We start from the raw sequence: 288,358 nt of genomic DNA on the forward strand, positions 1-288,358 counted from the left end.
GCAGCAGGAAAGCTGCCTGAGAAGTCCAGTAGGAGATTCAAATAGGTCCTTCTTGAACCAACTCAATGCAGAAGACTATGGCTCTTTATATCCAGTGTGAGAGCACATACACCTCACCAGAAACCCCAAATATGCTATTGGAAGCTTGGATAGCACGTCCTAAAGTCCCTCCCCCTTAGGTGTGCTAGGGGAAGCCTAATTGATTTTCTGACTCCACCTTCTCTCAGACCAAGTTTCCTATCCCAGAATGTTTAGGTAAATTGGGCTTCCTCAGAAGATTCGCCTCTCCTTTCTTCCCAGAATCTCCCATAGTTAGCTAGTACACTCCTCCAAGTTGAAGGAGAGAGAGAGAAAAAACAACAACAACAACACTAAACGCTGAGGGCTAGGGTAATCAAGGACCTCAGACGGACCTCAGGGTGTGGTGGATTCGGGGATGGGAAGTCCGTGATATTGCAGACTCAGGTGTGTGAGTCTCTGGAGCATGGGCCACCAGGGTTTAGCTGACACACACCTGGGAACCACGCATCTAGTTAACATGGGACCTGGGAACACCGCAGCACAACAAAATATTCAGGGGTTGCCACTGCCAGGACACCATCCCTAGGGGGAGGGGTCCCACCCACAACTTCTGACCTCCATGTCAGAAACCCAAAATTCCACCTCTTGCAAGAATCTCTTCTGCCACTGTCTCGCCAAATCGACATCCAGACACTTCCTGCCCAAAACCCTACCCAAAGGTATCCCTATACCCCATTTTATCCCTTCCCTGTACAAATACTTACCTCCAGTTTATCATAGATTTCACCTATGTAGGTGTCAGCTCACAAGCTTCCTCTGTTGGAGATTTGGACCCGAAGGGTATCAGGAATGAAAGAAGGAGAAAAGGGGGAAGGAAGCAAAGGGAAAGAAGTAACGACCTGGTTTCAGTGGGTCTGTGAGTAATGACTCCTCAGACAACTTTATTTTCTACATGTGGCAATATATACACTCAAACTATCAAGATAACAAGTAGTGTAACTACACATTAAAAATACTCGTAAATTAAAGAAGTTATCTCGGAGTACAAAGATTCAGTATTCCTTTCAAACTACAAAGTGTGTTTGCTCATATTTCTCCCTGCCCCTGGACAGCTCTATCCCGTTGACTCAAAAGGCTTAATTGCTGCATTCCTATATTAAAGCATAGCCATGGAAAGAGCACGTCTCTCTTTGTGAGACCACTATGCCTCAGTTTCCAACATTCCTCTACCCCACAAATTCCTTTCAATTTATCATCCAGTCTCTAGCTCTCTGAGACAGTTTGGTTTACTTATTTCATATCATTGAGGTCATGTAGTATTTGTCCTTCAATGCTGGGCTTGCTTCACTCAAGATAAGGTTCTCAAGATTCGTCCATGTTATCATGTGTTTGTACTGTATTTGTTCTTATAGCTGAGTAGTATTCCATTGTATGTATATAACACATTTTATTTATCCATTCATCTGTTGATGGGCATTTGGGTTGATTCCAACTTTTGGCAATAGTGAATAGTGCTGCTATGAACATTGATGTATCGGTTTGTGTCTTTGTTTTCAGTTCCAAGGTTGAAAAACAATGTAAGTTATTGGTGGTAGGATGAGATGTTATATGTGTTTGTTTGATATTATATATGTTTGTTTTGTAAGTTCACAACTATTATACATTTATTGTTTATGTATGTTTATGTATTAGTGATATATTTAAAAATATTTTTATAGTGTAAAAAAAGAATGTAGACATTGAGGAAGAAATGGAAGATATTGCTTTGTCACTGTACATTCAGGGCAACACCTATTATAGTGATGAAAGACAAAAAAATTATATTTTTAATTTTTTAATACCCAATTTATTTTTTACTTTAATTTAGTTTTTCTATTTTATTACATATTATAATTCTAATCTTTTTTAATTTTTTTAATTTTTATTTATTTTTTTATTGACTTTGTAATAATATTACATTAAAAATATATATATATGAGGTCCCATTCAACCCCACCACCCCCACCCCATCTCTCCCCCCGCCCCAGCAACACTCATTCCCATCATCATGACACATCCATTGCATTTGGTAAGTACATCTTTGGGCACCTCTGCACCCCATGGTCAACGGTCCACATCATGACCCACACTCTCTCCCATTCCATCCAGTGGGCCCTGTGAGGATTTACAATGTCCGGTGATTGCCCCTGAAGCACCATCCAGGGCAGCTCCATGTTCCAAAGACGCCTCCACATCTCATCTCTTCCTGCCTTTCCCCATACCCATCAGCCACCATGTCCACTTTTCGCAATCCAATGCCACCTTTTCTATGTGGACATTGGATTGGTTGTGTCCATTGCACCTCTATGTCAAGAGGAGGCTCAGATTCCACATGGATGATGGATGCAATCCTCCCACTTTCAGTTGTAATCACTCTAGGCTCCATGGTGTGGTGGTTGTCCTTCTTCAACTCCATCTTAGCTGAGTGTGGTGAGTCCAATAAATCAGATTGTAGGTGCTGGAGTCTGCTGAGGCTCAGGACCTGGATATCACATTGTCAGTCCAGAGATTCAAATTCCCTAAATATATCTTAAACCCCAACACTAACTGCAACTCCAGCATATTAGCATGAAAGTCTTATGAAGAGAGATCCCATCTGAGTCCAGATTCATCACACATAAACATCAGTTCCAAAGAGGGGCCATCTGACCTGGTAGTTAACCCCATCTGCCATGACTATAACTCCCATGGGTCTCTTTAGCCCTCAAAGGAACCAATACCTGGGGGTTGTATCTGCTTTATCTGTCTCTCAGACTCTGCTCAGTTGTGCATAAGGGCAATCCTTCTAACAGCCTCCAGACTCTTTTTTAGAGACTCGTAGCCATATAAACTCATTTCTCCTTTCCATTTCCCCCTTACATTAGGTCAAACAGCCTTTTAAAGTCATGTTATTTTATGTAGACAGGGATATTCTGCTGACCCGCATTGAACCTTCCGTATAAGGTCATTTTCCAGTTGCATCATCAGTTGGTAGTTGATAGTGGTCCCTGGGTGCCAGGGAGGCTCATCCCCGGGTGTCATGTCCCACGCTGGGGGGAAGGCATTGCATTTACATGCTGAGTTTGGCTTCGAGACTGGCCACATTTGAGTAACATGAAGGCTGACAGGAGGAAATTCCCAGGCACAATGCTGCTCTAGGCCTTGTTCTTATTTTAGGCTTATCAGCTCACAAGCATAGTCATTAGCATCAGGGGCTCACTGTTGAACCCTCACTCCCTCCCGGTCCCCGCCGCTGCACCTGGGAGACTGTCGCTGCTCCCCTAGGGACCACGACAGAGCACCACTGGCCAGGAACCCAGTACCCCCCTGCTGTGGTTTTTAATTGTTGCCACTATGAGTATATCCAAACATTACCACGCACCCTGGACATATGTTCTGTACAGCTCCCTATCAGCCATATATCACCTGTCAATGGAATCCTATACCAGTATTCCTCCATTGCAATTGTTGAACCACTCTGTGATCCAGAACTCCCTGAAATTTGAAGCCCAATATAATGTCAGGGTCCCTTAATAGGAAATGGCATATAGCGATGGGTTTAAAGGTTAGATAAAGAATACGTGTTGACTTGGAAAAAATTCTACATCCTATCTTTTTCTTTTTTTTTTTTCCCCTAATTATTGAACTTCTCTTCACAGGAGCCCTAGACCACAGCAATGCATATATATAATATACAGCACTCCCATACATCCACCACAAAACCTTTTCCCTTCCACAGCGATACTCTTACACCCTATTCACATCATATTTACTTAACGTGATGTACAGAGTCTGAGACAATAGCTTTCAAACAAGGTGACATCTGTGCTTACATTGTGGTCCATACTTTAGGATACACAGTTTTTTAAATTCTTAGTTATCCTATGTTTTACATTATGGTTTACATTATCAGTCTGTCATCTCCTATATGTTATGGTGTAATATTACATGCTTTATATCCATCCTTGTGTACTCTCACGAAACTCCTCTCTTACCCCCCATTTACCTTGGTTCCACACATTTAACGTCCATTTTCCCTTCCACCTTGGTGCCCACAGTGACAGCCGACCTCCGTTTCCCGAGGAGCCACTTCCAGAGATAGATGGAATAGTGTTCAGGGCCTAACTTGCTCAACTACCCCAATGCCCTCGGAGCCACCCTTTCTCTCGAGGGATACAGTTCCCTCTATTTGATGGCATTAGTCCTCCCCAGGATGTGGGTCCACCCCCACTCTCACTACTTGGGTTTCTACCCCATGGTGTCACCCACTCTGGCAGAAGGAGCATTTAGACATTCCCCAGGAGCCCGTCCTGCATCAGACCCTCCCCTCCGAGCATTCTAAACAGGTAACACTCTTTATTACATTTTGATATGATTTTCTCGGCATTTTACTCTCCACCAACACCTGACACTCTCCTGTGTTCGTATGCTACCCTTCCCTCACCCCACTTTTGGGCGATATTACCCATCCACCCATCCCCAGCCACCCTCAAACCCGCAAAGCCCCAACCATAGACAACCACTTCCCCCTATTTTATCTCTTCTTTCTGTTCATATTTACCACCATCTCGTCTTAAATTCCACCCCTGCAGACCTCGGCTCACATCCTTCCTCCACCCTCCGATTTCCTGTAAGCCTATCGTTCAGTCTCTTGCTATCTAGGGCCGCTTGGTTATTTCATATCATTGAGGTCATGTAGTATTTGTCCTTCAATGTGTGGGTTGCTTCACTCAACATAAGGTTCTCAAGATTCATCCATGTTGTCACATGTGTTTGTAGTGTGTTTGTTCTTACAGCCGAGTAGTATTCCTTTGTGGGTATATACCACATTTTATTGATCCACTCATCTGTTGATGGGCATTTGGGTTGATTCCAACTTTTGGCGATAGTGAACAATGCTGCTATGAACATTGGTGTACATATATCTGTTTGTGTCCTTGTTTTCAGTTCTGCTGGGTATATACCCAGCAGTGGTATTGCTGGGACATATGGCAAATCTATGGTTAGTTTTTTGAGAAACTGCCAAACTCCAGAATGGTTGGATCCTTCTGCATTCCCACCAGCAGTGGATGAGTGTTCCCCTTTCTTCACATCCTCTCCAGCACTTGTATTCTTCTGTTTTTTTCATAGCTGCCAATCTTATGTGTGTAAGATGGTATCTCATTGTGGTTTTGATTTGCATTTCCCTGATAGCTAGAGATTTGGAACATTTTTTCATGTGCTTTTTAGCCATTTGTATTTCTTCTTTGGAGAAGTGTCTGTTTAAGTCTTTTTCCCATTTTTTAAATGGGTTGTTTGTCATAAAAATTTCAAGATATAGGAGTTCTTTATATATGCAAGTTATAAGTTTCTTATCAGATATATGGTCGCCAAATATTTTCTCCCACTGTGTGGGCTCCCTTTTTACTTTCTTGACAAACTCCTTTGAGGTGCAGAAGTTTTTAATTTTGAGGAAGTCCCATTTATCTATTAGTTCTTTTGCTGCTCCTTCCTTTGGTGAGATATTCATAAATCCATTTCCTATTACAAGGTCATGTTGATGTTTCCCTACACTGCTTTCTAAGGTTTTTATGGTCTTGGCTCTTATATTTACGTCTTTGATCCATCTTGAGTTGATCTTTGTATAAGGTGTGAGATGGTAATCCTCTTTCATTCTTCTACATATGGCTATCCAGTTCTCCAGACACCATTTGTTGAATAGGCCACTCTCTCCCAGTTGAGAGGGTTTGGTGGCTTTATTGAATATTATGTGGCTATATATGTGAGGTTCTATATCAGAGCTTTCAATTCAATTCCATTGGTCTGTGTGTCTCTCCTCATGCCAATACCATGCTGTTTTCACCACCGTAGCTTTGTAGTATGTTTTGAAGTCAGGTAGTGTGATTCCTCCAATTTCGTTTTTCTTTTTCAGTATGTCTTTGGCTATTGGGGTCTCTTTCCTTTCCAAATAAATTTCATAGTTAGTTTTTTTAGTTCCTTAAAGAAGGCTGTGTTGATTTTTATTGGGATTGCATTGAATGTGTAGATCAGTTTTGGTAGGATAGACATCTTAATAATATTCAGTCTTCCTATCCATGAAGAAGGACTATTCTTCCATTTATTTAGGTCTTCTTTGATTTCCTTGAACAATCTTGTATAGTTCTCGGTGTACAAGTTCTTTACCTCTTTAGTTAAATTTATTCCTAAGTATTTGATTTTTTTTATTTACTATTGTGAATGGTATTTGTTTCTTGATTTCCTCCTGATCTTGCTCATTATTGGTGTACAGAAATGCTACTGATTTTTGTGCATTGATCTTATAACCTGCGACTTTACTAAACTCATTTATGAGTTCTAGAAGCTTTGTTGTAGATCTCTCAGGGTTTTCTATGTATAGGATCATGTCATCTGGAAATAATGAAATTTTGACTTCTTCCTTTTCAATTTGAATGCCTTTTATATCTGGTTCTTGCCTCAGTGCTCGAGCAAGTACTTCTAAGACAATGTTAAATAGGAGCGGAGACAGTGGGCATCCTTGTCTTGTTCCTGAGTTTAGAGGGAAGGAGTCTAGGATTTCTCCATTGTAAACAATATTGGCTTTAGGTTTTTCATATATAGTCTTTATCATGTTCAAAAAATTTCCTTGTATTCCAATCTTTTGGAGTGTTTTTATCAAGAAAGTGTGCTGTATTTTGTCAAATGCTTTTTCTGCATCTATAGATGTAATCATGTGATTTTTTCCCTTCAATCTGTTTACATGGTGTATTACGTCGATTGATTTTCTTATGTTGAACCATCCTTGCATACCTGGGATGAATCCCACTTGGTCGTGGTGTATAATTCGTTTAATGTGTTGTTGAATATGATTAGCAAGTATTTTGTTAAGTATTGTTGCGTCTAGGTTCATTAGAGAAATTGGTCTGTAATTTTCCTTTCTTTTGATGTCTTTATTTGGCTTTGGTACTAGGGTAATTTTGTCATCATAGAAGGAGTTGTGTAATGTTCTTTCTGTTTCAACTTTTTGGAATAGTTTCAGCAGGATTGGTGTCAGTTCTTTCCGGGATGTTTTGTAGAATTCACCTGTGAAGCCATCTGGCCCTGGGCTCTTCTTAGTTGGGAGATTTTTAATAACTGATTCTATCTCTCTGCTTGTGATTGGTTTGTTAAGATCATCAATTTCTTCTTTTGTCAATATGGGCTGATTATGTGTTTCTAGGAATTTGTCCATTTCCTCTAGATTGTCATTTTTGTCGGAATATAGTTTTTCAAAGTATCCTCTTATTATAGTCTTTATTTCTGTGGGGTCAGTGGTGATATTGCCTTTCTTATTTCTTATTTTGTGTATTTGCATCTTCTCTCTTTTTTTCTTTGTTAGTCTTGCTAAAGTTTGTCAATTTTGTTGATCTTCTCAAAAAACCAGCTCTTGGTCTTGTTTATCTTTTCAAGTGCTTTCTTACTTTCTATTTCATTTAGTCTTGCTCTTATCTTTGTTATATCCTTCCTTCTTCTTCCTGTTGGGTTACATTGTTGTTGTTTTTCTAATTCCTTCAAATGTGCAGTTAGTTCTTCAATTTTTGCTCTTTCTTCTTTTTTGATATATGAATTTATGGCTATAAATTTTCCTCTCAGTACTGCTTTTGCTGCATCCCATAAATTTTGGTATGTTGTGTTATCATTATCATTTGATTCAAGGTAGTCATTGATTTCTTTTGAGATTTCCTCTTTGACCCACTGTTTTTCTAAGAGTGTGCTGTTTAATTTCCAAATCGTGGTGTGAAATCTGGGCTTCTGTCCCTTGTAAATTTCCAGCTTGACTCCACTGTGATCAGAGACATTGTTTTGTATGATTTCAATCTTTCTGAATTCATTCAGCCTTTCTTTGTGCCCTAGCATATGGTCTATCTTGGAGAATGATCCATGTGCGCTTGAGAAAAATGTACATCCTGCTGTGTTTGGGTGTAACAATCTATATATGTCTATTAGATCCAGCTCCTCTAATATACTGTTCAGATGTTTTGTTTCTTTAGTGGTTCTCTTTTGAGATGTTCTGTCCAGAGTTGATAGTGGTGTATTAAAATCCCCCACTATAATTGTAGATGTATCTATTGTTTCACTTAGTTTTTCCAGCGTTTGCCTCACGTATTTAGAGGCACCCTTGTTAGGAGCATAAATATTTATGATTGTTTGATCTTCTTGACAGATTTTCCCTTTCACTAAAATGTAGTATCCTTCTTTGTCTCTCACAATTGTTTCACATTTAAATCTATTTTGTCTGATATTAATATAGCTACTCCTGCCTTTTTTGCTTATTGTTAGCTTGTATGATTGTTTTCCAGCCATTCACTTTCAATCTCCATGCGTCTCTGGGTCTAAGATGTGTCTCTTGTAGACAGCATACGGATGGGTCATATTTCCTTATCCAATGTCCAAGTCTGAATCTTTTGATAGGTGAGTTTAATCCATTGACATTCAGTGTTATTACTTTCAAGGAATTATTTGTGTTAGCCATATTTTGATTGGATTTGTGTTTGTCATATTTTGTTTGTATTTTTTTTGTCTTTTTTTTTGTTGTTGTTGCTCTTATACTCTCCTCCAACTCTGTCTTTCCTGTTTTTTCCTTTCTTCCTGCAGAACTCCCTTTAGAATTTCTTGAAGGGGAGGTTTCTTGTTGGTATACTCTTTCAGTTTCTGTTTGTCTGTGAATATTTTGAACTCTCCATCATGTTTGAATGCTAGTTTAGCTGGATAGAGTATTCTTGGTTGGAAATTTTTTTCCTTTAGTACCTTGACTATATCATACCACTGCCTTCTTGCCTCCATGGTTTCAGATGAGAAATCAGCACTTAATCTAATTGAGCTTCCCTTGTATGTGATGGTTTTCTTTTCTTTTGCTACTTTTAGGATTTTCTCTTTGTCTTGAGCATTGGATAATTTGACAAGTATATGTCTTGGGGTGGGCCTGTTGGGGTTTATGACTAGTGGAGTGCACTGTGCTTCTTGGATATGTACTTCTGTCTCTTTCAGTAGATTTGGGAAGTTTTCAGCCATTATTTCCTGCAACACTCCTTCTGTCCTCTTTCCCTTCTCTTCACCTTCTGGAATGCCTATAATATGTATGTTTGAGCGTTTTGCATTGTCATTCAGGTACCTAAGTCCTAACTGGATTTTTTCTATCTTCTTATTGACCCCTTCTACTATCTGTTTGATTTCTGATGTACTTTCTTCCACATCACTAATTTTCTGCTCTGTCTCTTCTAGTCTGCTGATATTTGCTGCAAGTGTATTTTTGATTTCTTGAAGTGTGGTGTTCATTCCCATCATATCTGTTATGTTTTTGCATATGTCTGCAATTTCCCCTCCAAGTGATGTCTTCATTTTGTTAAACTCTTTCATTACTTCATCAAATTTGTCGGTGATAAATGTTCTGAGATCTTTCATTGCTTGTGCAAAGTTTTGCTCCCCTTCATGATTTTTGGTTTGTTGATTGGATTCAGCCATGTTTTCCTTATTACTGGTTTGGTTTGTAGACTTTTGTTGCTTTCTGGTCATCTGTTTATCTTGACACATTTAATCAGTTCCTTAGCTTCTTTGTCTACTCTTGGAGGTTAATTACCTGTTATTTTTGCATAGGTGTTATATCTTCTCTTGGTCACTTTTTTCTTCTTATTCTAATTTCTTATTGTTGGTTAAATTCACTTTAAAGGAAAGTATTAGTGTTGGCGAAAGGCAATTGTGTAAGCAAGGGAAATGTGTAAAGTAGTATTGGTAGTATATGTTAACAAAGCAAGAATATGAGATCTGGGAGGATGGAGGCTAGATTCATGTAAATTGTGTAGAGTTATAGCAGTAGGTAGAGTACCTATTATGAGGTAGATGATTGAATATGAGAAGAATATGGTATGAGCTAAAAAGCTATTGTTTTCGCGAGAGAGGGAAAGAGAAAAGAAAGATAATAGTTTCAAGAGTGGATAACAGACAGAAAACAAAACAAAGGTATTAGAAATTAAGACTTAGGCCCTTCGTGGATCGAAGAAAGGGAGGTGGGAGGTGGAATATAGGAGAGACAGTAGATGGTGGCGGAGATCAAGATGTAGTGGAGGGAAACGGACTTTGGCCCAGTGGTTAGGGCGTCCGTCTACCACATGGGAGGTCCGTGGTTCAAGCCCCGGGCCTCCTTGACCTGTGTGGAGCTGGCCCATGCACAGTGCTGATGCATGCAAGGAGTGCCGTGCTACACAGGGGTGTCCCCCGCGTAGGGGAGCCCCAAGGAGTGTGCCCCGTAAGGAGAGCCGCCCAGCGTGAAGGAGGGAGCAGCCTGCCCAGGAATGGCGCCGCCCACACTTCCCGTGCCGCTGACAACAACAGAAGCGGACAAAAAAACAAGACGCAGCAAAAAGACACAGAAAACAGACAACCAGGGGAGGGGAGGGGAATTAAATAAATAAAAATAAATCTTTAAAAAAAAAAAAAGATGTAGTGGAAAGAGGATAGTGTAGGTAGCCTAAATCAGTTCACACATAAATGAGGCAGTGGAGGATGAGAAAACCCAGCAAATGTGAGGTGCTTCCTGCCGCACCTATTGTATAATTGAGTTAAAAAAAACTAAGTAGAAAATGAGGGACAAGAGGGAGAGAGACAACAGAAAAAAGAAAAAAAAAGGGGGGGGAAGGGATGAGAGGAAGAAAGGAAAAGGGGGTGGGCAAAGGGTGGGGAACAGGTAGGGGAAAGAAAAAAATAAACAGATATACACAAACCAGAATTAAAACACCCACTACACAACACCTACCACATAAAAAACCTTAAATAACTGAATAAAAAAAGACTTTGGGGGATACGCTGTGAGAGAAGACCAGGGGATAATGTGGTGTTAGCAATCAGGAAATTGAAAAAAGTAAAGAATAAGTCAAAATGAAAATAAAAATGAAACAAAATGAAACGATAAAGAAAAAATGCCAACGTTGAAGGCTAGGGCATTTAAGGAACTCAGATGGACCTCAGTGTGTGATGGATTCAGGGATGGAAAGTCTGAGATATTGAGGACTCAAGAGGTGTGAGTCTCTGTGGTGTGGGCCACCAGAGTTTAGGGAATCCAGACCTGGCAACCTCCAACCTGGTCAACAGGAAGCCTGGGAGCCCCGGTGTAACACAGCCCTCAGGGATCCCCACAGCTGGGTGCCAGCCCTATGGGGGAAGTCAGATCCGCAAACTCTATATTATGACTGAACCCTGCAATTCACTTACTTAGTAGGGCTCATTAGTGTGGGTATCTCTCACTTCAGCTTTTGGACAGCTCCCGCCCTGTGATTCCAAAACACTGCCACTAGAGGGCGCCTCTACACCGCAGCCACTTTACTTGTACAGATCCGAAGCCCGGCCTGTGACGCCGAAAACAGATTCCAAAACCGGAATTCCGGAGCTTCTCAAAATATTCCCTAATCGGCTTCCAGACGTGTACCCCTCCCTTGCCACAGCCTAAAACAACTTTCCAATTACGTCCCTTTATTGCCTACAGCCTATTTGGGTTGGAGATTGGCTGCCGGGCTTTTGGGGGCAGGGCTTCAGGGGGAAGCGGTACCGTTTGTGTTTGCAACCAAAAGTTTTTCCCGCTTCACAACAAAACACTGTCTATCTTCCCAAATCGATCCGCAAAGGCGACCCGTCGCATCAACCCGCCAATAGCCCGCCCAGAACTCGCGAACTCCTCAGCACCTCAGAGCCATCTAAAAGCGGAGCCGCTGGGCAGGACCGCGGCTCCCCTCACCCCCAATAGGGAGGAACCCGTGCGCGGGTCTCACCTGCAGGCAATAGAGTCCAAATTATATCTTCTAGACCAATCCTCTCTGTTACCTTTCCACCCAATTGATGTCCAGGCACTTCTGCCCTGCAAAAATCCCAAAAATGCCCCTCCTTGGAGAACCTGCAGCCGCGCCCAGCCATCTCTCCCCGGGACAGACCGCAAAGGCAAGTTCACTCAGTGACCATCTTGCCGCCGTCCTATAATTCTAATCTTTAAACCTCACATTACTATTTCATTTTCTTACTAATTGAATTTGGCAATATATTATGCTTCATTTTTTAAGAAGTTTTGGATCACAGATGGGTTCAACTATGGCAGGGAAGGAGCACTGGAGTGTTCTTACTGGTATTCTACTAAAGATGAGGGATGAATGAGTGAGAGGGAATTCTCCAGGGCATGCATATATAGTATATAGTTATGTTTGGATGTTTGTTGGGCATTTTCATAGTGGGGAAAGTTACACATGACAACTTAGGGAGTGCTGAGTTTCCATCCTGGGCAGCTCCGTTGCATGGCTCAACTGAAAAGCAACAATCCCCCAAGTGCAAGGGCAAAGACAATTGAAGAAGGATTGTCCAATGGTGGGCCCTTGATACTGATGACTATGCTTATGAGCCTGTGTGCTTAAAATTTCAACTAGGCCTAGAGTTGCACAGTGCCTAATAATTACCTCCTGGGAGCCTCCATGTTGCTCAAATGTGACCACTCTCTAAGCCAAACTTAGCAGATAGATGTATTACCTTCCCGTGCAGTGTAGGGCATGACTCCAAGGGATGAGTCTCCATTGCACTGAGGAATTACTACCACGCACCATCTCGTGATGCAACTAGAAAAAGACCTTGAATAAAATGGGAAACTGTAAAGACAAATGAGTTTATATGGCTAAGAGACTTCAAAATAATTCAGGGGGTCATCAGAGGGGTCATGCTTAGTACATCTTAGCAGGATCCCAGAGACAGTCAAAATAGATATGACTCCAAGTAGTGGTGCTCTGAGGGATACAGAGACACACAGGTCTTATGGTCATGGCAGATGACTCTGGAGTTCGGTGCTTTGCCAGTGGGCCTTACTTTGGAATTTGTGATCCTGAGTGTGATGGAGTTGGACTCAGATGTGACCTCTCTACACATGCCTCTTCTGTCACTTTTACTGAACCTGTGGTTGGTGCCGGGGTTAGTGTATAGTCAGGAGATAAGCATCTCTGGACGGTCCATGTGCCAGCTGGACCCTGAGCCTCAGCAGAGTTGCATCACCTACAATCCAGTTCATTGGACTTAACTAGATCAGCTAACAGAAAGGTGAGGATTGTCAACCACCATACCAGGGAACTGAGAGAGAATCACATTCATCAGAGAATCACAATCATATTCAAGTGGGATCTAAGCCCACTGTCCAGTCAGAGGTGGAATGTATATCAACATCCCAGAGTCCTTAGGATGGAGGAATAAAATATGGATTATAGCGCTCTTACTGATATTCTACATAGAATTATTGTGATTCGAGCAATGGAATAAATTGTTTCATTGATGTGGAGACAATGGCCACAGGAGTTGCTGAAGGCAGGGAGAGGGAAGAAGAGGTGTGATATGGGGGAATTTTCAGGACTTTCAGTTGTCCCGAATGATATTGCAGGGACAGATGCAGGACATTATATATCCTGCCATAACCCACTGAATGGACTGGGAGAGAGTGTAAATTACAATGAAAAATATAATCGATTTGGTGTAGCAGTGCTAAAAAATGTACACATCAAATGCAATGAATGTACCACAATGGTGAAAGAAGTTGTCAGTGTGGGAGGAGGGGTTGATGTGGGTTGTAGTGTATATGAGAAACTCTTAAATTTTTAATGTAACCATTTGTGTGATCCATGTATACTTTTAAAGAAAGACAATAAAAGACAATAAAATATTTAACAACAAATAAATAAAATTTAAAATTAAAAGCACCCAACCTAGGCTTTGGGAAAACTTCATTGCTGTGTCTATAACAGAAATTATATTTTGCATCACATTTTCTGAGTACTGCTTGTGTAAAAGGAACCCCACAAATTTGTATGCATTGATTTTATATCCGTGGAACATGTATTTAATTTTGGGGGTGGGGGGTAAGGAGTCACACAATCTATTCTTTGAGTAAACAGGCAACTGTCCCCAAAGTTGTGGTTTCAGTGGGCCTATCATCTAACTGCAGTCACAGGGATTTACTTTGAAAAAAACCACCATGCTGTAAAACAACGGATATGGACTCTATTTACAAGACCCATAAACTAAGCTTTTCTGCTGCTCATGAACTTTCTTGGCTGGCAGAAACTTGACTCTCAACTTAAAGAAGATTCTAATGGAAACATGCAGAAGTGGGGACCATGAGGGCTCTCAGGCACTCCTGCTTTTCCCCTTCTTCCTCAGCTCTACTGCCTCCCTTAGAAAAAGTGGAATCTCTTTGTGATTTTCCCCTCAAAACATCCAGTGCCTGAAAATTTAGATCAGGACTAGATTTAAAAGCTAAATTTATAAATCTGTTGATTTTAAATTAAGAGCACAAAGCCACTGATGTAGCCTTGTCAGCAGTGACTGCTGTGAAAGTTCATTCCCAAAGGAGCTTCCTCACCTTGGTTTGTTCTGTAGCTGAACAAATCCCAAACTTACCCCTACAGTTAGTGCTCCTGTACTTCACACCAAAAAAGTTTCCATCAAGGCTCATTTTTGACTCTGTACCACTCTTCTTCAAATTCACCCCAATATACGTCTGAGTCTAACCATGCCTGCCATTCCAGAATCCTTTCTTTTAAAGCTGACTCTGATTAATCCCTTCGTTAATCCTGAACATGTCTCCAGTGCTTTTAGGGCTCATATGGCCAAACTAGACCCAGGTTCTGTATGACATACATACACCACTATACTAAGCTACTCACCACTGAAATCTACTATATGCCAGGAACTGCTTTTCCCAAGTGTCCTCTTTACATTTCAGTCTACAGAATGGTGTGGTTGAGTGTGCAATGGGTGCCCTCTTTTCACTTCCAGAAGTGCATCTTACAGTAAAATCCTACAGTCTTAAGTGGAAAGGCTCTAACCAGACCTACATGAACTCAGTTTTTGCAAGGGCAGAGAAAGCATTTTGGATATAACTATCCTTGAGTTTTACCACTGATGACTGGTCCTGTCCTGAAAGATTTCCAGTGGCTTATGAGGATGTATTAGACAGTCAAAGGGGTGCTGATGCAAAATACCAGAAATATGCTGGCTGTTATAAAGGGTATTTATTTGGGGTAGGAGTTTACAGTTATAGGGCCATAAAGCATAAGTTACTTCCCTCACCAAAGTCTATTTCCATGTGTTGGAGCAAGATGGCTGCTGATGTCTGTGAGGGTTCAGGCTTTCTGAGTTCCTCTGGACTCAGTGCCTCTGTTTCCTCCACAAGGTCAGCTGTAGACTATGAAGCTCTTTAAGGCTTTGCCTCTCTCCACAAGGTCAGCTGTAGTCCATCAGGTGAATGACTCTGTCTCTTCTCTGGGGCTTCAGCTTCAACATCAAACTCCAATATCAAAACTCCAAAATCAGAATCCCTCAACACTGTTCTTTGCCATGCCTTTTATTTGTGAGTCCCCTTCGTGGGTAGGGACTCAATGCCCTAATCATAACTCAATCATGCCCAGGTATAGATCAGATTACAAGCATAAGCTAATATTTCTTTGTGGAATTCATCAATTATATGGAACTGATACTGAGGGCAACAGGGTCAGGCCCACCAAGAAGACAGGCTTGGATTGTGAAACCCAAAAAAGCCTTGCATAAGGAAAGGGCCACACCCGGTGGTGCCACCCTGGTCTTGGGCGCTGTTCTCACCATCCCACCTCTATCCAGGGCTGCACGCGCTATGTATCCTCAGAGGGAAAGCCTTATTCCACCAGTACGCGGGAGCCTCAGGACTGAGTGGAGAACAAAAGTGCCGTACAGGGAGCAGGGCCTCACCTATAGGCAGCCATGGCAGGGTCTGCAGGTATTTCTGGGAGGTCATGACTCCCACGAAGAGAAAGTACTTGTCAGGGATCCCCCAGCCTGGGATGCCACCCCCAGCCCCGGCCGCAGCCCTAGGGAATGGCGGAGCCGCAGGCCAGCTCGCTTCAGCTCAGAGAAGCGGGGCAGGACTAGCCACGGGGCCAGTACGAAGCCGAGCAGGAGCTGGAGCATTGCGCTGAGCCAGGCGCGGGCCACTGGGCTTGCCCTCACTGCTCCGCCCGCCGCCCCTGCGGCTTCACGCGCCCTCGGCACCCCGCCCCCACCGGGGAGGCCAGCCCGCCCTGCGCCGCAGCCGCTGACCCACCTCCCCTATAGCGGTCCACTAGCTGCCCGCAGTCCTCACGCAGCAGCCAGCGCCTTTAAGAGGGGACCAGGTCAGGTGGCCGATGGCGGAGGCTCCTTCTGCTGGCTCTGTGGGTCCCTAGGCCAGGCGGAGTCGACTGCAGTGGCAGCCAAGTCCAGGCCCCCAAAACATCCGGCCTGCATCCCCCAGCTGGCTGGGCTCGGCTCTCCTAGCTCCAGGCCCTGTCCTCTTCGTGGCCAGTGTGGCCGCATGACACATTTTGGAAGGAGGTCTCTCAGCACAGCCCACAGTGATGCTGCTGTGCCTTGAGGGAGCTGTAACTAGAGACAGTACTTGGAGTTCTCCTGCCCAGGACATTTGCCTTTCCTCACTTATTAATTAAATAATCTATATATTCATTCATTCATTTACGTTCTTTCTCTTAACTGCTTATTGCAACAGGTAATTTATTGCACTAAAATTCTCATTTTAACCATGTCCAAGTGTACAATTCAGTAAGATTAATTATATTCTCAATATGTTGCGACTATCCCCAAAATCCATTACCCCGACATTTGACTCCTGAAACACAAATCTATTAGGTTATAACTTCCTCTCCCTGCCTACTCCTGGCCCAGTCCCAGGTATCATATAAATGCCACCACCTGCCTCTGGAAAATTTGCTTCTCTGAGTTGCTTCATATAAACCAGTTCATACCATATTTGTCTTGTATTGTAGTAACATATATCAAGCACAAAATTTCTTATTTAACCACTTTGTTGACACTGCATTGTACAGATAGGTCATCTTTTTTTATCCATTCACCAGTTGATGAACATATGGTGATTTAAGTTTTTGGGCTATTATGCCTAATGCCATTATGGATATTCACATATAAGGTTTAGTATAGATAATATTTTCTTTTCTCTTGGAATGATTCCTTACAGTGAGGTTGCTGGGTCACATGGTCATTCTGTGTTTATGATTTCACGAACTGCCAGACTATTTTGTCCAAATGATTGTACCATTTTCAATTGTCATCAACAATTCAAGAAGGCTCCAATTTCCCCACAACCTCACTAAACTTCTTACTACCTGTCTTTTGGATTCATATTGTGAATTTGAATTGTTTTTCCCTAATTTCTGATGATGCTGAGCTTTTTTTCATGTGCTGTACTATTTTTATTAAGTTATCACCACCCAGGGATTTGAGGTCCTCCCATTGGTCACTGGCTTTAAAAACTTTACACTGACCATAGCCGACATTAAAACCTCAGCCTGCTCATCTCTACACTGTCAGAAAATCCTTAATAAGCTCCAGGATTCCACTCAGATACATTGGACAGGACAGTAAAAGGCCAGTGTACCCACTGCTGGCCCATAGGACAAAGTGCCTGTTCGATTCCGCCTACGCCAGACTCAACCAGGGCTCTCCCAGGACTCCAGGCCTGTGCAGATTTTCTCTCCTGAGCACATCACTGATGTAGTTTCACTGGAGATTAGCACCAGGCCCAGCCTATGATTTCTGGTGCCTCAGCAGAGGCCCCTCCCCCGGGGACAAGTACTTGGATAGAGTCTCCCATGCAGGTTCTTGTCCCTAGAAATGTCCATGTCATTTTATCAACCACACAATAATAAGTAAGACCATGTTGGTGGATTGAATGACTTTATATTGCAAATGAGAATTATGATCATTTAATGTAATATACAGAATGTATTTTAATAAATACCAATTGGAATATTCGTAGACTTTTAAACTTTTCAAATATTTATATGGAAAATGTTAAGTCCATGAATAGCCTCAAACCTTTTGAAAAATAGGGAGTATTATGTGGGACATACACTATTAGCTATTGAGACATAGTTTAAGCAAAATTAATTTAAATGATAAAATAAAAGATTTAAACAGTGTCAAGTTGTTGTATAAGTAAAAGGAAAAAAGTAAAAGCAATTTGAGAGATACCCAGAAACAAACGTAACTATGCAATAGTCTTAGGATGGAGTATGCAAACAATTTAAAATTCATATTTCCTGCTTGATTCCCCATCCCCTCATTTTTTTTGATGAAAAGTAGAAAGAAGTTTTACTATTTAAAAGTTTATTTCACAGGGATTGAGATATAGAGTATACACTATTGGCAAAAAGTTCACATTACAAATTAATTTACAAATATACAATTGTGCTTGAAATAATATTTATAGAAGTCCATACAATTTCACTTACAAAATATCCACAGAAACGTTTTTTTTATACAGTGTGGAGGTAGGTAATATCTTTGGTTTTCTTTCTGTATGAAAATTTTTAAAAGCAATGCTGATGTAATTTATACCTCAGTAAAGAGGTTTTATAATAGGTCATTTCTGTATGTAATTTCAAAATGAAAAACATTTTTTCAATTATGCTGTCTCAGAAAACAACACACATGGAAGTTTTATTTTTATTTTTTTTAGTTTGTGCTTCTTTTTCTAAAAAAAATTTAAAAAACAGTAACACTTATATCCAAGAACTGAAGCATTATACAAAGGCAATTCAAAAACATTATCTTCACTTTAGTGGGGTACTCTTTCAATACATTCAACAACTCTACTCATTTCAATGAACACTTTTTGAATAAATTCTTTCATTCGACAAGGGGTGGCTATGTATTCACCCTACAGTGTGCACACTGCTGGACGCTGGGTGGGTACCATAAAAATCATCAGTGGAGGTACTTCTGAGCATTGAGAGTATTAAAAAATAAATTATATGTATATGTGTATTTTAAATTGTGACTGCAAATGGTTTTATTGTATTAAAACTATGAAAATTCTATTCAAATATTATTTTCAATAAAATTCTAATAATATTTTCTTTTAAAAAGTGAAAAATCCAGGGCCCATTTTAAAAGACATTGCACTAGACAGTCATTAAGAAGAACAATGGTCACCCTAGAACTTGGGAATGTGGCAGCAGGAATAAGACAGATAGGGATTGTCCACCCTTATTGCTTAGGGGAGCATCTCTAATGGTTTTCATTTGAACTAGCATCTCTGGGCAAAGGAGGTCTATTTTCATCCCTGGCCCTGTACATTTGTTTTCCTATGGATCCTGGCTTCTTTGGTTTGTAGGAATTAGAACACAGAGGTTATGAGCACCAGCTCTGGAGTCAGACTCCCTGGATTTCATCCTGGCTTCTCAATTTACTCTGTGTGGCCTTGGGCAAATGACCCAATAACTCAGAGTTTCACTTTCCTCATATGGACAATAAGGGGTTCCAATAATATGTCTCCAAAGGTTGCTGTGAGGATTTTAAAGAGAATCCACATAATTTTTCTCAGAACTCTCACAGCCTCCTGAATCCCCAGGACTCTCTCTCCCTGTCAAACGTTGTCCTGGGCAAATTTGCCTCAAAAGCTTTGCCTTTCCAGAATGGTCCCTCCCTCCTTTTCTCCTCTAAAGAATTGTACAACCACTCTTCTCTGAAGAGGCCAACTGAAGCATGCCCCCTCTGAGAAACCTTACCTAAATATTTCAAGTTGTGACAGTGTTTTTCAGGTTCAGAATCTTTTCTCCCAGCACTTTTCATATTCAATGTACTATTTATCTCTCGTTGGCTTTTCACTTATAAGCCTGTTCTTAACATTGAAATCAAACTTATATTAGTTATATTGGGCCTGAGCTCAGTGCTTGGCACATTGATTCCTCATTCAACATGTGTGGAATTAAAGAGAAATGTGGAAATGACTGCAAGACCCAGGACTGTGGAGACTAAAGTTTTCCGTGTGACCAGCAGGGGGCATCATGGGGTCTCTTCTAGTTTTGCCATGAAGAGGGAACTCTCAAATGGATGAGCATCCAACTGACGAGTCTGGTTGGACCTGAACACCATGACAGAGAATCAATAGCTCTGGTCTCTGGACGAATCTCCTGCTTTCACCCTTGCTGATGGTCTCATCACTGGCTACAGTCATGCAGGCTCAGAGAAACCTCAGAGCATCCCTGCCCTCTAGATGCCTCTGTCCACAGTCATCTCAGGAAGGAGACAGAGTCTAAGTGGGAGGGAACATATTTGCTTGATCAGCCCTTCTCCACGAGTCCAGTATGGGGGGATAAAAACCTGGGGCAGCCCAGCTCTAGATCCGAACCTCAGAGGTTTTTCCACCATGGCCTGGACTCAGCTCCTCCTCATGCTCCTGTCCCAGTGCACAGTCAGGGACAGGCCGCAGTGCCTGGCTCAAATTTCAGAAGCTTAACCTGGTCTCAGTCCATCACTCATGAGTGTCTGTCTGCAGGTTCCTTCTCCCAGCCTGTGCTGACAGTTGTCTCACTCTCTGCATCCCTGGAATCTGCTATAAGACTCACCTGCACCCTGATCAGTGATGCCAGTGTAGACAGATCTATTATATCCTGGTACCAGCAGAAGCCAGGGGTCATCCCTGCACATGCCAAACCCAAGGTCTGAGCATGACTCACAGATGAGTGTGATTTAAGAATGCTTCATGGTCCCCTGGATGCACCAGCCCCCAAAAGAGCTCTTCCTCTGGCAAGCTCCCCACCCTCCTTCCCTACATCTGCTCATACCTTACTGGCTCTAGACACTGTTCTTTCCTTCCCAGGATCTCTTGAGATGTTGATCAAACAGTCTTCTCCACCGTGCTTTGGGACTGACTCTGTGAACTGCCAGCAGGGGCCAAGACATCCTGTGTCAGGCTCTACCTGCATCCAGCTCTGTAATTTGCTCCACTCTTTCTCAATTCAAGATCATGATGTCTTGCTGATGCCAAAAGAGGATCAGACTGGGGCATTAGTGGATCAGAGATACAGAAAATTGAAGACGTTCTAGCTCCACAAAAGCCTTGAAGTAGAATCAGGGGAATTCACAGAAGTTGGGACCCCACTCTGGTGCTGCAGGAAGAAGACTCTGGTAGACACCTGGGTCCTAAGCTGGGGACCTCCCCTCCTCACCCTTCTCCCTGCACAGGGGACTGCCTGAAGTTATTCTGGAAATGGCCCCCAGGAGCACTCGAGCTGTCCTCTTTCTGCTCCCCTTGAACAGGGGATCTTAGTTCTGCTCAGGTCAATGAGTTTACATTCTAGAGAGATTGATGCTGAAGTTTTTCATTAATTCTGGGAGCTTCCCTGGCTCATCATGTTTGTAGAGTTGAACAAATAGTGTACTGGTAGTTCCAAATTCTTTCTTAGTGTGGCCAGGCCTGAGACAATGGGGCTGATTTCTGCTCCTTGCCCACTGAGCACAGTTTCCCCAAGTCCTCCAGCTGCCCTGGCAGGGACTCCAGTCCTGGCCCCATATATTCCCTTAGCAGGCTCAGACTTCTCCTTCCTAGCAATTCTCTCTGCAGAGCCTTTCACCCTCTGACTTATTAAGAAGATGCAACATCCCGGGGCAGGAGGCTGTTACATCTTCTGGAGCACAACCCCTACTTCCTCCACCTGCCTCTGCCCAGCCAACCTCTGCTTCTCACCTGGCTTTTGAGAGGGTAGGATTACGTAAGAAATTTCCCTAAGAAGTTTTGTATCTTTTGACTAAAAAAATAAAAATAAAAAAAGGCAGTTAATGCTTAAATTGTACAGAGTTTATATTTGGGATAATGTAAAGGTTTCCTTAATAGAAGATTGTGGTGATGGTAGGATAACATTGTGCATGTAATTAACTCAGTAAATAAATTTTAAAAAAAGAGAAACCTCCATTTCTGGCTGAGATACTGTGATTCTGTGTAAAAACCAACTCTTAGATCTGGTAAATAAGTAAGCAGTCCTTGCCTCTCTCTGTCTAGACTTATTGCCAAGCTATTTCTTCCAAATTGTTATTTCCCTAATTCCTTGCTGCAGTGTCACTATATCTGAATAAAATGTCCTAAAACTTTACATGTTATTCTATGGCAGGTAACACTCCCTCCACTTGGGAAAAGGAAAGAAGTCGTGGACCCCTCTCTGCTTTCCTTCCAAGAGAAGGGAGTTCCTCTTCTGAGCTTTCAGCTCCCTCCATCACTGTTGTATGGTAGGAGGAGGAGAGAGGTGAATTTATTGAAAAGTCATCAATTAGGCCAGCTACTGAGCTGATTCCTTGGGTTTCAATTCTAAGAAAACAAGAATGATCATCCCAGACCCCACTAGCCACCATTTTTCACAAGGACAGACAGCAGGGATTCCTGTATGTGTTCTGTCTGCAAATAGATGTTCATCTCAGACAGAGCTGGGACAGTCATGCTAGGGTGCAAGACAGTCTCCAGAGGGCATCACAAAGGACCCAGTTTCCCCACATAAGCCTCCTGTCTAAGGACACCTATATGTGGTAGTAGAGTAGTTGATTCCAGTAGATCATGACCAGAGGCACATGGTGAGGGGATGGTGCCCCCTTCTTATCCAGTTTCTTTGAAACACTGTGGTGTCTGTGTGGGTAGCTCTGTGGCTCTCTATCTCTTTCTCTTGCAGTAATTCACCCCATCTCTCTCTCCTCATCAGCTTGAGGAAACCCAGTGAACATGTGGGGCGGCCCTAGGGAGAGGCCCACATGGTGAGAATCTGATGCCTCCTGTCCAAAGAACCATGGGTGAGCTTGGAGGAGCCCTCTAGACCCTGTCAACCTTCACATGTCTGTAACCTGCTATGACAGCTTCATTGCTACCTTGGGCGGGGAGCGGGGATATCTGAGGCAGAACCTCACAAGGAAACTGCTCCAGAATTAATGTCCCACAGAAATGAGGGAGATAATAAATGCAATTTCTTTTTAACTGAAACATTTTTAGTAATTTGTCATTAAGCAATAGAAAGCTAATATAGAGTGAGTATAGGATATAAATTTAAAGATCTGTAACTTGCAGATATATGGTTTCTCCAATAGGACTTGCCTGAGAAGGCTACTGTAGTCAAATTTGTCATCAAAGCCCCTCTTCCCCAAAGAACCTGAGTCTTAAAGAAACAAGAACCCCCAGTGAGCACAGCCCCACTTAGCAGCCCCAGGTCTTGTTTCTTGGTGAAATATCAGCAATAACCTAGACATCCACAGGCATCTTACTCAGAATCACCTGTGAGCCCATGACATTTTCAGAAGCCTCTTAGCAAGGACTTAGTGCCTTGTTTCTGTTTGTGAGTGTGTTTGATTTATTTTTAATTTTAAAGCAGCTTAAGATTATATAAAATGTTACATAAAAAATATAAGGCCTTCCATATACCCCCTCCCTTCCCCTTCCTCACTTTCCCACATCAACATTATGCCTCATTAGTGTGCTACATTTGTTAAAAATGATGAACACACACAGAAGTATTGCTACCAACCATGGATTACTGTCTATATTATAATCTACACTCTGTCCCACACAATTTTGCAAGTTATGGCATAAAATACAATGGCCTGTATCTGTCACTGCAATGTCATGCAGAACAACTCCAACATCCCTTATATTACCTATTCTTTCCTGTCCCATTCTCAGAGCCTCTTATAGCCACTGTTTGTACATCAATGATGAGTTCTTCCTTTGCTAGATTAATAATAAGTCTATAGTAGAATAATGCCATGTCTACTTTTATCCACTGTTCATTCCAGTCTTGATGATTTGGGAACACTCACTGTTCATTGAGATGGGTGTTGTCCATCATCACCCCGTTCTTAGTAAAAGGACTTTGCACCTTGGATGAACTGAATTGATGCCCAAATATGGTACAGCCTTGAAATAATGGGGAAATAAGCAGCTGGGCTCTCAGGTCTTAGGTCATGTTTAGGCTATGCCCTGTGACACGTCCTCACTTTGATGATACTTTGATTTGGACTTTCTTTTAGCCTCAAAACATTAAACTATCACATTTCCATTGTTAAATCTGACCCATTTCATGGTGCTTGCTTGGGCACCCTCAGAAATTAAAATACTTGACTATTTGGGGAAGGGTAATAGTGGTAAGTGACTTTTAAAGTCTGGAAACAAATATTTTATGTTGGGGTCCCTAGGCGAGCTATGGCCAGAAGAGCTGTAGTCAGGGAAGATGCACAGGCCAGGGGAAGGACATAATGCTTTGAGGGCTGATGGGCAGCATGTGGTTGAGCAGGCCTGGAACTGGGTGCTGCTGGTTGCTGAGGTGTGCTATCGCCTGCAAAGTTGTTATATTTGTTATTATTTTTTGTTATAGATTTGTTTAGATTTTTTCATTTCTTGAGTCATTTTCTATTATTTCTTCCACTTCATTGGCATTACCTAATTTGTATGCGTGAAGTTGTTCTGCCTGGAGAGGCTGCCATTTCTTCTCAGCCCTCCATTAGTGTTATATATATTAGTCAGTCATCAATGTATTTTCTAGTCAAGTTGCAGGTTTCCCTTCCACTTCAGAAACTCTAGCGTAACTGTAGTGTCATTGAGAACAGACTTGATATTTCCTTCTAGTTGTTATATGTTAGACTCTATTTCCTGGTAGTATTTCATTTGCCATTTTTGACTGATATGGAAGCTGATATTGTTAGGGTATTGATATTTTAGTGATCATCTAGTTCTCTATTTTTCTTTCAGTGTTAGATCCTCCTCACCTCAAAATTTGCTCCATTTAATATTACCTATTTTTCTCTACTGAATCAAAGATCTATTTATTTACAAGATAGGAAATTATATGATGAAATTTTGCCTGATACATATTAAGCATCTCAAACAGATGATAAGGAAGGAAAGAATAGCCATGCAGAAGTGATTAAAAGGACAGGTAACTAGCAATTGAGGGATGAATAACCAATCATTTCTTTTCTTTGCACTTTGTGAAATTTTATGTCTTATCTTCTCTAACAAGTGTGGAGAAATTTTTATCTCCATATTCGTCCTCAGCTCCAAGCTCCATCCACATTGCCTCTATGCATTCTTCATGAACCAGAGAAGAATGTCAAGGGAAAGAGTTAAAATTGTTTCATGATTTTTACACAAACTTGTTCATATATAAAATTATTTTTATTTCTCATTATGCAGCACACATTTAACTCCTTTGTAATTTCCATTGAATGGATTACTTCCATAATTTAACGATATTAATCTAACTTTTCTCCTCGGAACATGAAGCATTTCAGGAAATCCTTATAAATGTCAACTTCTCAGAGCAAAGGTTACTTGATATTCCAAGGCTGGCCATGCTAAACTATTTGTCTGCTACCTGTCCTTAGTTCACACTAAGCATCCCAAGAGGACAAGAGGTTATTTCACAGGTGTTCTGCTAAATAAAATGTTTTGCTATACTTGTCAAATTATCCAATGCTCAAGACAAAGAGAAAATTCTGAAAGCAGCAAGAGAAAAGAAAACCATCACATACAAGGGAAGCTCCATAAGATTAAGTGCTGATTTCTCATCTGAAACCATTGAGGCAAGAAGGCAGTGGTATGATATAGGCAAGGTACTAAAGGAAAAAAATTTCCAACCAAGAATACTCTATCCAGCTAAACTAGCATTCAAAAATGATGGAGAGTTCAAAATATTCACAGATAGACAGAAACTGAAAGAGTATGCCAACAAGAAACCTCCCCTTCAAGAAATTCTAAAGGGAGTTCTGCAGGAAGAAAGGAATAAACAGGACAGGCAGAGTTGGAGGAGAGTGTAAGAGCAACAAAAAAGACAAAATTAGAAGGGGGAAAAATACAAACAAAATACGACAACCACAACTCCAATCAAAATATGGCTAACACAAATAATTCCTTGAAAGTAATAAAACTGAATGTCAATGGATTAAACACACCTATCAAAAGATTCAGACTGGGGCATTGGATAAGGAAATATGACCCATCTATATGCTGTCTACAAGAGACACGTCTTAGACCCAGAGACTCATGGAGATTGAAACTGAAAGGCTGGAAAACAATCATACAAGCAAACAATAACCAAAAACAGGCAGGAGTAGCTATATTAATATCAGACAAAATAGACTTTAAATGCAAAACAATTGTGAGAGACAAAGAAGGATACTACATTTTAGTGAAAGGGACAATCTGTCAAGAAGATCAAACAATCATAAATATTTATGCTCCTAACAAGGGTGCCTCTAAATATGTGAGGCAAAAGCTGGAAAAACTAAGTGAAACAACAGATGCATCTACAATTATAGTGGGGGATTTTAACACACCACTATCAACTCTGGACAGAACATCTCAAAAGAGAATCACTAAAGAAATAAAATATTTGAACAGTATATTAGAGGAGCTGGATCTAATAGACATATATAGATCGCTACACCCAAACACAGCAGGATATACATTTTTCTCAAGCGCACATGGATCATTCTTCAAGATAGACCATATGCTAGGTGACAAAGAAAGGCTTAATGAATTCAGAAAGATCAAAATCATGCAAAACAATATCTATGAGCACATTGGAGTGAAGCTGGAAATTTGCAAGGGACAGAGGCCCAGATTTCACACCACGATTTGGAAATTAAACAGCACACGATTAGAAAAACAGTGGGTCAAAGAGGAAATCTCAAAAGAAATCAACAACTACCTTGAAACAAATGATAATGATAACAAAACATATCAAAATTTATGGGATGCAGCAAAAGCAGTACTGAGAGGGAAATTTATAGCCATAAAATAAATATATCAAAAAAGAAGAAAGAGCAAAAATTGAAGAACTAACTGCACATTTGAAGGAATTAGAAAAAACAACAACAAAGTAACCCAACAGGAGGAAGAAGGAAGGAAATAAGAAAGATAAGAGGAGAACTAAATGAAATAGAACATAAGAAAGCACTTGAAAAGATAAACAAGACCAAGAGCTGGTTTTTTGAAAAGATCAACAAAATTGACAAACCTTTAGCGAGACTAACAAAGAAAATAAGAGAGAAAATGCGGATACACAAAATAAGAAATGAGAAAGGCAATATCACCACTGACCCTACAGAAATAAAGACTATCATAAGAGGATACTTTGAAAAACTATATTCCAACAAAAATAACAATTTAGAGGAAATGGACAAATTCCTAGAAACACATAAGAAGCCCATATTGATGAAAGAAGAAATTGATAATCTTAACAAACCAATCACAAGCAAAGAGATAGAATCAGTCATTAAAAATCTCCCAACTAAGAAGAGCCCAGTGCCAGATGGCTTCACAGGTGAATTCTACAAAACATTCCGGAAAGAACTAACACCAATCTTGCCGAAACTATTCCAAAAAATCGAAACAGAAGGAACATTGCCAAACTCCTTCTATGATGCCAACATTACCCTAGTACCAAAGCCAAACAAAGACACCACAGGAAAGGAAAATTACAGACCAATTTCTCTAATGAACCTAGACGCAAAAATACTTAATAAAATACTTGCTAATCGTATTCAACAACACATTAAACGAATTATACACCATGACCAAGTGGGATTTATTCCAGGTATGCAAGAATGGTTCAACATAAGAAAATCAATCAATGTAATACACCATGTAAACAGACTGAAGGCAAAAATCACATGATTATATCTATAGATGCAGAAAAAGCATTTGACAAAATACAGCACCCTTTCTTCATAAAAACACTCCAAAAGATCAGAATACAAGGAAACTTTTTGAACATGATAAAGAGTCTATGTATTTTCAAATGAATACAATTTTAAAAAAGAAATGACTGGAATGGCATTTTGCATACAATGGCTAATACATTTTAATCACTCATTATTTGATTTAATTCAGCATGTAATTTTGGTTGTTGAGGCATAAAATGGTTAGGAGACATGACTCAGATTTTATGGGCTCTTATTACAAAGTACCATATTTACACAAATAGTTATGTCATATTATTAGTTTTATATAAGTGCATAATAAAGTGTTTCAAATGTGAAAAAAAAAGAGTATATATGAAAAACCTACAGCCAAAATTGTTTACAATGGAGAAATCCTAAAATCCTTCCCTCTAAACTCAGGAACAAAACAAGGAGGCCCATTGTCTCCACTCCTATTTAACATTGTCTTAGAAGTACTTGCTCGAGCACTGAGGCAAAAACCAGATATAAAAGGCATTTGAATTGGAAAGGAAGAATTCAAAATTTCATTATTTGCAGATGACATGATCCTATACATAGAAAACCCTGAGTGATCTACAACAAAGCTTCTAGAACTCATAAATGAGTTTAGTAAAGTCGCAGGTTATAAGATCAATGTGCAACAATTAGTAGCATTTCTGTACACCAATAATGAGCAAGATCAGGAGGAAATCAAGAAACAAATACCATTCACAATAGTAAATAAAAAAATCAAATACTTAGGAATAAATTTAACTAAAGAGGTAAAAAATTTATACACCGAGAACTATACAAGACTGTTCAAGGAAATCAAAGAAGACCTAAATAAATGGAAGAATAGTCCTTATTCATGGGTAGGAAGACTGAATATTATTAAGATGTCTATCCTACCAAAACTGATCTACACATTCAATGCAATCCCAATAAAAATCAACACAACCTTTTTTAAGGAACTAGAAAAAATAACTATGAAGTTTATTTGGAAAGGAAAGAGGCCCTGAATAACCAAAGACATATTGAAAAAGAAAAAAAGAAATTGAAGGAATCACACTACATGACTTCAAAACATACTACAAAGCAACAGTAGTGAAAAGAGCATGGTATTGGCATAAGGAGAGACACACAGACCAATGGAATCAAATTGAAAGTTCTGATATAGAACCTCACATATATAGCCATATAATATTCGATAAAGCCACCAAACCCTCTCAACTGGGAGAGAATGGCCTATTCAACCCAAATGGTGCCTGGAGAACTGGATAGCCATATGTAGAAGAATGAAAGAGGATTACCACCTCACACCTTATGCAAAGATCAACTCAAGATGGATCAAAGACCTAAATATAAGAACCAAGACCATAAAGACCTTGGAAAACAGTATAGAGAAACATCTACAGGACCTTGTAATAGGAAATGGCTTCATGAATATCACACCAAAAGTATGAGCAGCAAAAGAACTAATAGATAAATGGGACTTCCTCAAAATTAAAGCCTTCTGCACCTCAAAGGAGTTTGTCAAGAAAGTAAAAAGGGAACACACACAATGGGAGAAAATATTTGGCAACCATATATCTGATAAGAAACTTATAACTTGCATATACAAAGAACTCATATATCTTGAAAATAAAAAGATAAACAACCCATTTAAAAAATGGGAAAAATATTTAAACAGACACTTCTCCAAAGAAGAAATACAAATGGCTAAAAAAGCACATGAAAAAATGCTCCAAATCTCTAGCTATCAGGGAAATGCAAATCAAAACTACAATGAGATACCATCTTACTCCCATAAGATTGGCAGCTATGAAAAAAACAGAAGAATACAAATGCTGGAGAGGATGTGAAGAAAGGGGACACTCATCCACTGCTGGTGGGAATGCAGAAGGATCCAACCATTCTGGAGGACAGTTTGGCCATTTCTCAAAGAACTAACCATAGATTTGCCATATGACCCAGCAATACCATTGCTGGGTATATACCCAGCAGAACTGAAAACAAAGACACAAACCGATATATGTACACCAATTTTCATAGCAGCATTGTTCACTATCGCCAAAAGTTGGAACCCACCCAAATGCACATCAACAGATGAGTGGATCAATAAAATGTGGTATATACATACAATGGAATACTACTCGGCTGTAAGAACAAATACACTACAAACACATGTGATAACATGGATGAATCTTGAGAACCTTGTGTTGAGTGAAGCTACCCAGGCATTGAAGGACAAATACTACATGACCTCAATGATATGAAATAAGCAAGCTGCCTCAGAGAGCTAGAGACTGGAAGATAGGCTTACAGGAAATCAGGGGGTGGAGGAAGGATGTGAGTCGACATCTACACGGGTGGAATTTATGATGAGCTGGCGGTAAGCATGAACACAAAGAAGAGATAAAATGGGGGCAAGGGGTTGCCTTTGGGTGAGGCTTTGCGGGTTTGAGGGGGGCTGGGGATGGGCGGATGGGTAATATGGCCCAAAAGGTGGGGGGAGGGAGGGGCAACATATGAATGTAGAAGAGTGTCAGGTGTTGGTTGAGAGTCAAATGCTGAGAAAATCGTATCAAAATATAATTAGGAGGTTTACCTGTTTAGGATGCTCGGAGGGGATGCTCTGATGCAGGATGGGCTCCTAGGGAATATCTGAATGCTCATTTTGCCAGGGTGGGTTGTACCATTGGATAGAGACCCAAGTAGTGATAGAGGGGGTGGACCCACATCCTGGGGAGGACTAATGCCATCAAATAGAGGGAACTGTATCTCTCGAGAGAAAGGGTGGCTCCCAGGGCATTAGGGCACTTGAGCAAGTTAGGCCCTGAACTGGACATGGCTTCTCAGGAAATGGAGATTGGCTGTCACTGTGGGCCCAAAGGTGAGGGGAAAATGGATGTTAAATGTGTGGAACCAAGGTAAATGTGGGGTAAGAGAGGAGTTTTGCGAGAGCACACAAGGATGGACATAAAACATGTAATATTACACCATAAACATATAGGGGACGACAGACTAATAATGTAAACCAAAATGTAAAACATAGGATAACTAAAAATTTAGAAAACTGTATATCCTAAAGTATGGACCACAATGTAAGCACAGATGTCACCTTGTTTGAAAGCTATTGTCTTAGAGTCTGTACATCAGTTTAAGTAAATATGATATGAATAAGTTATGAGAATATAGCTGTGGAAGGGAAAAGGTTTTATGGTAGATGTGTGGAAGTACAGTATATTGTATATATGAATTACTGTGATCTAGGGGTCTTGTGAAGAGAAGCTCAATAATTAGGAAAAAAGAAAAGAAAAAGATAGGATGTAGAATTTTTCCAAATCAACACGTATTCTATATCTAACCTTTAAACCCATCGCTATATTCCATTTTACTAATAAGGGATCCTGACATTATACTGGGCTTCTCTTTCCAGGAAGTTTTGGATCACAGAGTGGTTCAACAATGGCAGTGGAGGAATACTGGTATAGGATACTATTGACAGTTGATATAAGGCTGACAGGGAGCTATACAGTGCATATGTCCAGGGTGCATGGTAATGTTTGGATACACTCATAGTGGCAATAATTAAAAACTACAGCTGGGGGGGTACTGGGTTCCGGGTCGGGGGTGCTCTGCCGTGGTCCCTAGGGGAGCAGCGGCAGTCCCCCAGGAGCAACGGTAAGGACTAGGAAGGAATGAGGATCCAACAGTGAGACCATGATACTAATGACTATGCTTGTGAGCCTATATGCCTGAAATAAGAACAAGGCCTAGAGCAGCACTGTGCCTAGGAATTTCCTCCTGACAGCCTTCATGTTACTCAAATGTGGCCAGTCTCGAAGCCAAACGAAGCATGTAAATGCAATGCCTTCCCCCCAGCATGGGACATGACACCTGGGGATGAGCCTCCCTGGCACCAAGGGATCACTACCAAGTACCAACTGATGATGCAACTAGAAAATGACCTTAAATTATAGGTTCAATGAGGATCAGCAGAATATCCATGTCTACATATAATAACATGATTTTAAAATGCAGTTTGACCTAAAGTAAGGGGGAAATGGAAAGGAGAAATGAGTTTATATCGCTACGAGTCTCTATAAAAGAGTCTGGAGGTTGTCAGAAGGATTGCCCTTATGCACAACTGAGCAGGGTCTAAAAGACAGATAAAGTAGATACAACCCCAGGTATTGGTTCCTTTGAAGACTAAAGAGACCCACGGGTTCTTAGGTCATGGCAGATGGGGTTCACTGCCATGTCAGATGGCCCTTCTTTGGAGCTGGTGTTTCTGCATGATGAAACTGGACTCAGACGGGATCTCTATTCACAAGACTTTCATTCTACTTTATTGGAATTGTAGTTGGTGTTGGGGTTTAAGATATATTTAGGGGATTTGAATCTCTGGACTGACAATATGATAGCCAGGCCCTGAGCCCCAACAGACTTCAGCTCCTACACTCTGATTTATTGGACTCACCCCACTCAGCTAAGATGGAGTTGAAGAATGTCAACCACCACACCATGGAGCCTAGACTGCCTACAACTGAAAGCAGGAGGATTGCATCCAGCATCCATGTGGAATCTGAGCCTCCTCTTGACATAGAGGTGCAACGGACACAACCAATCCAAGGTCCACAGAGAAAAGGTGGCATTGGAGTGGGAAAAGTGGACATGGTGGCTGATGGGTATGGGGAATGGCAGGAAGAGATGAGAGGCGGAGGTGCCTTTGGGACTTAGAGTTGCCCTGGATGGTGCTTCAGGGGCAGTCACCGGACATTGTAAATCCTCCCAGGGCCCACTGGATGGAATGTGGGAGAGTATGGGCCATGATGTGGACCATTGACCATGAGATGCAGAGATGCCCAGAGATGTACTTACCAGGTGCAATGGATGTGTCATGATGATGGGAGTGATGGTTGCTGGGGGGGAAGTGGTGGAGTGGGGGTGGTAGGTTTGAATGGGACCTCATATTTTTTTTAAGGTAATATTTTTCAAAATCAATTTAAAAAAGAAGATTTCTATCATCAACCATTATTTTTACCATGAATAAAAAGTAATATTTCATAAAACATTCATAAGTATACATATGCATGAGTGTGCACATAAATATATATTCACATACTAGCTATCACTGCCCTTCCTCATAAACCAGACATAATTATCCCACAGGGAATACAATGCATTTGATAACATGCACATTGCAGTCCTGACATACAGATAATTAACTGAAAATCTTTTTCAATCCACTTATTTGGGGCATCACTTAATTAGCTTCTGTAAATGTTGATCTGTTTCAAAAGGATCATTTCAAAACTCTAAGTATTAATATAACAATATGGCCTTTTAAAGTACTTGATCAATTTTGAACACATATTTGCTCTCTTAGAAATTGGACATGCTGTGAACTACAATGGTGCCATATGTATTTTGTAGATTAGGTGGAACATGACAAATATAACTCCTTTCACAGCTCTGGGATAAGAGATTCTATTTCACCCTGGAGAGGCCTTGAGATGGAATAAAATGGAAGCTGGGCCCATTCTAGCATCTAGTTAAATGCTAAAAAGAGAGAAGTTTCATCTGCTTAACAAGGAAGAAATTGATGTGGATTTCAAAAAAAAAAAACAAAAAACAACAAAAAAAAATGAGACATAATATGGGTCCAGGGCATTTCAACTAAAATTTTCAGTCTTGTTGTTTTTACAGAAGTTGTAGGTTTTTGAAAAAATCATGCAGAAAGTTCAGAGAGCCACTGAAGGAATCTGAGCCTGGCTGACTCTGGACCTGCCTGACCTGAAGAAGAAAGATCTCTCTGAGAGTCATGAGCAGGGATTTGCCCCAGAGAAGAGGGTGAGCATGGTCTTGGTCTATTTACTACAGGACATTGGGAGACTAGACATGGGGTCATTTACAGAGTTGAGGCAGGTGTGGATGTACCACAGTGAAGACATGGTGCCTTTTCTCTCTGCCTGACCAGGAATTCAAACACTTCTGCAGACCTCATGACACTAAAACACCAAATGTAACTTCCTGAAAATCTGAAAATAATATTTCTCTTTTTTTCCCAAATTCTACTCAATTTATTCATTTTTTAAAAAATATTACATTCAAAAAATATGAGGTCCCCGTTCACCCCCACCTCCCCCACCCCACCACTCCCCCCACAGCAACACTCTTCCCCATCATCATGACACATCCATTGCATTTGGTGAGTACATCTCTGGGCATCGCTGCACCTTCTGGTTAATGGCCTACATCATAGCCCATACTCTCCCATGTTCCATCCAGTGGGCCATAGGAGGATCTACAATATCTGGTAATTGTTCCTGCAGCACTACCCAGGACTACACCAAGTCCCGAAAATACCTCCACATCTGATCTCCTCCTCCCATTCCCCGTACCCAGCAGCCACCAGGCCACTTTTTCCACATCAATGCCATATTTTCTCAATTATTAACCACATTAGTTCATGAATAGAATATCATTAAGTCCACTCTAATCCTTACTGTATTCCTCCTTCCTGTGGACCTTGACTTGGTTGTGTCCATTCCACATCTATGTCAAGAGGGGGCTTAGATTCCACATGGATACTGGATGCAATCCTCCTGCTTTCAGCTGTAGGCACTCTAGGCTCCATGGTGTGGTGGTTGACCTTCTTCAACTCCATGTTAACTGAGTGGGGTAAGTCCAATAAATCAGAGTGTAGGAGCTGAAGTCTGTTGAGGCTCAGGGCCTGGCTATCATATTGTCAGTCCAGAGATTCAAATCCCCTAGATATATCTTTTTTTTTTTTTTTTTGTTCTCAAGCAGGTAAAAACTAATTTTATTTTTTTATTCATTTTTTAAAAAATATTACATTCAAAAAATATGAAGTCTCATTCAACCCCACCGCCCCCACCCCCCACTCTCCCCACAGCAACACTCTCTCCCATCATCATGACACATCCATTGCATTTGGTAAGTACATCTCTGGGCATCGCTGCACCACATAGTTAATGGTCCACATCATAGCCCACACTCTCCCATGTTCCATCCAGTGTGCCCTGGGACTATCTACCACATCCCATAATTGTCCATGAAGCACCACCCAGGACAACACCAAGTCCCGAAGACGTCTCCACATCTCATCTCTTCCTCACATTCCCCGCAACCAGCAGCCACCATGGCCACCCTTCCCACACCAATGCCACATTTTCTCTGTGGACATTGGATTCGTTGTGTCCATTGCACATCTATGTCAAGAGGGGGCTTAGATTCCACATGGATACTGGATGCAATCCTCCTGCTTTCAGTTGTAGGCACTCTAGGCTCCATGGTGTGGTGGTTGACATTCTTCAACTCCATGTTAGCTGATATATCTTAAACCCCAGCACCAACAACAATTCCAGTAAAGAAGCATGAAAGGCTTGTGAGAAGAGATCCCATCTGAGTCCAGTTCCATCATGCAGAAACACCATCTCCAAAGAAGGGCCAACTGACATGGCAGTGAGCCCCATCTGCCATGACCATAGAACCTGTGGGTCTCTTTAGCCCTCAAAAGGACCAATACCTGGGATTGTATCTACTTATCTGTCTCTGAGACTCTGCTCAGGTGTGCATAAGTGCAATCCTTCTGACAACCTCCATACTCTTTTTTAGAGACTCATAGCCATATAAACTCATTTGTCCTTTCCATCTCCCCCTTACTTTAGGTCAAACTGCATTTTTAACACCTGTTATTCTATGTAGACATTGATATTCTGCTGGTCCGCGCTGAACCTTTAATTCAAGGTCATTTTCTAGTTACGTCATCAGCTGGTACTCGGTAGTGATCCCTCGGTGCCAGGGAGGCTCATCCCCGGGTGTCATGTTCCACGCTGGGGGGAAGGCATTGCATTTATGTGCTGAGTTTGACTTCGAGACTGGCCTGATATGAGTAATATGGAGGCTGTCAGGAGGGAACTCTTAGGCACAGTGCTGCTCTTGGCCTTGTTCTTATTTCAGGTGTGTAGGCTCACAGCATAGTCATTAGTATCAGGGGCTCACTGTTGGACCCTTTTTCCTTCCTGGTCCTTACCATTGCACGTGGGGGACTGCTGCTGCTCCCCTAGGGACCATGACAGAGCCCCCCCAGCCAGGAACCCAGTACGCCCCCAGCTGTTGTTTTTAATTGTTTCCACTATGAGTATATCCAAACATTTCCATGCACCCTGGACACGTGCCCTGTATTACTCCCTGTCAACCATATATCACCTGTCAATAACATCCCATACTGGTATTCCTCCACTGCCATTGTTGAACCACTCTGTGATCCAAAATTTCATGAAAACTCAATCCCAATATAATGTCAGGTTCCCTTACTAGTAAAATGGAATATAGCGATGAGTTTAAAGGTTAGATATAGAATACATATTGATTTGGAAAAATTCTACATCCTATCTTTTTCTTTTCTTTTTTCCTAATTATTGAGCTTCTCTTCACAAGAGCCCTAGATCACAGTAATTCAGATATACAATATACAGTACTCCCACATATCCATTATAAAACCTTTTCTCATCCACAGCGATAATCTTTCAACTTATTCATATCGTATTTACTGAAACTGATGTACAGATATTGAGACAATAGCTTTCAAACAAGGTAGCATTTGTGTTTACATTGTGGTTTATACTTTAGGCTATACAGTTTTCTAAATTTTTTAGTTATCCCATGTTTTTCATTATGGTACATTATTAGTCTGTCATCCCCTATGTTTTTTTGGTGTAATATTACATGTTTTATATTCATCTTTGTGTACTCTTGTGATACTCTTCTTTTGCCCTCACATTTACTTTGGTTTCATCTATTCAATATCTATTTCCCCCTCCCCTTGGGCCCCACAGTGACAGTCAATCTTCATTTCTTGAGGAGCCATGTCCAGAGATACTTGCAACAGTGTTGAGGGCTTAACTTGCTTAACTGCCCTAATGCCCTGGGAGCCACCCTTTCTCTTGAGAGATACAGTTCCCTCTATTTGATGGCATTAGTCCTCCCCAGGATGTGGGTCTACCTTCACTCTCATTGTATGGGTCTCTACCCAATGGTATAACCCACTCTGGCAAAATGAGCATTCAGATATTCCCTAGGAGTCTGTCCTGCGTCAGATTATCACCTTTGAGTATCTTAAACAGGTAACTTTCCTAATTATATTTTGAAAAGTTTTCTTAATATTTCATAAAACATTCATAACTATATATGTGCATGAGTGTGCATGTAAATATATATTCACATATCAGAACTCACTGCCCTTCCTCATAAACCAAACAAAATTATCCTACAGTGAATACTGTGTAAGAAAATTCAGGTGAAAAACATGTGTTTTGAAGATGAACAAATTGAATCCTATAACAAAATTTATCAAGAAATTGCCATGCAAATATGTGTCAAAGGACAAACTTCACTTAGGGTGATAAAGGCTGCCTTGATACAATAAGGAAATATGTAACAGTGTGCCCTGGGAAATAATAGGCTGACCAAAGAACTAGGGTTTCCTAAAACACTTAATAAAATCTGCTCACTATCAAAAATAAAAGATTTGCAATCATTTAGATATTTTGCTTAATTATGTCTTTTGAACTTCTCTGATGAATTTGATTTCCTGAAAATTGTCAGTTCTATGGTGTTCCCTTGAAGAGCCCCATCGACCTTTCTGACCTGTCCACATTACTCTCCTCTGTGTCAGCTGACCTGATGTGGCAACTGAGTCATGTCAGATTCTTCTTTGGACTTTCCAACAGGTAAAATTGTAGTTTGTGTACATTGTTTGCCTTCCAGAGACCTGGGATCCTCCTGGAGTGAGGAGCTGATTAGGAATCCAATGCAGCATCTTGAAGTCACATTACCTAGCATAACAGATCAAAGTTTGGGCCCAGGCAGTGACCTGGTGAGGGGAAGAAATAAGGTGGTGTCTCAGGTCTTGGGGCCATGCTGAGGTTTTGCCTGACAATCAGCAGGGTGTGTTGTGTGATGGTTGTTGCATCCTCTCTGGCCTGGCAGAGTCCCTTGAGGAAGGATTGCTATGTGATCTCAACAGCTGCTTCCTCCCAGGGCTCTACCCAGGGGGCAAACAAAATTTCATTTTCCTGGGTCTAGTGAGAGCTGAGCTCCAGCATCAGGACTCAGTTAGGAACAGGTCTTGGGGATCCAAGGCAGATCACCTAGCTCAGAGCTACATGCATTTTAGACCTGACATGTGGCCTAGCACTCATGTATGTCTGTGTCCACAGGCTCCCTCTCCCAGCCTGTGCTGATTCAGCTGCTCTCCCTCTCTGCATCTCCAGGAACATCATCCAGACTCCCCTGCACTGGAAGCAGAGATGTCAAATATATAATCTGGTAACAGCAGAATCCAGGTAGCAATCCCCATTTTCTCCTTATCTCCTGAGCTACAAAACAGACTCAAGCAAGAACCAGGGGTTTGGGTTCCCTAACCACTTCTCTGGAGCCAAGGATGCCTCAGCCAATGCAGGGTTTTTGCTCAGCTCTGGCTGCCAGTCTGAGGGCAATGCTGCCTATTACTATAGCATGTACCACAGCAGTGTTTTTCTTAGTGACTCAGGCAGATGGTGAAGTGAGACAAAAACCTCCAGGTGTTCAGGATTTTGGATCCTAACCTTTTTCTCTTAAAATTTTTGCTTGTCCACAGATTATTCCTGGAAGATGCTTCTGGCTCATAATGTCTTTCCTCCCATTTCCCAATTCCCAGTCAACATTTCTGAAATCTCAGAAAACAATCATCAAGTGCATAAGTACATAATTCATGATAACACTGAAACTCCTCCAGGTGACAAATGTGTCATAATATCAGAGCCCGTGGGTCTGGCCTTTTTCTATGAGGAAAGCAATCTATCATTTTTTTGAGTCAGAGGCCCTGGGAGGTTCCAGAACATGGACGGTCCTTCAACAACATGGAAGCCTCTCATTGGTGATCAGAGTACAGGCCTCCCCTTCCTTCCCATTGTCTGTGCTCAGGGCTGGCTGAGGCTCTCTGTGTTCACAGGTCAAGGTCCTATGGTGTGAAGATCTGAGAGAGGACACAGGTCCAGGGGAAGTACAGGTTCAGAGCTTGCCTGGCTCAATTTCTAGTATATACATCTTTAGGTGTCATGTCAGGGAAAGGGGTTCAGACATGGATGGAATTTGGAGATTGTGTCACCAAACCTCTTTAAATAATCAAAAGGAAGAAGGTGCTAGAAGCTCCACTTTTTCTGGAAAATCTGGAGACTGCCCCAGGGACGTTGAGTAAGTAGATGCCACTGATTCAAATTTCCTAGAGGTGATGGTACACAGTACCCATGGGAACTGCAGAATTTTGTCTTCTAAAATTGACCTGGGTTATTTTATTCCCAGAAAAATGCCTGTCTTATGCTTTGCCCTTGAAGAACTCATAGTCACATTTCTGAACAGTTTGACACCCATGTAATCACTGAGTCTTGTCCATACGTTCTCTGGACATTCCAATGATTGAAGTTGTATTTCACATAAATGATGGCAGCACCCATAGACCTGTGAATATTCAGGAGTAAAGAGCTGGTTAGGAGTTCAGTACACCATATGGGGATCATAGTATGTAGAATAAGATATCAATGTTTAGACCTAGTCAAGTATCTGGTGAAGGGCAGAATTCAGCTGGGCTCTCAGGTCTTTGGACTATAGGACTGAAAGGATATGCCATGATATTTTCTGTCATTCCTGCAGTGGGGTTCATACAGGGTTCTGGCCTTGTGGGCCTGAACCTGTGCTTGCTGATGGAGACTCAGCATCTGTGTTCTCTCTGGCTTGGCAGTGTCCCCTGCTCAGGACATTTATGTTGCCTCAGCAGCTGCTTCCCCCCGGGGCTCTCCCATGGTGCAACCTTATCTTCCTGGGTCTAGTGTGAACTGAGCTCCAGGATCAAGTCTCAGGGAGGCCTGGGCAGTTAGTGGATGGAAGCCAATTTCCATGATGACTCCCTCCTCTGGCCAAGGGTGGGAAAGAAAAGGAGGTCTGGAACAACCCAGCTCCACTGTGGGGCTCAGGGGCTGTGTTCACCATGCCTTGGACTCTTCTCCTCTTCATGCCCCTCTCTCATTGACAGGTGAGGACAGGCCACAAAAATCAGGACAATTCCTGCAGTTTTATCCATCCTTCAGTCCCTCTTCTCCCAGCAGCTTCTCTCTGGTCTCTGCCTCATCACCCAATCTCATTTATACTTCTTGGTCTTCTCTCCCAGTCTGTGCTGACTCAGCCATACACCTTCTCCATGTTCCTGGAAACTTCTGCAAGATGTACCTTCACCCTGAGCAGTGTCTTCACTGTGGGAAACTTTTGGATGTATCAGCTTCAGTAGAAGCCAGGGAGCCATTCATGGCACCTTCTTACATTCCACACATACTCAGAAATGTACCAGGTCTCCTGGTTCCCCATCCATTTCTCTGGATCCCGTGATGCATCAACTACTGCTGGGATTCTGCACATCTCTGAGCTTCAGTCCAAGGATGAGCCTGACTATATTGCTGTGCATGGCATGGCAACTCTAATATTTAATGGAGTTTCAGGCACACAGGGAAGTTAAGACTGAAATCACCCCCAGCACCCCGAGCCTGGTGTATTCATCCTCTCTCTGTCTGTGGCTGAGTCTTCCTTAGATGGTGGTTTCTGTCGACACTTCTTCAACCAGCACTTGATTTTCCTGAGACCAGTGGAGATGCAAATGTCTTCTTTTAATTACTTCAAATATTTAATTTCATCCACTGCTACTATATTCCAGCCCAATCACGCCTTCATGGCAGATAATTGATTCTTATGATGAAATATCCTCTAGGGAGATGATGAATGAGGATGAAAATGGTTGACCCCCATGCCCAGTCCAAGACCCAGGCATTACTCACATATGTATGTGATCTGAGAGTGTCTCATGATCACCTGGACCCACTAGACCCCAAGCAAATTCTTCCTCCAGCAAGGTCCCTTCTCCCCTTCCCCATATCTACTCATGCATGCCTGGCTCTAGAAGAGATCTTTCTTTCCCTGTGACTCCTGGAATGTTGGGCAGAGTCTTCTCTATGTTGTCATGGGACTGTCTCTGTGAACTGCCAGCAGAAACTGGGAAATCCAGTGTCAGGCTCCCCCTCCTGCACCTGCATCCAGCTTTATAATTAGCTCCTATCTTTCTCAATCCAAGATGATTTCTTTCTCTTTACAAGGAGAAGATTAGTCTGGGGCAATAATGGATCAGGGATACAGAAAAATGAAGAAGTTCTAGCTCCAAAAATGCCTTAATGGAGGATCATGTGGTGGTAGGGAAGCTAGGTCTTCACGCTGGTGCTTCAGGAAACAAACTCTGGGAACCCCCAGACCCTGACTTGGGATTCTCCCCTCCTCACCCTTCTCCCTGCAAAGGAGATTATCTGACTGGATCCTGGAAATGGCCAGCAGGAGCACATAGGTGGTCCTCATTCCCCTCCCCTTGCACAGTGGTCTCAGTACTCTGCTCCATGACTTCCTGGAGAACTCGATATTCAGTATCCTTATTAATTCTGGATGCTTCACAGGTTTCCCATGATAGTAGAGTCATCCAGAATGGTGACTTAAGTCTCTCTTTTAAAAAATATATTTTTATCTTTTAAAGATAATTAGATTACACAAATGTCACATAAAAAAATATAGGGTATATCCATATGCCCTGCTCCCCACACCTCCCATATTTTCCCATATTAAAAACATCCTTCATTGGTGAGGTACATTCATTCCAGTTGATGACTACAATTTGGAGCATTGCCATTAAGTGTGTATTGTTTACATTGCAGTGTACATTCCCATACAATTCTGTAGGTTATGACAAGATATATAATGGCCTGCATCTGTCATTTCAATGTTATTCAGGACAATTACCAAGACCCCCAAATGCTCCCATATTACACCTGTTTTTTTCCACTGCCTTCTCTCAACATCTCCAGTGGCCACAATTTCCACATCAATGATATAAGTACTTATATTGCTAGAATCACAATAAGCCTATAGTAGAATAAAAGTAAGTCTACTTTAATCAGTAGTTCATTCCCCATTCCTGAGGATTCTTGGATGGTGATACCCACTCGACCTCTAATTGAGAGAGGGCTGTGAATCCATTGGGCTGATGAATGGAACTTTCTTGCTGTCAGTTGTAGATGCTTTCAGTTCCTTGGGATGTTGGTTGTCCATCATCACCTCCTTATTCATTGTCCTGAGTGAGTCCAATAAACTGGATAGTAGGTGTTGCAACTCCATTGAACTTGAGGGCTCATTTGGCACATGGACAGCCCAGAGATTCAAATATCTTGGATGTCCACATACCAACACTTACATTAATTACAGATTCAAGCAAAAGGAATGAAGAGTCATGTGTAGTGAAGCCACAACTGAGCCCACTTCCATCACACTGGGGAACATAAATTACAAAGTAGGGTCCAATCGCCAGGGTGTCAAACTCCAGAGCTATCTGCCCTGACTGTAGTTTTGAATGTTTCTAGAGCCCTCAAGATCCCTACTTTTCAAGTTGTATCTACTTTTGCAGTTAATGGCATTCTGCTGAGATGTGCATAAGCATAACCTCTGGAATGACTATCCTGACTCACTTTGATATCCTAAGTGTCTCTTATTGTGGCTAGGCCTGAGACAGGCAGTACTCCTGTCTGCTCCTCCCCTACTGAGCACAGCTGTCTTGAGTCCTCCAGGTACCCTGACATGGTCTCCAGCTCTGCCTAAATCTCCCTTAAATAGCCTCAGATTACTTCCCAGCTCTGTTCTCTGCAAGGCCTCTCATCCCCTGACTTTATTAAAATTGTCAACAGTAGGGAAAGTATTACTTCTGCTCAAGCACAGCCCCTAATCCTACCCACTGGCCCTTTCCAGCCCAAATCTGCTTCTCATCAGACTTCTGAGAGGGTGGAATTCCAGTGACTCTTTCTCTCTCCAATTTTTACAATTCCCTATGGGATTCCCTAAGGAAGATTCTGAAGCAATTTTGAGTCATTTGAATCAAAATTTATTTGGAGAGGAAAGAGGCCCCAAATAGCCAAAGACATATTGAAAAAGAAAAATGAAGTTGGAAGAATCACACTACCAGACTTCAAAACATACTACAAATCTACAGTAGTGAAAACAGCATGGTATTGGTACAAGGATAGTCACACTGACCAATGGAATTGAATTGAGATTTCTGATACAGATCCTCATATATACAGTTATCTGATATTTGACAAGGCCACCAAGCCCACTCAACTGAGAGAGAATGGCCTCTTCAACAAATGGTGCCTAGCGAATTGGATATCCATACACAAAAGAAGGAAAGAGGATTAGCACCTCACACCTCATACAAAAATCAACTCAAGACAGATCAAAGACCTAAATGTAAGAGCCAAGACCATAAAGACCTTGGAAAACAATGTAGGGAAGCATCTATAGGACCTTGAAATAGGAAATGGCTCCATGAACTTCAGATCCAAAGCAAGAGCAGCAAAAGAACACATAGATGAAAAGGACTTCCTCAAAATTAAAGCCTTTTGCACCTCAAAAGTGTTTGTTGAGAAAGTGAACAGAGAGTCTACCAATGGGAGAAAATATTTGGTAACCACATATCTGATAGGAGAATTATATCCTCATATATAAAGGACTCCTATATCTCAAAAGTAAAAAAAATGACAACCCATTTAAAAAATGGGAAAATGATTTGAACAGATGCTTCTCCAAAAATAGAATACAAATGGCTAAAAAGCACATGAAAAAATGGTCAATATCACTAGCTACTAGGGAAATGCAAATTAAAACTTCAATGAGATACAATCTTACTCCCATAAGACTGGCAGCTATCAAAAACAAACAAACAAACAAACAGAGACTACAAGTGTTGGAGAGAATGTGGAGGAATGGGAAAAACTCATCCACTGCTGGTGGCGATGCAGAAGGATCCAGCCATTCTGGAGGGCAGTTTGGGAGTTTCTCAAAAAGTTAGCTATAGATTTGCCATATGACCCAGCAATTCCACTGCTGAGTATATAATCAGAAGAACTGAAAATGAGAACACAAACTGATATATGCCCACCAATGTTCATAGCAGCATTATTCACTATTGCCAAAAGTTGGAATCACTTTTGGACCACAGAGAGGTTCAACTATGGCAGGGGAGGAACACTGTTGTAAGGTGTTATTGAGGGGGACACATGGGTGGGGGGAGTTCTCCAAGGCATGTGTATAGGGGACATGGAAATGTTATGATATATATTGGATATTTTTATTGTAGTTACAGTTACAAACATCAAATGAGGGAGTGCTGAGTTCCTACCCAGGGGAGCTTTGTCACATTCCCCAATGGAACAACAATAATCCCCCTAGTGCAACAGCAAAGAACAACAAGGAAGGATGATCCAATAATGAGCCCTTGATACTGATGACTATGCTTATGAGCATGTGTGCCTGAGGCCTAGAGCTGCAGAGTGCCTAAGAGTTACATCCTGAGAGCCTCCATGTTGCACAAATGTGGCCACTCTTTAAGCCAAACTCAGCGTGTAAATGCATTACCTTCTCCCCAGCATGGGGCATGACTCCTGGGGATAAGCCTCCCTGGCACTGAGGGATTACTACCAATTGCTAACTCATGATGCAACAAGAAAGAGACCTTGAATTAAAGGGTCAACTAAGACTAGCAGAATATCTCAACCTGAATGTTGAATCAAGTGTTAAAAACTGTTTTTTTACCTTAAATAAAAGGGGGAAATGGCAAAGACAAATGAGTTTATATGGTTAAGAGTCTTCCAAAAAGAGTCAGGAGGTCATCAGAGGGGTTGCACTTATGCACAACTCAGCAGGACCCCAGAGAAACCCAAAGTAGATACAACCCTAAGTGCTGGTTCTCCTTAAGACTATGGCAACCCACAGGGTATATGATCATGGCAGATGGACTTGGAATTCTGTGCCTTGTCAGAGGGCCTTGCTTTGGAATTTGTGCTCCTGAGTGTGATGGAGCTGGACTCAGATGTGACTTTTCTACACATGCCTCTTCTGTCACTTTTACTGAACGAGTTGTTGGCCCTAGGGATGGTGCATACACAGGGGACTTGAATTTCTGAACTGCCCATGTGCCAGCTGGGCCCTGAGCCTCAGCAGAGTTGCAACGCCTACTCTGGTTTCTTGGACTTACATGGGTCAGCTAACAGGGAGGTGAGATGGTCAACCACCACACCAGGGAATCAAGAGTGCCTAAAACTGCAAGCAGAGGAATTGCATCCATCATCCATGTGGAATCTAAGTCCCCTCTTGATCTAGAGGTGGAGAGGACATCACCATCCCAGGGTCCACAGAATGGAGGAATAAAATATGAATTTGAGTTGACTTACTTTCTACTATAAAACTATTGTGACTAGTAATGGAAGAAATTGTAGCACTGATGTGGAGAAAGTGTCCAGGGTTGTTGCTGAGAGCAGGGAGAGAGGAGAGATGTGATGTAGGGGCATTTTTGGAACTTTGGGTTATACTGAGTGATATTGAAGGGTCAGATGCTGGGCTTCACGTATCCTGCCATAACCCACAAAATGTACTTGGGGAGAGTGTGAACTACAAGGTAAACTATTATCCATGTGGTTTAGCAGTGCTCCAGAATGTGTTCAACAAGTGCAATGAGTGTGCCACAGTGATGCGGGAGATTGTTGGTGTGGGAAGAGTGGGGTGGGGGATATACAGGAACATATTATATTTTTTAATGTAACATTTTTTTGTGTGATGTATATATCTTCAAATAAACAATTTACAAAATGATGGGGTGGAGGGGTGGAGAGTGGGTTGTATTGGAATTTCTTACGTTTTTTATGTTTTTTTAAATGTTTTTTAATTTAGCATTTTGTGATTTATTAACTTTAAGTAAATAAATATAAAGAAAGCCCAGAAATTTACCCATAAACATGGGGATTTAATGCTTAAATTGGACAGAGATTCCATTAGAGGGGATATAAAAGTTTTCCTTATGGATGGGTGATGATAGCATAACATTGTGACTATAATTAACTCCCCCACACAGGCCTCCTGTCCATGGACATGGTATTGTGCTAACTACTTCCTTGGGCACCCAAACCCTCCAACTCCTGTAGTTCATGCCATTGTGGAGGCCCCTCCCATACCATAATTAGGGGCATATGGTAAATTAAGTTCTAAAAGACACTGTGGCATCTGTCTGAGTAACTCTGGCTATCTGTTGTCTCTTTCTCTTTCAATGATTCACCTCATCTCTCTCTGCTCACTGCTCTGAGGAAAACCAGGTACCATGAGGAGGGCAGCCCTTTGAAGAGACCCACTTAGTGAGAACCTGAGGTTTCCTGCCCACCTGTGGGTGAGCTTGAACCCCCCAGTCTCCATGACCCTTCAGATGTCTGTAGCCCCAAGCAGCAACTCAGCTACAACCTCAGTAGGGACCCTGAGCCAGAGAATACAGTGAAACTGACCCAGAATACTTGACTCACAGAAATGGGTCAGCTAATAAGTGAATTTTGTTTTTAATGGCAAGGTTTGTGTGTAATTTGTCATTTAGAGACAGTGGGGTTATACAGTGTTTTCAGGATATCAGTGCAGAGATCTGTGACATCCAGGTATACACCTTCCCCAAAAGGTTTTGCCTGAGCAGGGAACTGTAGTCAGTTTTGTCATTACAGCCCCTCTCCTGGTGACCCTTTCCCAGGGAAACCTGAGTCTTAAACAAATCAGAACGTACAGTGGGCACAACCCCAACACAGCAGCCCCAGGAATGTTTTCTATGGCAAAATATCAGCAGGAACCTGTACATCCGCATAATCTTGCTCAGAATCACATGTGACTCTGTGGAATTTTCATGAATACCTTAGCAAAACTTCTGCACCTCAGAGGAACTAAATCAATGCCCAAATTCATTAAAGCCACGAATGAAGGCAGTACAAGTAGCGAGGTTCTCAGTTTTTATCAGCAAAGTTGAAGTCCTCTCCTACAAACAGCAGGGCGTGCTGTGGGACTGCCTGTGATTCCTGTCCTGGGGCTCAGGAAGGACCATTCATTCAAAAGGTTCTGGCCTGGGGGCTGGTCCTAGTGCTCACTGATGGGTATTAAGCAGGTGCTTCCTCTCTGTCCTGGCAGGGTCCACTGAGAAAGGGCCTTTGTGTTATCTCTGCAGGTGCTTCCGCCCATGGCACCCCCATGGGGTAAACAAACCTTCATTCTCCTGAATCTAGTGTGAGCTGAGCTCCAGCATCAAGGGTCAGGGGGGGCCTGGGCAGTCAGTGAATGGAAGCAAATTTGCATGATCAGCCCCTCCTCTGGCAGAAGGTGGAGAGAAAGGAGGTCTGGGGTAGCCCAGTTCCATGGTGGGGCTCAGGGGCTGTGTCCACCATGGCCTGGACTCCTCTCCTGCTCATGTTCCTCTTTCATTGCTCAGGTAGGGACAGGCCTTGGGGACCCAGGGCAGATCTTCCAGCCCCTCTAGCTCTGATTTCTATGCAGCTTACTCTGGTCTCTGCCTCAGCTCCCATGTGTGTCTGTGTCTGCAGGTTCCGTCTCCGAGTCTGTGGTGACTCAGCCACCCTCCTTCTCTGCATCCCTGGGAACAACAGCCAGACTCCCCTGCACCCTTAGCAGTGGCATCAATGTTGGTCGCAAGAACATATTCTGGTACCAGAAGAAGCCAGGGAGTGCTCCCCAGCTCTTCCTGTACTATTACTCAGACTCAGACAAGCAATTAGGGCCTGGGGTCCCTAGTCGAGTATCTGGATCCAAAGACACCTCAAGTAACACTGCCCATTTGCTCATCTCTGAGCCCCAGCCTGAGGATGAGGCTACCTATTACTGCAGCATAAGTCACAGCGGTGCTTCTCATAGTGACACAAACAGATGGGGAAGTGGGACAAAAACCTGGCCTTTCAGGGACTCTGATAATGACTCTTTCTTATTAAAACTGCTTTCATATACATACACTGTACCTGGGAATAGATCCAGGACTAGGATGTGTCTCTTCCCAATTTCTCATTTAATGTTCAGAATTTTCAGGGGAATCAAAAACAAAGTATAAACAGCAAACAAACAAATATAATAATAATAATAAAAAAAGCTCTCATGACAAGAACAAATTCTTCCCCAGATGCCAAAATGTGATGAAATCAGAGCAAGTAGTGTTGGATTTTTACTCCAGATAGAAATCAACTCTTCCTATGATATGATTCTCCTGTGCTCAGAGGCTCAGATTTGCCCCAATAGATGGAATCCCTTGGCAACATGGACTCTGCTCATTGAGAACAGAACACAGAATTTGGGGGAGTAGGTCCTTCCTAGGAATACCTGTAGGTGGTGTAGGCTGAGCCCACAGGAATTGGGTTATGTCCTCTTCTCCTTCCACACCCCATTAGAGTTTTGCCACTTTCAGTGTGTAGGTGTGAGTTTGTGGACCCCCAGGGAACAGGAACTCCAGATATTCTATGTAGTAACTCCACTGCCTAAAGCACTGACAAAGGTCCCACTCCCATGGGAAGTCACCAACATGATTCCTGAAGGATCAGGGACAAAATCGGGAGACAGGAAATTACTTCCTGGGCCTGTAGGCTGGAAGCAGATTAGATTGATGTGTTAGGAACAATTCACAACTAAACCACATGAAGCATGGGCCAGACCAAGCCTCTCCATCTTAAATCTTCACACAGATTGTGAGGGGTTGGTTTCCAATGTCATTACGTCTAAGGTTGAGTCTGAGATTCTGCATTTCTAATCAGAAACTCCACTGACAAATGATACACCCATTTTTAGTAATAACAATACTTTAGAATCATAGAAATGGGAAAGGGGATTCCTCTGCAGAAAAATCCACTTAGGGAAATTTCTAATGGAGAAAATGAGTGACTTGAATTAAGAATCCCATAATGCTAAACCAACCAGAGATGGAAAAGGTGAGAAGGCCAAAATTGAGAGAGGCGACTCTTTCTTTAAACACAACAAACAGAACCAAAATATACTGATCTCTTCCAGACCTCCTCTCAGCCTATTGTCCATCTCTGCTTTGCTTCTCTTCCAGCAAATTCTTAACCACTGAGTGTCCAACCCTTGCACTGTCCCCATTTCTGATGCTTGACTTCCCTTCTAAATTCTCATGTCTCTGTCTTTCTGCTCCTCTAGTCATCCCCATGACCTTATCAGTTAAGTACCATTATAATAACATGAAAGAAGTCACTGAAATTTTTCTAGATATTTCCTTGGAGATTGAAACTCACATGTCCCATCTCTTTTACAACCTCTCTAATTCCTTAGTTCCTCAGAAACAAGTTGGTTGATTCTCCTTCTTGATCTGACTAGTAACTTCTTCTACTTCCTGGGATTGTCCTCATTTTTCACTGAATCTAGTAAACCACAGAACCTACTTGTTTATTTTCTTCAAGCTTCCAATTCTACCCTTGTGTCCCAAACATGTATCAAAAAAAGAAGGATGGGGGACCCTGCCATTGGGAGCAATTTGGACCTGAGTTCGTGGTTGAAATGTCTCAGTTGTCAGCTAATGAATTTTTCTAATCCATGAATGGTTAGTGTGAGAAAAGCTGTCTCCAGAAGGCTCCTTAATCAGGGATGAATTTCTCATTTCTCATGAAAATGTCACAATAGAAAAGTCAAGGGTGATGTGAGATTGTGAGCAGGGGTCAGTTCCAGGTGGAGGAGACAGGAGCCTTGGGCAGGGTCACTTGTCTTATGACCAGAGACATGCTGGATCAAGGGCCTGGTCAGTAAGAGAAGCTGTGTGCATGTGGTTGAGGGTCTGTGGGGCTTTCAGCTGAGACACCAGACCCCTGTCTCCTGGTCTTTGTTCAGTGCTTACTAAACCCCACAGTGGGTCTTCTCTTCACCACTGGGGGACCTCAGCCATGCCCAGCTCAGGCCCTGCCCTCCTAGCATTGATGCTAATTGCAGAGAACACACACAGGGCCCAGGGAGTGGACACCTTGGCAGGGGAAGAGGAGCCCATTTGCATGCAGCCTCTTCTTCCCTCAGGATTGAAGGGATAAGAGAAGTGGGGCACATCTGCCTTAATGGAACTCAGGTGTATGCACCATGTCCTGGAAACCACTCAGTCTACTCACCCTCCTCACTCATTGCACAGGTCAGGCCTGTCCTCAGCATCTTGGTGCCCCAGAGCAGGGAAGGACCCACAACCCCATGTCCAGAATGTCCTTCCCTCCTATCTCTCCTCCAGGCCCTAATGGGTGTCTGTGTTTGCAGGGTCCCTCTCCCAGCCTGTCCTGACATAGTCACTCTCTACACCTGCCTCCCTGGGAACCTCAATCAAGCTCATCTGTACCCTGAGCCATGAGCACAGCAGCTACTACATTTCATGCTGCCAGCAGAGGCCAGGGAAGGGCCCTCAGAATGTGATGTATGTGAAGAGTGATGAAAGTCATGGCAAGGGGGATGGTATTCCTGATTACTACTCAGGCTTGAGGTATGGTTATGACACTACCTGTTCATCACCAACCTCCAGGCTGAGGATGAGGCTGCATATTTCTGTGGTTTACCTTAAAACAGTGGATATTACACAATGAGATAGATGGGTGGTGGCCTAAGACAAAAAACTATTTTTTCTGCCCTCCTCAATGCATGTATATACACCCAGAAATGTGTCTGATGCCTTGAACCATCAGAAACATTAGATGTTGTCTTCTTAATCCTCCAAGGGATGCTGATGTCCAATGATTCCAGCCCAGATGTTCCTGGAGAGCAAGTGGCTGTGCGGAAAGCTTAAAATGCATCTTTGCATTTTAATGACTTTCTCACAAAGGCAAAACTCCAGGATGGGAGCAGGTTAGTTGTTAACAGTGGTTAGGCATGGGACAAGGGGGTCACTGGAAAGTGGAAGCAGAGGGGGATATTTGGAGGGAAGTTTGGCAGATCTGTTCTGTGTCCTGGCTTTAGTGGAGGTGACACAAGTCTACACTGGGGTTAAAGGCCAGAGAACTGAGCCCTCAAAAGTTAAAAGATCAGTTTTATTACTTAATAATTATTTTGTAAAAAGAGCCATCATATAGGAGGAACCCACAAGATGGTAATATAGCCTGTGCAGGAATTCAAACTTATATAATTCTGTATCCAAGTGTGCCTAGTTTCTAGAAAGCTAAATAAGTAATATGAGCCCTATAGGCTCTAAATATTCAGAAGGCATCTAGACTGTTATATTCAGTTATATCCATACTGGAGGTGGGCGATATGTTAATTCAAGCTTACCTGGAGGATGGGTGATATATTAATTCAAGTTAAGCTGGTATTCAAACAAATGGCAAAACCCTGAAAATCTAACAAAGAAAGTCTTTTTGACCACTAAACCTCTCCTGGCCCCACCACGTGTGTCTCTTGTATAAAAATAACTTAAAACCTCTACTCAGGGCTCAGGTGTTTGGACAGGAGTCTTCTGGGCCCCTGCTGGTAATAATAAATCTCCCTTCTCAGAGTTTTGTGAGTCCTAGCCTTCAATACATGATCATTGGATCTTCTCTGTTTCCACTACAATGGCAGTAGAGTAAGGAACACCTAGAATCAGCTCCTGCTACAGGGCAGTTAGTAAACACCCAGTGCTATTTGGAGCTAGCTGAAACACCTTTGTGGAACTCCAAGAGACCAAAAGAGCATCCTGCCACATCCTTGAAGGAAAGGGAGGAGGAGACTGCCCATCTGCAGAGAAGATTCATAAGTAGAGCACTCCACACCATGGAGGTCAGTGCACATTTTCCACTGGAGGCACCAGCCAACTCAGGAAGTGTTCTGCAGCTGGAATTGAAAGCTCCACTTCCCAAAAATGGGGAAGGAAGAGATGGTTGAGCACCAACTTGAGCTACTGATGAGTAAATTCAGTGGGCTAAAGTATAATCCTGAGAACAGCTAAATTTTTAGCCTGTTCAAATCAGAAAGAGGCCAACAGCTTCCATCTTAACACCATGGATGGCACTAGGGGAAGCAAGGAGGACTGAAAATCACAGTGCTTGTAGAGACCAGCTTCTTTTCATCCAGATCATATTGTTAGTCTAGCCTAAGCCTCAGCTCCAACTCCAGGAGGGAGAAAGCTGAGGGAAACTGCACCGGTGTCTCTGGGAAATTACTGGCCAAGCTTCAGTGATTGTCTTACTTTGGCAGTGCAAGCTGCTCCAGGAGCTAAATTCTGTGGCTGGAATTAGAAGCTCCATTTCCCAAAAACAGGGGAGAAGGAGACAGTTGGCCACTGATTTTGGCTACTGATTAGTAGACTCAGCTGGCTAAGTTATAACCCTAGGAGCAGCTAGGGTATGAATCTGTCTGAGTCAGAAAGAGGCTGGTAGCCACCCCAGCCTGAGAGGAAGCCAGGACTGAAAATCACATTGATGGTAGGAACCAGTTTCTTTCACCCAGATATCAACCTGCAGCTCTAGCCTAGGCTTCAGTCCCACCTCTGGCAGAGAGGAGGCTAGCAAGCACTGTACCACCCTATCCAGGTAACTGCAGGTATCTTTGGCACAGACAGAGCAACCAGAAGTCTACAGGGGCAAATGTCATCATCTTGGACCCACACTGCATAGATTGCTGTCCATACCTGTAGCTCCATCCCTGCCCCAGGTAGGGGAGAAATGGATGTGAAACCTCATCAGTCTCTCTGGGCAACGAAAGTCTAGCCTTCATGACTTGGATTATGCCCCACAGCTGTGATTCTGTCCCTACCCCTGGCAAAGGAGAAAGTTGGGAGAAGCATCATTAGTACCTGGGGCAATTAGTGCAGCTTGAGCCTCCACAGCTTACAACACCAACTTCATTCTTGGCTCCTGCAGCACAACCAGCAAGGGAGAAAGGGTAGGAGACCCTAAACTAAAGAGGAAAACTGCACCCAGAATTAATATGTTAACAAGCCAGATGTCAAGACACCAACAAAAAATTGCAATCCACACCAAGAAACAGGAATCTATGGCCCAGTTAAAGGAACAAGATTAGCCTCCAAATAACATAAAGGAGTTGAGACAACTAATCATAGATGTTCAAACAAATGTCCTTAATAAACTCAATGAGATGCCTAAAGAGGGCATTAAGAATATTGTATGAGCACAAAGAAGAACTTGAAAGTATACATAGAAAAATTGCAGATCTTATAGGAATGAAAGGCACAATAAATGACATTTAAGAAACTTTGGAATCAATTAATAGCAGATTTGAGGAGGCAGAAGAAAGGATTGATGAGCTTGAAGAAATGGCCTCTGAATGTGAACATACAAAAGAACAGAGGAAGAAAAGAATGGAAGAAATTGAACTAGGTTTCAGGGAACTTTAAGACAGAAAAAGATGTACAAACACATGTGTCATGGGTGTCCCAGAAGGAGAAGAGAAATATAAAGGGTAAGAAGGAATATTTGAAGAAATAATGGTAGAAAATGTCCAAACCCTATTGAAGGACATCTATATATACATGTCCAAGAAGCACAATGGCTCATGCACTTTTGCCTCTGAACCCAGACACCAGTTGCCTTCTCTCAAACTTGAATCACCACACAAGTAAAATCTGGGCATTTATAACCTGTAATGGGAAATTGTAACCTGGATATCAGCACTCTTCATCATTTTTCAGCCCCTTCCTCTCTACCTGGGACCCCTGCTCTGTTGTTTTCTCCCATATCTCTTCCCTCCCTACCTAAATAAATTACTGCTCTAACCTACCCAGCATGCTCTTGAAATTCATTCCTGCACCATACCACAAACCTAAATAAAATCTGGTAATATATTTGGTGAGCCAGTCCAGGAGTTTATTGTTGAGTAAAACTATGGCATACAGCTTGTCTTATGCCTACTTTTGGTTCTCTATTTTAAATGGATTCACCTGTAATTCCACTAAACCTCTCCCCAAACCTTAGAAACCTCATGTGCCATCAATTACAGTCAAAGAGTGCCTAGAAATGCTAAAGGTATAAAATTATCTCCTGTTTTAATCTGTGCTTAACTTTGTGTTCCACTTTGAAATCTGCATTCAACTTTGTCAGTTTGCTTGTACCTAGGAAATCAGATTTGGGGTTCACCTGTTACAAATTGGATAATAGTGAAAGGTAACCTAAAAATGAGTCTTTAAATGTCAATACTATCTTGCTAGTCGATTTAATGTATAAATCACAAGTGAAATTTCAAAGAAAAACTTATCCTTTGCTTTAGGTAGTACATTAATTAGTATTAAGTACTGTTCCTATATCCTATTCTAGATATATGTCTGATAATTATAGTGATATCTTTTCTATTCTAAACCATATACAGAACAATATTAACTATGTTAAAAGTCCTGGTAAACTTCATTTTCTAAGTAGTTAATGAACGTACTTAACCCAGGTCTCCCTCCTAACCCTTATTAAAGTTAAAAGAATTTCCAGCTTGGTGCATTGTTGAGAAAAACCAGCTGCCCAAGAAAGTGCCAGCTCACCAGAAGCACCTGAGAGGATGTGTAAATGCCAGTCATTGGATGGTCTGAAATACCTCTTCAAGAGATAAAGCTAAGCAGTGTCTATTTCAAAATCAGTTGTTCCCTCTAACCCAAAATCAGCTGTTCCCTCTAATTCAAATGCCTATTGCTAGGGCGAGGGCAAGCCAGACATCCCTTTAAGAAATCTTGTCTGTTTTCATTTCCTGTACCTTAACTAAAAAGAGCAATGACTGTTCCCATTCTACTGAAGGAAGAATTCTCTTTCCCATCAACTTTGGGAAAATGCAGCCTTTGCAAGCAACTGGCCTTTACTACTTCTGTGGTTCAGTATCCCCTTAGTGGAACCATATATTCTCAAAATTCTAGTTAAGTTTATTTCTTCCAGAATCAACATCTTGTTAGCCATATGGGAACTTAATCCAGCTTCACCCATGATGCCTGATCCATCTTTCTCTGGGATAGAATAGCAAGAGGGTTTTACACCTTGCCAGGTAGGGACTACTGCCCCTATCCAGCAAGAAGTAGCTACAGAATGATCATGCCCCTCATCACCCCTTTAAGATTAAAGGTGTAAACTCTGAGGGGGGAATGAAGCAGGCTAGTAGGATAGGGAATCAATAGATGGATCTGGAACCTGGCAAGAAGTCCATGTGGACATCAGTAACCCCATGACTGCTGTGGGAACACCCTTCCCCAAGATTCTGCCACTCAGAAAAAGACTTTCTCATGAAGTGAGGAGAAGCCACAGATATTCCCCAAGGATTTTATCATTGGCCCTTTCTGGGAGATTGCTGGGAAAATAAGCAATCAAAACAGTAAACAGCTGGAACTTCTCCCCTGCAATTAGCAAAGGAGTGGTATAATTAACAGTTCAAAAGGCACACATGGGGCCTAAGCTCTCTCTCTCATTCACTCTTGCCTCTGGACCCAGACTCCAGGTGCCTTCCCCTACACTTGGATCACCATGATAGTAAAACCTGGGCATAAATAACCTATAATGTGAAATTGTAACTTGTAAATCAGCCCTCTTTATCACTTTTCAGCCGCTTAGTCTCTACCTGGGTCCCTGGCTCTGTTATTTTCTCTGATTTCTCTTCCTTCCTACCTGAATAAATTATTGGCCTAATTAAAGAAGAAGAAGAAGCATGAAATAATCCCATCCAAAAAAATTTCAATAGATAAACTCTGAGACACATACTAATAAGAATGCCAAATGACAAAGACAAAGAGAGAATTCTGAGAACAGTGAGAGAAAAGCAATGCATAACACATAAGGAATACCCAATAATATTAAGTGCTGATTTCTCACCAGAAACCATGATGACAAGAAGACAGTGGTATATACTTAAGATATTACAAGATTAAAACTTCAAGCCACGAACCTTATATCTGGCAAGTTTGTCTTTCAAAAATGAGGTTGAGATTAGAATATTCACAGATAAACAGAAACAGAGAATTTCTAACCAAAGACCAGATTTTCAAGAAATGGTAAAGGGTGTGCTAGTGCCCGAAAAAAACAGACAGGAGAGAAAGACCTCAAAGTGAGTCTAGAAATGAAGATTATATCAACAAAAGTGTCAAAAGAGTGGGGAAAATAAGATATGACAGAAAAAACTCAAATAGGAATAAACCTAACCAACTATGTAAAGCACTTATATTTAGAAAACTGTAACTCAATATTAAAAGAAATTTAAAAAGTCCTAAATAACTGGAAGAATATTCCATGTTCATGAATTGGAAGGCTAAATATCATAAAGACATCAATTCTACTCAAATTGATATACAGAAACAATGCAATCCCAATTGAAAGCATTTTTTTAATTGAAAACATGATTATCCAATTTATGTGAAAGGATAAGGGGCCCTGACTAGACAGAAACACCTTAAAAAGGAAAAGTGAACTCTCATCTCCATATCTTTAAATTATATTACCTAGCTATAATGGTAAAAACAGCATGGCACTGGCATAAAGCCAGACACAAAAACCAATGGAAACAAATTTATGGTTCAGAAACAGACCCTCACATGTATGGTCAAATGATTTTTGACTAGCCGGTCAAACCTACACAGGTTGGGCAGAACAGCCCATTCAACAAATAGTCCTGAAAAACTGGATATCCATAGCCAAAAGAAGGAAAGAAGACCCCTGTTTCACACCTTATACAAAAATTAACTAAATTTTATTTTAAAAAAAACAAAAACTTGAAAATAAAAGCAAGAACAATTAAGCCTCTAGAAGAAATTGGAGAAATTGTAGGAAAATATTTTGAAGCCCTGATGGTAGGCGTTGGATTCTTAAAGGAGATAAGAGGAAGACTGAGATGGACTACTGATATTTAGTGTACAAAGAAGTTGTAATTAGCTTAATGTAAAATTGTGGAAATGTATGGAGTGGGTGGTAACAAATAGTGTGTAACAGCTAGTTTGTAAGTGGGAATGTGGCTGAAAATGGTAGGCTAGGGATATGAATGCCAACTGACAAAATGCTAGAGAATAATCTAGGAACTGAATAACACAGTAAACCAAGAGGTGAATGAGAATTATGGTTGATGGTACAGATGCAAGAGTGTCCTTTGTGAGCTGAAACAAATTATTTTCACTACTGCAGGGTGGTGGAAATGTGGAGAAGCATGGGAAAATACAATTGGGGTGACCTATGGACTGTGGTTAGCAGTAATAATGTAACATGCTTTCATCTATACTAAAGATGTACTGTTTTGGTAATGGGGCAGTATGGAGAATGTGTGCCAAATGTACACTATGGATATGGTAGCAATCAGATGATATTATTTTACGTGTAACAAATGTTCCACCACAGTGTGCTGTGTTGATAGATGGATGTTGCTTGGGAATTCTGCACATGTGCATGATTGTTTTATAAGTTTACAACTTCTGTCATGAAAATACATTTAAAAAATAGTAATAGGGTGGTTTAAAAAATAGTAATAGGGTGGTTAGTAATGTAAGATAAGGACTAAGATTAGTAATAAGATTTTTGACAATATTCTTTCATAATCTGTAACAAATCTCTCATAACAATGCAAGCTGTTGGTGGAGAGTTGATGTATGGGACTCCTCTATGATGTTGTGTATGTTTGCTTTGTAAGTCCCCAACTTTTACTATACACTTATTGTTTAAGTATGTTCATATATAAATAATATAAAGATAATAATAATAGGGTGAGCTGGGGGAAAATACTTTGTTTAGTAGTAATATTTTGACAATGCTCTTTCATCATTAGTTTAAAATGTTTAACAACAATAGCAGGAAATGGTGGTAGGGTGAGTTAAGAGAGGCCTATATGATGCTATGTATATTTGTTTTGTAAGTTCACAACTATTACTATACACTTGTTTATGTATATTTATTTTCTTTGTTTTCTTTTAAATGTTACATTTAAAAAAATGAGGTCCCCATATACCCCGCCCCACCCACACGACCCCTCCCACATCAACAAACTCTTCCATCATTGTGACGCATTCATTGCACCCAGCAATTACATTCTGGAGAACCGCTGCAGCACATGGACAGGGGTCCACATTGTAGTCCACACTCTCCCCCAGTCCACCCAGTGGGCCACGACATGACACACAACGTCCAGCATCCATCCCAGCAGCACCATCTAGGACAATTCCAAATCCTGAAGAAGCCCCCACACCATATCTCTTCTTCCCTCTCCTGACCATCAGCAGCCACTGAGGCCACCCTCTCCACATCACTACTACAATTTCTTCCTTTACTAATCACAATAGTTCCCCAGCAAAACACCAGTAAGTCCACTCTTATCCATACTCTATTCCTCCATCTTGTGGACCTGGGATGGCTATGTCCAGTCCCCCTCTACATCAAGAGGGGGTTTAGATTCCACATGGATGATGGAAGCAATTCTCCTGCTTGCAGCTGTAGGCACTCTTGGCTCCCTGGTGTGATAGTTGACCCTCTTCCCCTTCCTGTAAGCTGGCCAAGGAAAGTCCAAGGAAACAGAGGGTAGAAGCTGCAAGTCTTCTGAGGCCCAGGGTCTTGCCATCACATGGGCAGTTCAGAGATTCAGGTCTACTGAGTATACACCAAACCAAATGCCAACCACAGGTTTGGTAAAAGTAACAGAAAGGGCATGTGTAGAAAGGTTATATCTGAGTCCAACTCCATCACACTCAGGAACACAAACTCCAAAGTAGGACCAACTGACATGACACTGAACTCCAGAGTGATCTGCCGTAACCATAGAACCTGTGGGTCTCTGTAGCACTCAGGAGAACCAGTACCTGGTTTTCTATCTACCTTGGCTGTCTCTGGTATCCTGCTGAGGCATGCATAAGCATCACCCTTGATGACCTCCTGACTCTGTTTTGGTGACTCTTAGCCATATAAGCTCACTTGTGCTTTCCATTTCCCCCTTTTTATCCAAAGACAAAAAGCAGTTTTTAACACCTGTTATTACATGTAGGCTAAGATATTCTGCTGGTCGGAGTTGAGCTCTTTGCTCATGGTCTTTTCGTAGTTACATCAGCAACTGGTACTTGGTAGTAATCCCTCAGTACCAGGGAGGCTCATCCCTAGGAGTTCATGTCGCATGCTGGGGGAAGGCAATGCATCTACATGCTGAGTTTGGCTTAGAGAGTGGCCACAGTTGAGCAACATGGAAGCTCTCAGGAGGTAACTCTTAGGCACCCCACAGCTATAGGCCTAGTTCATATTTCAGGCACACAGGCTCATAATTGGAGCCATCAGTATCAAGAGCTCATCATTGGACCATCCATCTTTATTGGTCCTTGCCATTGCACTTGGGAATTGTCATTCCATTGGGGAATGTGATAGAGCTCCCCTGGTCAGGAATTCAGCACTCTCTCATCTGTCATTTCCAACTGAAACCACTATGAAAACATCCAAACCTTTCTATGTACCCTGTATACCTGCTCTGGAGAAATCCCTTCCAACTGTGAGCCCTCCACTTATGACACCCCACACAAGTGCTCCTCCCCCACCATAGTTGGACCTCACTGTAGTACAAAACTTCTTCAAAAAGGAAGCCCAATATATTGCCAGGTTCCAATAATAGAAAAAAAATGGAATATAGTGATGGGTTTAAAGGTTAGATATAGCAAACATATAAATTTAGAAAAATTAAGTAAAGAAAAAATAAATTGGGGTATAAAAGAAAAGAAAAAATGAAAAAGCTTTATTTTTGACATTTTTGTCTTTCATCACTGCTACAGATATTGCCCTGTATGTACAGTGGCAAGGCAATTTCTTCCATTTCTTCTTCATGGTCTACTGTCTTTCTTTCTTTTGTTTTTCCTGATTATTAAGTTTCTCTTGACATAAGTTTTAGGTCACAGTAACTCACAAATACAATATATGGCACACCCACATATCCAACATCAATCACTTTTTCCCTTCCCCAACAGTGATCTTTTTACATGTTCATATTATATTTGTTGCAGCTAATGTACAGATACTGAAACAAGAGATTTCAAACATGGTTCCATTTGGGTTTACATCATGGTTTATATTTTAGACTACACAATTTTCTTAATTTTTAGTTATCTTATGTTTTACATTATGGTTTACATTTCAACCTATAGACTTTTATACATTTTTGGTGTAATTTAGCATGAACTATATCCATCATGGCATGATCTTGTGGAACACTTCCATTTCCCCACAGTTACCCTGATTCCATGTATTCAACACCTCTTTCCCCCTCCCCTCAGGGCCCACCATGACAATCAATCTTCATTACTTGAGGGACCTATTCAGAGATACTTGCAAAAATTATGAGGGCTTGACATACTTGACTGCCCTAACCCATTGGGAGCCAACGATTCTCTCAAGAGTTACAATTCCCTCTGTTTGAGAACATCAGTCCTCCCCAGGATGTGGGTATACCTTCAGTCTCATTGTATGGGTCTCCACCCAATGATATAATCCACTATGACAAAATGAGCACTCACACACTCCCCAGAAGCTTGCCTGGTGTCAGATACCACCCCCCTTAAAAATCCCAAACAAGCAACCTTCCATATTACATTCTCTAAAGAGTTTTTTCTGCATCACAATTTCAACCACAAACCTGACAATCTCCCATGATCAAGTGTCCCCCTCACCTTGTCCCCAATTTCTTGGGCAATCTGACCCATCTTCCCATCCTTAGCACCCCTAAACCCCATGCAGTCCCAACCTAACTTATCCCTATGCCCCCATTTTATCCTTTCCCTGTACAAATACTTACCTCCAGCTTATCATAGATTTCACCCAAGTAGCCGTCAGCTCACAACCTTCCTCTACTCTCCAACTACCTTAAAGATTATCATCCATTCTCTAGCTCTCTGAGAGAGCTTGGTTTACTTATTCCATATCAGAGAGGCCATGTAGTATTTGTCCTTCAATGCCTGGCTTACTTCACTCAACATAAAGTTCGCAAAACAAGCCCATGTTATCACATAGGTTTGTACTATATTTGTTCTTATAGCTGAGTAGTATTCCATTGAATGTATATACCACATTTTATTTATCCATTCATCTTGATGGGCATTTGGGTTGATTCCAACTTTTGGCAATAGTGAGTAGTGCTGCTGTGAACATTGGTGTGCATATATCACTTTGTGTCCTTGTTTACGGATCTTCTGGGTATATACCCAGCAGTGGAATTGCTGGGTCATATGGCAAATCTATAGCTAGTTTTTTGAGAAACTGCCATACTGTCCCCGAGAATGGCTAGCTCCTTCTGCATTCCCACCAGCAGTGGATGACTGTTCCCATTCCTCCACATTCTCTCCAACAATTGTAGTCTTCTGATTTTTTGATAGCTGCCAGTCTTATGGGAGTAAGATGGTATCTCATTGTTGTTTTGATTTGCATTTCCCTGATAGCTAGAGATTTAGAGTGTTTTTTTTCCTTGTATATATTAGCCATTTGTATATCATCTTTGGAGAAGGGTCTGTTCAAATCTTTTTCCCATTTTTTAAATGGCTGTCTTTTTATTTTCAAGATATAGGAGTTCTTTATATATGCAAGATATAATTCTCCTATCAGAGATATGATTACCAAATATTTTCTCCGATTGGATAGGCTCTCCTTTCGCTTTCCTGACAAACTCCTTTGAGTTGCAGAAGGCTTTAATTTTGAGGAAGTCCCATTTATATATTTGTTTTTTTTTTTTTTTTTGCTGCTCATGCTTTTGGTGTGAAGTTTATGAAGCCATTTCCAATTTCAAGGCCTGTAAATGTTCCCTACATTGCTTTCCAAGGTCTTTATGGTCTTCGGTCTTCTATTTAGGTCTTTGATCCATCTTGCATTAATTTTTGTATAAGGTGTAAGTTGGTAATCCTCTTTCATTCTTTTACATATGAATATCCAGTTCTGAAGGCACCATTTGTTGAAGAGGCCATTCTCTCCCAGTTGAGAGGGTTTGGTGGCCTTGTCAAATACCATATGGCTGTATATATGAGGATCTATATCAGAACTCTAAATTCGGTTCCATTGGTCAGTTTGCATATCCTTGTGCCAGTACCATGCTGTTAGATTTTTTTATTTACTCTTGTGAGTGGTATTTGATTCCTGATTACCTCCTCAGATTGCTCATTATTGGTGTACAGAAATGTTACTGATTTTTGTGCATTTATCTTGTAACCTGTGACTTTACTGAACTCATTTATAAGTTTTAGAAACTTTGTTGTAGACTTCTCAGGTTTTTCTATATATAGGATCATATCATCTGCAAATAGTGAAATTTTTACTTCTTCCTTTCGAATTTGGATGCCTTTTATGTCTGGTTCTTGCCTCAGTGATCTTAGAGGGAAAGATTTAAGATTTCACCATTGTAAAAGTTGATAACTGTGGGTTTTTAATATATACTCTTTATCATGTTCAGAAAGTTTCCTTCCATTCCGTTCTTTTGCAGTGTTTTTATCAAGAAAAGGTGCTGTATTTTGTCAAATGCTTTTTCTCCATCTATAGATATGATCATGTGATTTTTTTCCTTCAATCTGTTTATGTGGTGTATTACATTAATTGATTTTCTTATGTTGAACCATCCTTGCATACCAGGAATGAACCCCACTTGATCATGGTGTATAATTTGTTCACTGTATTGTTGAATACAATTAGCAAATATTTTGTTGAGGATTTCTGCATCAAGGTTCAATAGAGAAATTGGTTTGTAATTTTCCTTTCTTTTGATGTCTTTTTTTTGGCTTTGGTACTAGAGTAATGTTAGCATCATAGAATGAGTTAGGCAATGTTCCTTCTGTTTCAATTTTTTGGAAGAGTTTAAGCAAGACTGGTGTTAGTTCTTTCAAGAATGTTGGGTAGAATTCACCTGTGAAGCCATCTGGCCCAGGGCTCTTTTTAGTAGGGAGGTTTTTAATGATTGATTCTATCTCTTTACTTGTGATTGGTTTGTTGAGATCGTCAACTTCTCTTGTCAATGTAGGCTGCTTATGTGTTTCTAGGAATTTGTCTATTTCCTCAGAATTGTTGTTTCTGTTGGAATATAGTTTGTCAAAGTATCCTCTTATGATAGTCTTTCTTTCTGTGGAATCAATGGTGATATCTCCTTTCTCATTTCTTATTTTGTGTATTTTCATCTTCTTTCTTTTTTTCTTTGTTAATCTAGCTAAGCATTTGTCAATTTTATTGATTTTCTCAAAGAACCAGCTCTTGGTTTTGTTTATGTTTTCAAGTGCTTTCTTATTTTCTATTTTGTTTAATTCTGCTGTGATCTTTGTTATGTCTTTTTTTCTTCTTCCTTTGGGCCTAGTATGTTGTTTTTTACCTAATTCCTCCAAGTGTGTATTTAGTTCTTCAACTGTAGCTCTTTCTTCTTTTTTTGATGGATAAACTTATGGCTATATATTTCCCTCTCTGTACTGCTTTTGTTGCATCCCATAAGTTTGGATGTGTTGTGTTATCATTTTCAATAGTTTCAAGGTAGTTATTATTTTCTTTTGAGATTTCCTCCTTGACACACTGCTTTTCCAAGTTTCTCGGTAACATCTTGGTGACAAATCTGGGACTCTGGCCCTTGCAGATTTCCAGCTTCATTCCACTGTGGTCAGAAAAATTATTTTGTATGATTTCTATCTTTCTGAATTAATTGAGACTTTTTATGTGGCCTAGAATGTGGTCTATCTTAGAGAACGATCCATGTGCTCTTGAGAAGAACGTATATCCTGCTGTATTTGGGTGAAATGTTCTCTTTATATTTATCAGGTCCAGCTCCTCTAATATATTGTTCAAATTCTTACTTTCTTTATTGATTCTCTTTTGAGATGTTCTGTCTAAAGTTGATAGTGGTGTATTAAAGACCCCCACTATAATTGTAGAGGCATCTGTTCCTTCACTTAGTTTTTCCAGTGTTTGCCTCACATATTTGGAGGCACCCTTGTTCGGAGCATAAATATTTATGATTTTTCTTTGCTCTTGAAAGATTATCCCTGTCACTAACATGTAGTGTTCATCTTCATCTCACAATTGTTTTGCATTTAAAGTCTATTTTTTTTCTGATAATAATATAGCTACTCCTGCCCTTTTTGGTTATTGTTTCCTTGTAAGATTTTTTTCCAGCCCTTCACTTTCAGCCTCCTTGAATCCCTGGGTCTAAGATGTGTTTCTTGCAGACAGCACATAGATGGGACATATTTCCTTATCCAATCTTCCAGTCTGAGTCTCTTGACAGGTGAGTTTAACCCATTGACATTCAGTCTTATTACATTCAAGGAATTACTTATATTAGCCATATTTTCTTTGGATTTGTGTTTGTCATAATCTGTTTGATTTTCTTTTTCTCTTTTTGTCTTTTTACTTGCTCTTACACTCTCCTCCAATTCTGTGTCTCTAGTTTTTTTTTTCTTTCTTTGTACAGAACTCCCTTTAGTATTTCTTGAAGGGCAGGATTCTTGTTGGCATACTCTCTTAGTTTCTATTAATCTGTGAATATTTTGAACTCTCCATCATTTTTGAATGCTAACTTTGCTGGATAGAGAATTCTTGGTTGGAATCTTTTTTTCCTTTTAGGACCTTGACTGTCTCAAACCACTGTCTTCTTGCCTCCATGGTTTCAGATGAGAAATCAGTACTTAATGTTATGGAGCCTCCTGTGTATGTGATGGTTCTCTTTTTTTATTGCTGTTTTTAGAATTTCTGTCTTGAGCATTGGATAAATTGACAAGTATATGTCTTCTGGTAGGCCTGTTGGGATTTATGCTGTTTGGGTGTGTTTTGCTTCCTAGACATGTACATCCATCTCCCTCAAAAGGCTTGGGAAGTTTTCAGCCCTTATTTCCTCCAAAACCCCTTTTGTCCCCTTTCCCTTCTCTTCTCATTCTGGGATGTCTATAATATGCATGTTTGCACATTTTGCATTATCATTTAGGTCCCTAAGCCCCCGCTTGATTTTTTCTATGTTTTGATTGACCAGTTCTACTATCTGTTTGATTTCAGATGTACTGTCTTCCTCATAACTTAATCTCCTCTGCCTCTTCTAATCTGTTTTTATTTGCTGAGATTGTGTTTTTTATTTCTTGAATTGTGCTGTTCTTCACCATCTTATCCATTATATTTTTGGGTATGATTGCAATTTCTTTTGTATTCTCTCTAATTTTTTCCTTCATATTCTTGATCTCTTCCTTCACCTCATCAAATTGGTTCCTAATATATTTTTTGAGATCTTCAATTACTTATTCGATGTTCTGTTCCTCTTCCTGGTTTTTAGTGTGTTTATTGGATTGGGGCGTGTTTTCCTGATTATTGGTTTAGCTTGTAGTTTTTTGTTGCTGTCTGGTCATTTTATCTTGATGGGTTTAGTCAGTTGCTTACCTTCATTGTCTAGTTTGGAGTTTAATTAGTTGTTGTTTTTGCATGCATGTTAAGTCTTCTCTTTGTCACTATGTTCTTCTTATTCTATTGCCTTTAGTTGGTTAAGTTCACTTGAAGGAAAATATTAGGGCCAGAGAAAGCAAAAGGCTTAAGAATAGAAAATTAATTATAGTAGTATTGATAGTAAATATTAACAGAGGAACCATGTGAGATACAGGAGAATGGATATTAGATTCATGTAAAGTATGAAGTGTTATAACAGTAAGAAATGTAGAGTATGTAAAAATCTGAATATGGGAAGGAATACAGTGTGTATTAAATGGCCTGTGTGTTCAGGAGAGAGGGAAAGAGAAAAGAGAGGACAATAATATAAAGAGTAAATATAAGTAAATATAAGTAAATATAAGAAAACAGAACAAAGGTATTAGTAATAAAAAGTCAAAAAATAGGAGGGCAAACAAAGAGAGGTGTAATGTAAGAGAAACAATCAATGATGGAGGATAGAAAGATGTAGAGGAAAGGGAATAGGGTCGGTGGTTGAAATCAATACACATAGAAAAGAGTAAATGGAGGATGAGGAAATACAGCAAATGTGAAGCTCTCCCTGCAACACCTAATGTAAGAAGAATAGGAACGCAGAGAAAGAAAGAGAAAGGGACAAAAGGGAGTGCGGAAGTAAGCACAAAAAATGAAAAGAGAAAGAAAGAAAAAAGAAAGAAAAAAAGTCCTTAGGGGGATAAAGAGGAAGGAAAAACAAGGAAAAACCAACCAAATACTGAGGAGTATTTGAACATTGCTTAATGAACATTGCTTAGAAAAAAAAAGTCATATAATAGTATACTTATAATGAAAAATTAAATTATATCTTCCTTTTATTTTACTCAAACATGTGAACAGATTGTGTTTAAATGACCTGTTTAGCTTATCACTAATTCATTTAAATAAATGAATGCGTTTAAAATCTTAAAATAATGTGACTTCATGTGACACAGTCCACAAGGGAGGCATCACACTGGGAGAGACTGAGGCTTCTCCTCAGTCTCCTTGAAACCAGGGAGTGTTTCAAGCAAGGAATCCTGTTTGTAGTTTAATAAAATCCTTAGGGATCTGATGTTCCCCCTTTTCTCCCTTCCTCAATTCCCTCTTTCCCAGGCAGCAGGAAAGCTGCCTGAGAGGTCCAGTAGGAGATTCATGTGGATCTTTGTTGAATCAGCTCTGCACAGAAAACAATGACTCTTAATTTCCAGAGAGAGAGAGCACCCACACTTCACCAGGAACCCCAAGTATGCTATTGGAGCCTTGGAAAGCACCTCCTACAGTCCCTCTCCTTTAGGTGTGCTATGGGAGGGCTACTTGATTTTCTGAATCCACCTTCTCCCAGGCCAAGTTTCCTTTCCCAGGGTATTTAGGTGAATCGGGCTTTCGCAGCAGATTTGACACTCCTCTCTTCCCAGACTCTCTCCATGAGAGCTGGTACTCTCCTCCAACCGCAAGTAAAGAAAAAAAAAAAAGAAAAGATAAAAGGGGGGACACCAGAAAATCGAACTCACATTAGCCAGGGCCCCCGACCATACCCACCACTGAATTCCTCTCACCCACAGAGTCAGTCCAAAACTGGAGGGCTAAGGCAATCCTGGAACACTGGGAGCGCTGGATTTGGGAAAGGGAAGTCCAGGACTCTGCAGACCCAGGGCATGTAGGTCCATGGAACACAGGCTATGGGAACTCAGGGGACACCGTTCTGGGGACCACGTATCCGGAGACCACAGGGCCTAGTAATGCCACCATACAACCGACAGTTCTCAGGAAACACTGGGGCTGCCAGCCCCAGGGGGAAGGGTCCCACCAGTTCACAGTTTCCGACCTCTGTATCAGAGGCCATCTTTTCCCCCACAATAGATTTTTATAAATGTGTATTTTTAAAATAATCAATGGCTTTTATTTATTTTTTTATTTTTTGTGTATGATTGTTTAAATTGTCTTTTTTAAAAAAAGCTACATAAATCACAAAAAAATGTTACATAAAAATGTAAGAGGTTCCCATATACACCAACATCCACCTCACTCCTTCCACATCAACCTCTTTCATCACTGTGGTGCATTTATTGCATTTAGTGAATAAATTTTGGAGCACTGCTGCACTGCGTGGATTATATATTACATTGTAGTATACACTCTCCCCCAGTCCATTCAGGGGTTTATGGCAGGATATATAAAGTCCAGAAAAAAATGAACATTGCTTAGAAAAAAAAAGTCATATAATAGTATACTTATAATGAAAAATTAAATTATATTTTCCTTTTATTTTACTCAAACATGTGAACAGATTGTGTTTAAACGACCTGTTTAGCTTATCACTAATTCATTTAAATAAATGAATGCATTTAAAATCTTAAAATAATGTGACTTCATGTGACACAGTCCACAAGGGAGGCATCACACTGGGAGAGACTGAAGCTTCTCCTCAGCTGTGGGGCCCCAGAAGACAAGACATGGGGAAAATCTCCATATTGCTCTGTCCCCTCTTCTCTCACCCTCCTCACTAACTGCACAGTTGACCGTATATGGGGTCAGGGGAAGGGAGAGTGGGAAGTTACATGGGCCATTGCTTTCTCCTCTTGTCTCTAAAAGACTGAATCACCCTCTCTGTGTCTTCTACTTCCAAGGTCCTTGGATCATCAGTGCTGACTCAGCCACAGTCAGTGCCAAGGACCCTGGGCCAGAGGATTACCATCTGCTCTGGAAGCAGCACCAATGTGGACACAGCTGTGGGGTGTTACCAATAGCTTCCAGGAAAGTTTCCCAAACTCATCTATCAAGATCAAAATGGACCCACAGGGGTACTGAACATTTCTCCATCTCCAAGTGGCATCTCAGGCTCCCAGAGCATCACTGGGCTCCAGCCTGAGGTCAAGTCTGCTCATCACTGTCAGTCCTGTGACTAGAGGTTCAGCACTCACACAGTGCTCCAGGAGGCGGGAGCTGAGACAAATACTCTGCTCTCATCTGCAAGGAGGGTGGACACCCACACAGTGGCAAAGAGCATCAAAATCCATGGGAGGAGTGGGGTGAGGGGGGTGGGGGGTATTTGAGGACCTCATATTTTTTTAATGTAACATTAAAAAAATAGGTAAAAATTAAAAAAAAAAGAAAGAAAATCCATAGGAAAACTTTACCAGAACACAGAGAAATGCGCAATGACTTTCTCATAGGCCTAGGATACAAATTTAGTTTTAGAAGAAGTTTAGTTTAAGAAGGAGAAGGAAAAACAAATGCTATGTTCACAATCCGCCTGATAATTTAAAAACAAAATCTTAAGGATTCTACCTAAAATATACAGAATTACTAAGTGAATTTAGCAAGTTCTCAGGGCTTACAATAAACATAATAATATCAATTTATTTTTCAGAGAACAAAGCAAAAATGTATATTGAAATTTAAAATATCCATTTATAGTAGCAACACAAAAACATAAAATACATAAAATAAAAGTTAACAAAGACATACAAGAAATAAAATCTGAATCTAGAGATAAAGTGAAAATGTCTACAGAAATAGAGATATATACCAGAATCACCACTTGGAACACTCAAGATAGTAAGGGGTCAATTCTACATAAATTGACCTCAAATTTCAAACTTGTAGACCTTTATAAATTGACATGCTGATCCATGAATTTCAATGGAAATACCAAGAAAGGGAAAACAACCAAGTAATCTTGAAACAATATGCAAATATCTTAGAAGAAATCCTAGAAGATGACCCAGCTGATAAAGGCTGACTGATTTCTGAAAACAAGAAACAATTCAAAAGAGGATATTCAAGTCTTGTTTAATAAGCAGTACTGAAACGATTGGAGGGCTGCACTGAAACATCAAAGAAATCTTGATCCTACTTCACATGATACATAAAAAATAATTTGACTTGTGTAAGAGACCTAAATGTTAACTTTAAAACTTCAGTGTTGTAGAAATTACTTGAAAATTGTCCTTGTGATCTGGAGATCTGCAATTATTTCTTAAATGGGAACCATAAAGCATTAAGCAATAAAAATAATTATAACTTTATCAAACCTGGAATGTAATCTCATCAAAAGAGACTATTAGGAAAATAAGTAGAAAACACACCAGAAGGATGGAAGGCTAAAAGACTTCTATCTCAAATTTATAAACATATTATAAAATTTAACATTAAAAATCAAACTACCATAAAACAATGAAGAAAGTAAGAAATATGTGTGCTTTACAGGCAAATGAAAAAATTTAAGACAGTTTATTTATGCAATAGTTACTGTGCAGCAGTTGGGTGTATTTAAATATATTTGCATACTGGTTATGCAAATGGATAAATCCCAAAAGAATATTGTTATAAAAATGAAAAGTATGTATTTACATAATTTTTATAAACACAAAAAATCAGTTTAAATTTGTCAAGATAAAGATAATATGAAATAAATAGACATGAGATTTGTGTGTACAAGGATTATCCTCAGACTGTTGACATAGGATCCTGGGATGGGTTTGTTTGAAAAAATATAGGAATTGAAGTTTCTCTGAGCACAGGTGATGGGATATCAACTAATCCTTATGTAAAGAAGCCTATTATTTTTAGTCCATATGTAGTAAAAAAAAATTACCTTTTGTTATATTTTATAAAATAAAGTATAAATTAGAAGAATGTACTGCTTGCTGATTTATGGAGCTCCCCACCATTAAAACAGATTGTTTCCTGTCATTCTATCCAGATTCCCCACAACACTGTACACCCCCCTGAGTATTGACATCAGAGTGTCCCATCAGTCATATCAAGGTCTGGGGTCCTCAAGTGGCTCAGTGGATCCCTGGCCTGATGGTACCTTGAGCCATGGGGCCAGCAAGGTGCTCCGTGGGACTGTCCTCAATGTGACAGGGCTGGGCCTGCCCAGAGGGTGAGTTGCAGGGGAGTTGAAAACAGTGAGTTCCCTTAGCTGTGTAATGGCTGCATCTGTCAGGACCTCCTAGGACCCACTGGACTCACCCAAGTAGCTCAGTCAGAGGATTTTCTCTTACTCATCTCCTTCCACATCCATCCCCCCAAACACAGACCTAGCCCAGGCCAAGGTCTTGGCTCACTAGCAATGGGACAATGATGTCCCAGTCAAACTTTTTAAACCTTCTTCATGTTTCAGTATGTCCATCTCCTCAATCATTCCTCTGGAATGCCACCTCCACCCCTTCCTACTGGTCATGGAACTGAGTATTGAGAGGAGAACTGAAGGACACAAGGGTAGGACAGCCTGAGAAAGCTCCACTGTGAGGGTGTGTGCTGGAGACAGATTTGGGCCACAGAAGCATGACTACTAGGGGAGACTCTACTGTGATGAATTTGTAGATTCAGTGAGGATGAATCAAATGGAGTTCATGAGGATAAGAATGTGACAGGCATTGAAAAAGGAAATTTCAATAACTGGGAGAAAAGTAGCTAAGGTTATAATCAAAGAACTGAGAGATGTGGCATTGGGCTGAACAGGGCCAGGTGGACCTATACCTGGGTCAGCAGAAGTGACTCTGGATGACTCTGGTTGAGACCATGGAGACACTTGGCCAGATCATGGAGGAAACTCATCCTAAGAAGTGTTTACTTAAATGTAAGTGTCAGGTGGTGTCAAGGAAGGGTTCTCATCTGGAAATGATGTGATCAAACTGGCACATAGATTGAACTCTCTAACAGAGAAATGAAAAAAGGATTGAGAGGTAAAATTAGGAATAAACAGAGACTTGGAGACAGTTTGGAGTGAGAGATCAAAATTCAGGGGTAGGATGATGATATCCTTTCCCAGATAAGTGATACTGAAAAAGAAAGGAAGAAGTGTCATTTTGCAGAGATGGGTCTCAGGCCTTCTTGGGTGGTTATATCAGAAAAGACCATCTGTAGACACCTGGCCTCTGCCAGGAGTTCTGAGAGGCATTGGATGGTCTTGAGAATCCAGCTAGTCCTAGGGGACATTATTATCCTTTTCTCTGTGTTCCAATCCCCACAAAGGCTTAGATGTTCATATCAGAGCAGAACATGGCTAATAACCTTACCTTCCCTCACAACCACCCCTGACCATACTCAGTCTAGAAGGGCACTGCCCATGAGACATGAAATGAGTTACTTATGTTAAAAATGGCATAAAAGAAAATAAAATGAAAGAAATTTTTTTTACTTATACCCATATATTTTATTCCAATAATTATGTCTGTATATTAGAAATGAAACAGTGAATCACTGTACCAAATTATTAATATTAAGGCAATATTTTATGCTCTTCATTTTTAATAACTCTCCTAAATCTGGATTGCATTTTACACTTCTAAGAGCTCTAGTGCCTACAGTAACATTTGGCTAGTAGCTCCCATATTGGAGGCACAGATTCACAGCAGATGGAGTCAAACATTTTAGGTAATGTCAATTTTTTAAATATTTTCTGCTTTTCAGGCCAAATCACCTCAAGTCACAATGGTTCAACTTAACTGTTGCAGTGAGAAATGAACTATAGATAACATATAAGAGAATACATATGGATATATTTCAACAAATTTCATTTAAAACAAAGGCAGGGGGAAGCGGACTTGGCCCAGTGGTTAGGGCATCCATCTACCACATGGGAGGTCCACAGTTCAAACCCCAGGCCTCCTTGACTTGTGTGGAGCTGGCCCACATGCAGTGCTGATGCACGTAAGGAGTTCTGTGCCATGCCGGGGTGTCCCCGTGTAGGGGAGCCCCATGTGCAAGGAGTATACTCCATAAGGAGAAGTGCCCAGCATGAAAGAAAGTTCAGCCTGCCCAGGAATGGTGCCACACACACACAGAGCTGACACAACAAGATGATGCAACAAAAAAGAAACACAGATTCCTCTGCCACTAACAACAACAGAAGCGAACAAAGAAGAACATGCAGCAAAAGTAGACACAGAGAACAGACAACTGGTGAGAGGGCGAAGGGGAGAGAAATAAAAAAATAAATAAAAAATAAAACACAGGCAGAGTTCCTTGCATTATCTGAGAGTCTTGTTTGTTCACCACTGGTCTAGATTTTCAGTTAAAAGATCCATTTTACTACCATGATGGCCAATTTAACTCAGATGCACATGTAGGATCCATTCTGCCTGTATTCTCTCCTCTCCCCTTCCAACCTCTGCTTCCCCAGTCACCCATTCTATTTGTGGACCACAGATTACAGACTCAATCAGCACTGGGTCCAGTTTCAAGCCAAGTAGTGCATCATCAGGGTGTCTAAGCCTCAGGGTCCCAGAGGGGAGCTGCCACAGCATAAGTTGATCTCTTTCACTATTCCAGATGGTGACTGCTCCAATTCCTCACTGGGTTGCAAGGGAGCCCTCCACCTGCACCAGAGGGAATTTGACATCAGAAAGAGAATGGTCAGGATTTTAGGCTTCTCAACTGCCTGTTCCTGGGTGTTCTGTCACTGTCCTTTTTCCTTCTGGTTGCTGAATGCATAGAAAATTCCCTTAGTGAGCTCCTTGGGGAAAACACATCATCAGAGATTCTCTCTGGGGAGGCCACCACACTGAGCTCAGGGCTTAGCTGTGGTGAAGAGGCTGCGGCTTGAAGAAAAGCTCGTGGGTCAAGAGGATGCTCCATCTCAGTTTGTACCAAATTCAGGCCCAGGGACACCCAGGAGAAGGAGAAATAATTTGCATGAAGAGGTCCTCTTTCCTCTCATTTTTTTGAAGATTATCATCCTGATGCTCATTAATTGTTATCTCGTGGTGCTTTGAGGTTCTTTGAGTAGTTTTCACTAAGGATGTTGCATATCCTTCTTATGCTGTGCTATTTTTTAAGATCATGCTGCCAAGGGTCTGTGGATCTTCCAGAGATGGCTGACAATAGCCAGGCAAATGACCCATGAGTGGGTGTGGAAACTGAAGTTTTTCATGAGAACAGCAGGGGCCACTGTGGGGACTGTGTGAGGGCTTCCTATAGAGGGAGTTCCCAGATGGATGAGTGTCTCACTGCCTGATGGATTCTGATCTCCTTGATGAGGAAACAAGAGCCTTGGTCTCTGGAAGAGTCTACTGCCTTCAGCCTGGGCGATGGTCCATCAGTGGCTACTACCACACAGGCTTTCCCAAAAGAGCAACCTCAGAGCATCCCTGCACATTTTGATGTTCTCAGTCTCTAGCTCAGTAAGGAAATGGAATACAATGGGAGGGACAATATTTGTCTGATTAGCCCCTCCTCCATGTATCCAGTATGGGAAGATTAAAAGATTGGGGCATCAGGAGGCGGACTTGGTCCAGGGTTTAGGGCAGCTGTCTACCACATGGGAGGTCCACGATTCAAACCCCGGGCCTCCTTGATCCATGTGCAGCTGGCCCACGTGCAGTGCTGATGCACACACAAGGAGTGCTGTGCCACGCAGGGGTGTCCCCGCCAGGGGAGACTGACGTGCAAGGAGTGCACCCCGTAAGGAGAGCCGCCCAGCCTGAAAGAAAGTACAGCCTGCCCAAGAATGGCGCCGCACACACGGAGAACTGACACAACAAGATGACACAACAAAAAGAGACACAGATTCCCGTGCCGCTGACAACAACAGAAATGGACAAAGAAAAACACGCAGCAAATGGACACAGAGAGCAGACAACTGGGTGGGGAGTTAAGGGGAGAGAAATAAATAAATAAATAAAACTTTAAAATAAAAAAAAAGATTGGGGCAGCCCAGCTCTAGATCTGGGGCTTTAGAGGCTGTGGCCACAATGGTTTGGACTCCTCTCCTCCATGTGCTCCTTTCCCACTGCACAGGTGTGGATAGGACACAGGGGTTGTCTCAGATCTTTGTCCATCACTCTTGAGTATCTGTCTGCAGATCCCCTCTCCCATGTGCTGATGCAGGCACCCTCCCTCTCTGTCTCCCTGTGAACTCCCACCAGACATGCACTTTGACAAGTGGCATCCTCATTGCAGGAGAAAAGCATTTACTGGTATGAGCAGAAGTCAGGTTTCTCCCCCTGATTTCTTTCTTCTACAAAGATTCAAACAAGTAGCTGTGGCCTGGGCTTTCTAGTCACTTCTCTGGATCAGAAGAGGCATCAACAAACTCATTACATTTGCTCATCTCTGGGCTCTGGACTCTGGCCTGATGATGAGCCTGCCTACTTCTGCCAGATAGAGGAGGACAGCCCCAGGGCTCACAGGGCCTCAGAACCAGGGCAAAGTGAACCAGAACCCCTCCCTGGCCCCTCCTAATGAGCCTCCTCCTATTGTGGCATAAAAATAAGTCAAAATACAATCCATGAAAGACTTTTTTTTTAAAGACAATATACAATTTTGTTAATAAATAGTGTGAAATCATCAGTGATAACTGTCTATTAAGTTATTTTAAGCATCCATGTTGTAAGAGATGGGGGTCAGTTTAGTTTTCACAAAATGGAATAAAATATTAAAGTAACCTGGCAGCCTACTGCCCCGGTTTTCCACTCCCAGGTTAAGCAAGAACAAAGGAAATCAGCTGGAGCCAGTCCTGTGTCATGATGATGGGAAGGAGTGTTGCTGGGCGGGGGGAGAGGTGGGGTGGGGGTGGTAGGGTTCAATGGGACCTCATATATATATATTTTTAATGTAATATTATTACAAAGTCAATAAAAAAAAACATAGAATAACTAAAAAAAAAAAGGATGCATAAGTAAGAGCTAAGTCAATACAAATTCAGCCCTAAATTCTGTATCTTATTTGGCAAAAAGGAGCATGTAAAAGCCAAAATGGTTGGAATGTAATGGGCAAGATTGTTAATCAAACCTGGGGATCTTGCGAGGGAAAGTTATACTTCTTGGGTAGGCTATAACTTCTGAATTATCCAATCTATGAAGAAATAGAGGAAGGGCTTATGTGCTAGGCTTAGGGATATATATTATGTCATTTTTCTTTGTTCAGAGCACCAGACATGTTTTCTGGTTGTTTACCCCTTCTTGCAAGATTGAGAATAAATTATTTTTCTTCTCCACAGTCAGGTGAGCCTTATTTTCTTCCAGAAGATTTCTTTCTAACAATGTATTGACTTTATTGTTATGTATATTGGCCTCTACGGCACTGTAAATCTAAACATGAAAATATTTCCCATTTCCATGCAAAGGTATTCAGATACAACCTCATTTACAAATTATTATGCACAAGGTAACTCTTTGCAATAATTATTCATTTCAACAACCACAATTATTTGAATATTAAATCAAGCAACCAATAGCCTATGTTGAATATTCTCTAGATTTCAAACAGGACATAATATTTAATATTATATAAAATGCAATGGGTTTTGATGTGAGTGCTTGGGAACCACAGACCTCCAGGACTATGGCCATGTGGGCCTTGGTCAGCAGCCCTCCCCTCAAAGGACCAGGGTCAGATGCCAAAGTCACCTGTGCTGGATACAGTAGCAAAGTCTGAAAAGAAGGGGTGTCTTGTCTGCAGCATTCCCAGGAATCTGCCTCCAATTCCCTAACCCACAGAATCAACAACCCACCCCCAGGACTCCTGGATCTATTTTCTGCCTCCTGGTGGAGCATCTTGGCCTCTCTGAGTCTCTCAGGGCTCCAGCCTAGGTCATGACTGAATATCACTGCTCAGAATAGGCAGCTGCCTCAAGGCCCACACAGGGCTCCAGGCCTGCAGGTACATGGGACACAGGAGCCAGTTCCCCCAGGCTCACCAGTCACAGCAGACTCAGGGTACATTTTGAGCTGGGCTCCTGAAAGCCCAGTGTTTGGTTCCATGTGGAAATACTGCTTATTATTCAGGAATATTAAATATAATTGTAAGTATTCAAATATCTGGACCTGTAAGATTAACAAATTCCCCTAGTCAACATTATTCAGAATGTCTTAAGAAGGATACACACATGACCATGTGCTAATAATGAGGCCAGTATGTTTAATGTCCAATACCTCTAAAAATAGTTGATGACTAATACAAGGCTTAACTATAGGAATATATGTGATCCAGGTTTTTATTTACTGATCCCTTTGAAGTTGATGCTTTCACACACTAAGATGGTAAGTCTGTGAACACAAGGTCACCAGCAATCCAGCCGCCTCTTTTCCTGATCTTGGGACCTTCCCTGAACTCTGACTAGAAAGTACTGTACCCCTCTCTGCCAAAGAGAGCTGTCAAATCCTCCTGCAGATTCCACTTGTCTTCAGGCTTTTTTACCCTGATACCATGTCTTACCCAATTTCCCATGCAATTTGCCCACACAGCAATTTTTCCAGGTGTGTGTTCCTGTGGGAACCTTGAATTGTCCTCTCATTCACCATTTTCAGAGCTTCACATAAAAAAAGCTGTAGCTGAAGGGACATAGTTGACAGAGACTGACATTTTGATAAAAGTGATAGCTCATTTAAGAATGATTTTCAATCATGACAAGCATCCCTGTGTGGGAGCATCAGTGTTCCAACTTAGGATGCATGGAGTCCTCTTCTTGACCTAAGGTCCTCAGTAGAACATCAAAATAGATGTGACGCAAAGGAAAAACACATGCTCATGTGTTTTCTTGGCATCACATTGGCCAGAAGAGTTGCCTTGTGGCCAGCAGAGGGCATGGGTAAGACTTGAGAGTGCAGGGAGGTGGGTCAAAGGTGTCATCACTCATACTGGTCTTTCTTACACCTGTGATGTACCCTTGACCCTCGTGACCTCTTCCTCTGGTTCCTTTATCTCATTCCATCTGAATTAGATCATCTCCTCCTTTTTCCTCTGTGGGGTCCTTTGCTTACATCTGGTCCCACAAGACCTCGGGGACAGCAAGGAGTCAGCAGGTGTTTGCATGGATTAAGATTAGTTTGATGACAGAAGGCCTGCCTCTGGATCCTCATGGGAAAGAGTTGTAAGCCATCTTCATCTGGTTCCCTAGTTCTTCAATATGGTTTAGGTTAAAGGGCACCTTGGGTTACACAGAACCTGCCTTTTTCCTCGCTTGTCCTCAGAGGACTAGGGTGCTATCAGGGCTATCAGGATCTCCTGCTCAGAGGCCCATGTGGGTGTCCCAGCAACTACTTCCTTCCAGGGTTCCCTCAAGGGGCACATGGAGTAACCCTAACCATCATCCTTCTCTAACCAGAAGACCCTCAGCTCAGGGAAAATGGGACAGAGAGGAGTTAGGGCCTAATTTGCATGACCAGCTTTCCTGCCTTTGGTGAGGCCAATAGGGAGGGAATAAGAGCAGCCCACTTCCTTTGAGGTCACAGGGGGCTGTGTCCACCATGGGCTTGACTCCTCTCCTCCTCATGCTCCGTTCTTGATACTCAGGTAGGTACAGGCCTCAGGGAAAGCACCCCAGCTTGCATCAGCCCCTCTCTTTCTTTTTTTTTTTTTTTTTTTTTTTAATTTTTTTATTTTTTATTGACTTTGTAATAATATTACATTAAAAATATATATGTGAGGTCCCATTCAACCCCACACCCCCCACCCCCCCCTCTCCCCCCCCAACAACACTCGTTCCCATCATCATGACACATCCATTGGATTTGGTAAGTACATCTTTGGGCACCTCTGCACCTCATATACATTGGTTCACATCATGGCCCATACTCTCCTCTATTCCATCATGTAGGCCCTGTGAGGATTTACAATGTCCGGTGATTACCTCTGAAGCCCCATCCAGGGCAGCTCCATGTCCCGAAGACGCCTCCACCTCTCATCTCTTCCTGCCTTTCCCCATACCCTTTGTCCATTATGTCCACTTTTCCCAATCCAATGCCACCTCTTCTATGTGGACACTGGATTGGTTGTGTCCATTGCACCTTTATGTCAAGAGGAGGCTCAGATTCCACCTGGATGCTGGATGCAATCCTCCCATTTTCAGTTGTAATCACTCTAGGCTCCATGGTGTGGTGGTTGTCCTTCTTCACCTCCATCTTAGCTGAGTGTGGTAAGTCCAATAAATCAGATTGTAGGTGCTGGAGTCTGTTGAGGCTCAGGATCTGGCTATCACATTGTCAGTCCAGAGATTCAAATCCCCTAAATATATCTTAAACCCCAACATTAACTGCACCTCCAGCACATTAGCATGAAAGTCTTATGAAGGGAGATCCCATCTGAGTCCAGATTCATCACACATAAACACCATTTCCAAAGAGGGGCCATCTGCCCTGGTAGTTAACCCCATCGGCCATGACCATAACTCCCATGGGTCTCTTTAGCCCTCAAAGGAACCAATATCTGGGGGTTGTATCTGCTTTATCTGTCTCTCTGACTCTGCTCAGTTGTGCATGAGGGCAAACCTTCTGCCAGCCTCCAGACTCTTTTTTAGAAACTCGTAGCCATATAAACTCATTTCTCCTTTCCATTTCCCCCTTACTTTAGGTCAAACAGCATTTTAAAGTCATGGTATTTTATGTAGACATGGATATTCTGCTGATCCGCATTGAACCTTCCGTATAAGGTCATTTTCCAGTTGCATCATCAGTTGGTAGTTGATAGTGGTCCCTCGTTGCCAGGGAGGCTCATCCCCGGGTGTCATGTCCCACGCTGGGGGGAAGGCATTGCATTTACATGCTGAGTTTGGCTTCGAGACTGGCCACATTTGAGTAACATGAAGGCTGACAGAAGGAAATTCCCAGGCACAAAGTTGCTCTAGGCCTTGTTCTTATTTTGGGTTTATCAGCTCACAAGCATAGTCATTAGTATCAGGGGCTCACTGTTGAACCCTCACTCCCTCCCGGTCCCCACCACTGTACCTGGGAGACTGTCGCTGCTCCCCTAGGGACCACGACAGAGCACCACTGGCCAGGAACCCAGTACCCCCCCCTACTGTGGTTTTTAATTGTTGCCACTATGAGTATATCCAAACATTACCATGCACCCTGGACATATGTTCTGTACAGCTCCCTGTCAGTCATATATCACCTGTCATTGGTATCCCATACCAGTATCCCTCCATTGCCATTGTTGAAACACTCTGTGATCCAGAACTCCCCGAAATTTGAAGCCCAATATAATGTCATGGTCCCTTACTAGGGAATGGCATATAGCGATGAGTTTAAAGGATAGATAAAGAACTTGGATAAAGTTAGCTAAAGAACTTAGATAAAGAATGTTGACTTGAAAAAATTCCACATCCTATTTTTTTCTTTTCCCCCCCCCCCCCCCCCCCCCTAATTATTCAGCTTTTCTTCACAGGAGTCCTAGACCACAGCAATGTATATATATAATATACAGCACTCCCACACATCCACCAGAAAACCTTTTCCCTTCCACAGTGATACTCTTACGCCCTATTCATATCATATTTACTTAAAGTGATGTACAGAGTCTGAGACATTAGCTTTCTAACAAGGTGACATCTGTGTTTACATTATGGTGCATACTTTAGGATACACAGTTCTTTACATTTTTAGTTATCCTATGTTTTACATTATGGTTTACATTATCAGTCTGTCATCTCCTATATGTTATGGTGTAATATTACATGTTTTATATCCATCCTTGTGTACTCTCAAGAAACTCCTCTCTTACCCCCCATTTACTTTGGTTCCACACATTTAACGTCCATTTTCCCTTCCACCTTGGTGCCCTCAGTGATAGCCAACCTCCGTTTCCTGAGGAGCCACTTCCAGAGATAGATGGAATAGTGTTCAGGGCCTGACTTGCTCAACTGCCCCAATGCCCTGGGAGCCACCCTTTCTCTCGAGGGATACAGTTCCCTCTATTGGATGGCATTAGTCCTCCCCAGGATGTGGGTCCACCCCCACTCTCACTACTTGGGTTTCTACCCCATGGTGTCACCCACTCTGGCAGAATGAGCATTTAGACATTCCCCAGGAGCCCGTCCTGCATCAGACCCTCCCCTCCGAGCATTCTAAACAGGTAACCCTCTTTATTATATTTTGATATGATTTTCTCAGCATTTTACTCTCCACCAACACCTGACCCTCTCCTGGTTCGTATGCTACCCCTCCCTCCCCCCACTTTTGGGCAACGTTACCCACCCGTCCCTCCCCAGCCACCCTCAAACCCGCAAAGCCCCAAGCAAAGGCAACCCCTTGCCCCCCTTTTATCTCTTCTTTGTGTTCATACTTACCACCATCTCGTCTTAAATTCCACCCCTGCAGACATCGGCTCATATCCTTCCTCCACCCTCCGATTTCCTGCAAGCCTATCGTTCAGTCTCTTGCTATCTAGGGCAGCTTGTTTATTTCATATCATTGAGGTCATGTAGTATTTGTCCTTCAATGTCTGGGTTGCTTCACTCAACATAAGGTTCTCAAGATTCATCCATGTTATCACATGTGTTTGTAGTGTGTTTGTTCTTACAGCCGAGTAGTATTCCATTGTGTGTATATACCACATTTTATTGATCCACTCGTCTGTTGATGTAGCCCCTCTCTTTCTAACCTACAGGAGATCCACTGTAGTATCTACACTAGCACCCATATGTGTTTGTGTTTGCAGATTCCCTCTCCCACCCTGTGCTGACCGAGCTGCCCTCCCTCTTGGCATCTCCATGATCCTCTGTGAGACTTACATGACCTCTGTACAGTGACATAAATATTGGTGACGAAAGTGTATCCTGGTACCAACAGAAGCCAGGCAGCACCCCCCCCCCCAAGGTATGTACTGAAATACAAGTCACATTCAGACATGAGGGCTCTGGCGTCCCCAGATGCTTCTCTGGAGCCAACAATGCCTCAGCCAATAAAGGGCTTTTGTATATCTCGGGCCTCCAGCCCCAGGACTAGGTTGCCTATTACTGTGCATCTGGCACAACAGTGCTTCTCACGGTGACATGGTCAGAGAGATAAGTGGAACAAAGACCCCAGATGTCACAGGGGCTGGGCTATGACTCTTATACTGCTCATATTAAACTACATTTATCCTTATAAATATTTCTTTTTAAATTCTACAGTTGGAAATTTCTCCCAGATTTTCACCAAAGAAATAAAAAGTCTTAAAAAGAGTCCTCAAACCAACAGTCACATTACAGACAAAACTTGAGAGGAATTGCTGCTAATCTCCATGGGGCCCTGAGATAGCAGACTCTGAGGAACATTCATGTCCACTCAGTGAGGTGGGGCCACCTTATTGACTCAGCCCATCCAGGTCAGCCCCAGGGGTGACATCCTGCCTTCCCCAGGGTGCACACAGCTGTGGAGCCAGTGCCAGGCCCTGGTCTTGGGCAGTGGAATTCTGGGAAATGTAAAACTAATAATTAAAATTCAGTAGCAGGGATAAGATTAGGAGGCAAACAAAAAACTGTAGCTGCAGGTGCTGGAAATGTGGATTTTGACATCCAATAGCTGAGAGGGTCTAAATGGAGTCCAGGGACAATAAGGACGTTACAGCTTAATTCAGAGGAGAAGGTTTTTACCAACTAGAAATCTTATAGGTTAAAATAGCTTATACCTTCATAAATTCCAAATTACTTATTCCATCCATATCCCACTTGAAGAAGTATGTTACTTATATAAATTTAAGATGAAAATATAACATGGAAAGAAGAGAACTTAAGTTTACTCTCATGATAAATGCAATCGCACCTTAAATCACTGAAAATTTTTAACTGCTCAATTACATAATAGGGACATTTTGTTCAATGAAGTGAGGTTGGTCTTGAAACAGCAGGAGGGTCTTCACATCAAAGTTATTCTTCCACTTGGTCATGAATATGGAAAAGGGATGAAGTTTCAACCACATGAAAGTTAATTATTCTTAAATGCTGTAGAATTTTTTAGAAGATGTATAAGCAATAATGGAAATGACAGCAATTGGACTTCCAGGTTTTGTTATATTAATATTAAAATTTAGAAGAAATAAAAGTTGCTATTTTTTACTATTTACTAATTTATTTTCGACTTGCAGAAAAGATTATTTCCCCTCCACAAGGTTTAGAATATCCTGTATTCCCCCATTCAATCTTGACTGCCTCCACCAGATAGACTAAAAATGTGAAAAACTTTTTTCTTGCATCTGTCATGGAAATCTTAGCAGTGATTTCAACAACTCCATGTCTGTCAGTGAGGCATGAAAACTGCTTTATTTTTAAAATCATATGAAACATTTTTCAGAATACAGTGCAGATATTAGTAATCATTTCTTTATTCTGTCATGCATCAGGATGGCAGGGTGTAACTTTCATTCATTTATTGTCTCAACCAACTCTCTCTGCAAGGCCAGGGAAGCTGAAGAACTGCCTTGCCTCAATGTAATAAACATGATACATTGAGAAAACAGCAGCCCCACTCCCCTCATAACTTGAGCAGCTTGAGGGCTAACTGTGTCTCTGAGGCCTGTCCCTACCTGTGCAGTGAGAGAGGAGCAGAGTCAGAGAGGTCTACTTAACTGGTTTACCTCCCCTGCTTTCAGGATATGTGCGTTTCTTCAGACAGAGAAAATGGGAATCCCAGAGACTTACTTTGCTCCATGCTTTCAGAAACACTGCACATCCTGGTGGCAGGACAGTGAAAACTTCCATGTCCCCTGAATCTGTCCTTTCCTTCCCCACAGCTGCCCTGCTCCCCCAGACCTCTATTGTCCCTCCTCCTGTGCCAGACTGCCCTAGACCCTTCCTGAGTCATCTCATCCATGAAGTCTGTGGAGAGTGGAGGCTGACAATTCCACTTTCCATTACCAAATATATCAGTATCTTCCCAAATGCAAAGAGAGTGTCATATCTTGCCCTCAAGATTGTGACCAAGGCCCTGACTCTGGCCCCATCTCTCCAGCCCATACACTGCCTGCCACACTCCTCCCCTCACATCCACTCCTCCACTTTTCCTCCAGCATTTTGTGCTGTTTTTTCACTCCTGTGAGACAAGCCCCTGCTGAGCCCAGCTCTAGGCCTGCATCTCTTCTTTCTTTGGAGGCCTCCTGACTCTTTACATGGCTGAGATTCACATTCCCCTTCTTGGGAGCTGCCCATTGAAGATGCTTCCTGGGCAGGTGATGCTGTTGACTGTATGACTGGTACTAAGAATGGATAAAAGCATGAAATATAGGTATTTGTGGAATAAAACATTTGACTTGGACTTGGTCTGTGTAATGGGTTCTGGTGGGAAGGAAAGCCCCACTCGGCTCTGGGTTGAGGTTCCCAAGATCACTGATGAGGACTTAGGTGCTGTGGCCAGTTGATATTGGTGACTGTGTGACTTTCTATGAAGAATGGATAAGCCATGACATGTAGGCCTTTGGTGACCATGCTCAATGAATGTTCTCTCTAAACACCATAAAGAGAGAGTATCTGAGTCAGAGCGTACCCTACAATATTTTTGGAAAGGCCCTTAGAACTCTTGCCCTTTGGGCCACATATGGAGAAGTCAAATAGGTGAGAGCAGTGGGTGTGGTGATTCATGGATGATTTCCACCTCACCTGCCTAGGTAATAAACACCCCCAAAAGTACAATGTGACCTTAAAACACATACTTAGATTCCTATGAAACTTAAATTAAGGTAGTCTAGACTGAAAAAGTTCAGTTTACAATAAGAGCAAATCATGTGACACCTAAAAAAAAATCCTGACTTGAAATGTAAAGTACAGATATGCTTAAAAATACAAATTTTCTTAGCGAGATAACAGCTGACTTAAGAAAATAGAGCACGTTGTCACACTACTTGCTGGTAAATGTTAAGCCTAGTGGATCTGTTTGCTTCTTCCAAATCACTAAAGTGAATTAAATTCCAATATGAATTCTAAACTTTCTAAAATTCTAGAATTTTATCTTTTTGAACAATCACTGAATTGACATCTTTAAAACCACCTACTAAGCTATTTTACTTCCTGGAAAATAACTTCTCATACAGTTTCCATTAAGAAGCCTCCGCTGCCTTCAAACCAGCCCAGCAGACCCCATGTATGATTCCAGGTCTGATATAAAATATGAATATTAACTTTTTCCATAATATTCCCAGAAGGTGGTAATACATTAAGTTGTAGTTTTTGCACATCTTCCAACTGGAAGAGACTTTTCTGTGAGGGAGAAACTGTTAGAAATCAAGTGCAATGTTTCAGAGTAATGAAATATCAGAGTCAGACCTTTCTTGTTCAGACATAGACAGTGATCTGTGAAGGGGAAATCAGCAGCTGGCCTCTGAGGTTTTTCAACAATGGGGACTACATGCCCAATGAACAACAGGCAGAGATGTGAGACTATGTGTGGTTCCTACACTGGGGCTAAGAAACGGCCATTCATTCAAAGAGGCAAATCTGGGGTCTAGGCCCTGTGCTCAGGGTTGAGGACTGAGTAATTGTGTCCTCTCAGACATGGCACTGCCCCCTGAGTAAGGACCTTGTCATCATTTGAGCAACTGCTTCCTCCCAGGACTCTCCCAAGGGGCAAACAAAGAAAGCTTCATCCCCCTGGGTCTTGTGTCAGCTAAGCTGCAGCATCAGAGTTCAGGGAAGGCTTGGGCAGTCAGTGGATGGAAGCAAATTTGCAAGATCAGCCCTTCCTCTGTCAGAGAGTGGGAAAGGGAAAGGAGACCTTGGGCATCCCACTTCCACTGTGGGGCTTAGGGGCTGTGTCCACCATGTCCTGGACTCCTTTCCTCCTCATGCTTCTCTCATTTCAAGGGTAGGGAGAAGCCTTGGAGACCTGGGTTAAGAGCCCAAACTGTATCATGCCCTCTCCCTCAGACTCAGAAATTTCATCTCTGCCTCTGCCCCAGCACCCATGTCTCTCTGTGTTTACAGGTTTCCTCTCTCAGCCTGTGCTGACTCAGCTGCCCTTACTGTCTGCATTTCCTGGAATGTCTGTGAGATTCCCCTGCACCCTGAGCAATGACTTCATTGTCAGTGGCTACTATGTACCCTGGTACTAGCAGAAGCCTGGGAGCCCTCCCCAGTATCTCCTGGAATATTACCCAGACTCAGGCAATACCAGGGATTTAGGGTCCCCAAGTGCTTCTCTGGAGCTAAAGATGCCTCAGCCAATGCAGGACATTTGCCCATCTCTGGACTCCAGCCTGAAGATGAGGCTGACTATTACTGTTTGAACAGGCACCACAGTGTTTATCACAGTGATACAGGCAGATGGGGAATTGGGACAACAACCTGGCCTTCTCAGGATCTTTCATTATAACTATATTCTCTTATTAAAATCACTTTGATTGATAGGCAGTAACTGTACTTGGGTATGGCTGCTCACAAGTGATGACTGATCCCATTTTCCTTTTTTTTTATGTTTTAAGAAGACATTTAATAAAACTTTCAAAATTAGATCTTTTTGGCCTTTGCATGAAGAAAATTAGAATTTTGGCTACATCTGGGCTTTTATTTATTTATTTATTTATTCCAAATTCTACTCAATTTATTCATTTTATAAAAATATTACATTCAAAAAATATGAGGTCCCCATTCACCCCAACGCCCACACCCCACCTCTCCCCCCACAGTAACACTCTCCCCCATCATCATGACACATCCATTGCATCTGGTGAGTACATCTCTGGGCATCGCTGCACCCCATGGCCTGTGGTCCACACCATAGCCCACACTCTTCCACATTCCATGCAGTGGGCCATGGGAGGATATGCAATGTCCAGCAATTGCCCCTGGAGCACCACTCAGGACAACTCCAAGTCCCGAAAATGCCTCCACATCTCATCTTTGCCTCCCATTGCCCGCACCCAGCAGCCACAATGGTCACTATTCCCACACCAGTGCCACATTTTCTCTATTATTAACCACAATAGTTCATGAATAGGATATCATTAAGTCCACTCTAATCCTTACTGTATTCCTCCTTCCTGTGGACCTTGGCTTGGTTGTGTCCATTCCACATCTAAGTCAAGAGGGGGTTTAGATTCTACATGGATACTGGATGCAATCCTCCTGCTTTCAGTTGTAGGCACTCTAGGCTCCATGGTGTGGTGGTTGACATTCTTCAACTCCATGTTAACTGAGTGGGGTAAGTCCAATAAATCAGAATGTAGGAGCTGAAGTCTATTGAGACTCAGGGCCTGGCTATCATATTGTCAGTCCAGAGATTCAAATTCCCTAGATATATCTTAAACCCCAGCACCAACTACCATTCCAGTAAAGTAGCATGAAAGGCTTGTGAAAAGAGATGCCATCTGAGTCCAGCTCCATCACGCAGAAACACCAGCTCCAAAGAAGGGCCAACTGACATGGCAATGAACCCCATTTGCCATGACAATAGAACCTGTGGATTTCTTTAGCCCTCAAAAGGACCAATACCTGGGGTTGTATCTACTTTGTCTGTCTCTGAGATTCTGCTCAGGTGTGCATAAGGGCAATCCTTATCACAACCTCCAGACTCTTTTTTAGAGACTCATAGCCATATAAACTCATTTGTCCTTTCCAATTCCCCCTTACTTTAGGTCAAACAGCATTTTTAACTCCTGTTATTACATGTAGACAGGGATATTCTGCTGGTCCGCATTGAATCTTTAATTCAAGGTCATTTTCTAGTTACGTCATCAGCTGGTACTTGGTAGTGATCCCTCGGTGCCAGGGAGGCTCATCCCCAGGTGTCATGTCCCACGCTGGGGGGAAAGCATTGCATTTACATGCTGAGTTTGGCTTTGAGACTGGCCACATTTGAGTAACACGGAGGCTGTCAGGAGGGAACTCTTAGGCACAGTGCTGCTCTAGGCCTTGTTCTTATTTCAGGTGTATAGGCTCACAAGCATAGTCATTAGTATCAGGGGCTCACTTTGGACCCTGTTTCCTTCCTGGTCCTTACTGTTGCACCTGGGGGACTGCCGCTGCCCCCCTAGGGACCATGACAGTGCCCCCCCCCCCGGCCAGGAACCCAGTATCCCACAGCTGTTGTTTTTAATTGTTTCCACTATGAGTATATCCAAACATTTCCATGCACCCTGGACACATGCCCTGTATAACTCCCTATCAACCATATATCGCCTGTCAATAACATCCCATACCAGTATTCCTCCACTGCCATTGTTGAAACACTCTGTGATCCAAAACTTCCTGAAAAGCAAAGCTCAATATAATGTCAGGTTCCCTTACTAGCAAAATGGAATATAGTGATGAGTTTAAAGGTTAGATATAGAATACATATTGATTTGGGAAAATTCTACATCCTATGTTTTTCTTTTCTTTTTTCCTAATTATTGAGCTTCTCTTCACAAGAGCCTTAGATAACAGTAATTCATCTATACAATATACAGTACTCGCACATATCCATTATAAAACCTTTTCCCTCCTACAGTGATACTCTTTTATCTGTACATCAGTTTATCTGTATATCTTTTATCTGTGCATCAGTTTCAGAAAATATGATATTCATATCATATTTACTGAAACTGATGCACAGATATTGAGACAATAGCTTTCTTTTTTTATTTTTATTTTTTAAATTATTCTTTTTTTAAAAATATTACATTCAAAAAATATGAGGTCCCATTCAACCCCACTGCCCCCACCCCACCACTCCCCCCACAGCAACACTCTCCCCCATCATCATGACACATCCATTGCATTTGGTAAGTACATCTCTGGGCTTCACTGCTCCTCATGGTCAATGGTCCACATCATAGACCATACTCTCCCACGTTCCATCCAGTGGGCCCTGGGAGGATCTACAATGTCCAGTAATGAGACAATAGTTTTCAAACAAGGTAACATTTGTGTTTACATTATGGTTCATACTTTAGGCTATACAGTTTTCTAAATTTTTTAGTTATCCTATGTTTTTCTTTATGGTTTACATTATTAGTCTGTCATCCCCTGTATGTTTTTGGTGTAATATTACATGTTTTATATCCATCCTTGTGTACTCTTGTGAAACACTTCTTTTGCCCTCACATTTACTTTGGTTCCATCTATTCAATATCTATTTCCCCCTCCCCTTGGGCCCCACAGTGACAGTCAATATTCATTTCTTGAGGAGCCATGTTCAGTGATACTTGCAAAAGTGTTGAGGGCTTGACTTGCTCAACTGCCCTAATGCCCTGGGAGCCACCCTTTCACTTGAGAGATACAGTTCCCTCTATTTGATGGCATTAGTCCTCCCCAGGATGTGAGTCTACCTTCACTCTCATTATATGGGTCTCTACCCAATGGTATAACCCACTCTGGGAAAAACAGCATTCAGATATTCCCTAGGAGTCTGTCCTGCATCAGATTATCCCCTTTGAGTATTTTAAACAGGTAACTTTCCTAATTACATTTTGAAAAGGATTTCTCAGCATTTTACTTTCAACCAACACCTGACAATCTCCTATGTTCGTATGTTGCCCCTCCCTCCCCCCAATTTCTTGGGCAATACTACCCATCCGTCCATCCCTAGCCCCCCTCAAACCGGCAAAGCCCCACCCAAAGGTAACCCTAAGCCCCCATTTTATCTCTTCCTTGTGCACATACTTACCACCAGCTTATCATAGATTTCGCCCATGTTGATGTCACCTTACATCCTTCCTCTACCCCCCAATTTCCTGTAAGCCTATCTTCCAGTCTCTACCTCTCTGAGGCAGCTTGCTTATTTCATATCATTGAGGTCATGTAGTATTTGTCTTTCAATGCCTGGGTTTCTTCACTCAACATAAGGTTCTCAAGATTCATCCATGTTATCACGTGTGTTTGTAATGTATTTGTTCTTAAAGCCGAGTAGTATTCCATTGTATGTATATATCATATTTTATTGATCCACTCATCTGTTAATGGGCATTTGGGTCGATTCCAACTTTTGGCAATACTGAACAATGCTGCTATGAACATTGTTGTGCATATATTGGTTTGTGTCCTTGTTTTCAGTTCTGCTGGGTATATACCTAGCAGTCCTATTGCTGGGTCATATGTCAAATCTATGGATAGTTTTTTGAGAAACCACCAAACTGTCCTCCAGAATGGTTGGATCCTTCTGCATTCCCACCAGCAGTTGATGTGTGTCCCCTTTCTTCACATCCTCTCCAGCATTTATATTCTTCCGTTTTTTTTCATAGCTGCCAATTTTATGGGAGTAAGATGGTAATTCATTGTAGTTTTGATTTGCATTTCCCTGATAGCTAGAGATTTGGAGCATTTTTTCATGTGCTTTTTAGCCATTTGTATTCTTCTTTGGAGAAGTGTCTGCTCAAATCTTTTTCCCATTTTTTAAATGGGTTGTTTTAATTTTAATTTTCAAGATATAGGAGTTTTTATATATGCAAGGTGTAAGTCTCTTATTGGATATATGTTTGCCAAATATTTTCTCCCATTGTGTAGGTTCCCTTTTTACTTTCTTGACAAAATCCTTTGAGGTGCACAAGGCTTCAATTTTGAGGAAGTTCCATTAATCTCTTTGTTCTTTTGCTGCTCGTGCTTTTGGTGTGATGTTCTTGAAGCGATTTCCTATTGCAAGTTAATGTAGATGTTTCTCTACACTGCTTTCCAAGGTCTTTATGGCCTTGGCTCTTAGATTTAGGTCTTTTATCCATCTTGAGTTGATCTTTGCATAAGGTGTGAGATGGTAATCCTCTTTAATTCTTCTATATATGGATATCCAGTTCTCCAGGCACCATATGTTGAATAGGCCATTCTCTCCCAGTTGAGAGGTTTTGGTGGCTTTATCGAATATTATATGGCTATATATATGAGGCTATATATATGGCTATATATATGGCTATATCAAAACTTTCAATTCAATTCCATTGGTCTGTGTGTCTCTCCTTGTGCCAATACCATGCTGTTTTCCCTACTGTAGCTTTGTAGCATGTATTGAAGTCAGGTAGAGTGATTCCTCCAATTTCGTTTTTCTTTTTCAATATATCTTTAGCTATTCGGGGCTTCTTTCCTTTCCAAGTAAATTTCATAGTTAGTTTTTCCATTTTCTTAAAGAAGGCTGTGTTGATTTTTATTGGGATTGCATTGAATGTGTAGATCAATTTTGTTATGATAGATATCTTAATAATATTTAGTCTTCCTATCCATGAACAGGGAATATTCTTCCATTTATTTGGGTCTTCTTTGATTTAATTGAACATTCTTTTATAGTTCTCGGTGTATAAGTTTTTACATCTTTAGTTAAATTTATTCCTTGGTATTTGATATTTTTATTGACTATTGTGAATGGTATTTGTTTCTTGATTTCCTCGTGATCTTGCCCATTATTGGTGTACAGAAATGCTACTGATATTTGCGCATTGATCTTATTAACTGCGACTATAATAAACTCATTTATGAGTTCTAGAAGCTTTGCTGTATACCTCTCAGGGTTTTCTATGTATAGGATCATGTCATCCACAAATAATGAAATTTTGACTTCTTCCTTTCCAATTTGAATGCCTTTTATATCTGGTTCTTGCCTCAGTGCTTGAGCAAGTACTTCAAAGACAATGTTAAATAGCAGAGGTGATAACAGGAATCCTTGTCTTTTTCCTGAATTTAGAGGGAAGAATTTTAGGATTTCTCCATTGTAAATGATGTTGGCTGTGGTTTGTTCATATATACTCTTTATCATGTTCAAAAAATTTCCTTGTATTCCAATCTTTTGGAGTGTTTTTATGAAGAAAGTGTGCTGTATTTTGTCAAATGCTTTTTCTGCATCTATAGATATAATCATATGAGTTTTTTCCTTCAATCTCTTTATATGGTGTATTACATTGATTGATTTTCTTATGTTGAACCATCCTTGTATACCTGGAATGAATCCCACTTGGTCGTGGTGTATAATTCATTTAATGTGTTGTTGAATATGATTAGAAAGTATTTTGTTAAGTATTTTTGCGTCTAAGTTCATTAAAGAAATTGGTCTGTAATTTTCCTTTCTTGTGGTGTCTTTGTTTGGCTTTGATACTTCGGTAATATTGGCATCATAAAAGGAGTTAGGCAATGTTCCTTCTGTTTCAACTTTTTGGAAGAGTTTCAGCAGGATTTGTGTTAGTTCTCTCTGGAATGTTTTGTTCAATTCACCTGTGAAGCCGTCTGGCCCTGGGCTCTTCCTTGTTGGGAGGTTTCTAATGACTGATTCTATCTCTTTACTTGTAATTGGTTTGTTGAGATCATCAATTTCTTCTTCCATCAATATAGGCTGCTTACATGTTTCTAGGAATTTTTCCATTTCCTCTGAATTGTCATTTTTGTTGGAATATAGTTTTTCAAAATATTCTCTTATGATATTCTTTATTTCTGTGGGGTTAGTGGTGATATCTCCTTTCTCATTTCTTATTTTGTGTATTTGCATCTTCTCTTTTTTCTTTGTTAGTCTCGGTAAAGGTTTCTCAATTTTATTGATCTTCTCAGAAAACCAGTTCTTTGTCTTGTTTATCTTTTCAAGCACTTTCTTATTTTCTATTTCATTTAGTTCTGCTCTTATCTTTGTTATTTCCTTCCTTCTTCTTCCTGTGGGATTACTTTGTTGTTTTTCTTCTAATTCCTCCAAATGTGCAGTTAGTTCTTCAATTTTTGCTCTTTCTTCTTTATTGATGTATGAATTTATGGCTATAAATTTCCCTCTCAGTAAGACTTTTGCTGCATCCCATAAATTTTGGTATGTTGTCTTACCATTATCATTTGTTTCAGGTAGTCATTGATTTCTTTTGAGATTTCCTCTTTGGCCCACTGTTTTTCTAAGGGTGTGCTGTTTAATTTCCATATCTTGGTGTGAAATCTGGGCCTCCGGTCCTTGCAGATTTCCAGCTTCACCCCACAGTTGTCAGAGATATTATTTTGTATGATTTCGGTCTTTCTGAATTCATTGAGCCTTTCTTTGTGTCCTAGCATATGGTCTATCTTGGAGAATGATCCATGTGCACATGAGAAAAATGTATATCCTGCTGTGTTTTGGTGTCATGATCTGTATATGTCTATTAGGTCCAGCTCCTCTAATATACTGTTCAAATATTTCTTTACTTTAGTGATTTTCTTTTGAGATATTCTGTCCAGAGTTGATAGTGGTGTATTAAAATCCCCCACTATAATTGTAGATGCATCTATTCTTTCACTTAGTTTCTCCAGCATTTGCCTCACATATTTAGAGGCTCCCTTGTTAGGAGCATAAATATTTTTGATTGTTCATTCTTCTTGACGGATTGTCCCTTTCCCTAATATGTAGTATCCTTCTTTGTCTCTCACAATTGTTTTGCATTTAAAGTCTATTTTTTCTGATATTAATATAGCTACTCCTGCCTTTTTTGGCTTGTAGGATTGTTCTCCCACCATTCACTTTCAGCCTCCATGAGTCTCTGGGTCTAAGATGTGTCTCTTGTAGACAGCATATAGATGGGTCATATTTCCTTATCCAATGTCCCAGTCTGAATCTTTTGATAGGTGAGTTTAACCCATTAACATTCAGTGTTATTACTTTCAGGGAATTATTTATGTTAGTCATATTTTGATTGGACTTGTGTCTGTCATATTTTGTTTGTTTGTTTTTCTTCTCTCTTTGTCTCTTTTGTTGCTCTTACACTCTCCTGCAACTCTGCCTGTCCTGTTTTTTCATTTCTTCCTGCAGATCTCCCTTTAGAATTTCTTGGAGGGGAGGTTTCTTGTTGGCATATTCTTTCAGTTTCTGTTTATCTGTGAATATTTTGAACTCTCCATCATTTTTGAATGCTAGTTTAGCTGGATAGAGTATTCTTGGTTGGAAATTTTTTTCTTTTAGTACCTTGACTATATCATACCACTGCCTTCTTGCCTCCATGGTTTCAGATGAGAAATCAGCACTTAATCTTATAGAGCTTCCCTTGTATGTGATGGTTTTCTTTTCTCTTACAGCTTTTAGAATTTTCTCTTTATCTTGAGCATTGGATATTTTAACAAGTATATTTCTTGGGGTGGGCCTGTTGGGGTTTATGATGATTGGGGTGTGCTGTGCTTCTTGGATATGTACATCTGTCTCTTTCAGTAGATTTGGGAAGTTTTCAGCCATTATTTCCTGCAACACTCCTTCTGACCCCTTTCCCTTCTCTTCTCCTTCTGGGATGCCTATAATACTTATGTTTGAGTGTTTTGCATTGTCATTCAGGTCCCTAAGTCCTAGCTGGATTTTTTCTATCTTTTTATCGATCAATTCTACTATCTGTTGGATTTCCGATGAACTGTCTTCCACATCACTAATTCTCTGGTCTGCCTCTTGTAATCTGCTGTTATTTGCTGCAAGTGTATTTTTGATTTCTTGACCTGTGATGTTCATTCCCATCATTTCTGTTATCATTTTGCGTATATCTGCAATTTCCCCTCCAATTGTTGTCTTCATATTGTTTACCTCTTCCTTTACTTCATCAAATTTGTCAGTGATGTATGTTCTGAGATCTTTAATTACTTTTGCGAATTTCTGCTCCCCTTCCTGGTTTTTAGTTTGTTGATTGGATTCAGCCATGTTTTCCTGATTACTGGTTTAGTTTGTAGATTTTTGTTGCTGTCTGGTTATCATTTTATCTTGATGGGTTTAATCAGTTCCTTAGATTCTTTGTCTAGTCTTGGGGATTAATTAGCTGTTGTTTTTGCATAAGTGTTATATCTTCTGTCTGTCACTTTCTTCTTATTATTCTAATTTCTTATTTCTGGCTGAGTTCACTTTGAAGGAAAGTATTAGGGTCAGGGAAAGGCAATTTTGTAAGCAAGGAAAATGTGTAAAGTAATATTGGTAATAAATGTTAACAGAACAACAATATGAGATCTCGGAGGTTGGATATTAGGTTCATGTAAGTTGTGTAGAGTTACAGCAGTAGGTAGAGTAACTATAATGAGGTAGTCGACTGCAAATGGGAGGAATGTGGTATGAATGGTATGAATATGGTACGAAAAACTAGTGTTTTCGTGAGATAGGGAAAGAGAAAAAAAGGCAATAGTTTCAAGAGTGGATAAAAGACAAAACAAAACAAAGGTATTAGAAATTAAGAGTTAGACAATTTTGGGATCAAAGAAAGGGAGGTGGAATATAGAAGAGACAGGAGATGATGGAGGATATCAGGATGTAGGGGAACGGGAATAGTTTAGGTAGCCAAAATCAATTCACAAAGAAATGAGGCAATGGAAGATGAAGAAACCCAGTAAATGTGAGGTGTTCCCTGCAGCACCTTTTGTATAATTAAGATAAAATAAAATAAGTAGAAAATGAGGGACCAGAGAGAAAAAAAAAAAAGACTTTGGGGGATACGATGGGAGAAAAGACTAGGAGATAATGCATTGTTAGCAATCAGGACAATAAAAAAGAAAAAAGAAAAGAAAAACAAAACAAAAGAAAAAAAGAAAAAATACAAATGTTGAGGGCTAGGACATTCAAGGACCTCAGATGGACCTCAGTGAGTGATCGATTCAGGGATGGAAAGTCTGTCATATTGCAGACTCAAGAGGTATGAGTCTCTGGGGTGTGGGCCACCAGGGTTTAGGGGACTCAGACCTGGCAACCTCAAATATGGTTAACAGGGATCCTGGGAGCACTGCAGTGCAGCACAGCCTTCAGGGATCCCCACAGCTGGGTTCCAGCCCTATGGGGGAGATCACATCTGCAAACTCTGACCTATGTGTCAGAACCCCATAATTCACCCTCTCACTTGGGTCTCTTCTGTGGCTGTATCACCAATTTGACTTCAGGACACTGCCCGCCCTGGAAACCCTGGAAACGGCCACCTCGGGGCACCTCTGCACTGCAGCCAATTTAATGATGCTGCAGATCAGTAGCCAGGCCCAGGGGGAGGGGCTCCAGTCAGAAACACCAATATCAGAGCCCGAAATCGAAATTCCCACTCTTCTCAAAATATTTCCCTAATCGGCTTCCAGACTTCTCCCACCCTGACTGTCCCTGAAACAGCCTCCTGGTGACATCTCTTTATTGTGAACAATTTAAGGCCACTGTAGTTCAGCAGCTGGCCTTGGGGGTGGGGCTCTATCCAGAAGTGCTATTATTTCTGTCCACAATCAAAAATTCCCCGCCTCACAATAAAACTCCCGTTAGTCTCCCTAAATCGGTCTGTGAAGCCCCCTGCCCTGTTAGGCCCCAATAGCCCACTCAGGGCTTATGAATTCCCCAGTGCCACAGAGCCTCCAGGAATCAACACTGCAGCGCTGGTACCATGGCTCCGCCCACCGCAGGAGGGATTGTCCCCTGCGCAGCCCCCACCTCTGTGTAATAGAGACTCAATTTTATCTTACACACGAATTTTCTCTGTTACCTTCCCACCAAATCGATGTCCACACACCTCCTCCCCTGTGAAATCCCAAAACAGCCTGGTCCTGAAGAATTTCCAACGCTGCCCAGCTGCTTCTTTGCAGGAGAGATTATCAGGTGTGCTCACTCAGACAACATCTTGCCCCGGCCCCCCCATTTTCCCTTTCAATATTTCTGAATTATCACGAAAACAAAAACAAAGTATAAACAGCAAACAAGAACAGAAACAAAAAAATAAATTTCCCATAACACCAACAAATTCTAACACTGGATGCACAAATGTAAAATGTGAGCTGTTGAGCCAGATTTTCACTCTTGAAGGAAACCACATTTGGCTGGCTATGATTCCCCTCAGGTCAGAGGCCCAGGGGTTCTTTAGGAGATGGACAATCCATGGACAAGAGGGTGATTGCTCATTGGGGTCATAGCAAAGGCATCCCCTTCCCTCTCCATCACCCATGCTCAGTACTGTCTCAAGTGCCCTCTGTCCTGGAGAGAAGACATGAAGCTGAAAATTGGTGCCTGAGGAAGCAGATCCCTGGGGAACTCCAGACACAGAGCTGATATTGCTCACTTGATGGTAACTTCTAATTCTGTAGTAATGTCAGGGAGGGGGCTCGGCATGCAGGAAACTCGGGTCCTTAGGATAGCAAACTCCTTTCGGGGATTTGAGATGTTGAAGGTGATGGAAATCCCACCACTGCTGAGGAAACGCTGAGCCTACTCCAGGGAGCATGGAACTTCCATCTCTTCTGTCAGAAAGGTGGATGTCATTCAGGGACCCTGGGTAGTTACATCAGAAAAGACCATTTGCATGCACTGGGTCTCTGTCAGGAGTTCTGAGAGCCATCTGAGGGACATTACGGATCCAGTTAGTCCTGGGAGACAAGGGACATAATACTATCCTTTTGCCTATGCTCCTGTCCCCATGAAAGCCCAGATGTACAGGTCAGAGCAGAACATTGCAAATGAGCCCACCCTTCCCCACAGCTACTTCTGACTACACACAGTCTAGAAGGGCTCTATCCATGAGATATGAAATAAGAGCCACATATGTAATAATGTATAAAAGATAAAATGAAAGAAAAAAAATGTTTTTGAAATGATATATTTAGTCCACTAAATGTATCTATACATTTTAATTGCAACATTGGAAAACTATAACAAATTATTAATATTAATGTAATATTTTATGTTCTTTATTTTAATAATTCTCCTAAATCTGTATTTCATTTTACACTTTCAGCATCTCATGTGCCAGCAGTTACATGCAGCCAGTGGTTTCTATATTGGAAAAGCAGATCCACAGCAGGTGGAGGCAAACTTTTATATAAGGGCCATTTTGCAGTTATTGCCAACTCTTCCAACCAAATGACCTCAAGTTACAAAGGCTTGACTTGGCTGATGTGGTGAGAAAAGAACTATAAACAACATATAAGGGAATTCATGTTGGTGTATTTCAATAAATTTCATTTGTAACAGAGGCAGGGGTCCTTGCATGATCTGAGAGTTTTGTTTGCTCATTGCTGGGCTAGTTTTTCAAGTAAAGGTACTTTTTACTACCGTGATGGCCAATATAACCCACATGCACATGCAGGATCCATTCTGTCTGGAGTCCGTACTCTCTTCTTCCAACCTCTGCTTCCCTAGTATCCCCATTATATTTGTGGGCCCCAAATCCAAGACTCAATCAGCACTTGGTCTGATCTCAAGCTAAGTTGGGTCTTCTCAGCTTAGGCTCCCAGAAAAACACCATAGCCAAAGGGAATCTAAGTCACAGGCTCCCAGAGGGAGGAGCCAAAGGATGAGCTGAGCTCTCTCTCATATTTCTGATGGCAGCTGCTCCAATCCCCCACAGGGTTGCAATGGAGTCCCCAACTGCACCACTGGGAATTGGGCATCAGAAAGTGGATGGTGAGGATATTAGGCTTCCCAACTGCTAGTTCTTCCCTGTTCTGTCAATGTCTTTTTTCCTCCTGGTTGCTGAATACATAGAAAATTCCCTCAATGTGCTCCTTGGGGAAAACATATTATCAGCAATTCTGTGATGGTGAGGCCACTACATTTAGCTGAGGGCTTAGCTATGGTGAAGAGGCTGCAACCTAAAGAGGAGGTTCATGGACCAAGAAGATGCTACCTCTTAGTTTGCACCAAATTCAGGACCAGTGACATCCAATGGGAGGAGAAATAATTTGCATGAAGGGGTCCTCTGTCCACAAATGAAGGGAAAGGATAAGAGAGACAGTGAGTCATTCTGCTTGGCTGTGGGGCTCAGGAAGTAGAGCTCTGGGGGCGTTTCCTCCCTGGCCTGGAATCCTCAACTCATCACCCTCCTTGCTCTCTGCCCAGGTGACCATATTTTGGGAAGCAGGAGAGGGGATTGTGTGGGGATACCTTGGACCCCCTTTCTCCTTTTCTTATAGGAATGTGGTGTTGGCCAAATTAACACCCTCTATGTCTCCACCTCCTCTCTTCCAGGGTACAGGACACAATCAAGGTTGACCTAGGAGGTCTCAGGGTCAGGATCTGCCAGTCAGAATTTCACCCTCGCCTGCAGTGGAAACAGCAACAACATTGGATGTTATACTTCAGGCTGGTACCAACAGCTCCTTTGGGTCACCCCCAAGACTGTGATGTATGGAACTACTTGATCTTCAATGATCCCAGCTCAGTTCTCTGACTCCTAGTTAAGCAATAAAGCCTTCTTTAGCATCTCAGGCCTCCAGGCTGAGGACGAGGCTGTTTATTATTATCAACATGGGACAAAAGCATCAGTGGTGCCAGTGTTCCAAACACATGGGGAACAGACAAAAACAAGACCCTGCTCAGTGAGCCAGTTGCTGTTAGGGTCTGTGACAGACTCCTGCAGAGGGTGTCTCTATGAAGTTTTTCCTATCAAGTAGTTCATATAAGCAAGTTTCTACTATATTTGTCCACGTCATAGTGATATATTTTATATATCGGAAAATGTCAAACATTAACCACTTTTTAGTATTCCTTTCTTTGGATCGGCCATATTTGGTTTATCTGCTCACTAGATGATGAACATTTTGGGTTGTACACCTCTTTTGGCTATTATGCACATTGTTGCTACGAGTATTTTCATATATGCTTTTGTTTGGACATACATTTCCTTGTCTCTTAGATTGATACCAGTTATTGGGGTTGCTCAATAACTCTGTGTTTAATGTTGTCAGAAACTGGAAGGTAACTTTCTAAATTGTTTGTTCCATTTTATTTCCCTACCAGCATGTAAGAGAGTTCTGATCTCTCTACTGCTCCACAGAATTTGTCCATGCCTGTCTTTTTGATGATTACCATCCTTGCTTATTTAGAATTATTTCACTGTACATTGATGTGCTTTGAGTAGATTTTACTAAGGACACAGTACATCTTTCTTGTGCTGTGCTATTTTTTAAGATTGTGCAACTAAGGGTCTGAGGTCCTTCCATGAATGACTGACTTTAGCTGGACACATGGCTGGAATAAGTCCTCACACCTACACATAGCAGGAAAGCCATGATCAGCATGGATTCACATGTTGTTCAACTGCTGAAAGTTCAACAAATATTGGTATTTCCACAAACAGAATGTTATACAGCCATAAAAAGGAAAGTTTTACTGAAATATGGTCCAATCTAAATGATTTCAAAATATTATGATAACTAAAAGAAGAAACACAAAGAAAGGCCACATATTCTCTGGTTCCATAGTGATAAACTTACCATTTAGAATTTAGTTTAGTGTTTTCACATGTCTGCAGAGGACTGGGAATGAAATGACTGCTCATGGGTCTTTATATTCTGGTATTAGAGTGAGGGGTGTTGATTACACAACCTTGTCGATATACTAAAATTCTGCCAGTGTTATATTTTAAAATAGTGAATTTTATAGTACATGAATTATATCTCAATTTGTAAAATAAATTATGTTGTGCTATTGGGCCCTGTGAGAGACTGAGCCTATAACTCTAGATAAGCACAAGATTAGCTGGATACCTGGGGAAACATGAATTAACTGACAGGGACATATCATATCCAGGTCAACTCAAATGAGGGTGGATTGCAATTATGGAGAGACAGAGACTGTGAAGCACTCAAGTCACCCATGTCAAACATTTCTCCAACATGTTTTCTACCTGGAGTATGGGAGAGTCTGAATTTGACCTACAAACTGAAGGGCTGTGGAGCAGGAAATGAGGAAAGACCTGACAGAGGATATCTTCCATCAGTGTTATTTTCCACATGGACAAAAGATGGTACTTTGGGCCTGGCCCTGAGAAAACAAGCACAGCTGGAGATGGCCATGAGGGCCCATTAACACATGGTCACTGATGTGAAACCAATCTATAAACTGTAAATTGTCGAACGACTGAGTCCTCCAAAGAGGGAGGTCATTTGCATGAATGCCTCACTCTGCACAGGGATTTAAGGGTTATAATGGAAACTGAGGAAGCTGATGCTAGGTTGAGTCCTCTTGAGAAGCACAGCCTGGGGTTCGTCTTTATCATGGCCTGGACCCCTGTCCTGCTCACCCTTCTGGTGCACCGCATAGGTCAGGGGGCATGTTCTGGGCTTAGGATGGGGACAGGAAATATGAAAGTTTCCTGTCCCCATCTCCACTACTGACCATGTGGCTTCTCACCTGTTTTCAGGAGTGGTTTCCCATGCTGTGATGTCTTAGGAAACTTCAGTGTCCACATCTCCTGGAGGGACAGTCACATTCACCTGTGGCTCCAGTACTGGGGCTTTCACCACCGATAACTTTGCCCACTGGGTACAACAGAAGCCCTACCAGTCTCCATGGGGTCTGATAGAGGACACCAACAATAGGAACCCAGGGGTCTCTGCCCAATTCTCTGGGTCTGTGCTTGGGGACAAAGGTGCCCTCACTATCACAGGGGCCCATTCTGATGATGAGGCTGAATATTATTGTCCTCTGTGGTAGAACAAACATTTCCACTGTTATAGATATTCCTGGGGAAGTGAGAAACAAACTCTCTGGCTCAGCCTCAGCTCCAAACTCTGAGACTTTCCTTCTCTTTATCTCAGAGGTTGGATCCAACTATGTGTGGGCTCAGTAAGCTTTAACTCCCTTACGAAGGGGAGAGCAGCAGACATATTCATTCACAGCTCAGAAATGTTTAGCAGAGTGTATTTTGCTTAACCAGTACGTTGACCTTCTAACATTTCAAAAAAAGGACAAAAGTGACAAACTAAAAATGATAGCATAAGTGCATATATGTCTGTGAGAGTATGTAATTTAAATGAGAATTTTGCATGTTCATCATTTCCTTAAGAAGAGAATTTATGTGTGTTATTTTCAAGTTTGAATTTGAATGAGACATAGTTTCATAATCAGGAGGAATATGATATTATAATGATAAAATAGAAAGTTATATTTTAACGATTCTTTATGTAAATATATATATAGCAATCCACTATAGAAGTGAAACTTAGAAGAAACATGGAAAAATGGTAACATTTTGTCACTGGTTACTTAGAAGTTTAAATAAAAATAAAGAAAAAATTAGAAACATAGGCCTCAATTTCAAAATATAAATTGGAAGTATTTATTTTTGTGTAAGCAGAAGTCCATTTATACTCAACAGAATGTAACTTCCTCCTAGCATCTTAATCCAACCCTTTTCACCACGTTCCTGCAGGAAATTACAGAGATATGAATGCAAGTATGAGTTTATGATGGCACATCAAAATCTCTAGGAGAGTACTGCCTGTGCCCAGGGCATAATGAAGAAGGCACAGAACCCACACCTTCAAAGGGAGGTTATGGTAAGAAACACTTTATAAATATTATTGGTTACTTGAACAAAAGAGTATATTCTTCCTTGTAACCCAAGGCCAGAACTTCAGCAAGTCTCCTGGATGAGGGCTTCCACAGTCCAGCATGTTCATTCTGTGTGTTTTTTTTTTAAAGATTTATTTATTTATTTAATCCCCCTTCCCCACCCCCACCCCGTGGTTGTCTGTTCTCTGTGTCTATTTGCTGCATCTTGTTTGTTTCTTGATCTTTGCCTCTTTCAACAATGCCTTTGCAATTCCATAGTCCCTGGACCATCATATCCTGAGCTATCTGTTGTGACTCACATGCCCTACACTTCACCATCACATGAGGAGTCTAAAAAGAATTGTTCATGTTAGGGAACAATGATGTCAGATTCTGTTTGAGCTCAAGAGCAGACACCTAAGGCCATGCTCACCCTCACCTGGGCACAGTTTTCCCTCCTGTGCCTCCATAAGGAGAGGACTAGACACAGAGTCCTGATGCAAGGACCACTCCTTCTAACCACACTTTCCAGTATATTTCTTCTGCTCTCATCCCAAATAACTGCTCCCAACATTCAACTCTTGGGTATTGCTGAGATTCTCCACTTTGTGGGTCTTGGTCACGTGTGGTGCTACCTCAGTCACCCTCCCTGTGTGGCCACAGGAGCCAGGATCAGTGTTGGCTTGACTCTGCCTCCGCTAGGCCTGGCCTTTCAGTACATAAAACCAACCTCTAAGAACCATGAGTGAACTCTTTTGAAATTCCCCTTTCATAAGACTTATGATGTCAGTTTCCTTCTGGAATGTACAGTCTTTATATGCCAAATCATGTTGTGCCCTCAGTTTTAGTCTCATCTTATTGAAGACTTTCACTCCATGTTTAGTTCTCATTTTCTTTCATAGCTCCAATTCTCCAATAGGCCAATGGGTGAAAATCTTCATCAACTGCCCATTATCAAAAAAAAAAAAAAAAAAAGAATATGGGGAGAAACCATTGAAAGATTTTGGCAGAGTAAGGAGGTCCAAGAGTCAACTTTTCCTATATGGCAGTTAGTAATCACCAAGTCCAATCTAAAGCACAATTTGTGGGGCCCAGGGGACCAGAAGATCATCCTGCAACATTCTTAAAAGAAGTGGGAGACTGTCCACTGTCACTAGCTATTTGTGAGGCCAATGCTTATCCTCCACTGGTGGCACAAGCCACCTCAATATCAATTCCATGACTGATTTTGAAGCTCCGATTCCCAGAACAGGTGAGAGGAAGAGAAGTAGGCACTGACGTTAGCTACTGAATAGTAAATTTGTCTGGCTAAAATATAATCCTAAAACACCTAATGTTTGTATCTTTACAAGTCAGAAAGTGGCTGGTAACCTTTAACTCTGCCCCTGGCATGTATTGAAGCAAGTCTGACTGAAAATCACAGCAACTGTGATTTTCAGAAAATCACAAAAGTAATGACTGCTTCCTTTGCACGAGATCGAATTGCATCTGTAGGTTAGGCTCCAGCCAAACTCCAGCAGAGGGAAAGTAGGTTGGACTTGAACCAGACTTTCTAGTCAACTGCAGATTTTTCATCAGGCACAGACTGGAGAATCAGACATGTTAGGTCCAGCCCCATAACACAATAGGATAGGAGGGAAGCTCTGTTCCTTCATCTTCTCTGGGGCAACTGCATTTAAATGCATTGCCTGCTTTGTTTAGCACTTAAGGCTTCACCCCTACCTCAAGCCCAATAGGATAGGAAGGCGCTGGTATTTTCCCATCTTTCCAGACAACTGCAGGTGTTTTTGGTCTGCACAGACTGGGGTGTTGGGCCCCTGTGTTTCTGTCCACACCCCTTAAAAGACAGAAATGACAGTATTCCCTTAGCCTCTGAGAGCAAAAGTAGGTGCTTTCAGCCCATATGGATTAGATTGTTGGGCATTGTGGAGAGTGCATCCCTATACCTGGCAGGAGAGGATTGGGTCATTGTTATATCAGTCTACCTGGACAACTGTTTTCAATTTTGATACATATGGCTTCCTTTGCTGCCCACACCTATGCCTCCATTCTGCCTCGGGCAGGGGAGGAAGGGCTGTGGAACTTCATCAGTCTCTCAGGGTAACAGATAATCTTGGGCTGCATAGCTTTGATTGCTACAAATGGCTATGGCTCTGACACTAACCCTGGCAGAGAGAAAAGTTGGGAGAAGCTTCATAGGCTCCTGGGGCAACACAAGAAACTTCAGCTTCCAGGGCCTAAAGTACCTACAGCATTGGCCCCTACTGCTCAACCACAAAGGGGAAAAGGACAAGAAAGCCATAAAATAAAGTGAGAACTGCACCCAGAATAAATAAATCTACTAATCCACAAGCTTAGATACCAAAAAAGAAAAAAAATTACAATCCATACCAAGAAATAGGAAGATATGGCCCAGTCAAAGGAAAAAATAAGCCTGCAGATGACATAAAAAGTTGAGACAACTAATCATATATATTCAAACAAACCTCCTTAATAAATTCAAAGTGAAGGACAAAGAGATTAAGTATATTATGAAGACACTGAGTGAGCACAAAGAGAAATTTTAAAGCATACATAGAAGAAAAGCAGGTCTTATGGGAAGGAAAGAAACAATGGATGAAATTAAAAATACTGGAGGCATATAACAACAGATTTGAGGAGGCAGAAGAAAGGATCAGTCAGCTTGAAGACAAGGCCTTCAAAAGCAAATATACAAAAGAACAGATTGAACAGGACCTCAGGGATCTAAATGATGGCAAGAAACACGCAAACAAATGTGACAGGGGTCCCAGAAATGGAAGACTAGGTAAAAATGGCAGAGGAATATTGAAAGAAATAATTGTAGAAAATTTCCCAAACTTACTGAAGGACAAAGATATCCATGTCCGGGAATAATGATGTATTCCCATCTGAATAAACCCAAATAAACTTACTTAAAACAATTAATAATCAGAATGTCAAAAGACAAAGATGGAAAGAGAATTCTGAGAACAAACAGAGAAAAATGATGCATCACACAAAAGGGATAGACAATAAAATTAATGCTCATTTCCCATCAGAAACAATGGAGGTAAGATGGCAGTGAAATCAAATATTTAAGATACTGCAAGACATGGATCATTCTTCAAGATAGACCATATGCTAGTCCAAAGAGCAAGTCTCAATGAATTGAGAAAGATTGAAATCAAACAAAATAATTTCTCTGGCCACAGTGGAATCATGCAAGAGCCATAGACCCAGTTAGGCACTAAGACAAACAGTGTTTCAAGGTGAAAATCTCATAAGAAATCAATAGCTACTTTGAAACTAAAGAAAATGATAACACAACATGTCAAAACTTATGGGCTGCAGCAAAAGCTGTACACAGAGGGAAATTCCTAGCTATAAATTCATACATCAAAAAATAAAGAGCTATAATTGAAGACCTAACTACACAAATGGAGGAATTAGAAAAAAAAAACACACACAAACCAATCCCAAAGGAAGAAAGAAGAAATAACAAAGATCAGAGAAGAACTAAATGAAATTGAAAATAATAAAGCACTATAAAAAATAAAACCAAGAGCTGGTTCCTTGAAAAGACCAATAAAATTGACAAACCCTTAGCTAGACTAACAAAGGAAAAAGAGAGAAGATGCAAATGCACACAATAAAAAAATGAGAAAGGGGATATCACCATTAACCCCACAGAAATAAATACTAACATAAGAGGATACTTTGAAAAGTATATTCCAACAAGAAGGACAATTCAGAGATAATGGGCAAGTTCCTAGAAACACATAAGCAGCATACATTCACAAAATAAGAAATTGATGATCTCAAAAAACCTATCACAAGTAAAGAGATAGAATTAGTCATTAAAAACTTCCCAACTAAGAAGAGCCCTCAGCCAGATGGCTTCACAGGAGAATTCTACCAAACTTTCTGGAAAGAACTAACAACAATCTTGCTTAAACTCTTCCAAAAAATTGAAACAGAGGGAATATTGCTTAACTCATTCTATGATGCCAACATTACCCTAATACCAAAGCCAAACAAAGACACCACAAGAAAGGAAAATTACAGACCAATCTCTCTAATGAAACTATACATGAAAATTATCAACAAAAAACTTGCTAATCATATTCAACAATACATTAAATGAATTAATCACCATGACCAAGTTTGTTTCATTCGTGGTATGCAAAGATGAATCAACATAAGAAAATCAATTAATGTGATACACCATTTGAACAGATTGAAGGAAAAAAATCACATAATCATATCTATAGATTCAGAAAAACATTTGACAAAATACAACACCATTTCTTGATAAAAACACAGTAAAAAATAGAAATAGAAGGAAACATTCTAGACATGATAATAGGTATATATGAAAAACACACAGATAACATCATTTGCAAAGGTGAAATCCTAAAATCTTTCTCTCTAAGATCAGGAAAAAGACAAGGATGCCCACTATCACCCCTTCTATTTAACATTGTGTTAGAAATGCAAGCTTGAGCACTGAGGCAAGAACAAGATATAAAAGACATCAAATTGGAAAGGAAAAAGTAAAAATTTTGCTATTTGAAAATGACATGATCCTATACATAGACAGCCATGAGAAGTCTACAACAAAGATTCTCGAACATATAAATGATTTCAATAATGCGGCAGGTCATAAGATCAATGCACAAATATCAGTAACATTTCCATACACCAATAATGAGCAATCTGAGGAGGAAAGCAAAAACCACATATCATTTACAAGAGTAAATATAAAATTAAATACTTAGGGATAAATTTGCCTAAAGATGTAAAAGACTTATACACAGAAAACTACACAACACAGCTCAAGGAAATAGAAAAATTCTAAATAATTGGAAGAATATTCTCTGTTCATGGATAGGAAGACTAAATGTCAGTAAGATGTCTATCCTACACAAACTGATCTACAGATTCAAAGCAATTCCAATAAAAATCAACACAGCATTTTTAATGAACTAGAAAAATTGAGTAGGAAATTTATTTGTAAAGAAAAGAGGCCTCAAATAGCCAAAGACATATTGAAAATGGAAAATAAAATTGAAGGAACCATACTACCTGACTTCAGATTATACTGTAAAGCTATAGTAGTAAAAATGGCATGGTATTGGCACGAGGATAGATGCACAGACAAATGGAACTGAATTGATAGTTCTGATATAGAACCTCATATATACATTCATTTGATATTTGACAGAGCCACCAAGTCCACTCAACTGGGAGAGAATGGCCTCTTCAACAAATGGTGCCTGGAGAATTGTATATCCATATGTAAAAGAATGAAAGAAGTTTAACATCTCACAAATTATACAAAAATCAACTCAAGATGGATGAAAGACCTAAATATAAAAGCCAAGATCATAAAGACCTTGGAAAATAATCTAGGGAAGCATCTGCAGGACTTCGTAATAGGAAAAGTCTTCAAGAAATTCACACCCAAAGTACAAGCAGCAAAAGAACAAGTACAGAAATGGGACTTCCTCAAAATTAAAGCCTTTTGCACCTCAAAGGAGTTTGTAAAGAGAGTGAAAAGACAGCCTATCCAATGGAGAAAATATTTGGTAACCATATATCTGATAGGAGACTAACACCCTGCATATATAAGGAACACCCATATCTCAAAAATAAAAAGACAAAAATCCATTTTAAAAATGGACAGGAGATTTGAACAGATGCTCCTCCAGAAAAGAAATACAAATAGCTAAGGAGCACATGAAAAAATGCTCAAAATCACCAGCTATTAGGGAAATGCAAATCAAAACTACAATGAGATACTATCTTACTCCCATAAGGTTGGTGGCTATCCAACATAAAAATGTTTGGAAATATGTTGGGTATTTCCATAGTAGTTTGTCAAGAAGTGCAAACAGAGCCTACCCAATGGGAGAAAATATTTGGTAAACATATATCTGATAGAAGACTAATATCCTGCATATATAAAGAACTCCTATATCAAACAGAAAAAGAAAAACAACCCATTTAAAAAAAGGCAAGAGACTTAAACAGGCACTTCTCAAAGAAGAAATATAAGTGACTAAAATGCACATAAAAAATGCTCCGAATCATTAGCTGTTAGGGAAATGAAAATCAAAACTACTATAAGATACCATCTTACTCCCATAAGACTTGCAGCTATCAAAAAAACAGAAGACTACAATTGTTGGAGAGCATGTGGAGGAAGGGGTACACTCATTCACTGCTGGTGGGAATGCAGAATCATCCAACCATTCTGGAGAACAGTTTGGCAGTTTTTCAAAAAACTAGCTATAGATTTGCCATATGACCCAGCAATTCCACTGCTGGGTAAATACCCAGTAGAACAGAAAACAAGGGCACAAACAGATATATGCACACCAATGTTCATAACATTATTACTCGCTATTGCCAAAAGTTGGAATCAACCCAAATGCCTATCAAAAGATGAATGGATAAATAAAATATGTTATGTACATAAAATGGAATACTGCACAGCTATAAGAAAGAATATATTATAAACACATGTGATAACATGGATGAATCTTGAGAACCTTATGTTGAGTGAAGCAAGCCAGACATTGAAGGACAAATACTACATGACCTCTCTGATATGAAATAAGTAAACTAAGCTGTCTGAGAGAGCTAGAGACTGGATGATAGGCTTAATGGAAGTTGGAGGAAAAGGAGGGTTGTGAGCTGACACCTATATAGGTGAAATCTATGATAAGCTGGAGGTAAGTATTGGCAGAGGGAAGGGATAGAATGGGGGCATAGGGATACATTTGGGTGGGGTTTTGTGGGATTTTAGGTGGCTAGGGAATGGAAGCATGGATCAGATGGCCCAAGAAATCAGGGGGACGGTGGGGGTTACTTTTGGACACAGGACATTATCAGATTCATGGTTGAAACTAGATGTTTTAAAAACCCATTAGAAAATATAATATGGAAGTTTACCTGTTTAGATGCTTAAGGGAGTACATCTGACACAGGCAGACTTCTAGGGAGTATGTGAGTGCTCATTTTCTCATAGTGGGTTACATCATTGGGTGGATACCCATACAATGAGTGTGAAGGTGTACTCACATCCAGGGGAGGACTATGATCTCAAACAGAGGGAATTGTGTTTCTAGAGAGAATTGGTGGCTCCTCATGGGTTAGGGTAGTCGAGTATGACAAACCCTCAACACTGCTGCAAGTGTCAGTAAATATGGTCCTTCAAGAAATGAAGATAGATTCTCACTGTGGGTGCTGTGGGGAGGGACAGAGAAGTATTGAACAGATGGAATCAGGGTAACTGTGGTGCAATGGAAGCGTTCCACATGATCATGCAGTGATGGATATAGGACATGTTAAATCATGCCAAAAATGTATAAAAGTCTATAGGCTAAAATGTAAACCATGATGTAAAACATAAGATAATTAAAAATTTAGAAAATTGTATATTCTGAAATAAAACCATAATGTAATTCAAAATGGAACCTTGGTTGAAAGATATGTATCTATGTCTGTACATTAACTGTAAGAAATATAATATGAATATGTAAAGATATCATTGCTGGGGAAGGGACAAACTGTTTGATGTCAGATATGTGGGAGTACCCTGTATTATATATGTGAATGACTGTGATCTAAAACTAATAATTAGAAAAATTAAAAAGAATGTAAACACTGAGTAAGAAATGAAAGAAATAGCCTTGCCACTGTACATACGGGGCAACACCTATTGCAGTGATGAAAGGAAAATGTCAAAAACAATTTTTTTTCTTTTTTTTCATTTTTTGATACCCCAAATTATTTTTACTTTATTTAATTTTTCTAAATTAGTATGTATTCTATATCTAACCTTTAAACCCATCACTATATTCCACTTTACTATAAATGGAACCTGGCAATACATTAGGCTTCATTTTGACAAAGTTTTGGACCACAGAGATGTTCAACTAGTGCAGGGAGGAACATTGGTGTGTATTATTTTTTTTCCCTTTTTTTTCTCTTTATTTTTTTTTAATATTACATTCAAAAAATATGAGGTCCTCATATACCCCCACCTGCCTCCCCCCTTTCCTTCCCCCCATAAAAACAATCTCCTCAATCATCATGAGACATTCATTGCATTTGGTGAATACATCTCAGCGCACCGCTGCACCTCGTGGTCAATGGTCCACATCATAGTCTACACTCTACCACGTTCCACCCAGTGGGCCATGGGAGGACATACAATGTCTGGTTATTGTCCCTACAGCATCACCCAGGACAACTCAAAGTCCCAAAAATGCCTCCACAACTCTTCTCTGCCTCACATTCCCTATCCGCAGCAGCCACCATGTCCACTTTTTCCACACCAATGCCACATTTTCTTCAATTACTAATCACAATAGTTCATGAATAGTTTATCAGTGAGTCCACTCTAATCCATACTCTATTCCTCCATCCTGTGGACCTTGGAATGGTTGTGTCCACTCCACATCTGTAACAAGAGGGGGCTTAGATTCCACATAGATGCTGGATGCAATCCTCCTGATTTCAGTTGTAGGCAATCTTGGCTCCATGGTGAAGTGGTTGACCTTCTTCAACTCCATGTTAGCTGAGTGGGGTAAGTCCAATAAACCAGAGTGTAGGAGCTGAAGTCTGTTGAGACTCAGGGCCTGGCTATCACATGGTCAGTTCTGAGATTCAGGTTCCCTGGGTATATATTACACCTCAGCACCAACTACAAGTCTGGTAAAAGTAACAAGAGAGGCTTGTGGACAAAGATCACATCTGAGTCCAGCTCCATCACACAGAAACACAAACTCCAAAATAGGGCCAACTAACATGGAACTGAACTCCATCTGCCATGACCATCTCTGTAGCCCTCAGAAGAACCAGTACCCGGGGTTGTATCTACTTTATCTGTCTCTGGGACTCTGCTGAGGTATGCATAAGGGCAACCCCTCTGTTAGCCTCCTGGCTCTTTTTGGAGATTCATAGCCATAAAATCTTATTTGTCCTTTCCATTTCACACTTGATTCAGGTCAAAAAGCATTTTTAACTCCTGGTATTATATGTAGATTGAGATATTCTGTTGGTCCTAGCTGACCCTTTTATTCAATGTCATTTTCTAATTACATCATCAGCTGGTACTTGGTAGTAATCCCTCGGCACCAGGGATGCTCATCCCCAGTAGTCATGTCCCATGCTGGGGGTGAAGGCAACACATTTACATGCTGAGTTTGACTCCGATACTGGCCAGATTTGAGCAACAGGGAGGCTTTCAGGAGATAACTATTATGTACCCTGCAGCTCTAGGCCTTGTTCTTATTTCAGGTTCATAGGCTCATAAGCATAGTGATTAGTAACAAGAGCTCATTGTTGGACCTTCCTTCTTTTTTGGTCTTTGCTGTTGCACTTGAGGGATTGTTGCTGTTCCTTTAGGGACTATGATAGAGCTCCCCTGGCTAGGAACTCAGCACTCCCTCAGTTGTTTTTTTAAATTGTATCCACTATGAAATATCTAAACATTTTTATGTACCCTGGATATATGCCCTGTAGAATTCCCTGCCAAACATGCATCCCCTGTCAATAACATTCCACACCAGTATTCCTCCTCTGACATTGTTGAATCTCTCTGTGATGCAGAACTTCCTGAAAAGTGAAGCCCAATATATTGCCAAGTTCTATTGATAGTAAAATGGTATATAGCAATGAGTTTAAAGGTTAGATATAGAATACATATTAATTAGAAAAATTAAGGTAAAAATAAATTGGGGTATCAAAAACTAATAAATACAAAAGCTTTGTTCTTGATGTTTGCCTTCCATCACTGCAATAAGTGTTGCCCTCTATGCACATTGGCAAGGCAACTTCTGTCTTTTCCTTAGTGTCTATGTCCTTTTTCTTTTTTTTCCCCTAATTATTAAGCTTATCTTCACAAAAGTTTTAGATCACAGTAATTCATGTATACAAGATACAGTACTCCCACATATCCAACGTAAAACCCTTTTCCCTTCCACAGCAATAATCTTTTTCATGTTCATACTATATTTACTGAAACTGATGTACAGATATTGAGACAATAGCTTTCAAACAAGGTAACATTTGGGTTTACAAAGTCGTTTATATTTTACACTATACAATTTTCTAAATTGTTAGTTATCTTATGTTTTACATTATGATTTACATTTTAGCCTATCAGCCCCTATATATTTTTGGTGTAATTTTACATGTCTTATATCCATCCTTGCGTACTCTTGTGGAACACTTCTCTTTTCCACACAGTTACACTGTTTCCGTCTATTCAATACCTCTTCCCCCCTCCCCTTAGGGTCCACAGTGACAGTCTATCTTCATTGTTTTAAGGGCCATGTTCAGAGATACTTGCAACAGTGTTGAGGGCTTGATATGTCAAATGCCCTAATGCCCTGGGAGACACCATTTCTCTTGAGAGATAAAATTCCCTCTATTTGAGGGCATCAGTCCTCCCCAGGATGTGGGTATACCTTCACTCTCATAATATGGGACTCTATCCAATGATATAACACACTTCGGCAAAATGTGCATTCACATATTCCCTAGGAGCCTGTCCTGCATCAGATTATCCCCTTTAAGCATCTTAAACATATAACCTTCCTTAATATATTTTTGAGAAAGTCTTCTCAGCATTATACTCTCAACCAAATACCTGACACTCTCCTATGTTCGTATGTTGCCCCACCCTCCCCCCACTTTCTTGGGCAATATTACACATCCTACCATCCCTAGCCCCCCTCAAGCCCACAAAGCCCCACCCAAAGGTAACCCTATGTCCCCATTTTATCCCTTCCTTGTACAAATACTTACCTCCAGCTTATCATAGATTTCACTCATGTAGGTGTCAGCTTACATCCTTCCTCTACCCCCCAATTTCCTGTAAGCATATCTTCCAGTCTCTAGCTCTCTGAGGCAGCTGATTTACTTATTTCATATCATTGTGGTCATGTAGTATTTGTCTTTCAATGCTTGGGTTGCTTCACTCAATCTAAGGTTCTCAAGATTCATTCATGTAATCACATGTGTTTGTAGTGTATTCATTCTTAAAGCTGAGTAGTATTCCATTGTATACCACATTTTATTTATACATTCATCTGTTGATGGGCATTTAGGTTGATTACAACTTTTGGCAATAATGAACAATGCTGCTATGAATATTAGTGTGCATATATCGGTTTGTGTCCTTGTTTTTAGTTCTACTCGGAATACATCCAGCAGTGGAATTGCTGGGTCATATGGCAAAGCTATAGCTAGTTTTTTGAGAAACTGCCAAACTGTCCTCCAGAATGGCTGATTCCCTCTACATTCCACCAGCAGTGGATGAGGGTTCCCTTTCCTCCACATCCTCTCCAGCATTTGTAGTCTTCTGTTTTTTTCATAGCTGCCAGTCTTATGGGAATACGATTGTATCTCATTGTAGTTTTGATTTGCATGTCCCTGATAGCTAGAGATTTGGAGCATTTTTTTCACGTGCTTTTTAGACATTTGTATTTCTTCTTGTGGAAGTGTCTTTTTAAATCTTTTCCCCATTTTTTAAATGGGTTGTTTGTCTTTTTCTACTAGAGATATGAGAGTTCTTTTTATATGCAGGTTTTAAGTCTCCTATCAGATATACGGTTACCAAATATTTTCTCCCATTGTGTAGTCTCTCTTTTCATTTTCTTTACAAACTCCTTTGAGGTGCAGAAGGCTTTCATTTTGAGGAAGTCCCATTTATCTATTTGTTCTTTTGCTGCTTGTGCTTTTGGTGTGAAGTTCATGAAGCCATTTCATAAATACAGTGTCCTGTAGTTGCTTCCCTACACTGTGTTCCAAATCTTTATGGTATTAACTCTTATATTTAGGTCTTTGATCCAACTTGAGTTGATTTTTTTATAAGGTGTGAGATGCTAATCCTCTTTCATTCTTTTAAATATGGATATTCAGTGCTACAGGCACCATTTGTTCAATAGGCCATTTGCTCCCATTTGAGCAGGTTTGGTGGCTTTATCTATTATTATAGGACTACATGCATGAGGATCTATATGAGAAATCTCAATTTGATTCCATTGGTCTGGGTGTCTCTCCTTGTGCCAATACCATGCTGTTTTCACTACTGTAGCTTTGTAGTATGTTTTGAAGTCAGGTAGTGTGATTCCTCCAATTTCATTTTTCTTTTTCAATATGTCTTTGGCAATTCAGGGCCTCTTCCATTTACAAATAAATTTCATAGCTAGTTTTTCTAGTTCATTAAAGAATGCTGCATTGACTTTTATTGGGATTGCATTGAATGTGGAGATCAGCTTGGTAGGATAGACATCTTAATAATATTTAGACTTCCTATCCATGAACAGGGAATGTTCTTCCATTTATCGGTGGCTTCTTTGATTTCCTTGAACAGTGTTGTGTAGTTATCTATGAATAATTTTTTACATCTTAAGTTAAATTTATTCCTAGGTATTTGATTTTTTTATTGACTATTGTAAATGGTATTTGTTTCTTGATTTCCTCCTGAGCTTGCTCATTATTGGCGTACAGAAATACTACTAATTTCTGTGCATTGATCTTATAATCTGTGACTTTACTAAACTCATTTATGATTTCTAGAAGCTTTTTTGTAGACATCTCAGGGTTTTCTATGTATAGGGTCATGTAATTGGCAAATAATGAAATTTTAACTATTTCCTTTCCAATTTGAATTACTTTTATATCTGGTTCTTGCCTCAGTGCTTGAGCAAGTACTTCTAAGACAATGTTAAATTGAAGAGGTGATAGAGGACATCCTTGTCTTTTTCCTGATCTTATAGTGAAGGATTTTAGGATTTCACCATTGTAAACGATGTTGGCTGTGGGTATTTTATATATACTCTTTATCATGTTCAAAAAATTTCCTTGTATACCAATCTTTTGCAGTGTTTTTATCAAGTAAGGGTGCTGTATTTTGTCAAATGCTTTTTCTGCATCTATAGATATAATCATGTGATTTTTTTCCTTCAATCTGTTTATATGGTGTATTACATTGATTGATTTTCTTATGTTGAGCCATCCTTGCATACCTGGAATGAATCCCACTTGTTCGTGGTGTATAATTCATTTAATGTCTTGTTGCATACGATTACTAAGTATTTTGTTAAGGATTTTTGCATGTAGGTTCATTAGAGAAATTGGTCTGTAATTTTCCTTTCTTGTGGTGTCTTTGTTTGGCTTTGGTACTAGGGTAATGTTCGCATCATAGAATGAGTTGGGTAATGTTCCTCCTGTTTTGATTTTTTGGAGAGTTTTAGCAAGATTGGTGTTAGTACTTTCTGGAATGTTTTGTAGAATTCACCTTGAAGCTGTCTGGCGCAGGGCTCTTCTTAACTGGGAGGTTTTTAATGACTGATTCTATCACTTTATTTGTGATTGGTTTGTTGAGATCATCAATTTCTTCTTTCATCAATATAGCCTGCTTATGTATTTCTAGGAATTTTTCCATTTCTTCTGAATTGTCATTTTTGTTGCAATATAGTTTTTCAAAGTATCCTCATGATATTTATTTCTGTGGGACCAGTGGTGATATCTCCTTTCTTATTTCTTATTTTGTGTATTTCTATCTTCTCTCTTTTTTCTTTGTTAGTCTAGCTAAGGGTTTGTCAATTTTATTGATCTTCTCAAAAAAACTGTTCTTGGTTTTGTTTATTTTTCTTCAAGTGCTTTCTTATTTTCTATTTCATTTAGTTCTGCTCTTTGTTATTTCTTTCTTTCTTATTCCTTTGAGGTTACTTTGTGTGTTTTTTTTTTACTAATTCCTTCAAATTTGCAATTATTTCTTCAAATTTTGCTCTTTCTTCTTTTTTAATGTATGAATTTATGCCTATAAATTTCCTGCTCAGTACAGCTTTTGCTTCATCACGTACATTTTGGTATGTGGTGTTATCATTTTTATTAGTTTCAAGGTAGTTATTAATTTCTTTTGAGATTTCCTTTTTGCCTCACTGTTTTTCTAAGCGTGTGCTATTTAATTTCCATATCTTGGTGTGATATATGTGCCACTGGCCCTTGCAGATTTCCAGCTTCACTCCACTGTGGTCAGAGAAATTATTTTGTATGATTTCGATCTTTCTGAATTCATTGAGCCTTTCTTTGTGGCCTAGCATATTGTCTATCTTGGAGAATGATCCTTGTGCAATTTAGAAAAATGTATATCCTGCTGTATTCAGATGTAATGTTCGGTGTACATTTATTAGGCCCAACTCCTCTGATATACTGTTCGAATTTTTTGTTTCTTTATTGATTCTCTTTTGAGAGGTTCTGTCCAGAGTTGATAGTGGTGTATAAAAGTTCCCCACTATAATTGTAGAGGTATCTATTCTTTCACTTAGTTTTTCCAGTGTTTGCTTCATGTATTTGGAGGCGCCCTTGTTAGGAGCATAAATATTTATTAATGCTTGTTCTTCTTGAAAGATTATCTCTTTCACTAATATGTAGTATCCATCTTTGTCTCTTACAATTGTTTTGCATTTAAAGTCTATTTTGTCCGATATTAATATAGCTACTCCTGCCTTTTTTTTTGGTTATTGTTTGCTTGTTACTTTGTTTTCCAGCCATTCACTTTCTACCTCCATGAATCCCTGGGTCTAAGATTTGTTTCTTGCAGACAGCATATAGATGGGTCATATTTCTTTATCCAGTCTTCCAGTCTGAATCTTTTGACAGGTGAGTTTAATACACTTACTTTCAGTGTTATTAATTTCAAGGAATTATTTATGTTAGAGCTAATTTGTTTGGACTTGTATTTGTCCTATTTGTTTTCTTTCTTCTCTTTTCATCTTTTTTGTTGCTCTTACACTCTCCTCCAACTCTGGCTCTCCTGTTTTTTTCTTTCTTCCTGCAGAACTCCCTTTAATATTTCTTGAAGTGCAGGGTTCTTGTTGGAATACTCTTTTAATTTCTCTTTATCTGTGAATATTTTGAACTCTCCATCATTTTTGAATGCTAGGTTAGCGGTGTAGAGAATTATTGGTAGTAATGGTTTTTTTTTCCTTTAAATACCTTGACTATATCATACCACTGCCTTCTTGCCTTCATGGTTTCAGATGAGAATCAGCACTTAATCGTATGGAGCCTCCCTTGTATGTGATGGTTCTCTTTTCTCTTGTTGTTTTTAGTATTTTCTCTTTCTCTTGAGCATTGGGTAATTTGATAAGTATATATCTTGAGTTAGGCCTGCTGGAATTTATGGTGTTTATTGTGCATTGTGCTTCCTGGATGTACATCTATTTCCCTCAGTAGATTTGAGAAGTTTACAGCCATTTTATCCTCCAACACACCCTCTTTCCCTTTTCCCTTCTCTTCTCATTCTGGAATGCTTATAATACACATATTTGTGCATTTTGCATTTTTATTCAGATCCCTAAGTCCCAGCTGCATTTTTTCTGTCTTTTTATTGATCAGTTCTACTATTTGTTTAATTTCAGATGTATTGTCTTCCATGTCACTAATTCTCTCCTCCGCCTCTTTGAGTCTGCTGTTATTTGCTGACAGTGTATTTTTGATTTCTTGAACTGTGGTGTTCATCAGCATCATATCTGTTATCTATTTGTGTATGGTTGCAATATCTTCTGTCTTCTCATGTGTTTTCTTCCTACCGTTAATCTCTTCCCTTACTTCATTATGTTGGTCTCTAGTGTACCTTTTGACAGCTTTAATTACTTTTCCGATGTTCTGTTCCTCTTCCTGGTTTTTTGTTCGTTCATTGGATTCGGCCATTTTTTCCTGATTATTCGTTTGGTTTGTAGTTTTTTTTTTTGTTCCTCTCTGGTCACATTTTATCTTGATAGGTTTAACCAATTCCTTAGTTTCTTTGTCTAGTCTTAGGGATTATTTATTTGTTGTTCATCCATAAGTGTTATGTCTTCTCTTTGTCACTTTGTTCTTTTCTATTTTCCTGTTGCTGGCTAAGTTCACTTTGATGGAAAATATTAGGGCCAGGGAAAGCAAAATGAGTAAGAAAAGAAAATGTATAAAGTAGTATTCATAATAAATGTTAACAGAGCAGCAATGTGAGATCTAGGAGAATGGGTATGTTAGTTTTGTAGAGTACCTATAATGAGACAGTCAACTGAATATGGGGAGGAATATGGTATGAATTAAAAGGCCAGTGTTTTGATGAGAGAGGGAAAGAGAAAAGAGAGACAATAATATCAAGAGTGAATAAAAGACAGAAAACAGAACAAAGGTATTAGAAATAAAGTCAGACAATTTGTGGGCCAAAGAAAGAGAGGTGGAATGTAAGAGAAACAGTAGATGATGGAGGATAGAAAGGTGTAGGGGAAAGGGGATAGTGTAGTTGGCCAAAATCAATACACACAGAAAAGAGGAAATGTGAATCATTCCCTGCAGCACTCAGAGGCCATCTTGCCCCACCTCCCATTTCTAATCCTTATGCCTGGCACACTGTTTTCTCAGACAAGGCAGCCTTGTCTTAAATATTCCAGGATTGAATGATTGCATTTTCCCAGGAGCCTTGAAGTGGGCATCTTGGTCACCTTCCAGGAACCCATCCCAGGCTGTGGAGACTCATCCATTCCTGGTATTAGGGTTCCAGGAAACATCACCACAGCAGAAGCTGTAGCAATGTGGAAACACAAGATATGTTCTGGCAACAGATAATTCAGGAAAGCCTCTCAGATATGAGAGAAGTTTTTCCATTTGCCAAACCCAGCTAGTTAATATCTCTTGCGTATTTGTGCCTCTGCTACATCTTCTAAGTTTCTACCTCCTCTAGAAAAATGGTGTGCTTTGTTTATCCTCTCCATTAGTCCCAGATCCCCAGTTGCCTCCTGTGCATTGCCCCTTTTGAGTGAGATGCTCTGTTCTGGCTTCCCAGCATGCTCTACCTTCTCACCTAATCATGGCCTTTGTCAATCTGTGTGGTTGTCAGAAGTTCCTCATCTCTGTCTCCTAGTTTTTCTTAGACTTCTTGTTGAAAAATGTCATTTATTAATATCCATTTCCCTGAGGCACAGCTCAGTCAAGACCTGTAGATGTTTATAGAGAGGCAGTGAGCAGGCTTTCAGGGATAAGAACATAATTTTATTTCCAAAGAGAACTGGAATTTGACCAGCAAGGAGCAGGGGTACTCTGAGTCTTCCCCAAGTCCTCGCCCTCTGCATTGGGAATGGCTGACAGACTCATCTGCACCATGAGTGGTGGCTTCAATGTGGGTGACTTCACAATTGACTTGGACCAGCAGAAGCCAGGCAGCCCAACCCAAGATCTCCTAAGCTACTACACAGACTCAAGAAAGCACAAGGGACCTGGGGAGATCAGTCACTTCTCTGGAACCACAGGTACCTCTGTCAGTGCAGGGCTTTTACTGATCTCTGGGCTCCAAACAATGGATGAGGCTGCCTATTCCTGTAAGGCATGGCCTGGCAGCACTCAAGCTTACACAGCAATCCAGATCCATGGGGAAGAGGGAGAGAAAGCCTCCACTATGCTCAAAGTCTCATGCAGGAAATACATCCTCAGAAGTGTGTGCTTGACTGTAAGGGCCATATGGGTGATGTGTTCTAATCTGGAAGTGTGTGCTCACAGTGGCATGTAGAAAGAAATCCTTACCAGTGAAATGCAGAAAATATTGACAGATAAACTGAGGCAAGAAAAAGAGGCATTTTAGTTGGAAGGTTGAGGCCAAAATTCAGGGGAGGATGATGATGTCCTTTCCTAGAGAAGAGATATCAGACAGAAAAGTAAGCATTGTCATTTAACATTGTGTGTAGAGGTGTTAGGGTCAATATATGGATGCAGATAGACTTTTGAGAGTCAGGAAAAGTGAAGAATCAGATATGTGGTAGATAAATTTATTTGGGGATTTGGATATTTATACCCCACTCTAAAAGAGATTCCCTAAGAATCTTGGTTTTTTGGAAAAATATATGATATTTATTATTGTGGTTACCTGAAATTTTCAGAAGTTTCAAGGAAGGAAGAGAGGATGTGCACAGTGATTTTCTCATTTTAATTCTATATTCTTCTATGCTATGGAGAGTTTTCAGCTAAGCATGCACTTGCGCAGGCCTAATGGTCCAAAACCCAGACATCATGGAAGGAACGGCCATTGTACCCTCAACTGACATTTTGTGAAAAAAGAAGTTCCCAACCACAGAAGTGTATGGGGAGAGTTATCATGTCTCCTATGTGGTTACAGCAGAAAAGAACTTCTGTAGATACGAGGCTGCCACCAGGACTTCTGAGAGGATTGGAAGGGTCCTGGGGATCCAGCTTATCCTGGGGACAAGAGACTCATTATTATCCTTTACCCTATGCTCCTGTCCCCATGAAGTCCCAGCTTTTCAGATCAGAACAGAACACTGCAAATGAGCCCAACCCCCTCACAACCATCTGGACTGCAATCAGTCTAGAAGGGCACTGTCCATAAGACTTGGATTGAGAGCCACTTGTGTAATGAAATGTGGGCTGCTATTTTGAGTTAGCAACCCAAGAGGACCGGACGGGCTTCCACGGCTCGGCGGGGAGCCCCTAGGCCAACGCGTAGGCCTAGGTTCTCCAGGTGTGGGGGACGCGCGGTAAAAACCACGGAGACAGCCTGTGAGAGTGAGCTAGTCTACTTTATTGCGGAAATACACTTGATTATATAGGGTCGGGTTAAGGGAGGGGTAGGAGCTGGGGCGGGTTAACTACGGGGCGGTAGTGGATAGGCGGAGCCGTGCAGGCAGCTATGAGGTAAGCAGTGACTAAGGAAGGGGGCAGATTATGAGTTGGCTAAGTGGGTGGGACTGGCGGGAGGGATAGCAACGGCTGGAAAAGGGAGATAACAGGGGCTAGGAGGAGGGGTGAAGGAAGGCAGTAACAATTGCTCCTTTTGTTTTATAAAAAAAAAGAGGGCGTGAGAGAGTAGAGGGATGGGCTGTGGAGGGTGAGAGAAAAAGGGGTAGAATTGACTGGCGATGGGCAAATGACATATCATTTGGCCAGAATGTATGCATAGCCCTTAGGGTCGGTGCGTGCCAGTGCTAGACGAAATATCTAACATGATGTTGCGCATGCTTTTTTGGGGTGGATAGCGCTGTGGCTGGTTTAACCGTGAAAGATTCTCCGACGTATAGCAATAAAGGGGGGCGGAGGGTGCACCCAAGCCCTTTACGCCGAGGGAAACAAACCCGTGCCAGCGGCTAAGGTCAGGGAGTTTCACAGCAAGCAGCTTCACAGGCGGGAAGTACGGTGGGAAAGGGGGCGAGGACAAGGGCGGGATTGAGGAGCGAGATCAGAGGTAGCAAGACGGTGGTAATGGATTTGAACAAACGAGGAAAATACACTGTCAGCATGATCCTTGGCAAGACGGATGATTTGTAGAATGGCCCAAGGACCAACGGTGAGACCTAGGATGATGAGCAGAACTGGGGTTAGTAACGGGAGGAGATAAGGGAGGAGGGGCTGCAGGAAGCCCCAGGAACCAGCACCTTGGGCTCGTTCAAGTCGGCGTTGGTTGAGACCTTTTTCAAGTTCTTTTAAGCTGGAGTCTACTAAACCAGTATAACTGGCATAGATGCAGCATTCTTCTCCCAGAGCTGCACATAGGCCACCTTTTTGAGGAGGAGGAGGTCAAGGCCTCGGCGGTTTTGCAGGACAACTTCTGAAAGGGAATTGAGGGAGTCTCTAAGATACTTGACTGCATCTCGGAGGTAGATGATATCAGAGTCTACTGCTTGCCTAAGGTTTTGGAGGGCGGAGCCTTGTGTGGCTAGGGCTGCAACACCAGTGGCGGCTCCAGCTGTAGCTAGGAGGGAAGTGACAGTGAGTACAGCAGTAATAGGTTCGCGTTTGTGGAGGTAAATAGCTTCTTGAGTGTGATCAAAGGCTTCAAAGAAATGTAGAGGAGTGTGATAGATGACTCGGGGCGTGAGGAGGATGAGAACACACGTTTCTTTGGTCTTGTTAAGTGTGGCAACAGATAAGCATGGGGTAAGTCCAGTGGAAGAGCAGAGCCATTGGGTGGTGTTTAAGGGAACTAAGTATTTGGCAGAGACGTCTGGGGAGGTATAGTTGGTACAGACAGTAAGGCTAGGAGTGTGGGAAGAACGGGGGTGAATGCATAAACCTTTGGAAGAGATGTGCGTAAGAGTGAGTGGGACATGAGTAGACTGATTCCAATTGCAGGAAGAGGGGGAATCGTCGGTGGAGGAAGTAAAGAGTGGTGAAGGGATAGCAAGTGGATCATAGAGGGGGAGGCTGGGGGAAAGACATAACCAGCAAGAGTGAGTGAGGTTGGGGTGGGAGGCATTGAGAGAGGAATAGGAGGCGTTTAGGAGTTTGAAGTAGGGACTAGAGGGGATGAGAGGATGTGGTTGAATACCTGGAGCGGGGGGGGGGGGAAGTGGGGCTTGTAGAAGGGACGACGGCGGCCAAGGTGGAAGAGATTTTGAGGGGGGTAGATGAGGACGGAAGAAGGTGAACAGTGGGTGAGGGAGGAGGGTTAAGGAGGTGATTGGGACCAATAGCAGAGGGTGGGGCGGAGACAACACGCTTTTGGATTTCAAACAAGGCGCCACGATCATAGTTGCTCATATACAACCGGAGTCCATAGGGGCGAGCGGCCAGCCATGTATCGTCGTTTGGGTTTTTTACTGTCAGCCAAATAAAGTCCCAACGGGAATTGTTGGCTACTTGGAGAGAGAGATACGGGTCTCTGTTGGGGGCGCCGGACCATCCATGGGCCATGGTCACACATCCCCAAGAGGGGCAGTAGAAGTGTGATGGGTCATGACAACCTCGAGCACTAGCAGGACAGATGTAAAAACCAGACACAGGGTTGAATTGAGGGCCAAGGAGACGGTTGTTTCGAGAAAGCAGGCATGCTGTATTCCCGCCTCGACAGGATGAGGAGGAGTGGTGGCCTACTTTCGCTTTTCTGATGTTGTTTACTTGGCATTCAGGACGGAAGGAAATTCCAGCAAGAGGGCAGACGTGTGTGAGAAAGGAGGGAGCGACACTAGTAACATTATAAGCGAGAATGCGTTTTTCCGGGAATGTCTGCAAGGTCCAGTTGAATGGCTGATGGGATGAGGAGCTTTGGGCAGAGGAGGCTAGAGACAACATGAGAATGAGGAGATGGATGAGGTAGGGAAGGGTAGGGGAACAGGAGGCGGGGGTGTGAACAGAGCGGGCTTGTCGGACGAGCTGGAGAACTTGGCGCTTGATGGGGTCATCATCTTCCAGGGAAAGACGGCTTAGGCGGCGGGCAAGGAAGCATTGTCGACGTCATTCGCGGCGAGAAAGAGCTGATGTGGTTCTCGCGGGCAGTGATATTGGAGAGGTAGGCTCGAGTGAATTTGCTTGGGGGCGCATGGTGGTCATGGGAGGAGGGCGACGAGGGAGGTGAAAACGCCAATTAGAAGTAGAAAGGCGACAGCAAGGAGAAAGCGTTGGCGGAGGTTCCAATCTGCTGGGGCTGTAGCTGCGAGACAGACAGCTGAAAAGATTGTTAAGAAAATGAAGACTATAAAAAAGAAGTATAAAAGTGGGTGAGGGTGCGAGGGGAGTGGGAAGAGCATCTGCACTGAGAGTTCTTCTCTGATAAGTTGTAAGGCACGTTTCGGTGGAGGTCAGGCACTTGTCAGCAGCAGGTTGTAGAGGCGGCAATAAGGCTCTTCTTGTAAATTGTGCAGAGTCGAGTCTTTTGGGGAATCTGTAAAGACAAAGAAGGGAGAAGAGAGCCCTCATAGGGGAGGGACAATCAGCGGAAAGAAACTCAGAGAGAGTACTTATTTAAATATAAACATTTCAGGGAGAGGCTGGTTGGTGTTGAATTTGAGCGAATGGGGCGACATCTGGGCCTCCGCAGTCAATGTTGTCTCTAACAGAGGGCGCAGTGTACTCGTCATTCAGTGGAACTTTGGGGTCGGTGGCAGGCCTGATGTAGCATCCAGGAACCCAGAGCGGTTGTGGCTCGGTGTCTGGGAAGACACAAGCAAAGCCTCTCCCCTGTGCTAGCAAGGGGGCTGGATCTTGCCAAAGGTTTGTGGCGGGGTCTTTCCAATGAACAAGAGGAACTTGTGAAGGTTGCCACATGGGTCCCCAATGTTTGTGAGTTGGGGAGAGTCCTTTGTTATCGAAGGTCAGGAGATTATGATGGATAAGGCAAGCAGTAATGATGTCGGCAGGGGCTTTATGGGGAGAGGAAGTTTTTTCTTTTTGAATGAGTAGCTTGAGCTGTTGGTGAGTGCGCTCAACAATTCCTTGCCCCTGCGGGTTGTAGGGGATGCCGAAATGGTGTGTGATGTGGTACATCTGCACAAAGCTGGCAAAGGTGGCACTGCGGTAGGCTGGTCCATTGTCAGTTTTTAGATCCCAGGGAATTCCCATGAATAGAATGGCTTGCCGAAGCGCTTTGATGCAATGTTTGGCACTCTCTCATGTGAGGGGCACAGCATAACATAGGTGCGAGAAGGTATCAACTGCAACATGAAGATATTTAAGGTGCCCAAAAGCATTAACATGGGTGGCGTCTAGTTGCCAGCGGGAGTTAGGCCGCAGGCCGCGGGGATTAGCTCCGCGGGGTTGCAAGGGTCCAAGGGGTAACAAAGGTGCGCATGTTCGACAGGAACGCACAAGATGTTTGCACATTTCGATGGGAAGGTCTGGAAAGAGCTTCTGGATAGATCGCACAGAGAAGTGGAATTGAGAGTGTAAAAGTTTGGCTTGGTTGACGAAGTCCCCTAGTCTTGTTTTGTCAATGGAATCTTCTCGAATGGCAGCTGGGTATACATGGCGGCCGGATGCTAAGGCGTCAGAAAGAGCATTTCCTTGAGTCAGTGGTCCTGGCAGGCCAGAGTGACTTCTGATATGAGCGATGAACCAGGGTTGTTGCCTTTCTTCAAGCAGTCGCTGTACAAAGGCAAGTGCTTGATCTATAGATGAGTCGCTGGGTAGAAAGGTAGGAAGTGGGAGGCTGCGACATACCTGTAAGGTGTATAAGCTGTCTGTAAAGATGTTGAGAGGCTGGTCTGGGTAAAGGTTGAGGACTGCAGCAACAGCTAAAAGTTCACCCACTTGAACAGAAAGGTGATTGGCAAACATTACTTGTCGTGGCTCAAGCCTTCCTGGTGCATATATGACAGCAGCGAAGGCCCTTTTTGAGGCATCAGTGAAAGCAGTGATGGCGAAGGGAATTGGCTTTCTTGCGGGCAGCGGACGGAATGGGTTGAAAAATGCTAATTGAGATACACCTTGCAACAGTGGATGATGAGGATAGTGGTTGTCGAAGGAGCCACAAAAGAACTCTATCAGGCTCTGCATTTGAGCATTATTCATAATAAGGGAAGTAACTTCTCTTGCATCAAAGGGCCAAACAATGGTGTGTGGCGGGACGCCGTACGTTTGTATGGAGAGAAGTACTAAGTCAGTGGCTAATGTGATCCAAGCCCTTGTAAATGGGCAGATTTTTGGGAGTTTACTTTTTGACGTGTGTAGAAAAAGAAGAGGACCATCTTGCCATAGGAGACCCATTGGGGTGACTGGTGTTGGCAAAACTAAGGCAAGGATTGGGAGATCGGGAGAGAATCGCTCTAGGCGGCATTGCTGGAGTGCAGCATTTACTTGTTGGATGGCTTCTTTGGCAGCTGGGGTGATGGTGATGGGGCGAACGACTGCAGCGGATGGACTGCATTTAGTCTGCAGGAGCTCGAAAAGGGGTTGCATTTGCGCTGTTGTGATGGGGAGTGCTGATCGAAGCCAATTGATCTGTCCGCAAAGCCGTTGGAGCTCAGTCAGTGTCATGTGATCAGAAACATGGATTTGCGGGCTGGTGGGCCGAATATATTGATGAAAATGAAAGCCTAAGAACTGGAAAGGTGGCTGGGGGTTAACTTTGTCAGGTTGCACTGTTAATCCAAGACTTGAGAGGTTCGTCATAACTGCAGAGAGTAGATCATTGAGAAGTGTGTTAGAACTTGCTGCTAAAAGAAGGTCATCCATATAGTGGATGATGTATGTGTGCTCTGGATGGAACTTAGAGCGTAGCGGCTCAATGGCATGATTGACATAGAGCTGACATATAGTTGGACTGTTCCGCATGCCTTGTGGTAGTACTCGCCATTGGAATCGGAGTGCTGCTCCTTGATTGTTGGTACGTGGGACTGTAAACGCAAATCGTGGACAATCTCGCGGGTGAAGGGGAATGGAGAAAAAGCAATCTTTGATGTCAATAGTGGCAGCATAAAAATGCTGGGGGACTGCAGTGGGATGCGGGCAACCAGGCTGGGGTGACCCCATTGGCTTAATATGCTTGTTAATTTCTCGAAGGTCGTGGAGTAGGCGAAACTTGCTTGTGTTCTTTTTGTTGATGACAAAAACTGGCGAGTTATAGGGACTGGTAGATGGCTCAATGTGCCCTGCCTGTAGTTGCTCTTCAACGAGGGCAGAGAGAGCTTGTAGTTTGTGAGTTGGCAAGGGCCACTGCTCGACCCAGATAGGCTCCTCTGTGTCCCATTCCAGAGGGATAGGGTCAGGTCTTGAAACGGGAGCAGTGGCCCCTATAAGGGGGGGGGGGGGCGGCGCAGCTAAGAAGCCTTCTGTAGTGATTTGAGCTTTTAGCTGGCTGAGTACATCTCTTCCCCACAGGATGGTTTGGACTGAGGAGAGGACGAGTGGACGAATTTGGCCTTCATGACCCTCTTGGTCGCTCCAATGCAGAGGCTGAGATGTTTTCCAAGAGGTAGCAGCTCCCGTGGCGCCGATGACTTGAGGGCCAGTTTCGAGGGGCCAGTGATTAAAAGTGGCGATTTCGAAGGGAATACAAGAGATTTCAGCACCCGAGTCCAAGAGTCCGTCAAGCCATTGTCCCTCTATTTTAAGTTCTAGTGAAGGTCTTTGGTGACGTTTGATAGGCATGGTCCACATTAGGGTTTTGGAGCTTTGTGAAGGGCCTCTTGGGGGAGGGGCTGAGGCCTGCTCCGCTGGAAGTTTAAAGGCTGAGAAAAACGTTGCGCTGAGTGGCAGTCGCGGGCCCAGTGATACCCTTTGCCACAGCGCGGGCATGGCGTGGGGGGACCTCTTGGTCTGTGCAGTGCTACGGCAGGGTGGGGAGCTGCGGGTTGAGGGCACTTGCGAACAAAATGACCGGGTTGACCGCATCGAAAACAGGCAGAATTGGAGGCAGATGAGACAGCCATGGCAGAAGCGAAGGCAGCAGTAAGTGCTTTAGTCTGTGGGTCAATATCTCGACAAGCTAGGACCCATTCGTGCATCGGCTTATCGCGGATAGGAAGGATGACAGCTCAGAAGGGTGCGAGGCACCCATCAAGAATAAGTTCTTTTGCTAACGCAAACTGAGCATCTTCGTTAGTAATTTTGTGTTGGCATGCTTCGATAACGCGGGCAACAAATGCCGGAAAGGTTTCTTGTGAGTCCTGAAGCATTTGCGTGAACTTGGTGGATTGTTTTGTGGAAATCAAAGAAAATGACCACTGAACGAGAACTTTCACTCGGTGCCAAAACCCTGGGTCTATGTCTACATAGGAACGAGGGTCAGCATAGTTGTTAACCCCTGTGTAGGCATCAGCTGGATCTTGGACACCTGCTCGAACATTTTCCACTACTTGTTGATCAACAGCCACTTGATAGTGAGCGCGCCATTCAAGGAACTGGCCTGGCTGAAGGATGGAACGAGCTAGAGAAATCCAATCATAAGGAAGAACAAGCTGAACCCCTAACTCTTCTATTAGTTGTTGAGCATATGGGCTATCAATGCCGTCTTCTTTAACGGCTTTGTGAAGAGTTTTAACTTCTTCTGCTGTGAAGGGAAGCCAAGTCTGAGGGCATTGCTGCGTGGGCAGCGGGTTGAGCGGGTATAGCTGGGGGGCAGGAGAATGCACTTCGCTAGAAGCAGGTGGGGGGCTGCTGCCATACGGTGGTGGCGAGGGATGAACAGCAGCGGGGAACAGATGAGAGAATGATGGCTTAGCAGCGTCAAGGCGGCAACAAGCTGGTGGCGGGATATTTTGGGGCGCTTGACAAGATGGTGGAGCGGCTACATCACTTCTGGGCATCTGCCAAGATGGCGGTGTATGCCAAGATGGCGGTGTAGTGACGTCGTTTCCGGGCGCTGGCCAAGATGGCGGTGAAGTCGCGTCATTTCCGGGCGCCGGCCAAGATGGCGGCGAAGTCACGTCCGGCGAGGGACAAAATGGCGCAGGAGGCTTTTCCAGTTTAACGGAAGATGGTGTTTGCATCATTTCCGGGGCAGGGCCGGAAGATGATGGGACAGGGAGGGGCGGGTAAAGGCGAGAGGAAGCGCCTTTGTTCCCGCCGGCGGGCTCAGATATAAGTGAAGAAGAAGCCGGAAGTGCGCCATTTTGGGCAGAGGTGGAAGAAGAAGGAGAAATTCTGCCATTTTGAGGAGCTGCTGAAGCGGCTTCTGTGGGCCGTGGGGAGCGCGGGCGGGGAGGTTCGCGCTCGAGAGCGGCGGCGAGCTGGTCAGACAGGGAATTTGTGTCGCCAGGATCGTCGGGCTCATAGTCATTGAGTTGCTTAACTGATTTGTCTCGGATGGCTTCTGACGGCGCACCAAGGAGACAGGCGCGTATGGCTACTAGAGCAGGCAGCAGGCCGGGCAGAAAAGATCGCTTCTCATACTCTATGGCAGAGGTGACTCGATCTATGAGTCGAGAGTATGTGTCCGGGCTCCAGAGCTGGCAGGTGGCGAGCCACGGATTAAAAGGGAGTAGCAGGTCCCAGTATTTTTGGAGCTGTTTCAGGGAAACGCAGACTCCATTGGTATCAAGCAAGGCGGCTAAAAGCCGAACCTGAGGGGTATGGTGTGAGGAGAGAGAGGTGCCCATAGTGGGAGAAGAAAAGACGGCGATGGGGTCCCTACCTGGAGAGCTGAAATGGTCGCCTTTAGACAGCAGCAGCAGCAGCAAAGAGGGGCCGGAGGGCGGTGGAAGGAAAGGATCCCGGACGAGCCCCCAACTGTGGGCTGCTATTTTGAGTTAGCAACCCAAGAGGACCGGACGGGCTTCCACAGCTCGGCGGGGAGCCCCTAGGCCAACGCGTAGGCCTAGGTTCTCCAGGTGTGGGGGACGCGTGGTAAAAACCACGGAGACAGCCTGTAAGAGTGAGCTAGTCTACTTTATTGCGGAAATACACTTGATTATATAGGGTCGGGTTAGGGGAGGGGTAGGAGCTGCGGCGGGTTAACTACGGGGCGGTAGTGGATAGGCGGAGCCGTGCAGGCAGCTATGAGGTAAGCGGTGACTAAGGAAGGGGGCAGATTATGAGTTGGCTAAGTGGGTGGGACTGGTGGGAGGGATAGCAACGGCTGGAAAAGGGAGATAACAGGGGCTAGGAGGAGGGGTGAAGGAAGGCAGTAACAATGAAATATATTTCTTCATAAAAAGGACAAAAAGAAAACAAAATGAAAAAACAAATAGAGGGAACTAATATTTTATTCCACTAAATTATTAATTAATTAAATTAATTTTATTAAATTATTATTCCATGTATAGTAATTGCAACATTTGTCCAATATATGAAATTATTAATGACATATTTTAAGTTCTTCATTTTTAATTGCTCTTCTAAATGTGGTGTATATTTTACACTTGCATCATGTCTCAATTTTGCCTCCAGCAGTATGTGACCAGTGGCAGGTTTAGAGAAGAAGCAAGGACATAATATGTTAATGAGAGGTAAGAGTAGAGGTCAAAGAAGCCTCATGGATCACTCAAATGAATGCACAAGTTGCATTTGGCCTACACAGTAGATTCTGGAAGTAAGAAAGATTCTAAGGGAGACTTACTCAGATAAGCCTGGAGAGCTGGTGAGACATGTAGAGGACAGATTATTAAGATGTCCAACCCTAAAAGGGTAAGTAGAGTCACTGGAAGTCTGTGAGTGTATGAAGGGAGGGTGGCAGACTCACTGTGCTTTTCTGTCACTAACTCTGCAGCTGCTTCCTAGGTCAATTGAGAACAAAGTGGGGTGGGATCTGGGGCAGAAAGAGGGGCCTTGGGGCTGTGACATAAAACAGGGGAAAAGATGATTCCTGGTTCTAGCTTAGTTAAGAGTGGCACTGTTTAAATAGAGCAGATGCAAGAAGTCTTTGGTTGTAAAATACACAGCCCTTGGAGATTGCTCACTTATTGTCTGTGGAGTCTGTACAAGTGACCAAGATGACTCCATGTCTGGGAATGAAGATGGATGATTAAATCAAAATAGTATGGGAACACTGATATCGTATTTTCATATTTGTTATGCCAAAGATGGGGGAATATGGATAATTTTATTTCTTTCCCCAATCATTCATTATTTTTTCATTCAAAAATGCTTAATGTTGCAACTACTACCTGTTAGCACTTGGCAGGATTTAGTGCTACAGTGGGGAAACAGCATTATCAAGGTCATGCCCATCCTTTGTGTTTTAGTCCAACTCTATTAAAGACACTAATCTGCTGTATTTTCCATGAATTATTCAGGCAGAAGCATTGGGCATGGATGGGAATACAGTGCTGGAGTTAATGAGACATCTTGATTGCAAACATATGAACATATTTATATCTATTTAGTCCATTCCAGTCTTAAGTGTCATTGTAACTAGAGCTATAGATTAGGTTACTGGGGTGTATAATTGATGTACGTGCTCTCACACTGAAAATAGTCATAGTCCTCTGTGTTGAGTTGGTTCAACAAGGACCTACTTGAATCTCCTACCTGACCTCTCAGGCAGCTTTCCTACTGCCCTGGGAGAGAGAGAAGTGAGGAAGGGAAAAATGGGGAAGGTCAGATCCCTAAGCATATTATTTAACTGCAAAGAGGATTCCTACCTTGAAACATTGTTTTTTTGATGGTTTGTTTTTCTTTTTGTCATGGCTGCTAATATTGCATTGTCTCCTGGTCTTTTCTCTCATTTTATACCCCAATGTATTTTTTCATTTATTTAGTTTTTTTTCTCTTTTTCTTGCTTGTTTCCCTCCCTTTTCTTTGTCCACCCCCTTTTTCTCTTCTCTTTTTTTCTCTCTTTTTCTTTTTTCTTTTATTTTCTTTATATAATAGGTGCTGCAGGGAGCACTTCACATTTGCTGTGTTTCCTCATTCTCCATTTCCTCTTTTCTGTGTGTATTGATTTTGGCTACCTACACTATCCCCTTTCCCCCACATCTTGCTATTCTCCATCATCTTATGCTTCTCTTACATTCCAACTCCCTTTGTTTGGCCCTCAAACTGTCTGACTTTTTATTTCTAATACCTTTGTTCTGTTTTCTGTCTTTTATCACTCTTGACATTATTGTCTTTCTTTTCTCTTTCCTCCTTTCATGAAAACACCGGCCTTTTAATTCATACTATATTCCTCCCCATATTCAGTTTACTATCTCATTATAGGTACTCTACTTACTGCTATAAGTCTACACAACTTACATGAGCCAAAACTATCCATTCTAGTAGATCTCATACTGTTGTTCTGCTAATATTTATTACCAATACTACTTTATACATATTCTTTTCTTACTCATTTTGCTTTCCCTGGCCCTAATATTTTCCTTCAGAGTAAACTTAGCCAGCAAAAAGAAAAGAGAGTAAGAAGAACAAAGAGAAAAAGAGAAGACATAACACTTATGCATGAACAACAATTAATTAATCCCCAAGACTACAAGACTAGACAAAGAACCTAAGGAACTGATTAAACCTGTCAAGATAAAATGATGACCAGACAGCAACAAAAAACTGCAAACCAAACCAATAATCAGGAAAACATGGCCGAATCCAATGAACAAACTAAAAGCCAGGAAGAGGAGCAGAACATCAGACAAGTAATTAAAGATCTCAAAACATATATTAGAGACCAACTTAATGAAGTAAAGGAAGAGATTAACAATATGAAGAAAACGAAGAGAATACAGAAGAAATTGCAGACATACACAGAAAGATAACAGATATAATGTTGATGAAAACCACAGTTCAGGAAATCAAAAATACACGCTCTGCTAATAGCAGCAGATTAGAAGAGGCAGAGGAGAGAATTAGTGGTGTGGAAGACAATACATCTAAAATAAAAGAGATAATAGAAATGATCAATAAAAAGAAAGAAAAAATCCAGCTGGGACTTAGGGACCTGAATGACAATGCAAAGTGCACAAACATACATATGATAGACCTCCGAGAAGGAGAAGAGAAGGGAAAGGGGACAGAAGGGATGTTGTAGGAAGTAATGGCTGAAAACTTTCCAAATCTACTGAGATAGATGTATGTACATGTTCAGGAAGCACAAAGCACACCAAACACCATAAATTGCAACAGGCCTACCCCAAGACATATACTTGTCAAAATATCCAATGCTCAAGACAAAGAGAAAATTCTAAAAGCAGCAAGAGAAAAGAGAACCATCACATACAAGGGAGACTCCATAAGATTAAAGTGCTGATTTCTCATCTGAAATCATGGAGGCAAGAAGGCAGTAGTATGATATAGTCAAGGTATTAAAATAAAAAACATTCCGACCAAAAATACTCTACCCAGCTGAGCTAACATTCAAAAATGATGGAGAGTTCAAAATATTCACAAACAGAAATTATGCCAACAAATAACGTCAGAGTATGCCAACAAAAACCCTGCCCTTCAAGAAATAGTAAAGGAAGTTCTACAGGAAGAAAGAAAAAAACAGGAGAGGCAGAGTTGGAGGAGAGTGTATAAGAGCAACAAAAAAGACAATAAGAGAAGGAAAAAAAACAAATAAAATATGACAAATACAAGTCCACAAAATATGGCGAACATAAATAATACCATGAAAGTAATAACACTGAATGTCAATGGATTAAACTCACCTGTCAAAAGATTCAGACTGGAAGATTGGATAAGGAAATATGACCATCTATATGCTGTCTACAAGAAACACATCTTAGACCCAGGGATTTAAGAAGGTTGAAAGTGAATGGTGGAAAACAATCTTACAAGCAAACAATAGCCAAAAAAGGCAGGAGTGGCTATACTAATATCAGACAAAATAGACTTTATCTTTTTTTTTCAAAATTCTACTCAATTTATTCATTTTTTAAAAAATAGACTTTAAATGCAAAACAAGTATGAAAGACAAAGGTGGATACTACATATTAGTGAAAGGTATAACCTTTCAAGAAGAATGAACAATCATAAATATTTATGCTCCTAACAAGGGCGCCTCCAAATACATGAGGAAAACACTGGAAGAACTAAGTGAAAGAATAGATGTCTCTCCAAATATAGTGTTACACCTTAATACACTACTATCAACTTCGGACAGAACATCTCAAAAGAGAATCAATTAAGAAACAAATATATTAGAGGAGCTGGACCTAATAGATATACAGGTCATTACACCTGAATACAGCAGGATACATATGTTTCTCTAGTGCAAATGTATCATTCTCCAAGATAGACCATATGCTAGGTAATAAAAAAAGGCTCAATGAATTCACAAAGATCAAAATCATACAAAATAATATATGTGACCATATTGGAGTGAAACTGGAAATCTGCAAGGGCCAGAGGCCCAGATTTCACACCAAGACATGGAAATTAAACAACACACTCATAGAAAATCAGTTTGTCAAAGCGGAAACCTCAAAAGGAATTAATAACTACCAAGAAACTAATAAAAATGATAACACAACATAACAAAACTTATGGGACACAGCAAAAGCAGTACTGAGAGGGAAATTTACAGCCATAAATTCATACATCAAAAAGAAGAAAGAGCAAAAATTGAAGAACTAACTGCACATTTGGAGGAATTAGTAAAAAAAAATCAAATAACCCCACAGGAAAAAGAAAGAAAGAAAGAAAGAAGAAAGAAAGAAAGAAAGAAAGAAAGAAAGAAAGAAAGAAAGAAAGAAAGAAAGAAAGAAAGAAAGAATATAAGATCAGAACTAAATGAAATAGACAATAGGAAAGCATTTGAAAAGATAAACAAAACCAAGAGCTGGTTCTTTGAGAAAATCAATAAAATTGACAAACCCTTAGCTAGACTAACAAAGAAAAAAAAGAGTGAAGATTCAAATACACAAAATAAGAAATGAGAAAGGAGATATCACCACTGAGCCCACAGAAATAGACTATCATAAGAGGATACTTTGAAAAAATATTCCAACAAAAATGACAAATCAGAGAAAATGGACAAATTCCTATAAACATATAAGCAGCCTATATTGATGAAACAAGAAATTAATGATCTCAACAAATGAATCAGAAGTAAAGAGATAAAATCAGTCATTAAAAATTTCCCAACTAAGTAGAGCCCCGGTCCAGACAGCCTCACAGGTGAATTCTACAAAACATTCTGGAAAGAACTAACGCCAATCTTGCTGAAACTCTTCCAAAAAATTGAAACAGAAGGAACATTACCTAACTCATTCTATGATGCCAACATTACCCTACTACCAAAGCCAAAAAAAGACACTACAAGAAAGGAAAATTGCAGACAAATTTCTCTAATGAACCTAGACACAAAAATTCTCAACAAAATACTTGCTAACCATATTCAACAACATTAAATGAATTGTACAACATTACCAAGTGGGATTCATTCCGGGTAAGCAAAGATGGTTCAACATAAGAAAATCAATCAATTAATACACATATAAACAGATCAAAGAAAAAAATCACACAATTATATATATAGATGCAGAAATCATTTGAAAAAATACACCACCCTTTCTTGATAAATACACTCCATAATTTTGGAATACAAGGAAATTTTCTGAACATGACAATAAGTATATCTAAAAAACCTACAGCCAACATTGTTTACAATGGTGAAATCCTAAAGTCTTTCCCTCTAAGATCAGGCACAAAACAAGGATGTTCACTATCACCTCTTCTATTTAACATTGTCTTAGAAGTACTTACTCGAGCACTGAGACAAGAACCAGACATAAAAGGCAAACAAATTGGAAAGGAAGAAGTCAAAATTTCATTGTTTGCAGATGACATGATCCTATACAGAGAAAACCCTGAGACATCTACAACAAAGCTCCTAGAATTCATAAATGATTTTAGTAAATTCTCAGATTATAAGATCAATGCGCAAAATTCATTGGCATTTCTGTACACCAATAATGAGCAAGCTCATGGGAAAGTGGACTAGGCCCAGTGGTTAGGGCATCCATCTACCATGTGGGAGGACTGTGGCTCAAACCCTGGGCCTCCTTGACCCGTGTGGAGCTGGCACATATGCAGTGCTGATGTGTTCAAGGAGTGTCATGCCACGCAGGTGTGCCCCCATGTAGGGGAACCCCATATGCAAGGAGTGTGCCCCATAAGGAGAGCTGCCCAGCACAAAAGAAAAAGCAGCCTGCCTAAGAATGGCACCACCAACATGGAAAGCTGACATCAACAAGATGATGCAACAAAAAGAAACACAGTTTCCCATGCCACTGACTACAGAAGTGGATAAAGAAAATGCAGCAAACAGACACAGAAAACAGACAATAAGGGTGGGGGCAGGGGTGGGGGAAAGGGGGAAAAAATAATGAGCAAGTTCAGGAGGAAATCAAGAAACAAATACCATTTACAATAGTAGATTAAAAAGTCATATACCTAGGAATAAATTTAACTAAAGATGTAAAAAACTTATACACAGTGAACTACACAACATTGTTCAAGGAAATCAAACAAGACCTAAAAAATGGAAGAATATTCCCTGTTCGTGAATAGGAAGACTAAATATATTAAGATGTCTATCCTACCAAAACGGAGCTACACATCCAATGCAATCCCAATAAAAATCAACACAGCATTCTTTAATGAACTAGAAAACTAGCTATGAAATTTACTTGGAAAGGAAAGAGGCCCCAAATAGACAAAGACATATTGAAAAAGAAAAACGAAATTGGAGGAATCACACTACCTGACTTCAAAACATACTGCAAAGCTACAGTAGTGAAAACAGCGTGGTATTGGCACAAGGAGAGACACGCAGACCAATGGAACCAAATTGAGAGTTCTGATATAGATCCTCATACATATAGTCATATAATATTCGATAAAACCATGAAACTCTCTCAACTGGGAAAGAATGGCCTATTGAGAAAATGGTGCTTAGAAAACTGGATATCCATATGTAAAAGAATGAAAGAGGATTACCAACTCACACCTTATACAAAAATCAACTCAAGATGGATCAGAGACAGAAATATAAGAGCCAAGACCATAAAGACTTTGGAAAGCAGTGTAGGGAAGCATCTACAAGACCTTGTAATAGGAAATGGCTTCATGAACTTCACACCAAAGCATGAGCAGCAAAAGAACAAATAGATAAATGGGACTGCCTCAAAATTAAAGCCAACTGCACCTCAAAGGAGTTTGTCAAGAAAGTGAAAAGAGAGCCTACATATTGGGAGAAAATATTTGGTAACCATATATCTGATAGGAAACTTATAACCTGCATATATAAAGAACTCCAACATCTTGAAAATAAAAAGACAAACAACCCATTTTAAAAAAAGGGAAAAACATTTAAAAAGACACTTCTCCAAGAAGAAATACAAATGGCTAAAAAGCACATGAAAAAATGCTCCATATTTCTAGGTATCAGGGAATTTCAAATCAAAACTACAATGAGATATTAGCTTACTCCCATAAGATACGCAGCTATGAAAAAAACAGAAGTTTCAAATGCTGGAGAGGATACGGAGGAATAGGAACACTCATCCACTGCTGGTTGGAATGAAGAAGGATCCAGCCATTCTGGAGAACAGTTTGGTGGTTTTTTAAAAAACTAGCTATAGATTTGCCATATGACCCAGCAATTCCACTGCTGGGTATATACCCAGTAGAACTGAAAACAAGGACACAAACTGATATATGCACACAATGTTCATAGCAGCATTGTTCACTATTGCCAAAAGTTGGAATCAACCCAAATGCCCATCAACAGATGAAGGGATAAATAAAATGTGGTATATACATGCAATAGAATACTACACAGTTTTAAGAACAAATACACCAGAAACACATGTGATAACATGGGTGAATCTTGAGGACCTTATGTTGAGTGAAGCAACCCAGGCATTGAAGGACAAATACTACATGACCTCAACGGTATGAAATAAGTAAATTAAGCTGCCTCAGAGAGCTATAGATGGGACGATATCCTTAAAAGAAATTGGTGTGTAGAGGAAGGATGTAAGCTGACACATACATGGGTGAAATCTATGATAAGCTGAAGGTAAGTATTTGTACAAGGAAGGGATAAAATCAGGGAATAGGGTTACCTTTGGGTGGGGCTTTGCAGGCTTGCAGGGTGCTAGGGATGGGAGGATGGGTAATATTGCCTAAGAAATTGGGAGATTGGGGGGGAAAATATGGACATAGGATATTGTTAGGTATTTGGTTGAGAGTATAATGCTGAGAAAAAATTTCAAATATATAATAAGAAAGTTTATCTGTTTAAGATGCTTAAAGGGAATAATCTGATGCAGGACAGGCTCCTAGGGAGTATGTGAGTGCTCATTTTGCCATAGTGGGTTATATCATTGGTTAGAGACCCATATAATGAGAGTGAAGGTATACACACATCCTGGGGAGGACCGATGTTCTCAAATAGAGGGAATTGTATCTCTCGAGAGAAATGGTGGCTCCCAATGCATTATGGCAGTTGAGCATGTCAAGCCCTCAAAACTGTTGCAAGTATCTCTGAACATGTCGCTTCAAGCAATGAAGATTGACTGTCAGTGTGGGCCCTAAAGGGAGCAGGAAAGAGATATTTAATAGATGGAATCAATGTAATTATGTCACAATAGAAGTGTTCCACAAGATTATTCAAGGATGGATATAAGACATGTTAAATTACACCAAAAATATATAGGGGCCGAAATACTAAAATGTAAATCATAATGTAAAATATTATGTATAGTCTAAAATATAAATCACTTTGTAAACCTAAATGTTACCTTGTTTGAAAGCTATTGTCTCAATATCTGTACATCAGTTTCAGTAAATATAGTATGAACATGAAAAAGATTATTGCTGTGGAAGGGGAAAGGTTTTTATGTTGGATATGTGGGAGTACTGTGTATTGTATATAGGAATTACAGTGATCTAAAACTTTTGTGAAGATAAGCTTAATAATTAGAAAAAACAGAAAAAGAAAGGACATAGTCACTAAGGAAAAGACAGAAGAAGTTGCCTTGGCAATGTGCATACAGGGCAACACTTATTGCAGTGATGGAAGGCAAAACATCAAAAACAAAGCTTTTGCATGTTTTAAATTTTTGATACACCAATTTATTTTTACCTTAATTTTTCTAAATTAATATGTATTCTATATCTAACCTTTAAATTCATCAATATATTTCATTTTACTATTAATGGAACCTGGCAATATATTGGGCTTCATTTTTCAAGAAATTTTGTATTAGAGAGAAGTTCAACAATGGCAGGGGAGGAATAATGGCATGGGATGTTATTGACAGGGTACACATGGTTGGCAGGTAATTCTCCAGGGCATATATCCAGGGTACATAGAAATCTTTGGATATTTTCATAATTTTTACAATTAAAAACAGCAACTGAGGGAGTGCTGAGTTCCTAGCCAGGGGAGCTCTTTCACAGTCCCTAAAGGAATAGCAACAATCCCCCAAGTGCAACGGGAAAGACCAAAAAAGAAGGAAGGTCCAACAATGAGCCCTTGATCCTAATGACTATGCTTGTGAGCCTGTGCACCTGAAATAAGAACAAGGCCTAGAGTTGCACGGTGCCTAAGAGTTACCTCCTGAGACCCTCTGTGTTGCTCAAATATGGCAGTCTTGAAGCCAATCTCAGCATGTAAATGTGTTTCCTTCCCCCCAACATGGGACATGACTCCTGGGGATGAGCCTCCCTGGTGTTGAGGGATTACTACCAAGTACCAGCTGATGATGTAAGTAGAAAATGACCTTGAATATAAGGGTCAACTCAGAATAACAGAATATCTCAGTCTGCATATAATAGCAGGAGTTAAAAATGCTTTTTGACTTGAATAAAATGGGGAAATGGAAAGGACAATTGAGTTTATATGGCTATGAGTCTCCAACAAGAGCCAGGAGGTTTTCAGAGGGGTTGCCCTTATGCACACCTGAGAAGAGTCCCAGAGGTAGATAAAGTAGATGAAATCCCAGATATCGATTCTTCTGAGGGCTACAGATACCTACAATTTCTATGGTCATGGCAGATGGAGTTCAGTGCCATGTCAGTTGGTCCTACTTTGGAGTTTGTGTTTCTCTGTGATGGAACTGGACTCAGATGTGATCTTTGTCAGAAGCCTCTCCTGTTACTTTTCCTGGAACTGTAGTTGGTGCTGGGGTTTAACATATACCCATGGGACCTGAATCTCTGGACTGACCATGTGATAGCCAGGCCTTGATCCTCAACAGACTTGCAACTCCTACACTCTCCTTATTTGACTTACCCCACTGAGTTAACATGGAGGTGAAGAATGTCAACCACTACACCAGGGAGCCAAGAGTTCATGCAACTGAAAGCAGGAGAATTGCATCCAGCATCCATGTGGAATCAAAACCCCCTCTTGATATAGTTTGATATAGTTGTGGAGTGGACACAGACATTCTAAGGTCCACAAGAATGAGGAATAGAGTATGGATTAGAGTGGACTTACTAATATTCTATTCATGAACTATTGTGATTAGTATTGGAAGAAAATGTGACATTGGTGTGGAGAAAGTGGCCATGGTGGCTGCTGGGAATAGGAAGTGGGAGGAAGAGATGCATGTGGGGACATTTTCGAGACATGGAGTTGTCCTATGTGGTGTTGTGGGGACAGTTACTGGACATTGCATGTCCTCCCATAGTCCACTGGATGGACTGTGGGAGAGTGTGGGCTATCATGTGGACCATTGACCATGAGGTGCAGTGGTGCTCAAAGATTTATTCACCATTTGCAATGAATGTCTCATGAATATGGAAGAGGTTGTTGTTATGGGGAGAGTAGTAGGGTAAGGGGGATGGTGGGTATATGGAGACCTCATATTTTTTAATGTAACATTAAAAAATATAAATAAAGACAAAAAAAACTACACAATCATAATTTTATTGCCTGATCTCCATATTACACTTTCGTCATTGTTCACAGACTGTAAATCCTCTTATTGAGGCAGGGCAAGATAATCTCTATTGCAAAGAAGTGGTTGAGTATGGTAGGAGTCCTGCTGGACCAGGCTGCTTCAGGTGCTTGCAGGGCAGGAGGTGTCTGGACATCGATTTGGTCAGGCAGTGACAAAGGAGAGTCTTGCAAGTGGTAGAATTTTGGGTCTCTTCCATGGAGGTTGGAGGTTGTGGGTGGGACACTTCACCCTAGGCCTGGTGGCCTGGCTGTGGCAATTCCTGAAGACTTTGTTGTGCTGGTGAATTCCCAAGTACTGCAAAGGCTGTTTCAGGGGCTTGCAGGGCAGGAGGTGTCCAGATGCCAATTTGGTGAGACAGTGACAAGAGATTCTTGTAAGAGGTGGAATTTTGGGTTTCTGACATGGAGGTCAGAAGTTGTGGGTGGAGCACCTCCCCCTAGGACTGACAGCGTGATGTGGGGATCCCTGAAGGTTTTGTTGTGCTGCGGTGTTCCCAGGCCCCTTGTTCACCAGATTTGTGGTTCCCAGGTCTGTGTCCCCTAAACCCTGGGACCAATGCTCCAGAGACTCACACACCTTGAGTCTGCAAAATCATGGACATCCCATCCCAGAACCCACTGCACCCTGAGGTCCCTCTGAGGTCCTTGATTACCCTAGCGCTCCACATTTTTTTTCTCTTGTACTTGGAGGAGTGTACCAGGTGACTTGGGGAGAGTCTGGGAAGAAAGGAGACGTGAATCTACTGAGAAAGCCCAATTTACCTAAACATCCTGGGATAGGAAACTTGGTCTGGAAGAAGGGGGAGTCAGAAAATCAATTAGACCTCCCCTAGGACACCTAAGTTGGAGGGATTGTAGGAGATGTTATCGAAGCTTCCAATAGCATATTTGGGGTTTCTGGTGAGGTGTAGGTGCTCTCACTCTGGAAATAAAGAGTCACAGTCTTCTGTGTTCAGTTGGTTCAACAAGGACCTACTTGAATCTCCTACCAGACCTCTCAGGAAGCTTTCCTGCTGCCCTGGGAGAGAGAGAAGTGAGGAAGGGAGAAAGGGGGAAGGTCAGATCCCTAAGTGTATTATTAAACTGCAAAGAATATTCTTAGCTTGAAATGGTGGATCTTTTTTGTTTTGTTTTGTTTTGTTTTGCTTTGTTTTGTTTTGTTTTGTCGTGGATGCTAATATTGCATTGTCTCCTGGTCTATTCTACCATTTTAACCCGCATTTTTTTAGTTTTTTCATTTTTTTAGTTTTTTTTTCTCTTTTTTTCTTGCTTGTTTACCTTCCTTCTTTTTTGAACACTTTTATTCTTCTCTCTTTTTTCTTTTCTCTCCTTTTCTTCTTTTTTATTTTATTTTCTTTATCTAGTAGGTGCTGCAGGGAGCACTTAACATTTGCTGTGTTTCCTCATTCTCCATTTACTCTTTTTGTGTGTATTGATTTTGGCCACCTACACTATCCATTTTCCCCTATGTCTTTCTATCCTCCATCAACTACTGTTTCTCTTACATTCCACCTCCCTTTCTTTGGACCCCAAATTGTCTGAATTTTATTTCTAATACCTTTGTCCTGTTTTCTGTCTTTTATCCACTCTTGCTATTATTGTCTTTCTTTTCTCTTTCCCTATCTCATGAAAACACTGGCCTTTTAATTCATACTATATTCCTCCCCATATTCAGTTGACTGTCTCATTATAGGTACTCTATTAACTGCTGTAATTCTACACAACTTACAGTAGTCTAATATCCATTCTCCTAGATCTCACCTTGCTGCTCTGTTAACTTTTATTACCAGTACTACTTTATACATTTTCTTTTCTTACTCATTTTGCTTTCCCTGGCCCTAATATTTTCCTTCAAAGTGAACTTAGCCAGCGACAAGAAAATAGAGTAAGAAGAACATAGTGACAAAGAGAAGACATAACACTTATGCACAAACAAAACTAATTAATCCCCAAGACTAGACAAAGAAACAAAAAATTGATTAAACACATCAAGATAAAATAATGACCAGAGAGCAACAAAAAAAGTACAAACCAAACCAATAATCAGGAAAACATGGCCAAATCCAATGAACAAACTAAAACCAGGAAGAGGAGCAGTCATCAGACAAGTAATAAAAGATCTCAAAACATATATTAGAGACCAACTTAAAGAAATAAAGGAAGAGATTAACAATATGAAGAAAACACTTGGAAGGAAATTGCAGAAATAAGCAAGAAGATAACAAATATGACAGTGATGAACACCACAATTCCACAATTCAAGAAATCAAAAATACACTCTCAGCAAATAGCAGCTGATTAGTAGAGGCAGAGGAGAGAATTAGCGACATGGAAGACAGTACCTCTGAAATCAAACAGATAGTAGAAATGATAGATAAGAAGAAAGACAAAATCCATCTGGGACTTAGGGAACTGAGTGAAAATGCAAAACACACAAACATACATATTATAGGCATCCCTGAAGGAGAAGAGAAGGGAAGGGGACAGAAAGGGTATTGGAGGAAAGAATGGCTGAAAACTTTGCAAATCTACTGAGTGAGATGAATGTACATGTCCAGGAAGCACAACACACCCCAAACACCATAAATCCCAACAGGCCCACAGCAAGACATATACTTATCAAATTATCCAATGCTCAACACAGAGAGAAAATTCTAAAAGCAGCAAGAGAAAAGAGAACCATCACATACAAGGGAGGCTCCATACGATTAAGTGCTGATTTCTCATTTGAAACCATGGAGGCAAGAAGGCAGTGGTATGATATCATCAAGGTACTAAACGAAAAAATTTCCAACCAAGAATACTATATCCAGCTAAGCTTGCATTCAAAAATGATGGAGATTTCAAAATATTCACAGATAAACAGAAATGAAAAGAGTATGCCAACAAGAACCCTGCCCTTCAAGAAATAATAAAGGGAGTTCTGCAGGAAGAAAGAAGAAAACAAGAGAGGTAGAGTTGGAGGGGAGTGTAAGAGCCACAAAAAGGACAAAAAGGGAAGGAAAAAACAAACAAAATATGACAAACAGAAGTCGAAACAAAATATGGCTAACATAAATAATTCCTTGAAAAAACCCTGAAAGTCAATGGATTACTCTCACCTGTCAAAAGATTCAGACTGGGAGATTGAATAAGGAAATATGATCCATCTATATGCTGTCTACAAGAAACACATCTTAGACCCAGGGATTCAAGGAGGTGGAATGTGAATGGCTGGAAAACAATCTTAAAAGCAAACAGTAACCAAAAAAGGCAGGAGTAGCTATATCAATATCAGAAAAAAATAGACTTTAAATATGAAACAATTTTGAGAGACAAAAGAGATACTACATATTAGTGAAAGGGATAATCTTTCAAGAAGAATGAACAATCATAAATATTTATGCTCCTAACAAGGGCACCTCCAAATACGTGAGGCAAACACTGGAAAAACTAAGTGAAAGAAGAGATGCCTCAACAATTACAGTGGGAAAATTTAATATACCACTATCAACTTTGGACAGAACATCTCAAAAGTGAATCAATAAAGAAACAAAAACTTTGAACAGTATATCAGAGGAGCTGAACCTAATAGACATATACAGATTATTACACCTGAATACAGCAGTATATACATTTTTCTCAAGTGCACATGGATCATTCTCCAGGATAGACCATATGCTAGGCCACAAAGAAAGGCTCAATGAATTCAGAAAGATCGAAATCATACAAAATAATATCTCTTACCACAGTGGAGTGAAGCTGGAAATCTTCAAGGGCCAGAGGCCCAGATTCCACACCAAGATATGGAAATTAAGCAGCACACTTTTAGAAAAACAGTGAGTCAAAGAGGATATCTCAAAATAAATTTATAACTACTTTGAAACTAATGAAAATGATAACATAACATACCAAAATTTAGGTGACTCAGCAAGAGGAGTACAGAGAGGGAAATCTATAGCCATAAATTCATACATCGAAAAAGAAGAAAGAGCAAGAATTGAAGAACTATTTGCACATTTGGAAGAATTAGTAAAAAAACAACAAAGTAACCCCACAGGAAGAAGAAAGAAAGAAAGAACAAAGATAGAAGAACTAAATGAAATAGAAAATAAGAATGCACTTGTAAAGATAAACAAGACCAAGAGCTGGTTCTTAGAGAAGATCAATACAGTTGACAAACCCTTAGTGAGACTAACAAAGAAAAAAAGAGAGAAGATGGAAATACACAAAATAAGAAATGAGAAAGGAGATATCACCACTAACCCCACAGAAATGAAGACTTTCATAAGAGGATACTTTGAAAAACTATATTCCAACAAAAATGACAATTCAGAGGAAATGGACAAATTCCTAGAAACATATAAGCAGCCCATATTGATGAAAGAAGAAATTGATGATCTGAACAAACCAATCACAAGTAAAGAGATAGAATCAGTCATTAAAAATCTCTAAACTGGCAGCAGACTTGGCCCAGGGATTAGGGCGTCTGTCTACCACATGTGAGGTCCATGGTTCAAACCTGGGCCTCTTTGACCCATGTGCAGCTGGCCCATGCGCAGGGCTGATGCATGCAAAGTAGTGCCCTGCAACCCAGGAGTGTCCCCACATAGGGGAGCCCCACGTGCAAGGAGTGCAACCCATAAGGAGAGCTTCCCAGCATGAAAGAAAGTGCAGCCTGCCCAAGAATGGCACTGCTCACATGGAGAGCTGCGGCGGCTTGCTCGGTCAGTAGAGGTGGGGTCTGGCTGCGGACGAGGGGTCAGTCCAGCTCTGGACGAGGGGTCGGTCCCGCTTGGGACGAGGGGTCGGTCCCACTTGGGATGAGGTGTCGGTCCGGCAGCAGACGAGGGATTGGTCTCACAAGGGGTTGCGCGGTTCAGCTGACGGGGTCGCCCGGCGAAGCCGGCGACGAAGGGGTCGCCCGGTGAAGCCGGTGACAAAGGGGTTGCCCGGAGAAGCAGGCGACGAACTGGGGACAAGGGAGGCCAGGCCCTTGTCGGGGGCTCTCAGGACTGGAGGGCGCACGGCAGAAGAACTACCGCGGAGACAAGGTAAACACGCAAGTCCACTTTACTGAGGGAGAGGCAACAGTTTTATAGGGGCTGGGGAAGGTTGATTGGTCGAAGCCATGCCCTGTTCTGATTGGTTGCCGGCGAAAGGTCAGTGGGCGGTACTGGACGCGGGAGGGGTGGTAGTTAGGGATTGGCTGTCACTGTTGCTGGGGAAAGAGGCAGGGTTTAGGGATTGGTGGCTGCTGTTGCTGGGGTGGAGGGCAGACTTGAGTTTCCCGCCCACGCCTGGCTGTTGCTGCTGTCGGGGGAGGGGAAAAGGGCAGACTGGATTTTTCCGCCCACGCCTGGTTGTTGCTGCTGTTGGGGGAGGGGAAAAGGGCAGACTGGATTTCTCCGCCCATGCCTGGCTGTTGCTGCTGTCGGGGGAGGGGAAAAGGGCAGACTGGAATTTTCCACCCTGCGCCTGCGCAGGGAGAAAGAAGGCATCGGGTGGCGCTATCTGGGAGGAGGGGCGGCCGCGGAAGCATGGCTGCCGAGAAGGGGAGACCCGAGGGCACTCTGCGCCCATGCCGAGCTCCCTTCAGGGGTGGCGGTGAGTCCGACCAGCCACCCTATTATGGGGGCAGCAGCTTGGCCTGCCGCAGCCGCTCCCCCGCCAGGCCAGCAAACCACACTTCAGCCCGAGGGGTGACCGCAGAGAGCTGACACAACAAGATGATGCAACAAAAAGAAACACAGATTCTCATGCCTCTGACAGCAACAGAAGCAGACAAAGAAGACACAGCAAATGGACACAGAGAACAGACAACTGGGGTGGGGGGAAGGGGAGATAGATAGATAAATAAATAAATAAATAGATAGATAGATAGATAGATAAATAAATAAATAAATGAATGAATGAATGAATGAATGAATAAATAAATAAATCTTTAAAAAGAAAACCTCCCATCTAAGAAGAGCCCAGGTCAGACAGCATCACAGTTGAATTCTACAAAACATTCCAGAAAGAAGTAAGGCCAATCTTCCTAAAACCCTTCCAAAAAATTGAAACAGAAGGAACATTACCTAACTCATTCTATGATGCCAACATTACACTAGTACCAAACCCAAACAAAGACACCACAAGAAAGCAAAATTACAGACCATTTTCTCTAATGAACCAGGACGGGAAAATCTTCAACAAAATACTTGCTAACCATATTCAACAGCACATTAAATGAATTATACACCATGACCAAGTGGGATTGATTCCAGTTATGCAAGGATGGTTCACCATAAGAAAATCAATCAATGTAATACACCAATATAAACAGACTGAAGGAAAAAAAATCACATGATTCTAACTATAGATGCAGAAAAAGCATTTGACAAAATACAGCACTCTTAATTGATAAAAACATTGCAAAAGATCGGAATACAAAGATTTTCTAGACATGATAAAGAGTATATATGAAAAACCCACAGCCAAAATCATTTACAATGATGAAATCCTAAAATCCTTCCCTCTAAGATCAGGAACAAGACAAGGATGCCCACTATCACCTCTTTTATTTAACATCGTCTTAGAAGTACTTGCTCGAGCACTGAGGCCAGAACCAGATATAAAAGGCATTCAAATTGGAAAGGAAGAATTCAAAATTTCATTATTTGCAGAAGACATGATCCTATACATAGAAAACCCTGAGAGGTCTACAACAAATCTTCTAGAACTCATAAATGAGTTTAGTAAAGTTGCAGGTTGTAAGATCAAAGTGCAAAAATCAGTAGCATTTCTGTACACCAATAATGAGCAAGCTCAGGAAGAAATCAAGAAACAAATACCATTTACAATAGTAAACAAAAAATCAAATACCTAGGAATAATTTAACTAAATATGTAAAAAACTTATACACAGAGAACTACACAAGACTGCTCATGGAAATCAAATAAGACCTAAATAAATGGAAGAATTTTCCCTGTTCATTAACAGGAAGACTAAATATTAAGATGTCTATTCTGCCAAAACTGATCTACACATTCAATGCAATCCCAATAAAAATCAGCACAGCATTCTTTAAGGAACGAAAAAAACTAGCTATGAAATTTATTTCGAAAGGAAAGAGGTCCCAAATAGTCAAAGACATATTGAAAAAGAAAAACGAAGGAGGAATCTCACTACCTGACTTCAAAACACACTAAAAAACTACAGTAGTGAAAAAAAGTATGGTATTGGCACAAGGCAAGACACACAGACCAATGGAACCGAACTGAGAGTTCTGATATAGATCCTCATACATATAGTCCTACAATAATTGATAAAGCCACAAAACCCTCTCAACTGGGAGCGAATGGCTTATTGAACAAATGTTGCCTGGAGCACTGGATATCCATATGTAAAAGAATGAAAGAGGATTACCAACTCACAACTAAGAAAAAATCAACTCAAGATGGATGAAAGATGTAAATGTAAGAGCCAAGACCATAAAGACTTTTGAAAGCAGTGTAGGGAAGCATCTAAGGGCCTTGTAATAGGAAATGGCTTCATGAACTTCACTCCCAAAGCACAAGCAGCAAAAGAAAAATAGATAAATGGGACTGCCTCAAAATTAAAGCCTTCTACACCTCAAAGTAGTTTGTCAAGAAAGTGAAAAGAGAGGATACACAATGGAAGAAAATATTTGGTAGCCATATATCTGATAGGAAATGTATAACCTGCATATATAAAGAACTCCTACATCTCGAAAATAAAAAAGACAAACAACCCATTTAAAAAGTGGAAAAAAACATTTAAACAGACACTTCTCCAAGAAGAAATACAAATCGCTAAAAAGCACATGAAAAAATGCTCCAAATTTCTAGGTATCAGGGAATTTCAAATCAAAACTACAATGAGATATCATCTTACTCCCATAAGATTTGCAGCTATGGAAAAAACAGAAGTTTCAAATGCGGGAGATGATATGGAGGAATAGGAACACTCATCCACAGCTGATAGGAATGCAGAAGGATCCAGCCATTCCAGAGAACAGTTCAGGGTTTTTCAAAAAACTAGATATAGATTTGCCATATGACCCAGGAATTCCACTGCTGGGTCTATAACCAGTAGAACTGAAAAGAAGGACACAAACTGATACATGCACACCAATGTTCATAGCAGCATTGTTCACTATTGCCAAACGTTGGAATCAGCCCAAATGCCCATTAACAGGATTTAATATATACCCAAAGGATCTGAATCTCTGGACTGACCATATGATACCTAGGCCCTAAGCCTCGACAATCTTCAGCTCCTACACTCTGATTTATTGGACTTACCCCACTCAGCTAACATTGATTTGAAGAAGGTCAACCACCACAGAGCTTAGCCACCAGTGACTTCATTAGGAGTATCAAAGTGAGAAGAAGTATATCTCAGGGGTGACCAACACATGAAAGTCAGAATAAACACCACCAGAGAAATCTATTACTCTTCCCTTAGTGTTCCAAACTTTCTGTTGTATAACAGAAGATTAAATTGCTAAAACGATGACTTTTTAAATGATTTTACAAAATTTGTGCTATTTCATTTCTTTCTAATTTTCTGGTCTTAGAAACCTGCATGGAATTATTGTGTGTGTGTTTTTTTTTTCCTTTTTTTTTTCAGTACAAAAACAACACAGGTTATAAGAAAATGCTGTTATGATTTGGGGGATGTAAAGACCAATGATTATTAACAGTAATAAACCCCAAATAGCTCCAGAAAAAAAAAATAGAGTGCCTACAATTGAAAGCAGGAGGATTGCATCCAGCATCCATGTGGAATCTAAGGTCCCTCTTGATATAGATGTGGAGTGGACACAACCATTCCAAGGTCCACAGGATGGAGGAATAGAATATGGATTAGGGTGGACTTACTGATATTCTATTCATGAACTATAATGATTAGAATTCGAAGAACATGTGGCATTGGTGGTGGAGAAAGTGACCATGGTGGCTGCTGGGTGTGGGGAATGGGAGGAAGAGATGAGATGTGGAGGCGTTTTTGGGACTTGGTGTTGTCCGGGATGATGCTGCAAGGACAGTTACCAGACGTCATATGTCCTCCCATGGCCCATTGGGTGGAACGTGGGAGAGTGTGGGCTATGATGTGGACCACTGACCACGAGGAGCAGCACTGCTCAGAGATGTATTCACCAAATATAATGAATGTCTCATGATGATGGACTCGATTGTTGCTATGGGGGGAGGAGAAGGGTGGGGGGTGGGGTGTATATGGGGACCTCATTTTTTTAATGTAATATTAAAAATAAATAAAAACAAAAAAAGAAAAAACAAACAAACAAATGCCCACCAACAGATGAATGGTAAATAAAATGTGGTATATGCATACAATGGAATACTATTCAGCTTTAAGAACGAATGCACTACAAACACACATGATAACATGGATGAATCTCGAGAACCTTATGTTGAGTGAAGCAACCCAGGCATTGAAGGACAAATCTACATGACTTCAATGATATGAAATAAGTAAACTAAGCTGCCTCAGAGAGCTAGGGAATGGATGATAGGCTTAAACGAAATTGGGGGGGAGAGGAAGGACTGAAGGTGACACCTTCATGGGTAAAATCTTTGATAAGCTGGAGGTAAGTATTTGTACAAGGAAGGGCTAAAATCGGGGAATAGTGTTACCTTTGGGTGGGGCTTTGAGGGCTGGAGGGGGGCTAGGGATGGGAGAAAGAGTACTATTGCACAAGAAATTGGGGGGAGGGTGGGACAACATACGAACATAGGAGATTGCTAGGTATTTGGTTGAGAATATAATACTGAGAAAATTTTTTCAAAAATAGAATAAGGGAGGTTATCTTTTTAAGATGTTTAAAGGGGATAATCCGATGCAGGACAGGCTCCTAGGGAGTTTGTGAGTGCTCATTTTGCCATAGTGTGTTATATCATTGGATAGAGCCCCATATAATGAGAGTGAAGGTATACCCACATCCTGGGGAGGATTGATGTTCTCAAATAGGGGACTTATATCTCTCAAGAGAAATGGTGGCTCCCAATGCATTACAGCAGCGAGCATGTCAAGCCCTCAAAATTGTTGCAAGTGTCTCTGAACATGGTCCTTCAAGTAATGAAGATTGATTGTCACTGTGGTCCCTGAGGGGACAGGGAAAGAGGTATTGAATAGATGGAATCAATGTAACTGTGTGGGCAATAGAACTGTTCCACAAGATTATACAAGGATAGATATAAGACATGTTAAATTACACCAAAAATGTATAGGGGCCGATAGGCTAAAATGTAAATCATAATGTAAAACATAAGATAACTAAAACTTCAAAAAAAGTGTATAGTCTAAAATATAAGCCACAATATAAACCCCAATGTTACCTTGTTTGAAAGCTGTTGTCTCAATATCTGTACATCAGTTCCAGTAAATATAGTATGAATATGTAGAAAGATTATTGCTGTCAAAGGGAAAAGGTTTTTATGTTGGATAAGTAGGAGTACTGTATATTGTATATATGAATTACTGTGATCTAAAACTTTTGTGAAGATAATTTAATAATTAGGAAAAAAGAAAGGATGTAGACATTGGGGAAAAGATGGAAGAAGTTGCCATGCCAATTGGCATACAGGGAAAAACTTATTGCAGTGATGGAAAGGCAAAACACCAAAATCAAAGCTTTTGCATTTTTTATTTATTTATTTTTTTATTGACTTTGTAATAATATTACATTAAAAATATATATATATGAGGTCCCATTCAACCCCACCACACCCACCCCACCTCTCCTCCCCCAGCAACACTCATTCCCATCATCATGACACATCCATTTGCTTTTGAATTTTTTAATTTTTTGATACCCCAATTTATTTTTACCATAATTTTTCTAAATTAATATATATTCTATATCTAACCTTTAAGCACATCACTATATTCCATTTTATAATTGTTGGAAACTGGCAATACATTAGGCCTCATTTTTGAAGAAGTTTTGGATCACAAAGATGTTCAACAATCACAGGGGAGGAATACTGGTGTGGGATGTTATTGACAGGAGACACATGGTTAGCAGGGAGATCTACAGGGCATATATCCAAGGTACATAAAAATGTTTGGATATTTTCATAGTGGTTACAATTAAAAACAACAACTGAGGAAGTGCTGAGTTCCTAGCCAGAGGAGCTCTATCACAGTCCCTAAAGGAACAGCAACAATCCCCCAAGTGCAACGGCAGAGACCAAAAAAAAAAAGAATGAAGGCCCAACAATCAATCCTTGATACTAATGACAATGCTTGTAAGCCTGTGCACCTGAAATAAGAACAAGGCCTAGAGCTGCAGAATGCCTAAGAGTTACCTCCTACAAGCCTCCGTGTTGTGCAAATATGGCCAGTCTTGAAGCCAAACTCGGCATGTAAATGTGTTTCCTTCCCCCCGGCATGGGACATGACTCCCGGAGATGAGCCTCCCTGGCACTGAGGGATTACTACCAAGTACCAGCTGATAATGTAACTAGAAAATGACCTTGAATAAAAAGGTCAATTCTGACCAGCAGAATATCTCAGTCTACATATAATACCAGGAGTTAAAAGTACTTTTTGACCTGAACAAAAGGGGGAAATGTAAAAGACAAATGAGTTTATATGGCTATGAGTCTCCTAAAAGAGCCGGGAGCTTATCAGACGGATGCCCTTATGCACACCTCAGCAGAGTCCCAGAGACAGATAAAGTAGATACAACCCAAGGTATTGGTTCTACTGAGGGCTACAGAGACCTGTAGGTTCTATGATCATGGCAGATAGAGTTCAGTGCCATGTTAGTTGGCCCTCCTTTGCAGTTTGTGTTTCTGTGTGATGGAGCTGGACTCAGATGTGATCTTTGTCCACAAGTCTCTCCTGTTAGTTTTACCGGATCTGTAGTTGGTGCTGGCATTTAGTGTATACTCAGGGGACCTGAATCTCTGGACTGACCATGTGATAGCCAGGCCCTGAGCCTCAACAGACTTGCAACTCCTACACTCTGGTTTATTTGACTTATCCCAGTCAGCGAATATGGAGGTGAAGAAGATCAACCACCACACCAGGGAGCCAAAAGTGCCTACCACTGAAAAAGCAGGAGAATTGCATCCAGCATCCATGTGGAATCTAAGCCACTTCTTAATACAGATGTGGAGTGGACACAACCATTCTAATGTCTACAGAATGGAGGAAGAGAGTATGGATTTGAGTGGACTTACTGACATTCTATTCATGAACTATTGTGATTAGTAATTGAAGAAAATGTGGCATTGGTGTGGAGAAAGTGGCGAGCGTGGCTGCTAGGGGTAGGGAGTGGGAAGAAGAGATGTGATTTGGGGGCATTTTAGGGGGTTGGAGTTGTCCTGTGTGGTGTTGCAGGGACCTTTCCTGGACATTGTATATCCTCCCATGGTCCACTGGGTGGACTGTGGGAGAGTTTGGGCTATGGTGTGGACCATTGACCATGAGGTGCAGCGGTGCTCAGAGATGTATTCACGAAATGCAATGAATGTCTCATGATGATGGAGGAGGTTGTTGTTATGGGGGGATGAGTTGGGTGAAGGGGGGGTATAAGGGGACCTCATATTTTTAATGTAACATTAAAAACAAATAAAGGCAAAACAATAAAAATATTTTTTTAAAAATAGCAGCCATTCTGATGGGTGCAAAAAAAATCCTCTTAATTTTGTCTTTCCTGTGAGATCAGACATTGGAGTTCTCTCTCTTCTTGTTGCCATTCCCAAGGTGATATCACCCAGTCTCATGGAGATGCAGATGGGATGTGGCCCATAGATGTTTGTTGAGTGTCAGTGACCATGCTCTCTGGTCTGAAAACCTAGCTTTATTTCCACTGAGAATTGTAGTTTAACAGTGAACAGCAGTGGGCTCTCTGGATCTTCCCCAGGAAGCACAGTGGATGCCCAAAGTTGTGTCAACCCCCAGACTATCAAGGGTTGTGATGTGGGACACAGTGTTTGCTGAAGGGGACTCAGCAACCATGTCCTTTCTGACCTGGGCAGCATCCCCTGCTCACAGGTCTCAGCAGCTGCGTCCTCTCTACCCTCCCATAGGGAAAAATTTGAATTGTATATATGAATCCCTTCTGTGTAAAGAAAGAAACTCAGGCTATACCTGATGTTCAAGATGGAACAGAGGTACCAGGAGAGGAAACAAATTTGTATGAGCAGTCGCTCCTCTTTCAGGGCAGTGGAGAAGGTAGGAGAGACCTGGCCCAGCCCAGTCCCTGCTCAGGGCTTCAGGGGCTGTGTCTACCATGGCATGGACTCCTTTCAAGGCATGAGTGAGGATAGACCAAAGGGCTGCATGGCAACCCCTTCTGTTTGATACAGCCCTAGTGGCTCTGTTGTCTTGGAGACTCACCCTGGTCCATGACCCAGCATTTATGATGGCCTGTATTTGCAGGTACCCTCTCCCAGTTTGTGCTGATTCAGTCATCCTCCTCTCTATCCCCAGAACATCTGACAGTCTCACATGTATGCTAAGCTGTGGATTCAATGTGGGTGACCTCAGAATATGAGAATATCATCAGAAGCCAGGAAGCCCTCCCCAGTACCTCCTGAGGTACCACACAGACAGAAGCCAAGACCAGGGCACTGGGGTCCCCAGGTGCTTCTCTGGAGCCAAAGGTGCCCTGGCCAATGCAGGACTTTTGCTCATCTCTGGGCTCCAAATGGAGGAAATGGCTGCCTATTACTGTGGTATATGGCATGGGAGCACTAAGGTTTTCACAGTGCTCTAGACCCATGCGGAAGTGGGAAAAAGTCTCCCTCTGTTCTCACTGCATCATGCACTCAGCCCTGGCAGTGGCTCTGAACAAGTCTTGTTCAGCTGCTGACATCTGTTGTCACCTTTTTCTCAACCACCTATTTTTCCTCACACCCAATTCACTGCAAAAGTCATATCATTCTCTCCAGTTTAAAATTTTAATTCATCCATTGCTAGCATATTTTCAGCCTTTCAGATTTTTCACAGGAAGGAATTCTTTGCTCAGAACCAAAATTCCTCCAGAAAGAGGCTAGAGGAGGCTGGAGGATATAGCTTCCAGCCCTGCCTTGTTCTGGTTCTAAATGAATCAGAAATGCTTTTGGTCTGAGTTTTTGGTCTTGGACTTGGATTAAAATACAAATATGCAGAAATAATTTGTATTCTATATGCTAGCAGTGAGCCATTGAACATTGGAAATGTCTACCAACATCTTATACAATAGCATCAGAAATATGAAATGTTTAAGGTTCAAATATGAAAAAAATCTGAACGTTATGCAGTTTGAAATTTACAAGGCATTGACAAGAGAAATAAAAAAGACTTAAGTGGGTAGATAAAATTACTTTATTGGTCAGAACCCTCAATATTCCTAGGTTAACAATTATCTCCAAATCGATCCAGAGATTCAAATCATGGACTTTGAATTGAAGATGTTTACAGTGAATGAAAATGTAGGGAACACTAGTGGTGATGGAAAAAAAAATTTTTTAAAGATGTAAAGTGAAATGATAGCAGTGAGATAACCATGCTCGAATCCTATATCACCTGACTACCTGAGGTAGGAGAGGTGTGGGAAGTTGCTTCTGAAGTCTGGAAGCATGTGTTTTGTGTTTGGGTCCTAAGGTGAGCTATGGGAAAAGGACACTAGTCAGGGAAGAAGTACAGGCCAGGGGAAGGAAAAGGTGCGTTGGGGGCTGATTGGTAGCATGGGGATGAGTGGATCTCAGACTGGGTACTTCTGGGTGCTGAATTCCCCTTTCATCTGCAAAGATGTTATAATTGCTACAATTGTTATATTTATTATATTTCTGTTAATTTTTTCCCTTTCTTGAGTCATTTTCAGGAATTTGCATCATTCAATTATTTTTTCCATTCCTTTGGTGTTACAACTTGGCTGAGGTTACTCACATTAGTCAGTCATTAAAGTGTGTTCTGGTCAAGCTGCAGTTTTTCCTGCCACTCCAGAAAATACAGTGCAACTGTAGGGTCACTGAGAACCCCCTTGATGATCATTGCTGAATTTCCTGCATTTGTCAATACAAAATCAATTGGAGGTTTTATTAAGACTACGCTTAAACAGTGGTGTATACACAAGATGGAATATTATACAGCTGAGAGAAGAAATGAAGTCATGAAGCACATGATGACATTAGATGAACTTGGAAGTCATTATGTTGAGTGAAGTAAGTCAGGCACAAAAAGGATAAATAATGTATGGTTGTGCTTCTGTGAACTAAATATATTGTAAAAAATTATGGAGTTAATAATCTGAATATGGGTCACCAGAAAATAGATCAAGGTTAAGGAATAGAATGCTGAGGGTTAACTTGTATAGAATTGGTAAAAATTATGTTTGTTAATCTATGGAAGTTAATTGAAAAGCTGTAAGTCCTATATCATGTCTATAACTAGCAGTACTATTTTGTGGGTATGACAGTGGTCTAGAGGGAAAGTTCATGTATATTACTAAGTTCATGTATATTACTAAAAGGAAAGCTAGAAAATGCAACTTGTGACTGTATAGCATTGTAAAATTGCATGTGAAATAAAAATACGGGTAAAATTGCATACATAAGATGATTTTTTTGAAAGTGAACAAATGTATATATTAATAAGATATTAATATCAAATAAAAGCTGGCACAAAATACTACATATTGTATCATTTCATTTAAATAAACTGTAAATATAAATCAATTTTAAAAGATGAAAGTAGATTGGTTGTCATGTAGGGCTTAGAAGGAGATTTTCTTTTTAGAGTACTGCAATTGTTCTAAACTTTTTTGTGGTCATGAACACACCACATTGTAATTGTTCTCAAAGTCATTGATTATATACATTGGATAGATCATATGTTATGTAAATATATCTCAATGAAACTGCAAAATAAATAAACAAATATTTGTGCAAGAATAGCAAGAAATAGCATCTAAGTACAGCAGGGGAAGCATAGAGAGATTGAGAGATGAAAGAGTTTTTTTGTTAGTTTTTTATTTGTTATTATTGATATTATTGAAGCAATGAAAATGCTCTAATAATGATTGAAGTGATCAATGAACAACTATGTGATTATTCTAAATATCATTGTATATTTTCAATGAATTGTATACTTTGTTGATACGTATGAGTAAAATTGATTTGTTTAAAAATAACTCAAAAGAATGTCCAGAAATCGACCCATATTTGTATTGCCAATTGATTTCTAACAAGAACAAAAGAGCAGTAAAGTAGGGGAAAGTAAAGAATTTATAAAAATAGTGCTGAAACAATTGAATGCCTCATAGAAAATGATAATTGTGAGCTCCTTCTAACATCATACACATAAACTAATTTGAGTTGATAAGAGATAGAAATAGTAACCCTAAAATGACAAGTATAGAAGTAACATAGGAAAATATCAATGTGCTCCAGTTCTAGGCCTTCAAGATTTAACTGGATTGAGAAAGTATTAAGTGTAAATAAATTTAATCAACTTGGAATTTATTCAAAAGATCCCATTAGGAACATGAATACAAAAGTCACACACAAAATACAGCACAGGGATTCCAACAATGCTCTCACAGGCTCTGGTAGGAAGGGAGCAGCTGGAGAGCCACTACTGGTACGCAGCTCAGGCTGCCTTAGTTCCCAGGCATGGATGGGGCTCCCAAGTTCTGCTGAGCCCTCTGTCTGGCACCCCCTCCTCCCAGCTGGGTCAGTCCAGGCAGGTCTGCAGCCACCATCCTCATAAAGCCCTGAGGATCCAAATTCCAGTCAGAGATACTGTGGATCATCTGCCCTGAATATTTCTTAGAACTTTGAGCTCAGGGGAGGAGTCCTGGCCCCTTTCTGCCTCATTTCCCCCTCATTTCCTTAGCCCCCAACATTCCCACTCTGGCCTCACTAGGGCAGGTCAAGAAGCTCAGAAACCTTTTAGCAATTCTACTATAGCCAAGGCTCCCTCAACCTGAGTCAAGGAAAGTACTTAGGTTCCCTTATCCTCTCCACCTTGGGGAGAAGAGAACCCACCCTCATAACTTTCTGTTCCCTCTGTCCCATTTTTATTTTGGGGTGAAAGGTGTAGAGTAAATTCTACTGAAATGACACCTCTCAGGAGAATATTTTCTGAGCTGATACCTTGAATCCTGATTCTGAGGAACTAGGAAAGGTCACATCAGGCACTACTAGCCACCATTGAACACAAAGAAGTAAAACAGGGATCCTGGGCCTCAGCTCTCTGTAGGAAGATGTTTAGCTCAGGCAGGACAGGGTGAAGAGAGTGTCCAAAGGATATCTCAGAAGGTCTGGATCAGCCTTCTTGAGCAATTCTTTCCAAAACTTGTGTCCAAGAAGCACAGAAAGGTGGGGGATGTTGGAGCCACTTCCTCCATTCCCCCAACCTCTCTGCCTCCTGGGGTTCATAGACTTGTATAGTTCCCTTACACCTTGACCAAGGTTGGTCTCAGAGATTAAAAATTTTTGTCAGAATGAATTGATGCAATCATAGGAGATAGATGACATGACCATATCCTCTTCATTTTGTGTGCTTTCCCTTTCTCCTGGGATTCATCCTCTTATTCTGATCACTGCTCTTATTAAAACCATTGACCATGTGGAGAGAAACCCTATGGAGAAGCCCAAAGTGAGGTCCCAGATTCTCCTGCCCACAGTACCTTGGGTGAGTTTGGGAGTGGACCTGCTAATCTCTATCACACGTTAAGTTGTCTCCAGCCATGAATGAAAGCTTGACTAACAACTTGGGGGACCCTGATCAACAAAACACAGTGGGGAAAGGATATGGCCGAAGTGTCAGCTTCCCTCATATGTCTTCTTCCATATCTTAGAGTGAAAGCTTTTAGGATTACACCATTGAATATAATGTTAGCTGTGGGTTTTTCTTATATACTTTTTTACCATGTTGAGTAAGTTTCCTTCTATTTCAGCATCATATGTGGGAGATAATAACTGCAATTTTTTTACCTGAAATTTTGAGGGTAATTTGTTATTTAGCAATAGATTATCTAAAACTTCCAGATATATGCCTTCTCAAAAAATACTTGCCTGGGAATATACCTGTGGTTAGTTTTGTTGTCACAGCCACTCTTCTGGGAACCCTCCCCCAGAGGAACCTGAACCATAAGCAAACCAGAGCCCATAGTGGCTACAGCCCCAACACAGCAGTGTGATTTCTGTGGCAAATTCTGAACAGTAACCTGGACACTCCCATGCATATTGCTCAGAATCACCTGTGACCCCAAAGAATTTTCCAGAACACCTTAGCAAAGAATCTGCACCTTGAAGGAATTAAAATGATGCCCAAATTCATGAAAGACTTGAACTGAAGGCAGAATAAGCCCCGTGCTCTCCATTCTTTCCTCAATGGTGAAGTCCTACAATTTCACCAGCAAGTGGCACTGTTGGACTGTTTGTGTTTCCTGCAATGTAGCTCAGGAAGGAACTTATACTCAAGGGTGTTTCCTGCATAGGGGAGCCCCATACACAAGGATGCACCCCATAAGGAGAGCTGCCCAGCATGAAAGAAAGTGCAGCCTATCCAAGAATGGCACCGCACACACGGAGAGCTGACACAACAAGATGACGCAACAAACAGAAACACAGATTCCCAGTGCCGCTAAGGATAAAATCGGTTACAGAAGAACACACAACAAATGGACACAGAAAGCAGACAAATGGGGGGTGGGGGTGGGGAGAGAAACAAACTGAAAAATAAATCTTAAAAAAAAAAAAAGGCCTGGCTTGGGGTCTGGGCCCTGTGCTCACTGATGGGGAGTCAGCAGCTGCTTCCTTTCTGCTCTGGCAGGGTGTCCTGAGCAAGGACCTTTATGTCCTCTCAGCAGATGCTTCTTCTCAGGGCTTTCCCAAGAGGCAAAGAAATTTTCATGCTCCTGGGTCTAGTGTGAACTGAACTCCAGCATCTGGGTTCAGGGAGGGCCTGGGTAGTGAGAGGATGGAAACAAATTTGCATGATCAGCCCCTCCTCTGGCTGAGGGTGAGAGAGATAAGGAGGCCTGAGGCAGCTAAGCTCCACTGTGGGCCTCAGGGACAGTGTCCACCATGGCCTGGACTCCTCTCCTCCTTGTGCTCCTCTCTTGCTGCTCAGGTAGGGACATGTCTCAGAGACCTGGGGCAGATCTCCCAATGTGGATTATCCCCTCTAGGTCAAAGGACCATGTACTTTAGACTTGGCCCCTTGCCTAACACCCAGGCATATCTTTGTTTGCAGGATCCCTCTCCCAGCATGTGGTGACTCAACCATCTTCCTTCTCTGCATCTCTGGGAACAACAGACAGACTCCCGTGCACCCTCAGCAGTGATGTCAGTATTGGTAATAAATACATATACTGGTTCCAGCAGAAGACAGGGAGTTCTCCCTCATATCTCCTGAGATACAGCACAGACTCAGACAAGCACCAGGGCTCTGGGGTACCCACCCGCTTCTCTGGATCCAAAGATGTCTCAGCCAATGCAGGGCATTTGCTCATCTCTGGGCTTCAGCCTGAGGATGAAGCTGACTATTACTGTTTCATTGGTCAAAACAACGTTTACCACAGTGGCTCAGGCAGATGGGGAAGTGGGACAAAAGCCTGGTCTTCTCAAGGTCTTTGATTATGACTCTTTTCTGTTATTAGAATCAGTTTCATATACACTGATTATACTTGGGTATGGCTTCTCATGTATGGGGACTGGTCCCCTTTTCCCATTTAATATTTCTGAATTATCAGGGAAAATTTTAAAAAGTATGAACAGCAAACATAGAGAAAAAAATATCCATGAGAACAATAAATTCTAATCCTGAATGTCCAAATATGGTAAAATCAGTGCCTGTGAGGTAGGATTTTCACTCTGAAAGGAAAGCACCTCTACCCGGCTACAATTCTCCTGGAATCAGAAGCTCAGGAATTTTTAAGTAGATGGACAGTCCCTGGACAACATGACTCCTGCTCAGAGCAATGATGACTCCTTCCCTTCCCTTCACCTGTACTCAGTGCTGATTCACATGCCCTGTGTCCTGGGTACAAGGCATGAAGATGTGAAAGGGTGCCTGAGAAAGTAGGTACCTGGGGAAGTCCAGATACAGAGCTAATCTGGCTCACTCACTCATAAGTTCTACTTCTGTAGAAGTAATGCCAGCGAGAGGGGTTAGGCATGCAGGAATTTGGGTCCTGAAGCCAGGAAACCTCATTTTGGGCCTCGAGATGATGAAGATAATGGACACCCCACCATTGCTGGGAAAACCTTGAGTCTGCTCCAAGAATGGTCTGATGAGAACTCTCTTCTCTTCTGCCAGGAAGGTGGATGTTGTCAAACCTGCAAAGAACTTCAAAATCCATGTGAAACCTTGTCAACATATGGAGAAATAGTCAAGGACATACTTATATGCCTAGTATGCAGTTTTAGTTTTAGAAGAATTTTAATTTAAACAGAAGATAAACAAAACCTGAGTTCACAAACTGCATGATATTTTGAGAACAAAATCCTCAGGATCTTACAAAAAAATATAGAATTGATAATTGGATTTAGAGAGCTTTAGGACATACATTTAACATACAGGTATCAATTTTAATTTTGAATTTTGATACTAAAACAGATATTGAAATTTTATATACAATAGCACCAAATAAACATAAAATACTTAAAATTAACAAAGAAATGCAAGAAATATAATTTGAATAAAGAGATTAAGAGGAAAAGCATTTGTAAGTGTAAAGCTATACCATATTCGTGGATTGGAAAATGATTTTCCATACTGGCTTGAATTCAATCTTAGAGATGATCCCTGAAAGGCCTTAATAAATTAGCATGGGTATGTTAAACCTTTAATATCAAGGAAATTAAAAAAATGGAAAACAGCCAAAGCCATCTGGACAGAAGGCCCAAAAGACTCCAAAAAAAGCCCAGAGATCAACACATGGTTTAATGGCTAATTGATTTCTACAAGGGCAAGAAGCAATTCAATAGGGAAAGTTAATTCTTTTTAACAAAAAGTGTAAAAATAATTGGAAAGCTACACTGAAACACAAAAAAGGAATCTTGACCGACATTTCACCCCATACACATGAACTAATTTGAGTTATGTAAGAGAACTAAATGTGAACCCTAAAATGAAATGTTTTAGTAGTAATTTGAAATTCATCCTTCTGACATGGCAATCTGCAATGATTTCTTAAACAAGAGTTGGAATGAATTAAACATAAAAACAATTCTAACTTCATTGAACTTGGAACATACTCTCCCAAAAGAGACCATTAGGGAAATAAATAAAAAACACACAGAAAGGGATGTAACACTAAAGCTTGTGTATCTTGATTTATAAATGTTATAAAATTCTATATTAAAAGATAAATCATCACAAAATGAAAAAGAAAGTAAAATATATGAATGTCTAACAGGTAATTTTTTTTTTAAATTGCAAGTGACAAACTGGTTATTTACACTATAAATATCTGTGCAGCAGTTGGGAATAAATAAATAAGTTTTCATATTGCTACATGGATAAATTCCAAAAGAAAAGTGCTATTATAAAAATGATAAAGAGTTTGTTCTTCACTAAGAATGTATTTACATAACTTTTTATAAACACAATCACAAAACCATAGTTAAATTAGTCAAAGATAAACATCATATGAAATAAGTGGATATTAAATTTGAGTACATAAGTATTATCTTCAGACTCTATGTTGACTAAGGTCCAGGGGTGGGGGTGCTTGAAAAATTGAAGGCATCTCCCTGAAAGTAGGTGAAGAGACAACAACTAATACCTAGTGTGAAGAAACCTGTTATATTTTTAGCCAACTTTAGTAAAAATTTACCCTTTTGTTTTATTTTATACAATATAATATAAATAAGAAGAATGTGCTGCTTGCTGATTTATTGAGCCCCTGATTGTTTACAACCAGATTGTTTCCTGTAATTCTCTCCACATCCCCCATAACCCCAAACAACCCGTTGAGCATCAGCATCAGAAGGGCCACCAGCCCTATCAAGTTCACAGGTCTGGGTCTTAAGGTTGCTCAGTGGGTCACTTACCTGGTGGTCCCTTGAGTGATCTGGCCTTTAGGTGGGACTTTGAGATTGTTCTCCGATTTAATGTGATGGGTCCTCCCAACTGGGCAACTCGCAGGGAGTTACACGGGTCTTCAAATGAGAGGTGACTGGACTGCAGCTGTCAGTGTTACATGGACCCTCAGGACTCGCCCAAGACTCCTTTTAGTTGACTATCTCTTACTCCTCTCCTTCCCCCCTGCCATAGAGTAAACATCTTGCCCAGGGCAAGGGTAACTGGGGGTGGTCAGGAAGCAGGGACATATTTGAAAACAGGAATTCCTCCTTCTGGGGTCTTGGGAGAGAGTAAAAGGGCTCAGGGTAGCCCAGGGGTCATGCATCTGGGGAGGAAGAGATTTAAGCACCTAACCCAGGGCTTAGTGTCCCCTCCTTCTCACTCTCTGCCCAGTTGGTGGCTCATATAATATGTGTGGGAAACTCTTGTGGGGTCACTGGCCTTTAGAGACAAATCTCTAACAGCAGCATGCAGAAAAGTTTGATGGATAAACTGGGGTAAGAACTGAAAATTGGAGACTAGGAGGGAGAGGACAAAATTCAAGAGTAGGAGGATGATGTCATTTCCTAGATAAGTGTAATTGGAAAGGAAAGAAGAAGTTTCATTTAAGAATAATGTAGAGGTGTAGTGGCAAAGACTTGGATATAGATAGAATTTACAGCATCAGGAATAGGGAAGCATCATATATGGGTGTGATAGATTTATTTTGAAGATTTGGATGTATATTTATATACCATCTAAGAGAGAACCATTGGAATCTTGGTTTCCTGGATCAATATATGACATTTATTATTATAATGACATTTATTATTTTCCACAATAATTATCTTTCAAGAGATTCAAGGGAGGAGTAGAGGATGTACAGAATGATTTTCACATTTTGATTATAATTCTTTAGCTAATTCTCTGTAAAGTTTTTTAAAATTTTTTCTTCTTTATTTTCTTTTAAATGCTACATTCAAAAAATATGAGGTCCCCATATACCCCCCATCACACCCACCCCAACCCTTCCACATCAACAACCTTTTTCATCATTGCGGCACATCCACTGCATCTGGCGAATACATTCTGGAGCAACACTGCACCACATGGACAGTGGTCCACATTGTAGTCCACACTCTTCTCCAGTCCACCCTGTGGGCCATGACAGGATGCACAATGTCCAGCATCCGTCCCTGTAGCACCACCTAGTACAACTCCAAATCCTGAAAATGTCCCCACACCATATATCTTCTCCCATCTCCATATCATCAGCAGCCACCGTGGCCACCTCTCCACATCACTACTACAATGTCTTCCTTTACTAATCACAATAGTTCCCCGGCAGAATACAAGTAAGTCCACTCTAAACCATACTCTATTTCTCCATCCTGCGGACCCTGGAATGGTTATGTCCAGTCCCCCTCTACATCAAGAGGGGGCTTAGATTCCATGTGGATGATGGATCAAATTCTCCTGCTTGCAGCTGTAGGCATTCTTGGCTCCTTGGTGTGGTGGTCCCCGCCACAGAAGCATATGAGAGAGAGTAGGCTCTGTCTTTCCAGGTGGGGACATCAGAAAAGATGATCTACAGACACTGAGCCTCCATCAGGAGTTCCAAGAGATTGTGGGGCTTTGGGAATCCAGCCCAATCTTAGAGGTCAAGGGACACATTATTAACCTTTTCCTTGTGCTCCTGTACCCCAAAAGACCAACTGTTCAGGTCAGAGCAGAACACTGCAAATGAACCCACCCTCCCTCACAGACACTCCTAACTCCTGAATGCAATCAGTCTAGAAGGGCACTGTCCACAAGACATGAAATGAAAGCCACATGTGTAATTAAATGTATTCCTACATAAGAAGGGTAAAATGAAAATAAAATAAAACAAATAAAAATTAGAGAAAACTAATGTGAAGCATATATTTTACTCCACTACAAATATACTCTTAATCTCAACCTTTGATCAATTTACCCAAATATTTTCAAAATAATTTAAGTTCTTTATACTTTATAAGGCTCCTAAACATTTACACATGCATTATGTCTAAACTCAGCCTGTCATCAGCTCAAGTGTCTACAACCACATGTGACCAGTGGCTCCCATATTGGAAGAGCAGGCCCACAGCAGAACAAGGCAAACTTTTTAGGTAAGGGCTATTTTACAAATATTTCCCGCTTTTCAGGACAAATGACCTCTATTGCAATCATCTGTCTATCTCTATTTGACCAGCGTAGAGAGAAAACAACAACAGAAAATATATAATAGAAATCACATGGGTGTGTTTTAAAAATATATTTACAAATACACTAGGGGTTCTGACTTAACATGTCTTTATTGCTCATCACAGGTCTAGATTTTCACATAAGAGATTCTTATTTCTCCTTCCAAGATGCACATCCAGGAGTCCCTTATGCCTGGAGTCTCTTCTCTCCTCTTCCACCCTCTGCTTCCCAAGTCTCTCTATTATCTGTGTGGACCCCCAAATCATGGACTCAATAAGCATTGGGCTTGATCTCAAACTGAGGAGACATTACTCATTTTAGGGAGGGCTGTGTAGTCCCTCATGCTCCTGATTGTATTAGCCACAGGAGCAGTTGAACTCTCTCTCACTAGTCCTGATGGCTACTCCTCCAATCCCTCCCTTTGTGGTATGGGAGGGGGGTATTGTGCATAAGAGAAAGGATGATCAGAATTCTAGTCTTCCCAACTGCTAGTACTGGCTGGTCTCTCACTGTCCTTTGTCCTTGAGGTTGCTGAATCCTCAGCAAATTCCATCAGTGAGCTCCTTAATGGAAATGCATCCTCAGAAATTCTCTGCTGGGGAGGCCACAACACTGAACTCATGACTTAGCTATAGTGAGGGGGCTGCAGCCTAAAGAAGAGACTCTTGAGCCATGATGATGCCCCTCTCTTTGAGGAGGGGGAAGCAAGCAGGAGGACAGGGTCCAATTCTCCCTCTCCAGGGTCCCTGCTTGGCCTCCCAGATCTGAATATATCTGTCCTGAAGCAGCATGGGGTGCTAGACTTAGGGAGAGCTCAGGAGCAGGAGGTCATCGGGGGTGGACAATGATTTACATGTGGTGTCCTCTCACCTCCAAGTAGAGAAGTAGGTAAAAGAGACTTTGGGAAGCTCAGAGGCAGCTGTGGGCCTCCTGGATTCAGAACTCCAGGGGCATCACCATCATGGCCTGGACTCCCCTCCTCCTTGCCCTCCTCACTCTCTGCCCAAGTGATGGACTGTCAATGGGTCAGGAGAAAGGATGGAGAGAGAATCCTCAGACCGTTCCATATTCCTCTTGTCCTGGTTCCTAACATGCCATGACTCTATTCTTGCCATTTTTGTGTCCTTTTCCTTCATTTCAGAGTCTTGGCACAGTCTGGGATGACTCAGGAATCCTCAGTTTTGGGGTTCTGGGGGGCAGTCACTATCATTTGCAGGGGCAACAGCACCAGTATTGGATTATTTGTTGATGGTCCATATCAAGAGCACCCCACAGGCACCACCATGGCACTTTTGCTTAGAACTACTTGGCCTTCCATTTTCCTTTGCATACACAGCCTCCTCATTCCATTTGTAGAGCCCAAACAAGGCAATCAATCATCACTAGGGCTGATCTAAAACCAAAGAGACTTTACTCAGCTTAGGGAGGGCTATGTGGTCCCCATGCTCCTGTGGAGCAGCCACAGGATGAGCTGAGCTCTCTCTTTCTAGTCCTGAAAGCTGCTCCTCCAATCTCTCCCTCAATTGTAAGGGAGCCCCCATCTGCCTGAGAGGGAAATGTGCATCAGAGAGAGGATTGTCATGATACTGGGCCTCCCAACTGCTATTTTCTGGTAGATCCTTCACTGTCATTTGTCTTTCTGGTTGCAAAATCCATAGCAAATTCCCTCAGTGAGCTCCTGGGTAGGCAAACATCCTCAGAGATTCCCTGCTGTGGAGGCCATCACACTGAGGTCAGGGCTTAACCATGGTGAAGAGGCTGCAGTTGAAGAAGAGGCTCCTGGGCCACAAAGACACTGCCTCTCTGTTTGGAGGGTGCAGTGGGAAGGACGGCAAGTTCCAGTTCTCTATTTCTAGGGTTCTGCTCTGCCTCCCAGACCTGAGTGAATCCACCCCGAGGCAGCAGGGGCAGTGTGGGCCTGCCCTGCTGGGACACCAGCACCTGTTTCTTTGTGGGGTACTTGCTGCTCAGTGCCCTAGGGGCAAAGAGCCAAGTGCTCTTATCCCATGAGGAGGCTCAGGCAAGGCCATACCCAAGCCTGAGATAACTGAGAGAGAGCTCAAGGGTGGAAAACCCTCAGAGAGTAGGCAATATTGCATTTGGGTCCTCACTACCCAGATAGAGGAAATAATTTAAATATACATTGGGCTACTGAGCAGCAGTTATGTGCCCTCAGGAAAGAGACCTCTGGGGATGTCTCCACCATAGACAGGAACCACCTCCTTCTCTTCTTACTCACTCTGGCCAGGTAACTAACTGGTGGTCAGTGAATCTGAAGAAGGGGCAGAGAGATAATACTCAGGCCTTGCCATGTTCCTCTTGGCCTCGGATGTAATGTGGCCATGAATCCAGTCTGACCATCTTGAGTCCCTTTCCTTCATTTATGGGTCCTGGGCACAGTCTGGGCTGACTCAGGAAGCCTCAGCTCAGGGTCTCTGGGAGGAACAGTCACCATCACTTGCATGGGAAGAAACAGCATTGGAGCAGAAGATGCAGACTAGTTCCAACAGCTCCCTGGAGATGCCCCCAAGTCTGTGATGCTCAGAACAACTCATCCCCTCTGGGATCCCAGCTCACTTCTCTGGCTCTAATTAAGACAACTCAGCTTCTCAGAGCATCACTGGGATCCAGGTTGAGGAAAAGGCTGTTTATTATTGTTTTTCAGGAGGTAATAGCATTAGTGGTTACACAGTGCTACTCATGGGGAACTGAGACTCATGGGGAACTGAGACAAAACATGCCTCTGCTACAGTCAAGTTGGTTGCTGCTCTTTCAGCCTGTGACAGACACTAGTACAGGGTGACTGTGTCTGTCTCTAAGTGTCATCTTCCCAGGGTCAGTTACATAGAGCACAGATGACTTTAAAGGGTCAATGACATCAGCATCTCGTTTCTTTAACAAGAGTTTTGAGATGTGATTGTTCAATCCATAAAGTTCACCGATTTGAACTGTGCAATTGAATGACATTTTGTGTATTTAAGGATTGGTACAGTCATCATCATAATGTAATTTTAGAACATTTTGATCACCCCCACAAACACATGCCATCCCATTTCTATCAGCCCCAGACATCCTTCTTTCATTCCTAGGTAAGAAACATTCTACACTCTGGATATTTGCCTATTCTGAACATTTCATATATATGTACACATATAATAAGGAAACCTTAGAGACCAGCTTCTTTCACTTCATTTCTTTACATTATTTGTTTCTGAGGTTCATATATAAGGTAGGCATAGGTGAGTAATCCACTAATACTTCTTTCTTTTTTCTTTCATATATTTCCATTAATTTTTTTTACCATTACAAGGAATCCTTAAATTTTTAATAGGACTGAATTAAATTTAATAAAGAAAGCAGTATGATAATATTTACTAAGTACATTTTTTACCTTCCTTTATGGGCAGACTTTACCAATTCTTAAAATAGATTGTTTTAATGCCCATACTCATTATGCCCACTTCGTTTTCCTTTTTCTTTTCTTTTCCAAATTCTACTCAATTTATTCATTTTTTAAAAATATTACATTAAAAAAGATATGAGGTCCCCATTCACGCCCACCGCCCTGACCCCACCACTCCCCCCATAGTAAAACTCTACCCCATCATCATGACACATCCATTGCATCTGGTGAGTACATCTCTGGGCATCGCTGCACCCCATAGCCTGTGGTCCACACCATAGCCAAACTCTCCCACGTTCTATCCAGTGGGCCATGAGAGGACATACAATGTCCGGCAATTGTACCTGGAGCACCACCCAGGACAACTCCAAATCCCAAAAATGCCTCCACATCTCATCTCTTCCTCCCGTTCCCCACACCCAGCAGCCACCATGGCCACTTTTTCCACACCAATGCCATATTTTCTCGATTATTAACCACAATAGTTCATGAATAGGATATCATTAAGTCCACTCTAAATCCTTACTGTACTCCTCCTTCCTGTGGACCTTGGCTTGGTTGTGTCCATTCCACATCTATGTCAAGAGGGGGCTTAGATTCCACATGGATACTGGATGCAATCCTCCTGTTTTAGTTGTAGGCACTCTAGGCTCCATGGTGTGGTGGTTGATATTCTTCAACTCCATGTTAGTTGAGTGGGGTAAGTCCAAAAAATCAGAGTGTAGGAGCTGAAGTCTGTTGAGCTCAGGGCCTGGTTATCATATTGTCAGTCCAGAGATTCAAATCCCCTACATATATCTTAAACCCCAGCACCAACTACAATTCCAGTAAAGTAGCATGAAAGTCTTGTGAAAAGATATCCCATCTGAGTCCAGTTCCATCACGCAGAAACACCAGCTCCAAAGAAGGGCCATCTGACATGGCAGTGAACCCCATCTGCCATGACCATAGAACCTGTGGGTCTCTTTAGCCCTCAAAAGGACCAATATCTGGGGTTGTATCTACTTTATCTGTCTCTGAGCCTCTGCTCAGGTGTGCATAAGGGCAATCCTTCTGACAACCTCCGGTCTCTTTTTTTAGAGACTCATAGCCATATAAACTCATTTGTCCTTTCCATTTCCCCCTTACTTTAGGTCAAATAGCATTTTAACTCTTATTTTTATATGTAGACAGGGATTTCTGCTGGTCCACGTTGAATCTTTAATTCAAGGTCATTTTCTAGTTACATCATCAGCTGATACTTGGTAGTGATCCCTTGGTGCCAGGGAGGATCATCCCCGGGTGTCATGTCCCACGCTGGGGGGAATGCATTGCATTTACATGCTGAGTTTGGCTTTGAGACTGGCCACATTTGAGTAACGTGGAGGCTGTCAGGAGGGAACTCTTAGGCACAGTGCTGCTCTAGGCCTTGTTCTTATTTCAGGTGTATAGGCTCAAAAGCATAGTCATTAGTAACAGGGGGTCCCTGTTGGACACTCATTCCTTCCTGGTCCTTACCATTGCACCTGGGGGACTGCCACTGCTCCCCTAGGGAACACAACAGAGCCCCCCCCCCGGCCAGGAATCCAGTACCCCCCCCCAAATGTTGTTTTTAATTGTTTCCACTATGAGTATATCCAAACATTTCCATGCACCCTGGACACGTGCCCTGTATAACTCCTTGTCAACCATATGTCCCCTGTCAATAACATCCCATACCAGTATTCCTCCACTGCCATTGTTGAACCACTCTGTGATCCAAAACTTCCTGAGAAGTGAAGCCCAATATAATGTCAGGTTCCCTTACTAGTAAAATGGAATATAGCGATGAGTTTAAAGGTTAGATATAGAATACATATTGATTTGGAAAAATTCTACATCCTATCTTTTTCTTTTCTTTTTTCCTAATTATTGAGCTTCTCTTCACAAGAGCCTTAGATCACAGTAATTCATATATACAATATACAGTACTCCCACATATCCATTATAAAACCATTTCCCTTCCACAGCGATAATCTTTTAACTTATTCATATCATAATTACTGAAACTGATGTACAGATATTGAGACAATAGGTTTCAAAGAAGGTAACATTTGTGTTTACATTGTGGTTTATTCTTTAGGCTATACAGTTTTCTAAATTTTTTAGTTATCCTATGTTTTACATTATGGTTTACATTATTAGTCTGTCGTCCCCTATATGTTTTTGGTGTAATATTACGTGTTTCATATCCAGCCTTGTGTACTCTTGTGAAACACTTCTTTTGCCCTCACATTTACTTTGATTCCATCTATTCAATATCTATTTCTCCCTCCCCTTGTACCCCACAGTGAGAGTCAATCTTCATTTCTTGAGGAGCCATGTTCAGAGATACTTGCAACAGTGTTGAGGGATTGACTTGCTCAACTGCCCTAATGCCCTGGGAGCCACCCTTTCTCTTGAGAGATACAGTTCCCTCTGTTTGATGGCATTAGTCCTCCCCAGGATGTGGGTCTACCTTCACTCTCATTATATGAGTCTCTACCCAATGGTATAACCCACTCTGGCAAAATGAGCATTCAGATATTCCCTAGGAGTATGTCCTGTGTCAGATTATCCCCTTTGAGTATCTTAAACAGGTAACTTTCCTAATTGCATTTTGAAAAGGTTTTCTCAGCATTTTACTTTCAACCAACATCTGACAATCTCCTATGTTCGTATGTTGCCCCTCCCTACCCCCAATTTCTTGGGCAATATTATTACCCATCCGCCCACCCCTAGCCCCCCTCAAACCCGCAAAGTCCCACCCAAAGGTAACCCTATGCCCCCATTTTATCTCTTCCTTGTGCACATACTTACCTCCACCTTATCATAGATTTCACCCATGTAGATGTCAGCTTGCATCCTTCCTCTACCCCCGATTTCCTGTAAGCCTATCATCCAGTCTCTAGCTCTCTGAGGCAGGTAGGTTTATTTATTTCATATCATTGAGGTCATGTAGTATTTGTCCTTCAATGCCTGGGTTGCTTCACTCAACATAAGGTTCTCAAGATTCATCCATGTTATCATGCGTGTTTGTAGTGTATTTGTTCTTAAGCCGAGTAGTATTCCATTGTATGTATATACCATTTTTTATTGATCCACTCATCTGTTGATGGGCATTTGGGTTGATTCCAACGTTTGGCAATAGTGAACAATGCTGCTATGAACATTGGTGTGCATATATCATTTTGTTTCTTTGTTTTCAGTTCTGCTGGTTATATACCCAGCAGTGGAATTGCTGGGTCATATGGCAAATCTATGGTTAGTTTTTTGAGAAACCGCCAAACTGTCCTCCAGAATGGTTGGACCCTTCTGCATTCCCAACAGCAGTGGATGAGTGTTTCCATTTCTTCACATCCTCTCCAGCATTTGTAGTCTTCTGTTTTTTTCATAGCTGCCCATCTTATGGGAGTAAGATGGTATCTCATTGTAGTTTTGATTTGCATTTCCCTGATAGCTAAAGATTTGGAGCATTTTTTCATGTGCTTTTTAGCCTTTTGTATTTCTTCTTTGGAGAAGTGTCTGTTTAAATCTTTTTCCCATTTTTTAAATGGGTTGTTTATCTTTTTATTTTCAAGATATACGAGTTCGTTATATATGCAAGTTATAAGTCTCTTATCGAATATATGGTTGCCAAATATTTTCTCCCATTGTGTAGGCTCCCTTTTTACTTTCTTGACAAATTTCTTTGAGGTGCATAAGGCTTTAATTTTGAGGAAGTCCCATTTATCTATTTGTTCTTTTGCTGCCCGTGCTTTTTGTGTGATATTCATGAAGCCATTTCCTATTACAAGGTCTTGTAGATGTTTCCCTACACTGCTTTCCAAAGTCTTTTTGGTCTTGGCTCTTATATTTAGGTCTTTGATCCATCTTGAATTTCTCTTTGTATAAGGTGCACGATGGTAATCCTCTTTCATTCTTCTACATATGGATATCCAGTTCTCCAGGCACCATTTGTTGAATAGGCTATTTTCTCCCAGTTGAGAAGCCTTGGTGGTTTTATCAAATATTATATGGCTATATAGATGAGGTTCTATATCAGAACTTTCAATTCGATTCCATTGGTCTGTGTGCCTCTCCTTATGCCAATACCATGCTGTTTTCACTACTGTAGCTTTGTAGTATGTTTTGAAGTCAGGTAGTGTGATTCCTCCAATTTCATTTTTCTTTTTCAAAATGTCTTCAGCTATTTGAGGCCTCTTTCCTTTCCAAATAAATTTCATAGTTTTACTAGTTCCTTAAAGAATGCTGTGTTGATTTTTATTGGGATTGCATTCAATATGTATATCAGCTTTGGTAGGATAGACATCTTAATAATATTTAGTCTTCCTATCGATGAACAGGGAATATTTTCCATTTATTTAGGTCTTCTTTGATTTCCTTGAATAGTCTTGTGTACTTTTCGGTTTATAAGGTTTTTACATCTTTAGTTAAATTTATTCTTAAATATTTGATTTTTTTATTTACTATTGTGAATGGTATTTGTTTCTTGATTTCTTCCTGATCTTGCTCATTATTGATGTACAGAAATGCTACTGATTTTTGCGCATTGATCTTATAACCTTCGACTTTACTAAACTCATTTATGAGTTCTAGAAGCTTTGTTGTAGACCTCTCAGGGCTTTCTATGTATAGGATCATGTCATCTGCAAATAATGAAATTTTGACTTCTTCCTTTCCAATTTGAATGCCTTTTATATCTGGTTCTTGCCTCAGTGCTCGAGCAAGAGTGTAATATAATTTCTGATGGAGGAGTCATAATGAATGTGTTCAACTGGAATGAAGCTGCAAATGTTACAATGAGATATTCCCTGTATTTTTGTAACATGAAAATTTTCAAAATAATTCCAAAATTGCTGACCTTATCATTGACATTGTGCACATGCCCTACTTTTAACAGATGATATATGATCCCAAAGTGGACACAACCATTATGATTTCAAGTGGAAGCTCCTCAAATCCCAAAAGTCAGCAGAAGGGCTGGTATGGAGCCCTTGGAAGGAAAATTGTTTAAGGATTCCAAGGAAATGGCAGTGAGTTTGGCTGAAGGCTGAGACAAGAGGAGGGCACTGTGAGGTGGGTTGTGGAAGGGGCAGGGGCCAGACAGTGGAGGGAAGATCAGGTGGTACTAAGGGGTTTGGATTTTTCTGTAACAGTGAAGGGGAGCCACTGAAGGACTGTGAGCTGGGGATGGGGGACTTGCCTGTCCTGAAGGAGAAATAGAGGGTCAGGTGAGCCTGGCCCTGGACTATTTACTAAGGGAACTCAGGACTCTAGATATACGGCCATTTGCACATTGAAAGCAACTGTGGATGTGGGTACAGAGAGTGGTGGTGCTTTTTCTGTTTTACCTCCAGAGGCATTAAAACACATCTGCAAACTTCATGGCCTAAAATTTAAAAAAAAAACATAACTTCATGCTAATCTGAAATAATGAGTAAGAAAATACAGATGGAAAACAATCTGTTTTTTTTAAGTGCACAAATTCTTTAATTACTTTGACAAAATCCTGACAAGAAATTACAACAAACTAAAAGTTTTACTTAAGGAAATAAAGGATGATTTCATAAAATGAGCAACTGTGCCCTTGTATAATGGTAAATATTAAGCTGATTGAAAGAAATAGGTTTTCCATAAGCACTATATAGAATTTATTTGCTATTGAAACTTTAAACTGCAAATCTTCCTGGTCTTTTGCTGAATTTTGAATTTTGAAATTTCCATGGTACATCTTATTCCCAGAAAATGCCAATTCTATGCTGTTCCATGGTCTGGACTCCTCTTCTCCTCATGCTCCTCTTTCACTCTTCAAGTAGTGATGGGCTTGGGGATCCAGGAAAGATTTCCCAGTTTGAGTCAGCACCACTGACTCACACACCCAAGCAGTTTAGAACTGGCCCTTGTCCCAGCACCTGTCCTTGTCTGTGTCTGCAACCTGTGCTGACTCAGCTGTACTCCCTCTCTGCATCTCTAGGAACAATGGCCAGACTCCCATGTATCCTGAGTAGTGGCTTCAATGTCAGTGGCTACTGGTTTATATGCTGCTAACAGAAGAAACCAGGGAGTGTTCCCCAGTTTTTCCTCTACTACTACTCAGACTCAGACATACAGCTGGGGCTTGGGATCCCCAGTCCAGTTTCTGGATCCAAAGACACCACAAGCAAAGCAGCCTTTTCGGTCATCTCTGGGCTCTGACAGGAGGACGAGACTGATTATTACTCTAATGCAATCATGGAAGTGGGAGAAGCTTTTGTTACTGACAGTGTCTGAGAAGACAAGGAAGTTTGTGCCACAGGCCAGGGCTCTAAGCCTCTTTAAAAATATATTATAAATTTTTAAAAGATACATGAATTACACAAAGTGTTAGAATAAAGAATATAAGAGGTTCCCATATATCCCACTCCAAACACCCCCACTCCTCCCACATTGACAACTTCTTTCATTAGTGTGGTACATTCATTGAATTTGATGAACACATTTTGGAGCATTACTACACAGCATGGATTATAGTTTATGTTGTAGTTTACACTCTCCCCCAGTCCATTCAGTGGGTTATGACAGGATATATAATGTCCTGAATCTGTCCCTGCAGTATTATTGAGGACAACTCCAAGTCCCCAAACTGCCCAAATATCAAACCTCTTTTTCAATCTCCCTGCTGTCAGCAACTCCTGTGGTCACTGTCTCTATATCAATGATATAATTTCTTCCATTGCTAGATTCACAATAATTCTATAGTAGCATTTGAATAAATCCATTCTAATCCATATTTTATTCTTCCATTTTGAGGACTCTGGGGAAGGCTATGTCCACTACACCTCTAAATCAAGAGAGGGCTTAGATCCAACATGACTAATGGATAGAAATCTCCTGCTTGCTGGTGCAGATGCTCTCGGTTCCCTGGTGTGGTGGTTGACCATCATCACTTCTCTGTTAGTTGACCTGGGTAATGCCAATGGACAGGAGAGTAGGTGTTGCAACTCTGCTGAGGCTCAGGGCCCAGCTGGCACATGGCCATTCCAGAGGTTCGAGTGTCCTGAGCATACACCAATCCCCGGCACTAGCTATAAGTTCAGTAAGAGTGACAGAACAGGCATGTGAGGAGAGGTCACATCTGAGTCCCACTATCACACACAGGAGCACAAATTTCCAAAGTAGGGCTCTCTAGCAAGGCACTGAACTCCAGAGCCATCTGTCATGGCCATAGGACCTGGGTGTCTCTGTAGCCCTCAGTAACACCAGTACCTCAGGTTGTATCTAATTTGGCTCTCTCTGAGTTCTCGCTGAGATGTGCATAAGTGTGAACCTTCTGATAACCTCCTGACTCATTTTGAAATCTTTTACCCATACAAACTCATTTGTCTTTACTATTTTCCCCTTTTATTTAAGATCTTTTTCTAGTTGAATTACCAGCTGGTGCCTAGCAGTAATCCCTCAGCACCAGGGAAGCTCATTCCCAGGAGTCACACCCCATACTGGAGGGAAGGTAATGCATTTACATGCTGAGTTTGGTTTAGAAAGTGACCAAATTTGATCAACTTGGAGTTTCTCAGAAGGTAACTGTTAGGCACCCGGCAGCTCTAGGCTAAGTTGAAATTTCAAGCACACAGGCTGATAAGCATAGCCCTCAGTATCAAGGGCCCATTACTGGGCCATCCTTTATCTCTCTGGTCTTTGCCCTTGTACTTTGGGGAGAGGTGCTGCTCCACTGGGAAGTGCAATAGAATTCACTGGAATGGGAACACAGCAATCCCTCAGTTTTCATGTGATACTCTCCCCTCTATGTCAATACCCAATGAACATATTGGGTATATATAACCTAAATGCATGCCTTAGAGAACTCCCCCCTACCCATTCCTCCCTTATCAATGACACCCCATATCATTGCTCTTTCCCTGCCAAGGTTGAACACTCCTGTGTTCCAAAATTTGAAATATGTAGTCTAATATATTGCCAAATTCAATTAATAGGTAAATGAAATAGTAATGATAGGTTTAAAGATTAGAAATAGAATATATAATAACTTGGAAAAACTAAACTGTAAAATGAATAGAGGCATTAAAATCATGATAAATATTTTTAAATTTTTGACATTTCGCCTTTCATTACTATCATGGGTGTTGTCTGTATGGACAGTGGTAAGGCAATCTCTCTTCCATTACTTCTTCAGTGTGTACATCTTCATTTTTTTATTATGTCATCAAGAATGTTTTAGGTTGAGAGAACCAACAAGATGGTAGCAGAGTAAGGAGCTCTTGGTGTCAGTTCCTGCTACAGGGTAGTTAGTAAAAAACCAGAGCTATCTGGACCTAGCTGAAGCACCTGTTTGGGGACTCCAGGAGATCAGAAGAGCATCCTGAAACATCCTGGAAGGAAGGTAAGGAAAAGACTGCCCATCTGCAGTCAAGACTCGTAAGTAGAGTGCTCCAAGGCCAGGAGGCTGGTTCCCATCCACCACTGGAGGCATAAGGCACATTGGGAGCTGTTCTGTGGCTAGAATTGAAAGCTCCACTTCCCAAAAGTAGGGGAGGAAGAGACGGTTGGGCACCAACTTCAGCTACTGATGAGTAATTCAGTGACCTAACGCATAATCCTGAGAACAGTTAAAGTTTGAGCTTGTCCAAGTCAGAAAGAGGCTGGGAGTCACCAACTTAACTCCATGTCTGGCACAAGGGGAAGTGGGACAGACTGAAAATCAAGTGCTGGTGGGGACCAGCTTTTTTCCATCCAGATTCGATTGCAGCTCTAGCTTAGGCCCCAGTGCCACCTCCAATAGGGAGGAAGTTGCAACGACCTGCACCAGCCTCACTGGGAAATTACCAGCCAAGCCATGGAGGTTGGTGATTATCCTACTCTGGCTGTACAAGCTGCCCCAGGAGCTATTCTGTGGCTGGAATTGGAAGCTCCATGGCTGGAATTGCAAGCTCCATTTCCGAAAAACGGGAGGAGGAGATGGTTGGCTGCTGATTTGGCTACTAATTGGGAGACTTGGCTGGGTAAGATATAACCCTGGGAACAGTGGGTGTGATCAACCCAAGTTGGAAAGAGGCCGGTGGCCACCGTTTTGACTCTGCCCTCAGCATGAAGGGAAGCCAGGCTGACCTAAAATCATTGGGATGGTAGAAACCAGTTTCTTTCACCCATATCAGCCCACAACCCGAGCCTAGACTTCAGTCCTACTCTGGCAGGGAGGAGGCTGGCAGGCCCTGCAACAGCATATCCAGGTAACTGCAGGTGCATTTGGCTGCACACGGAAAATCAGAAGACTACTAGGACAAAGGCAGTCATCATGGGACTGCACTGCATAGATTGCTGCTCATACCTGCAGTCCCATTCCCACCCCAGGCAGGAAGGGGCATGAAGTTTCATTAGCTCTGGGCAACTACACTCTAGATCTGCATGACTTGAATTATTCCACACAGGTGTGACTCTGTCCCTACCCCTGGCAAAGGAAAAAGTTGGAACAAGTTTCATTGGTCCCTGATGCAATGCGGGCAGCTTCAAACTCCACAGCTTACAGCATAAACTACATGCTTGACTCCTACTGCACAATCAGCAAGGGAGAAAGGGCAGAAAGCCCTAAACTAAAGAGAAAAATTGCACCCAGAATAAATACTCTAGCAAGCCAGATGCCAAGAAACCAACAAAACTTACAATCCATACCAAGAACCAGGAAGCTATGGCCTAGTGAAAGGAACAAGATAAGCCTCCAGATGACATAAAAAAGTTAAGACAACTAATCATAGATATTCAAACAAATCTCCTTAATAAATTCAATGGTATGGCTAAAGACATAAAGGATATTAAAACGATATTGGATGAACAGAACGAAGAACTTGAAAGTACATATAGAAAAATAGCAGATCTTATGGGAATGAAAGGTGCAATAAATGAAATTTTTAGAAAAACATTGGAATCATATAATAGCAGATTTGAGGAAACAGAAGAAAGAACTGGTGAGCTTGAAGAAATGGCCTCTGAAAGTGAATATACAAAAGAACGGATGAAGAAAAGAATGGAAAAAAATTGAGCAAGGCCTCAGGGAACTAAATGACAGCAAAAGACATGCAAATATATGCATCATGGCTGTCCCAGAAGGAGAAGAGAAGGGAAAAGGGGCAGAAGGAATATTTGAAGAAATCATGGTAGAAAATTTCCCAACCCTATTGAAAGACATAGATATTCATGTCCAAGAAGCACAACATAATCCCATCTGAAAAAATCCAAATATACCAACTCCAAAACATATACTCATAAGAATGTCAATGCCAAAGACAAAGAGAGAATTCTAAGAACAGCAAGAGAAAATCAATGCATAACATATAAGGGATATCCAATAAGATCAAGTGCTTATTTCTCACCAGAAACTATGGAGCCAAGAAGACAGTGGTCTGATATATTTAAGATACTACAACAGAAAAACTTCCAGCTAAGAATGTTATATCCAGCAAAACTGCCTTTTAAAAATGTGGGCAAGATTAGAATATTCACAGACAAACAGAAATGGAGAGAGTTTCAAAGCAAGAGACCAGATTTTCAGGAAATACTAATGGGTGTGATAGAGCCTGAAAAAAAAAAAAAAAGGGAGAGAGAGGCCTTAAAGAGAGTTTAGAAATGAAGATTATATCAATAAAAGTTACTAAAAGTGTCAAAAGAGTGGTGAAAATAAAATATAATCTCAAATAGGAATAAACTTAACCAACGATATAAAATACTTGTATTCAGAAAAATGCAACTCAATGTTAAAAGAAATAAAAATGGCCTAAATAATTTGATAAATATTCCATGCTCATGGATTCAAATACCTAATATCATTAAGGTGTCAATTCTACTCAAATTGATACACAGATTCAATGCAATCCCGATAAAAATCCCAACAGCATTAAAAAAAAATGGAAACAGAATCATCAAATTTATTTGGAAAGGTAAGGGGTCCTGAACAGCCAGGAACATCATAAAAAGGAAAAGTGAGCCCTCACCTCCAGACTTTAAGCCATTTTACCTAGCCATAGTGTTAAAAACAGCATGGTAATGGCATAAAGACAGACGCATAGACCAATGGAAACAAACAGGTGGTTCAGAAACAGACCCTCAAATGTATGGTCAAGAGATTTTTGACTAGCCTGTCAAACTCACACAGCTCAGGCAAGACAGTCCATTCAACAAATAGTGCCGAAAGAACTGGATAACCATAGCCAAAAGAAAGAAAGAGGACCCCTATCTCACACCTTATCCAAAAATTAACTCAAAATGCATCAAAAACCGAAAAATAAAAGCAAGAACCGTAAAACTTCTAGAAGAAATTGTAGGAAAATATCTTCAAAACCTGGTGGTAAGTGATGGATCCTTAAAGAAGATAAAAGGAGGACTGAAATGGACTACTGATGCTTAATGTATGTACAAGTTTTAATTAGCTTCACTGTTAAAGTGTGGAAATGTATGCAGTGGATGGTTACACATAGTGAGTAACAGCTAGTTTATAAATGGGGATGTCAATGAAAATGGTAGTCTAGGTGTATAAATGCCAATTGACAGAATGCTAGAGAATAGTCAAGGAACTGAATAGCATGGTATACCAAGAAATGGATGAGAATCGTGGGGTGTTGCAAATGTGGAGAAGCATGGGATAAATACTGCTGTAGTGACCTATGAACTGTGGTTAGTAGTAATAATATATTCTTGCATCTAGGTGAAAGAAGTACTGTGTTGATAATGAGGCAGTATACAAAATGTGAGCCAAATGTACACTATGGACATGATAACAATCAGATGATATTATCTTATCTGTAGCAAATATTCCACCACAATGTGGTGTGTTGATGGAGGGGCGTTGTCTGTGAATTCTGCACATGTGCATGATTGTTTTATAAGTTTACAACTTCTATCATAAAAAAGATATTTAATAAGTATAATAGAGTGGGTTGGGGGGAAAACATACCAAATGTAAAATGAGGACTATGATTGGTAGTAAGATTTTGACAATATTCTTTCGTAATTTGTAACAAATCTCTCACAACAATGCAAGGTGTTGGTGGAGGGTTAATGTATGGAACCCCTGTATGATGTTATGCATGTTTGCTTTGTAAGTTCACAACTTTTACTATACATTTATTTATTTATGTTCATATAAAAATGATATAAGGATAAAAATAATAAGGTTTGTTTAGGGAGAAATACCTTGGTTAGTAGTAATATTTTGACAGTGCTCTTTAATCATTAGTTAAAAATGTTTAACAACAATGCAAATTACTGGTGGTAGGGTGAGTTATGAGAGTCCTTTATGATGTTATATATGTTTGTTTTGTAAGTTCACAACTATTATTATATACTTAATGTTTATGTATGTTTGTATGTGAGTATATGCTTCAATAGATTAATTTTAAAAAATATTTTTTGTCATAGTAAATTCACATAGAATATAGGCAACTCCCATATACCCATCATCAAACACTTTTCCCACTTTCCCAGCATGATCTTCTTAATTATTTATTTTTATTTTCTTTTATTTTAAAGAGACATAGACCACAAAAATGTTACCTTAAAAAGTATGAGGTTCCCATATACCCCACACCCCACCCCTCCCACATCAACCACCATATACCCCGCACCCCACTCCTCCCACATCAACAACCTCTCTCATCATTGTGGCAAATTCATTGCATTTGGTGAATACATTTTGGAGCACTGCTTCACTGCATGGAATTATAGTTGACATTGTTGGATACACTCTCCTCCAGTACATTCAGTTGGTTATGGCATAATATATAATGTCCAACATCTGTCCCTGATATATCATTTAGGACAACTCCAACTCCCAAAATGCCCATACATTCCATCTCTTCTTCCCTCTCCCTGCCTTCAGCAACTACAATGGCCACTTTCTCCACAAAAATGATACAATTTCTTCCCTTGCTATTCATAATATTTCTATAGTAAAATAATAGTAAGTTTACTCTAATCCATATTTTATTCCTCCCTCATATGGAGGCAAGGATGGTGATGCACACTCCACCTCCTAACTGAGAGGGGTTTAGATCCCACATGGCTAATGGATGCAATTCTCCTGCTTGTAGTTGTAGGCACTCTTGGTTCCCTGGTGTGGTGGTTGACCATCTTCACCTCCCTGTTAGCTGACCTGGGTAAGTCCAATGAACAGGATAGTAGGAGTTGCAACAGTATTGTGGCCCAGGGCCCAGCTAGCACAAGGCCAGTCCAGAGACTCAAGTCTCCTGAGAGTAAACCAACCCCAGGGCAAACCACAGGTTCAGGAAAATTGACAGAAGAGGCAGGTGTAGAAAGGTCACATCTGAGTCCAACTCCATCCAATTCAGGAGCACAAATTCCAAAGTAGGGCCAACGGACAAGGCACTGAAATCCAGAGCCATCTGCCATAACCATAGAACCTGTGTGTCTCTGTAGCCCTCAGGAGCACCATTACCTGGCTTGTATCTACTTTGGCTATCTCCAGGATCCTTCTGAGATGTGTGTAAATGTGACCCCTCTTATGACTTCCCAACTCTTTTTGAAGTCTCTTAGCCATAGAAACTCTTTTGTTTTAACTATTTCCCCCTTTATTCAAGGTCTTTTTCTAGTTGTATTACCAAATGTTGCCTGGCAGTAATCTCCTGGCACCAGAGAGGTTCATCCCTGGGACTCATGTTGTATGCTGGGGGGAAGGTAATGCATTTACATGCTGAGTTTGGCTTAGAGAGTGACCACATTTGATCAACCTTGAGGTACTCAGGAGATAACTGTTAAGCACCCTGCAGCTCCAGGCTGAGTTGAAATTTCAAGCACACAGGTTCATAAGCATAGTCCTCAGTATCAAGGGCCCATCACTGGACCATCCTTTATCTCTGGTCTTTGCCCTTGCACTTCAGGGAGAGTTGCTGCTCCATTGGGAAGTGCAACAGAATTTACTGGAGTGGGAACACAGCAGTCAGTTTTCATGTGATACTCTCCCCTTATGTCAATACCTAATGAACATACAAACATATTGCCAAATTCAATTAATAGGATAATGAGACAGTGCTGATAGGTTTAAAGATAAGAAATAGAATATAGGAGGTGGGGCAAGATGGCATCTGAGTGAGTGCACCTTATGCTATCTCCTGAAAAGAGGCAGCCGAGTGGGATTGGAGTCTTGCTGGAGCAAGCTGTCTTGGGAGCTTGCAGGGCAGAAAGTGTGTGGACATTGATTTGGAGAGAGAGTGGCGGAGGTGGTGCTTGCTAAAGTTAGAATTGCAGCATACAAGTACAGAGGTCGGAAGCTGTGGACTGGTTGGACCATTCTCCCTGGGCTGGCGGCCAGTGTGTTTCTTGAGAACTGTCAGTTGTGTGGTGGCATTCCTGGGCCCTGTGATGCATGGTCCCCAGGTCAGTGTCCCCTGAGGCCCCACAGACTGTGTTCCATGGACCTATGTGCCCTTGGTCCACAGAATCCTGAACTACCCTTTCCCAAGTCCAGCGCTCCCAGAGTTCAGGGATTGCCTTAGCCCTCTGGTTTTGTACTGATTGCGTGGGTGGGAGGGATTTGGTGGGGGGTGTAGTAGGGTAACCTGGCTAGTGTGGGTTCGATTTTCTGGTGTCCCCCCCCTCCCCTTTATTTTTCTTTTCTTTTTTTTTCTTTTCTTGTGCTCGGAGGAGCATACTAACTGGCTTGGGGAGAGTCTGGAAAGAGTGAAGTGGCAAATCTGCTGAGAGAGCCCGATTCACCTAAATACCCCGGGATAGGAAACTCAGCCTGAGAGAAGGTGCAGTCAGAAAATCAACAAGCCCTCTCTTAGCACACATAAAGGAGAGTGACTATAGGGATTGCTTTCCAAGCGTCCAATAGCATACTTGGGGGTCCTGGTGAGGGGTGGGTACTCTCTCTCTGGAAGTTAAGAGCGATTGTTTTCTGTGCAGAGCTGATTAATCAAGGACCCACTTGAATCTCCTACAGGACCTCTTAGGCAGCTTTCCTGCTGCCTGGGAGAGAGAAAATGAGGAAGGGAGAAAAGGGGGAATGTCAGATCCCTAAGAGTTTTATTTAACTACAAACAGGATTCCTTGCTTGAAACTTTCCCTAGTATTTGGTTGTTTTTCCTTGTCCCTTCCCCCATTTTTATCTCCTCAAGGCCCTTTTTTCTTTCTTTTTTCTTTCTTTTTATCTTTCTCTTTTTTCTTTTTCCTGCTAACTTCCCCCTTACTTTTGTCCTTTTTTTCTTTCTTTCTTTCTTAGCTTCCTTATTCTTCTTATATTAGGTGCTGAAGGGAGAGATTCACAATTGCTGTATTTCCTCATCCTCCATTTACTCTTTTCTATGTGTACTGATTTTGACCACCAACACTACTCTCTTTCTTCTACATCTTTCTATCATCCATCATTGATTGTTTCTCTTATATTACATCTCACTTTGTTTGCCCTCCTATTTTTTTTACTTTTTATTACTAATAGCTTTGTTCTGTTTTCTGCTTTATATTCACTCTTTATATTATTGTCATCTCTTTTCTCTTGCCCTCTCTCTGGTACACACGGGCCTTTTAATTCACACTGTATTACTCCTCATATTCAGATTTTTACACACTCTACTTTTCTTGCTGTTATAACTCAACATACTTTACATGAGTCTAATATCCATTCTCCTATATCTCACATGATTCCTCTGTTAATATTTACAATCAATACTACCATTATTCATTTTCTTTTCTTACTCCTTTTGCTTTCTCTGGCCCTAATATTTTCCTTCAAGTGAACTTAGCCAACAACAAGGAAATAGAATAAGAAGAACAAAGTGACAAAGAGAAGACTTAGCATACAGGCAAAAACAACAACTAATTAAACTCCAAACTAGACAAAGAAGCTAAGCAGCTGACTAGACCTGTCAAGATAAAATGATGACCAGACAGCAACAAAAATCGAAAAACCAATCATTAATCAGGAAAATATGCCCCAATCCAATGAACAAACTAAAAACCATGAAGAGGAGCAGAACATTGAACAAGTAATTAAAGATCTCAAAACATATTTTAGGGACCAAATTGATGAGGTGAAGGAAGAGATTAAGAATATGAAGGAAACAATTGGAGAGAATACAGAAGAAATTTCAATCATACACAAAAAGATAACGCTCAAGACAAAGAAAATACAAAAAGCAGCAAGAGAAAAGAGAACCATCACATACAAAGGAGGCTCCATAAGATTAAGTGCTGATTTCTCTTCTGAAATCATGAAGGAAAGAAGACAGTGGTATGACATAGTCAAGGTTCTAAAAGAAAAACTTTTCCAACCAAGAATATGCTATACAGCAAAGTTAGCATTCAAAAATGATGGAGAGTTCAAAATATTCACAGATAAAGCAAAACTAAGAGAGTATGTGAACAAGAATCCTGCCCTTCAAGAAATACTAAAAAGAGTTCTGCTGGAAGGAAAAAAAAAAGGAGAGAGAGAGAGAGACAGAGTTGGAGGAGAGTGTAAGAGCAAGTAAAAGAACAAAAACAGAAAAAGGAAATCAAACAGAATATGACAAATACAAATCCAAAGAAAATATAGCCAATATAGTTAATTCCTTAAAAGTAATAATGCTGAATGCCAATGGGTTAAACACACCACCTGTCAAGAGACTCAGACTTGAAAATTGGATAAGGAAATATGACCCATCTATATGCTGTCCGCCAGAAACATATTTTAGGCCCAGGGATTCAAGGAGGTTGAAAGTGAAGAGCTGGAAAACAATCTTATAAGCAAACAAAACCAAAAAAGGGCAGGAGTAGCTATATTAATATCAGACAAAATGGAGTTTAAATGCAAAACAATTGTGAGAGACAAAGATGGACACTGCATATTAGTGAAAGGGATAATATTGCAAGAAGGAAGAACAATCAGAAACATTTATGCACCTAACAAGGGAGACACTGGAAAAACTAAGTGAAGTAATAGATGCCTCTACAATTATAATGGGGGACTTTAATGCACCTCTATCAACTTCAGACAGAACATCTCAAAAGAGAATCGATAAAGAAACAAAGACTTTGAACAATATATTAGAGGATCTGTACCTAATAGACGTATACAGAACATTGCACCCACATACAGTAAGATATACATTCTTCTCAACTGTACAAGGATCATTCTCCAAGATAGACCACATGCTAAGCCACAGAAAAAGTCTCAATGAATTCAGAAAGATAGAAATCATAGAAAATAATTTCTCTAACCACAGTGGAATGAAGCTGGAAATCAGCCAAGGCCAGAGACCCAGATTTGGCACCAAGATTTGGAAGTTAAACAACACAATCTTAGAAAAACAGTGGGTCAAGGAGGAAATCTCAAAAGAAATTGATAATTCCCTTGAAATTAATGAAAATGATAACACAACATATCCAAAATTATGGGATGCAGTAAATGCAGTATGAGAAGGAAATTTACAGCCATAAATTCACACATCAAAAAAGAAGAAAGAGCTAAAGTTGAAGAGCTAAATATACACTTTGAGGAATTAGTTAAAAAACAACAAACCAACCCCAAAAGAAGAAGAAAGAAAGAGATAACAAAGATCAGAGCAGAAGGAAATGAGAGAGAAAATAAGAAAACAATTGAGAAAATAAACAAAAACAAGAGCTGGTTCTTTGAGAAAATCAATAAAAAATTTTTAAAGATTTATTTTATTTATTTCTCTCCCCTTTTCCCTCACAGTTGTCTGTTCTCTGTGTCCATTTACTACATGTTCTTTGTCTGCTTCTGCTGTTGTCAGTGGCATGAGAATCTCTGTCTCTTTTTGTTGCATCATCTTGCTGTGTCAGTTCTCTGTCCAGCAACATTCTTGGGCAGGGTGCACTTTTTTTCATGCTGGGCAGCTTTCCTTACAGGGTGCACTCACTGCACGTGGGGTCTCCCTATGGGGGACACCACCACTATGTAGGGTCAACCCTGCATGGCATGGCACTCCTTGCACACATCAGCCCTGCACATGGGCCAGCTCCACACAGGTCAAGGAGGCCCAGAATTTGAACCACAGACTTTCCATGTCGTAGACAGACACCCTACCAATTTGGCCAAGTCTGCTTCCCAAAATCTATAAAATTGACAAACCCTTAGCTAGATTAACAAAGAAAAAAAGAGAGAAGATGCAAATACACAAAATAAGAAATGAGAAAGGAGCTATCACCACTGATCCCATTGAAATAAAGACTATCATGAGAGAATACTTTTAAAAACTATATTCCAACAAAAACAACAATTTAGAGGAAATGGACAAATTCCTAGAAACACATAAGCAGCCTACAATGACTAAAGAATAAGTTGATGATCTAACAAACCAATCACAAGTAAAGAGATAGAATCAGTCATTAAAAATCTCCCAACTAAGAAGAGCCCTGGGCCAGATGGCTTCACAGGTAAATTCTACAAAACATTCCAGAAAGAACTAACACCTATATTGCTTAAACTCTTCCAAAAAATTGAAACGGAAGGAACATTGCCTAACTCACTCTATGATGCCAACATTAATCCAGTACCAAAGCCAAACAAACACACCACAAGAAAGGAAATTATAGAGCCTTCGCTCTAATGAAACTAGATGTGAAAATCCTCAATGAAATACTTGCTAATCATATTCAACTACACATTAAATGAATATATACACCATGAACATGTGGCTATCATTCCTGGTATGCAAGAATGTTTCAACATATGAAAATCAATTAAAGTAAAACACCACCTAAACAGACACCAAAAGGAAAAAAAAAATTACATGATCATATGCGTAGATGCATAAAAATATTTTACAAAATATAGCACCGTTTCTTGATAAAAACATTGCAGATGATAGGAATAGAGGGAAACTTTCTGAACATGATAATGGATATATATGAAAAACCGACAGCTAACATCATTTACAATGGTGAAATCCTAAAATCTTTCCCTCTAAGATCAGGAAAAAGACAAGGATGTCAACTATCACCCCTCCTATTTAACATAATCTTAGAAGTACTTCCTCGAGTACTGAGGTAAGAACCAGACACAAAAGTCACCCAAATTGGAAAGGAAGAAGTCAGAATTTTGATATTTGCAGATGATATGATCCTATGCATAGAAAACCCTTAGAAGTCTAAAACAAAGCTTCTAGAACTTAAAAATGAGTTCAGTAATGTCACAGGTTACAAGATAAATGCACAAAAATCAGTAGTATTTCTGTACACCAATAATGAGCAATCTGAGGAGGAAATCAGGAATCAAATACCATTCAAAATAGTAAATTAAAAAATCAAATATGTAGACATAAATTTAACTAAAGAGGTAAAAGACTTATATACAGAAAACTTCACAACACAACTTCAAGGAAATCAAAGAAGACCTAAATAAATGGAAGAATATTCTCTGTTCATGGATAGGAAGACTAAATATTATTAAGATGTCTATCCTACCAAAATGGATCTACAGATTCAAAGCAATCCCAATAAAAATCAACACAACATTCTTTAATGAACTAGAGAAAGTAACTATGAAATTTATTTGGAAAGGAAAGAGGCCCCAAATAGTCAAAGACATATTGAAAAAGAAAAATGAAATTGGAGGAATCACACTACCTGAATTCAAAACATACTACAAAGCTACAGTAGTGAAAACAGCATGGTATTGGCATAAGGATAGACACACTGACCAATGGAACTGAACTGAGAGTTCTGATACAGATCTTTATATATATAGCCATATGGTCTTTGACAAGGCCACCAAACCCTCTCAACTGGGAGAGAATAGCCTCTTCAACAAATGATGCCTGGAGAACTGGATATCCATGTGTAAAAGAATGAAAGAGGATTACCAACTTACACCTTATACAAAAATCAACTCAAGATGGATCAAGGACCTAAATATAACACCCAAGGCCATGAAGACCTTGGAAAGCAAAGTGCAGAAGCACCTACAGGACCTTGTAATAGGAAACATCTATTCCATAAACATCACACCAAAAGTACGAGCAGCAAAAGAACCAATAGATAAATGGGACTTCCTCAAAACTAAAGCCTTCTGCACCTCAATGGAGTTTGTCAGGACAGTGAAAAGAGAACTTATGCAATAGGAGAAAATATTTGGTAAACTTATATCTGATAGGAGACTTATATCTTGCATATGAAAAGAAATCCCATATCTTGAAAATAAAAAGACAAATGGCCCACTTAAAAAGTGGGAAAAAGATTTGAACAGGCACTTGTCCAAAGATGATATAAAATGGCTAAAAAAAAAAAAAGAAAACATGCTCAAAATTCCTATCTATGAGGGAAATGAAAATCAAAACAACAATGAGATACCATTTTACTCCCATAAGACTGGCAGCAATCAAAAAATCAGAAGACTACAATTGTTGGAGAGGATGTGGAGGAATGGGAACACTCATCCACTGTTTGTGGGAATGCAAACGGATCTAGCCATTCCAGAGGACAGTTTGGAGGTTTCTCAAAAAACTAGTTATAGATTTGCCATATGATCCAGCAATTCCACTGCTGGGTATATAGCCAGAAGATCTGAAAACAAGGACACAAACTGATATAAGGACACCAATATTCATAGTAGCACTATACACTATTGCCAAAAGTTGGAATCAACCCAAATGCCCATCAACAGATGAATGGAAAAATAAAATGTGGTATATACATACAATGGAATACTACTCAGCTTTAAGATCAAATACACTACAAACACATGTGATAACATGGATGAATCTTGAGACCTTATGTTGAGTGAAGCAACCTAGTCATTGAAGGACAAATACTACACGACCTCTCTGATATGATATAAATAAAACAAGTTGTCTCAGAGAGTTAAAGACTGGATGATAAACTTTAAGGTAGTTGGAAGGTAGAGGAATGTTGTGAGCTGACAGCTACTTGAGTGAAATCTCTGATAAGCTGGAGGTAATTATTTGTACAGGGAAGGGAAAAAATGAGGGCAGAGGGGTAACTTTAGGTGGGGCTGCATGGGATTTAGGGGTGCTAGGGTTGGGAGGATGGGTCAGATTACCTGAAAATTGGGGAGAGGTTAGGGGAACATTTGATCATGGAGATTTTTAGTATGTGGTTGAAATTGTGGTGCAGAGAAATCTCTTTAGAGAATGTAATATAGAAGGTTGCCTGTTTGGGACGCTTAAGGGGAGGGGGCATCTGATACAGGGCAAGCTTCTGGGGAGTGTGTGAGTGCTCATTTTGTCATAGTGGATTATATAATTGGGTGGAGACCCATAAAATGAGACTGAAGGCATACCCACATCCCGGGGAGGACTGATATTTTCAAACAGAGGGAATTGTACCTCTTGAGAGAATCGTTGACTCCCAATGGGTTATGGCAGTCAAGTATGTCATGCCATCAACATTTTTGCAAGTATCTCTGAATATGGTCCCTCAAGTAATGAAGATTGATTGTCATGGTGGACCGTGAGAGAAGGGGGAAACAGGTGTTGAATACATGGAATCAGGGTAACTGTGGGGAAATGGAAGTATTCCACAAGATCATGCCATGATGGATATAGGTCATGTTAAATTATACCAAAAATGTATAAAAGACTATAGGCTAAAATGTAAACCATAATGTAAAACATAAGATAACAAAAAATTTAGAAAATTGTGTAATCTAAAATATAAACCATAATGTAAACCCAAATGGAACCATGTTTGAAAGCTATTGTTTCAATATCTGTACATTAGTTGCAACAAATATTATATGAACATGTAAAAAGATCACTATTGGGGAAAGGACAAAGGGTTTGATGATGGATATTTGGGAGTACCATATATTGTATATGTGAATTACTGTGACCTAAAACTTATGTCAAAAGAAACTTAATAATCAGAAAAAAAAAAAGGAGGTAGACACTGAGGAAGAAATGGAAGAAATTGCCTTGCCAATGTATATACAAGGCAATCCCTGTAGCAGTGATGAAAGGCAAAATGTCAAAAACAAAGTTTTTTCATTTCTTTGATACCCCAATTTATTTCTCCTTTATTTAATTTTTCTAAATTTCTATGTATTCTCTACTTAACCTTTAAACCCATCAGTATACTCCATTTTTCTATTAATAGAACCTGGCGATATTTTGGGTTTCCTTTTTGAAGAAGCTTTAGACTACAAAGAGGTTCAACTATGGTGTGGGAGGAGCACTTGTGTGGGAATGTCATTAGTGGAGGCACATGGTTGGAAGGGAGTTTTCCAGGGCATGTATACAGGTACATAGAAAGGTTTGGATATTTTCATAGTGGATTCAGTTGGAAACTACAGATGAGAAAGTGCTGAATTCCTGACCAGGGGAGTTCTAACACATTCCCCAATGGAACAACAACAATCCCCCAAGTGCGATGGCAAAGACCAATAAAGATGGATGGTCCAACAATGAGCGCTTGATACTGATGGCACTTATTATGAGACTGTGTGCCTGAAATATGAACTAGGCCTATAGCTGTGGGGTGCCTAAGTGTTACCTCCTGAGAGCCAAAATGTCACTCAAATGTGGCCACTCTCTAAGCCAAACTCAGCATGTAGATGCATTGCCTTCCCCCCAGTGTGGGACATGACTCCCAGGGGTGAGCATCCCTGGCACCAAGGGATTACTACCAAGTACCAGCTGATGATGTAACTACCAAAAAAACATGAATAAAGAGGTCAACTCAGACCAGCAAAATATCTCAGCCTATATGTAATATCAGGTGTTAAAAATTGCTTTATGACTTTGAATAAAAAGGAGGGAATGGAAAGGACAAGTGAGTTTATATGGCTAAGAGTCTCCAAAAAAGAATCGGGAGGTCATCAGTGGGTGATGCTTATGCATGCCTCATCAGGTACCAGAGACAGCCAAGATAGATAGAAACCCACATGCTGGTTCTCCTGTGGGCTGCAGTGACCCACAGGATCTATGGTTAAGGCAGATGGCTCTGGAGTTCAGGGCCATGTCCATTGGCCTACTTTGGAGTACGTGTTCCTGAATGTGATGGAGTTGGACTCAGATATAACCTTTCTACACATTCCTCTTCTGTTACTTTTATCAGACCCGTGGTTGGTGTTTGGGTTGGTGTATACTCAGGAGACCTGAATCTCTGAGCTTTCCATGTGATGGCCAGGATTTGAGCCTCAGCAGACTTGCAGATCCTATACTCTGGTTTCTTAGACTTACTCTGGCCAGCTGACAGGGAGGTGAAGAAGGTCAACCATCACACCAGGGAGCCAAGAGTGCTTACAGCTGCAAGCAAAAATGCATCCACCATCCATGTGGAATCTAAACCCCCTCTTGACTGGCCAGTCTTGAAGCCTAACTCAGCATCTAAATGCAATGCCTTCCCCCCAGCGTGGGACATGACACCCGGGGATGAGCCTCCCTGGCACCGAGGGATCACTATCAAGTACCAACTGATGATGCAACTGGAAAATGACCTTGAATTGAAGGTTCAATGCGGATCTAGCAGAATATCCCTATCTACATATAAAAACATGACTTTAAACTGCTGTTTGACCTAATGTAAGGGGGAAATGGAAAGGAGAAATGAGTTTATATGGCTACGAGTCTCTAAAAAAGAGTCTGGAGGCTGTCAGAAGGATTGCCCTTATGCACAACTGAACAGAATCTAAGAGACGGATGAAGTAGATACAATCCCCAGGTATTGGTTCCTTTGAGGGCTAAAGGGACCCACGGGTTCTATGGTCATGTCAGATAGGGTTCATTGCCATGACAGATGGCCCTTCTTTGGAGCTGGTGTTTCTGCGTGATGAAACTGGACCCAGAGGGGATCTCTTTTCATAAGACTATCATGCTACTTTACTGGAATTGTAGTTGGTATTGGGGTTTCAGATATATTTAGAGGATTGAATCATTTTACTGACAATATGATAACCAGGCCCTGAGCCTCAACAGACTCCAGCTCCTACAATCTGATTTATTGGATTCACCTCACTCAGCTAAGATGGAGTTGAAGAAGGACAACCACCACACCATGGAGCCTAGAGTGCCTACAACTGAAAGCAGGAGGATTGCATCCAGTAACCATGTTGAATCTGAGCCTCCTCTTGATATAGAGGTGCAATGGACACAACCAATCCAAGGACCTCAGAGAAAAGGTGGCATTGGAGTGGGAAAAGTGGACATGGGGGCTGATGGGTATGGGGAATGGCAGGAAGAGATGAGATGTGGAGGCGCCTTTGGGACTTGGAGTTGCCCTGGATGGTGCTTCAGGGGCAATCACCGGACATTGTTAATCCTCCCAGGGCTCACTGGATGGAATGGGGGAAAGTGTGGGCCATGATGTGGACCAATGACCATGAGGTGCAGAGATACCTAGAGATGTACTTACCAAATGCAATGGATGTGTCATGATGATGGGAGTGAGTGTTACTGGGGGGGGAGGGGTGCAATGGGGGTGGTGGGGTCGAATGGGACCTCATATTTTTTAATTTAATATTTTTACAAAATCAATAAAAATAAATAAATAAATAAATAAATAAATAAATAAATAAATAAATAAATTAGATAAAGATGAGAAAAAACTTTTTAGGAGGAATGTTTCCATAACTTGTTGAGCTGCATTTTTCTGTTATTATTTCTGAATTTGAAATAAAGTTATAAAAAATAGTACAAAAAAAATAAACCCCCTCTTGATGTAGAGGGGGACTGGACATAGTCATCCCATGTCAACAAGATGGAGGAATACAGTATGGATTAGAGTGGAGTTACTGGTTTTCTGCTGGGGAACTATTGTGATTAGTAAGGGAAGAAATTGTAGTAGTGATGTGGAGAGGGTGGCCATGGTGACTGCTGATGGTCAGGAGAGGGAAGAAGAGATATGATGTGTGGGCATTTTCAGGATCTGGAGTTGTCCTAGGTGATGCTGCAGGAATGGATGCTGGACATTGTGTGTCCTGTCATGGCCCACTGGGTGGACTGGGGGAGAGTGTGGGCTACAATGTGGACCACTGTCCATGTGCTGCAGCAACTCTCCAAGAATGTGTTTACTGGGTGAAGTGGATGTGCCACAATGATGGAAGAGATTGTTGATATGGGAGGGGTGGCGTGGGTGGGGTGGAGGGGCATATGGGGACCTCATTTTTTCAAATGTAAACTTTAAAAGAAAATAAAGAAAAAATAAATAAAAACAAACAAACAAAAAAGAAATATAATACATAATAATTTAGAAAAACTAAAGTAAAGTAATAAATGAATTGGGGCATTAAAACCATGAAATAATATTTTAAAAAATTTTTGACATCTTAACTCTCATCACTGTCATTGATGTTGCCCTATATGGACAGTGGCAAGACAATCTTTTCCATTTCTTATTCAGTGTCTACAACTTCTTTTTTTATGGCATCGAAAATGTTTTAGGTCACAGTAAAGACACATACAGAATATAGGAAACTCCCATAAACCCATCATCAAATCATTTTCTGCCTTCCCCATCAATGATCTTTTTAGATGTGGATGTTATAATGGCATTGTTTACAATTGCCAAAAGTTAGAGTCAACCTAAATGCCCATGAACAGATGAATGGATAAACAAAATGTGGTATATTCATACAATGGAATACTACTCAGCTGTGAGAAGGAATATAGTACTAACACATGGGATAACATGGATCAGTCTTGAGGACCTTATGTTGAGTGAAGCAAATCGGACACTGAAGGCCAAATACTGCATGACCTCTCTGATATGAATTTTAAAATCAAGCTGTCTCAGAGAGGTAGAGACTGGAAGAGAGGCTTACAGGAAATAGTGGGGAGAGGAAGGTTGTGAGCCAACACCCACATGGGCAAAATCTATGATAAAGTAGAGATAAGTAGTTGTACAGTGAAGGGATAAGATGAGGGCATAGGGATTATACTGGGCTGGGCTATGAAGGCTTGAGGGGGCCTAGTTTGGGAGGATGGGTCAGTAGGTCAATGGAATGGGGTGAGTGTTGGGGCGAGTAAGTGAACACAAGAGATTTTCAGGTATGTGATTAAATGTGTAATGTTGAGATAACTCTTTAGAAAATATAATTAGGAAGGGTTTCTGGTTTAAAGTGCTTGATGGGGCAGAGTACACCTGGGGCAGGCTTCTAGGGAGTGTATGAGAGCTCATCATGTCATAAGGTGTTATATCAATGGGTGGAGACCCATACAGTGAGCAGGATCATGTTATGTCACCATTCTGAGGAGACCTGGTGTTCTCAGAGGGGTGGGTATCTCTCAAGAGTACGGGTCTCTCCCAATGGGGGATGACAGACTAATGTGTCAAGCCCTCAGTATTGTTGCAAGTATCGAATCTTGTCCATCAAGCAGTGAAGCTTCATTGTCACTGTGGGCCCTAAGGGGAGGAGGAGAGAGGAATAGAATAGTTGGAGGAGGGGCAACTGGGGGGCAATGGAAGTGTTTTTCATGATCCTACAATGATAGGTACAAGCCATTTTAAATATCACCAAAATTTATAAAGATGTATTGTCTAAAATGTAAACCATAATGTAAATCATAATATAACTGAAAATTTATAGAAGTGTATAGTCTAAAATGTAAACTATAATATCAAATATAATGAAACCATGGTTGGTAGCTGTGTGTCAATTTCTGCACATCATTTGCAGCAAGTATAACATCCACATTTAAGCCTCTTTTTATTGAGAGCCTGAGAGAGCAGCTGCAGGTTATTTAGAGATAGACTCAGGTTAAGGGCAGGCTTGAGGACTGGGTATAGGTGGGCCCCAATCTCCAGTTAATCACTCTGAGTTTGTGAATCAGAACCCCCACAGAGCCTGACCAAGAGGGCAGCTCAGGTCTGTGTAGCTGCCTTGATTTAGCAGTGATAAAAATAGTGAAGATAATGGACATGGAACATAGTGGTACCCACCAGCATTTTCCTGGCCATTATTGAATTCATCAGAAATCTTGACTTAGCACCTGCTGGAATTGGTTAATCTCTCTGACCATGTTGGGGAAAAGAGACAGGCCACTATTGTCCAACAAGTCCCTGCTTCTTCTCTCCTCACTGGACCATCTGTCTGGAGGCCCTTTCAGAATTCCATCTAAGGGGGAACAGATCATTCTTGGAGGGTCAGGAACTTGCCCACAGTCCTTTTCACAAGCAATGAGGTGGAGACAAACTAAATATGGAGAAGCCCCCCAAGGGCTCTGTACCTCACTTCCGGTTGCCATACTTGAGGCTTCCCCAAGAAGACACGTGGAGTCACATGTCATCTCTTTCTACTTTCTGGGTTCTTCTCACTTTCCAGTGAATCCAGCAAATGATCCAATTATAATAAACCCCAATAATCCTCACACTGTGTCACTCACTATAGGCCAGAATAGAGCTAGTCCCCATCTCTTTACTGACTGAAAAGGGCCTCTAAACCCATGTGAAAATATGACCAAAATAATGAGAAATAAACAAGACATACTCATAGACCTACAATGAAAGTTTAGTTTTAAAGAAGTTTAGATTAAAAAGGAAAAGGAAAACTAAGCCCATAATTCACAATCTGCATGGTAACTTAAGAAGAAAATTCTATGTATTTTACCCCAATAATTCATAATTAATGAATTTATCAGGCTCTCAGGATTTATAATATATAATTATCAATTTTATTATTGTAGGATGTCACTGTTAGGTTTGGAGGGAAGCCTAAGAGGGGAGGCACCTTAGAAATAAGACCAAAAGCCCAGGTCCATTCAAGCAAAGCTTTTAATAAAAAAAGCTTAGCATGAGGGCTGCATCCGAGTGGACAACATCAGCCAAGTAGGGGGAAAGGCGGTATTTATAACTTCTTCTGGGGCTAGACTACAAAGGAGCTAGTTTGTGATTTTAAAGTTTAAGCTAGCTTTGACATTTTAAAGTCAGGGTGCGATAACTCATAGCAGTGATGGATGTAGGATGATGGAATACATGAAAGTAACTTGTTTCTCCCCCTGTTGCTAGGATACAAAGGAAAGAATTGTATATAAATCAGAAGGTAGTGAAATGCAACCCTCTTTTTGGACCAAATTCTGTCTTTTGGGTCAAGAACATCCTGTTGAAACAAAGTATGAAAACCAGCCTCAACGAGTTGGCCGGATCTGCATAGAAGCAGCCCCTTGCTGTCCTCACTTCAACTTGCTTAATTAACATAGTAAAATTCCCACCCAGTGTTGTAGAATTTGAGAGAGGTTCAATTATTCATGTATAGAGAGGCCAGGACTCAGGAATGATTTTGAGAAGGAAAAATGGTTTATTGATGGCTGGCAGGACTTGGCGGCTTTCTGTTTCAATCCTGAGCCCCGAACAAGACTTTCAGAGTTTCCTTTATACAGAGAGGAAAGGGTAAATGGTCCCTTTGTTTCAGTTCTCAATAGGCTTGAATTAGCATATATATCTTTTCACATCTTAGGTAAGCTTTTAGCATGGACTTCATACATTCTAGGTAAGCTTTTAGCATGGGCTTCATACATTGCAGATAAACTTTTAGCATATTTGGTTTGCATTTCCCCCTGAATACTTAAAGTTTATAGACCTTGCATTGTTAAACTGTTTCCTGGGACTGGAGTCATTGCCATGGTCAATAAGGGCAGGACTGCAGCCTCTTTCCATCTTATACCACAAGTCAGACAGCTCAGGTCATCTCTGAAGAGATAAAGAGCCTCCCACCTATAGATGTGGGCTATGAGTGGGAGGCTCTTTGTCTCTTCAGAGATAACATAAACTTCAGAGATAACCTAAGCTGCCCTTCAAGTCCCAGGAAAGAGTTTAACAATGCAAGGTCTATAAACTTTAAGTATTTAAGGGAAATGTAAACTAAATATGCTAAAAGCTTATCTAAAATATCTGAAGTCCATGCTAAAAGCTCACCTAAGATGTGGAAGATATACATGCTAATTCAAACCTATTGAGAACTGAAACAAAGGGACCATTTGGCCTGTCCTCTCCGTATAAAAGAAATTTGAAATACTTGTTCTGGGGCTGGGGATTGAAATAGAAAGGTCCCGAGTCCAGCTGACCATCAATAAACCATTTTTCCTTCTCAAAGTCATTCTTGAGTCCTGGCCTCTCTATACACAAATAATTGAACCTCTCTTGAATTCTACAACATTTTTGGTGACTCCGCCAGGACTGCAAATGAAGGCCAGAGACGGTACCATTTTGCTGCCCCTTCCATATCCCTGAGGAAGCCGGGAGGACTTGGGTGAACCCCAAATCTGGGTGCTCTGGATTAATTTAATCCAGAAAAGTTGTGGGCTCCACCAGAACCTTCCTGAAAAAAATCAAGGGCAATGGAAGGTCTGAAGAGAAAGAGTCTGGGAACGGAAAAGAGCTCTGAACATGGAAGAAGGTAAGACTCCCCGGGTGAGCAGAGTCTGGAAAGCCCTAGCTTTAATTGCTAGGAAGGGGAGGCTGACCACCTTCTGAGAGAACCCTAGTAGCCCCAGAAAATTGGGGGGAAGCTGTTCTCTCTAGGCCTGGGAAAAGGAGAAAAATAGGGGAAAAGTCCTGGTATTTTGGGTTTGTCTATCTGCATGTTAGATTCTGGTACTGGTCTCAGATCCACTGAAGGAGTGGAGTCTCGATTTTAATAGGAAGGGCTGTTTATAGGTTCGAATCCTAATGTCCTGGAAATTGGTCTGGATTAAAAAAAAAACAAACACTTGGTTAGAGGAAAATGGATCGGCTTTTCTAGTGGAGCTTAGTCTGTGTGTAAAGTTAAACAGTGGAAAAAGTCTAGCTGAAGTCTTTTGTTATGGTGCTAAATTGTGAAAGAATTTGCTTTATACCAAATGTTAAGTGTTCTAAGGTTGTGATGGCTGTGGGGGCAGCCATGCTGAACATATATATATGTTATATATGTTTTATATAACTTGTGGTTCAGATTAGTGACCCATGTGCTTCTGTCTGTGTCAGCTCAATGCTAGTGTTGGAGTTGTGCAGTTATGTAAAGTAGAATTCAGTTGATCTTGGAGCCCTCCCTTGCCATTGGCAAGGGGGTGAAATGATTATGGGGCAAAACTGAGGAGTCTGGATGTTTGCAGAGTCTAGATGTTTGTGCATACTCTGCTGTCTTGTCTCTGGTCTGCCCCTTTGCCGGGGCTTGGAGCCCATGTGTGTACACGCCACTCACCCAAGTTTGTTGGGACTGCCCCAGTCAGGGTGGCTGGGTCCCTGAGAGAGTTACCAAATTTGAGTAGGTTGTGTCTGCCCATTTTGGCCTGAAAGCTGGAAAGAGGGGAGCAGCTTGCCCCTTTCCAGTGAGTCCACAACTTCTATTCATAAGCCACATTCCTGTTTGATTGTTGTGCACCAGACTGCCTGGAAGGGGGAAAGTGAAGGGGGTGAAAAGCAGAATCAGAATAAATGCAGTAAGTTCTCTCCATAGGGTGTCAAAGCCAAAATACATTTGCATTCTGCCCAGGTTCTTAGAAGATATTGTAGTAATTTTAAGTAAAAGAATGTGTTCTGTGAAGGAAAAATTTGTCTTAAAGGTATAAATAATTTAAAAAGTTTAACAAAGCATTGTTTAAATTAAGGTATTTAAATGGCTAATTGCAGAAAGTCATTATTAAACAAAAACTGAATTGATAATAATAATAATAAAAGGTAATTTTATAACTAACTTATTTGGCAGCCAGCCTCCCCTGCCAACTTGCTTCAAAAAAAAACTGTTTCTTGTATTACATGCTACTAAGTATTTAAAGTGAAGAAAAGTTCATTACTGTAACAAGCTTGTTTAGTATTAATGGCAATTATATAAGTAGTTTGCCTGGTAACTTAGTATGTGGGAAATATGGAATGTGTTTTTATTGTTAAGGAACTGGATGATTTTGTCCTAAGATAAAATGATTGATTATTGGAAAGAGTAGAGTGTGGGACAAAACCTGAATGAATACTGAAAGTGTAGAAGGTTTGTGGAAAGAAAATTATGTTTAAAATTGAGTAAGATCCATATACAAAAAAATCTGTTTTATCAAAATAGCTTCTTGTGCTTTAACCTCATGATTTCCTCAGTGTTTGAAGAAGAAAGGGTCTTATCTCTTTTAAAAGATCATTATATTCTAGAAATCAAATCTTGAAAAGTAGCTTTTTATTTCAAACTAACGGCAAGAGATTTATTCTTTTACCTTAAAAGAAAAATAAAGTAATAGTTAATTTCATTTAATATGTTATAAGTAGAATAAAAGGTGTTTAAAGGTGTTACAAAATTAACTGGTTTTAAAAAAATTAATAAAAACTGTAACTAAGATTTAAAATCATTTATAAATGCATTTATATTATGAAAGAGCAGAAAGATAATAACTGAAATTATAGCTGGGTGAATTTAGCCTGAAACTATTATTTAAGTGTAAATTCTAAACTAACTTTTCCTTTGTTTATGGTTACTTCAAGCCCTACCTCACCCCTTGCCTCTGCCTATGGTTATTTCATAATAGCTTCTGCCCCTACAGGCCAGAGAAGAGATGGGACATCACTGCCTCCTGTCCTGGTATTAGTAACCCTTTCTCTCATGAATTCAAGAGTAAACTAAATAAATTGCTGCCTGATGGAATAAGGTTAAATGACCACTGGAGTTTTATTATCTCCAAAATCAAAAAGGGGTCTCCTGCCTTGACGGTCAGTGTTCCTAAGAGTGGCAATTCATGAGAGAAACCAGTCTGTCTCCCTGAGGCTTCAAATAGCCTCAGTAAATATATATAAAATTAATCTTGTTGCTTATCCAAAATTCTGCTAATTTCAAAGTAAAATATAAAGTTCTGAAACAAAAAGTGGTGTTAAAGCATTGAGAACATTTTGGTTAAAATCCATTATATAAGAGAAAATTCTTGTGTAAAAATGCACAGTCATACAGCAAATTAAGAAAAGTTTCAGGGGTCTTTGAAATGTTTTGCAGTCACACTTGTTTTGTAAAGATTAGAAGTTTAAAGTAACTAAAGTTATGTTTTTGTGTCAAACTATTCATATCTGCCTATTTGCTCAAATTGTTGATGTTAAATATGCAGTTATATATGTAAATATTTTTAAAGCCCAAATTAAACTAAGCAGGATAAAAAGTCATACAGAAATCTGATTATAGAAACAATTGGGAGAGGGCCTCCTTTTTGCAAGAGCTTTAAAGGCAAGACTAGGTGTGGCAGATTAAACCTACCTACTAGGCTAGGGAATGAAAAATCAGTTTGCCCGGGAATTTCCCAGTTTAAACCTTTTGTCAGCCATAAAATATAAAAACAAAAGGTTACTTTTCCATAGAAAAATGTTGATTGGTGTAACCTGGTGCCCTGCTGCCTCAGTCTCCCACTCCGGAGTTGGACAGCAGGGGAGGATATTATCTTAGGCCAGCCCTATGGGCATTGAAAGGATGCCCAAGAAGGAGCTAGGTCAGTGGCATTTCAGCACTAAATTCTATTCCTTATTTAACAAAGGGGAACAGGTAAAAACTAAAATGGTAAGAATGTGATAAAGGAAGCAGTTAAATCACAAACTTTTGTGCAGGAAAGTTAGGTCTTCTCAGATAAGCTGTAACTTCTGAAGTATCCAATCTATGGAGAAACAGAGGAAGAGCTTGCATGCTAGACTTAGGGATATAAATTGTGTCATTTTTCTTTGTTCGGGGCGCCAGCCATATCTGGCTCTGCGCCCCTTCTTGCGAGATTGAGAATAAATTATTTTCTTCTTCTTCACAATCTGGTGAGCCTTATTTTCTTCCAGAAGATTTCTTTACAACAAAATGCAGGAAATTAGTGGCTCTATTAACAAATTTCAGTAAGTAAAGTCAATAAAAATGTTGGAGAAATCTTTCCTGGATTATGATTAAACAAATTAAGTAATTGTGTAATGTGTTTTAAAACCTGGTAGTCAGTATGCTTTTAAATTATTAATTTTCATAACTTAAACAAAGAAAAGAAGTTTTTAGCTTCCTGTAAGGGAAAAAGAGAACATTCCTTGCATAAACTATAATGGCTTCAATTTTATTTAACTTGAGTGTAATCTCCCATAGTTAATTTATAAACTAAATTAACATTATATGTACAAAATCTTTAGAGTAATAAAATTATAAGTTCACATTGGTGAAATTAGTTTAAAAGAAAACTTGTAGATATGCTCTCTTAAATAAATAGAGTAAATGTCTTTGGTTGGTAATTGTAATTTAATAAGTTTATTTAAACATGAGGTGGCTAGTCAATGTGGTTATAGTCAATTATAAAGAGTTTGTAAAACATTTTCCAAACTGAAAATGTGTAAATAGTTCTAGTTCTAGAAGTCATTGTTAACTAAAAAACTTAGATTGGTATTGGTAGCAGAAATAACTTCGTGATAATAAAATCTATCTGAAGGCCACTGCAAAGTACACATTTAAGTAAATGGTAATAAAACATTATCTTGATTCTATTGGAAATATTCTGTTTTCATTTTAACAATGAAAAATATTTTTTTCCCTCTATTACTAAAGTACCTACTGTTATCTTCATGGTAAAATTCTGTAAATAAATAGTCATTTAATATATGATATGTTGCATTAAATTATTTAAAATACATGTATATAAAAACAAGGAATAAACTTTAACATTATCAAACTCTTTTGTGCATTCAAACCAGGCCTTCTATACCTTGCATTTTGCCTCTCCATGTGAGTTATTGGCTAGGCTGGTCACTGACCCCTCAATTAAAAATATTTGCTATGTCAGCCTCTGGTTCTGCTCCTGAAGTCGATGGAAACTATGTTGCAGTTTAAAGCTCCTGCAGCAGCCAATAATGACTCGGTACAGCCAAGTGTAAAAAGGATATCGCCTCCAGACTGGCACTGTTCCATAGTGCCAGACAGCACTATGCACCAGGCTAGTAGAATACTGGAAAACCTCTCTAAGATCAAGGATGCTGCGACTTGCTCACTGCATTGAAGAACATGCTAAGTGGAGCCATGATACCAGGATACTGTAAGTGAAACTTAAACACAATTGGCATTATGGCCTGCTCTCATGGAGAGATAACATGTAAAGTATTACAAACCTGAAACTCAAAACTAATAATTGCAACTCTGAATCCTTATGCATTAAGTAATACATTAGTTAATATTAAGTGCTGGACTTTTATCCTGTACTAAATATATGCCTAATAATTATAATGTTATCTTTTCTATTTTGGATCAAGGGCAGAAGTATATTAGACATGTTAAATTCCTGGTAAAATCATTTTCTAAACAGTTAATAACATGTCTATAGAATAAGGTGGCAGTCTCAGCCAGTCTCAGTCAACTTCTATATTCTACTGTACTCTGCTGTGTAGCAAAGGTGAGGCTTGCTTGCTAATGGTGAGTCACCTATTGAACAAGTCAAAATTGGTTGAAATTGTACAATTAAAACCAAGGTGTAAAAAACCTTTATTCTGTAGTTCTGATCACTCCCACAGCTAAAAACTAAGAGAATTTCCAACTTAGTGTTCTAATCCTGAGTGAAGCCAGTTGCCCAAGGAGTGCCAGTTCACCAGGAGCATCTGAGAGAGCAAATGAGTGCCAATCATTAAACAGCTTGGAATGTGTCTTCAGACAAAGCTAACTGTCTGTTGCAATTTCTCTCTAAAGATAAATAACTTAAAAAAGAATATATATGCTGTTCCCACCAGCTTTTAAGAAGGAGTGCCATCTTTATAGGCACCTAACTTTGTCTACCTCTGTAATCCAATGTCCTCTTTTAAAAACGGGTATTCCAAATTTTTAATTTTGTTTCTTTCAGAGTGAACATCTTATTAACCATATGAAAACTTCATCCAACTTCATACAGAATGCCAGATCCATCTTCCTCCAGTTAAAATAAGTTAATAAGAGTTTTACACCTTATTAGGTAATGACTACAGCCCATGGCCAGCAGGAAGCAGTTACAGAAAAGAGATTGTCTCCCTTCAGCACTCCTTTTAAATTAAAGGTGTAAACTCTTTAACAGTAAAATAAAAGTAATAGATGGATCTGGAACCTGACTGGAAATCCACGTGAGTGCCAGTGGCAGCAGGATAACTGCAGGAGGCTGCAGCTCCAAGATTCTGCTGTCCAGAATGAAAAGTTCTAAACTTCTAAAAACAGTCCTGGATGCTACACTAAAGATTGATAAATAATCAATCAAAACAACAAACAGCCATCCACCTCATAGCTCCAACAGTAATTATGCCAAAGCTTAGCAAGTTAAACTTTGGCAAAAGGGGGAAATGATGTGGGCTATAGTGTTGTAGATTTCAAGAGAGGTTCAATTATTTGCATATAGAGAAGCCAGGACTCAACAATGACTTTGAGAAGGAAAAATGGTTTATTGATGGCCGGCTGGACTCGGGACCTTTCTGTTTCAATCATGAGCCCCAACAAGATTTTCAAATTTCTTTTATACAGAGAGGAAAGGCCAAATGGTCCCTTTGTTTCAGTTCTCAGTAGGCTTGAATTAGCATATATATCTTCCACATCTTAGGTAAGCTTTTAGCATGGACTTCAGACATTCTAGATAAGCTTTTAGCATATTTTGTTTGCATTTCCCTTAAATACTTAAAGTTTATAGAGACCTTGCATTTTTAAACTGTTTCCTGGGACTGGAGTCATTGCCATTGTCACTAAGGGCAGGACTGCAGCCTCTTACCGTTCCACACACACAAGTCAGACAGTTTAGGTTATCTCCGAAGTTTAGGTTATCTCTGAAGAGACAAAGAGCCTCCCACCCATAGCCCACATCACATCCCCCCTTTACCAAAGTTTAACTTTCTAAGCTTTGGCATAATTACTGTTGGAGCTATGAGGGGGATGGCTGTTTGTTGTTTTTTATTTTATTTTTATTTTTATTTTTTAATTGATTTTGTAAAAATATTACATTAAAAAATATATATGAGGACCCCTTCAACCCCACCACCCCCACCCCAGCACCCCCCCCCCCCCAGCAACACTCATTCCCATCATCACGTTTTGATTGATTATTTATCAGTCTTCAGTGTAGCATCCAGGGCTGTTTTTAGAAGTTTAGAAGTTTTTATTCTGGACAGCAGAATCCTGGGGCGGGGGCCCCCTGCAGTCATCCTGGGGCTACGGGTGCTCACGTGGATTTTCAGTCAGGTTCCAGATCCATATATTAAAATTTTTTTTACCCTTAAAGAGTTTATACCTTTAATCTAAAAGGGATGCTGAAGGGAGATGATTTCTTTTCTGTAACTGCTTCCTGCTGACCATGGGCTGTAGTCATTGCCTAACAAGGTGTAAACTTCTTATTTTAACTGGAGGAAGATGGATATGGCATTCTGTATGAAGTTGGATGAAGTTTTCATATAGTTAATAAGATGTTCACTCTGAAAGAAACAAACTTAATTAAAAATTTGGAATACCCGTTTTTAAAAGAGGACATTGGATTACAGAGGTAGACAAGGTTAGGTGCCTATAAAGATGGCACTCCTTCTTAAAAGCTGGTGGGAACAGCATATATATTCTTTTTTAAGTTATTTATCTTTAGAGAGAAATTGCAACAGACACTTAGCTTTGTCTGAAGACACATTCCAAGCTGTTCGATGATTGGCACTCATTTGCTCCATCAGATGCTCCTGGTGAACTGGCACTCCTTGTGCAATTGGCTTCATTCAGGATTAGAACACTAAATTGGAAATTCTCTTAGTTTTCAGCTGTGGGAGTGATCAGAACTACAGAATAAAGGTTTTTTACACCTTGGTTTTAATTGTACAATTTCAACCAATTTTGACTTGTTCAATAGGTGACTCACCATCAGCAAGCAAGCCTCACCTTTGCTACACAGCAGAGTACAGTAGAATATAGAAGTTGACTGAGACTGGCTGAGACTGCCACCTTATTCTATAGACATGTTATTAACTGTTTAGAAAATGAATTTACTAGGAATTTAACATATCCAAGGTAACATTATAATTATTAGGCATACATTTAGCACAGGATCAGAGTACAGCACTTAATATTAATTAATGTATTATTACTTAATGCAAAGGATTTAGAGTTGCAATTAATAGTTTTAAATTTCAGGTTTGTAATACTTTACATGTTATCTCTCCATGAGAGCAGGCCATAATGCCAATTGTGTTTAAGTTTCACTTACAGTATCCTGGTATCATGGCTCCACTTAGCATATTCTTTAATGCAGTGAGCAAGTTGCAGCATCCTTGATCTTAGAGAGATTTTCCAGTATTCTACTAGCCTGGTGCACAGTGCTCTCTGGCACCATGGAACAGTGCCAGTCTGGAGGCGATATCCATTGTACACTTCGCTGTACCTCGTCATTATTGGCTGCTGCAGGAACTTGAAATTGCAACGTAGTTTCCATCGACTTCAGGAGCCGAAACAGAGGCTGATATAGCAAATATTCTAATTGAGGGGTCAGTGACCAGCCTAGCCAATAACTCACATGGAGAGTCCACCTGTAATGTATTCAAGGCCTGGTTTGAATGCAAAAGAGTTTGACAATGTTAAAGTTTATTCCTTGTGTTTATATATATTTTAAACAATTTAATGCAACACATATATCAAATGACTGTTTACTTACACAATTTTACTGTGAAGATAACAGTAGGTACTTTACTTTAGCAATAGAGGAAAAAAACTATTTTTCATTGTTAAAATGAAAACAGACTATTTCCAATAGAATCAAGATAAATTTTTATTACCATTTACTTAAATATGTACTTTGCAGTGGCCTTCAGACAGGTTTTATTATCACGAAGTTATTTCTGCTACCAATACCAATTTAAGTTTTTAGTTAACAATGACTTCTAGAACTAGAACTATTTAAACGTTTTCAGTTTGGAAGATGTTTTACAAACTCTTTACAATTGACTATAACCACATTGACTAGCCACTTCATGTTTAAAATAAACTTATTAAATTATAATTACCAATGAAAGAAATTTACTTTATTTAAGAGAGCATATCTATAGTCTTTTTCCTTTAGCCTAATTTCACCAATGTGAACTTACAATTTTCATTACTCTGAAGATTTCATACATATAATGTTAATTTAGTTTATAAATTAGCTATGGGAGATTACCACACTTAAGTTAAATAAAATTGAAACCATAATAGTTTATGCAAGGAATGTTCCCTTTTTCCCTTACAGGAAGCTAAAAACTTCTTTTCTTTGTTCAAGTTATGAAAATTAATAATTTAAAAGCATACTAAATATCAGGTTTTAAAACATATTACACAATTACTTAATTTTTTAAAATCATAACCCAGGAAAGATCTCTCCATAGTTTTCATGGACTTTCCTTTACTTACTGAAATTTGTTAATAGAGCCACTAATTACCTTTATTTTGTTCGAAAGAAATCTTCTGGAAGAAAATAAGGCTCACCAGATTGTGGAGAAGAAAAGAGTTTATTCTCAATCTTGCAAGAAGAGGTGCAGAGCCAGATATGGCTGGTGCCCCGAACAAAGAAAAATGACACAATTTATACCCCTAAGCCTAGCATGCAAGCTCTTCCTCTTTTTTCCCATAGATTGGATACCTCAGAAATTACAGCTTATCTGAGATCTAACTTTCCCATGCAAAATTTTGTGATTTAACTGCTTCCTCTATCACATTCCAACCATTTTAGTTTTTACCTGCTTCCCTTTGTCAAATAAGGAATAGAATTTAGTGCTGAAATGGCACTGACTTAGCTCCTTCTTGGGCATCCTTCCACTGCCCATAGGACTGGCCTAAGCTGGTCTCCTCCACTGCTGTCCAACCTGGGAGTGGGAGACTGGGGCAGCAGGCCACCAGGATATAACAATCAACTTTTTTTTTTCCTTTATGTGAAAACTAACCTAATCTTTGTTTTTTTTATATTTTATGGCTGATGAAAGGATTAAACTGGTTAATTACTGGGCAAACTGATTCCTAATTCCCTAGTCTAGTAGATAGGTTTAATCTGCCACACCTAATCTTGCCTTTAATGCTCTTGCAAAGAGGCAGCCCTTTCCCAAGAGGAGGCCCTTTCCCAATTGTTTCCATAATCAGATTTCTATATGACTTTTTCATCCTGCTTAGTTTAATTTGGGCTTTAAGAATATTTATTTACATATAACTGCATATTTAACCTCAACAATTTGAGCAAATAGGCAGACATAAATAGTTTGACACGAAAACATAACTTTACTTACTTTAAACTTCTAATTTTTACAAAACAAGTGTGACTTGTTTTCAAAGATTCCTGAAACTTTTCTTAATTTGCACTATGACTGTGCAGTTTTACACTATGACCATGCAGTTTTACACAAAAATTTTCTTTCTTAATTAATGGATTGTAACTAAAATGTTCTCATGCTTTAGCACTATTTTTTTGTTTCATAACTTTGTATTTTACTTTGAATTTAGCAGAATTTTGGGTAAACAACATCGTTAATTTTATATATTTACTGAGGCTATTTGAAGCCTCAGGGAGACAGACTGGTTTCTCTCATGAATTGCCACTCTTAGGAACACTGACCATCAAGGCAGGAGATTTCTCCCCCTCCATCCCCCCTTTTCATTTTGGAGATAATAAAACTCCAGTGGTCATTTAACCTTATTCCATCAGGCAGCAATTTATTTAGTTTACACTTGAATTCATGAGAGAAAGGGTTACTAATACTAGGACAGGAGACAGTCATGTCCCAGCTCTTCTCTGGCCTGTAGGGGCAGAAGCTATTATGAAATAACCATAGGCAAAGGCAAGGGGTGAGGTTAAGCTTGAAGTAACCATAAACTAAGGAAAGGTTAATTTAGAATTTACACTTAAATAATAATTTCAGGCTAAATTCATCCAGCTATAATTTCAGTTATTATCTTTCTACTGTTTTATAATATAAATGCATTTATAAATGATTTTAACTTACAGTTTTTTATTAATTATTTAAAAACCAGTTAATTTTGTAACACCTTTTTTAAACACCTTTTATTCGACTTATAACATATTAAATGAACTTAACTATTACTTTAGTTTTTCTTTTAAGGTAAAAGAATAAATCTCTTGCAGTTAGTTTGAAATAAAAAGCTACTTTTCAGGATTTGATTTCTAGAATATAATGTTCTTTAAAAGAGAAGATCCTTCCTTTTTCAAATACTGAGGAAATGATGAGGTTAAAGCACAAGAAGCTATTTTGATAAAACAGATTTTCTTTGTATATTGATCTTACTCAATTTTAATCATAAAAATTTTCCTTCCACAAACCTTCTACACTTTCAGTATTCATTCAGGTTTTGTCCCACACTCTACTCTTTCCAATAATCAATCATGTTATCTTAGGACAAAATCATCTTCTGTTTCCTTAACAATAAAACACATTCCATATATCCCACATACTAAGTTACCAGGCAAACTTCTTACAACATATAATTGCCATTAATACTAAACAAGCTTGTCAAAATAATGAACTTTTCTCCACTTTAAATACTTAGTAGCATGTAATACCAGAAACAGTTTTTTTGGAAGCAAGTTGGCAGGGGAGGCTGGCTGCCGAATAAGTTTGTTATAAAATTACCTTTTATTATTATTATCAATTCAGTTTTTGTTTAGTAATGACTTTCTGCAATTAGCCATTTAAATACTTTAATTTAAACAATGATTTGTAAAACTTTTATAATTATTTACACCTTTAAGACAAATTTTACCTTCACAGAACACCTTTTCTTACTTAAAGTTACTACAGTAACTTCTAAGAATCTGGGCAGAATGCACATGTATTTTGGCTTTGACACCCTATGGAGGGAACTTTACTGCATTTATTCTGATTATCCTTTTCACCCCCTTCACTTCCCCCCCTTCCAGGCAATCAGGTGCACAACAATCAAACAGGAATGTGGCTTATGAATAGAAGGTGTGGACTCACTGGAAAGGGGCAAGCCACTCCCCCCTTTCCAGCTTTCAGGCCAAAATGGGCAGACAGAACCTACTCAAATTCAGCAACTCTCCCAGGGACCCAGCCACCCTGACTGGGGCAGCCCCAATAAACTCGAGTGTGTGGCACAGACACAGATACAGATGGCCTTCAAGCCCCGGCAAAGGGGCAGACCAGAGACAAGACAGCAGAGCATGTGCAAACATCCAGACTCTGCAAACATCCAGACTCCTCCGTTTTGCCCCATAAACATTTCACCCCCTTGCCAATGGCAAGGGAGGGTTCTAGCTCTACTGCATTCTACTTTACATAAGGATACAACTCCAAAACAAGCATTGAGCTGACACATACAGAAGCACAAAGGTCACTAATCTGACCCACAGGTTTATATATATATATTTTTTTTCACCATGGCTGCCCCCACAGCCATCAAAACCTCAGAACACTTAACATTTGGGATAAAGTAAATTCATTCACAATTTAGCACTATAAAAGATTTCAGCTAGACTTTTCCACTGTTTAAACTTTACACCCAGACCAAGCTCCACTAGAAAAGCCAAATCATTTTCCTGTAACCAAGTTTTTTTTTTTAATCCAGACCAATTTCCAGGATGTTAGGACTTGAACCTATAAACAACCCTTTTTATTAAAATCAAGCCTCCACTATTTTAGTGGCTATAAGATCAGTACCAGATTCTAACATGCAGTTAGACAAACTCAAAACACCAGGGTTTTTTCCTGTTTTTTCTCCAGGACATTAGGACTCTAACCTATAAAAAGCCCTTCCTATTAAAATCAAGACTCCATGCCTTTAGTGGATGTGAGACCAGTACCAGATTCTAACATGCAGTTAGACAAACCTAAAACACCAGGGTTTTTCCCGGGTTTTCTCCTTTTCCCAGGACTAGAGAGAATGGCTTCCCCCCAATTTTCTGGGGCTACTAGGGTTCCCTTGGGAGGTGATCAGCCTCCCCTTCCTAGCAATTAAAGCTAGGGCTTTCCAGACTCTGCTCACCCAGGGAGTCTTACCTTCTTCCATGTTCGGAGTGCTTTTTCATTCCCAGAATCTTTCTCTTCAGACCTTCCATTGCCCTCAATTTTTGTTAGGGAAGATTCTTGTGGAGCCCACATGTTTTCTGGATTAAATTTAATCCAGGGGCGCCCAGATTTGGGGTTCACCCGAGTCCTCCCAGGTTCCTTGGGGATTTGGAAGGGGCAGCAAAATGCTACTGTCTCTGGCCTTCATTTGTTGTCCCTTCGTGGTCGCCAAAAATGTTGTAGAATTCAAGAGAGGTTCAATTACTTGCGTATAGAGAGGCCAGGACTCAGGAATGATTTTGAGAAGAAAACATGTTTTATTGACGGCTGGCCAGACTTGGGAGCTTTCTGTTTCAATCCAGAGCCCCAACGGGATTTTCAAATTTCTTTTATACAGAGAGGAAAGGCCAAATGGTCCTTTTGTTTCAGTTCTCAGTAGATTTGAATTAGCGTATATTCCACATCTTAGGTAAGCTTTTAGCATGGATCACAGGCATTCTAGATAAGCTTTTAGCATATTTTGTTTGCATTTCCCCTGAATGCTTAAAGTTTATAGACCTTGCATTGTTAAACTGTTTCCTGGGACTGGAGTCCTTGCCATGGTCACCAAGCCCCATACCCACAAGTCACAGATAATTTAGGCTATCTCTGAAGAGACAAAGAGCCTCCCACCCATAGCCCACATCACTATTACATTCTAACCATTTTAGTTTTTACCTGTTCCCCTTTGTTAAATAAGTAATAGAATTTAGTGCTGAAATGGCACCAACCTAGCTCCTTCTTGGGCAACATTTCACTGCCCATAGGACTGGCCTAAGCTGGTCCTCTCCACTGCTGTCCAACCTGGGAGTGGGAGACTGAGGCAGCAGGCCAACAGGTTACAGCAATCAACATTTTTTTTATGTGAAAAGTAACCTAATCTTTGTTTTTTTGTTTTTGTTTTTTTACATTTTATGGCTGACAAAAGGATTAAACTGGGAAACTACCGGGCAAACTGATTATTAATTCCCTAGCCTAGTAGATAGGTTTAATCTGCCACACCTAGTCTTGCCTTAAAGCTCTTGCAAAGAGGAGGCCTTTTCCCAATTGTTTCTATAATCAGATTTCTAAGACTTTTTCATCCTGCTTAGTTTAATTTGGACTTTAAGAATATTTACTTACATATATAACTGCATATTTAATTTTTAACAATTTGAAGAGCTCTTTTAAGAATTTTCATTTGTTAATTTGATATTGTTATCCTGATGTATGAAGACATACACTGAGCAAATGGACAAAGAGTTAGACACAGAAACACAACTCATTGATATTACTTAAAATTTGCATTATTTTATATAGTGTTTAGTTTAATTTGTGGTCCAGAAATATATATTACTTATATAATTGCATATTTAACCTCAACAATTTGAGCAAATAGGCAGACATGAATAGTATGACACAAAAACATAACTTTAGTTATTTTAAATTTATAATTTTTACAAAGCAAGTCTGACTCAAGACATTTCAAAGACTCCTGAAACTTTTCTTAATTTGCACTATGACTGTGCAGTTTTACACTATGACCATGCAGTTTTACACAAAAATTTTCTTTCTTAATTAATGGATTGTAACTAAAATGTTCTCAATGCTTTAGCACCATTTTGTTTTAGAACTTTACATTTTACTTTGAAATTAGTAGAATTTTGGGTAAACAACAAGATTAATTTTATATATATTTACTGAGGCTATTTGAAGCCTCAGGGAGACAGACTGGTTTCTCTCATGAATTGCCACTCTTAGGAACACTGACCGTCAAGGCAGGAGACCCCCTTTTGATTTTGGAGATAATAAAACTCCAGTGGTCATTTAACCTTATTCCATCAGGCAGCAATTTATTTGGTTTATACTTGAATTCATGAGAGAAAGGGTTACTAATACCAGGACAGGAGACAATGATGTCCCTGCTTTTCTCTGGCCTGTAGGGGCAGAAGCTATTATGAAATAACCATAGGCAAAGGCAAGGGGTGAGGTTAGGCTTGAAGTAACCATAAACAAAGGAAAGGTTAGTTTAGAATTTATACTTAAATATTTCTTCCACATTTTAGGTAAGCTTTTAGCATGGACTGCAGACATTCTAGATAAGCTTTTAGCATATTCTGTTTGCATTTCCCCTAAATACTTAAAGTTTATAGACCTTGTATTGTTAAACTGTTTCCTGGGACTGGAGTTGTTGCCATTGTCACTAAGGGCAGGACTGCAGCCTCTTACCATTCCACACCCACAAGTCAAACAGCTTAGGTTTATCTCTGAAGAGACAAAGAGCCTCCCACCCATAGCCCACATCAGACTCACTCCTCTGTATATTTGCCTTTGTGGTGGTAACCACTGTACACTCCAAATTTAATATACATGTGGAAAACCTTGTGGCTGTCCTCTACTCTGCACTTTCCTATTCCAAAATTTTGATCTCTGCCTGATAATTATTGTAACTTGGTAACTCACCCTGATTTGGTTCCCACCCCACCATATTCAACACCTTTTGTTTATTAATGAACGAACCTGTGTCCGGGTCTGCCCCGATTATTCTCCAGCACCCCAATGGTACAAATATTAGAATTTCTGCAGATGGGGGAGGCTGATTTTAGATTGTACCTCTCAGGTCTTCCACCTGTGAATAAACCCTCTTTTCCTTCCTGGCCTAGTTTGGTGTGTCTATTCTGCCACATGAACCTAATGAACCCAGTGGAGGATCAACCAGTCTCCTCTTCAATCTTAGTCAAAATACCACATTTCCAACTACCTCTTATAGAGAAGATGCACCACACCCTTCTCTCACCTTGTTTCTTCACCTCCATGGCATTCCTCACATTAGCTGCTGCTCCCCTTTGAGTGTCTGTCCCTCCCATTCAAAGGAAACTCCAGAAGTATATTCACTGTTTCCCTTTCCCTTATGCTCAGAAAAGCCTGGACACTAGGGGACATGTTTCATATTCTTGAGCAAAGGGATGAACCCCTAAGTCGATCTGAACATGGAAGAATCGCTCTGATGAACTTAACAGCTAGAGTGTTTACTCAGGGTCTATGTGCAAGCATTTAGCCCTGGCTGGCTCCTGAATTGCTATCATATGAATTTTGTTTTATCTGTGTTTTAGAATTTGCTTTTTTTTTTTTTTTTGCTTGTTCTTAGCGGTCATTTCTCTGCTAACATCTCTTGGTGGACACTTTTCCCACTTCAAGTATATGTTAGGCTCATAATGAACATAAAAGTTCATAAAGTAGGGCTGTTTCCTTATGAAAAGTGCAGTAACATTAGGGCGGACCAGCTTATCTCCTTGGATTTCTCCAGGGCTTTTATAGCCCTTTTAGTCAGTCACTGAAACAAAGTCATTGAATGGTGAGCTCTGGTTATTAGTCCCTAGATATCAATTCTGATATTTTTCAGTATTTTACTGTAAAAGTTTACCACACTTGCCATCTTATTAAAAGGTTTAGCATCTCCTCCATCCATTAGCCAAATAATAGATTTGTTTTAAAATTAAACAAAATAAAACAAAAACTAGAACTGTTTTATAAAGTAAAGAAGTAATTTGCCCCTTAGGGGAAAAGTAAAAATAAACATGTCCAGTTCCAAGTCAGGGTCCAGCTTTGAGCTAGAACATTTAAAGCCTAGTTTTACACTGAACTCTGTGTGGAATTTCCAATAAAAGAGATGAGTATGGACTTTTAGGCTGGGCTGCAAAACATAGCAAAGGGTAATCATAAAGTATATGGTATAACCTCCTTTCCAATTCAGGCCTTCTAAAGCTTCTTAAGGTATATAAGTCAGCCAAAGGCTGATGCAAAATACCAGAAATCTGCTGGCTTTTATAAAGGGTATTTATTTGGGGTAGAAGCTTACAGTTAACAGGCCAGAAAGTATAAGTTACTTCCCTCACCAAAGTCTATTGCCATTTGTTGGGGCAAAATGGCTGCCAACATCTGCTAAGAGTTCAGGCTTCTTGGGTTCTACTCTTCCTGGGTCTTGTTCCAGGCTCAGGGTTCCTTTCTTCCCAGGGCTTGCTTCTTTCCAGCCTAAGGGTTCCTCTCCTCCCAGGGCTTGCTTCTCTTTCCTCTGTGTACTTAGTTTCCAGGGCTCCAGCTTAGGACTTCAGTATCAAACTCCAACATCAAAACTCCAATATTAAAAACCACTAGCTCTGTCCTTTGCCATGCCTTTTATCTGTGAGTTCCCAACATCCTATTGATGTGCTCCAATCAAAGTCCTCATCATAATTTAATCACACCCAGGTACAGATCAGTTTTTAAATATAATCCAATATCTATTATTGGAATTCATAACTATATCAAACTGCTACATAGGCCAAGAATCATCTTGTGCTAAATGCTGACAAGTAGGGGACCCTAACAGCAAGGGTAGGCTTATCTGCAGGCTCCAAGTACTTGGACTCCTTAAGATCTGAGAGATAAAAGAAAAGGTATTCCAGAAAGCCAAAAGAGCAACTAGATAGGAAGCACTACTTCATGATTGGGTGTGTTCCTTTCTTAGAAAGGCAAAGTGTTACAAAAAAGACAGAAGAGGGGCCAGAGGGCAAACTATGTTTCTACTTACCCCTACATGACTGAAAGAAAATCAACAATGAAGCAAAATCCCACATTCAAAAACAATGAGTTAGGAGATTTCAAGAGGAGGTCAAAAACAAGAGCGCCTAACCTGGGCTTTGGGAAAAACTCATCGCTTTATGTAAAGCAAAAATTCTAGTTTGTAACACATTTTCAGAGTACTGCTGGTTTAACAGGAACACCGCAAATGTATATATATATTGAGTTTATGCACATATATTTAATTTTTCGGGATGGGGGTAAGGAGTCACATAATCTATTGTTGGAGTAAACAGGCAACTGTCCTCAAAGTTGTGATTTCAGAGGGCCTATCATCAAATTACAGTCACAGAGATTTATTTATTTTTAATGCTGTAAAGCAATGTATATGGCCTCTACTTACAACACTCATAATCTAAGCTTTACAGTTGCTCAAGACCCTTCTTGCCTGGCAGAACCTTGGCTCTGTGCTTAGGCAAGATTCTAAGGGAAACATGCAGAAATGAGGACCATGAGGGCACTCAGTCCCTCCTGCTTTCCCCTTCCTTCTCAGCTCCACTGCCTCCCTTAGAGGAAGGGGAAATCTCTTTGTGCTTTCCCCTCAGAACATGCAGTGCCTGAAAATTTAGACTAGGACTGATTTAATAGCTAAAGTTATAAAGGTACTGATTATAAATTAGAACACAAAGCCATTGATTTAACCTTGTTCAGCAGTGAGAGCTGTAAAAGTTTATTCCCAAAGAGTTGCTTCCGCATCTCACTTTGTTCTGTGGCTGGACAAATCACAAATTTACCCCTACCAGAAGTGTTTCTGTATTTACACAGATAAAATTTCCATCAAGTCTCATCTTTGCCTCTACACGACTCTTCTTCAAATTCATGCCAACACGGGTCTGGATCTAAACACATGTGCAATTCCAGAATCCTCCCTTCTAAAGCTGACTCAGTTTAACCCCCTTGGTAATCCTGAACATGGCTCCACTGCTGTTAGGGCTCATATGGCCAACTAGGCCCAGGTAGTGGATAACATACATACACCACTAAACTTAAGCTAGTCACCACTGCAAACTGCTATGTGCCAGGAACTGCTTTTCCCAAGAGTCCTCCTTCCACTTAAGTTTACAGAATGAAGTGGTTGAGTGTGTTTTGGGTGCCCTCTTTTCATTTACAGAAATTCCTCTAAGTGTAAAACCTACTCGATGATTGGGAAAGGCTCTAAGCAGATTAACCCACATAAGCTCTGTTTTTGCAAGGGTAAAGGTAAGCATTTCAGATATAACCATCCTTGACTGCTACCACTGTTGACAGGTCCTGTGGGAAGAGTTTTCCAACAGGTTAGGAGGGTCACTAGGTCAGGTCCACCAAGAAGAGGGGCTTGGATTGTGAAACCGGAAAATCCTTGCAGAAGGTGAGGGCCACACCCGGTGGTGCCACCCTGGTTTTGTGCGCTGTGCTCACCTCACGCCTCCGGCCAGGTTCACACTTGACGGGTATAATTAGAGGGGCACCAGGATCCCACCACACCCCTGAAGCCTCAGGTCTGATCAGAGAACAAAAGCTCTGCCCAGGGAGCAGCAGCTCCCCTATAGGTGGCCACAGCAGGATGTGCATGTACTTGTAGGCAGGCGTTCATGACTTCCACCAAGAGAAAGTCCTCATTCCCTGGGCCGCTGGCCTGAGCCTGAACTAAAACCCAGCCCCAGCGGTCAGTCATCGGGGCTGGCGCTGAGCCACGGGCCTGCTCGCTTCAGCTCCGAGGCTCGGCGCAGGACAAACTGCGGGTCCTGCTCAAAGCCCAGCACGAGCGCGACCAGCGCAAAGAGCCAGGCGCCGGCCACGCGGCCATGTCCCCACCGCTCACTCACCCCCGCCGCCGCCGCCGTTGCCCCTGCAACTCCGTGCGCCCTTGGCCCACTGCCTCCGCCCGCGGAGGTGAGCCCGCACTAGTGCCCCAGTCTTGGCCGGGGCAGCGCGGGGACCTCCGCGTGCCCGCCGCGTCTTATCGCGGCGCCCGAGCCGTCCACAGTCCCCGCGCGGGCGTTTTGATCCTCGCGTCAGCCTCCCGCGCCGCGGCCTGCGCATTTAAGAGGAACCATGACAGACGCCCGGCGGCAGCGCCTTCTCCCGCTGGCTCCCAGGGTCGCGGGGCCAGCGCGGCATCCAGGGAGTGGCAGCCAAGTCTGGGCTCCTGCGCCGCCTGGACCGATTCTCCAGCTGGGTCCGCCCCCTCGCTCCTGGCCCTGTCCTCTTCCTGGCTGGTGCGGCCTCATGATACAGTTTGGAAAGAGGCCTCTCTCCACAGCCGCAGTGATGCTCCTGCACCTTAAGGGAGCTGTAGCTACAGAAAGTACTTGGAGTTCTCCTGCCCAGGACATTTGTCTTTTCTCAGTTATTAATTAAATAATTTCTATATCCGTTCATTAATGTTCTTTCTTTTAACTGTTTATTGTAGTAGCACATTTATCACACTAAAATTCTCGTTTTAACCACATTCTAGTGTACAATTCAGTAGGATGAATTATATTCTCATTATGTTGCTACTACCCCCAACATCCATTACTCCGACCTTTGACTCCTGAAACACAAAACCCTCACCTATTAGGCTATTACTTCCTCTCCCTGCCTGCTTCCTGACCATTCCCTGGTATCCTATAAATGCCACCGTCTGCCTCTGTAAAATTTGCTTCTCTGAGTTATTTCTTATAAATAAGCTCATATAATATTTGTGTTTTATTGTAGTAACATAAACAACACAAAATTTCTTATTTAACCACTTTCTTAAAACAGTTTTGTACAGATAGACCATATTTTGTTTATCCATTCACCAATTGATGAGCATTTGGTGGTTTAAGTTTTTGGGCTATTATACCTAATGCTGTTATGAATATTCAAATGTGAGGTTTAGTATAGATACTATTTTCTTTTCTCTTGAGATGATTCCTTACAGTGGAGATTGCTGGGTCACTTGGAAAATCTGTGTTTAAAATTTCAGGAAATGCCAGACTATTTTCCCAAATGGTTGTACCATTTTGCATTCTCACCAGCAATTAAAGAAGGCTCCAAGTTCTGCACATCCTCAGTAAACTTCCTACTATCTGTCATTTGTATTCACATTGTGAATTTGAATTAAGTTTCCCTAATGTTTAATGATGCTGAGCTTCTTTTTATGTGCTTTACAATTTTTATTAAGTTATCAACACCCAAGTGTTTGAGGCACTCCCATGGATAGACTACCTTTAGAAACTTTAGTCTGACCATAGTTGACATCACAGCCTCAGCCTGCTCACCTCTACACTGTCAGGAAATCCTTAAGAAGCTCCAGAGTTCTACCCAGATCCACTAGACTGGACAATAAGAGGCCAGTGCACCCTCTGCTGGCCTATAAGAGAAGTGGCTGCTCTATTCTGCCTGTGCCAGGCTCACCCAGTGCTCACCCAGGGCTCCAGGTCTGTGCAGACTTCTCTCCTGAGCACATCACTCACGTGATCATCACTGGAGACCAGCACCAGGCCCAGCCTGTGGCTTCTGGTGCTTTAGCAGAGGCCCCTCTGCTGGGGACAAGGACTTGGATGGAGTCTCAAATGTAGGTCATTCTCCCTAGAAATGTCCCAGTGATTTTATCAACCATATGACAATAAGCAAGACCATGTTGGTGGATAGACTGACTTTATATTGCAAATGAGAATTATGATCATTTAATGTGTTAATATGTAGAATGTATTTTAATAAATACCAGTCATCACATTACTAAACTTTTTCTTCCTCCCCTTCCCGCCTCCCCGCCCCAGTTGTCTGTTCTTTGTGTCCATTTGCTGCGTGTTCTTTTTGTCCACTTTTGTTGTTGTCATTGGCACAGGAATCAGTGTTTCTTTTTGTTGCATCATCTTGTGTCAGCTCTCCGTGTGTGCAGCGCCATTCCTGGGTAGGCTACACTTCCTTTCGTGCTGGGCAGCTCTCCTTACAGGGCACACTCCTTGCATGTGGGGCTTTCTTACGCAGGGGACACCCCTGTGTTGCGGGGCACTCCTTGCGCGCATCAACACTGCACATGGGCCAGCTCCACAAGGATCAAGGAGGCCTGGGGTTTGAACTGTGGACCTCCCATGTGGTAGACGGATGCCATATCCACTGGGCCAAGTTTGCTCTCCTCACTAAACTTTTTACAATTTTTTCAAATATCTATATGGAATATGTTAAATCCAGGATTTGCCTCAAGCATTTTGAAAAGTAACGAGTAATATGTGGGACATATATATTAGTTATTGAGGCATATTTTAAAACAAAATTAATTTAACTGATAAAAAAGATTTAAACAGTGTCAGATTGTTACAGAAAAACAGAAGAAAAACAAAAACAAGGGCCATTTGAGAAAAAGCCCAGAAATAGTCTTCAGGTGGAGTATGCAAATAATTTCTAGTCATATTTTTCACTTGATTCCTCCTCATAATTATTTGACAAAAGTGGAAAGAAGTAGTGCCATTTAAGATATTATTTAACATGATTTGCAGTATGTTGTCTCAGAAAACAACACACATGCAAGTTTTACCTTTTTTCTCAGTTTATGCTTCTTTTCCCAAAAAGTTAAAAACCTGTAACACTTATATGCAAGAACTAAAAGCATGACACAAAGACCACTCAAAATACATTGCAATCACCTTAATGGTTTATGTCCCAATACATTCAATAAATATACACATTTTAATGAACAATTTTTGAATAAATTCTTTCATTCAACCATTAGAGGCTGTGAGTTTACCTAGCAGCGGGCACTCTGCTGGACACTGTGTGGCTACAATAAAAATCATCACAATGGAGATACTTCTGATCATTGACAGCATTAAAAATAAATTGTATCTAAATATATTTTTTAAAAATTGTGACAGCTAATGGTTTCATTGCATTTAAAAAGCTATAAAAATTCCATTCAAAAACTATTTTCAATAAAATTCTAATAACATTTTGTTGAAAAAATGTAAAGCCCAGGACCTATTTTAAAAGACATCACACAAGGCTGTCATCACCAAGATCAGCTATCACCCTAGATCTTGGGGATATGACAGCAGGAATCAGACACACAGGCAATGTCCATCCTTGCTGCTTAGTGATCCTGGATCCTTAATTTACTGTGTGTGACCTTGGGAAGGCACCCAGTAACTCAAGAGTTTCACTTTCCTTATTTGGACAATACCGGCTCATAAAAATATGTCTCCTAAAGTTGTTGTGAGGATTTAAAAGAGAATCCAAATGACATTTCTTAGAGCCCTCCTAGCGTCCCTTCTATTTCCAGGACTCTCCCTTTCAATATCTCTTTTGTACAAAGTTTTCCGAAAGACTTTTCACTTCCATAATGGTCATTCCCTTCTTTGCTCTTTGCTCTGAAGAACTGCACAGCCACTCATCTCTAAAGAGGTTAACTGAAACATGTCCCCTCTGAGAAACCTTCCCTGAATGTCACAAGGAGAGAGTGTTTCTTCAGACCCCACATTCATTTCTCCCAGCACATTTCATATTCACTGTGCTATTTATCTATTGCTGAGTTTCCCTGCATAAGCCTTTTATTAACATGGAAAATGACTTGATATTAGGTATATTGTTTCTGAGCCCAGTGCTTGCCACATTGATGCCTCAATCAACATGTGTGGAATTTAAAGTGAAGTATTGAAATGTCAGAAAGACCCAGGACTGTGGAAACAGAAGCTTTCCATGAAACCAGCAGGGGGCATTATGGGGTCTTTTCTAATTTCTCCATGTACAGGACACTCCAAGATAGGTGAGAGTCCAATGGATTTAAGTCTGGCTGGACATGAACACCATGATGGAGAATAAAGAGCTCTGGTCTATGGATGGATCTTCTGTTTTCAGCCTTGTAGATGGTCCCATCAGTGACTTCTTTCATGCAGTCTCAGGAGAAACAGCAGAGCATCCCTGCCCTTTAGATGCCTCCACACACAGACCCCAACTCAGGAAGGAGATGGGGACTCAAGTGGGAGGGAACATATTTGCCTGACAAGTCCCTCCTCCATGAGTCCATTCTGTGTGTGGGGGGATTTAAAGCCTGGGGCAGTCCAGTGCCCCTGTGGGGTAGGGGCATGTCCAACATGGCCGAAACTCCTCTTCTCATGATTCTCTTCCACTGCACTGGTAGGGAAAGGCCTCAAGGACTGGCTCAGATCTCAGAGGCTTAAACTGGTCTTTGTCCATCACTCATGAGTGTCAATCTGCAGGTTCCCCCTCCTAGCCTGTGCTGACACAGATGCCCACCTCTCTGCATCCCTGAAATTCTCTGTGAGACTCATTTACAACCTGAGCAGTGAGGTCAGTGTAGACAACTCTATTGTATCCTGGTACCAGAAGAAGTCAGGGGTCCTCTCCCACCCATGCCCAGCCAAAGTTCTGAGATGAGTGTGATTTGATAGCATCTCCTGTTACCCTGGACCCACCAAGCCCCAAATGAGCTCTTCCGCTGACAAGCTCCCTCCCCACATCAGCTTGTGCGCACATGCTCTAGAAGCTGTTCTTTCCTTCCCAGTAACTGGAGATGTTGAACAAACAGAGTCTTCTCTACTGTGTCATGGGCCTGTCTCTGTTAACTGCCAGTGGCAGATAAGACATCCAGAGTCAGGCCCCCTCACCCACCAGCATCTCGCTCTGTAATTTGCTTCACTCTTTCTCAATCCAAGATTATTTCTTGCTAATTCCAAGAGAAGATCAGGCTGGGGCACTAATGGATCAACAATACAGACAAATGAAGTTCTAACTCCACAAAATCCTTGAAATAGATTCAGAGAGATGTAGGGAAGCTGGGCCCCCATGATGGTGCTGCAGGAAACAGACTCTGAGGGACACCTGGGCACTGAGCTGGAGTCCTCCTCTCCTCACTCTTCTCCCTGCACAGGGCACTGCCTGAAGGTATTCTGGAAATGGCCATCAGGAACATATGGACTCTCCTCTTTCCACTCCCTTTATACAAGGAAGCCTCAGTATTGCTCAGCTCAATGACCTCACATCTTGGAGGGATCAGTACTCAAATTCTTAATTCTGTAAGGTTCTCTAGCTTCTCTTGATAGTAGAATCGACCAGAACAGTGTGCTGATGACTCCAAATTCTTTCTTAGTGTGTCCTGGCCTGAGACTATGGTGACTGCTTTCTGCTCCTCATCCACTGAATGCAACTCCAAAGGGTCCCCCAGGTGCCCTGACAGGGACTCCAGTCTGGGCCTGCATCTGCCCTGAACAGCTGCAGACACCACCTTCCCAGCTCTGCTCCCTACAAGGCCTCTAAAAAGATGAAAGATATCACGGGGGATGTGTAACTTCTTCTGGAGCACAACCCCTAACCACTCCATCTACTCCTGCCCAGTTCACTGCTGCTTCTCATCTGGCTTCTGAGAGGATGAAATTCCCTAAATAATTTCCTTAAGAGGTTTTGTGTCTTTGGCTCAAAAAAAAAAAAAAAAAAAAAAGCTAAAAAATTGACCCATCAGCATGGACAGCTAATGTTGGAGATTTAGACCTGAAGGGTATCAGGAATGAAAGAAAAAGAAAGAACGTGCAAGTAGAGACTCCTTAGACCACTTTATTGTTCACAATGGGCTCTATATATACCCCAGTCCACATGGGTAGAAACATCAACATTACTCATAGTTTAAGGAATTAAGAAAATCTTATCTCAAGGTTTAAGTGTTCTATTTACTACACAAATGTTATCTGCTTATCTTTTCTTTCAGCCTTTTATAACTTCATCCTGTTTGCAGGGAACTCTTAATTACCACATTCCTTAGATTGCAAGTGTAGCCATGGAGATAGCACGTCTCTCCTTTAGAGGCCACTGTGCCTCAGTTTCCAACATCTCCCCCTTTTTGTTTTTGTCAAGGTGACCATGCCTGTCTTAGGTTGCCCTCCTCTAAGAGTCTTACCCGTCATTGACTACCGACCAAGCTCTTCATCTTGGGGAAATTATTGAAGTGCTTTTGCTAGCACCAGATTATTCATTCACATGTCCCATGGCTATTATGCTTTGCAATTTTCTTCGAAAGCACTGTCCAGCACAGGCGAGAATCATGAGCAGCAGAACAAATATGATTAACCCTATTCCTAAGGTTGACAGGAAATGCTGCTATTTCCATCAATTAACTGGGTTAAATTTTGTAATACGTGAAATCATATCTGAGAAAATATCCTTATCATTGGCTACATGAATTTGATTTTGAGACATTTCTAATATTTTTCTTTGCAATTCCATTATTTCCAGAGAGATATTTCTTTTATGGCCTAGCAAATGATTCTTAATTTTTACCCATTCTATATCAGATGAATTATAGGCAAGAGTAGTAATACAAAAGTTGCTTTCATTCTAATCACATTTCAACCCCCTTAACAAATTTAAATTATACAATTGATCTCCAATATGTGAAACAGCAGATTCTAAATCATTAACCTGATTATTTAACTGTTCATCAATGTGCTCTTGGCTATGCCACAAATCACTAGCATTTTTATGCCAATTATACACGTATTGTTGAGTCTGAACAGTCTCATGCAAGGCGACAGCAGTGGTAGTAGCAGCTGTGATGATTCCAATTAGTCCCGTTATACTAATTATTAGGAGTCCAATAAATCTTTTTGTCTGTTTCATGATTTCTTGCACCATATGGAGCAATAGCTGACTTTCAGGTGATGACTGCCGTATTCGGTTCATTTGGACAGGAGTCCATATACCTCATTGTTTTCCTGCTATTGTGACAATATCTCCAACCTGTAACACACTTTCTGACAGACATGTATACAAGGCACCATTCTTATAAAACAAGGCATTATCTTTTATGGTTACTTTTCCAGTAATGAATACGAAAGGATCCCTGACACATGCTTTCAACTGATAGGTTTGATTTAATTGTAGATATTGACCAATCCATTCATAAGTAGGGGCAATTCCAAGAAATACCTTCCACAAGTTTTTATGTATATTAAGATTATAGGTGTCATTAATCCAAGGGGTTGGTAACCATTTTCCTTTATATTTCCAAATAGTAAAATTGTTAGTATATACCACTTGTTCACCCAAGAATAGAGGTTCTGAAAAAGGATATTGCCTATTACTAACTCGTCAACCCTTGTTGTTAAGTCCATACCATATAAAGCTGCCATTATACTTTTGGGGGGTCTCCATAGGAGCACTTTCCCACACTATTCCATAGGAATCATTAAAAATGACAGATCTTCTTTCTATATGGCATTCCTGCCATCCCTTTTTCTTTTCAGGTTTTTGGAGTGGACAATTATAATTTTGCTTTTTTAGTTACTGAAGAATTATATGAAGGAAACAAAGTTATTAATAATTTTGTACCATTATTTTTCATAGTAACCATAGTCCGGTTTTTTGTTTGCATGCAAGGGGGATCTTTTCCAATACATAATGGTCTATGACCAAAAGGAAGGATAAGATTATATATTTCCTTCCCTTCTTCATTAGCTTTTAAGGGTAGTCTCTCATCTATAGACCCAGGAAACACATGTGTTTTATTCAAAAATACAGGAAATGATGGGTCTCTCCATGTGAGAGCATGTACTAGAGGTGGGCTAGGAATATATGCCCAATAAGTGTGATTTTCACCTGCATGGCCCAGAGTTACCATTAACATGACCAGAAGAGGAGAAATCATCATCAAAATTCTTTCTTCTCTATCCGTGGTTTAATCCATTGTGCTGGCAGCCAAATTTGTTTCCCGTCCTCTGTAATGACAAGAGCATATCCTCGCCCCCATACTTTAACCTTTCCCTTTTGCCAAGTGTTAATTTGTACATCTTTCCAATATATTGGCTGATATTTAGCTGAGTCACACAATACCTTTTCTTTATTCTTATTCAATGCATAATGCCATTCTGCAGGTGTTATTGTATCATATACATTAAGGAAATTTAAAGTGAATAAAGCTTTTGCCAATTGGTCGTTTGGTACTATAATGCCATCATCTCCCCCTTTTGTTTTAATAACATTTGCTTAAGGGTATGATGCACCCGTTCAACTATGGCTTGACTGTAGGATTATAAAGAATTCCTGTGACATGAGCAATGGACTATTTAGAGCAAAATGTTGCAATCTGTTTGCCAAAATAATCTGGACCATTATCAGTTTTGATTTCTGCAGGTCATCCCATAACTGCAAATGCAGACCACAAATGTGAACGAACATGACAAAACCTTTCTCCACTGTGCACTGTAGCCCAGGCAATGTGAGAATAAGTATCAATACAAACATGAACATATTTTAATTTACCAAAAGTTGGAACATGTGTGACATCCATTTGCCAGATCTGATTTGGAGCTAGCCCTTGGGGATTAGTGCCTTTATCAAATGGTGCTGACATGAGAGGGCCACAGATAAAACAATGTTTTATAATATCTTGTGCTTGTAATTTTGTTAAAGATGGAAATTTATGTCGCAATCCCTTAGTATTGATATGAGTTAGAGCATGATATTTAACAGCATCCTGTATAGACCCTACCAGAATATCTGTTTGTGCATTATGTGTGGATAAGGGGCCAGGTAAAGCAGAATGTGATCGAATATGGGTAATGTACAGAGAATTTACTCACTGATGAATGAGTGCCTGCAATTGCAGGAACATTTGAGAAAGCTCATCAGTTACAGAGATATTAGCAGTTTCGATTAGAGCAACAGTTAAAAAAACATACTCAGAGTCAGAAATAATATTGAGAGGCTCTTTAAAAGTTTTTAGGGCCATGAGAACAGCTGATAATTCTGTACATTGTGCAGAAATATGAGGTGTTTGCCAAAGTGACATAAGCCACTTTACCATTGTTACTACCATCTGTGAAAATTGGTAAGTGCATTTTCAATTGGAAATGACTTAACTATTTTTGGTAAAATCCAAGTTGTTCTCCATAAGAATGTTAACAGCTTAGAAGTGGTGTAATGGTTATGAATAATTCCCTGAAAATCGCTAATAGCAACTTGCCATTGTGTGTTTGTAGCATAAAGATGTTTAATTTCATCATTAGACAGACTACATATTATTCGATCAGGATCAGTCCCTTTAAGTTGCATGGGCCATAATCGTCCTTTAGCAATAATAGAAATAAGTTTTTGTAAATATGTTTGCAATCTTTTTTGTTTATTATTGGGGATAAATACCCATTCTAATATGCCATATTGCCAGAACAGGGCAGTAGGAGATTGCGGGGTCGAAAAAATCACCAAGTCTTTGGTTTTATCAGGATCTATTTGAGTCAATTGTCCTTGTGAAATTCGTTCTTCAATGAGATTTAATTCCTTTTCTGCCCCTGAGGATAATTTCCTCAGACTTAAGAGGGCAGGCTCTCCTTCTAAAGTTTGAAATAGTTGCTGCAACATGTAGTTAGGAATGCCTAGAGTAGGATGAATCCAATTAATATCCCCCAGAAGTTTTTGAAAGTCACTTAAGGTTTTTAATTTATCATGTCTCAATTATATTTTCTGTGTGTATGCATCCATTTGCCAGTCGCATGCCTAGATAACAATAGGGGGGGGTTCTGCTGAACTTTTTCAGGGGCAATCTGTAACCCATACTCAGGAAACACCTTTTCAGCATACTGAAACAATTGCTGTAAATTGTCATCTGAAGAATGTGCAAATAATATATCATCCATGTAATGAATAATCAAAGGTTTAGAAACCTTTTTTTAGCACCTGTAGAGGCTGATGAATGAATAATTGACATATGGTAGGACTGTTCATCATGCCTTGAGGCAACACACACCACTGATATATCTGCATAGGAGATTGATTATTTATAGCAGGAACAGAAAATGCAAATTTCTCTTTATCAGAAGGGTGTAAAGGAATAGTAAAGAAACAAACTTTCAAATCTATAATAATGAAAGACCAGTTCTTAGGAACCATAGAGGGCTGTGGAACCCCTGGTTGCAGTGCTCCCATAGGGATCATAACCTTATTAACACCTCTTAGATCAGTAACCATTCACCATTTACCAGATTTCTTTTTTGTTACAAACACTGGAGAATTCCAAGGACTATTTGAGGGCTCAATATATTTCTGAGATAATTGTTCTTTTACTAAACTATGAAGGGCATTGAGTTTTTCCACAGGTAGGGGCCATTGATCAACCCACACTGGTGTTTCTGTAAGCCAGGTTATGGGACTAGTAAAGCCCTTTATTGCAATGACCCCTATGTTAAATTTTGTATCTCCGAATCCTGTCTCAGTGTAACAGAACCAAGTCCTCTATGATCCCCTTGTTGATGTATGTTAGGGTTATACTACATATCCATAAATAAAATTTTTGCCTGCTCAGATAATGTAGGAATGTGAACAAAAGCTCCTCACTGACTAAGTAAATCATGGGCCCATAAATTAAGTCCAACATCAGCCACATAAGGTTGTAGTGTAGATGTTTGCCCATCAGGTCCTAATACATCAAAAATGTATGCCTGTCATAGTTTCAATGCCAGTAAAGACAGTTGGGACTTTTTTAACATCCATGATTGAGGCCAATATCGTTTAGCAATGATGGACACAGCAGCTGCTGTGTCTATTACTCCCAAAAACACTTTTCCTTTAATAGTAATAGTAACTTCAGGCCAATCATTGCCTACAAAAGTTTGCCAATAAATTTCATTCCCCACAGACCCAAAACCCCATTTCTAGCAGAAGGAAGAGTACATGGTTTGTAATAGGGCAGGAGTAATAATTTGAGCTATACATTGTCTTAAAATAACTTGTACTTGATTAACAGCTTGCACTATAACCTTAATTTCTTCTTTATAACCACAGTCTCTAATGCCAATTTGTACTAGCAGTCCTTTCATAGTTAAACTATTCCTACCTACAATTAAGCCAACAGTTCCAGGAGGTAATGGGCCTTTTACACCTGTAAATATAGTTTGCATACCCATAGCAGGAGTAAAAAGTTTAGTTGCTGTAGAAGGTAAATCAACAGCAATGCTTCCTCGAGTAGCAGCCCTTAATTCAGAAACTGGGATGCATGCTGCTGGCCATTGCTGACTGGGTATCTTTCTTGTAGGCTCATATTGTTCACCTGAGGGCCTTGAGCTAGGCCCACAAAGCAGTCTCCCGACGTTAAAATGGGAGAGCCAATTTTATGAAATTTAGATTTACATTCATTAGCCCAATGAAAGCCCTTTTGACATATAGGGCACAGTTTAGAGGGGGTTTTTCTTCCCCCATTATTTTGTGGCTGAGTGAAATTTGCTCTGCAATCCCTTTGAAAACGACCAGATTTCTCACATTTAAAACAACTTCCTCTTTTAGTCTGGGGTCTCTGATTGTCCCTTATTGCTGCAGCTAATATTGCCATCTGGTGGGTGGTGGAACCTATGTCCTGGCAAGCTTTAATATAGTCTTGTATTGACCCTCCCTCTGCCTTAACAGGTCTAATAGCTTTTTTGCATTCACTATTTGCTTGATCAAATGCAAGAGTTAATAAAATCAAGTCTCTAGCATCCAGAATTTCTATAGTTTTTTGAATAATATCTGATAGCCTAGCTACAAACTCTACATATAGCTCATTTACTCCTTGGATAACTTTAGCAAAGGATTGTACAGGTTTCCCAGGGGCTGAATTTTTTCTCCAAGCTGCTAAGCAGGACATTCTAACTTGAACTACTGCTACATCATCATACTGCATTTGTCTGCCCACTCCTGCCCAAGCTTCTTTTCCTAATAGCGGTTCTGCTGATATAAGCACCGGAGGGTCTTGACTAGCATTTAGCCGTGCAGTCATATTCGCCTCATCAGTCCACCAAGTTTTAAATTGCAGAAATTCAGCCGGGCTAAGAACAGTACTGGCTAACTATGAGTCTCTAAAAAAGTCTGGAGGTTGTCAGAAGGATTGCCCTTATGCACACCTGAGCAGAGTCTCAGAGACAGATAAAGTAGATACAACCCCAGATATTGGTCCTTTTGAGGGCTAAAGAGACCCACAGGTTCTATGGTCATGGCAGATGGGTTTCACTGCCATGTCAGTTGGCCCTTCTTTGGAGCTGGTGTTTCTGCGTGATGGAGCTGGACTCAGATGGGATCTCTTTTCACAAGCCTTTCATGCTACATTACTGGAATTGTAGTTGGTGCTGGGGCTTAAGATATATCTAGGGGATTTGAATCTCTGGACTGACAATATGATAGCCAGGCCCTGACCTCAACAGACTTCAGCTCCTACACTCTGATTTTTTGGACTTACTCCACTCAGCTAACATGGAGTTGAAGAATGTCAACCACCACATCCTGGAGCCTAGAGTGCCTACAACTGAATGCAGGAGGATTGCATCCAGTATCCATGTGGAATCTAAACCCCCTCTGGACATAGATGTGAAATGGACACCACCAAGCCAAGGTGCACAGGAAGGAGGAATACAGTAAGGATCAGAGTGGACTTAATGATATTCTATTCATGAACTATTGTGGTTAATAATTGAGAAAATGTGGCATTGATGTGGAAAAAGTGGCCATGGTGGCTGCTGGGTGTGGGGAAGGGGAGGAAGAGAAGAGATGTGGAGGCATTCTCGGCTTGGAGTTGTCCTGGGTGGTGCCCCAGGAACAATTGCCGGATGTTGTATGTCCTCCCATGGCCCACTGGATGGAACGTGGGAAAGTGTGGGCTATGGTGTGGAACACAGGACATGGAGTGCAGCAATGCCTGGAGATGTACTCACCAGATGCAATGGATGTGACATGATGATGGGGGAGAGTGTTGTTGGGGGGGAGTGGTGGGGTGGGGGCAGTGGGGGCGAATGGGGACCTCATATATTTTTAATGTAATATCTTTAAAAAAATGAATAAATTGAGTAGAATTTGAAAAAAAAATAAGAGCACAAAAAATCTACTTAAATTTATATATTTCCTTTAACAATCCAATATTTTTATACAGTAGAAATTATACTTGATTCTTTCATATTACAGATAGTTATAAACAATGCTATTGAGAATAAAAAGCAAATAGAAAAAAAAAAAAAAAAGAACAGTACAGGCTAACATTTCCCAGTCCCAAGGAATCAATCTATCTGCCTGAGCCATGCCCTGAACTAAGCCAAACGTATATGGAGAATTAACCCCATATTGCACACAAGCCTGTTTTAAATCTTTCAATAGTTTAAAAGGTATTGGTTCATGATGGAGCTCAGCACTCCTTGGGGATTATAAGCACCCAATGGAATTGGTTGTGATATAACCAGAAAAGCTAGTAAGAGTTGCATGGCCTCCAGATCCCCTTGTCAAGATCCTTGCAATACACAGCGCATCAAGGGTGTTTGAGGAGTGGGGTTGGAAACAACTGTCTTTTTAACACAGGATATAGTGTCTTCCATATCTGAAAAAATTCCAGGGGCTGAGGTCAGGGGAGCCATAAGCAGCAGTTCATCAGGTGCAGTAGGTTGGACTGAATGTTTAGGATAAGCACCTGGAATGATATATCTATGGAGATTGGATATTTCATTAGAGCAGACAGTTGTCTTTTTTATCTATAAAAGGATTAGTACTGGGATTAGGCATAAAGCCAGGAGATTCTCCTCCACATTTTGGTTCAGAATTTCATTCTTTCAAATGGACTTCCATTTTTTTTTTTTTGTCTATGGGTTTTGAAAATAGAATAATTTCTTCTTCATCTTCATCTGATTGTAAAGGCTCTAATGTGGCAATAATTTGCTAGCACAAAGTCCTCGCAGATAAAGGAATGGATTCCACTTTCTGATATTCTCTTCGTAAAGCCTTTGTTACACATTTCTGCTTTAAATTTAAGACATTATGTCCCCAAGGCTGAAACTAACCACAATGCTCTTGTATTAAAGCAAACAGTTCCTTTAACTCACAATTTTTTACAGGCACCCCACTAGCTTTCAATAAGGTTTTTTAACACTTGAGAATGTTCTTCCACACGTCCAGTTCGATTATCCATTACCCTGATGACTTCATGGAAAATGTACTTACTTAAAAGAAGACTCGAGTCACTCTGCTTTGGACATCACACGACCCTCAAAGAGGTTTTTTCCGTGGTTCACGATACTGATTTGGAAGACTGGCTAACTTCTTCAGGCCCCACACGGGGTGCCAGATGTTGGAGATTTGTACCTGAAGGGTATCAGGAATGAAAGACAGAACAGAGAAGGAAACAAAGAGAAAGAAAGACCAAGAGAAAAAGAATGAGAGAGCTGGGACCAGGGGCTCTGTGAGACTCCTCAGACCACTTTATTGTTCACAAGGGGCTCTAGATATACCCCAGTCCACATGGGTAGAACCATCAACATTACTCATAGTTTAAGGAATTAAGAAAATCTTATCTCAAGGTTTAAGTGTTCTATTTACTACACAAAATGTTATCTGCTCATCTTTTCTTTCAGCCTTTCACAGCTTCATCCTGTTTGCCAGGAACTCTAAATTACCACATTCCTTAGATTGCAAGTGTAGCCATGGAGACAGCACATCTCTCCTTGAGAGGCCACTGTGCCTCAGTTTCCAATAAGCTAATGCTTAAATTGTACAGAGTTTATATCTGAGATGATGTAAAGGTTTTCTTAATGGATGATTGTGGTGGTGGTAGCATAACATTGTGCAGGTAATTAACTCAATGAAAAAAAAAAACAAATCTCCAATTCTGACTGAGATACTGTGATACTGTGTAAAATTCACCTCTTAGATCTGTGAACTCAAGTGAGCAGTCCTTGCTCTTCTCTGTCTAGACTTACTGCCACCTATTTCTTCAAAATTGTTATTTCCCTAATTCCTTGCTCTGGTATCACTATAGTTGAATAACACTCCCTAAATCCTTAAGTATAATTCTATGGCAATCAGCTTTTCCTCAACTTAGGAAAAAGAAAGCAGTCATGGACCACTTTCCTTTTTCCCACAAAGAAAAGGGAATTCAATGCCTGAGCTTCCTGTTTCATGGTAACAAGACAATAGAGGTAAATTACATTGGAAAGATGCCAATCAGAATGCACAACTTCTGTACTGACTCCTTGGGTCCCAATTCTAAGAAAACATGAATGATCACACCAGACCCCATTAGGCACCATTTTACACAAGGAGAGAGAGCAGGGATTCCAGGATCTGGTCCCTCTGGAAACAGATGTTCAGCTCAGGCAAGCCAGGGCAGGCATAACTGGATGCTAGAGGGACTGGGGAAGCATGTGGTGAGGGGATGGTGCACCTTCTCATCAGGTTCTAAAAGACACTGCGGCATCTGTCTGGGTAGTTCTGTGTCTCAATGTCTGTCTCAGTAATTCACCCCATTTCTCTCTGATCACCAGCTTGAGGAAAGCCCGTGACCATGTGGGGGCAGCCCTAAGGAGAGGACCACATGGTGAGGACCTAAGGCCTCTTGCCCACAGCCATGTAGGTGAACTTGGAGGGGACACTCCTGGACCAGTCACCCTTCAGATGTCTGCAGCCTGGGACAACAGCTTCACTGCTACCTCCTGGGGAACTGTGAGGCAGAACCACACAGGGAAACTGCCCCAGAATTAATGACCCACAGAAACAAGGGAGATAATAAAAGCCATTTCTTTGAACTGACAAGTTTTGAGTAAATTGTTGTTAAGTGATAGATAGCTAATACAGAGTGAGCACAATATAAATTTAAAGATCTGTGACTTCCAGATATACACATTCTCAAAAGGACTTGCCTGAGAAAGCTCCTGCAGTCAGTGTTGTCATCACAGCCCCTCTCCTGGAGACTCACCCCCAGAGGAACCTGAGTCTTTTAAAGAAACAAGAACCCAGATGGGACACAGTCCAGACACAGCAGCTCCAGGACTTGTTTCCATGGTGAAATATCAGCAGTAACATGGACACCCACAGGCATCTTGCTCAAAATAACATGTGAGCCCATGAACCTTTCAGGAGCTTCTTAGCAAGGACTTTGTACCTTGTTTGTTTATGTGTATATAATTTATTTTTATTTTTAAAATAGCTTTAGATTACATAAATGTTACATAAAATTATAAGTGCTTCCCATATACCCCCTCCCTCACCTTCCCACATCGACAACATGCCTCACTAGTGTGGTATATTTGTTAAAATTGAGGAACACACATTGATGCATTGCTAATAATCATGGATTCCAAATTACTTCACAGTTTACAATTTGTACTGCACAATTTTGTAGGTTATTACAAAATACACAATGGCCTGTATCTGTCACTGCAGTGTCATGCAGGACAACTCCAATGTCCTGAAAGTGTCCCCATATTGCTCCTATTCTTTCCTGTCCCATCTTAGAGCCTCTAATCATCACTGCCTTTACATGAATGATAAGAGTTCTTCCATTGCTAGAATAATAAAAAGTCTATAGTAGAATAATAACATGTCTTCTTTTGTCCATGGTTCATTTTCCAATCTTGAGGATTTGGGGATGGTGATGCCCAGTCTGATTCTAATTGTGAGGGAGCTTAGATCCCATGAGGTCGGTGGATGGAACTATGCTACTTGCAGTTGCAAACATTCCCTGGTCCTTGAGATGAGCATTGTCCATCAACACCCTCTCTGTTAGCTGTAGGACTTTGTATCTTGGATGAATTAAATTGAAGCCCAAACTCAATACAGCCTTGAAATAAGGGGAAAATAAGCAGCTGGACTCTCAGGTCTTAGGTTATGCTGAGTTTGTCCCTTGTGCACATCATCACTTTGTTGATGCCTTGATTTGGACTTTCTTTTAGCCTCATAAACTTAAGCTAATACATTTCCATTGTTAAACATAACCCATTTCATGGTACTTGCTTGAGCACCCTTGGATGCTAAAACACTTGATTTTTTGAGGAAGGGGTGGTATGGAAATTAGCTTTTGAAGTCTGGAAACAAATATTTTATGTTGGGGTCCTGAGGTGAACTATGGCCAGAAGACCTGTAGTCAGGGAGGATGTACAGCCCAAGGGAAGGACAAGATGCTTTGAGGGCTGATGGGCAGCGTGTGGTCAAGCAGGCCTGGGACTGGGTCCTGCTGGGTGCTAAGCCGTGCTATCACTAGCAAAGTTGTTATAATCGTTATAATTGTTGTTGTTGTTGTTTTTATAGATAAGTTTAGATTTTTTCATTTATTTAGTCATTTTCTATTAGTTCTTCCATTTCACTGGCATTGCCTAATTTGTAGGTATGAAGTTGTTCTACCCAGACAGGCTGACATTTCTTCTCAACCCTCAGCTGAGGTTACTCATATTAGTCCGTCATCAAGGTATTTTCTAGTCAATCTGCAGGATTCCCTGCCATTCCAGAAACTCTAGTGCAACTAGAGGGTCACTTAGAACCCACTGGATAATATTTCCTTTTAGTTGTCATATTTTAAATTGTATTTCTTGGTAGTACTTTATTTGCCATTTTTTACTCTTTTATGGTGATTTATGAAAGCTGATATTGTTAGAGTGTTGCTATTTTAATGATTCTCTAGTTCTTTCTTTTTATTTCAGTGTTAGATCCTCCTACTCTCAAAATGTGCTCCATACAAAATTACCTATTTTTCTCTACTGAATCAGGGATCTACTTATTTACAATACAGGGACTTATGTTATGAGCCTTTTGCCTGATATATATTAAGCATCTCAAACACAGACAATAAAGAAGGAAAGAATCACCAAGCAGAAGTTATTAAATTAACAAGTAAGCAGCAATTGAGGGATGAATATTCAATCATATATTTTCTTTTCACTTTGTGGAAATGTATGTGTTTTCTTCTCCAACTAGATGGGAGAAATTTTATCTCCCTGATACTCCTCCTCAGCTCCCAGCTCTCTCCCCCTCTGCATTCTTTATGCACCAGTGAAGACTGTCAAGGGAAAGGGTTTGTAAAAATGTTTCATGATTTTCACATGAGCTTGTTCATATATAATATCTTTATTTCTGATTATGAGGCACATATTTAACTTCTTTGTAATATCCACTGAATGGCTGAAGTCCATAATTTACTGAGGATAATCTAAGTTTTCCCCTTAGAAGGTGCAGTTCCATTTTAGGCACTCCTTTCTTACGGCAAAGGTGATTTCATGTTCCAAGCCTGGCCTTGCTACACTATTTCTCTGCTCCCTGTCCTTAGTTCACAATAAACCCCCCAAGAGGACAAGAGGTAACTTCACAGGGGAGGAAAGAAATGTCCACAGCAATGGGGTTACTTATGGGAAGGAAGAGACAGGTTGGGACCAGGAGGTCAAGTCCTCCCCTTCTCATCCTCTGCCCTCAGGATTTCCAGAGATGACCTTGTGTACTGAGGTCGCCAGGGTGTGTGTGAATGCTGAGTTTTGTTAAAGGCGACAACCCCAATCCCACAGTGGCTCAGTCTCCATGTGGGCATGGTCTAGCTGAGGTCCCAGCACCTGCCTCTTTGAAGGTCCCACCCACGGGCACAGCAGGTGAATGCTGGGGGAGGAAGTGAGCAGAAGCAGATTTGCATGAAGAACCTTGTCTGGGAACCATTAAAAGGCCCCAAGGACAATGAACTGCAGCTTGAGGAGCTTGAGGAGTGAGTCCTCGTGAGTGTCCCCACCATGGCCTGGGCAGCTCTTCTTCTTGGGCTCCTTGCTTGTGGCTCAGGTCAGTGGAAGGACTCTGTGTTCTTGGGTTGCTCATGTGAGAGCAGAGGTCTCAGGGGGGCCCATTTCCTCCAACACTAACTTTCTCTATCCTGTTCATCTCAGGGGCAGATTCTCAGACTATTGTGGTCCAGGAGCCATCACTGTCAGTGTCTGTTGGAGGCACAGTCACACTCACCTGCAGCCTCAGCTCTGGGTCAGTCTCTACCAGTCAATACCCCAGCTGGTACCAGCAGACCCCAGACCAAGCTCCCCAGGTGCTGATCTACAGGACAAGCAGCCGCCCCTCTGGGGTCCCTAATCGCTTCTCAGGCTCCATCTCCGGGAACAAAGCCGCCCTCACCATCATGGGGGCTCAGCCCGAGGATGAGGCTGAGTATCACTGTGCTCTGCATATGGGCAGTGACCATTGCACAGTGATTTAAACCTATGGGGAAGCACAACCAAAACCTCTTCCTATGCTCAGAATGGCTCAGTTCTCTTAGGGAGGACATAGAAGAGGAAGTTAAAATGATAAACAGCAGATTGGGGGGAGGGGAGGTCTCAGGGCTGCTGTCCCCTGCCCAGTGCTTCATTCTCATGGTCCTCAAGCACTTGGTCCCAGGATGCACCTTTCAAACATGACTCCTTCACTCCAGGGTGCTTCCTCCAGTTTCTGCTTCCTCATTCCCTCTGCACCACTGATCATTAGTGAAGGGAAGGGAAGCTGCAAATATGAAAAGCAGCAATGAGAATCAGAGACTCTGACATTTCTGGTAGGAAACAGTATTCAATGTGCATTAACATATCTATCATCAAGCATTATTTTTATCCTGGATAAAAAGTAATATTTCATAAAACATTTGTGAGTATACATATATGTGAATATTCACATATCAGCATTCACTGCCCTTCTTCATAAACCAGAAATAATTATCCAATAGTGAATACTTTGAGGGAAAATACGCTTTTGGTAATGTACACATTGCAATCCTGTGAGATACATTTTATAGGCTCTGATTAACTTCTCTGATCCACTTCTTTGGGGTATCAGTTAATGAGCCCCTATAAGCGATTATCTGTTTCATGGGGATCATTTCAAATCTTTAAGTGTTAGTATAACAATAAGGTACTTTTTAAAGTACTTGATCAATTTTGAACTTTTATGTGCTCTGTTAGCAATTGGACATGTGAGCTACAGTGGTGCCATATGTATTTTGTGGATTAGATGGACTATGACAACTATATTTCCTCTCACAGATGCTTGGTTCTGGGATAAGAGATTCTGGCACATTCTTGAGGGGTCCTCAAGATGGAATGAAATGCAGGCTAGGTCCATTTCTAGCATTTAATTACATGCTGAAAAGAGAATTTCTACCTGCATAACAAGTGAAAAATTGATCTGGATTTGGAAGAAAAGGAAATATGAGAAATAATATAGTCCCAGGACATATCAGCTATAATCTTTACTCCTTTTTTTTCTTTAGAGAGAAGTTGTTTGTTTACAGAAAAATTATGCAAAATGTTCAGAGAGCTGTTGAAGGAATCTGCACCCTGATTGGGAAGAAAGATCTCTCTGAAGGCCACAAATAGAGAGGTGGCCCAGTGAAGAGGTAAGCCTGGCCCTGGACAATTTACTCCAGCACCTTGGGAGTCTACACATGGGGCAATTTTCAGAGTGGTGGCAGGTGTGGATGTGCTACAGGGAGGAAGTGTTGCCTTTTCTCTCTGCCTGCCAGGCATTCAAACACAACTGCAGCCCTTATAACATTAACAGACCAAATTTAACTTACTGCAAAACTGAAAAAAATATGTAAGAAAGTTCAGATGAACAAATATATTTTGAAGATAAACAAATCAAATGAGTCCAATAACATATTTCTAGTGAAAAATTGCCATGCAAATATGTGTCAGAGGATAAACTACACTTAGGGAGAACTAGGCTGACTTTATACAATAAGGGAACATGTTATATTGTGGATGGGGAAATACTAGGCTGAATAAAGAAAGAAGGTTTTCTGAAAACAATAAATAGAATGTATTCACTATCACAAATAAAAGCTTTGCAAATCTTTTGGATGTTTTGCTGAACTTTGTCTTTTGAAAATATCCTGGGGCATTTTTATTCCCAGAAAATTGTCAGTTCTAAACTATGCCCTTGAAAAGCTCCTACTCCCCTTTCTCAGCAGCACATGTAACCCTTCTCTGTGTCATAAGAACATATCAATTCTTGTAGCTAGAGTGACCTGGTGAGGGGCAGAATAATGCTGTGCTCTCAGGTCTTTGGACCATGTGATCAACAGGGGGCAGTGTGGCACTGTCTGTAGTTCCTGTACTGGAGATCAGGAAGAAACACTTAATCAAAGGGGCCTGGCCTGGAGATCTGAGCCCTGTGCTCACTGATGGGGACTCAGCATTTGCATCAGATCATGCCTAGCAGGGTTCCCTGAGCAATGACCTTTGTGTCCGCTCAGCAGTTGCTTCTACCCATGGCTCTCCCAAGGGGCAAACAAGCCTTCACTCTCCTGTGTCTAGTGTAAGCTGAGCTCCAACATCAAGGCTCAAGGGGATGCCTGGGCAGTATTTTCCAGTGAATCCAGCAAATGATCCATTAATACTAATCCCCCAATTCTCCTCATTCTGTGTCACTCACTATTGGCCAGGATGCAGCTAGTCCCCACCTCATACCTTATCTGACTTCAGATATAGAAGGAACAGAGTCTCAGCAGCAGAGGAGGAAAGAAAGTAAACTATGCCTTGATCAGATTCAAGCCAGTAGAAAGAAGCCTGGATTCCTAAGCAGCCTGGGAAGGAAGTCCAAGACTGTTCTGTGCATGCCCTGAGGGTTCAACTTTGTACTTCCATGCAATATAGGTGCAGACACTCCTGATCCTGGAGATCCCAGCACAGAAGGCCCAGCTCTGCTATTTATTCCTACCAAGGGGCCCAAACTGATCAAACGAGGGCAGGGAAAATGCTGCAGGTGCATTTCAAATATCAGCTACAGCAGGTCCACCTATGCCCCGTGACTCAAAGCAGGCACACTATCATCTCACTATCTTGTGACTCAATTTACAATCTGGAGTCTTCCACCATGAGCAGCTTTAGGAGGAACTGTCACCTAAAGTTAGGATAAAGACACTCCATGTTTCTCAGCATTGAAGTGCTCCCCAATTTCCATCCCTGTCTCAGCCCCCTGGAGCAGATGTCTGTGCAGTTTGGGATCAGACCAGGTAGGAAAACTTCCAGTTATCAGTCTTTGATTATGTGTCTACTTTTCTTTTAAAATTTTTACAAGAAGCTATTAAAATAAGTCTTACCTTAAACCAACTGTTTATTAAAACAGAGTTTCAAACTTAAAGAAAAACCCTCTACACCACAGAATTTGGTGTGCATAAATTCTTTAGACTTTTAAGACACAGGTTAAATAATATGAACAGTTATCTCTGAAATTGAAATATTGATGTTGGGGTGAATTTTCAACAATAATTAAGGGAAGAAGTACAAGTAGAAACTAGCACAGAAGAGACAAGCAGTGAATGTGAATTGCCCTGGGAATAAGAGTGGAAATGTCGAAAAACAATAAACAACATTCATTTGCTAAATGAATGGCAAAGAGAATGGGTTTTGTTGATCTTCTCAGAGGCTCCATGGGAGCTCACGAGTTTCAAATGTAATGGGCTGTGAACACTTGATAACTGGTCTGTGGAAGAAGTTACAGCAGCTGTTTCCTGTCATGGGCCAAACCCAGGACTCATAGCCAACCCAGGCCTGCATGGAGGGGAGCTGCCTTCAGTTTGAGGGTAAAATGTCTGCCCCTTAAAGTGGAAGGAAAATGGAAATCAAAATTCACTCTCAAATGTTCCTCTTCATCAAGGAGGAAGCAAACAAACAAATATACAACATGGAATAAAGTTTGTCTAAGTAATATAATGTCTTTATGATGATAAATAAAAATTCATAAAAAAAAACACTGTGGGAAGCAGGTGGGCTTCCAGGGATAGGGCTTCTGCCTACCATATGGAAGGACCCAGGTTCAATCCCTTGGGCCTCTAAGAGAAAAAGAAGAAGAAAAAGTGTGTCTGCATGGTGAGCCAGTGTCCATGTGGTGAGTCAGTGCCCATGCAAGTGAGTTATGCAGCAAGATGATGATGCAACAAAAGAGAGATGAAGGAGAGAGTCGAGATGAAGAACAGCAGAAACTAGGAACCAGGGTAGCATGGCTAACAGGGAACCTCTCTGTACATCAGAGTCCCCAGGATCAAATCCCAGTGAATTCTAGAGGACAGCAAGTGAGAAGTAAAGACCAAAAAGAGAAATAGATACAGAAGATCACACAGAGATTGGAAACAGACAGCAAAAACAGCAGAGTAGGGAGAGAGAGAGAGGGGAGGCGAGGGGGAGGAGAGCAGAGAGGAGGGGAAAGGAGGAGAGGGTGGAATTAAATAAATAAATATTTTTTAAAAAACTGTTTGTGCTTAATACAATAGATGTTAAAAATTTCTGTATTTAAAAAAGTTTGCAACAGAATGCTGCTTAAAAAGACAAGAAAATTTGAATAATGGAACACTTAAAATGCAAAATTAAATTATGCCAACCTTTTGTTTACACATATAAAATGATTGTATTTAAATGACTACTTTATTTTTTATTTTTTTTCCAAATTCTACACAATTTATTAATTTTTTAAAAGATATTACATTAAAAAAATATGAGGTCCCCTCCACCCCCACTCCACCTCTCCCCCCACAGTAACACTCTCCCCCATCATTATGACACATCTATTGCGTCTGGTGAGTACATCTCCGGGCATCGCTGCACCCCATGTCCTGTGTTCCACACCATAGCCCACAGTCTCCCACGTTCCATTCAGTGGGCCATGGGAGAACATACAACGTCTGGCAATTGTCCCTGGAGCACCACCCAGGACAACTCCAAGTCCCGAGAATGCCTCCACATCTCATGTCTTCCTCCCATTCCCCGCACCCAGCTGCCACCATGGCCACTTTTTCCACACCAATGCCACATTTTTCTCGATTATTAACCACAATAGTTCATGAATAGGATATCATTAAGTCCTGATCCTTACTGTATTCCTCCTTCCTGTGGACCTTGGCTTGGTTGTGTCCATTCCACATCTATGTCAAGAGGGAGTTTAGATTCCACATAGATATTGGATGCAATCCTCCTGCTTTCAGTTGTAGGCACTCTAGGCTCCATGGTGTGATGGCTGACATTCTTCAACTCCATGTTAGCTGAGTGGGGTAAGTCCAATAAATCAGAGTGTAGAAGCTGAAGTCTGTTGAGGTCAGGCCCTGGCTATCATATTGTCAGTCCAGAGATTCAAATCCTCTAGATATACCTTAAGACCCAGCACCAACTACAATTCCAGTAAAGTAGCATGAAAGGCTTGTGAAAAGAGATCCCAAGTGAGTCCAGCTCCATCACACAGAAACACCAGCTCCAAAGAAGAGCCAGCTGGCATGGCAGTGAACCCCATCTGCCATGACCATAGAACCTGTGTGTCTCTTTAGCCAACAAAAGGACCAATATCTGGGATTGTATCTACTTTATCTGTCTCTGAGACTCTGCTCAGGTGTGCATAAGGGCAATCCTTCTGATAACCTCCAGACTCTTTTTTAGAGACACATAGCCATATGAACTCATTTGTCTTTTCCATTTCCCCCTTACTTCAGGTCAAACAGCATTTTAAAATCCTGTTATTATGTGTAGACAGGGATATTCTGCTGGTCACGTTGAACCTTTAATTCAAGGTCATTTTCAAGTTACGTCATCAGTTGGTACTTGGTAGTGATCCCTCGGTGCCAGGGAGGCTCATCCCTGGGTGTCATGTCCCACGATGGAGGAAAGTCATTGCATTTACATGCTGAGTTTGGCTTCAAGACTGGCCACATTTGAGCAACATGGAGGCTGTCAGGAGGGAACTCTAATGCACAGTGCCACTCTAGGCCTTGTTCTTATTTCAGGTGCGTAGGCTCACAAGCATAGTCATTACTATCAGGGGCTCACTGTTGGACCCTCATTCCTTCCTCGTCCTTACCGTTGCACGTGGGGGACTGCCACTGGTCCCCTAGGGACCTTGACAGAGCTCCCCCTGGCCAGGAACCCAGTACCACCCCATAGCTGTTGTTTTTAATTGTTTCCACTATGAGTATATCCAAACATTTCCATGCACCCTGGACACATGCCCTGTATAACTCCCTGTCAACCATATATCGCCTGTCAATAAAATCCCATACTGGTATTCCTCCACTGTCATTGTTGAACCACTCTGTGATCCAAAACTTCTTGAGAAGTGAAGCCCAATATAATGTCAGGTTCCCTTACTAGTAAAATGGAATATGGTGATGAGTTTAAAGTTTAGGTATAGAATACATATTGATTTGGAAAAATTCTACATTGTATATTTTTCTTTTATTTTTTCCTAATTATTGAGCTTCTCTTCACAAGAGCCTTAGATCACAGTAATTCATATATACAATATACAGTACTCCCACATATCCATTATAAAACCTTTTCCCTTCCACAGCGATAATCTTTTAACTTATTCATATCATAATTACTGAAACTGATGTACAGATATTGAGACAATAGCTTTCAAACAAGGTGACATTTGTGTTTACATTGTGGTTTACACTTTAGGCTATACAGTTTTCTAAATTTTTTAGTTATCCTATGTTATACATTATGTTTTACATTATTAGTCTGTCATCCCCTATATGTTTTTGGTGTAATATTGCATGTTTTATATCCATCCTTGTGTACTCTTGTGAAACACTTCTTTTGCCCTCACAGTTACTTTGGTTCCATCTATTCAATATCTATTTCCCGCTCCCCTTGGGGCCCACAGTGACAGTCAATCTTCATTTCTTGAGGAGCCATGTTCAGAGATACTTGCCACAGTGTTGACGGCTTGACTTGCTCAACTGCCCTAATGCCCTGGGAGCCACCCTTTCTCTTGAGAGATATGGTTCCCTCTATTTGATGGCATTAGTACCGCCCAGGATATGGGGCTACCTTCACTCTCATTTTATGGGTCTCTACACAATGGTATAACGCATTCTGGCAAAATGAGCATTCAGATATTCCCTAGGAATCTGTCCTGCATCAGGTTATCCCCTTTGAGTATCTTAAACAGGTAACTTTCCTAATTATATTTTGAAAAGGTTTTCTCAGCATTTTACTTTCAACCAACACCTAACAATCTCCTATGTTCGTATGTTGCCCCTCCCTCACCCCAATTTTTTGGGCAATATTACCCATCCGCCCATCCCTAGCCCCCCTCCAACCCTCAAAGCCCCACCCAAAAGTAACCCTATTCCCCCAATTTATCTCTTCCTTATATACATATTTACCACCAGCTTATCATAGATTTCACCCATGTAGATGTCAGCTTACATCCTTCCTCTACCCCCAATTTCCTATAAGCCTATCTTCCAGTCTCTAGCTCTCTGAGGCAGCTTGCTTATTTCATATCATTGAGGTCATGTAGTATTTGTCCTTCAATGCCTGGGTTGCTTCACTCAACATACGGTTTTCAAGATTCACCCGTGTTATCATGTGTGTTTGTAGTTTATTTGTTCTTAAAGCCGAGTTGTATTCTATTGCATGTATATACCACATTTTATTGATCCACTCATCTGTTGATGGGCATTTGGGTTGATTCCAAATTTTGGCAAGAGTGAACAATGCTGCTATGCACATTGGTGTGCATATATCGGTTTGTGTCCTTGTTTTCAGTTCTGCTGGGTACATACTCAGCAGTTGAATTGCTGGGTCATATGGCAAATCTATGGTTAGTTTTTTGAGAAACTGCCAAACTGTCTCCAGAATGGTTGTATCCTTCTGCATTCCCACCAGCAGTGGATGAGTGTTCCCTTTTCTTCACATCCTGTCCAGCATTTGTTTCCTTCTGTTTTTTTCATAGCTGCCAATCTTATGGGAGTAAGATAGTATCTCATTGTAGTTTTGATTTGCATTTCCCTGATAGCTAAAGATTTGGAGCATTTTTTCATGTGTCTTTTAGCCATTTGTATTTCTTCTTTGGAGAAATGGCTGTTTAAATCTTTTTACTGGGTGGGGCAAGATGGTGGCTGAGTGAGCATACCTGATAATATCTCCTGCAAAGAAGCAGCTGAGCAGCATTGGAGGTTCTTCGGGACCAGGCTGTTTCAGGATATTTGCAGGGCAGGAGGTGTCTGGACATCGATTTGGTGAGAAGGTAACAGAGAAAACTCATCTATAAATTATAATTGTGACTCTATTACACGGACATTGGGGCTGCGTGTGGGTTGCTCCCTCCTGGGGTGGATGGAGTCACGGCATTGGCGCTGCAGCAGCGATATCTGGAGGCTCTGCAGTACTGGGGAATTCATAAGCCCTGAGCTGGCTATTGGTGGGTTAATAGGAGAGAAGGCCCTTGCAGACCGATTTGGGGAGACAAATGGGAGTTTTATTGCGAAGTGGAGGAGTTTTTGATTGCGGACACAAATAATAGCGCTTCCGCCTAGAGTCCCCCCCCCCCCAAGCCCGGCTGCCGATCTGCAGTGGACTTAAATTGATAGCAATAAGAGACATTACCAGTGCCTGGCAGGGTGGGAGACGTCTGGAAGCCGATTAGGGGAATATTTTGCAAAGCGTGGGAATTTTGGTTTTGGACTGTTATCAGCATTTCCAGCTGGAGCCCCACCCCCAGACCTGGCTACTGATCTGCGTCATTAAACTGGATGCAGGGTAGACGCACCCTCAGGTGGCCGTTCTAGGTGCTTACAGGGTGGGAGGTGTCCTGAAATCGAACTGGTGATACATCCACAGAATAGACCCCAGTGAGTGAGTGAATTGCGGGATTCAGTCACACAGGATAGAGTTTGTGGATGTGACCTCACCCAAAAGGCTGGCACACAGCTGCGGGGATGCCTGAAGGCTCTGTTGCACTGCGGTGCTCCCAGGCTTCCTGTTAACCGGACTTGAGGTTGCCAGGTCTGAGTCCCCTAAATCTTGGTGGCCTACTCCATAGAGACTTACACATCTTGAGTCTTCAATATCTCAGAATTTCCATCCCTGAATCCATCATGCCCTGAGGTCCATCTGAGGTCCTTGAATGTCAGCCCTCTACGTTTGTGTTTTCTCTTTTTTGTTTTCTTTTGTTTTGCTTTGTTTTTATTTTTATTTTATCTTATTTTTTTTATTTTTTTAATGTCCTGATTGCTAACTTGAATTATCCCCTAGTCTTTTCTCCCAGTGTATCCCCTAAAGTCTTTTTTCTCAGTAATTTAGGGTTTTTTGTTGTTGTTGTTGTTGCTGTTGTGGTTGGTGTATATCTTTTTTTTAAATTTTCCCTACTTGTTCCCCCCCCTTTACCCACCCGCTTTTTCTTTCTTCCTTTATTCTCTCTTTTTTTCATTCTCTCTCTCTTGTGTCCCTCATTTTCTTCTTATTTTATTTTATCTTAATTATACAATAGATGCTGCAGGGAACACCTCACATTTGCTGGGTTTCCTCATCCTCCACTGTCTCATTTCTGTTTGAATTGATTTTGGATAACTATACTATCCCCTTTCCCCTACATCTTGATATCCTCCATCATCTACTGTCTCTCCTATACTCCACTTCCCTTTCTTTGATCCACAAAGTGTCTAACTCTTAATTTCTAATACCTTTCTTTTGTTTTCTGTCTTTTATCCACTCTTGAAACTATTGCCTTTCTTTTCTCTTTCCCTCTCTCATGAAATTACAAGCTTTTAAATTCATACCATATTCCTCCCGTATTCAGTCCACTACCTCATTATAGGTACTATACCTACTACTATAACTCTACACAACTTACATGAATCTAATATCCATCCTCCCAGATCTCATATTGTTGCTCTGTTAACATTTATCACCAATACTACTTTACACTTTTTCCTTGCTTACACAATTGCCTTTCCCTGGCCCTAATATATTTCTTTAAAGTGAACTCAACCAGCAATAAGAAATTAGAATAAGAAGAACAAAGTGACAAAGAGAAGATATAACACTTACAAAAAAAAAAAGCTAATTAGTCCCCAACACTACACAAAGAAATTAAAGAACTGATTAAAATGGTCAAGATAAAATGATGACCAGACAGCAACAAAAATCTACAAACCAAACAAGTAATCAGGAAAACATGCCTGAATCCAATGAACAAACTGAAAATCAGGAAGGGGAGCAGAACTTCGCACAAGTAATGAAAGATCTCAGAACATTTATCACTGACAAATCTAATGAAGTAAAGGAAGAGGTTAACAACATGAAGACAACACTTGGAGGGGAAATTGCAGACATACACAAAAACATAACAGATATGATGGGAATGAACACCACAGGTCAAGAAATCAAAAATACACTTGCAGCAAATATCAGCAGGTTAGAAGAGGCAAAGGAGAGAATTAGTGATGTGGAAGACAGTACATCGGAAATCAAACAGATACTAGAATTGGTTGATAAAAGGATAGAAGAAATCCAGCTGGATTAGGGACCTGAGTGATAATGCAAAATGCACAATCATACGTATTATAGGCATTTCAGAAGGAGAAGAGAAGGAAAAGGAGTCAGAAGGAGTGTTGCAGGAAATAATGGCCGAAAACTTCCCAAATCTACTGAAAGAGACAGATGTACATATCCAAGAAGCACAGGACACCCCAATTGTCATAAATCACAAGAGGCCCGCCCCAAGACATATACTTGTCAAATTATCCAATGCTCAAGACAGAGAATATTCTAAAAGCAGCAAGAGAAAAGAAAACCATCACATACAAGGGAAGCTCCATAAGATTAAGTGCTGATTTCTCATCTGAAGCCATGGAGGCAAGAAGGCAGTGGTATGATATGGTCAAAGTACTAAAAGATAAAAGTTTCCAAACAAGAATACTCTATCCAGCTAAACTAGCATTCAAAATTATGGAGACTTCAAAATATTCACAGATAAACAGATACTGAAAGAGTATGCCAACAAGAAACCTCCCCTTCAAGAAATTCTAAAGGTAGATCTGCAGGAAGAAAGGAAAAAACAGGACAGGCAGAGTTGGAGGAGAGTGCAAGAGCAACAAAAAAGACAAAAAGTGAAGGGGGGACAAAAAAAGCCAACAAAATATGACAAACACAAGTCCAATCAAAATATGGCTAACACAAATAATTCCTTGAAAGTAATAACACTGAATGTCAACGGATTAAACTCACCTATCAAAAGATTCAGACTGGGACATTGGATAAGGAAATATGACCCATCTATATGTTGTCCACAGTAGACACATCTTAGACCCAGAGACTCATGGAGGTTGAAACTGAATGGTTGGAAAACAATCATACAAGCAAACAATAACCAAAAGAAGGAAGGAGTAGCTATATTAATATCAGACAAAATAGACTTTAAATGTGAAACAATTGTGAGAGACAAAGAAGGATACTACATTTTAGTGAAAGGGGCAACCTGTCAAGAAATCGAACAATCATAAATATTTATGCTCCTAACAAGGGCACATCAAAATATGTGAGGCAAACGCTGTAAAAACTAAGTGAAAGAATACATGCATCTACAATTATAGTGACGGATTTTAATACACCACTATCAACTCTGGTCAGAACATCTCATAAGAGAATCACTAAAGAAGCAAAACATTTGAACAGTATATTAGAGGAGCTGGATCTACTAGACATATACAGTTCATTACACCCAAATTAGAATATACATTTTTCACAAGTGCACATGGATCTTTCTCCAAGATAGACCATATGCTAGGCCACAAATAAAGGCTTAATGAATTCAGAAAGATCAACATCATACAAAATTTTATCTTTGACCACAGTGGAGTGAAGCTGGAAATTTGCAAGGGTCAGAGTCCCAGATTTCACTCGGGGATTTGGAAATTAAACAGCACACTCTTAGAAAAACAGTGGATCAAAGAGGAAATCTCAAAAGAAATCAAGGACTATCTTGAAACAAATGATAATGATAACACAACATACCAAAATTTATGGGATGCATGGAAAGCAGTACTGAGAGGGAAATTTATATCCATAAATTCATGTATCAAAAAAGAAGAAAGAGCAAAAATGGAAGAACTAACTGCACATTTGGAGGAATTAGAAAAAAAACAACAAAGTAATCCAACAGGAAGAAGAAGGAAGGAAATAACAAAGATAAGAGCAGAACTAAATGAAATAGAAAATAAGAAAGCACTTGAAAAGATAAACAAGACCAAGAGCTGGTTTTTTGAGAAGATCAACAAAATTGACAAACCTTTAGCGAGACTAACAAAGAAAAAAAGAGAGAAGGGGCAAATACACAAAGTAAGAAATGAGAAAGGAGATATCACCACTGACCCCACAGAGATAAAGACTATCATAAGAGTATACTTTGAAAAACTATATTCCAACAAAAACGACAATTCAGAGGAAATGGACAAATTCCTAGAAACACATAAGCAGCCCATATTAATCAAAGAAGAAATTGATGATCTCAACAAACCAATCACAAATAAAGAGATAGAATCAGTCATTAAAAACCTCCCAACTAAGAAGAGCCCAGGGCCAGACGGCTTCACAGGTGAATTCTACAAAACATTCCAGGAAGAATTAACACCAAACCTGCTGAAAATATTCCAAAAAATCAAAACAGAAGGAACATTGCCTAACTCCTTCTATGATGCCAACATTAACCTAGTACGAAAGCCAAACAAAGACACCAGAAGAAAGGAAAATTACAGACAAATTTCTCTAATGAACCTAGACACAGAAATACTTAACAAAATACTTGTTAATCATACTCAACAACACATTAAATGAATTATACACCACGACCAAGTGAGATTCATTCCAGGTATGCAAGTATGGTTCAACATAAGAAAATCAATCAATGTAATACACCATATAAACAGACTGAAGGAAAAAATCACATGATTATATCTACGGATGCAGAAAAAGCATTTGATAAAATACCGCACCCTTTCTTGATAAAAACACTCCAAAAGATCGGAATACAAGGAAATTTTTTGAACATGATAAAAAATATATATGAGAAACCTACAGCCAACATTGTTTACAATGGAGAAATCCTAAAATCCTTCCCTCTAAAGTCAGGAATAAGACAAGGATGCCCATTGTCTCCCCTTCTATTTAACATTGTCTTAGAAGTACTTGCTCAAGCACTGAGGCAAGAACCAGATATAAAAGGCATTCAAATTGGAAAGGAAGAAGTCAAAATTCCATCATTTGCAGATGACATGATCCTATACATAGAAAACCCTGAGAGATCTACAACAAAGCTTCTAGAACTCATAAATGAGTTTAGTAAAGTTGCAGGTTATAAGATCAATGCACAAAAATCAGTAGCATTTCTGTACACCATTAATGAGCAAGATCAGGAAGAAATCAAGAAACAAATACCATTTACAATAGTAAATTAAAAAAATCAAATATTTAGGAATAAATTTAACTAAAGATGTAAAAAACTTATACACTGAGAACTATTCAAGACTGTTAAAGGAAGTCAAAGAAGACCTAAATAAATGGAAGAATATTCCCTGTTCATGGATAGGAAGACTAAATATTATTAAGATGTCTATCCTACCAAAACTGATTTACACATTCAATGCAATCCCAATAAAAATCAACACAGCCTTCTTTAAGGAACCAGAAAAACTAACTATGAAATTTATTTGGAAAGGAAAGAGGCCCCAAACAGCCAAAGACATATTGAAAAAGAAAAATGAAATTGGACGAATCACATTACCTGACTTCAAAACATACTATAAAGCTACAGTAGTGAAAACAGCATGGTATTGGCATAAGGAGAGACACACAGACCAATGGAATTGAATTGAAAGTTCTGATATAGAACCTCTTTTATATAGCCATATAATATTCGATAAAGCCACCAATCCCTCTCAACTAGGACAGAATGGCCTATTCAACAAATGGTGCCTGGAGAACTGGATATCCATATGTAGAAGAATGAAAGAGGATTACCATCTCACACCTTATACAAAGATCAACTCACGATGGATCAAAGACCTAAATATAAGAGCCAAGATCATAAAGACCTTGGAATGCAGTGTAGGGAAACATCTACAGGACCTTGTAATAGGAAATGGCTTTATGAATATCACACCAAAAGCACGAACAGCAAAAGAACTAATAGATAAATGGGACTTCCTCAAAATTCAAGCCTTCTGCACCTCAAAGGTGTTTGTCAAGAAATTAAAAAGGGACTTACATAATGGGAGAAAATATTTGGCAACCATATATTTGATAAGACATTATAACTTGCATATATAAAGAACTCATATATCTCAAAAATAAAAAGATAAACAACCCATTTAAAAAATGGGAAAAAGATTTAAACAGACACTTCTCCAAAGAAGAAATACAAATGACTAAAAAGAACATGAAAAAAATTCTCCAAATCTCTAGCTATCAGGGAAATGCAAATCAAAACTACAATGAGATACCATCTTACTTCCATAAGATTGGCAGCTATTAAAAAAACAGAAGAATACAAATGCTGGACAGGATGTGAAGAAATGGGAACACTAATTCACTGCTGGTGGAAATGCAGAAGGTTCCAACCATTCTGGAGGACAGTTTGGCAGTTTCTCAAAAAACTAACCATAGATTTGCCATATGACCCAGCAATACCACTGCTGAACTGAATACCAGCAGAACTGAAAACAGGGACGCAAAGCGATATATGTACAGCATTGTTCATAGCAGCATTATTTACTATCATCAAAAGTTGGAATCAACCCAAATGCCCATCAACAGATGAGTGGATCAATAAAATGTGGTATACACATACAATGGAATACTACTCTGCTGCAAGAACAAATACACTACAAACACACGTGATACATTGGATGAATCTTGAGAACCTTTTGTTGAGTGAAGCAACCCAGGCATTGAAGGACAAATACTACATGACCTCAATGATATGAAATAAGCAAGCTGCCTCAGAGAGCTAGAGACTGGAAGATAGGCTTATAGGAAATCGGGGGGTGGAGGAAGGATGTGAGCTGACGTCTGCAGGGGTGGAATCTATGATGAATTGGTGGTAAGTATGAGCACAAAGAAGAGATAAAATGGGGGCAAGGGGTTGCCTTTGGTGGAGCTTTGCAGGTTTGAGGGGGGTTGGGGATGTTCGGATGGGTAATAGTGCCCAAAAATTGGGGGAAGGGAGGGGCAACATATGAACATAAGAGAGTGTCAGGTGTTGGTTGAGAGTAAAAGGCTGAGAAAACCATATCAAAATATAATTAAGAGGGTTACCTGTTTAGGATGCTCAGAGGGGTTGGTCTGACACAGGACGGACTCCTGGGGAATGTTTGAATTCTCATTTTGCCAGTGTGGGTTATACCATTGGATAGAGACCCAAGTAGTGACAATGGGGGTGGACCCACATCCTGGGGAGGACTAATGCCATCAAAAAAGAGGGAAGTGCATCTCTCGAGAGAAAGAAGGCTCCCAGGGCATTAGGGCAGTGGAGCAAGTCAGGCCCTGAACACTATTGCAGGTATCTCTGGACGTGGCTCCTTGGGAAATGGAGATTGGCTGTCGCTGTGGGCCCCAAGGGGAGGTGAAAATGGATGTTGAATGGATGGGACCAAGGTAAATGTGGGGGTAAGAGAGGAGTTTCACGAGGGTACACAAGGATGGATATAAAACATGCAATATTGCACCAAAAACATATAGGGGACAGTCTAATAATGTAAACCATAATGTAAAACATAGGATAACTAAAAATTTAGAAAACTGTATATCCTGAAGTATGGACCACAATGTAAGAACAGATGTCACCTTGTTTGAAAACTATTGTCTCGGAGTCTGTACATCAGTTTAAGTAAATATGATATGAATAAGTTATAAGAATATTGCTGTGGAAGGGAAAAGGTTTTATGATGGATGTGTGGGAGTACTGTATATTGTATATATGAATTACTGTGATCTAAGTCTCTTGTGAAGAGAAGCTCAATAATTAGGTAAAAAGAAAAGGAAAAGATAGGATGTAGAATTTTTCCAAATCAATACTTATTCTATATCTAACCTTTAAACCCATTGCTATATTCCATTTTACTACTAAGGGATCCTGACATTATATTGGGCTTCACTTCTCAGGAAGTTTTGGATCACAGAGTGGTTCAACAATGGCAGCGGAGGAATAGTGGTATGGGATGTTACTGACAGGTGATATATGGTTGGGAGGGAGTTATACAGGGCCTATGTCCAGGGTGCATGGTAATGTTTGGACATACTCATAGTGGCAACAATTAAAAACAACAGCTTGCGGGGTACTGGGTTCCTGGCTGGGGGTGCTCTGTCATGGTCCATAGGGGAGCAGCGGCAGTAGCCCAGATGCAACGGTAAGGACCAGGAAGGAATGAGGGTCCAAAAGTGAGCCCCTGATACTAATGACTATGCTTGTGAGCGTATACGCCTGAAATAAGAACAAGGCCTAGAGCAGCACTGTGCCTGGGAGTTTTCTCCTGACAGCCTTCATGTTACTCGAATGTGGCCAGTCTCTAAGCCAAATTCAGCATGTAAATGCAATGCATTTCCCCCCAGCATGGGACATGACACCCGGGGATGAGCCTCCCTGGCACCGAGGGATCACCACCAAGTACCAGCTGATGATGCAACTAGAAAATAACCTTGAATTAAAGGTTCAACACGGACCAGCAGAATATCCCTGTCTACATATCATAACAGGAGTTTAAAATGCTGTTTGACCTAATGTAAGGGGGAAATGGAAAGGAGAAATGAGTTTATATGACTATGAGTCTCTAAAAAAGAGTCTGGAGGTTGTCAGAAGGATTGCCCTTATGCATACCTGAACAGAGTCTCAGAGAAAGATAAAGCAGATACAACCCCAGGTATTGGTTCTTTTGAGGGCTAAAGAGACCCACAGGTTCTATGGTCATGTCAGATGGGGTTCAATGCCATTTCAGTTGGTCCTTCTTTGGAGCTGGTGTTTCTGCATGATGGAGCTGGACACAGATGGGATCTCTTCACAAGACTTTCATGCTACTTTACTGGAATTGTAGTTGGTGCTGGGGTTTAAGATATATCTAGGGGATTTGAATCTCTGGACTGACAATATGATAGCCAGGCCCTGAGCCTTAACAGTCTTCAACTCCTACACTCTGATTTATTGGACTTACCCAACTCAGCTAACATGGAGTTGAAGAATGTCAACCACCACACCCTGGAGCCTAGAGTGCCTACAACTGAAAGCAGAAGGATTGCATCCAGTATCCATGTGGAATCTAAGCCTCCTCTTGACATAGATGTGCAATGGACACAACCAATCCAAGGTCCACAGAGAAAATGTGGCATTGGTGTGGGAAGGGTGGCCATGGTGGCTGCTGGGTTCGGGGAATGGGAGGACGTGATGAGATGTGCAGGCGTTTTCGGGACTTGGAGTTGTCCTGGGTGGTGCTTCAGGGACAATTACCAACATTGTAGATCCTCCCAGGGCCCACTGGATGGAACGTGGGTGAATATGGGCTATGATGTTGACCATTGACCATGAGGTGCAGCGATGCCCAGAGATGTACTTACCAAATGCAATGGATGTTTCATGATGATGGGAGAGAGTGTTGCTGTGGGGGGAGTGGTGGGGTGAGGGCGGTGGGGTTGAATGGGACCTCATATTTTTTTAATGTAATATTTTTTAAAAATGAATTAAAAAAAAGTTTAAAAATTAAAAAAATAAATCTTTTTCCCATTTTTTAAATGGGTTGTTTATCTTTTTATTTTCAAGATATAGGTGTTCTTTATATATGCAAGTTATAAGTCTCTTATTGGATATATGTTTGCCAAATATTTTCTCCCATTGTGTAGGTTCCCTTTTTACTTTCTTGACAAACTCCTTTGAGGTGCAGACGGTTTTAATTTTGAGGAAGTCCCATTTTTCTATTTTTTCTTTTGCTGCTCGTGCTTTTGGTGTGATGATCATGAAGCCTAAATGACTACTTTAGATATCACTAATCCATTTAGTGAAATGTGTACATTGAAAATTACAGAATAATGCAACTTGATGTAACACACTCCTCCATAGTGATGTCATCCTGCAATTCTGCTGTTCTCCTCCCAACACAATTCCCCAAAGTAAAAATCATTAAGAGTCTGATGTGGACATCTCCAGAAAAGTTCTCATCATAAAGAAATGTAGTTTCATTTTTTGGTTGAAGTGTGACATTTGTTGAAAAATATAGATTAGATGCCTTTTAATGTAAGTGCATATTAAATATTTTCATTTTTAAATTCCACACAGACTCACCCTTGGGTATGAATCAAATATATATTTTTCCCCAAAGCCACTGCTTAGACTAAGTGACCCCTACAGGTATCTCATGTCTGGCCCACCTGGGAGTAGGCAGTGGTTGAACAATGTCAAGATTTTAGTCATATCATGCTTTCTTGCTCACCTCCTTTACCCCTTTTGATATTAAATAAAATGGACCCAGCTTGGATTTGTCAGTGCTATTGCAGCCTGGGTTCCTTTGCTGCAGAAGAGGTTCCTGGCAGTGTATTTCTTGGTCCAGGTGTAAGAAAGCCTGTTGTTACCAATTATGTGGATATTCACAAACAACAAAAACTTCTAAGCAAAACCCTCTGGGAATTCACACGGAGCAGAACCTCAGTCCTAGAGAGAATTCCTGTCTCCTAGCACTGTCAGCTCCATAGAGGAAGGAGTACTCATCCCCCACCTGAGAGCACAAGGGGACCTCTCCTTGCTCTTGACTAGATTCTTGATGTAAGAGGAACTTGTGAAAAGTCAAGGACTCCTTCCTGAACCATCAACAGCCAGGGAAGGTAGGTCAGATTCATTCCTGAGTAGTATGAGAAAACAATAAGATCCCATGAAGGGATGATGAGTCTTCAAAAGAAGCCCATGGTGTTTCCCTAAAGGAGGGGGCAGGGGTCAGAAGAGTGGAAAGGCAGGAGCTGCCCATGATGGGCTCAGCTCTCCCAATTACATGCTGTTGTGTTGAGTCTGAATTACATGCTGTTGTGTTGAGCACTCAGGATAGTACCTGAGAAGCCTGGGTGTGACCAGAGCTGGGAGCAACCACCTGCACAGTCTGGTGCCCTCTGACAGGGCTTAGGGTGCCTCAAATGAGAACTCCCCCATCCCTGGGAACCACAGATTCCTGTCCACACCAAACCTCACACAAGGGCCCAGTGTAGGGGTTAGAAAGTTGGGGCATCTCATTTGCATGAAAGGACCCTCCCTTCTCTCCAAATATGAAGAGGACCTGGGAGAGATTGTGAGGAAGCTCCTTGTGAAGTGAGGGGCCACAGAAGACAGGGCTCAGGGAAAATCTCCAACATGGCCCTGTCCCCTTTCCTCAACTCCTTGCTCACTGCACAGGTGAGTGCATGTGGGGCCAGAGGAAGAGGCAATGGAAGCCATATGGGTTTCTTCTTTCTCCTCTTTGTTCTGGAACCCAGAATAACCTGTCTGTGTCTCCCCCATTTCCAGGGTCCTGGAAAAGTTTAACACCTCAGTTACCTCTAAGGAGAAATTTTCTTCAATGAAATGATGGTGAGCTTGAAATAGCAGGGGTTCCTTCAACATCAAATTAATTCTTCCATTCACGGTGAGTTCATATGGTGAATCAGATAGCATGGTCTTTGTCAAGAGCTGACGTGTGAATGTTCCTCATCCAGGGCTGGTATTCCAGCAGAAGCGGCCTACTGCTGATCCTTTCACTCCTATGGGTGACACTACAGTACCCAGATAAATAGAATTCCAGGTCATCCTTTGATGTATCTCATAGAAGAGAAGCACATCTTTACCTCTGAGGCACATCTTTAATTTTTATGAAAAAAGACCAAAGAAATGAAAAAGAAAACACTTCAGAGCACCTTAGTGTACATGGCATTGAAAAAGCCATTCAAGGTAAGGCATGAAAGGAAGACATTGGGAGAGGAGGGAGGATGGGTGTTGGGAACTTCTGCCCCAAAAGCATTGGAAAGATACCCTGCATGCTGAGTACACTAAGGCAAATAATGAAACTGATTTCTATGTTCGGCAGACAAAGCCTTATGTCCTTCTGGGGACATCTCCAACCCTCCTGTCCACTCTGTCTCCACTTTACAACAGAGGCTGTCCCTTTCTCTGTTCCAAATCCTTATGCCTGGCACACTGTTGTCTTACACAGCCTGATATTAAATATTCCTAGATTGGATGGGTGAATTTTCCCAGGTATCTGGGGAGTTGGATTCTTGGTCCCATGCCAGGCTCTGCTGAGTTGTCCATTCTTGGTACTGTGGTGATGGGAAATATCACCAAAGTAGAAGCAAAAGCAACATAGAGACTCATGTTGTGTCCTGGCAAGAAAACAATCCAGGAAAGATTCTTAGATATAAGAGAAGTTTTGCCATCCCCCAAACCCAGCTAGTTAGTGTCTCTGAGTATTTGTGCCTCTGCTACATCTGCTAAGTTTCCTGCACCTCTTCTAGAAAAATGGTGAGCTTTGTTTGTCCTTTGCAAGATCCCACTCCTCATCAGCCCTGGATCCCCCATGGCTTCTCGTGAATGGCCCCTCTTGAATGAGCTTCTCTGGTCTGTCTTCCCAGTGAGCTGTGCAGTCTCTCCTCATCACAGCCTCTGCCACACAGTATGGTGGTCAAAAGTTCCTCATCTCTGTCTCCTAGTAGTCCTGGGATTTATCACTGAAAATTATTCTTTCTTAGTATCAGTTTCCCAGAGACATGGATGGGACATATCCCATGCATGTTTGTGGAGTGACATGACTAGGCTTTCTGGCCTAAGAATATAACTTTATTTCCACTGACAACTGTAATGTGAGGAGTGAGTGGCAGGAGGCACTGTGGGTCTTTCCATGGAGCACAGTGGATGGTCACTCCAGTGTCACACCCAGACTTTTCAGGTCTGAGTTATGGAGGCCTGTGTTTGCAGAAGGTGACTCCACTGCCCTCTCCTCTCTGGGCTGTGCAGATTCTTCTCACAGGTCTGAGTAATGTGCCAGCAGCTACTTCCTCCCTATCCTCCTGGGGTAAAACTCTAAATGTTACGACAAAGACTCTCTGTGTAAAGAAAGATACTCAGGCTTTAACTGGCTCTCAAGATGGACCAGAGACTTCAATGGAAGAAACAAATTTGTATGAGCAACCCCTCTCCTTTATTAGGCAGTGGAGAAAATAAGAGAGGCCTGGGCCAGCCCAATCCCAGCTCAGGGACTCAGGAGTTGTCTTCCAAGGCCTGGATTCCTTTCTTCCTCCTTCTCCTCTCTCACTGTACAGGTGGGGACAGGCCACAGGACCTTGGGGCAGCTGCCTCTAATTAAATCAGTCCCAGTGGCTTTGATATCATGGAGGCTCACTCTGGTCCCTGTACCATCACACAGGTTTGTTTATGTCTGTGGGTTCCCTCTCCCAGCCTGTGCTGACTCAGCTGTGCTCATTCTCTGCATCCCCAGGAACATCTGCCAGAATCGCCTGTACACTGAGCAGTGGCTTCAATGTGGGTAACTTGTGGATACACTGGTTCCAGCAGAAGCCAGGGAGTCCTAGCTTGTATCTCCTGAACTACTTCTCAGATTCAGACAAGCACCAGAGCTCCAGGGTCCCCAGCTGCTTCTCTGGAGCTAAAAGTGCCTCACCCAATGCAGTGTTTTTTTCATCTCTGAGCTTCACCTCAACTAAGAGGCTGCTGGTATCATGAGGGCACTGATGCACACAAAGTGCTCCAGCTCAATAGTGAAGTAAGAGAAAAACCTCCCCTCTGCTCAGATCTGCTCACAAATGTCACCAGGGAATTCCTCCCTCCTTACCTGGTTGTGGTTGGCTCACAGAGCTGCACAAGCAGAGACCTTTAGACATTCTTCAGTCCCTGTCCAACGGACCTCAGTGCACTCCATGTAAGGTCAGCGAAGATGTCCATCCCTGAGACCCTGTGTGCCAGATGCCCCTGGTTCCCATTCCAGCTCCAGGAAAGACTTGGTCTTGGAGTTCTCCCCATGAAAGGGGAATCATGACACTACCCACTTCAGAGAGCTGAGTGTTGAGGAAATGACGGTGTGGATTTGAGCTCAGCGGAGGGTGGAACCCAGATTCACCTCTGTTACCATGATCACTTCTGACCTGGCCTGTTCTAGAACCTGGTGCTCAAGGAACATTCTCTTCCTATTCTTACTGACTCTTGCTCTTCCTTAGCAACACCCTGTTCTCCAAAGACTCGTCCATTAATGGGGAGGGCTTGGAAATCAGGTTTTTCATTTGGAAACATCTGGATTGGAAATCTGTTCTTCCAAACTTTAATACTGCGTCATGGACATCCTGGTGCACTGCTTTGGATTTCCACATCCATTTCTGTAGAATGGATATAAATTGCCTACCTCATCACCCTGCAGTGATGAGAACTCAGAAGGGGAAGTTGTTTCAGGTCTAGAACTGGGCACACAGCAAGGACAGGAATGGTCAGTGTTGTCTTCCCCAATGGGTCCCAGGTTTGTCCCTTGAGCTCATATCAGCTTCTGTCAGGCGTGACTGAGGCAACTCAGGAATGCAAAGGGGCCCATAAATTCATGGTGGATTGGAGACCATAGGGGCTTAAATTACATATATATAGTTTATTGCTTTTGCCTAAATATGCAATCAGTATTTCTCTATAAATGTTCTGTAACCCTTACCAATATCCCGTAGTGTTCCAAGCACCATTCTAAGAGCTTAGCACTCTGTCACCTCTGATCATAGTTATTTTTTCCTGCATTTTGCTGAATGAGATATTAAGGGTAGAGATGAAAGGTGTGAACCAGAATTACCCAAGTACTAACAAAAAAACAACAACAACAGCTTTTCAGTGGAGGATTAATAGATACACAAAAAATGTCAGTGTGGAACTCCAAAACCCGCTAGGGTAAGGTGACAGAGATAAACACACTCCGGAGATCGGTTCAGGACACGAATCTACTTTATTGTGCAAGATCAGCGGCTTTTATAGAATGAATAGCGAGGTGTCAGTTAGCTATTGGTGCTAGTGCAGTGTAGCTTATGTGTAATTTTTAAATTGGACAATATGCTAACAGACAGAGGCAAGAGGGTGGCACTTGTTCGCTTCTGCTCTCTGCCAGTCCACCATCTTTAGGGTGTGCCCTAAAGTGTGTAAGCCTGAGAGTTTGCTCATCTGGCGGTGCACAGAATGGCAAGCCTGAAGGTTTCAGCCACTCTACCCACATGTCAGAAACAATGTTTATGATATTTTTCATTTTTTAAAAAGATTTATTTTGTTTATTTCTCTCCCTTTCCCTCCCCACCCTCGCCCCCATTGTCTGTTCTCTGTGTCCATTTGCTGCGTGTTCTTCTTTTTGTCTGTTTCTGTTGTCAGTGGCATGGAAATCTGTGCTTCTTTTTGTTGCATCATCTTGCTCTATCAACTCTCCGAGTGTGCGGGGCCGTTCCTGGGCAGGCTGCACTCTCCTTCACGCTGGGTGGCTCTCCTTATGGGGCACACGCCTTGTGCATGGGGTTCCCCTATGCGGGGGCACCCCTTCTTGGCATGCCACTCCTTGCTCACATTAGCACCGCACGTGGGCCAGCTCCACACAGTTCAAGGAGTACCGGGGTTTGAACAGTGGATCTCCTATGTGGAAGACGGACGCCCCATCTACTGCGCCAAGTCCGCTTCCCTTTTTCATTTTTTTAATAGGCCAATTTATTTTTTACCTTATTTCAGTTTTTCTAAATTAGTCTGTATTCTATTTCTAACCTTTAAATCTATCATTACACATTCATTTTCCTATTAATTAAAGTTGGCAATATATTTGACTTCAATCTGAAGAAATTTTGGATCACAGATGGGTTCAATTATGGCAGGAGAAGAGCACTGGTATGGGGAGCACATGGTTTGGAGGAAGTTCTCCAGAGTATGTATATAGAGTATTTAAAAACGTTCAGATATTCGTTGGGTATTATCATAGTAGGTAGAGTTACACACAAAAACTGAGGGAAAGCTCAGTTCCTAGCCAGGGAAGCTCTGTCACATTTCCCAATGGAACAGGAACAATCCCTCAAGTGCAAGGGCAAAGATTAGTGAAGAAGAATGGCCCAATGATGGGTACTTAATGCTCAAGCTTTATTTTATTGTTATTCACAAATATATCTTGAATGCAAATAAATGTAAATCAATGATTTTGTAAAATTTTTAAATATGGCACAGCATCATCTATTTTTAATTCCTTGCTCATGGATGATTTGGAGTGTTCTAGATGTGCCAGTCATCCCAGGAGACCATACCTAGAAAAGGTCTGCAGTAGGGAAGTTCAGGCAAGAGGACCTTGTTCCAATCATGGTGTGGGAGAAACACATGGGTTTAAAAGTTTCCTTCACTTGAAGTCCTGGGAAATTTAGTACAAGAAATGTATTTATGGACATCTCAATTGGAAGGGTAAGGAAGGCCAGTGGGCTGAGAGGAAGATTCTAGGACCCTTTCCAGGGATATTTCTCAGCAGGAATGTCAATCACTGCTGGGCCTGGTGACAAACTGGTGCATGGAACCCCGCATCTCAATGTCTCTGTGTATGAATCTTATGAAGCCTCGTCATCTCTCTCACTGAGATCTCTCACCACTGCACTGATGGCCTGATGGAGAGTGAAACCAACCCATCTTTGTCCTATTTGATTATTTTCATTCCATACAGAGGCCACCTCAAGTGGATCCCAGTTGTTTCTACTTGTTTCCACAATCCTCCCCATTTCCCTGAATGTCCTGCTTCCATTCCCTCCCCTTCTACTTCCTGTCAGAGACCTATTCTCCCCTGTCCTTCTCCTGGTTGTAGTTTAGACCTTCAACAGGGAGGGCACTGGTGACTTCTCAAGTACCTCAGAGATGGACTTACAGGGGGGCCGCAGTCACCCTGTCAGTAACGGCCACCTTTCAATGAAAGCCCTTCTGGTGTGTGGTGTTCCTGAATCCCTCCCTAAGAAGAATTAAATGGGATAATAACAGAGGGCCAGGGGACCAAGGTTTCTACTGATGGGGACCCAAGATGAATGACACAAGGGTGAAGGAGTCATGAGGCTACCACTCACAGGCCTCCCATCTAAGAGCCCATCTGGTCTCGGATCATCCATTATACTTCTGCTAGGCTGAACAGAGGCACATTCTCTTTCCAGGACTTTCCTCAGCACCCCACCCATGGTCCTCTAGACAGGTGAAGATGCATCAAGGAGGAGTCCACCTTGAAGGGAAGTATGAGCTGAGCTGTGGGAATGAAGCTGTAGCATAGAGTGGAGACCCCTGATTTGCCCCTTCTTTGGGGTGGGACCAGCCTACCCCCTGGGTGCTGCTGGCTTCTCTCTAACCTGGAAGAATCCCTATCTCAGACATCTGGAATCACAGGAAACCTGCTGCTGAGGGGCATGAGGGGGGTGATTCCAGCTGTAAAAGCTGTTGCTGGGCTCCCCATCTGATTCTTGCTTCCTGACTCAGGCCAGACCCTTCCAGTGCCCACCTACTGGACTGGTGACAGCATTTGAAAATGTTTTTGTGGTGGGACTTGATTCCATTAGTGACAAGTAGTAGTGTTTGGTGTGGTGTTTGACCATCTTCCTCTCCCTCTTATCTGACCTAGGGTAAGTCCAGTGAACCAGACAGTAGGTGTTGCAAATCTGCAGAGACTCAGAGCCCAGCTGGCACCCAGAAAATCCAATGTTTCAAGTCTCCTGAGCATACATCAACACTAGAACCAACTCCAGGTTCATAAAAGTGACAGAAGAGGCATGTGTAGTGGGGTCACACCTGAGCCCAACTCCATCATATTGAGAAGCAAAAATTCCACTGTAGGGCCCACTGGCAAGGCAATAAACTCCAGAGCCATCTGCCATGACCATAGTGCCTGGGTGTCTCTGTAGCCCCCAGGAGCACCACTCCCTCAGGTTGTATCTAATTTGGCTGTCTCTGAGATCCTGCTGAGATATGCATAAGGGTGACCCTCTGATGACCTCCCTACTCATTTTGAAGTCTCTTAGCCATATAAACTCATTTGTTTTTATCATTTCTCCCCTTTTATTCAAGGTCTTTTCTAGTTGCATTGCCAGCTGGTGTTCACCAACTATCCTTTGGTGCCAATGAGGCTCATCCCTGGGAGTCATATTCCATGCTGGAGGGAAGGTAATTCATTTACATGCTGAGTTTGGCTTAGAGAGTGGCCACATATGAACAACATAGAAGTTCTCAGGAAGTAACTTTTAGGCACACTGCAGCTCTAGGCTGAGTTGAATTTCAAGCACACAAGCTCATAAACATTGTCTTCACTATCATTGGACCATCCTTTATCTCTGGTCTCTGCCCTTGTACTTGGGGGATAGTTGCTGCTCCATTGGGAAGTGCAATAGGTTTCCCTGGAATGTGACCTCAGCACTCCCTCAGTTGCAGTGTCATTCTCTACCCTCTACGTCATTACACAGTGAACATAAGAACACATCTATGTAACCTATATTCATGCCCTTGAGAACTGCTTCCCACCCAGGCATCCCCAATGACAACCCACATCATTGTTCCTCTCCTGCCATCACCTATGTGATCCAAAACTTCTTAAAAAATGAAGTCTAATATATTGTCATATTCAATTAATAGGAAAATGAAATAGTAAGAATAAGTTTAAAGATTAGGAATAAAATACATAATAATTCAGAAAAACTAAAGTAAATTAAAAAATAAATTGGGGCATTAAAACCATGAAAAATATCATAATTTTTTTTTTGACATTTGCCTTTCATCACAGTATATGTGTTGTTCTGTATGTACAATGGCAAGGCAATCTCTTCTATTTCTTCCTCAGGATCTACAAAGTCTTTTTTTATTAAGTCATCAAAAATGTTTTAGGTCACAGTTAAGTCACATATGGAATATAGGGAACTCCTATATACTATCATCAAACCCTTTTTCTCCCTTCCCCAACAATGATCTTTTTAGATGTGGATGTTACGGAGGCATTATTTGCTATTGCTAAAAGTTGGAATCAACCCAAATGCCCATCAACAGAAGAATGGATAAACAAAATGTGGTGTATACATACAATGAAATATTACTCAGCTATAAGAAGAAATAGAGTACAAACACATGGGAAAACATGGATGAATCTTGAGGACCTTATGGTGAGTGAAGCAAGCTAGGCATTGACGGACAAATACTACATGGTCTCTCTGATATGAATTTTTTAAAAAATCAAGCTGTCTCAGAGAACTAGAGACTGGATGATAGGTTTACAGGAAGTAGAGGGGAGAGGTAGGTTGTGAGTCAATACCCAGGTGGGCAAAATCTATGATAAAGTAGAGCTAAGTAGTTTTGTAGTGAAGGGATAAGATGGGGGAATAGGGATTATATTGGATTGGGCTTTATAGGCTTGAGGGGAACCTAGGTTGGGAGGATGGCTCAGATGGTCCATGGAATGGGGTGAAGGTTGGAGGGGAGCAAGTAAACAAAGGAGATTGTTAGGTATATGCTTGAAAGTATAATTTTGAGAAAAAGTTTTAGAAAATATAATAAATAATGGTTACTGATTTAAATTGTTAGATTGGGAGTATCTGGCACAGGGTGCACCTGGGGCAGCTCCTAGGGTGTGTGTGAATGCTCATCATGTCATACTGTGTTATATCAGTAGGTGAAGACCCAAACAATGAACAGGAAGTTTTATGCCTCCAACCTGGGGAGACCTGATGTTCTCAAACAGTGGGGTGGGCATCTCTCAAGAGCATGGGTGGCTCCCAATGGGGGAGGACAGGCAAGTGTTTCAACACTCGGCATTGTTGCGAGTATCTATGAATCTTGTCCTTCAACCAGTGATGCTTTGTTGTCATTGTGGGCCCTAAGGGGAGGGGGAGAGAGGAATAGAATAGTTCAAAAGGGGGTAACTGGGGGGGCAATGGAAGTGTTTTGCATGGTACTGCAATGATGGATACAGGCCATTTTAAACATCACCAAAATTTATAAAGGTGTATAGTCTAAAATGTAAACCATAATGTAAATCATAATATATCAAAAAAATGTTAAAAGTGCACAATCTAAAATGTAAACCATAATGTAAAATATAATGAACCATGGTTTTTAGCTGTGTTTCAATATTTGTACATTATTTGCAGCAAATATAACATCCACATGCAAACCTCTTTTTATTAAGTGCCTGAGAGAGAATCTGTAGGTTATTTAGAGATAAGCTCAGGCTAAGGGCAGGCTTGAGGCCTAGGCACAAGTGGTTCCCAATTTTCAGTCAATCACTCAGAATCTGTAACCGAGTCCCCACCCTCCCAAATCCTGACCAAGTGTTCAGCTCAGGTTTGTGAACCTGCCTTGGTTTAACAGTGATAAAAACAGGGAAGATAATGGACATGAAATACACTGGTACCCAAATGAGTTTTCCTGGCCATTATTAAATTTGTCTAGAAATCTTGACTTAGGACCTGCTGGAAGTGCTTAATCTCCCAGACCCTTTTGGGAAAAGAGACAGGCCACTTTTGTCCAAGTCCCTGCTTCTCCTCTCCTCACTGAGCCATCTGCCTGGAGGCACATTCAGAATTCTATCTAAGGGGGAAACAGTTCATTCTGAGAGGGGCAGGCACTTTCCCACAGTCCCCTGCACAAGGAATAAGGTGGAGACAAACTAAATATGGAGAAACCCCATGAGGGCTCCATAACTCACTTGTCCTGGTTGCCTTACTTGAGGCTTCACAAAGAAAGGACATGTGGAGTCACATGTCATCTCTTTCTACTTTCTGGGATTCTTCTCATTTTCCAGTGAAACCAGCAAATGATCCTATTATAGTAATCCCCCAATAATCCTTACTCTTTGTCACTTGTTATAGGTCAGCATATAGCTAGTCACCACCTCTTAACTTCACTGACTTTAGAAATAGAAAGAACATGGATTCTCAGCATCAGAGGAGGAAAGAAAAGTAAGCTATGGCTTGATCAGATTCAAGGCAGCAGAGAGAAGCCTGGAACCTTAAGCAGCCTGGGACAGAAGTTTAAGGGTGTTCTGTGTATGCTCTGAGGTTTCCTCTTTGTTCTTAAATGCAGTGTAGGTGCAGACCACCTTGTTCTTGGAGGTCCCAATATAGCAGGCTCATCTCTGCTGCTGGTTCCTACCAAGGGGCACAAACTGACCAAAAGAGGGCTGAGTAAATGGTGCAGGAGCATTTCAAAATTCACCTGCAGCAGGTCTACTCAAGGCTGAAAGCAGGCACTTCATCATCTCATCATTGTGAGACCCATCTTACACTCTGGAATCTTCTACCCATGAGCTTTACATGAAGCTATCATGTAAACTTAGGGTAAAGGGAGTTCATAGTTTCTCAGCATTGAATTTCTCCCCAGTTTCCATACCAGTCTCAGCAGCCCCCTAGAGTCTGATGTTGTGCTGGTGATCAGTCTTTCATTATGTGTCTATTATTCTTTTAAATTTTTCCAAAATAAAGTATTGAAATGATTCTCACCTTAAATATCTGTTTGTTCCAATGAAGATTCAAAATTAAAGAAAAAACCCTCAACAAAATCAGGTTGTCATGTTCATTAACTCTTTAACCCTGGGGTGAGGGGGGTGGAGGCTATATGGAGACCCCATATTTTCTAATGTAACATTAAAAAAATAAAGGAAAAAAACCACAGGTAAAATAGGAAGAAAATTAATCTCTGAAATTGAAATATGGATGTGGGGTGGTTTTTCAACATAATCTGGGAAAGAAGTACAAGGAGGGACTAGCAAAGAAGACATAAATAATGAATGTGGATTGACCTGGGAAATAGAGTGGAAAGTTTGAAACACAATAAACAATACTCATTTGATAAATGAGTAAGTGGAGATCACACACTCCTCTGAAGGCAACCAGCAGGGGGCTCTGTGAATCTTCTCAGAGGATCCATGGAAGCTCAAGAGATTTAACTTTAATTGGCTGTAACACTTGTTCACTTGTCTGTGAAAGAGGTTACAGCAGCTGCTTCCTGCCATTGGCCAAACCCAGGGCTCACAACCAACCCAGACCTCCACATGTAGTGGAGCTGCCTTCAGGGCTTGAGGGGTAAATGCCTGCCCCTTTAAGTGGGAGGAAACTGGAAAATATAATTAAATCTCAAAATTTCTGTGTTATCATGAAGGAATCAAATGAACACACAAACAAATTTATGATAAAGCATGTTTCTGTAATATATTTGCTTTCTGATAAAAATTCATAAAAAACCTGCTGTGTGTGTAACACAATATTTACAAATGCTGGTATTTACAAAAGAAATAAAATAGCATGGATTACAAAGATAAGAAATATCAAGTAATAGTAATCTTAAAATACAAAATTAAATTATATCAACTTTTTTCTTTTAATTAGATATATGTACTGATCGTATTTAAATAAACAAATTGATAACACTAATTAACACAAGGAAATGAGTGTATTTAAAATTCCAATATAAGGAACTCTGTCAGGTAACACACTCATTCATAATGACTTCAAACAGGCAATCCTGCTGTTTTCCTCATAGGAGATTTCTAGATCAAATCTTAAGAGTCTTAGGAGCCTGGTGTGGACACTTCCAGAAATGTTCTGGTCATATATTAATACAAATGTTTGTTTTATTTTCTGGTTTGATACCTTTCATTATGTTTTAGCTGAAATTTGATATTTTTTGAAAAAAATTATAATGGATGACATTTCAGATAAAAACATAGTAAATTCTCTAATTTTAAAATTCCACACAGACTTCTTGAGTATGAATCAACCCTTTATTTTTTCCCTTAAAGCCCTACATAAACTGATCCACACTAACTATTTCATCCTTGTTTGCTCAAGTAGTTTACCCTTTTCAATCTGCAATAAAATGCTTCAAATCTGACATTTGGCAGGGCTGCTGGAGACTGGGTTCCTGTGCTTTGAGAAGCAGTTCCTGTCAGTGAACCTGACCAAAGTATAAGGAAGTCTGTTGTTTTCAATTATGTAGAATATTGACATATCAAAAAGACTCACAATGCAAAACCTCTGAAATGTACACAGGGATTCCTTATGCAGAACTTCACTGTCCCAGAGAAAACAGCCCTTATTTCCTAGCACTGGGGGGTCTGCAGAAGTAGGAGACCTCACCCCACTTCCCCCCACCCCATGAGAAACCAGGGGACCTGTCCTTGCTCTGCACTAACATGATGTAAGTGAAACTGGTAAAAAGACAAGGGCTCTTTCTTGAACCATTTCTCAGGCGAGAAATGGGGCAGATTTATCCCTGAGGAGCCTGAGAAGAAAATAAAGATCCCCTGAGGGGACTGGGAGGCCACATAAAGGGATTCTTGAACTTTCCTTAATTCAGGGGTAATGAGACTAGCAGTAGGAAGGCAGGAGCCCCTCTGTGCTCAGGTCTCTCAGTCACACCTGGCTGTGTTGGGGCGGGTCACCAGTGGGTGCTCAGGGCATTTCTGAGGTTCCTGGGGGTGAACAGAGCTGGCAGCAGCCTCCTGCACTACCTGGTGCCCTCTGACAGGGCTCATGGGCTGCAGCTGGGACCCCCCCCACCAACCTCACAGCCCTGCCTCTCCTCACCCAGAGGAGCTTGACCAGGGCCCAGGGTGGGGATGAGAAAGCTGGGGGTCTTATTTGCATAAATGAACCTGCCCTTCTCTCAGAGTATGAAAAGGGCGTGGGAGAGACTGTGAGGAAGTTCCCCCTCAGCTGTGGGGCCCAGAAGGCAGGACTCAGGGGAAATCTCCACCATGGCCCTGTCCCCTCTCCTCCTCACCTTCCTTGCTCACTGCACAGGTGAGTGGGTGTGGTGAGCCACATGGGATTCTGTTTTTCCCTCCTGTATCTCGAACGCAGAATCACTTTCTCTGTGTCTCCTCTTCCAGGGTCCTGGGTCCAGTCAGTGCTGACCTAGGTGCCCTCAGTGTCTGGGGCTCTGGGTCAGAAGGTCACCATCTCCTGCTCTGGAAGCAGCACCAACATCGGTGGAGGCTATTATGTGCACTGGTACCAACAGCTCCCAGGATCGGCCCCCAAACTCCTCATCTATGGTAATAGCAATTGACCCTCCGGTGACCCTAATCAGTTCTCTGGCTCCAAATCTGGCACCTCAGGCTCCCTGACCATCACTGCACTCCAGCCTGAGGATGAGGCTGTTTATTACTGCCAGTCTTATGCCAACAGCCTTAGAGTTTGCACAGTGACCCAGGCCTATGGCGAAGTGAGACAAGAATATTCTTCTCATCTGCCAGGAGGGTGCACCCCCCACAGCTGCCTGGTCAGCACCCTGTGGGGCTCCTCCTCATCTCTGCTGCTGCAGGCCTGGGTCCCATCTCATCCATAGTCATCACTTTAGGATTGAAACTCCTCTTGCCCTTCCATCCTCAAAGTCACTCTCAGAAGCCCTTTCCTAGGCAAAGGCTTCCAAGGAGTCAGCACAGGGCACAGACCCTTGGTACTGAATTTATAATCTGGATTGTTGAGCAGCTTGAGCTGTGACCATCCCTGACCCAACCTCTGAACAGGAAATCCTGTATCCATATCATCAGTCATTTCCTTATTCTTTGAAGCTTCCAGAGCTTTGTCAATCCTAGATTAGTCCTCAGATTTGATTCCCGCTTGCTGATTTTGTTGTTGCCCCAACTAGTCTTCTTTTAAATAACTCTTCCTCTTGAAGTATGAATTGACATGCACTAAACAAGCACTGTTTAAATTTAATGACGAGCCATGTGCGCAAGGAGTGCTGTGCCACGCAGGGGTGTCCCCTGGGTAGGGGAGCCCCACGTGCAAGGAGTGTGCCCCCTAAAAAGAGCCACCCAGCATGAAAGAAAGTGCAGCCTGCCCAGGAATGGCACCGCCCACATGGAGAGCTGACACAACAAGATGATGCAACAAAATGAAACACGGATTCCCGTGCCACTGACAACAACCAAAGTGGACAAAAGAAGACTCAGCAAAAATAGACACAGAGAACAGACAACTGGGGTTGGGGGGAAGGGGGGACAAGGGGAGAGAAGTAAATAAATAAATAAATCTTAAAAAAGAAAGCACATCTGTCCTCCTTGTCCTCATTAGCATGATGACCCTGAGGAGAACATCCCCCACCCTAAAGACTCCTCAGACCCCTGGGTCATCCTTCCCTTTGACCTCTCCCAAACACCATCTCCAGGCAACTATGGAGAAGATTTGCATCTCTGAGCCTTGATGAGCCATTTCTAGTACATATAAATGGATTCAAAAGACATATACTCTATTTTGTTGAGTGACTTTCAGTCAGGATACTTTTATGAAATTCATTCATGGTGTTGTAAAGTACCATTTCATAACATGTAACATTTTACTGGGTGTTTTTCTCCATAGGACTCTTCCTTCACTAATAATAATGATGATGACGAAGATGATGATAATAATAATTATAAATATGCTAGGACTGTGTATGAATAAAGTGGAATATATTCTAGAGAAGTTTACTTTATATCCTTGGAGGATAGTCCTGGCATTGAATCACTAGATCACAGTGTAGGGATGCCAGCTGTTGTCAAGCATGTGGAAATATTGACATGCAAGAAATATTCACAGTGCATAACTTCTCTGAGAAAGTAACTCAGGGCCTCCTTCACCCAATACTTTACCATCATAAAAGAAGAATCCCTGTCTCCTATCACTGAGGGGACAGCACAGATGAATGAGAGGTCAGGCACACCAGATAAGAATCACCTGAGAGGAAAGAACAGACCCCCAGCACAGTGGGAAGTAAGTCCAAGGGGCTGGTTATTACCTGGGACTCAATTCTGATCTAAGAGGAACTTGCATGACAGTCACTAGATCCCTTGTGATCCAATGAACAGTCATAGGAGCCCTTGGGCAGATTCACCCTAAGGAGCCCCAGTAGAGAATAAGATACCCTGGGGACAAGGAGAGTCCACATAAAGGCCCTTTTCTAGGACCTAGGGTAGGGGCAGGGGTCAGAGATTTGGGAAGCCAGGAGCTGCCTCTGATGGGCTCAGGGCTCCAGGGCACTCAAAATTGTCCAAGTTTATGGCCACCAGTAGGGGTGTTTTGGCCTGTTTCTGAGGGGCTTGCAGGTGATCAGAGCTGGGAGCAGCCCTTGCACTAACAGGTATCCTATGCTCAGGGCTCATGAGGCCACAGCTGAGACTTACCCCACCACTTGGAGCCCCACACAGTTCCAACCTCCCTGCACCATTCCCCTGGCCATCTTCCAAACAAAGGCCGTAAACCAGCACCCAGTTTGGGGAACAAAACTTTGGTCAGGGGGCAAACCATTTGCTTGAATGGACCTTCTCTTCTCTCAGAGTATGAAGAAGGGCTGTGAGGGAGTTTGAGGAAGCTCTACCTCAGCTGTGGGGCCCCAAAAGGCACAACTTGGGGAAAATCTCCACCATGGCTCTGTCTCCTCTCCTCATCACCATCCTGGCTCTTTCTGCAGGTGACTTGATGAAAGGCCCTTGAAAGGGGCAGTGGGGAACCATATGGGGTCCTGCTTTCTCCTCTTGTCTCTAGAACTGAGAATCACCATTTCTTTATCTCCCCCACTTCCAGGGTCCTGGGCCCAGTCAGTACTGACTCAGTCACCATCTGCATCTGGGTCTCTGGGCCAGAGGTTCGCCATCTCCTGCTCTGGAAGCAGCATCAACATGGACACAGCCATCATGTGCACTGGTACCAGCAGCTCCCAGGAATGGCCCCCAAACTCCCCATCTGCGAGGACAACTGACCCACAGGGATCCCCATTCATTTTCTCATTGCCAGGTGGCACATTGGCCTCCCTGAGCATCACTGGGCTTCAGCTAAGGATGAAGGTGCTCATCACTGCCAGTTCTATGATGACAGACTCAGCACTCACACAGAGACCAGGGGGCAGGGAGGTGAGTCAAGAACTCCCCTCTCATCTGCTCAGGTGTCAATGTCCACAAAGCTGCAAAGAACCTCAAAATCCATGTGGAAAATTGACCAAATTAAGGAGAAATTGTACTTATAGGCATAGGATGAAATGTTTATGATAGATGAAGTTTAGTTTAAAGGAGAAGGTCAAACAGACCTTGTGTTCACAATTTGCATAGTAATTTAAGAATAAAACACTGAGGATTTTACCCCCAAAGCCAGAATTGAGTAATGAAGTTAGCAAGCTCTCAATATTTACTATTAACATGTAATGATTAATTGTTTTGTTGTAGAATGGCACTAAAATGGATATTGAAATCTAAAAAAGAAACCATATGCAATAGCAACAAATAAACATAAAATGAGTGGCTAATATGAACACTAAAAAATTTATAAGTTATGCCCAGTTTCTTTACCCAATAGATATTGGTGCACTGTGGGAAGTAAAGAAAACAGTTTCATACTTCTACATGGATAAATCTCAAAATAAAATGTATTTAAAATGAAAGAGAAAGTGTGATGTCTTCAGAAGAATGTATTCATGTACATTTATAAACACACTCACAAAACCAGAATTTAACTTAGGCAAAGATAAACAAGGTCTGAAATAAGTGGATATGAGATATGAGTACATAAGTATTATCCTCAGACTCTGGGTTGAGTTAGGATACTGCAATGGGTTGGCTTGAAAAAACAAAGGAATTGAAGGCATCTCCCTGGACACAGGGAGCACTGACTATCTGTAGGAGAAGCCTATTATGTCTACTTTTAGTAAAAACTCAACCTTGGTTTATTTTATTTTAAAAATTAACTTTTGCTTTATTTTATAAATTAAATATAAATAAGAAGAGTGTGCTGCTTGCTGATTTATGGATACACCATCCTGTTACAACCCAAACTTCAGACTTCCTCAAAGCTTTGTAATCAGAGGGTTCAACAAGCAATATCAGGACACAGGTCTGGGCTCCTCAGTTGGCCCAGTGGGTACTTGACCTGGTAGTACCTAGAGCCCTGAAGCCAGCAGGGCGCACTGTGGGACTGTCCTTTGGGTGAGGGTGCTGGGCCCTCCCAGCTGGGAGACACTCAGTGAGTTGCAGGGGCTTTGAAAACAGTGAGTTCACTGAGTTGTGACTGGGCTCCAGCTGTCAGGCCTCCCAGGACCCTCAGAACTCACAAGTACTCCAGTCGGATGACTTCCTCTTTCTCCTTTTCTTCCCCCTTTCCAAAGGGACTTTGTCCAAAGCATGGGTCCCTGGAGGAGGCCAGGGAGCAGGGACATATTAGAAAGCAGGAAATTCTCCACCCTGGAGTATTGGGAGAGAAATAAAGAGGCTCAAGGGAGCCCAGGGAACATGCTGGAATCTGGGGAGGCTGAGCTTTGAGCACCTGCACCATGATTCAGTTCTCCCCTCCTCTTTCTCACCCCCTACCCAAGTGAGGGCTGATGTGATGTGTGGGAAACTCCTTGTGGGGTCTCTCAGCTGCCTCGGCCTCACTCCCTCCCCTGCCCAGAGTCTGCTATCTCTCCCTGATCCAGTGTGTATGGCCCAGGTGAAGCTGACTCATCTGTTGTCAGTTTCACAGTGCCCAGGACAGAAGGTCACTGTAACCTGCACTGGAATGAGCAATAAAGTTGGAAACCAGGGAACAGGGTGGCTGCAGCAGTGCCTGGGCCAAATCCACAGACTCCTGACCCACAATAATAATAACTGAGCCTCAGTGATATAAGAGGGATTCTCTGGCTCCAGGCCAGGCAATGTGGCCTCCTTGAGGATCTCTGGGATGCAGCCTGGGGACAAGGCTGACAATTACTCCTCAGCATGGGACAGCAGGCTGAGTACTTACACTGTGCTCTAGGCACATGGGAAGCAAGGCAAAAACCTGTGAGCTCCCTCCTCCTTCCTTACTACCACAGTTTGTGGTCCATGGAATTGTGTGAAGAGATAGCTAGTTCCTGCTGGACAGTAATGAAGATTTGAAGAAACTTTGAACTGAAGTGCCTTCTTTATGTTGAGAATGCTATGAAAATTCAATAAATCCAATTAGAATGATTAGAATTATAAATTCAACAAATATTTGTGTATAATCCAATTCTAAATCTATTAAGTTCTCTTTGAAAATGTCATTACAAATAAAATTTATAAAGAGGAGAGAGGCTAGAAATAGTTAGGTTTTGATTTATTTTCATTAAAGAAACTGATAAATTTGATGTCAAAAATACCTAAAGATGCTTCTTTCACCCTATTTACCTCTAACTGCTATCAATGCCACATAATCATGCAGTGTTCAATATGTGGCTGATCAGCCATCTCAGGGAAGATGGGTCACTTTCTAGGTTCACTAGCAATGGAATAGTGATGCCTCAGCAAAACTTTTTAAACATTCTTCTTCATTGTTTCAGGACTTTTATTACCTCAGTCCTTCTTATAGACCCCTCCTCTACCTCTAACTAACAGTCCCAGAATGGAGTAGTAAGAAGAGAATTGAAGGGTGCAAGGTTGGGACAGACTGAGAAAACTCCCCTGTGAGGGTGTGTCATGGAGACAGATTTGGGCCACAGAAGCATGGTCAGAAGGTGAGACTCTATTGTGATGAATCCTGTAGAATAAATGGAAATGAATCAGATAGGTTCATGAGGGGAAGAAGTCCCCAGGCATTGACAACAGCTTGTTCCAAAAAATAGCAGAAAAGAAATTTTGGATGTCCAGCCAAAGAACTGAAAGAAGTGGTACTGGACTGAACCAGGCTGAGTAGAGTGCATCTGGGTCAGGGGACATGATTGTAGATGACTCTGGATGAGACCAAGGAGGGACTTGGCCAGATCATGGAGGACACTCATCCTGAGAAATTTGTGCTTGACTGCCAGGGTCACATGGTGTGAAGGAAAGGTTCCCATCTGGGAGTGATGTGCTCACACTGTCAAGTAGAAAGAACACTCTAGCAGCATTTTGCAGAAAGTTTTGATGGATAAACAGTGGCAAGAGAGAGTCAAGGAGACTAGTTAGTAGGCAGAGGCCAAAATTCAGAGGTAAGTTGATGATGTCCATTCCTAGATAAGTGATGCTGGAAATGAAAGGAAGGAGTGCCATTTAAGTTCCAATATGGAGATGTGATCTGAAAAATTTGGATAAGGATGCGCTTCTGAAAGTAAGGAAAAGGGAATCATCAAATATGGGGATGAGATATCTGGTTGGAGATTTAGAAGGATATTTATACCTTAGGTGAATGAGGGTCAGTAGAAACTTTGTATATGACATTTATTATGGTGGTTACAGTAATTTTTCAGGAGTTTCAAGGGAGACAGGAATTGATGTGTGATTTTCACTTTTATTTTTGTCTTCAATACTATAAAAATTTCTAAGCTAAGCATGTACGTATGCAGGCTGAATGGTCCCAAATCCCAGACATCATGGAAGGAATGGCCATTGTACCCTGAGTTGAAGCATTGTGAAAATTAAGGTGTTGGTGAGCTTGCTGGCAAACGACATGTAGCCAAAATGTCCACTAAGTATACACAATGGCTATCACAAAAGGCACCTCCCTTCTTCCTAGCCAGCTTCCCACCAGAGAAGCCCATGCACACCAACTTCAAAACTACCTCATCTGCGGTCACCCCTCAGGCTGAAGTGTGGTTTGCTGGCCTGGCGGGGGAGCAGCCGCGGCAGGCCAAGCCGCTGCCCCCATAATAGGGTGGCTGGTCTGACTCACCGCCTCCCCTGAAGGGAGCTCGGCATGGGCGCAGAGTGCCCTCGGGTCTCCCCTTCTCGGCAGCCATGCTTCCGCGGCCGCCCCTCCTCCCGGATGGTGCCACACAATGCCTGTGGGGTGGCACCCTTCTTCTTCTTTCTCCCTGCGCAGGCGCAGGGCGGAAAATTCCAGTCTGCCCTTTTCCCCTCCCCCGACAGCAGCAACAGCCAGGCGTGGGCGGGAAACTCAAGTCTGCCCTCTACCCCAGCAACAGCAGCCACCAATCCCTAAACCCTGCCCCTTCCCCCAGCAACAGCAACAGCCAATCCCTAATCACTGCCCCTCCCCCGTCCAGTACCGCCCACTGACCTTTCTCCGGCAACCAATCCGAACAGGGCGTGGCTTCGACCAATCAGCCTTCCCCAGCCCCTATAAAACTCTTGCCTCTCCCTCAATAAAGTGGACCTGCGTGTTTACCTCGTCTCCGCGGTAGTTCTTCTGCCGTGCGCCCTCCAGTCCTGAGAGCCCCCGACAAGGGCCTGGCCTCCCTTGTCCCCAGTTTGTCGCCTGCTTCTCTGGGCGACCCCCTCTTCGCCGGCTTCGCCAGGCGACCCCGTCAGCCGAACCACGCAACCCCTGTGAGACCGACCCCTCGTCTGCTGCCGGACCGACCCCTCGTCCCAAGTGGGACCGACCCCTCATCCCAAGCTGGACCGACCCCTCGTCCACAGCCAGACCCCACCTCTACCGACTGAGCAAACCGTCGCACTCATCCAATCAAGTAGCTGCTTCATATTATCCCCGTCCCCTTAGCTTATCTATAATTGGCACATCACCTCAAGCCCCCACGCCTGCCTATATAAGCTGTACCACTTCCCCAATAAATCAGACCTGTACCACGAGCCTGCGTCTCTGGGGTGGTTACTGTATGTTTAACCTGGCTGTGTGATACCGGGGCCCCGTCATCACTCACAACTCATTCGAGAAGTTCGCCTCACCGAGGTGAAAGCCATCTAGCTAATGGCCCCAGGGGCACGCCCACAACTGGCGCCCGAACAGGGACCCCCACCTCGTCCGGACAGCAACCAGTGGGATCCGAAGCGATCCTCTTCGTATCGGTGAGTGAAGCTCAGAATGGAGAACTTAGCCTCTTCTGAGAACGCACTAGAAGCATGGGCATTACATGCCCTATTAGCTAGCTGCCGCCTTAAAATCACTAAAAAATACCTCTATCAGTATTCGGACCTTCTTGTCCATTTTAACCTGTGGCTTTCCACTGCTGCAATATGGAATCCTGCCACTTGGGCTAAATTGCTCAGGTGAGTCAAATCCGCTAAGGTCCACGAAGGCAAAGCCTTCCCTCTTAGTCTCATACCCACTCTTTTAGCTATTCACGGTTGCCTTACAGGCGCCCCGCTAGACACTGGCTAAAACCGCTGGAGCTTAACTCTCTCACTGCCACGCCTACTACACCTCCCTTTTCAGCTCTGCTTACTAACCCTTTCACTGCCGTGTCTTCTACACCTCCTCTTTCAGCTCCACTTACTGCAATTGTCCTTAATCACCACCCATTCACTCCTTCTCACTTCTTTCCAATAAATTACCACAATGAGATTCTCCTCCCTTTTAGGCTCCTTGGCATCATAAAACCATTGCTCACCTTCCTAAAGCCGTTCAAAAATATAGTCTTAATAGCCCCTGTGCTCACGTGTTATTAAACAGCATTTCTCATGCTCACAATACACCTACTGATTAGAAAAATCTAGCCCTTCCTATTTTAATCCCTGAACATTTTATTACCTAGAAAGCTCTCTATTATAATAAAACCAAATGTGTAAGTACCCGCACATTACTAACGGAATAACAGTCATTCCCCCAAGCATTTTCAAACGTGAGGAGCAATAAACCCTTCCAAAAGTTCAGGCTAGCTGCCCCTCTCCCTACTTTGAACAATGTTTAACCATAACTAAACTAATAACAATGTTTCCAAGTACCAGCTTGCATATTACAGGCAACATGGATTCCAGAAGAAATCTTAAGAAGTAATATTTAAAATGTCATATAATGGAGAACTTAAAAGCAGCTGTACCAAGAAAGTAAGAGTTATGAGTTAATTGTAAACTGTATGTTTTTGTTACTGTGTTTTGATTGTTCTGTGTTTGTCTGGTCATTCAATGTCAGTGTATATTTTGATACCTCCAGATGGTAATATAAATTAATAAAAATTTATAAAAGAGCTCTATTCAAATGGCCAAAATTAAATAAGCGCTTATATTAATACTTAAGTTTAAATGTTAATAAAATTTCTACAATGATAAAAATCATAAGTCTTGATTAACAAAATTACTATAAGCCTTTTTATAAAAAGTTGTTCTTGCCTAGATTGAAATAAATAAATTATTTTTCTTCACAGGATAATATTAAGGATGTAAAACTTAAATGAATATTTGGTTAAAAGTTTGTGAAAATGCTAACTGAAATTTAATAAGTTTTTGCAAAAAGGTGTGTTTTGTCCTAAAGTAGGATGGCTAATTTTCATAAACTCTTGGAACTTAAATGCATGTGGCAAGTTATAGAAAGTATTGTGGTAACTTTAAGTAAAGAAATATGTTCTGTAAAGGTAAAATTTGTCTTAAAATAATATAATTATAGTCTATATGGTTATAAATAATTATAAGAAGTTTTATAAAGCATTGTTGCATTGTTTAAAGTGTTTAAACAAACTTGAATTAATAATAATAAGTAATTTTATAATGAAAAACTTGCCTGCAGCCAGCCTGCCTTCACAACTTGCTTCTAGAAAACTGTTTCTGATATTGCATGCTACTAAGTATTTAAAGAAAAGTTCATTATTTTAATAAGCTTGTTTAGTGTTCACGGTACTATGTTATAAGAAGGTTGCTTGATAACTTTGTATGTAGGCTATATGGAATGTGTTTTTATTGTTAAGGAAGCAGAAGATAATTTTGTCCTAAGATAAAATGATTGATTATTGGAAAGAGTAGAGTGTGGAACAAAATCTGAGTGAATACTGAAAGTGCAGAAGGTTGGTGGAGAAGGAATTTTTTATGGTTAAAGTTAAATAAAATTTAATGGGTCTATCTATAAAATTTGAAAGGTTTTAGTATCAAGTACTATGCTAATGCAAAATTAAAAATTTTGTTCTCTCTCAAGGCCTCTCAAATCAATCTGTTTTAGTACAAGTTTTTATCCTTAATAATCAGTATACAAAGAAAGTCTGTTTTATCAAAATAGCTTCTTGTACTTCTTGTGCTCATCATTTCCTCGGTGTTCCAAGAAAGGAGAGTTTTATCTCTTTTAAAGGAAAATAATGTTCAAAACTGCTTTCTCAAAACCTAATCCTGAACAGTAGCCTTTTATTCTAAACTAATTATAAGAGATTTGTTCTTTTACCATGAAAGAAAAATTAAAGTAATAATTGAGTTCATTTAATATGTTATAAGTTAAATAAAAGGTGTTTTAAAGTGTTATAGATTCACCAAATAGGATGGGAAGTAAGATGGTGGCTGACTGAGCTTGCCTTTCAGTCTCTCCTGGGAAGAGGCAGCTGGGCGCCGCTGGAGGTTCTCCAAGAACAGGCTTTTTTTGGGATTTTTGCAGGGCAGGAAGTGTCTGGACATCAATTTGGAGGGAAGGTAACGGAGAGGATTGGTCTATAAGATATAATTTGGGTTCTATTGCCCGGAGGTGAGACCTGCACATGGGTTGCCCCCTCCTTGGGGGTGGGTGGAGCCGCGGTATCACCGCTGCCACCGCACTTTTTGGTGGCTCTGCAGTGCTGGGGAATGCGCGTGTCCTGGGCAGGCTGGTGGGCAGATGGGACGGGACGCCTTTGCGGATAGATTTGGGGAGACAGACGGTGTTTTGTGGTGAAGCGGGGGAATTTTTGATTGCAGACACAAGTAATAGCGCTTCCGCCTGGAGCCCCACCCCCACAAGCCCGGCTGCCGAACTGCAACAGACTTAGATTGTTGACAATAAAGGGACGTAATTGGGAGATTGTTATAAGGAGCGGTGAGGTAGGGGGACACATCTGGTAGCCGATTGGGGAATATTTTGTGAAGCTTGGGAACACTGGTTTTGTCGGAGTTTCCAACTGGAGCCCCACCCACTGGCCGGACTTCTGATCTGTGCCATTAAATTGGCTGCAGTGTAGAGGTGCCGTCAGGCGGCCATTGTGTAGAATCACAGGGTGGGAGCTGTCCAATAGCTGAACTGACAATATATCCTAATATAATAAACTGAGTAACTGAATTGCAGGGTTCAGACATAATATAGAATTTGCGGATCTGACTTCCCCCATAGGCTGGCACGCAGCTGCAAGGATCCCTGAGAACTATGTTACACTGCAGGGCTCCTAGGCTTCCTGTTGACCAGATTTGAGGTGGCCAGGTCTGAATTCCCTAAACTCTGGTGGCCCAAACCCCAGAGACTCACACCTCTTGAGTCTTCAATATCTCAGACTTTCCACCCCTGAATCCATCACGCCCTGAGGTCCATCTGAGGTCCTTGAATGCCCTAGCCTTAAACGTTTGCATTTTTTCCTTATTGTTTCATTTTGTTTTGTTTTTATTTTCATTTAATCTTATTTTTTACTTTTTTAAATGTCCTGATTGCTAATATTGCATTATCACCTAGTCTTTTCTCCCAGCGTATCCACCAAAGTCCTTTTGTTTATTCAGTTATTTAGGGGTTTTTTGTTGGTGTAGTTCCTACTGTAATTGTGGTTCATGTATATCTATTTTTGTCTTTCCCCTACTTGTTCACGACCCTTTGCCCACCCCCTTTTTCTTTCTTCCTTTCTTCTCTTCTTTCTTTTTTTTTCTCTTTTTCTGTTTTCTCTCTCCCTCTTGTCCCTCATTTTCTACTTATTTTATTTTAACTCAATTATATAATAGGTGCTACAGGGAACACCTCACAGTTGCTGGGTTTTCTCATCCTCCACTCCCTCATTTCTGTGTGAACTGATTTAGACTACCTACACTCTCCCCTTTCCCCTACATCTTGATATCCACCATCATCTACTCTCTCTCCTATATTCCACCTTCCACCTCCCTTTCTTTGATCCACAAAGTGTCTAACTCTCAATTTCTAATACCTTTGTTTTGTCTTCTGTCTTTTATCCACTCTTGAAACAATTACCTTTCCTTTCTGTTTCCCTCTCTCACAAAAACAATAGCTTTCTAGCTCATACCATATTCCTCCCATATTCACTCATCTACCTCATAATAGGTACTCTACCTACTGCTATAAGTCTACACAATTTACATGAATTTAACCTCCATTCTCCCAGATTTCATATTCTTGCTTTGTTAACTTATATCACCAATACTACTTTACAGTTTTCCCTTGCTTATACAATTGCCTTTCCCTGGCACTAATACTCTCCTTTACAGTGAACTTAACCAGCAACAAGAAATTAGAATAAGAAGGACAAAGGGACAAAGAGAAGATATAACACTTACACAAAAACAACAGCTAATTAATCTCCAACACTAGACAAAGAAGCTAAGGAACTGATTAAACCCGTCAAGATAAAATGATGACAAGACAGCAATAAAAATTTACAAACCAAACCAGTAATCAGGAAAACATGGCTGAATCCAATCAACAAACTAAAAATCAGGAAGGGGAGCAGAACTTCGCACAAGCAATGAAAGATCTCAGAACATTTATCACCGACAAATTTGATGAAGTAATGAAAGAGGTTAAAAACATGAAGACAACATTTGGAGGGGAAATTGCAGACATACGCAAAAACATAACAGATATGATGGGAATGAACACCACAGTTCAAGAAATCAAAAATACACTTGCAGCAAATATCAGCAGACTAGAAGAGGAAGAGCAGAGAATTAGTGATGTGGAAGACAGTACATCAGAAAACAAACAGATGGTAGAAGGGGTCAATAAAAAGATAGAAAAAATCCAGCTAGGACTTAGGGACCTGAATGACAATGCAAAATGCTCAAACATACCTATTATAGGCATTCCAGAAGGAGAAGAGAAGGGAAAGGGGTCAGAAGGAGTGTTGCAGGAAATAATGGCTGAAAACTTCCCAAATCTACTGAAAGAGACAGAGGTACATATCCAAGAAGCACAGCACACTCCAATAGTCATAAACCCCAACAGGCTCACCCCAAGACATATACTGGTCAAATTATCCAATGCTCAAGACAAAGAGAAAATCCTAAAAGCTGCAAGAGAAAAGAAAACCATCACATGCAAGGGAAGCTCCATAAGATTAAGTGCTGATTTCTCATCTGAAACCATGGAGGCAAGAAGGCAGTGGTTTGATATAGTCAAGGTACTAAAGGAAAAAAATTTCCAGCCAAGAATACTCTTTCCAGCTAAACTCGCATTCAAACATGATGGAGAGTTCAAAATATTCGCAGATAAACAGAAACTGAAAGAGTATACCAACAAGAAACCTCCCCTTCAAGAAATTTTAAAGGGAGTTCTGCAGGAAGAAAGGAAAAAACAGGACAGGCAAAGTTGGTGGAGAGTATAAGAGCAACAAAAAAAGACAAAAATACAAGGGGAAAAAAATACAAACAAAATATGACAAACACAAGTCCAATCAAAATATGGCTAACACAAATAATTCATTGAAAGTAATAACACTGAATGTCAACGGATTAAACTCACCTATCAAAAGATTCAGACTGGGATATTGGATAAGGAAATATGACCCATCTATATGTTGTCCACAATAGACACATCTTAGACCCAGAGACACATGGAGATTGAAAGTGAATGGCTGGAAAACAATCATACAAGCAAACAATAACCCAAAAAAGGCAGGAGTAGCTATATTAATATCAGACAAAATAGACTTTAAATGTGAAGAAATTGTGAGAGACAAAGAAGGATACTACATTTTAGTGAAAGGGAAAATCTGTCAAGAAGATCGAACAAACATAAATATTTATGCTCCTAACAAGGGTGCCCCTAAATACGTGAGGTAAATGCTGGAAAAACTAACTGAAACAATAGATTCATCTACAATTATAGTGGGGGATTTTAATACACCTCTAACTATCTGGACAGAACATCTCAAAAGAGAATCACTAAAGAAACAAAACATTTGAACAGTATATTAGAGGAGCTGGATCTAATAGACATATATAGAACATTACACCCAAACATGGCAGGATATACATTTTTCTCAAGCGCACATGGATCATTCTCCAAGATAGACCATATGCTGGGCCACAAAGAAAGGCTGAATGAACTCAGAAAGATTGAAATCATACAAAACAATATCTCTGACCACAGTGGAGTCAAGCTGGAAATTTGCAAGGGACGGAGGCACAGATTTCACACCACGATTTGGAAATTAAACAGCACAATCTTAGAAAAACAGTGGGTAAAAGAGGAAATCTCAAAAGAAATCAATGACTACCTTGAAACAAATGATAATGATAACACAACATACCATAATTTATGGGATGCAGCAAAAACAGATCTAAGAGGGAAATTTACAGCCACAAATTCATATATCAAAAAAAGAAGAAATAGCAAAAATTGAAGCACTAACTGCACATTTGAAGGAATTAGAGAAACAACAACAAAGTAACCTAACAGGAAGAAGAGGAAGGAAATAAGAAAGATAAGAGCAGAAGTAAATGAAATAGAAAATAAGAAAGCACTTGAAAAGATAAACAAGACCAAGAGCTGGTTCTTTGAGAATATCAACAAAATTGACAAACGTTTAGCGAGACTAACAAAAAAAAAAAGAGAAGATGCAAATACACAAAATAAGAAATGAGAAAGGTGATATCACCACCGACCCCACAGACGTAAAGACTATCATAAGAGGATACTTTGAAAAACTATATTCCAACAAAAATGACAATTTAGAGGAAATGGACAAATTCCTAGAAACACATAAGCAGCCCATATTGACGAAAGAAGAAATTGATGATCTTAACAAACCAATCACAAGCAGAGAGATAGAATCAATCATTAAAAGTCTCCCAACTAAGAAGAGCCCAGGGCCAGACGGCTTCACAGGTGAATTCTACAAAACATTCTGGAAAAAACTAACACCAATCCTGCTGAAACTATTGCAAAATTTGAAACAGAAGGAACATTGCCGAACTCCTTCTATGACGCCAACATTACCCTAGTACCAAAGCCAAACAAAGACACCACAAGAAAGAAAAATTACAGACCAATTTCTCAAATGAACCTAGACGTAAAAATACTTAACAAAATACTTGCTAATCGTATTCAACAACACATTAAACGAATTATACACCATGACCAAGTGGGATTTATTCCAGGTATGCAAGGATGGTTCAACATAAGAAAATCAATCAACGTAATACACCATATAAACAGATTGAAGGAAAAAAATCACATGATTATATCTACAGATGCAGAAAAAGCATTTGACAAAATACAGCACCCTTTCTTGATAAAAACACTGCAAAAGATCGGAATACAAGGAAATTTTTTGAACATGGTAAAGAGTATATATGAAAAACCACAGCCAACATTGTTTACAATGGAGAAATCCTAAAATCCTTCCCTCTAAACTCAGGAAAAAGACAAGGATGCCCATTGTCTCTGCTCCTATTTAACATTGTCTTAGAAGTACTTGCTCGAGCACTGAGGCAAGAACCAGATATAAAAGGCATTCAAATTAGAAAGGAAGAAGTCAAAATTTCCTTATTTGCAGGTGACATGATCCTATACAGACAAAACCCTGAGAGATCTACAACAAAGCTTCTAGAACTCATAAATGAGTTTAGTAAAGTCGCAGGTTATAAGACCAATGCGCAAAAATCAGTAGCATTTCTGTACATCAATAATGAGCAAGATCAGGAGCAAATCAAGAAACAAATACCATTCACAATAGTACGTAAAAAAATCAAATACTTAGGAATAAATTTAACTAAAGACGTAAAAATCTTATACACCGAGAACTATACAAGACTGTTCAAGGAAATCAAAGAAGACCTAAATAAATGGAAGAATATTCCTTGTTCATGGATAGGAAGACTGAATATTATTAAGATGTCTATCTTACCAAAACTGATCTACACATTGAATGCAATCCCAATAATCATCAACACAGCCTTCTTTAAGGAACCAGAAAAACTAACTATGAAATTTATTTGGAAAGGAAAGAGGCCACGAATAGTCAAAGACATATTGAAAAAGAAAAACGAAATTAGAGGAATCACACTACCTGACTTCAAGCACACTACAAAGCTACAGTAGTGAAAACAGCATGTTATTGGCATAAGGAGAGACACACAGACCAATGGAATCAAATTGAAAGTTCTGATATAGAACCTCACATATATAGCCATATAATATTTGATAAAGCCACCAAACCCTCTCAACTGGGAGAGAGTGGTCTATTCAACAAATGGTGCCTGGAGAACTGGATAGACATATGTAGAAGAATGAAAGAGGATTACCATCTCACACCTTATACAAAGATCAACTCAAGATGGATCAAAGACCTAAATATAAGAGTCAAGACCATAAAAACCTTGGAAAGCAGTGTAGGGAAACATCTACAGGACCTTGTAATAGGAAATGGATTCATGAATATCACACCAAAAGCACGAGCAGCAAAAGAACTAATAGATAAATGGGACTTTCTCAAAATTAAAGCTTTCTGCACCTCAAAGGAATTTGGCAAGAAAGTAAAAAGGGAGCCCACACAGTGGAAGAAAATATTTAGCAACCATATATCTGATAAGAAACTTATAACTTACATATATAAAAAACTCCTATTTCTTGAAAATAAAAAGATAAACAACCCATTTAAAAAGTGGGAAAAAGATTTAAATAGACACTTCTCCAAAGAAGAAATACAAATGGCTAAAAAGCACATGAAAAAATGCTCCAAATCTCTAGCTATCAGGGAAATGCAAATCAAAACTACAATGAGATACCATCTTACTCCCATAAGATTGGCAGCTATGAAAAAAACAGAAGAATACAAATGCTAGAGAGGATGTGAAGAAAGGGGAACACTCATCCACTGCTGGTGGGAATGCAGAAGGTTTCAACCATTCTGGAGGACAGTTTGGTGGTTTCTCAAAAAACTAACCAAAGATTTGCCATATGACCCAGCAATACCACTGCTGGGTATATACCCAGTAGAACTGAAAACAAGGACACAAACCGATATATGTACACCAATGTTCATAGCAGCATTGTTCACTATCGCCAAAAGTTGGAATCAACCCAAATGCCCATCAACAGATAAGTGGATCAATAAAATGTGGTATATACACACAATGAAATACTACTCGGCTGTAAGAACAAATACACTACAAACACACTTCATAACATGGATGAATCTTGAGAATCTTATGTTGAGTGAAGCAACCCAGGCATAGAAGGACAAATACTACATGACCTCAATGATATGAAATAAGAAAGCTGCCTCAGAGAGCTAGAGACTGAACGATAGGCTTACAGGAAATCGGGGGTGGAGGAAGGATGTGAGTCAACGTCTGCAGGGGTGGAATTTATGTGGTAAGTATGAACACAAAGAAGAGATAAAATGGGGGCAAGGGGTTGCCTTTGGGTGGGGCTTTGCGTGTTTGAGGGGGGCTGGGCATGGGTGGATGGGTAATACTGCCCAAAAAGTGGGGGAAGGGAGGGGTAGGATACGAACATAGGAGAGTGTCAGGTGTTGGTTGAGAGTAAAATGCTGAGAAAATCGTATCAAAATATAATTAAGAGGGTTACTTGTTTAGGATGCTCAGAGGGGATGGTCTGATGCGGGACGGGCTCCGGGGAAATGTCTGAATGCTCATTTTGCCAGAGTGGGTGGTACCATTGGGTAGAGACCGAAGTAGTGAGAGTGTGGGTGGACCCACATCCTGGGGAGGTCTAATGCCATCAAATAGAGGGAACCGTATCTCTCGAGAGTAAGGGTGGCTCCCAGGGCATTGGGGCAGTTGAGCAAGTTGGGCCCTGAACACTGTTGCAAGTGTCTCTGGACGTGGCTCCTCACGAAATGGAGGTTGGCTGTCACTGTGGGCACCAAGGGGATGGGAAAATGGATGTTAAATGTTTGGAAGCAAAGTAAATGTGGGGTAAGAGAGGTGTTTCACGAGAGTGCACAGGGATGGATATAAAACATGTAATATTACACCTCAAACATATAGGGGAGGACAGAATGATAATGTAAACCCTAATGTAAAACATAGGATAACTAAAAATTTAGAAAACTGTATATCCTAAAGTATGGACCTCAATGTAAGCACGGATGTTGCCTTGTTTGAAAGCTATTGTCTCAGAGTATGTACATCACTTTAAGTAAATATGATATGAACAAGTTATAAGAATATCATTGTGGAAGGGAAAAGGTTCTATGGTGGATGTGTGGGAGTATTGTATATTGTATATATGAATTGCTGTTGTCTAGGGCTCTTGTGAAGAGAAGTTCAATAATTAGGGAAAAAAAAAGAAAAAATAGGATGTAGAATTTTCCCAAGTCAAAACGTATTCTGTATCTGACCTTTAAACCCATCACCTTATCCCATTTTGCTAGTAAGGGATCCTGACATTATATTGGGCTTCGGTTTTTGGGAGGTTTTGGATCACCGAGTGGTTCGGCAGTGGCGGCAGAGGAATACTGGTATAGGACACTATTGACAGGTGATATAGGGCTGACAGGGAGCTATACAGGGCATATGTCCAGGGTGCATGGTAATGTTTGGATATACTCATAGTGGCAACAATTAAAAACTAAAGCTGGGGGGGGTACTGGGTTCCTGTCTGGGGGTGCTCTGTTGTGGCCACTAGGGGAGCAGCGACAGTCCCCCAGGTGCAACAGTAAGGACCAGGAAGGAATGAGGGTCCAACAGTGAAAGCATGATACTAATGACTATGCTTGTGAGCCTATATGCCTGAAAAAAGAACAAGGCCTAGAGCAGCACTGTGCCTGGGAATTTCCTCCTGACAGCCTTCATGTTACTCAAATGTGGCCAGTCTCGAAGCCAAACTCAGTATGTAAATGCAATGCCTTCCCCCCAGTGTGGGACATGACACCTGGGGATGAGCCTCCCTGGCACCGAGGGATCACTACCAAGTACCAACTGATGATGCAACTGGAAAATGACCTTGAATTGAAGGTTCAATGCGGATCAGCAGAATATCCCTGTCTACATATAATAACATGACTTTAAAATGCTGTTTGACCTAATGTAAGGGGGGAATGGAAAGGAGAAATGAGTTTATATGGCTACGAGTCTCTAAAAAAGAGTCTGGAGGCTTTCAGAAGGATTGCCCTTAAGCACAACTGAGCAGAGTCTAAGAGACAGATAAAGTACATACAACCCTAGGTATTCGCTCCTTTGAGGGCTAAAGAGACCCACGCATTCTATGGTCATGGCAGATGGGGTTTACTGCCATATCAGATGGCCCTTCTTTGGAGCTGGTGTTTCTGTGTGATGGAGCTGGACTCAGATGGGATCTCTTTGCATAAGACTTTCATGCTACTTTACTGGAATTGTAGTTGGTATTGGGGTTTAAGATATATTTAGGGGATTTGAATCTCTGGACTGACAATATGATAGCCAGGCCCTGAGCCCCAACAGACCTCAGCTCCTACAATCTGATTTATTGGACTCACCTCACTCAGCTAAGATGGAGTTGAAGAAGGACAACCACCAAACCATGGAGTCTAGAGGGCCTACAACTGAAAGCAAGAGGATTGCATCCAGTATCCATGTGGAATCTGAGCCTCCTCTTGACATAGAGGTGCAACAGACACAACCAATCCAAGGTCCACAGAGTAAAGGTGGCATTGGAATGGGAAAAGTGGACATGGTGGCAGATGGGTATGGGGAATGGCAGGAAGAGTTGAGAGGTGGAGGTGCCTTTGGGACTTAGAGTTGCCCTGGATGGTGCTTCAGGGGCAATCACCAGACATTGTAAATCCTCCCAGGGCCCACTGGATGGAATGTGGGAGAGTATGGGTCATGATTGGACCATTGACCATGGGGTGCAGAGATGCCCAGAGATGTACTTACCAGGTGCAATGGATGTGTCATGATGATGGGAGTGAGGGTTGCTGGGGGGGAGTGGTGGGGTGGGGGTGGTACGGTTGAATGGGACCTCATATTTTTTTAATGTAATATTTTTACAGAATCAATAAAAAATGTAAAAATAAATAAATAACGTGTTATAAAATTAACAAGTTTTTTCTTTCCTTAAATCCTCTATTAATTAAAGTCATATGAATAAAAGGTTCCTATGAATGCTTAAAAGTGTATAAAGTTACCAAAATTTCAGCATAATATTAAAGAGAAGTACAATGTGGTTATTTATGGTTTTAATTATTATAAAAGACTATGTGTCACAAAAACAACCTCTTATCATAGATTAAAATAACAACACTAGTATGCAGCAATCCCAAACACTGCTAGTTTGTTGCAAAATTTAAAGTCCAGCTGTATTGCTATCACTTTGTTTTAAAACTTGCTAAGACTTTCTTTAGTGTCTTCTTAGACAAATCAAGCCAGCTGCATTCCTCTATCTGTAAAAAACCCAACAATAAACTTCTGCAGTGCTTTTCAAGGCTATGTGCATAGCCCAACCATCTTGTACAGTATTTACTGATAGTAATAGTAATAAAAAAGCAGCATACATTACTTCTCAAAAAGAACAGGTTTAGCAAACTCCTTATTCATCTGCTCAATGCACAGAGCTTTCAGCCATCATTAAAGTTTTACTAATGTTTTAAGAGCCCTTGAACATTGTCTCTGACTCTAAATATGTATGTCTTACTGTCAAGCCTATTAAAACAGCTCATATCTTTGCTACTGATGAGTTATCTTAACTTTTCACTGACTTGCAACATCTCATCAGGTTAAAACAGCATACTATTTACATTACTCACATACGCTCTCATACCTCTTTGCCTAGTCCTATGACAGCAAATAATGCTCAAGCTGATTTATTAGTAGGGTGTTTACAAAGTGCTCATGATTACCATGCTTTAACTCACATTAATGCTAAAGGCCTATGAAATAAATATCAAAAGTTAACAAGACTACAGGCACAAGAAATTATTCACACTTTTCCTACTTGTGGACTACTAACAGCACTTCCTTTTCAGGCTGAAACTAATCCCAGAGGCCTAACTCCTAATCAATTATAGCAGATGGATGTTACTCACATACCATCCTTTAGTAAACTACAATATGTTCATGTTTATATTGACACTTATTCTCAATTTATGTAGACTACTGCTCAAAGTAAGGAACAGTTGCATCATGTTCGTTCACATCTATAGTCTGCTTTTGCTGTAATGTGATGCCCTCTAAAAATTAATAATACACCTTCTTACATTAGTAAATCCTTTGAATATTTCTTTTTAAAATATGGTATTCAACATGTTGCTAGTATTCCTTATAATCCTACAGGTCAAGCCATAGTTGAATGCAGCCATCATACCCTAAAAACTATGCTTTTAAAACAAAAAGGGGGAGATAATGGTATTATAACACCAAAAGATTAATTAGCAAAAGCTTTATTTACTTTACATTTTCTTAAAGTTTATAATTCATTAACACCTGCAGAATGTCACTCTGGAAAATGTCAAACATCTACAGTAGACACAGGAAATGAAGATCAACCAATATTCTAGAAAGATATTTTAAGCAATGAATGGGAAAAAAGGCAGGATTAAAGCAAGGGGGTGAGGCTATGCTCTTATCATTTCAGAAAATGGAGAACAAATTTAGTTATCTGTGAAAAGGATTAAACCCCAGAATGAAGAGATGGAGTCTTCTACAACTTCTGATGATGGTGATCGTAAGTAATAAGGAAGCTGCCAGTAATTACACTTATTAGGCCTATATACCTAACTACCCATTACTTAGAGTGTTAACCTGGAAAAATCCATTCTTTCATATATATCTGAATAAAACCCATATATTCCCTAATCAATTGATAATCAATTGCCAATTAAACCCTATAAAGAAAGACAAAGAATCGATAATCTCATATTACCACTTGATTATCAACCCTTATGCATTAGTAACCATCCTTCCTGTATGTAGGTTAAAAATCAGGCCATAATTATCTTCAAAAATAATAATACTCAGTTTATTGTGACTTTGTTTCCCTCTTACAATTTAATCTTTCCAAGAATCCTACTTATGATTGTCGGAAAATTAACTATAAGCCAAAAATACTCTATTCTATAAAAATGAGGCCTTGCATCCTAGTAGCCATTACCCTGCAACTAACATACTATGGAGAAGGCAAACTAAAAATTTTACTATCTCCATCTGTGTTAAAGAGAGCCGCCTTCCTCCTTATATTGGTAAAAAATTAACCTCACAGGTTCAGTCGTTGCAGCCGCCACAGCAGGTGGCGCTCTTGGTCATGGCCTCATCAGCTTGCAATACTTTGAATAACAATGACAAATTAGCCTAGAATCCACTGCGCAGTCTCTTGACTCTCTGCAGCAGCAACTAACATCCCTCGCCCAAGTAGTCTTACAAAACGTAGGGCCTTAGATCTACTCACAGCTGAAAAAGGAAGAACATGTTTGTTCCTCCAAAAAGAATGCTGTTACTACATTAATGAATCTGGAGTTGTAGAACAAAATATTAAAAAATTTAATAATCTATGTAAAAACTTATATACCAATCAAAACAGTGCCAATCCCTTTCTCAATTGGTTTTCTTCTCTCATCACAGCGTGGTTCACCCCTCTGATTAGTCCTCTTATACTAATTAGTCCTCTTATACTAATTGTTATTTTCTTCACCATAGCACCTTGTCTTTTAAAGTGGTTGCAGAGGCAAATAGAAAACATTTCTTCCCTCACTATTTACTCCATGCAGCTCCGCCAGTACCAAACGCTCGCACAAGAAGAAACTGAAGCCACCACTGCCATGTAGCCATGTAGCTAGCACACAGCCACCTTTCCTCCAGCCACAAAGCTCAGTTGGCAGCCAGAGACAGGTAAGACCTCCAGAGGGAGGCAACCTAAGACAGGCACAACTGCGTGGCATAAATGACTCATAACTGGTAGCCAAAGACAGGTAAGATTCTCAAGGGAGAACAACCTAAGACAGGCACAGTTATTGCAGTCTTGAAATAAAACAAAAATGGAGGTATTGTTGGTGAGCTTGCTGGCAAACAACATGTAGCCAAAATGGCCACTAAGCATACACAATGGCTATCACAAAAGGCACCTCCCTTCTTCCTAGTCAGCTTCCCGCCAGAGAAGCCCATGCGTGCCAACTTCAAAACTACCTCATCCAGTCAAGTAGCTGCTTCATATTATCCCCATCCCCTTAGCTTATCTATAATTGACACATCACCTCAAGCCCCCACCTCTGCCTATATAAGCTGTACCACTTACCCTGTAAACCAGACCTGTGCCATGAGCCTGCGTCTCTGGGGTGGTTACTGTGTGTTTAACCTGGCTGTGTGATA

Source organism: Dasypus novemcinctus, chromosome 19 (assembly GCF_030445035.2).
Source record: "Dasypus novemcinctus isolate mDasNov1 chromosome 19, mDasNov1.1.hap2, whole genome shotgun sequence".
Classification (NCBI taxonomy): domain Eukaryota; kingdom Metazoa; phylum Chordata; class Mammalia; order Cingulata; family Dasypodidae; genus Dasypus; species Dasypus novemcinctus.